Genomic DNA, 206,534 nt, shown 5'->3' on the forward strand with positions numbered 1-206,534 from the left:
CCAAGACAGACGAATAATAGTTCACAATAAGTTCAGAAGACTTTCTTTTGTCTCCAAAGGGCTCAGCTACCTTTCCTAGGCACTAAAACCATCAGCTTACATCAGGGAAGCCAAGACTGGGGTGCAGCAGGGAGAACTGGAACTTGAAGTAAAAAAAGTAAACGAAGAGAATTCACTAGTAAGACTGAAGGCACAAGTTATGCACACTTGAAGATTCATTTGTGGAAATTCATACTGATTTCACGCTGATTCACATATTTAACTTTGTCAAAGGCTCTTCAATTCCCAACAGCTTTTAATTAAAACTGGCACAACTACAAATGAGATCTAGAATCACTGTCTCTTTCTGGTACTAATCTCTTCCTACAGTCATGTGTAGTCCAGTGCTGTGACTATAAAATTTGGGAAATCAGATTTTTCTGGAATTGACATTTCCTGGAATGGCTGACCTACACCTTCACCAAATGTTCATTATGATTTGAATAAACTCCTATCCTATATATTTCTAATAATTGTGATTTGCTAACTTTTCCCACTGATCCCTGTAATGAATCTTTGGTTCACTGTAAATATAATTCTGGGGAAAAACAAAGTTTTGAAGAACAGGAGAACACATTATTGTGTCAAAAGCTCTAAGTGAGCAGCACCATTACTTCTTAAACTTATACCGCCAGGCTCTGATAATTCCAAGTCATTTCCAATTAAACTATAATTTAACTCTACCAGGCTTTGATAATTTCCTGTTAAAAAGTCCAGTGACCAAAACTAAGAAAAGACTGCTCACATTTTTATTTAATGAAATTATAATAGATTAAAAATTGTCATAAATTCTGGAAGTCCAACCCAGCTTGATGTATAGAGCTGACGTGAAGAAACACTGATGTGGGCTACCTGTCTGGAAGTCTTTGCTTCTACCCATCAGGTGCATTTATGGAGAAAGGGGCTGTAAACCCAGCCCAACTTGAAGTGTGAATACCATTTGTTGTAAGACAGCTGAGAACAAGCACAGCTGCAGGTAAGCACAAAATCAGCAAGATCTAAATGAAATCTTAAAAGCTCTGAGCTTTGATTCAAAGTACAGGCACCTTTCTAGTCATGTTTGTTTGATGACATGCTGCTGCAGTGTGTGCTGTGTAGTCTCACTTTTTCCTGCCCCTCTCATGAAGGCGTATGGAGAACTATAGGGACAGTGGTCCTGTGCAGAGTTTGCACTCCAGCACTTCTGTGTATGATGCTCAGACTTTGCATGGCAGCAACATTCAGAGGGTTTTGAGTAAACTACTAAACTTGATTCTCCAACACCAACACAGACAGAAACAGATGCCTTCAACATAACCTTCAGGAATGAAACAGAAGCCTTCAAGATAATAAATAAATTGAATGTTGTCACCTGGAAAGATATTTAAGCTACAGAAAGGGGGAGCATCACGGAGTACAAGAGACATGGTTGTTCCACAATATTATTATATTTCATCTGCAAGATTTAGACCAACCAGTTGAAAGTATCTTGGAGCTCCTATGAGAAAGAAGGTAACTAATATTCTTTTTCTCATGGCGAAACAAGCACTGCTGGGCTGATACAATGAGTTCTGTTGTATCCTAATGCAGGGATAATTAATGCATCTTTCTGAATTTTTCTTGGTTACCTCTTCAGAAGTAATGAGATAATCAACTTCTGTTTGCTTATAGTCAAATTGGCTCTGGTACTGGCTGTCTGCAGGGAAAAAGAGCAAAACAGTCTTCTGTGACTGTATGCACAGATAGATACTGTCTTAGATAAAGGCACAAATGCAATTGCTTTTGTGATTGGAAACACATTGTCTAAACTTTCCATGTGGTCAATACATATAGATTGTGAGATCGTTTGTGAATTTGCTGCTTTCTGCCAGCAACTGGGGTTGAGTGAACAAAGTGATAACACTGCCCTGATTGCCTCTTTATCATTAGGATCATCTAAGTCCTTGCATGGCTGACATAATTGGCTCACTTGCAATCTAATGGAAAGATGTCTGGGGACACACTGAACTATTTTATAACACAGAGGTTAGGAACACTGAACATCAGACAGTAACATTTTTATATATTACTATTTATTCTTGAGTAATTACTCAACCTCCCACATGTAAAAAAGGGCTCTCTGCACCTGCCAATTAAATCTGTTAACTCCTACAACGTGTGGTGTGTGTTTCCTTCCTGTGAAATGCCACAAAACTGTGTGAATTTTTGTGGTAGACCAGTATATGCTATTTTATGCTAATCTCTAAGATTTTCAAAGGACCAGGAAGATTACTGTGTGCTTTGTTCAGCCCCAGCACTTCTAGCTCCTTTTACTTACTAGATTCCCTGCAATGATGTACTGGGTGGTTGAATTTGGCAGAACAGCAAACACTTCTACACAGCTGGTGATCTGTAGGACACATCTGTCTGCATTTAAACTGACTTCAGGAGGTGATGTAGCCATCAGCCTTACCAGCACTGGGTCCACTGCTGCGCAACTCTGAGCAATCTGTGCAGGTTCAAAGAGGAAAAAACTGCTGAGAGCAAAGCTTTTCTCAAGCAACTGTTCCTAAGCTGCATCATAATCAGGTGTTATACACCAATCCTCTTGTAACGAACCGGTATTAAAAATACTTCATTTTCATTGCACCAACCAAAGTGACAAAATTAGCGTTGCATATACTCTGAGTCTCAGAGATGATAAAGCAAATTATGAAGTTTTAAACTCACTGATATTGAACATATATAGAGAAACAATTTAAAGGCTATTCCTGAAAAATGTATTTGAAGAGAAAAAGAGAAAAAGATTAGTATGTTAAAGAAATTAAGGAAATGAGTGACTCCAGGAAAAAAAAAAAATATCACCTTAACAATATAAATAATTTGGAAAAGTTGATAGCCTTCCAAAAGAGCCAAACTTTTGAAAAGTAGGAAAACTCCTAGAGGACAAAGCTTCAGTTTGCAATGCAGATTCTGAATTTTATCATCTTATAGTAAATACTGCAATATTTTTAAAGCATTTCATAGTATCTTAATTTCTTGCATCACATTTATAGACTCATGACTATTATTTCTCATCCTCATAATCTCCAAGAGTCAGAAATAAGAAATCTTTGCAAAGAGAAGTCAGGGTACCAATAGCAGAGATGCCATTACCTTGAAGAGGAATGAAAGGAGATTGATCTGACAGACGACTACCACTTATTCTTTATAACTGTTTCAAAGACTGAGAGCAAATCTAGCACTCAGAGGAGTAGAGAATGACTAAACTGTAGTATGATATAGTTAGGAAGAGTTATCATGGGGTAGACATGTAAGTTTGAATCTTGCACTAAAATAAACCAGTTTTCTTGTCTCCTCCAAGCTTTTGCAAATGAGCTAGCACACAGATAATGTCCATGGAAAATATTAGATACTGCTTTTTCATAAAAGGTCTGTAGAAATAAAAGTACTCACCTCAGAAACAAAACGTCTGGATAGGGAAGTGTTTAGATGAAAAGTACTATTAAGCTGTAAACAAAATAAATTAGGTAAATCTATCAGTTTGAAAATTAGGTTTTCCTTGAGCAAAAAACCCCAACACATCCTGTTTACTGCAGTTTTAGATAATACATGTTTTGATTTAGTATTTTGTTGCCCCAGATTGATTCTAAGGAACCCACAGTGCTCTCTGGGACAGAAGAGAGATTTCTCACAGACTTGATTCAGGAGCATGTACCAGTAAACAAGCATTATTCTTTGAAAGGACAGACATCACTTCGGCCTTTGAGACTTTCTCAGATGAGATATGCTGAATATGTGAGTGGCAAGGACTCAAAAATCTCATTTGCCTTTTTGCTGCTAACCACTGTGATATTTACTAGTACCATTTGTGTCACCAGTTTTTATAAAGACCCCTCTCAGCATTGTTACAATTAGCAAAACCTATTGAAAACTCTCACTACAAATGCCACTGTGGAAACTGCCATTTCTGAGAGGTCTTGTGTGTTCTTCATGGAACACATTCTTCAGTGGAAAGCTTAATTTGCTTGTACCTGCTTCTTGCCTCATTCTGCTGCTTTGTTAAGTTTGAGGATTTATCCTAGTTCTCAACATAGCCAATACATTTATCATGGGCCACTGTGCAGCAGATGGGGGCTTCAGTAGGCTTTTTCTTGTCTTGCCCTTTTTGTATGTGGGATCCAGCTGAGAAAAGTTTTTTTAGATTCCTTTTGCCACTCCTGGCACACCAGCTCTGATGTTCATTCTGCCGTTCTTTGCCTAGAGCTGCTGAGAAGTTCAGACTGAAGTCTGAGAGGGACTTTGACTACTTTAAATTATGATAAACTGAATGTCATGAATCCTTCTTAAAAGTGCTACAAGTATGACCCAAATCTATGTGAAATGGCAAACACAAGGTGTTAGTCTTCTTTGCTGACTATCCATCTTGCTAATATTTGTAATTCTGTTACAGGCAAATCATACTCACCTCTTCGGAGATAGTGATGTTAAAGGCCCTGCTCTCTAGTGAGCCAGTGAAGCAGACTTAAGAAAATAATTGGAGACTCCGAGATATATCATGGAATCACCCTGGTTTTGGAGAGCAAATGGAGCTGGCACAAAGGGAGGGTCTATGTGATCTCCTACTGGATAGACTGTGTCCTGCAAAAAGCCATTATCAAATATTCCTAGCTGATACTTTTTTATCTGTCAAAATGCAATAGCAGTGGTTGAACAGAAAAAATTTTTCATAGTCTGAAGAAAAGCTTGACATTAAAGAAACCTTGAACTAAGCAAATAAATTTGTGTTATGCCCTGAAAATCAGCAAATTACAGCTCTTTTGAAAAAATACAGTAATCAAAGGAAATCTGCATGCCATGCTTTCAAAGTTTGAATCTGAGCATTCAAGTGAGTATTCTGAACAGCAGCTACAAGACACACACAAAAAAATAATTCCTTTCTCTTGTAGCAAAGACACCTTTTTGAATTTAATGCTGAGGGTGACATTTCAAGAAAATCTTCAGGCACTCTTGAAAAGCACTGGAAGTTGCTTAGGACAGAGACATAAAAGAACCTTTTATATCACCTAATACTTAGCCCTGGCCCAGCTGCCAATCCTCCAGGACCTGTTTTGGGTGCTGCACAGGTAGGAGACCTTGGTTCAAGTTATTAAAATGTGAAAGGGTATGAGGCCATGGAATTAAAGAAGAATAATACAGACAGTAAATAGTTACTGATACTGTGAAGGTTAGTAGCTGGAAGATTCAACAGGAAGAACACTGGCATGGAAAGGTATAAATCCCTAAAAGAAAAGGCTGGATGTTGGAAGAAGAAAACTTATAACCATCAAGAACCAGTCTGTTCCAAGGAGCACTGAATAACTTCCTTGACTGACATAGAAAAGCCCTCCTGTGTCCCACTGGATGTCCATGTATTAAAGCTTAGCTTGTGAATCCAAGATAGTGACAGTAGCATAAGGAATTGCTTAATTATTTTAAGCTGTGTATATCCTGCTTGCAAAGTTTTTTTTGTGTGATAAGAATTGCTTGAACAAAATCAGCTCTGGTACATCTTTCTTAACTGAAGTCTGTTCTGAGAGCCATGGGGATGCTCTGAATTACAAGGACTGTTGAAACTGCTGGAAAAACTGGGTGTTGCTGAGATAACTCCTGCAACAAAAGTGAAAAGTAGATAAGAAGCTGCTCATGGACTGTCTGAGAGGAGCCTTCTTTTTGGGTGTGACCTGTACTTATACAAGATGCTGAATTCATCTCAAAACAAACAGTCTTGGACTGCAAGCACATTGGGAACCATCACAGATTATGTATCACTGCTAACAGGTGAAGACCAAGCAGCAGTGCAAGAGATGTGTATCTAAAGAACATTTTTAAGCTGTTAGCATCTCTGAAGGATTTGAACTCTGAAATAATTTAATTATAAATAATAGATTTGGTTAATTAAAAAAATTCTGGTTTCCAAAATAACTCTTGTCCAAAATTCCCCAAACATCTTACTGTTTTTCTAAGTAAATATTAGAGAGGCTGAGTAAGACTGTAGTGAAAGAAAAATCATCAACTCAAAAGATAATCAGAAAAGTCTTAGAAAGCACACTGATATTAAAGACTAATTACCTTCAAATCCAAGTTAATGTGTGATTTGAAGACTTCTGGAGAGCTAAGTAGGAAATAGTCTACTTGTGCAAAGGCGTCAATCTGGCTTAAAACTAGAAGAATGATGGACAGAATCAAAACAGATGTTATTTACAAAATCACATCACAAACAATTATTGCTTAGTTAGAGAAAAGAAATTTTAGATTTTTTAGAAATGATGACTCTGAAGAAGAATGCTGGGAGATGGAAGAAGAAAAAGAAATTATTATAAGGGAAAGTGAGAGTATTCCCTTTGGAAAAGCCACTGATTCCTCCCAGTTTAGGCCTTGTTCTCCTGCTGGTCACAACTGAATACACATTGCAGAAGTTTCTCCCATGCACTGAAAAATCTAGGGCAGAGTCACCATTTTTGCTATGTTTGCACAAGAGAACTAAACTCTCCTATATGATTAGAGAAATACTGCTAGGTAGGACTAAATCCTTTGGAAGATGACTTTAGCACATTTTTCTGCCTATCAGTGTTGAAGAAAAGGGATGTTTTTTCACATAGAGAGTGCTTCATTATCAATATGATGGAAGACTTTTTCTGAAAGGCACTGGATGCAGCCTCAGTCTGATTGTTATTTTTGATTGGACTGTGCTGTCTGTTTATACTGTATAAAAATCAGATGGGTTCAAAGAGAAATGGTGAATTCAAGCAGAGATTATCAACTTCTCAATACGAATATGAATATAAATGTGACAGCACAGCTTGGAGTGCCCTTGAACCTGAAGTGTTTAATTATGTGCTAAATAAGAAAATTATCTTGATGACCATGATTTTCAGTAATACTTGCCACTGCTTGGCACATGACAGATATAGGTCATTTTAGGAAAAAAAAACAATCTACTTACTCTGTTTATGAATAACAGAGCAGATAACAGAAATATCCACAATGAAAAGTAAAGAATGGGAACAAACTCTATGACTTGAATTATATTACTTACAGGAATTGAATTCATTTGAGTTGAGAAAAAACCCAAATATTCTCAATCTTGAGGGAAAAAACCCTAACAAGAACAATAATAAAAAACTGTGGCATCGATTATAGTAATGAAAATCTTATATTTATATCCTTTTTATACATAGATAACTATTGTGTTCATGTCTCTGCAAGAATGACACAGGAATTGTTACTCATGAAAAGGAAACAAGCTCTGTGTGACACGGTCTGCCTACAGCATCTTGTTACCTCACTGAATACACGTGCCCACATGTCCACACACCAAGAGCATAAAGGATCAGCAGGAAAATGCTCATCTCCAAAATCTAAAGAAATAACACAGACTTTTTCACAGACTGAAAGATTGCAGGTGACTTGCTATGGGTAGAGAAGAAATCTGAATATTGCATATAAGATGGAAGAGTTTTCTAGGGTGCAGTATGGAATATGCTAAGGTACAGAACAATGGCTGTATTTTTCATCCTTCCCTTTTTTTTTGTACCATGAATAGGGGAATAGCTTGGCATCTAATAAAAATGGCTACAATTTGAGCACTATGAAAATTACTTAATAAAAAACTGCTATCACCAACTCACCCTCATGCTTTCTAAGCAGTGCATCCATCAATTGGATTTTGTATTTGATATTTAGGCATAGCTATATGAAAAGAGAGACAAGTCAGAAATGTAAGGCCACTGTTTTAACTCCTCCCTTCGCTAACTGAAACCATCTTTGCAAACTTACATTTTTAGCCAGCTGGAGGAAAGGAAATGGACACCGTGGCTTTCTTACCATGGATTGAAATCTTTGAAATATAAAATCTGGCATACTGGGACATCAGTGTCATTTATATTAACAAGAAGCAATTATAGCAATATGGTAGACTAAACAGTTGACTGGTTTTATTAATTTGAGAGTCTCAGATGAATCTAGGGGGTCTGAGTCTCAGAAGAACACTATAGAAGACAATCTGCAAAGTTGTGAATATTAGTTTATGAGCAATGCTCAATTAGCCACATTTTGTCTAAGAGTAAGAAAAAAAAATTAGAAAATCATAGTAAGAACTGTAAGCATTGTTTCATATTCTCTTTTAAAAGCTTTATTCATGAATTGTAGGTCAGCATGTCAAAAAGCTTAATCAGTCTAGATCCCCTTGATACCTGCAATCTTCCATTTGCAACCTTGTACTCTGCAATATGGTCAAATGTCAATGCTTTCATGTGCAGTAGGTCTAGTCAGCTCATTTGCTAGCACATGTAGGAAGAAATGTAAATTAACTGCACTTCACACACTCAGCAAAGGAGTCAGGTTTTGAACAGATCATTAAAAATCTCTTTTCAGAACCTTCAGTAGTTAATCACATCCTGTAGCTATATCCTTAGAAATCAAAATTTGAAAAGTGTCCCTTTATGGTACAAGCTGTGCTCTTTCCCACAGAGTAATTAGAAAGTTTGCTACACATACCTAAATCCTCTACTTAACTTGACTTTTACACTATCAATGCTCAGCTGGCAACTGTGTACCAATGTGGACAAGTGGCCTGTGCTATCCTCTGACAATTCCAAGAAAACTGCCATAAACAGTTTTGAGATGGACACAGCAATTTCTCCTCTGTTTTTGATGCTTGGGGAAAAAAAAAAAAGTCAAACTCAGTCAAGAAAACATCTGCTGTAAAGGAATAATTTAAGAAATGGCCTATAAATCAAGTCTGAAATTACTTCTTGCTTCTATTATCAAAAATGAAGAATGGGTTTTCTAGGGATTAAAGTATTTTAGGGACATGCCTGGTATTCAAAAACAGATTATATGCAAGTATTTCCAGGACATGAATTTTCAGTGTGATGCAGGATTTGACAAGTTTACAAAAATATCACGAATTCACAGAAACACAGGACATTCCAGTTTTTCATGACAGATCAACATGAAGGTCTCTGGGATTGCAACAGCAGAAGCCAGTTAGCTCATAGATATATATATATCCCAAGTTTTGTTAATGGTGTAATTATTCCACTTTGTTCTTTCCTGTAAGGTGTTTTTCAATAACTCCTTTAGATCTTTACATGACTCCATTATTTTTGTCCAGCCCCAAACCCACTCATTCTCCTTTCTGTAAAAATTCCTACTAAGATATCAACCAAAATCTCTTTAAATCTGAATTCCAGCAAATTTAGGTATTAGGACTATGATTAGAGTTGCAAAAGCTGTAGAACAACCAAGTAGGATAGAGAGTTGAATGGTTGTTAGAATAGCCTTATAAAAGCCTCTACCATAATAGAACTGACACTGAAAGCATCACTTTTCACCCTTTTCACCCCAAAGAAAGAGCCCAGTCCAAGAGGAATTCAAGTCATGAGTCTCTCCACTTCCCTCTTAATTTTTTTTTAGGCAAAGCAAAATTCCTGGAAAAAGAAGCTGTAATCCTAAAAGAATTAATTTTTGCCCTAGACTTCCCCTGACCAAATCAGTGTCTAGTATTGCAAGTCACAAAGGCCATCCTATCACCATTACCATTTTAAATCTTCCTTTTTCAGCTCATATACCTTTTTCCTCACAATAGTGATACAACAGAAGACAGAGAGGCTGGGGGCACATTGATAGCTGTTTCCATCCACCAGTCTCACTGAGACAGAATGCAGAACTGCATGTCCATGCTCCTTTGGAATCAGGATGTGCTGTGCTGTGCAATTTTGCAGCCTGGTGATCCATCTTGTAGTGCTATCTGGCTTACAATAGAGCAATGCCTACTGCTGTTACCAGCTGCTCCATTAACCCAAATTGTAGAAATTAGCACCTTGCAAACTTTTCTGATATCCCAGAAGTTGTAGCCCTCCCCACACCCAAGAAAAGCTATACTATTTAATACCATGGTATTAAAATTGTATTACAAAAATACTGAGATAAGTGGAAAAATCCATATGTAATCATATCATTACAGACAATCTTGCACTGCACAGGCTTATGAAGCTAAGTCAGCTATTTGTTCCAAAAGAATGTTTGAATTTCATTCAAAAAAATGTTTCAACTAGAAATATTTGATGATGACTTTTTGCAGGGCACAGTCTTTCCAGTAGGAAATTGCCCAGACCCTCCCTTTGTGCCAGCTCTATTTCCATATCAACACAAATTCTGGAGTTTCTGAAGTTCTGAATGTTTGGCATTGTGACAGTGCCCTTCCTTTAGTAGGAGCTCTTTGGAAGGCAATACACACTGTACCAGCACATAGATAATTAGCTATAGTCTACCTTCCATCTATACTGTACAAAGAAAGTAACCAATGTGGTCCTGAATATTCATGCAATGTCTGGACAAACTGAGCATGCTAACAGATGTCTGAACTGAGACTTCCCAAAGAGACCAGTGGGGTAAAATAATTTTAAAAACCCCATGAAACAACATTAGTTCTCAGGGGATGTTCCCTTCTTAAGAAGTTTATTCCAATAGATAATTGTTGGATTGTAGTTAATTGATAAAGCATATCTGACCTGAAAAATAACTTCCCAATATATTTCTTAATTTCATTTGCAATCCTTCTCCCAGAGCCCTACTACCTGTACAATACCTACCTGTGCATTCTGTACAACACTTACCGTAGCCATGTGTGTATTCTCCAGTCTGCACTGATTGTAGCAGAAGCCTGTGCCACTGACAGATAAACGCTAGTGCCAGGAATAAAGGAAGCAGAATTTCTGGGAAATCTACAGCAGTAATTCCGAGCCTACAGAATACGGAAAGGGGGATTATTAGACTGCATGTCAAAAGACTAAAAAGGACCTCTGATCACTGAAAACCCTTCTGCTAAAAAAGGCAAAGTTTATGCTTCAGTAAGAACTTCTTAGAAATCACTGACCCATGTATGTTTTAGGAAAGAAACACACTTGTACCTTTACTCCTTGCAGCATCCGTGGAAAAAGAATCCTTGATATTTGGCCAGGGTTTTTTTGGGTGGGCTTTTTTCTTTTTCTTTTTCTTTTTCTTTTTCTTTTTCTTTTTCTTTTTCTTTTTCTTTTTCTTTTTCTTTTTCTTTTTCTTTTTCTTTTTCTTTTTCTTTTTCTTTTTCTTTTTCTAACAAAAACCTTTCCTTGGGAGAAGAATGAACTCTTTAAAGAGAAATCTTCTTGCCAGGGAAAGAATAAATCCATGTTCAATCTCAGATGCAACATCTATAAATAAATCCAGGTTGTCCCAATGCTAGCATTTGCTGAAGACTGTCAAAATTTTTGTATTCCCATTCTGCTTCCTTGCCTAAGCAAAGGGCCCTGGAGAAGATCCATTTTTCTAAATTAAACCTTACTTGAATATTTCCCTGCCAAAACAAATATTTCTGATATTCAAGGATATTGTCTTGCAAATGGGTGTGTTGAATGGAGCTGAACGTTGTAAAGATATCACATGTCATCTTATCATGTAGTATACATTCCTCATTGTTCCTTGCTATCTTGCAGAGATCTCTGAAACAATTGCCTTTAATCTGCTTTCCCTGTGGCAGAAGGCACCAGCTACTTCGGTTAAAATCACCATAACTTTCCAATAAGGTCTCAGGCAGTAAGACTGCCTTTAGTTATCTTGTTTGCTGTGAGTTAAATCAGATTATACACCAGGAAGATTGCCAATTTCAAGAACTATGGTTGGGGGAATGAACTGGGGTTCTGAAAATCATGCAATAATTTAGATTGAAATCGGACCTCAGGAGATTTTTCTGGTTCAACCTCCTACTCAAAGATGAAACAACTCAGAGACTCTGCCCACTTGATTCTTGAACTCAACCAAGAATGCAGATTCCCCAAAATTTTCAGCCCTTGTTCTGGTGCTCCCTAGAATTTTTTCCTAACTGCAGTACTTTTCTTGATGTGACTTATGTCTTTTGCTCATAATTGTTTCCGTGTGTAGCCTTGGAAGAATCTGGCTCCGTGTTCTCTTGGTTTTTTGTTTATAGCCTACTGGAAGGTGGGATTGAAGGCTGTAGAAAGTTCTGCTTTTATATTAGTCTCCGTATTTGGAGAACTTGTAACAAACTCTGTAAAACTGTTTTTTTACTGTCTGTTCCTGGTACAAGGATTTTCCTCTTCAATAAACACTTGTTGAGCTCTATCCAGTTAAAATGGTAATTTATCATGTAAATTCAAATCCAAAAATATTCTGTAAAAAACATCTTCCTGCCACATCAGCCAAGATACATCATCCCCTGCACACATTTTCATCTTATCCCTTTTTTAGCTTTTTTTTTAATCAAACACAGATTATTTTCATTGCTACAGGTCTTTCATAGTAGCAAACTGTTAATAACACCAGTTCTGCCCTCTTTCTCACTCATTTCCCCTGCTGTATCATAGCCATGCTTACACCTGTTTTGCCCCAAACTCTGCTACAAATCAACTGAAAAAAAAACCAAACTAGGTGCTCCTTTCAGAAGCTTTATAAAGCTTATCTCTGAGTATAGCAGAAAACGTACTTCTAAAACCAGTCAGAAGCAGAGTTAGATGAACCACTAAAATTTTACCTTGAACAAAACAGTGGCTGGATAATTATTGCAATGTGGTAATAAAAAGCTGTTTCATCCTAAAACTTTGGAATTTATTTCCTTTACTTACCTTGAAATGACATAGTTTACCTTAACAACTGAGAAACTCTCCTGCCCAATCCTGCTTGGGAAAGTCTCTTTCAATACTGCTAGCTTCAGGAGCTCCATCCCAATCCTCCTGCCTACAAGGGGACATAGGAAAGCACATGCCTTGCAGATTGGATTAATTCATTCTTATATCTGAAGGCCCAGATATACTGCTGAATAATTTAATCCTAATTTTTAACATAGTTCTTGCAACACTCTGATTCTATGATCTTTACCTAGATCTCTTTCCAACTACAAATATTCCCACCTAGAACTTCACTTAGCCACATGTATAAACCATTTAATCTAAAATCGATATAATCTGTTAGGATCATTTTGTCCCTGAGTTGTATTTCATATTCCAGAGCTCAAGTCAAACTGAAACTTCTGAAACTTTTATACTCCCTTCACATAATGTGGGTGACCTTAGGAAAAACTTGATCATCACCTTTACCTCAGATTACCTCATATCTGTTGGATGATAAAGTGAGTCATGAAGTAGCAAGGCAACTCCTCTATGTAGTGGTTACTTAGGCAAAAAGTGTGATATATACATTAGACATGCTGGTATGTCAAATGCAGAACTATCTGAATTGTTGCTTGTGTACAGGAAGTTGTTTGAGTTTTAAAGACAATCCTCTAAAATGATTTCTTCCCGTTTCTTTCACAGTACATATGTTTTGCGACTGCACCATAACCTTTACAGCCTACTGCAGATATCTGACTGATTTCCTTACCTTCTTTCTTTGCTTTAAGGAATCTCTACTTTCTTGAATGTTTCAATGCTATTTGTGCACTGATAATATATACAGACCTTATCAACAAACAGAGCATCTTTTAATTCCAAATTCCTTGCACTTTTCTTCTTTTTGCTCACTTTTGATTAAGACATATCTAAAACTTTAATACTGAATGCTGTCCTGCTTTCAGATGTTTGTACCACAAGTGTCATTAGCTTTTGACCTCACAATTGCTGAATACAAAACACCTGTGGTTTTTCCATCGCGAGGCTCCATAGTATTAGAAAAGCAAAAAACTGAAATTTGTGATAACTCAACACTGGAATACCTTTTCATAAAATGCATCTTTTATGAAGGAGAAGTAAGTTATGATTCCCTGGAAATTTCTGTCTCCAAAGCAAAATATGGGCTCTCACTGAAATAACTTAAAGCTCTCTTAGGACTGTCAGCGAAGGCAGCCAGTGATCTCAGGTGGAATTTCTCTCAAGGTTCTTGTAGCACGCAAGAAGCATGAAGGCAAGATCTATTGCCTCAGCCTTCAAATCTCACAATAAGGGAAAGGATGTCAGGCATCAAGCTCTTCAAATATGAGAAATGCCTTTGGGAGGAGCACTGTTAATCTGCTCTTATGCAGGGGTGTGCCACCTTGGTCTGTTCAGTCAGCACTTGGAAGGCCATGCCGACTGTCACAAGAACTCCTGAGCTTACACCAAGAAACACCAGGCTGAATTCTCATTTCTAAAGGCATCAGAGATCCCTAGGAATGAAGGGAGATCAAAACTGTTTTGGGTGATGGATGTTTTTCCTGCACTTTTCAACTCTTCAGAAGCCTTTAAAACAATGCTCATACAACAAAATAAGCGGACCTGATCCTTGCTTTCATCTCAGTGGCATAAACCCTTTTATTTTTCACCTCACAAGTCCATTGTTTACCTGTCAGCATGTTCAGTACATAAATGACAATCAGTCCTTAGCATGACCCAGTCTTTGTTGAATTTGTGCCTTATTAACCTTTATTACTAATATTAATTCTGTAAACAACTGCAATTCTACTACATGCCCTCCACACTCATGGATTAAGCCTTAAGTAAGAGGCAGTGAAAGTTAGCGTGAATAGAAAGAGTACAGAAAACATATTGTGGAAACTTTCTATTAAGGGGCAGAATTATGGCAATCACTACATTTTTTTTTTAAAGAATAGCACATGCATGTGCTGACCCATGGCAAATGCAGGAGTGAGAGTGAAGGTGTGCAGCTAAGTGGCTGTTCCAAAATTGTAAGCTTTTTTTTCCCAATTGTGTTTGATTATCTTCAGCTAAATATTGCACTTTATGTCAGGTTTTTGACACTTCAGAAAAAGCAGCAATTGTATGCCCATCTAATCCTGGTTCAAAGAAAGTATGGTAGTATAGGTATGAAGAATGTAGTAGAAACTACTGGACTGTAGGAGAATGCAGTCATCAATAAAGGATAAATTCACACCTGGGATGCACACAAAAGGAAGGAAATAAATTAGGGAAGAGACAAAGAGTGTTCCTGGTGTGAGGTGACAAAAGGAATATATTCTATTTTAGTATTCAAGAAGCTTGTTCCTTCATTGCACCTCTATTAAGAAATAATATTCTGTACATAGATTATTTATGATAAATTAACTACTGGCAATGTTAGACATACCATAGTTCAGCCCCTTCTGAGTAATCCTCACTTTAAGACCAGAATTAGCCTCAAGCCTCAAGGACAGCCAACACAGCTGGAAAAAATACCATGTCTTTAGCATCATCTCACCTGTCACAGATCTGTTAACAACATGTATGATACAAATGCTTTCATAAATTATTCATACCATGAATTGCAAAAAATCTGTATCCATGAGTTCCATCAATGAAATTTGGTCACAGATGGATAGCCAAGAGAACTTTAGTTAATGATTTTATTGCACCAAGCCATCATTGTGGTTGCCAGCACAGATTTCTGATTCCTTGGATATCACTTCAGCAGGCACTAGCTATTGGTGAGACTGCGTGGTTCTGCTCCAGTACTCTATCCTTTCCCCATACCCATGCCTTGGCTATTTTATTTTACCATCTGTCCTACCAACTGCATGACAGTGAGCATGACAAAGCAATCCCAGTCAAGCAGGAGCAGGCCTGTCTTCCTCTGTAACACCACCTTCTTTTTATACACCCTAGGATACACTGGATTTGAGAGTTCCAAAGTTTTCCAATGAATCTGCTGGTCAATTACCAGTTACCTAAAATAAGGTAGGCCAGACACTGCTACATGAGATTGACTAAATGAGATGACGTGAGAAGGGAATGCAAGGGTAAATTCAAAGCATGTCTGAGAATTACATGGTGATCACAAAGGAGTAGAGAAGGATTTTCTGGCATGAGAATGCAGTGGTGTGCTTGAGTGCAAAGCAGGCTCTGAGCCACTGCATGCTGGGACATCACCACCCAACAGATTCACAAAAGCTGAGACAAATAGTTTCTTTCTGTGACATATCTCTACTACAAAAGGTTTCTTCAAACCTTTTTTGAAACCTTCTCTTGTATTGATCCTGATTTTCACTACCAATGACAGCTACTGCTCAGTTCATTAGAAATAACAATACTGTTTCTCAAGACAACTATAAGTCTTCCCAGTGCTCCATTATAGTTTTTTATTAGGGATCTATAATAACTTTATGCTGGGCTTACCACAGAGGGGAGTGGTAAATCCTTTTCTAACACATCTGATTGTGATCATGATACCTGCCTATGTATAAAACCATGCTAATTAATCAGTAGCAACAGGTGTTGCTAGTTTCCCAGTAATTTGGAGTCTGTAGTCATTCCTGGATTTCTAACAAGTTCATATTGTCTTGGACAATTTATTCCATTATCTGATAAAAATCATATAAATATGCTTAAAAACCAGCACAAACCCCTCCACCAAAAAACCCCACATCCCAACACCCCTTGTTAGTCTTCTGTATTGAACTTAGTATTACCAGGTCAGACTCTAAATGGTTGCAAATCTATGTTCTACCCAGCACCTCATAAAAAACTGGTCTTTGGTAGATTTCCCACTCTAAGACAGACAAAATGCATTACCAATATTGCCCTGATATTGGTTCTTCAAAGAATCCTTACCAAGTTATCCCAGGACACTATCCAAGAAAAAGTAGTCTCAGGGAAAAAACATTTTGAAAACATAATCCACATAGTGACAAATTTCAAAAATGTACCCTTTAATTGGCAAACCTCTAGTTCTTACACATTTTTGGTTTTCTCTCTTTTAAGCAACTCAAAATAAATCCTTTATGGTAGCAATGCTGTATTATTCACAAGAGCCTGCTGAAGTCACATACCCAAAACATTTTCCAGAAAAAATGTCCTAACTTTTCCTGCAAACATGCCACTTTCAATCCTGATTAATAAGGGTCAGTTAAAAATCAGTGTAAAACCAAAAAGACAAATTTTTTTATTATTAAAGGTCACAGATATTTACTAGATGTTTTCTAGCAGGATTGCTAGAAACATTGATGCAGATGAGATACCCCATTCCCATAGCATTTCATTCACACTGCGGTACAGAAAACAGCAATCTTGGTCATTAATGTGCTTTGGAGTTGATTAATTCTTGTTTGGATCTTAAATGTATGTTGGGTAAGAAGCTGAAAGAATGAACTGAACTGCTATGGGAATAAAAGATGGCATCACTTTATACTGCTTCCTCACACCATTAAGCTTTACTTCTGCACTCCAAAGCTGATACTCTTGGCTTTCATTCCTGAGCCCTCTCAGACACTAGGACCGATTAGACAAGGTCACTCAGATGACTGCGGCAGACAGAGCTAAGCAGAAGGAACTGGTCAGCTGCCTGATAGTCTAAATGAGAGCTGCCAATTGCACTGCTGAGGACAATAGATGTCAGACAAATTGCTCTGATTTTTATCCTCAGTAACTGAGCAGGCAAGGACTGATTTCTGAATGTAAATAATTATCTTAATTCTTTTGTCTTCACAAAGATTAAAGTAGTTCAAGTACTTGAAGTGGAGAAAAAGATTAAAAACTCCTTTGTTTCAGTTTGTGTGTTTGTCTCATCCTAATGAAGTACTGTAGTTACCAGACTGTAGATACCATGTCTGGTTTCTCCTTTGTGAACAGCCTGCAGAAACTTTAAATAAAGATCACAATAAAGATTACAGCTGAAATTTGCCTAAAACTCAGCAAGCTTCTGATGTAGAAAAAAAAAAAAAGTAACCATACTTGTCTTGTACAGGTTTAATACAGCCATAAAAACACACTATCTTAAACTGACCATCCTCAGAAAAGAGTATATCTGAAAAAGAATTTTGTCATTGTCTCGCCTTGGTCTTGTACAAGATTTTCCAGTCTACAACCCACAGAATAATTTATTTCACTTTCAAACATTTAGAAACCTCACTAGTTAACAAACACAGGACAAACAGTTCTCAAACACAATAGCAAACATAGAATCTACCCAACCTGAAGTCCAGGAAGAGCACTTCAGTTTCCCAAATATCTCTGCTGTTATCACAGAGCTGGGACTGGACTTTTCAGTTTCTTCATTGCTCCATGTTTCTTGTTACTCTGCAGTATACTCAAGAACCGGTAGGGTTTCTGCAGCTCACTCAACAATGTAAAATCAAAAAGGACTCAATGGCTTCAGGGTCCCTACACACTGATACTCCATATGGAAAAATCACATCTTAAGGGAAAAGGAGTATAAAGTTTGTATAATTGACAGAAGAGATATATTGAGAGGAATGCTTAAACAAAACAGCAAATGACAGACAGGAATTTCCTAAATGACTTAAAAGCAGATGATGCCTCTTCACAACTAGTGTAAATACCCAGCAAATGAGAAAAGATCCAGTAAGTGCCTATTCATGGTTTCCGGCATTCTGAGTAGAAAGTAAAGTGATGCTATCCACTTCCCAGCTCATGAGGCAGCCATCAATCCTGTTCAGTGAAATCTTCAAACAAAATCCACAGGAGGAAACGGCTGCCCCTACCCCACAGGTTGTATCTGTGAGTATGTCTGGGACACTCCTCGATTTTTCAGCAGCTTTGTAAAAGCTTTGTGTTACCACAGCTTTTCCTAAGTTTGGCTTTACTACTGATGCCCTTCATAATCTTTCAAGGCCTTAGAGAAGGGTTGCCAGAGAACTATTAATCTATGCCAGGCTGCAAAATAAATAGCATAGCTGCAATGCCTACACAAATTCTGCTAACAATGGATAACAATGTTGGGAGGCAGTTGTCTGATGAGCTGATGGAAAAAAAACATTGTCCCTGTTTGGACCCATTGCATCAATGTTGCTGAGCTCTGTAACTGCCCTATCCTAGCACCCGAGCCAGGACTATGAGGCTCATTTTTACCAAAGTCCATTTAGCAAAACAAAAATCAGTGTCCTTGTGCTGGCTCTGCCCTGCATGCTGCCCTCACAGCTAAGAATTTGGGGTGGTTCCCAAGACACAGGCAAAGAGTAAGAAACACTGAAACACTGAACAGGAATGCAGCAGGCATTGTTTGTCTGGAAGCTGCCCAGATTCAGACTAGAGTCCATCATTTGCATAGATATGTTCTAAGTTCTAAGCTTTCTTCTCTGCTTTTCTCCCCATTGTTTGGCTCACTCACCAGTCTCTTGTACAACAATTCCCATCCTTTCAGGGAAGTAGCATGAAGCACTCTCGGCCTAGGCAGCCACTTCCCTGGGTTCACACAAATTGCAGTCCTGTCAGATTCCTAAGAAGTAGATGCAGTGGTCTCCCTAAGCAAAAAATGAGCCTCTTTTTACTACACAGAAATGTGTAGTAAATGTGACTTTAGTCTGCTAATGAAAAGATACCAAACTCTTGACTTTAGTGCCATTTCAAATATTTTTGCTCAGCACACAACTCCCAGCAATTTGATATTGTTAAAAATATGCAATTTGATATTGTTAAAAATATGCAAATCCAAGAAAAAACGCTAAAAGTGTCTGAAGGAATCTGGCAAACTCCAGGAAAATTGCTGTAAGATCTTTTGCTCCATACAATCAAGATTTTAATCAGAAACAGAGAAGTTAAGAGCAACATGAGCAAACTCAGACACTGTTTTAGGGTCATCTGTACAACAGCCAACCTGAGATGGTGTCACAGAGAGTTCCACTCACTGTATAGAGCATTAGCATAGAGGGCTCTAAAATACCTTCTAGCAGTAAAGCTGACCACCAGCAAGCTGCAAGAATTTAGGAGGTTCTCTCCACTGGCTTTCATTTGAATCTCCTCCTCCAGTGGCACTTCAGACTGGCACTTCATCTCCTGATGATACTTCAGCCTTCACACTCATCTCCTTCTCATCCCACACTTTATTGCCTCTTTCAGTGTGACTCTTGTCATTCAAAATATGAGCATCACAAATCAATATATACACAAATAAATTTATCTGTGCATATTATAAAATACATTATTTGTAGTGGCAAATACATGAAGAGAAATATCAGAAAAGGTCCACTGGCTCACAGCTTTATTACCACACTCATCTTTCAAGAAAAAAAATATTTCCATGAGGTATGTAACTGAACCAAAGAGACCTTTACATTTGATAGCTCTCCTGTGCCATAGGACTTGGTCAACAAGACTATAGCTTTAAATTTCAAATTACTCAAGAGCACCCGCTAGGGCTATCAGTAGGGTTTTACAGCTTTGGTGAAGCAGGTTCTATTGCTTGTGTTTCACACTGACCATGAGGGAAAGAAACAACCTCAATAAAGTACTTTAAGTAGAGAAACTACATTGTCTTCAACAACCATTCCAAACTACTGACGAAGAGCTTTCTTTTGTCACCATACTGCATATTATCTTAATGAATGAGACTTAAAAATAATTCACTCTTTCTGATAGAGTGAACTATGCTGAAAGTCAAAATTCCTCTATACACAACCATTTTTTCAAGCCTCTAGGCACACAGGTTTCCTGTACTATTTTGACAAGTGCCCTTCCCAGCCAGAGGTCAGCTTCATATATGGCCATTGAAAGTGTCCTGCCTGCAAAATGAAAATCTGAAGACAAAATTAAAATGGTGGAGAAAACCTGTAACTCATCAAATAACAGCCCTTTTTTCTAGAATGATGCATGAAGGAAAAAATAATAGTGGTGTTGAGTCATTTGAAATTTGCCAGACTTGAAAGCCGAGGAAAATGTTTTAGCCTTTCATCCTAATTGTTTCCTAGGAGAAACACCATGGAAAATGTGTCTAAACCTTACATTGAGTGGAAAATATGTCTAAACCTTATATTATAGCATGACTCATAAAGTTCAAAGGAAAAATTCACAGAATGGCAGCAAAAACGCTCACTTGTAACTGGTGTAGCTGGTTACCTAAGAATGATTATAGTCATCTCCCAAGAAACTGAAGCACTTCGTGTCACACAATCGTTTCAGCTTGTGCAAGCTACAAAACAGCACCACGTCTGCAGCTGTAGACATTCCTCATACTAGGGAGGCCTCCTCCACCCTTCCAAAAGAGCATGGACTAAGATGCCATAGAGTCATTAGGATAACAGGAGGTGGCTGAGGCAGGGATAACTCTGAGGAATGAAACAGAGTAGGACTTCCATGACCAAAGGAAAATGGTAATGATGTTGAGGCAGCAGCATGACACACTTTGGATTCAACCCTCTTCAAAAGAGAGAAAGGAATTTCTGAGAGGCACAGTGCTCCTCATGTGTTCTCCTTTCTACTTCTCTGCCAGTTCCACTCTCATCCCCCTCTGCCACGGCAACCCACTCTTCTGGGTTTATCCAGGATGTGTCCCCATCTGATGATGACTGCATAAGCACTCCTTCAAAAAGGGTGCAGCTTCTCAGGAAATCACTTGTTCTAGTGTTTGTCATGGAAGAGCTGGTAAGTTACAACAAGCTGACTGTAATGAGCATCAGCTGTTCCCTTGTCCAGTGAGCAGTGTTCCAGCTCAGCAGGCTCCTTCCTTTCAGCACCTTCAGTACAAGCCTCTCCTTTCCACTGAGGAATTTACTGACATGCTGAAACCAGAGGATGGCTGCCCTTCAGCTTGAGACATCTCTGACAGCAAGCTCTAAAAAGAATTGGATGGTTTGGATGGCCATGTTCAGATGCATTAACGAGATTTCACCTGCAGTACAGAATAAAGAGTTTTTTGAAGTTTCCTTTTTCCAGGACCTCCTAGGTGCTGAAAGAAGACAGCAGGGCTGGACCTACAGTGTTAAGCAATGTGAATAGGGCCCTAGTTAGCAGCTGTACTTGGTGGTAACTGTGTAAGCCAGGTCTTGTGATTTCACTGATTACTTTAGTATTATATCCCTACAAAGTATCCCAGCTTACTTGGGTTATTCTTTATATGGAGAAATGTGATGCAAGCCAAGTTTTATTGTTAAAAAGAAAACCAAGATGATCTGAGAATGTGCATTGTTCTAGGTAACCTCTGAATTCACTGCAAAATTCTATGGAATTCATTAAACAAAGTGAAAACTTGTTTTTTTTTTTTTTCCTTTTACATTATTCCCCCAGTCAACATTATACTCCTGCCAAGTGTGCATTTTCAGAAAAAAGGCATGGGGAATGGCTCTTTTTGCCAAGTATAACAGGCAAAGGGGAACTAAAGCCAGTAAACTTCAGCTTCTACCACTTAATACTTTTGTCAAGATTATTTGCTAACAGGTGCTATACCACTACCTCTGAGGTGACAACTCAGCAATCTGGTTTAGAAAAATCGAGTTCCCTCACAAAACGAAAACCTCTCGGGGGCAGCATTCTCCTTCAGCCTTTCCCTTTGTGCATTTCCACCCTCACCAACAGTTTAACACCCAGCCAAGCTCTCCCGAGCAGTTTTGGCTGCAGAACATCACTTGGCCCGGAGTTACACTGAGAAGGAGGAGGAGGCCAGCGGCCCAACCACCTTCCCCACGCGGCGTCAGGCAGCCCCGGCGCAGGAATGCCTCCTGGCAGTGGCCCATCCACCGCAGGGTAAGAGGCTGAGGAGGAACGGAGCAGTTGCGAGGCGCGAGGGTTACTCCCGCAGCAATAGCGGCTCCCGCCCCGCCTGTGGGGGCGCGCGCAGGGGCGGCTCCTCCCCGCGCGCAGCCGAGCGCCCAATCATCGATCGTGGCCGGGCCACCGCGCGGCTCGCAGAGACAGCGATCGGGGGCGTGCCGCGAGCCCCGGAGGCGGGGCCAGGGCCGGGCTGAGGCGGTGCCGCGACAACCAAAACAACGGCCCGGCCCGGCAGCCCTTGCGCCCGCGGCCCGCCGCCACCTTCTCCGCCGCCGCTGCTCGGCGGGGTCCGCTCGGGGCGCGAGGTGGGCGCGGAGACCCCCCCGCTCCCGCTGCCTCCGCCATGAAGCTCCGCGTACGGCTGCAGAAGCGAACGGCGGCCCTGGAGGTGCAGGGGGCGGAGCCAACGCTGGGGGAGCTGCGCGCGCAGCTCCGCTTGGCCCTGCTGCCCGCCTGGGGGTACAGGTAGCGAGCGGAGCGAACCATCGCGAGGGGTGTCGGGGTGGGGGGGAGGCGATGCCGGCGCCGCCCGTGCGCGGCCCGGGCCGGCCAGGCCGTACCATGCGGTGCGGGGGGAGGGAGCAGGCCCGGGGCTGTGGTGCTGCCCCCTGCGGGGCGGGCGCGGCGCTGCCGGCGGCACCGCCCGGGCCCGGAGCGCCTGGCGGGGATTGACAGCGCGACCGGCCGCCCTGCTCTTGCAGGGCCTGGGCTCGGGCTGCGCCCGCCTGGGCACTGCGGAGCGGGAAGGCAGAACTCTGCGAGTGCTGAGCTGCCAAATGCGGGTTGCAGCACGGTCAGAGCTGACTGAGACTTCTGCGCGGCGCTTAAGTTACAAAATGCTGTAGCGTCTCAGTTTTAGGCTTCTCTGAGGCTTCCTGGAGAATCTCGGTTTAAGTTTCATAAACAATTTAACTGAAGAACTCCCGGCATCCTCCGCAGAAAAATGAATCGCCTGTAAAAGGGGAGCGTTTTCTGATGTTGGCTGAAGGGTTTGTGTCACAAACCTTTAATTAGGTCCGACGTGCTGGTGTTTCACTGGTGATTCACACAGTAGCGTGGGCAGGAGGGATCTGAAGTTACTGCTTGTCTTGCCGCAGTGGGTGTATTTTTTAGCTGCTTCCCTGCTAACCAGTTTCATTTCTGGGGTTTTTTTTTGGCCTGAAGCATCTTACCTGATTACCCTCATTTGCAACTAGCATTCTACAGGACACCTGCTGATCATTGAAATGGTTTAGCTTGAGGAGACAGCAAGTTGGTTGAGTCTTCAATACTATTTATTTTTAAATAATCCGAGGCAGTAGTTTATGTAGATCTTGTTTTCCTAGCTGTGATACTGTGATATTTTGAAGGGCATTTGTTGCTTTCCTTCATAACTGTTTTGTGAGCAATTTCTGTAAATGAAGTTTTATTTACCAAGCAGCTATAGCAACTTAAAATGTACTTGGTGATAAACATAGGGGAAATAATTTCATATAATCTTTTTTCCCCTCACTATTTCTTTAACATATAGGTAATTAATAATGGATTAAGTCCCATGGCACAATACTGTTGTAATATGCACTATGCATTTCTAGTTGTAGAATCAGAGTCATTGAGGTTGGACAAGATCATCAAGTCCAATCTTTGACCAATCACCACCAGGTCAACTACACTGTAGCACCAATTGCCAAGTCGAGTGTGTGGCTATCCAAGTGCAGCCACCCATGTTTCCTTACTGTTTTTTTAAAAACTATTTTGCAGTTCTGATACCGCGTTTTCAATAACATTGAACAGAAAAGATGCTCTCACAGAGGATCAGAAGACCTTAGCTGCATATGGCATTGTTTCTGGAGATTTGATATGCTTGTTACTAGAAGAGCCAGATGGACAATCCAGCCTACCTCCTCCTCCTCCTTCTGCTCCACCCTCACTTCAGAATGGTCATGAGCCGTCCACCTTGACCCCCAACATAAGTCAGGCCAACAGTCCAAAAGAAAAAGGGCAGAATGAGCAATCTAACAATGAGAGGGCTCAGGTGGAAGTTCAAGAGAGTGATGAGAGGGTAAGTACACAATAATTTTACTGTACAGCTCAAGGCAAAAAAGAAGGTATCCTGTTGTGTCAGTAACTGTACTATATAGGACTGAAGTGGAAAATTCTTATTTCTTAAGAATATTTGGCTCCTTACACTTGTCTGATATGTGCTCAGTTATTTGAATGGAAATTTGTCTCTATTCATTGTATGTTACTGTGGCACAGAGCTAGTTCAGAGAGCCCAGAGTTTTTCAGGTTTACAGGAGTAAATGTTTTTGCTGGAACATGCACTTAAGGAAGTTAGGATTATGTTTCTTTCCTGCCTCAGCACTAACTTCTGATTCTAGATTGGAGCAGATGCAACAGGCAGTGTCAAAGAAAGGCTCTTTTTTACCCCCTTTCCTGACCCTCACTTTAGGTAAATCTGCATAAAGTTTTCATTCTGCTTTTTCAAAATAATGTGTCTGTGTGTAGTTTTGTCATTTAATTAATAACATGCCATGATTTAGAAGAAAAGAAGTTACAATGACACCACAGTCCTCAGGTGGCAGCAGGTGCACTCCACTGATTGGTTTTTTTTTTCCCCCCTTACTGCTGTTTAGGCTTGTTGTGTTTGTTGGCAGCCCAGGTTACCATTTTGGTTGCTTGCCATGCATATTGGCTAAGTTGAAATAAATGGTGATTCTGTACTGATTAAATTATTCCTGAATATGTTGCAAAAATTCCGACGAAGGTTTAATATATTATCATCACTTTGTCTTCAGTATATGCAATAAAATGACAGACCCTTTCATGAAGGGTTTACATTGTAAAGATTAAAAAACCCAAAGGCTACATATATAATCTCAGTTCTCGTGGAGTGCTAGAAAATGGAGGTGTAAGGAATTTGTACAACTCGTATGGGAAATCAGGCTGGAATAAGCAGATGTATAAAGTTGATATATATATAGAGGTGTAGTTTTCTGAAAAAAAGTATGTTTTGCTTTCTCCTGAAGGCAGGATCCAGTCTAGAATTTTCTTCTGGATTAGTCCCAGAGGATGCTGACCTGGAAGAAGGTACAGGTTCCTATCCCTCCGAACCCATGCTGTGCAGTGAAGCTGCTGATGGTGAAATACCCCATTCATTAGAGGTGCTCTACCTTTCTGCTGAGTGTACCAGTGCCACAGATGCCTTGATCGTTCTGGTTCATCTTCTCATGATGGAGACAGGCTATGTACCTCAGGTAGGTAGATGCAGCACCAAACAGAAATTTCTGGGTCAGTGTGGGGAAGCTGTGGAATGTACAAGATGCATCTGAGGATCTGCTTCTGCCTTTGTATGTCAGTTGGCTGCAGGGGCTGCTGCAGGATCAGCTTCTCAAAATTCCCTGACCAGAAAGTCTTCAGGTCAAAGACTGGAGCAGCTTCTGGGGGTGGAAGAAGAGGCCTGTCCTTGTGTTTCTTTTGGTCCTCAGCCTCACTAGGACCCAGCTGAACCTCCTGTTTCTGCCTTATTCTGTAGAGCATGTGCAGATGTTCTTAGGCTGTAGCACTTCCCCAAAGTAGTGCCTTAAGTGTTGGTGTCATCTCAATGATACCCTGTCAAGTGGTGCTTAATGAGGCCTAGGTCTGCCAAAAAACTGTCTCTAATTCCATGTTCACCTAAGTGTCAAGTTTGGCCTCGGTTTTACTAATCTACAGAGGTATCATACTTGAACACCTATGGCAGTACATCTGTACAATGTATGGGTTCACTTTTTCCCTTTGCATTTTATGTTTACTAATACGTGGCTGAATGTGGAGAAAAATACTTGGTCTGAGGCGGTTGTTTAAATTCCCATCTTTTTTCTTGCAGTGAGGCTGACTAAGCACATGTAGGTGTCTGGTTGACCAATGCCAATTTGAAAAATCTGCTGAGTTCATTGCATCCCCATAATGTGAAATACTGTGTAAAGAATACGTTTGCCACTGGGAATAAAGTTTGTTTATGGCAGTGAGCAGGCTTGGAGGTAGGGAAGATGAATGCTGTGCATATTTAAGAGGAAAAAAAGAATATACTTGTGGTTAGATTGTATCCTCCTCTAATATTCCATATGAGCTATTTCATACTGAAATTGAAAGCAAACCTGTTAGTTCACTCAGGTTTTCTAATTAACTTAAAACTGTGGTTCTTAACGCCCTATCAGATACTGTAAGTTCACAGAAAAGGTGCAGTAGCTTTTTTTTTGAACAGCAAATTGACTATGTGCAGGAGTTGTCAGAATGCTGGAATGGATGACAGGATGAGGTATGTGTCTCAAAGAAGTAGGTGTGAGTGCTCACTGGACAGGACAAAAGTTACTGAACTTCACTTAGATGTGCTGTTAGTTTTGGGGAAAACGTGTGTAATCATATATATTCATAATCACTGTGTCATTAGGGCTGACCTAAGAGTTGAATTGCAAACATCATTCTGCCATTTCCTAACTTCTAATCGTTTTCTCACCCCTCAGCACTGGTGCATTGCAGAAGTATGACAGTGAGTTTGTGATCTCTTTACATTTGTAGGGGATAGAAGCCAAGGCAGTCTCTATGCCAGAGAAATGGAGAGGGAATGGTGTTTATAAGCTACAGTACACACATCCCCTTTGTGGAGAAGGTTCTGCTGGTTTGACCTGTGTGCCTCTGGGAGATCTTATTGCTATTAATGGTAAGTAAGTCAAGTCTTCATCCTGGATGCACATTCCGAAGTATCACCATTGTTTGGGAAGAGAAAAGTTAAGTGTGCTTTTGTGTGTTTTGAACTGCACCTTTGTTGCTTGAGTTGCTGAGGTGCAGGAGATGCCACTTCCTGATGCTGAATACTCTTGGCATTTCCAGTCTCTGTGTTAACTGTTTCTTTCCCTCTTGTTGTAACAGATTAATAATCCTTATGAGATTCAGCTGGTCTTTTCATTGCAATATTGTAGAGTTATGTTTGTTGTCACATTTCATAGGAACTTCGGTACACATTGCCAGACGTGAAGGAAGTAGATTTACTTCAGCTACAATGTTTTGGCTTCTTTTATGTTTTTTGCAAGACTTAGAACTTCCAGACTATGTATTATGTCAGTAATGAAGTGGTCTTAGTTGTCTCTCTGTGTTTTAACTTTTGAAATGTCTTTCTTTTTTATATTTGTAGCAACATTAAAAATCAACGAAGAGATTAAAAGTGTTAAGAGAATCCAGCTATTGCCATCATCCTTTATTTGCTTTCAGGACCCAGGTATGCCTGAGCTATGGTCTCATTGTAGTAAACTGAGAAGTAAAGAAGGGACACAGTGGGTAAGAATATGCTTTAGTAGGGCATCAAATAGGTGCAGAATAGCAAAAAAGAATAAAAATGTGGTTACCATTTAGGTTAGTCATAACTTTGTGGTAAAAGGAATTCAGAGTGTAGCCATTTACTCACACTTTGTTGTTAGCACAAATTGTATTTCTTAGATTAACAGTGTAAGAACCTTGAGAAGCTCAGTTTATCCTTTGGCCCATATGCCTGTTATTTATGAGGTCCTAGGCATATGTGGGAATCTCTGGGACAGCAGTGCTGGGTGATATCCCCTTTCTGCCTGGCAGCCCAGGACTTCAGAGGCTGATGGTGCCTACATTCCTGTTGTAGAACTGTGGTTGTTAAATTCTTTTTGTTAGAAAACCTGTGCTGACCACGTAGGTTTCTTCAGAGTGCCAGAGTTAGAGGGAAAATTAAGGTGAGGGAGGAGAGAAGGGCAGATGCATGTAGATCTTTGTGAACACAGACCTGACCTTCCTTATATTCTCTGAAGGATATGAATTGCTTTATCGGCAGGCCAGGCTGACTCAATTTCCTGTGTTCTGTGTAGAAGTCTAATTGAAGGGTTGTAGAAGAACTGAGTGCTGAAATGTGTTCCAGTATAACAGTGAAGTCTTGCTCCTCTTTCTTCAGAGAATAGAATGGAAGAATACTTCTGTCAGAGAAATGAGGCTTGCAGGCTTTTAGAACATAGGTTTATGTTAGGCAGGAGCTTTGAAATCTGACAAAGGAAGCTCTGACAGTTTGGGAGTCAGTTTGTTTCCAGACAAATCAAGTCTTTCCCTTAAATGTGCCTTTTAAGGCCGAAGGGAAAGCTTAGCCTGACCATGGAACTGATCTCTGCTTTATCAATGTCTGTGTTGCAGGGTAGTTACACTCTAGCTGCAGAGCTGCTTCTATCAAGATCACAAGCAGATTAAAGTTGTGCTAATAAGAAAACTGTAACTCTTATATAATTTTTGCATTTTAACCTCTTGAAATTAAGCTTTTTCTCTCTCTTCTTTCATAGAGAAGGTTGCAGGTGTTTACAAAGACCTTCAGAAATTATCCCGTCTCTTTAAAGACCAGCTGGTTTACTCTCTCCTGGCTGCTGCCCGACAAGGTGAGAGGAAGTATGATGGTACTTGATTTTTGATGATGGAAGGAAGGGAATCAATCTAAAGCCTTGAAGGAAGAGTGTTAGAAACAGCTGTTCAGTGATAGGCATATAAGCAGTAAGCATAAAATAAAGTATACATACCAAAGGAATCATGTTAATCTTTGTAACTCCAAAAACATTAATATAATTCTGGTTTTAATTTTTGATTGCTCTAGTCTCACTTCAGAGATGGAAATGGAGTGGCTTTTTTCCATGCATAATGATGAGGAAATCCTGCCTCAATAATTTTGTATCAGCAGTTCTGTAGTTTTGATCTATTTCTTTGTCAAAACAGAAAAAATTATTTAGCATCATGTTTGGAAGTCTGACCTCAGGAATGATCTTGTTAGGAACTGGTCATTGAGGTTTTGGAACGGACAGTAGGAAGTAATCTAAGCTGGTGTCTGTGAAGCAGTGGGAAACCAGGCTTTCTCTGCATAGTTAAAAAGTGCCATCAAAGGTCTCAGCTTTGTATTCTGAAGACAATGGAATTCCCTCTGGACTTCAGTGCATGAAGATTTTATGTGGAGCATGTGCTCTGTGTTTGTGGTTTTTGCAGCCTTATGAAATTGGGCAGGTCTTTTTTTCTTTACTTATTCCTTAGCTTTGTAACGTATAAGCGTAATATGGTGTGTGGAATGTTTCTTAGGCATAGTGCTCAGTATGAAGTGTCATTTGCCCTGTTTTATGCACCTCGTAAGTGCAGTTAGAGTTGCAAGAGGTCTGTTTTGCAAGGAGTCACATCACAGTAGTTGCTCAGAAAAGTGGTGTAACTGAGGCATCAAAGGGAGAGATTATAGTGTTCTTTCTTTCTTTTAAGGTCTTTAGAGATAGAAGATGTCCAAGTGATCTATAAGAAGATCTATAAGTGATGTCGAGTTTACTCTTTTTTCTGAACTTTCTTTCTCCTTTCTGTAGCTTTGAACTTGCCAGATGTGTTTGGCTTAGTGGTCCTTCCTCTTGAGCTCAAGCTTCGGATTTTCAGACTTCTGGATGTCCGTTCCCTCATCTCTCTCTCTGCTGTTTGCCGTGATCTCTACACAGCTTCCAATGACCAGCTTCTCTGGAGGTTTATGTACCTGCGGGACTTCCGAGGTAACGTCGAGGCACATCTCTTTTAATTACATTCTCATGTTAACAGAGGGATTAGTTCTGACAGGTTTTGGTAAGAGGCTTCTCAGGCAACCAGTAATGATATTGAAACACTGTGAATAAATGCAGTTGTTTGTGATCCTAATCAGTGCAGTTGGTCAGGTGTGATTCAGGTGGATGCAGAGTTTTCTGCCAAGGAAAATGGTTGGCAATCTTCTGAGCCATTACTGGTGCTCCACATGGTTCTTCCCATTGTGTGATGCTGGCTTTCCTTGTTTCCATCTGTTTCCTTTGCTACTGTAGTGCATTGGCTACTGCAGATATTAAGAAGTGGGGGGAAGATAACATTCCTGCTTCAATTTCTCACAAGAGAGTAAAGAAACAAAGGTAATCAAGGGAAGTTCTGTCAGCAGGCAAAGGCAGAAACAGTGTTTCTGAGATTTCTCTAATAACATTCGGAGATGATGCTTTACCTGGAATGGGTGTGCAAGTAGATTACCTATCAAATGGACATGGAGCTTTTAAGATGCATAATCTTTAGAAAAAGATGTATTGACCAAAAGTGTTTTTCCTATCTTGAGTATTTGAATTCTGATAAACTGCAGGTATCTGTGGCACAAGATCTGTTGCTTTTCTTAATTCTTTGCTTCTCTTTGTAGATCCTATTGCAAGGCCTCGTGACACAGACTGGAAAGAAGTAGGTGGCTTTTTTATATAATCTCTCTGAGATCAGTCTTAGTTTGGGAATTAAGTATAGACTTTGAGAGGCAGTAACTTTGAGTTAAAGTTTTAAAGTGTGGTGTTCTGTGTACGCATGTTGGTCAGACTAGCGGAAAGGAGCATCAGCAAGTTACATGGTGCGTGCTCAAACTGGGGGTTAGAGATCTTCCAAGGGTGCTGTGCCTGGCCTTTGGGGGGCAGGGGAGTTGCTGCTCTGGGTTTTCAGGCTGGTGAGGAGCACTTTTTTGAGAAGTGCTGTAAAACTGAATGCAGTTGCTGAAGCTGGAACACTTAGAGAGCTTTAAAATACTTTTTTTTTTTCTGTCTGCAGCTATACAAGAAAAAATTGAAACAGAAGAAGGAGGCCCTGAGATGGAGACACATGATGCTTCTGCCCCCTATACCTCATCCAATCCCCTTTCATCCCAACCCGTTCTATCCTAATCCCTTTCCACCCAACCCATTCCCATCAAATCCAATCTATCCTCCAATGATCATTGGGGGAGAATATGATGAGAGACCAGCACTTCCATATGTTGGAGACCCAATTAACTCACTCATTCCTGGCCAGGGAGAAGCACCAGGTCAGTTTCCTCCATTCAGACCACATTTTGACCCAATTGGCTCCCTGCCTGGAGCAAACCCTACGCTTCCAGGACGAGGTGGTCCCAGTGATAGGTTTCCACCTCGACCCAGCCGGGGCCGCCCCATGGACATTCGCCGTGCATTCATTTGATTGCTGCTTTTTCCTGCAGGGAGTTTTGTAGTTGCTGAGCTTGCTTTCTAACTGCAGGAAATTGCAAATCCCAGGCACTAACATCTGCCTTCAGATTGTGTCAAGAACATGCGTGCATGGTAATGTCCCAGCCACAGAGGCTGGGTTTGTTTTATGCTCTGGTAGTGCTGTACCACCTGGCACTTAAGGTCTGTTCCTCAAAGAGCTACAACTTAGAGCAGTTTGTTCTGCCGCCCTCCCTCCTTGCCCTTAATCGTCTGTGAAGTGCTACTTAGAGACCAGAATACCGGCCAAATCCTTATTGCATCAGATAAAGAGCACTTTAAATACAAACCCTCTTGTCTGTCTTATTTGAAGAGTTTTACTGAATTGCCAGGATTAAGGGTTTTGTGTAAAATCTGCCCGGCTAATTAATAATCTTTGTTAATAAAAAAGTTACCACATAGAACAGAATGCTGCCACTGTTATGGTAGATGTGTGTTCATGGAAATTTTTAAAGGTGGTGTTTCCTTTTTCCTTCAATATTTTATTAGGTAAAAAGCGTTTTTGTATTGTTAATGCACAAAGAGTACAGCAAAAGGATTTTCTTTACAATGGAAATATTAGAACACAAATTAATTGATTTTACAAACAATTGAGTAAAGTCATGCTACAGTGCAACTCAGAAGTCTAAGCAGAAGCAGAGCAGTTTTACAAAGAATCAGCAGCAAAACTTTTGACTTTGTCCTTGACTTTGCAAATAAGGATCTGTAGTACGTGACTGCATTTACTGTGTTTGAACTAAAAGTGGTGTGAAAATACATCTTTTCTCCCCATCTGACATACTTAAAGTATTAAATAGGCTGACCTGGTTGCAGTGGGAATGGGATCACAACAACATGAGAAGCAGAATGAATTCTGATTTCCATAAATTCCATTTAATTCCATTACTTAAGTATCACATGATTTCTTACCAAAACAAAATGTGTCATAGCATGTTATGAGCACCTTTCAAGTGTTGTCTTATTAACTAATGAGCAGCTAACAAGACCACTTTCAAAGTTTCCTGATGAGACCTGCAAGCTGATGCTGGAGCTCAATTAAAGGAAGACTGGAATGACTAAACTTTACTAGAACTTTTAATTTCTTATGTATTTTTTAAGATGATTGATCTCAGTGTTTCTATAAATGTGAATGGTACTAATGAGACTGTTGTGACAACTGATACTATTTTCTAAAACTTTTCTGAAATTCCAGCTGTGGAAATGGAATGACATTTCCTGTTAAATACAAGCTATTTAATCAGTAATACTTATGTGCTTTTTCAGGTGAGATTTCAGTGGTTCATCTTCTTGTTTTGTATAAAATCAGCTGACTTCAGTAAGGTCAGGGAGTTTTGCCAGTGGAAGTAAAATATAATACTTTATTTTGCTGTCAAAAGTTGTATTGTTTCTTTCTTCCTTTCCTACTTCACAGGGATAGTTTTACTTCACTACTAAGATTAGCCTTAACTTTTAACATTTGCCTTCAGTGGTTGAATTTTGTTCCAAAAGCATTTTCACCAGTGAAATGTATAGTCAGATCTCTTAGAGTTTGCAGCAATTCTTTATATTCCACTGACTATAAAAAGGAAAAGGGAAATCTACACTGTATTGGTCTTGCACCATTTTGTCCTTGTGATGATGAGTGCTTCAGCAATGCATAAATAATATTCAGATAAGGTTATATAGCTTTAACTGATGAAATAATTTGTAACTTACCCATTTCCATTGTTTCCAAGCTATTTCTGGGAACGGCGTTCACATACTGCGTGTGAGAAGTTAATTTTTGTGGTGCCAGTGGTACTCATATTGCCAATGCCTTGATGAAAGTCACATGGTTTGCCCTGCTGGCAAGCTGTGTGCTGCTCTGGAATTGGGACCTCTTTGCCATGAAGACAACATTCTGCCAAGCTGATGCCAGAGGTTCAATTTATCCTGGGTTTTGTCATTGAAATGTTTGTTTTTGAAGTAATGAACTCAGCCCTTTTACACATACACTGCTGAATGACCTGAAGATATTCCTTCCTTTTTTTATTGTCCATCACATTGCAGTAAAGGTGGTGTGAGCCAAAGATTAGGAAACCTGACTTAGCTGGAACTGTAAAGTTCCTTAAAGAGGAGTTCCTGTTATTCATAAAACAGGATATAGAGTGACTATCTCAGGACCAACAGTATAAAATTAGAAGAAAAAACAGAGGACATACTTGAAAATTAGCTGCTTGCTTTATTTGCCAGCTCCTAAGTGAAGTGTGTCATTGCTATTGCAAATGATAAAAGAGAAATCACAAAAGATGAAATGCCTTAAGATGAGGATTCCTTACCTATACTATTCATAATATCTAGCACTGTAAAGGTTGTTACTGAGTCACTTGGAAATGAGGAACTATTATCCTTGGCTTTTCTGTGTATTGTTTTATCTTATTCATGAAACTTCAAGCCAACCAGAGGAAGCAACTGAACCATACGTAAGGTGTAAGGTCTTACATACCTGCTTCTGATTGGTGCAAGACTGTAAAAGACCACTGCATTTACAAGTAGGACTGCTGTTCTTCTGGACCTTAGCTTGCCTGGGAATGTGTGTTCCATTCCTCTTGAAATACTACACCTAGCTATGAAAAAGTCAAGGTGTTCTTCAGTTTGTAGCTAAACACCAAAATGTGAACTAATTTTCTAGATGGTGGATATGGTTGGGTGCCATAGCTGTGTCACAGCTACTTGGGCTAGTCCCAAACACACAAACCTACTCATGTTTCCTGGCTTCCATGTGAAGAAAATTAAAGCAAATAGGACAAAAAAAATATCTTTGACCAGCTGCTCATTTTTCACATCTTGTGTGAGAAAGATCCCAAGCTGTGCTGTGGAGCTTGTGTGCCCTGTTATTCAAATGTATTTTCTCTTTACCAATATTTCTGTTGTTTTCTTACTGTCCCTGTGGTTATCTTTAGGTACTTAAATGCCTCTTGGGTATACCTTAATTTTCCATTCATATAAAAGGAGAATACCTCTTGTATTCCCTCTTCTCTTTTTCTAGAGTAGAGGGATTTTGGAGTAGAAAGCCAGCATCGAAGGCAATAACTTGAAGACAGGATGATGCATTTGTGAATCTCCTGCTACATCTAGTATGTGAGCATCATAGCTGTAGACTTGAAGTGTACTGTTGAGACAGTTACAGAACACAACAGATTCTTGTCAATCTAACTTTGGAAATCAACTCAGTGCTTTAAAGCACTTCTGTGAATAGAACTGAAGGTGCTTTTTCAGGAACTATGGACAAATTAAGCTGAGAGTGCCTGTTGCTTGTACTTGATGTTGCAACTTAAAGCTAGGCAGTGAGATGTAATTCTATTTGCTTGTCCCTTGAAAAGTGACAGCTGGGGAGCTGTAGGCAAATGAAGAGGTTGAGTCACTGTTCCTGTTTCTGTGGTCTGTCAGAAGACAGCCCTGCTGTGTTCAAATGCAGCCTCAGCAAATGACCCAGCAGTTGCACTTTCTGCGACGAACTGCTGTCGATTTATGGGGCCGTGTTGTACTTAGTCACCGTTCCTTTTTTGTGTATGCTGTGTTGGTGAGGGAATCATGGAGTTTCAGGGGATAAAGCAATTGATTCTTGCAGTAAACTTTCATTTCTGTCTGCATCTCTGGTGACCATTTAGTAGGTAAAGGCATAAACCATGCTGAGGGAAGTGTTACAGAAGGAAATCCTCTCCTGCCAGGGTTGTTTTACCTCTTCTCCATATAGTGAAGCCTGTTAATCAGCTTCTCTTGCCAGTGGGACACTGTTTGCTCAAGGCCATTTCTCACTCTTTTATTTCTCCTGGAGCCTGCAAAACAGCAGGGACTGGGGTTTTTTTTGCTCAGATGATGACATATATTTATGATGCTACATTGTAAACTGCTTATCAAACCCTGAAGGACAGCACAGAACTGAGGAAAACAAAACAAAACAGAAGACAAGCCATCAGAGAATAAGGTGGTTCTGTAATACTGAACTTGAGGTATAAATCATTGGTCCAGATGAGTCTCTTGAGGGACTTCCAATCTGGAAAAGCTATGCTGTTACTTGCCATTATATGTGCAAAGGCCTGCTCAGGGGAGGTCATACAAGGTCCAGATGACTTCATTGGAATTAGATGTTCATTACAGGTGCTATGCAGGAAGGATTTCCTTGTTTGGCTTTATTCCCACCAGTGAATCATAAGATCCAAGATGGCAAATGCAGCTGTTGCTTTTGCTGCTTTGGGGATCTCCTTGTTTAAGGGACAGCAAAGATCTGGGCCATTGGCTCAAATACTTTTTTAACTTACTGACATTCCTGGGTATTCCTAAGTATCATCATGGTGAAGTTGCCAAGGGAAGGAGAAAGCCAAGTCTAGCCTCAAAGCTGAGGAGGTGGGATGAGGGCTGGCACCTGCATTAGGTGTGTTCGAAACAGAGCTCCCAGGGTGCAAGGGTAGGCTCTCAGTGGGTATAAATAGCTATAAATATGTAGATTTACCCAGGGTGAGTTTTTCAATTATGAATACAGCTTGTGTGGGGTTTATCATGTCCCAGTTCCAGTAAATGTGCACAGACACAGCTTTGTTCAGTATTGCTGGCTTAGAGGAAAAGTGCACCAGCAAAGATCCATCTCTGTCTTCTCTGGAAGAATAGTTCTTGTGAGTGATCGGGGGGAACTAATACTGGTTGTTACCTGCTTGGGACAATCCCATACATGCCCTTCTGTGGCTTGGTGTCTCAGGAAGGACCCAGGTCATCTTATTTGTGAAGTACAGTTTTCCAGTTCTGTTGCAAGTTTGTCACCTTGCATTCATTTTGCATTCACCCCAGCAAAGTCAGTGGGAATTCAAGGCAGGAGACAGGATTTCACTCCATCTCTCTGTCCATTCAATATTATGGAACACTCAGCACACAGCTATGTGCACTTCATCAGCTCTGCTATTAATTAAGCATGTTCCTGAGGGACATAGACAGCCAGATGTGACCAAGTCACCAAATGCTTGGAGTTTAGCTGGGTTTTGTCTGGAATTTGTGTGAACTGTGAATGTGAATGTGAACTCTGGTGCTTTCAGGGGCAGGGGAAGACATTGGTTTTTTTGTGTGGAAGACCCATTTCTTAGGTTATTTTTGAGCTAAGGCTACAGGGTTAGAACATGACATTTTTCTCTCAGAACTTGGGAATCATGCGCAGGGGACATAAATGCAAGGCATGAAACAGAGATGTTGTATCTGCTGTGATCAGAGTGATCTGGAACAAAGCAGCAGTCCATCTGGGTGATCTGCTTGTGTGATCTTTGGTGCTTACTGATGCCTGGTACCGTATTTACCTTGAATGCAGTTTTGCTCTGAAAAGTGACCTTTTATGAAGTTGGTATAATGAAATTCCACAGTTCACTGGATGCTCAAACATGCTCACTTTGTTGGTCAATGGATACTTATTCTTGACTCTGCCTTTGCACATGTGTTTCCGAAAGAAGCCTAATTTTTTTTAGCTTGTCCTTAACAAGAATTCGGTAATTGGAAGTTAACAATTGTATTGACTATATACAAATCAAAATAAAACCCAGTTTGCACTGTCATAACTGTGTTGACTCCACAGGGGTTAGCAAGAGTAAAATTTGCTTTACACTTCAGTCATTTGAACAGATGTGATTCTGATTATGCACAAAACCCAATGAAATAGTGACACTTTTATACAGTCACTTTTCAGACCGTTATTTGAGTATTTTCTTTGTATTAAAACAACTATAGTTTTCTAAATTCCTTTTACCCAGGTGTTAGTTGTAAATTGCTGGGTTCACTGAGTGTATTCCAGGATGACATCAGGTGTGACATTAATGTAGAGTGAGGGCTGACAAAAGCACAGATCCAGCTGCAGGACTGTTAATCAGAAAACAGGCTAGCAAATGATTTCCTCAGGTTGCGGATGGTCTCAGCTTTTGCTTCATCTTCAGTGGCATTTCCTCGCTGAGATGACTCAGATATGCTGAAGCTGTTTGTCAGGGACTGCGATTTGCTGAAAGGGAAAACAGAGTTCAGTCTCAGCAGGAGAAAGAGGGAATTCAAAGCTGGTTACTCATGGTTTGTGTTTAATTACACAGACAAATGCAAGGATAAAAGGAGAGGTTTTCACAGAATATCCGTGTGCTTAGACATCCAGGAATGGGAGAGGTAGGACGGAATGGGGCACGGGCAAGTGGCTCAGTCAAAACTGGTGTCAGTGAAAACATCTGACTAGAAGTATGCACTTGCCATTTGGTGAGGCTGTTGTGAGAAACCCTTAAGTAATTTCACTACTAATACAGAAGAATGGATTAATATTAGGGGTCACCTGTCTCTCATGAGCCTTACCAGGAATGATGGTCTTGGCCTTTCAGCTGTGAGAGCACCAGAGGTTGGGTAAATCGGTATCCAGATCCCCTTCAATGTGTGCTGTTTCCTGCCCTCCCCAGCCTGTCTGCTCTGACTGTAAACTCTCTAATGCAGATCTATGGGTTGACCACACTGCTCCTGCTGGCTGTGTAACTGCTAGTGGTCAAGTTCAGATCAGGACTATGCTTTTGAAGAAAATGTCCCTATTTTCTCTGCTACCATCCTTAGTTTCTTCTGATCAGTAATAGGTATCCAGCACAAAACAAGACTGAAAAAAGTATCTGAAATATGTATAGTGTGGTGACTGCATCCTTAGCACCAACATTTTGATCCTTAAGTACACCTCACTTAGTTTGCCTCGCTAATGTAAACATGATCACTGAAAGCCTTTTCTAGACCATCACTCCTCTGCTTCTCAGAAATTGTCTTCATCTTTCTAGCCTATGTTTTGTTTTGGCCTGTTGATACCAATTTGCTTGTGTTAACTTCTTGTCAGCATCAGACCTTTTTTCAGTCAGTTTTCCTGCCATGGTGCCAGCTAGATATTCTCCACAAAGGGTGACAACAAAAGCTGCTTCCAAAGATCCATAACAGTTCAGCAGTGTGCTGTGCTCCAGAAGAGTGCTTCCCCACACAGTCACTATCTGGAATTTTATATACACTAATAGGGCCACTTTCACTTCCCTCTGTCTTCCCTGCCTTTTTGCTATGAAATGCAAAAAGAATCTTTGTGGCTGCTACACTTAGGAAATAGTGAAGGAATAAAGACACCCTGCTGGGAAGGCAGTGGCTGTGTTGATATGGCCAGGGTAGAACACACTATTAACAGTGAGCACATGAACAAGAGAAGAGTGTGAAATCTTTGTGATGTCAAATACAACCTGTTCTTCCTGACAACAGGTCACTGGTGGGCTTTTATGGGAAGGGATACATTTACCTCTGAAGTCACTCACAATTGTGCAGGCCTTTGTTCCTGGGGACTGCTGCCTGACAACTGGTGATATGTTCTCCATGTCAGCTCAGGGTACTTTTTGGACAGGCTTATTCTGATATCTACAGATACTAGGAGTTTGTCAGACACTTACTTCAGGTGTGGGTGTGGGGTGGTTTGCTGCTTGGACATTTCTGTGGGGCTCGGCTGGCTGGGAGCCCGGCCTTGGGCAGGAGGCCTCGGCTGCTGTGGAGGGAACGCGCCTGCCTTGGAGGCCTGGACTGGAGAGGACCCAGTTGCTGACCGGACTTGCTGTGGAGATCCAGGTGACCTTTGCTGCTGAGGAGAAGTGGACTGGGGGCTCTGGGGCTGCTGTCCTTGAGGAGACAGCCGCTGCTGTGGGGGTGCGCTTGTTCGTGGAGGCTGAGATCCTTGTGGCTGGCGTGGTCCACCTGAAAGGGACATGTAGACATAAACGTGAGGAAATGCATGTGGTGGGCAACAAGCACAGAGCATCTCTATGGAAGGATGGGTTTTGCTAAGAAGAAAGACTCCTCATAGTAGCTTCATGGAGAAGAATATGGCAAATTCTCTCTTACAGGCCTAAAATTGGTCTCATGCCCTCCTCTCTAGAGTTGTCCATTTCTCTACCTTCTTCAGCAATACAGAAGTCCCTCCACTCTCCCCAAAGGGAGTCACTTCAACCTGCCTTGCCCTTCATGTGTCTGGTGTTTCTTATCCTTGGTGAGCACTTCTTGCTTGGGGAAGGAAGAGTCACTGGAGAACCAGCTCTGTGGGAATGTAAGCTGACCCTGCTGGTTTGTGTCAAGCAGTCCCTTCACAGGCCAGCAATTTGATGTGAGACATTCCATCCTATCACTATCCATACCTCTGGTCCAGAACCATCACCAGGCGCCTTCAGTTGCTTTGGTAGCAGACTCTCAGAACTGAAGAGGATGTGGAAAACAATTGGACATGACATGAGAAGTTGCTGGGCATGATGGATAATACTATGAGAAACCTGACAAAAGTTGCAAGTAGTGTTGTGAAGTCTGGCTGGATTTCACAGGTGATCAGGGGAGTTATGCGAGAAAAAGTTTTACAGAGAATTGAAGGGGAGTACTGGAGACAGATGGGGAGTAATATCACGCAAGGCCAACAGCTCCTATCAGTAATAGTATGGAATGCCAAGATTACATAGATGTGTTTGGAATCAGAAATGCTAAATTTTGGATGCAGCAAAACTGTTACCAATGAGGAAAAGATAATTAAAGGCAGGTGTTAATTTGATAGAAGGTTGAAATGGAGAAAGGAAGGAAAGGTGGCAAAAATGATGGTCTAATCAGTTATGTGAATTGAGTGGATGGTGTGATCTGGCTACCTATAGGGCAGCCCTATGCTTCATCACCTCAGTGCACATCAGGACGATAAGCCAAAGCTGTTTTTCTGACCAAGCCATATATGTCAAACATATTTCTGCTGTCAGGAGGAGCTTGGGGTGTGCTCTTGGTGACATGGGAACTCCTGGACAGATGGACTGAGGATTCTGGCATCGCAACACTGGTGTTGTTGATCTGTTCCAAGCCTGACAACACTAGCATCTTTTCATCACTCCTCTACTCTTGTGCAAACACAATATACTCTGTGCCCAGAATCCTGCTCCAGTGCCAGTCTGAGTGGCCTTGTTTTGCTGAGTCAAGTCCTACCAGTGGTATCAACTGGATCTATATTGAATTTTCATCCCACTTTCTGAGCTGGTGTGGAGTATGACAGTATCTGCTTTAATAGTACACTGAATATGCTGCCTTCTTGGCAGTGAGTTGGAAAATGAGCAAAACCTTTATCCTGATACCTTTTATTTAGAAGGCAAACTGATAGGACTCAGAGTCATCACTGTCATGGGAATCAGAGAACTGTACCTTGTGGAGGAGGCCGTGGTTGTGACAGTTGTCCAAGTGGAGGTCCAATCTGAGATTTCATTGACACAGGCTGAACTTGTGGAGGCTAGAGGGAAAAAAGCCAATCCAGTTAATACAGAGTCCCCAAAGAGAAGCCCTGAGGTAATACAGGAACTGTAGAGTCATGAAGTGTTCCTTAAATACACATTCACACACATGCAGCATCTGGCTGGTAAAATCTCATGGGGCTAAAATGGAGAGGTGAGTAAAAAAGAGCATCAAAGTTGTTTGCTCACAGGGAATAACAATGAAGTTACAATTTAGAATGCTTTTTTAGGCAATCAGGAATTACCAAATGTATCTGGCCCGAGGGGGTCTCTTAGTCCCATCTCCCATTTTGGACAGTTGCCAGCACCAGATGTTCTGAAGGAAGGAGGGATGAACCATGGAAATGTCTATGGAGTAATCATCTCTGTACCCTAAGGGATCTCCTCTTGATTGCTAATAAGCATGGGCCAGCTTCAGCCCTGAAACATGAAGCTTATTATCTGCTCTACAAAGTCTTTGCAACAGTTCCAGATATTTATTTTGATATTTACATCCAGACCCTTTTGAGTCTTGCTCAACTTTCAGCCTCACTGTCTTTCCCATTTTTTGTGTGTGTTGCTTTGTTCTGAGTTTTGAAACTAGCTTTCACAACCTGCCCATGCTAGGCCATTCATTATTTTGTAAACCTTCACTGCCCTCTCTCTCATTCACCTCCTTTCTACAGCCAAGAGACTTTAGAGTCCCTCCAGTCCCTCCATGGGAATATTTCCAAGCCCCTGATTGTTTTCATCACCAACTTCTCTTTCCCAGCTTTGTAATTTCTCCTGCAGATGCCAGAGATGGGTCTGCTTACATTTTTCCAGATGAAGCAATATCTGGGTTCTCTGTATACATTGCCAGTTCATTTTTCCTGCATCCTAATTTCCTGCTTTTCCCTTGTCAACACAACCATAGGCTGAGCAATGGTTTTCATTAGCCTGTATGCGACAAAGTACTTCTCAAGGGAATGGCTGGTGCCACTTGAAAGTTCTGCACATTGTTTATGCTCTCCCTCTCTCTACCCCCAGCTTAGTTTAGCCTTCAGTCTCCCATATGGAGTTTCATTTGCTGTTGTGGTGACTGAACATACATAGCTCTGTCAGATGTTCTTCACTGCCATCCCTGGTCCTGACTACCGCAAATAATTTGGTGCCATCTGCTCTTTCTTCTCTCTCGCTGTTTAGTCTTTTTGACAGATATTTTAATAAACAGATTAAGCAATGCAGAGCTGCTGCACAAAGGGCTGGTGCAAAGTTAACAAAAGTCTGAGTAAGCCTATTACACAAAATTGTTTATGAAAATCAGGGTAGCTGGAGACAGATAGGCTGGTACATGCTGGATTATTTACATGCAGAACATCATGATAAAAGGGTCTTCAAGGCTCCTGAAAGGTCAGGAGAATGAGCTAAGTGATTCTGGAAATGGGAAGAAATGCTTCATAGTTGGAAGCATTGAAATTAGTTTCAAGTGACTAACATAAACGTGATGAAGTTGCCATCCCATCTTTTGCATTGTTTATCTGGGACTTGCAAATTGTGGGGAAGGAAAATCTGGGAATTTTCCAGTCACGGCTTCTAGCCCTACATAGTTTGGGAACTAAACCTTGCCTTAGTGTTGATGTAAATTGACTGTTCTAATGCTGTGAGATGTCTTGATTCGACCAGGAAAAGAAAAGGAATTAAATCTCATATTCACCTCTACAGCCTCTCCCTACAGTCAACCAAAGCATCTCAGAGATAAAGGAAAATCAGGTTTTTGAGGCTGAGAGATGAAGGGGTGAGGGCCAGCCCAAGGTCTTCTGCATTTGGAAGAGAAACAGTGAAGGGAAAGTCTGGTGGTGGGTCAGAGAGGCGAGGACAGAGCCACAGTATAGCCATGCGACAGTGTTTCATGTTGAAGCAAACTTCTCATTAACATCTTTTCCTGTCCTAGGCTCAACATTTATCAACATGGTCTGGCTCAGTATCCTTGAAGTATCTCCTCTGTTAACTGTTTGCAAGAATTAAAATTTCTGATATCGATATCTGAGGTTAGCTTTTACTACACAATAAAACTTTACCTTTTAGCCCCTCCATGCTTTCTTTTGTAGCTTGCCTGTTACCTTGCCTAAAGCTTTTTGACTAGCTACATCATTCTGACCGATTGCCTGTTATCTACCACTTCATGAAAGAATTCCCAGAGAAATAAAAGGAAAAGAATCGAAAGGAAATTAATGGAACATTTTTTCTTCGCAAAAAAATTCATGTGGTAAATGCCCTTAGCTATGGTTTCTGCTGATTTATTTATTCTTTTGTGTTCTTCTTTAAATTATCATTTGAGAAAATTCATAAAGTCTATAACTTATCTAAATTTTTCTGCATTGCTCTTACAGCTTTCAAGCCACATAGTTTGTATTTTTGTACACCAGTCCTCTGGAGAAGCAACTATTTCTAATGATAATACAGGTTTTTTTGGCAGCTTAGTCTCTTCCCAAATTCAGTTCATTGCATGTGGCCATCTGGAGTTGGGGGCTTAATAATTTTTTTTAAAATATCAGTCATCACTGATTTAATAACTGCTTTTATTCTTTTCTGTGTCATTCTGATCAGGTAAAACTATAACGAGGTAAAGAAGTTCCCCACTTTCAGCAATTACATTTACTAGCGTCACAATGCTATCCCTGTTGTCTTCTTTTCCTCCCCTAACTTTGGATGATCCATAGAGCCCACCAATTGTTTGTTAGGGTTCCATTTTCTGATGAATTCAAAGAGCTTGTTTCATTCTTTCCTCTATCTGCTCCTCAAAATTAATTTCTCTCCTTTTTACATTTCCTTTTATTACTTGTATGTTGCCACATAAAGGTCCTCTTAAATCTCAGATTTCCAAATTTGAAAGATTTTTTCCCCTCATTTGTCTTAAATGTTCTTTTTGTCATTTAACTCTACAAGTTTATTTCTCACATTCTTGGTTCAGGAGCAGGTCAGAAATGTATGTATGCATTCTGGAAAACAATGGTCTCTCAAAATAGCATCAGTACAGTTTTACTGCTAAGGAGTTGATTAATTTTCTTTTCTCACGCTTGTGGTCATACTTACTTTTTGATATCACATTTTTCCCTTGGACATTAAATCTAATGGTACACACTCACTATCTGAATTTGTACCTGGATGTTTCTTATGGCAAAGTCAAGGTGTTTTTACCTCCCTCTGGATTGCTGTCCCACTTGATATTTGACTTGTTTCTTGACAGCTGAAGCCTCACATTGTTGTGACTTGTTACTTTTCCATCTCTGTAAATTCTGTGCACTCAGTTTTATAATTTCCCACTTTTTCTCAACCCAGAGGCTAGTACAGAGAGTCCAATAATATGTATAGGTATTCTATTCATACCCATAGGATATCCAGGGATTCATACTTCTATGTATTCATTACTGCTGTCTTTATATTCAGAATTGCTCCTTGTATTCCTTCTGTGGAAGTCTTCATCTGCATCTCTAGGTCTGCATCTCACCAGCCTCATATTTAATTATTTCTCTCTAGACACTTCTAAGTGTTCTAACATTATATTAGTAATGTAGCATGTACAATTTTTGTGATGTTTGTGGCATCAAACTCCTTCTCCATAGTAAAACACTCTAGTTGACATATTTGTGGGTTTAGTTTTCTTGATTATAGATACAGGTATTTCTAGGTTTTATTCCTGATATCCCTTTTCTTGTTTGACTCTTCTATTTGACATCCTATCCCTTCAAGATTTGTTTTGTTCTTGTTTTGGCCTTAATTTAGGTCTGCTGTAATCCAATCCAATCCTGTATCAGTATATTACAGACATGGAAAACAGATGCATCTGTCCATGTTCTCAGTTTCTGTTGGCTTGCCCTTTGCTCTTAGTTCATACACTCTATATCTTGGCTATTTCAAAAGGTAGTTCTGAATTCCACTTTGTAAATGCTATCTCTTCTGTACCACTTTCCCTGCCTCAAAGCATTTCCAGTGTCTATTAAATGTTTACACCTTCACTCTAGGTAAAACTTGAAGTTACCCTGAATACCCTTCATGCTGGGACCTGGTTTAGCAGGAGTGGACTGTTATATGACACAGGCAGAGCACCATAAAGTGCCTTATCCCATTTTTTTTTGTCTCAAGTGGAAATGAAAATTGTACCAGTGTGTTGTTTTCAGTTTTGGCCTCAGCCTTTTTACTCTCTTGTCTCTTCTGTTATACAGATCTGTTGTCCTCAAATGACGCTTCACACTTGACTCTCCGTTAGATACTGAAGGAAGCGTAGCAGGTACACCTGAATACTCAGGTTATGTTCTGGGGTGTTTCATTTATATAGAACTGCCCCTGGGAAATGTGGCAGTAAAATTAGATGCATTTGATACTCAAAATGGATGTACACAAGAAGACCTAAGGAGTCAGTTTAAATGCAAAATTAACAGGTTCTTATATGCATTCAGCATTAATAAAGCCTCCCCCTGATGAAGGTGGCAGAGGACAGCTCTGAAGTAGAAACTGCAGTTAGGAATGGAACAAGTCTTGCTGGAGATTCCCGCTTTCTGTTCTTGAAAGCAGAACAGGGATGCAAAAAACAGAATGAAACCTATCCTGAGGGATGGTGTTAGACAGAAATTAAACTGGGCATTAGAAGAACCTCTAAAAATGCCCATGTTCAATGTGAATCAATGAATTTAGCAAGTCAGAATGTCTAGATGCATGTTCATGCTACTGGTGTGATGCCATATTTATCTGGAAGGAGAGTAAGGGAGAGAGATATGTTCCTTAGGGGTGCCCACTTCAAAGAGCCTGTGAGAGTCTCCTTTGGAAGAGCAGGAATCAGTCTATCCAATACACTCCCATATGGGACTGCTCAACTCTCTGATGTCTGACACAGTGAGGAGAGAGAAAGGAAGAAATTCAGGGAAATAACTTGGTCACAAATCTCCTGTCATACCCAAGGCCTCAGTGGTGACGGCGTAGATCCAGCAGCGACGACAAGCTGAGTCATTTTGGAAACAACCAGATCAGCTATAAGTTGTCTGTCCTCTTCTATGTGCTCCCCAATCAGGGGCATTGAGCTGTCCATCACCTGCCACAGGAGGCAAAAACAACAGTTAGTATGGAGGTTTCCTGCTGGCAGACGCCTGTTTCAGCTCACCTCTTACGTTAACCTGTTTTGTCTCCACATCCTTGCCAATACCTATAGTCACCACTTTCCTCATGCTGAAAACATGCTTGATTTTTCCAGGTGTGGGATTTCACTTAGGGTTTTTCGGAAATGTACTTCCCCCAACTCTTCATCTTCCTTCCCTTCACAACTTACAAGCCAAGGCAAGACTTCTGGTGGCTGGAAGCTTTCTAAATTGACTTCATACAAATTTTCTCCTTCACATGTCCTGAGGAGATACTGCTGATGGATAAGGTCTCGCTGGCATTGTCCCACAGTGTTTGGGGGTCACATTGCAACTTAAAGGGTCACAGGAGAAGAGAAACAACACGTACTGCAGCCTGAGGAGATGAGAGCAACAGGGACTGGAGGAAACCAGGAAACATTTGGGATTAATGAACACAAAGCACTGCACCCTGAGAGGGAAAATAAATACCACAGATGTGTAATGAATAGGATGTCACCAAACCAGCACCAAGTGCAGGAAAATAAACTTGGTCTCTGCTTGTCTTCTTGATAATGCTGTGATACAACTGCTTCCCAAGCAAGTTCTACAAATCTACTGGGGAAAACTGGGAAGCAGAACTGTGGGGATGGGGGAAGGAAAACTGTCAAAGGGTCTTTGAGGTAAGAAATAGCCTCACAAAAATAATACTAAAAGCACAGCAGACCCTCAGCTGTGTAGCAGCCCTGAACATGATTTTCAACAGTTCATCATAAATCAAGTGTTTTGCAAACATTAGCTAAATCCCACAGGAAGAACTGTACTCTGATGAAGTTAAGATTCAGCTGGAGTAAATATAATAGTACCAAAATATCAGGGTTGGAAGAGTTTATTTTATTTTGCATTTATTTTTAAAGCAAACATTAAAATCCCTGGAAATGCAAAGTTGAAGGTTGAATTGCTCAAGAAAGGCACTGACTCATGCTCAGATAACAATCGGAAGTGCACTCCACCCTGGCAAGGCTGCAAGAGTACACTCTTGGAGGGAAATGGAAAATTTTGCACCCCCTTTTTTTAGATTCAAAGTAGAGAAGATCAGTGAGATGAGTTCACTGAGTTTGTATTCTGCTCTTTTCTTGCAGAATAATGGTTTTGTTTAATTTCTATAGATGTCTTCTATGAACACTAGGAAAGCTACCTAGAAAGTTTTAACTATGGTACACATGGAAAGGGGGTTGATGTTTATATCCATGGCCTACTTGGCCCAGGGGGCAAAAGGAGAAGGTTAGAAAATTATATGCTAGTGTTTGGCAAAATACACAAGGTGGCTTCTCCTTCCACTGTCCACTTAGCTGTTCTTCCGTTGAGAAATGAGGTGAGGAATGTGATGCTTCCTAACAATGTCAGGGAATGGCCAGTTCCCACCTGGGTCTCACTAGCCAGGGACTCCTGGGGGTCCTCTCCGAGGTCCCTGCGCAGGTTTCCCTCTTCTCCACTCCTGTCTTAAAAGGGAATGCGGCAATTACAGTTCCCCAGAGAGAAGCGGTCTGCCGTGTCCCCGCACGGCGCGGTACGAGGGGCCCGTGTGACCACTAGATGATGCAGTGTGACCTCTAGATGATGCAGTGTGACCACTAGATGATGCAGTGTGACCACTAGATGATGCAATGTGACCGACCACTAGATGATGCCCTTACCCTGCCGAGAGCCAAGCGAGCCGCGCTCCCGGCTCCCGCCCCCTTGGGAGTCACCGGCTCTGCTCAAAGCCACTTTTCATAGACTCGTAGAATGGCTTGGGCTGGAAGGAGGCTTTAAAGGCCATCCAGTCCAATACCCCTGCTATGAGCAAAGACATCTTCAGCTAGATCAGCTTACTCTCGGGCCCCATCCAACCTGAATGTCTCCACACATGGGGCATCCACCACTATCTGCACTCTAAAAAGTGTCTTCCTTATATATAGTCTAAATTATATATATAAAATAATCCTCTTTTTTTTTAGTTTAAAATCATTATCATTTGTCCTGTTGCAACACGCCCTGCTAAAAGGTTTGTCCCTTTCTTACGGACCCCCTTTACATTCTGGAAGGTGTTATAAGATCTTTCCAGATCCTTCTCTTCTCCAGGCTGAACAACCACAGCTGTTTTGGGAGCTGTCTTCATAGGAGAAGCGCTCCAGTACTTTAATCACCTTCATGACCATCTTCTGAATCTGCTTCAACAGGTTCATCTTTTTCCTATGCTGAGAGCCCCAGAGCTGATTTTCCCATCTCAAGGAGGGCTTTTTCCTACTTCTGCGGCTGCAGTGGCTGAAGAAGAAGCTGGTGCTTTATAAACCAAAGGCACCAGGGGGAGTGAACCCTGGAGCAGGTTCCACCTGAACCAGGGAAGGTGCACCAGGGATGAGGCAATCTGCTGTGCAGTGTCTGGCAGGGGAAGGTGAGATGTGGGAGACAGCAAAACACAGGAGTGAACAACCACATGCACAAGGGAAGGCCTTTGACAATGGCGGTGATTTCTGTGGGTAAAATGACACAGCTGGTTGCCACTGAACTGAAAAGAATCATGAGCTGTCACCTTGCCTGTCCTCCAGGAAGGGCAAATTAGTCTGGAACTGGGCAGATACAAATGCTAACACTGAATAAATCAACTGGCTGAGAGGAATATGTGAATTACAGACAGATTGCACTCATCCCTTCCTGGGCAATCACAGAACAGCTGGGCAAGGCAAGAAGATGACAACACATATGGACCCAGCCTTTGTAGCTGCCCTGGTGCAGCTGCTGTTGCCTGATAAGTTGTATGAGGGGTGAAGGAAAAGTGCCCAGGCAAAGAGTCTCAGGAAAAGACCATCCTAGTTCTCCCTCTGTCATCAACCTATCTGATGCTGAAACCTGGGCTTGTTTTTCACACTCTGATGTGTGAGACTGGAGTGTTAGGTGATAGGGAGGGAGGGAGGGAGGGAGGGAGGGAGGGAGGGAGGGAGGGAGGGAGGAAGGAAGGAAGGAAGGAAGGAAGGAAGGAAGGAAGGAAGGAAGGAAGGAAGGAAGGAAGGAAGGAAGGAAGGAAGGAAGGAAGGAAGGAAGGAAGGAAGGAAGGAAGGAAGGAAGGAAGGAAGGAAGGAAGGAAGGAAGGAAGGAAGGAAGGAAGGAAGGAAGGAAGGAAGGAAACCAATGATTGGACAAATCAAAACAAATGATAGGCACTGCTGAAGGGATGAGCAGGGCTCCTTGCAGGGCAGCAAGGAGCATGTCTAGTAACACAGCTTAGCTGTATGGCAGCCAGGACTTATCTTATTCTTCCAGGTGAAAAAATAAATCACATGGACCATTTTGCTTGCCATTCACTTGCTTCATATTTTTCATCTTAGCAGAGTTGTGGAAATGGGCTAGATTACAAAACAAAACAAAACAACAACAACAAAAAAAACACCAAAAAAAAAAAAAAAAGAGGGAGAGGGGAGATTGTTAAGCCATACATGTTCCTGAACTCTTTTGAGAATCTGGCTGCTGGCACCAGTAGAGAATTTACATTATTTTGAGGAATTCTGATTGAGTGCTGACTACTTATGTTGAATATTCCCTCAAAGTGATAAAGTTCTTTAAAGCAGAGGAAAAAAAGAATTACCAGCATTTACTGTTAAATTCACAATATTTCAATATGAGCCATGAAAATGGTATGTAAGTGTGCTAAGGCTTTGAAGACAGAAATGTAACATATTCTACTGTTTGTCATGGGAAAAGGAAAGGAGGTGAAGTTCAAGTAAAAGCAAATACCATGTGTGCAAGATTACTCTTGTGCTGTTGATAACTCATCTGTCTTAATCTGATTTTTTTTGCAACAAACCACTGCGCTAAGTCTCAGTTCACAGAACTGCCCATCACTACCTCTTTGTGACTCTTTCCTGAAGAACTACTTTGCACTGTGAAAATTAATTACTGCCTGCAATTGCATTGTGCAAATTCCTTGTTTGTTCAGCCCATTTGGGTGTGCATTCTTGTAAAATGTCACAGCACACTGTTCCCTCTTACCAAGAAAATACAACTGTCACTCTGTCAAATAACTTTTTTTCTCCCACTATCAAAAGTAAAAAAGCAAAACAAGGGATCAGTTTCAGACCAAGAAAAGTACCCTAGGAAGTTGGCTGGAGGCAATTAGTTACTTGTCAATATCTCCCTGAGATCTGTATAAAAAGGTGCCTGTTTGGCTTTGTTCTGCTCCTTATATTGCACTACTCCTTTCCCAACAACATCCAACAGCCAGGCATCTGAATGCCTGCTAGATGTTGGTATATCAAGCCTGCTCAGTCAGGTTCTCCACTGGGATAATTCAGCCCGACCCATCTGAAATGATATTGTGTTTCTTCTGATTTGTGTCATATTAGATGCACTGCTGCTTACCTTGCTCACAGAGAGAGGAGCATGAGCGTGCATTTCTCCGTGTGCAAGCTGATGATGGCTGTTAGGGTACGGATGTGCTTTTCACCAGTCAGTCACACACAGTGGCAGATGTGAAAACCCAGAGGCACACCCAGACAGAGGCCTATAATCTTTAAGCCCAGAACTAGCTGTGTGTGCACGTACATAGGCTTATGTGCAAGAATATATGCAGGGATAGGAAAACCACATATCACATCTAACCACGTGTGGAAGCAATCCAAATGTCTTTACAGTTGTCTCTAGCAAGGCTGCCTTCTTGCTCTTTCTTTCTCAGCTGCAGGGACATAGAGATTTAAAACTGCACAGCAGGGAAACAGTCTTCTCTAGGAGATGCTCCTCTAGGTGCTGATGAATTGCACACAGGAGCAGACCCATTAGCCCTGGCCCCATCAATTCAGGAAAGACAGAAGCTTGCCAGCGTTTGGTTGCTGGCAGCACACTTCTGTCACATGGCCTTTGACAGGTCACTGCTCCCCTCCCTGGGGAGAGCAGATACACAATGCAGGAATGCGCAGTCACTGGAGGGCTCATGTGGTTCTCATCAGCATCCCAACCCTCAGCGGGTGGGACTGCTCTCCCACACATAGCTTTCCAGTGTGTCAGCACCCCTGCATGAAGCCAATAGGCTGGCTCTGCTCGTCTTCCTCAGCTGGCCTGTGTTGGTGGAGTTTACAGCAGGTCAGATGTTGTGTCTCCTCAAGTCACATACTGACAGAGGCACTTGCTTACTTGCTGGATTGTCTCTTCTCCAGGGAATCTCTTCAGTTTCCACTTTGATTTTCCAGCCAGCTTTTCTTTCTCTGCCCTGTTAGGATGATTTGAGTCATACCCCACTGCCATATGCCTCCTGGCCTGGGAAGGAGCACCTTGAACTTTAGCTCTCAAGGCCACAGTCTGTCCAGCCCTGAATACGAAATGTTGTAGTACACATTACCCATGCTAACTTTGTAGTGCTTTTTCTTGATGGCCTCTTACTGTAGTGAACACTGTCTGGGCAAAAGATTTTAGAAAATACACCTTTCTTTTTTGTTCAATCAAATTGCTCTGGTTGCTTGTGAAGCTTTTGCTACACTTTCAAAATTTATTTTCCTCTTTTTATTTAGGTGCAGCTAGGATTTTTGTTTGCAAGTCCCCTTTAAAGTGACTGAAGAAAGACAGGTTCATTCAGAGAGAAACTGAGATTTTTAATGAACTGAATAATCTGCTGGAAAGCTGAGGTGTCCAAGCACTCTGTGGCTCTCCATTTCCTTTCACAGTCCACACTGAGAAAGGAAGACACTTCAACCCTGACATTTTGCTCTGTTTGTGCTAGTTTGGTTGGGGCTCTGAATCAGTTCTTAACATATCAGTGTTATGAGGGTGGCCTGTGGGCACGGAGGAGCAGAGACTGCAGGAGCGTGCAGGGGTATGCGAGACATTGGTGCATGTGAGCTCCAAGGCAGAGTGCCTGCAGCTACACTTCCCAAAGGAGACTCACATTCAGGTTGCCCATACTCTCACCTCAATGATATAGTCTTTTCCATCTTTGCTGTGGACAGCTTTGACAGCGCAGATATCAAGACCTCCAAACATTTCTGCGCAGGCATCTGCCCAGAGTCTGTACCTGCAGAAACAAGAGCATGGCCTAGTATTAGCTGTCCTTGGGTATCCCACCAAAACCAGCCACCCACCCTGCTGCCCATAGGAACACAAAGCAGTTTGGGAGCCTTTATTACAAGGCGTCCTCCATGTGCTTTGCTGGGTCCTTGACTCCCTCTCTTGCATAGGAGATGGAGTAAAAAAAAGAATCTTGCCTAAAGTTTCCCTTCATTTCAGATTGATTCAATCCTGCCCTCAAAGCCACCTTAAAATGGTTTTTTCCCTCCTTGGTATTTACATCAGATCTCCAGTTGGTTGTCATTCAGCCAAGCTATAAATATTTAGCTCATTTAATCTCCCAGTAGTGTTGGCCCCTCAGCGTTTGTATTGGCTTTGCCTGAAAGCCCTCCATTATGCAGGCAGCTTTCTCCTGATAAGATGTCCTGGACATTAGGACTGGAATAGGATCAGAAAGTGAATGTTGAATTTAGCAAGGAGTAGCCATCCCCTCTCTGATCTGTAATGCAGTAGCTCCTGCATGTTACAATTTACTTTCAATTTTATCTTTTTACAGTCTCAGGCCTCCTTCTGTCCCTTGGGTTTTGCTCCTAGTCAGGCAGTCTCATCACATGGAATAGGCACTATTTGTTGGAGGGAGACCTTCAGGCTGCAACACTTTTCTCTATCCATCCCAGGATGGGAATGTGAGCTGGTGGCCCCTTAGCTATCCTGGAGTCAGAGGAGGAGAGAGAATGACAAGAAGCATATTATGGGGGGACCACATGCCCCCGCTGTGCAAATGAGGAGGGAATGAGGCAGCCTGGTTTTATTTCCTGTGCAGCTGTGCCGTGGTCCTGGCCATTTAAATAAAAATAATAATCTCAGAACAGCAGATCTGTAAGCAGGACTATGACAAGATGCAGAGAGGGGAGGGAAGGCCACAGTCTCATGAAAACACTGACATTTCACAGACCCTACAGGGACTGGAGAAAGAGCTGTTCTGGCTAAAGAACAAATTTACGTCCTTGAAGCCAGCCAGAGTCCCCATAGCTCGACAATATAATGATCAACTTGTGTGAACACGATGTCTCTGGGAAGAAGAAAAATTATTACTTATATGACTACCAGTGCTCTTTTATCCATAATGAGGAGACCAAGCGTGTTCACCCTGGACCCCCATGGAAGAGAGAGTTTGAGGAGGAGTCAGTAGCATAAGGAAGAGGAGAATTACGGGGTGCACGAGTCAGGCAGGAGGCACAGAGAGCACCCCTCACACACTGCTGTGGCCCAGGGGCACCATTGTGGGAACCACCTCTGTTCCTGAGGACCATCTCTAGGTGTCTGGGCTCAGCAGCCAGGCTCAGAGAATTATTGTTCATGCCAGAGACTCTGATGGCTGCACATCTTCCATGTTTGTTGGCCACGGGTGAGCGCTGGGAGCATCAGGGCTGCTGGTGTAATAGGAGCATTATCGGGAAGAAGAGCATATTTATGCACATGCATCAGGTGCTGCATTTTCAGAGGATTTACTGTCATTTCTGCATTACCTGAGCATTTCAATCCTTGTACTTACTGTTCAGTAGGTACTTCAGGTTGCTCCTACTCATCAGAGCACTTGAGCACATTCCTGTTTAATGTACTGACAACTTATATATTTCAACAGGGTTTGTTGCATTTATGGCTGAATAAAGCTGGAGTGGTTAATTGTGGTACAATTAACAAAATAATCTTCAAAATGCAGTGTTGCAGGCTGGCAGGAATCTGGGTTTTAGTCCTACAACACTGCAATAAGGTAATGTCTACCCTTCATGTGTCTAGCTTCAGCTGTGTTATAAACAGCCAGGATGCATCATCATGAACACTTCCCACAGTACTATTATGGTCTTACCAGAGTCACCTTCAGCATCTGATCTGGGGCTTGGCTTCCCTGTTTTGCAGAACTAAAGGTGCAGAAGGGACCTTGGATGATTGCCTGCACAACTATCCTGTTCCCAAGAGGAGAGATTTCCTTAATCTGATCTGAAAGAGGACAGAGATTTGCCATCCCTTTCAGAGAATAGATTTCTGTGCTGTGCTATCCTTACTTTAAGAAACTATAAAAAGTGTTCAAATGGACCTTTTAAACTATAATTTATTTCTTACAGTATTATATTTGTAATGTAACTAATGAGAAAAGCCTATATTTATATAGCAGGCTCTCCTGTATTTAAAGATCCTGTGCTCTTTATTTTTTTCATCTTTAGGATGAAGTGGTGTTCAACTTGTGGGCAACTTCTTCCAGGTCTGTAACAGTAAATGAAGGAAAGTGAACCTCTGCACTGCAGGCAGGGATTCATTGTGCTTTAGTCTACACCTCTACTGGAAAAATATCAGTGGTCTGCTAACTGAAAAAGGTGGAAAACTACATAGAAGTACATAGAATTGTTGCATGTTTTACTCAACACCTTACTAGGTTTTCTCTGAACATTCCTTTTATTGTCCTTTGGACTTTCTCCAGCTCCTTGCTTTTTCTTTTCAACTGTGGTGCCCAAAACTGGACAATCAGAATTAATCATGAAACTGACAAACTGGAGTATAATCTGAAAAAATCTTAAATTCATTAAGGATGAATGCCTACATGTAATCTATGGATTCTATAAATCTATTAATAATCTACTTAGATGGGATGGAGAAAAGTGATGAGAACAAGTGTTAGTTGTGTGGGATAAGAGTTACAGCAAAGCATGTTACCATGAGTCCACAGTGTCAGGGAGTTGCAGTATTAGCAAATATCACAGTGATTTGAATACATGGAAGTAGCATCTGCAAATTTTAGTCTGTAAGATGCATGAGGAAATTCTTTCTGCTCTGTTCAACAGTGAGAAGACCTTAGCTTAGACACTGACCACTTTTGTGAGCCTAAAGCAAAAAAGTGCTTTCAGCACTTCAGTTGACAGTTTTTTCCTCTCTTAAGGAGAAGAAAAACTCTTTTCTGTGTCTGCCTCTCATTAGTAATGTACTTAGAATAACCTCATGTTACTTTATGTTTTGTGCTTTGACCTTTCTGATTTTATCCCTACATGTTTGTACTGGTGTGCTTGACCTAGCATGCTGGTCTTGTTTCCTGTGGTTACATTCACTAAAGATCTAATGATTTAGCAACGCTGGTTTCTAGCTGTACTTTCAGTCTGTTCTTCAAAATAGGACAGCTTGCCTTTGTGTCCTTAGTATTTTTTTAAGAAACTACTTGGTCTTTTAAAGTCTTTATCCAGCCTCCCAGGAGACCTCAGTTACCAGTTCTCTCAATTAACCGAAGTCGGAAGTACAATCCCTCCCTTCTAACCCAAGAATAGCTAATACTGTCTTGAAACACTCTTCCTTACCTCTCTGTCATTGCAATCTGTTCTAGCATCGCAGAACCTGTGTTTGCCTTCCAGTTTCCAGAGATGGAAGTCCTCCTAGGAAAACAAACCAAAAACATAACCTGAACATGAAAATAGACTCCTGACCCATCCTCCCGCATACTGTACTCCTCATTCTTGACTCTGTGCTTGTACAGGAGGGGATGAGGTGAGGTTCTTCCTCCCAGAAGCCTTTCCAAATCCTTCCTGAACAACACTCCATACAGGATGTGTTGTTCAGGCTCATGAAAAACTAACTGAGGATTTTAGGCAGAGAAACCTCCAAGGAATCTTGAGCACACATCAGGCTCTGTGAGTACTTTCTTTCTTTATACATCAGACCTAGGGGAGCTGAAATGTGTGTGAAAGATCTCTAGGATAATCACCCTTGTGTTCTGCAATGAGTAGCATCCTCCATCAATGGAACAGAAGCTCTCTAGGCAAATATTTGCTGAGCAGCGTCACAAAATATCAGTTCTAATATTCTGGGTCTACCTAAATTTTATTTCAATTGTACTTCTGTGTCCACTTAAATTTTATTTCAGTGGTAATGATGTCACAGAATATATTATCGTACTGTCTTTTCACTGACTTTTCATTGACCTGTTGGTGGCTCATTGTGTTCAGACTTGGAGAATTTCTTAATTCAAAATCTTTGGAGTTTCATTAGCTGCAACTGATAGTTAATTTCCATAAAAGGTACTGTTGCTAGAAAATTCTGGGTTTCACCATCATGATCAGGGGTGAAAATTTTCCTTTTCTTGAGCTTAGGCCCAAGGCAGACATGGGACAGCCTGCTCTGACAACACTTCAGATAACCCTTCCATAGTGTACAAGCCAGGACAAGTCAACAAGCTGACAGAATACATCCAGGAAGCCTCTCCACGCTGAGGAAGAGATTTATGAGGGGGGTATGAGGTGTGATCCAACACTTCAACATGAGGTCATGGGAGCCCTTTCTGCTGATTCTCTCACATTTTCAGCAACATGTGCAAAAGACACTGAATTTGCAAAACTATGTTCAGCAGTGGTAATATTGATGTCCTGCTAGACTATAAACTTGGATCATTATAGCTGACTACCCTACACTCTTGTGAGAGACATGCTGGAGTGCTTTTTCCAATTCTCTAAACTGGTGTGTTTTGTTGCTGTGAAATTTAAATTGTCTTTGTAAGAATGTTCAAAGGAATGGAGTGGGACTGGGGGGCCCAAAGGAGCAGGACTACTGTGTTCAATAGCTGTGTTTTCATATAGTTGTCTTTTGGGCCTGTTGCCTTCATGCAGCATCTATTTTGCTGCCCTCCTTCCTAAGAATGGATTCCTCCTGAAGCTTGGATTGTTATGAGCCCTTCGATGGGTAAGGTCAGTGTTCAGTCCTCAGCCTTTCTTTCTCTTTTGATATGGGATTCTTAGGATTATATTTTTCAGTCCTGCAATGGGAAGACTCACTCTTTGCTAACATTTATTTTTTACAGAAAATTGCCCTGCAGTGGCAGAGGACATCCAAAATCCCATTAGTACTGGTGGGAACTCCTGGAGTCTCATTAGTGACAAGATGATTTGACATTGGTGCTTAGAAAATGTACCTGGAATACCAAATGTAAGCAGCTGTGTTGTCCCAAAGAAAATGAAACCACAGCTTGACAGTTTTACAAGGAAATTTGACATGGGAAAGCTCCCAACATAAGAACTCTGCTCAAACTGTTGGGCTGATTTGTTGGACTTGTTTATGCTTATCCAGCTTGAGCCAATTTTGGGCATAAGATTTAAAATATATCTCTCTGCTGTATTCCTAACTTTCCTGTTATGGCACCTTGCTGTTTTGAAATTGAAGAGTTTTATTTGAAGCCCACTGGATCAGACACCAATCTCTACACCACAGCCACTGTCAAGATCACTCCCTTCCAAGCATGTCTGAGCAGTTCAGGTGTCAACTGTACCCCCAAACTTACAGAATCACTACATATTCTGAGTCAGAAGGGACTCAAAAAGAATCATCATCCAGCCCAACTTCTGGCCCTGCACAGCACTGTCCCCAAGAGTCACACCATGTGCCTGAGACCATTGTCCAAATGTTTACTGAACTCTGTCAGGCTGGTGCTGTGACCTTTCCTGGTGAGTTGTTCCAGTGCCCAACTACACTCTGGTGAAAAACCTTTTCCTGATATCCAACCTATACCTCCTCTGACACAACTTTAGGCCATTCCCTTGGGCCCTGTCACTGGGCACCAGAGAGAAGAGATCAGTGCCTGCCCCTCCTCTTCCCCTCATGAGGAAGTTATAGACTGTGATGAGGTCTCCCTTCAGCCTCCTGTTCTCCTAGCTAAATAGACCAAGTGACCCCAACTTCTCCTCACAGACCTTTTCGATTTTCTTTTTTGTATTGTATAAAGTGAAAAAGGAGACTGAAGACCAAAAAAAAAATTTCCCAAGGGTGTTCTGTCTCAAACCCCATTTCTCTTAGGGACTGAAAGTCAAAGTGCTTCCGACCATCCTAAACATCAGGGGGCCACACAGTGTACAATCAGTATCTTAAAGAGAAGGACCCCAGACTTTTAGAGATCAGTTGCTTAAACACATTTGTGACCACGACACCTTCAGCACTATTTAGGAGAAGTGGATAAATGAGCAGATCAAAAGCTGTTGGAGTCCTATCTCAGTCTATATGTAGCTCTAGTTTAGACACAGTTATGTGGCATCCCCTATAGAGCACACTGAACTGCATTGGAGGTGACACGGTCAGAATTCCCACTCATGAAACTACAAAGGAAGTGTATTACCCTCTTACTAAGAACTGGTGGTAAGAATATCAGAATGCCTGAAAGTCAGTAGCTGCTGGCTTAATTCAAAGTGAACAACATTTCATGAGTCTTAACTGGAAATTATCTCCCTGCTTGCCTCCAGTTGGGGCGAGTGTGGAAGCATAATTTCTGCCCCAATTTCCCCTGTAACATGAGCTGTTTTCATGTTTTCTCTTCACCAGTATTATAATGGCAGTCAAATACACTGGGTGGAATTTTTGGCATGTATCATATGCTGCTTATCTGCTGTTTTGAGACTGGCTCAAGGTACGGGCTAAGTAGGAGTTTGTTAGCAGTGTAAATCAGGAGTCATGGCACTAAAGCCAATGGGAAACTGAACTGAAGCCTTGGGTCATGGGCTGGAAGGAAGTGCATCAAACATCTGGGGCAGGGAGGAATGCATGACTCACCCTGCAGCATTCTCTCTCTGGCAGATGCTTGGTGCAAAGTAAACATATTCTGGAGAATTTCAGTGCAGTCTTTTCTCAAAAGAAAAGGGGCTTTTAAAGTCTATATGTGTGGGTGAAGGTATAAAATTACTGGATAGATTCCACAGCTCACAGATCAAAGCAAGTCAGTATGACGCTACAGCAGATGCTGGAATTGCCTTTAAGGCTGAGATTTGCCAGCATGACTAATGGTTTGGAGTTTCCTATTTGGGACACCAGTGAGAGCTCTGTTATTTTGGGTGCTTCTACCTCTGTCCTTGGACATAGTAGGGACTTATACCATAGAAATAACCTATTTTGTCTAATGCTGGGGCAGAAGGAACAGTCCCTGGTGGGGACTGATTATACCACTGTCCCAAGCTCAAAACCATAAATGGCTCTCTCAATCTAAGTCAACCTCCTGGGTTAGCAAGTCACTGGCTGAATCTTGCTGTTTGCTTTCTTTGCTAATGAGCTTGATTTCTCACTAAGGTGCTCTCTGTTCATGACTGTTTTCACATGAAAACATTTTTTCTTTAGCAAACAATTGTTTGTGCAGCTATAGTCCCAAGTGGGATTAGGTTTTAGTGTGACTGCTTTCTTTTCTCAATCATCTGGTATTATTTCTGATCCCTGTTCTGGATGAGTGCATGGTGAGTGCAAATAATAAGTGAGGAGAGAGTGTGGTCAGGCTAACTTGGCCTTTGTTTCCGTTATAGGCAGTTGGGGAGCGGGCTCTGGAGCCAAGGCTGGGTGTGTTGGCAGGAACAGGGAATTTTAATTGATATTTTAAACCTTCTTTCCTTTGGCCAGTTTGAGTCAGACTCTCTGAGATGTTAATGTAATATTAGGCAACTGTGTTATTGTTGACCTGATTCAATTAAAAATAAATTTTCTTTCATTGAGATCACATGAAATAGGCAAGTGTCCCACATGTCCTTCTTTCCCATTAAGAATGTGACTCAGTCATTATTTAGTTTTCTTAAACATCTCTGTGCCAGGAATCCAGCTGGGAATTTTAAGCAGTTATAGCTGAAAAATATGTGATTATATACATTTGATTATCTTGTTTAACTATGTTTCATTAGAACTATGGCCTAGAGGTTTGTAAACCTGGATCCAAAAGTCACATTGTTGTGGGTGTTAGGTAACATATGCAATTTATCTGGTGACCTGAAAAATGTACTGCTGGAGCTGACTACTTGTCAGAGTACTAGACTACTTGTTCAGAATCCTGTGGTTGGACAAGGAGCTTCTGGAGAAGCTGTGCTGTGTGGCTTTTTTCATTTACTTCTTTGTAGTAAGAAACAAGTGTCTCACTGACTCATGTGGGAACATCTCTAACTGAGCGTGGTGACTACTGAAGTTTGGCTGAATGCTTTTTAATACTTTAAAACATACCATTGTTGAAGATTGCTGTCATGCTACATCCCTCACTATCCCACAGGGCAGGGAGGAGCTTTGGGGCACCCACAGAAATGTTTCACCTCCTCTCCCTCCTTTGTATGCGTCAAGGAGCACACATGCAAAGTGCCGACAGAAACACTGTGTGCTGCCCTGGCTGAGCCTGTTTGTACCTGGGGCTCTGTGCCACTGTGTGATGTGGTGCTGTGATCTGAAGCTGGGGAGAGGATAGGGTGCTGCTGTGGGCTGCAGGATGGGTTGCTCCTATGGCCTGGAGGAGCTGTAGGACTCCAGGAGTTGCAGGTAGTTCAATCTCTTTAATTTTTTTCTCCAGGTGTCAAGTGGGTGGGTTCAGTTCCCACTAGAGGGTACTTGGAGCTGGAGGATTTTGCTGGAGAAATGAGTCCTTCACCAACAGGATGGAGAGATTATGGCTGAGCACAGTCACTAGTGGGAACTAACAATCTCAGAAACAAACAGACAGGGATTTCCATTCCAGAAACAATGACCTGACAGTGACTAATGGAGAAGATGATTGGTGGATGAGGGATCTGGGTTCAGAGGTGGGAGGAGAACAGCAGGGTTATTCTTCAAGGAAATTAAATCAGCTACCTACTCCTGCCCAGAGCAGACACGGACTCAATCACATCCATAGCACTGCCTCCTCCCCGTCTCGCTCTGGCATAGCAATGCACTCACATGTAAGCCTTGTAGTTGCTGCCAATTTTCTGGATTCGGATGTCATATTTGGAGTCAATGAATGGCTCGGTGGTGGCATAGGTTTTAGCCATGGCTACTATGCTGGCTATGTCCCGGAAGTCGTGCTGGTTCTCAACTTTGACCTTGATTATCAAAATCCAGGGAAAAAGAGACAAGAGCAAAAAGAACATGAATGCTTTGTGAGCAGAAGTCATCTCTGCATCTGAATAGCACAATGTCAGTTAAACCCCACACAGACACAGCTGAGGACAGAGCAGGGCTTCTGTGATTCAAAGAGAGAAGTTTTCCAGAGCAAACCAACCCAGAGCAAATCCATCCCATTCTCCTTTCTCATGCACCAGTCCTTGTAAACCTGGCACCAGGGAGGCAGCCAGACCTTTGCCCAAGTGGCTCTTGCTAATGTTCTTTGCTTTCAGGATGCTTCAGAAAAATATTCAATCTTTTAAGAGGTATTACTTCATTCAAACTTCACAACTGCTATTTCCCATATTATGATGGATAAAAACAGAGTATTTTGGGTGGCCAGGAAATAAAAACCAATTCCAGGAAATCAACATGAGAGCTGGTTGTCTGCCACCTGTAGGCTTCAGTTCCCTGGCATTTCACATTTTTTTGAGGACTTTGAGGAGTTGTGCAGGTCTCTTGGTTGGACAAAAACTCTGAAGGAAAAGGATGTCTCTGGGGGAGTTTGTGACTCTTGGGGAGACTTGTGTGAGTGTGAGGCAATGGGAATGTGGGTAGGACAGCTGGTTGGATGTTAGACTTGAGTTGCACTTGGAAAGGAAAGAGCAGTTGAGACCTGTGAGCTACCGTCTTTCTGAGAAGATGGCTTTTCAGAGATCTGTATTCAGTTATGAGAAATGCTCTGTATCTTAATAAAAAAGAAGTGAAATGAGGAATGACCAAAACAGTAGAAGTTCTAATGATATAATAATTATAAAATAATGCAATAATCATTATAAAAATCATCATTGCAACCCTGCTTTGCAAAGTATGCATTGATGGGTGACAATCCATCGGTCTCTTCTCCGGAAGAGTTTCCCAGCTGCGTCACTGTGTGTTAAAGGAGGGTGATGCCAGACTCTGTGGAGCCATCTGAAGGAGGCACATGCAGTGGTATTTGGTGTTTCTTCGCAAAGAACAAACAAGTGGTTTCATGCATCTGCTTTCAACCATGGGAGGATGGGAGCTATCTTCTCTAGGGAACAGAGGACAAGCTTGCTGCTAACCTGTTTTACTCTCTTTAGATTGTTTGTGTAAATGCCAGCTTATGCACAGGCCAAAGATTTGGCCACATCCTGTTGTAGAAAAGCTCTCGAAAACTGAACAGTTGTGGGGAAGGTGAAAAATGCAACCAGTTTGACCCATGACCATTTCTAGATGCTGGAATAGGAAAGAGAACTAACTCATCTTTGCTTCTCCCATTACTGACCACCAAACACCCCTAGTCCTTCTCCCTTTTGCTGTGGTGAGGGCTGTGCTCTCACTATCCAGGAACTGCTGAGGAAAGGAGCAGAAGGTGATGACAGTCATCTGTGGGAAGGGAGGGTGCCATAAAATAAAATAAAAAAAGGAAATATATAAAAAGGGGATATGTAAATGCAGCCATTACAAGGCATCCAGGAGGAGCAGCCTTGCTCTAGGCTGTGTTGTTTCCCTCTCTGTCTGAGTGGGGATGTGCAGGGCAGGGTGAGGTGGTAGGAATGCCCTGGAGGCAGCGGGGAAAATGGGAGAGGGAACCCAGAGCCTGGACTTGCAAAATACCAGAGGGAACAATGCAGGCTGTGTTGGAGCTGGGTATTTTTGTTGCACTGATAAGAGCTGCTCTGGCCTGAATGACATCAAGCAAGAGAATCGCACCCAGATGAGATGATCACAGGAGGGACTGCAAGGGCAGGCGACACTGAGACCATGTTACAACATACTCTCCTGGACCCTTTTGGGAGTGAGAAAATACAAAATTATATAATGACCTATTTGGAATAAGGATGTTTGTGGGATTTGAAACAAAGTACTGTGCTTGTGCAACAGATGTCGTTGGGCCCAAACTGAAATGTTTGCATCCTCAGTTCAGGAACATTTGACCCAGAGTAGAGGAAAGGATGCAGCTTCCCCCTCCAGACTGGAATTAGACCATATTGATATTGCTAGAAAGGAGCTCTTTAACATTGTTAAATGTGATGTTTCCTCAAAAATACAGCATGCTATGGAAAGGAAGAATTTCTTCCTCCTCTCCACCACCCCTTCCCTATGAGAAGAGAAGGGAAGCAATTGAAAGTGTTCTCTCTAATGGGCCTGAGGACTTTTGGCTGGGTTAATAAAGAGGGGAAACTCACCAAGGACACAAAGTACGAAAAGAAAAATAAAGATGACTCCCACAGTGCTACACCACTGCACAGCCCTCAGGAAACAGCTTTGGCATCTTCCCTGGCCTGTGCCAGAGTACTTCCCATGGACTTTTCAGAGAAAGCAACTCACAGAAGTCCCCTTGTAGGAGATCACAGCTTTATTTCCCACCAGGCATCAAAATAATCACCACACCAAAGCTGAAATCTGAGCCACCATTTGTTAATTGTTAGAGCCAGCCAAATTTGACAAAATAACAGCCGTGTTCTGGGTTAATGCTGGTTTATCCCAGGGTACGGTTATTACTTCATAAACAGGAAGCACTCAAGTTACAGTCAAATCAGATTTATTTTCCTGCCTTATCTATTGAATCCCCCATTTTATTAGCTTTCTACTTTTAAATTTTGTATAATTCATTTCCTTCTGCCTTGTAACCCTTTTAGATGTCAATAAGATATCCATTTTCCTAAAAGAAGAAAAAATCCCGGACATAACCAAAGCCAGGGTGGATGTAGTGTGACACCAGAGGGCATTATTTAAGAAGGTACTATTAAAAATCAATCCAGAGCAAAGTTACCAATTGAATTGTCTCTAACAAGAGACAAATCTTCTAAAATGGCAGGTTGGCCAATACATGAAACTGATAAAAGAAGTTGAGAAGAAACCAACAGGAAGCCATTTTTTCCCTCTTTCTCTTTTATTTTGCAACCTTCTTAGGACAAATGCTATATCCCATTAACTGCATAGAGGAGTACAAACAGTGAGTACAAACACAGACCCTGCCCTGGCAGCCTGTTTGCTTAGCTGTGCTGGCTGTTTGAGCAGCAACAGACTCATTCTGAAGCCAGAAGTTGCTGTTTGCTGTAGCATTTTAGTGACCTGTTAAGAAGGGTTTGGGCCAGTGTGTTGATAAATGCCTTTTCTGAGTAAAAAGCCTCCTCCTTCCCTTCTGGTTCTCTTCTCTAACCCAGGCAGTGGTGATGCCCTAGCATGCTCCCTGTTGGAAAGGGGAGTCTGGCTCGATCTCTGGGGGCATGCTTACACAGATGTGACCATCCTTTTGCCCTGTGGTGGCATCTCAGAGCCTGATACTACATGACCTGCATCTGGTACCTGCTGCCATCCTCGGCCTGCCCAAGAAGCACTGATTTTTCTGCCTTTGGCTGGAGAGAAGTCCAAGGGGCAGGTCATGAAGGAACATTCTGCTCCATCCCTGTTGCAGACCACGTTTTGAAGCCTTTCTTGTAAGGCAGGACTTTGGATCGGTTCTGGCAAAGTTAAAACCCCACTGTGGCAATTTCCTGGGCAGTCTGAGCCACACCTGTGATCTGTGTGAGCACAGGTTCCTTTAGTGAGGGATCTATATCCTGAGTGAGGGTAGAAGCTTTGGCTTCCTCTGTCTCACAGCTCCCTAATCTGCTGCCTCTTGTACATCCCAGATGTTCCTGGACACCAGGGTCCCAGGGCTATGGCTCTGCTCCCTCATCTTTAGCCTAAGCACTGCAAGATATTGCTTTGTAGTCCCCTTTTGCTTTCATTATGTGGCTACATGAAAAAATAGTCGGTTAGCCAAAGTGCCATAATTATCTTAGTCTGCTAGGATGCCCTAGCCTTTCCTTTCTTGTGCGTCATCCCGTGTGAACTCTGCCTTTGAGGTTAACTCTGCCCTTCAGGCTAAACACACAGCACTTTGGAGACAACTTGCAGAAGCACTTCCTGTGTCCAGAATAAGGTTAGAGCCAGGTTCAGCTGGAAGATGAGTGTCCAAGGCTGAGCCAAGGCTGGACTTGGCAATGTGGTGTTTAACTCAGTCTTGGTAGCCCTGTGAAAATGCACGGTCTCAGCGTTTTCCTCTGAGGAACTGGTGTAGCCACACAAAAGTTTGTGATTTTTTGTCCATCTTGACCTGCTCTCAGCCTTTCTGTAGAGACCCTACCATCTTGGGATAGCGGGTCTTCAGTAACATTTCTGTGCAGATGGTTTCCTGAATCTCTCCATTCCTCTACCTCAAATTATGTTCTTCTTCTCAGAAAATACCCAATCCAACTGACACACAATCATTTTAGGCCTAACTTTGACCCACTCCAAAACAGTGAAGTCACAATGGTGTCTGCATTTCCTTATTATCCTCACACTGAAGTCTGCTGCCATTAATGCATTGAACCTTCCTAATACAGAGCCCAGGTCTTGGCTGCTTTGGTCCTTGGTGCCTTGGGTCAGTCACTGTTTCCTGTGTCCAGCAAAACCTTTCAGACTGATGTGCAAGAAATGGGGATGTTTTTGCTGTTTTCAAGACATCTGGAACATCCTCACTCATGAGTCAGTGGTAATGCAGTGATTGGGCTGCTCTGTTGTGAATGAATGTTACATGTCAAGTCATTATTTGTCTTCTCTAAAAGAAAATATTTGTTCCTTGACAAACCAAGGCAGCCCTTTCCCTTCCTTTCCTCTTTAGCACACTGGATTTTCAAAGCTCTCACTTTTGGAACATTCTATTTCCAGTCCCGAGAGAGACAAGGTGACGAGCTGTCCTTCCTGATAAAAACCTTGCAGTATTTTTACATTACAGAGTGGCTCTGTTTAGTTTGTGCTATATTTATACCAGGGGGAAAAAAGAAGCAGAGAAGTCTTTCCCATCCATTAAGAGAGAAAATAACTCTGACCATCTTATTATGAACAACAAGTTTTTCTTCTACAATGTAATAAATTCATCTGAGCCAGGATTTGTATGGGGAAAGTGCCTTCATAATTATGGGGCAGGAGGGGACAGGAGGTGACTCTTAAACTGACCTAATTAGAGAGGTCTAAAAATAAAGTAGTAGTAGCAAAATATACATATATATAAAATTGATATAAATATATGTAAAATCACATGGACAGATACTGGTTTTCCTCTCTTTGTAGATCTGGAAGTTGTTTCCTTCTCATGATCAGATCAGGAAGAGGTGAAGAGGCTCTTTGAGTGAATATGCAGTACTGGGCTCTGTTCCTAGGGCACTTTAGGGTCATGTTAACACACAAATGGCAAATACTAACACACTCAGAGCTTTATTCTTTTCCATGGGCTCTGGCATTATGAGATCCGGAGTCAGGAAGAAGTGTTATTCCTTTCTCACTGCAGGGCTCTCCCTATTCAACAGAGACCCCCAATCACTTTTGGGGTAGGTAGATTCAAACGGCACAATGCTTAAAAATGCCTTGACCTCTAAGGAGCTGCTGGGTAAACAACAGTTCTGTTCTGCACATGGAAAGACATCTCTCAGTGTCCATCCATGGTTTCCCTGGAAGATTCCGTGAGTACTGTTGATCCTGTGAGTCTGGGCAACTTAAGTACAACATGAGAAAGGTCCTTCTCTGCTGACTCCATTGTAAACAGTTGTCTGAGCAGTATTTCTACAAATATTTTATTTGTATCAATACTGCACAGGGCCAGAAGCACATAGAGCATTTATTATCTTCCAGTGCCACTGAAATACAATGTGACTCCAAATTTTGGAAGGAGGATAACAGTGATCATGGGAGGGGCTGAGGGGCATGTGTTCTGTTTTTAGATTAGAAGATTGTCTGTTCTTGGGTGAAGGCTATTACTGGTGTCTCTGTTCAAGTCAATAGAGAGGCTGTTGTTTCTGCATTTCTCAATGGAAATTTAAAAGGATGCCTTTTATTGCAAATTTGCTTTCTCCATCTCCATATGCACCTCACACGCACACATCACTTGGCAAGAGCATTTCTTTTATGAATGGTACACTGCCACCCCTCTTGGTTCTGATCCTGAATGATAGCTGTTCCTCTCCCAGGCTAAAGACAGTTGTGGTGACCCACCCTTAAGGGGAAGGCAGTCAATAGAGCCTATTTTGTACAAGTCCTAATGTGGTTATTTTTCATTTTAGCTTTGGGGATTCTTTGTTCAGCCCTCTGACTAAAAAATGTGGTGAGTGAATTTTGTGAAAATTATGTCAAAACAAACAATATGTGAAAATGAAAGTCAATTATAATTATGCTCCTTCTAGCAATTATTGCGAAATAATAAACACTCAGCACTTACACTGCCAAGAACATTATGAACATGAATTAGCAATAAGTGTCAGGTAATCATTATAATTCCTCTGGTCTGTAACACAGAAAAACTGAAGAAAACTGAAATGACACAAATCTCCCTGAAAGCAGATGGTGGAGCTCTTTGGGGAAGAGGCATTTTCTGCATCCAGAATTCTTCTGGCTCCTGGCCACTGCCTCACACAAATAAAGAATAACTGTGCCTGGACTTCCCATCTTTGCTCATTTTTCTCTTCTCTTCAATCACCCATTCATGTAATTTTATCATTAATAACAAAAAAATGTAAGTACTTCCTTGACAATTTCTATTGGTAATAACATTGTAACCTGAATGCTCACGTCCTTTAAAACACCAATTACAGGTACAAATACATGGCTCGCTATCTTGGCATCATTTGTTGCAGTAAGTACTATCTAAATACTCACATGTGCATTTTGTCTAATACATTGGTTATTTTATCCTTTGTTTCTCCAGCCACTGGTTTAATACAAAGCATGACCTGATGCAGGTGCTTTATTAACATTAACAATATTTCCTGCTGTCATCTCTACTTCTGAAGACCAGTGCAAGGAAATAATTTAGCTCCCTCTAATCTCACTGGTTATTGCTTTTGCATTATGATGGTTAAAAACACCATAATGTCTCCTGGGAACCTCTCTCTTCTGCATTACTTTATTGTAGGTTTGATTTTTTTTTTCTATCTGTAGGTGTTACTTTTCTAGTATACCCATAATTCCTCTTCTCTGTATTTCTGCTATATTTTCTGTGGGTTTTTTTGTCAGTCCCGCTTGGTCTTGAACTCTACTGTTTCAAAAAAAACATGAAACAAATTCTTGTTACTTGTGTTTTAAACCAACTGATTTATTCTTTATTTTATTTTATCTTTCTCTCTTCTCTTTTTGCTCTGTGCAATGAAATGCAGTGAGACTGAAGAGAGAAAATTTAATCAGTCTCAACCTTCCTTCAGGCTGCTTGTGGCTGGAGAAGGGCCCAAAATAAAACCATAAGGTCAACAACGCTTGCTTCCTGTACCTTCTCCATCCACTGAACAGAGCAGTGTTGAAACTCTGTGCCCAAATGCACATCCAGACTTTGCTAGTAGTCACTAATTTCATAACAGACTAAAGTAAACTTGGCCTCAGACCAATTCTTTCTTCTAAGGTGCTGGCTGTTAGCCTATCTTTATTTATCTGGAACGACTTCCTACATACCCTCCTTGTACCTCTGAGTACAATTGTGCCAGGAGTCTGAATAGAAACTCTTCCTCTGTAACTTGTGACAGCAAAAATCAACATAATTAAAGAATAAAATGGGAGGGAAAGTATGAGGTGGAAGAAGATCTGGTGTGTGGTGCAGAAGACAATAGCTAAATGTTCTGCTGAGAGTTTTGTCTGGAAATGCTGATTGGATTGGAGTACTTTTCTCTGATTCTGCCCTGCTTTCTGTAGCCACTAAGGATCTTTGGCATGAGACATATGAAGCCCTTCCTGCATTACAGGTGAAATGGCAGAGCAGTCAGAAACATGCAGGGTCTCAAGGGAGAGGTTTTCCTTCTGGTTTGTCCTGGTTGGTTTTTGCTAATGAAATCCTTGCTAGGAACAAGTTAGTGGCTCCCTACAAGCACCTCTAGGCTGTCTGCACACACTCTAATTCAATGACACCTCTGCCTGCTTAACACAGCCAGCACCAATATATTAACCAACATTTCCTTCTTATTTACATGTTTGTTCCTTGATGCCAAAAGCCAACTCCACCACTGGCACAGGGATCTGTGCCCACTTCCTCCCCAGCAGCTACCAACAGGCGAACATTGCAACCAAAGCAAAAAAGATTATTAGATCTTCCATGCGCAATCCAGCAAGCCAGAAAGGGCTTCTGTTTCCAGAGCACAAGCAAACAAACTGTACCAAGTTTAAATTTGGTGTAACTATATATATTTTCAGGCAAAGCATGAGGCCAGGAGAAGGTCTGTCTGCTCTAGGGAGGGACTGTGACAGGCGTATCAGTTACAAAGTTCATGTACCACTCACTTGGATTTGGAGATGATACCTCAGTTTTGTACTTCTGAACAGAACGAGTTTTAGACAGATAGGGGATGCCTTTTGAAAAGATATATGCAAGAAAGAGGAGACTCAAGTGCAGCAGGAATGCGCTGGTGATGCGTCACTGAAAGGGGAGCCCACTCACCCCAAGAAACAGGGACTGCTAATTCACTGGGGGAATAAAGATCCCAGAGAGCCTGGGAAAAACAAACAGGTCCTTCTGGGTAGTGAACTGTTTTTCAGGATTCCTTGGCAGGCAACCAGCCACTCTGCTTTGTAAGGTCTTGTTCTTCCTTGCAAGGAGGAAAAAAATAACTGAAGGGCTCCTGTTTTTTGAATAAGGTCATCATAATGCACTCGAGAAGCCCAGCGCCACAGCTCCTCATTGTGAGAGCTATGGGGTGTAGCTGCACTTTACAGGTGCTTGAATAAACAACACTACCACTTTCAGGAGAAGAGAAAAATGTATAAAAGACAAGCCTAATGACCTCAGCCCAGCCTGCTTTCCCCCCATGCTTCACCAACCCCCCTTTCCGCATCCCAGACAGCCTCTAACCCAATCCCACTGCCTGTCTCCAAGTGCGTGACAGCGGAAAAAGGTCTTTTCTCCCACAGGAACAGCCAGTGCGACCCAGATAGGTTGTGGGGAGGTTTAACCCCTTGGCTGGCTGGTCACATGCCATGTGTAATCACAGGAATGCTGTGCCATATATGTATCTGCTTCCAGATAAATATATATATATATATATATATATATATATATATGTTTTCTTTTACTTACCTTCCCCATTCCAGCATGAGCATGTCCCAGCTTGACCACTACAGGAAAATTTGGAGTTATGAGCTGAAAGACAAAAGAAGGACCCTTTCATTAGTTATTGTTTTCCAGCCACTGTATTTGGAATAGTTTTTTAAAATTTAGTAGCTTTAACCCCCTTCCTGGATGCTGTAAACTGGATAATAAAAAGGCCAAATAAAGTTTGTCTGGATGGTAGGGCAGTAAGCAAATAGCGAAATTTACTGGATTCTGTATGATTAAAAGTGGAGGCCTGTCAGAATTCCTCAGATCTGACCCACTTCTGCTGTGTGATAGTTTTCCCACCCTGTACATAAGGATTTGTGTACACCCATATGCATGTAAAACACTCTTGCACTTGTAGGCTTGAGGAAGTGAACACTTTCAGATGCTGAAAACATTTGACCGGTGAGAAGGGTTTTTTGACAAAGGTTTTTTGACAAGGGTTGTTTGTTCTTTTCCACATGGACTGCTTTGGCATTAATAGTGAGTGCACTCCTCCCATTCACAGGGAGGGTGGGGAGACAAGGAGAGAAGGAAGTGGGGCCAACCCTTAGGTGCAGTTCACAGAGTCCATCTGTTCACAAAGCCTGTTCTTCTCTACCTTCATGGGTGGATACAGTGAATAAAAGAAAACAAAGAAGGGTTGGAATCAGCAATAAAAATAGAAAAAAAAGAGTCATATGTTCTCCCCGGCTTTTGTGGTGTTTCCATTGGGAAGGGTCCTGCCATCCAAGGTATACAAGGTCATCTTAGAGCACATGTGGGATTTTACTTGAAAAACTGCAAGTACCCTCTCTGCCTTTTCTTCTCCAGTTTCATCCTCATGCAAGGATTCACTTGCAGTGATCGGCTCAGAGCTGGGTGGCTATACCGGTAGGAAGCGCACATGTAAGGAGTGAGTACCATATATGTACCACATTTCCCCTGTGTACTGGTTGATCCATTTCTGCACCTCTGCCTGGCATCCCTGTGACCTTCATCTGGTCTAGTGCTCATGATTCTTCTCATCCAAATGCTATTTGTTTGGTATATAGCTGGTTATTTTTTATTGCATATTTCATTTCCTCTAAAGACACTTTCATCATTACTTAAGTGCCTGAAGCGATGAGCTCTATCCATTAAGCAGTTAACCTGGAGATCTGACAAAAGGAGGCAGTTGAATTTTGATGGATAAATGGGTCTCTTATTTATTTTAGTTTGAGAATAGATAAACAACTTGTTCTTGCGCTAATTACCAATTGTCTGTAAGGACAGGCAGGCACTACGCCCTAAAGATAGAATGGTGCTGCAGTCTCCATCTGTGGCAGCTCACTATAAATAACAAAATTAGTAATGATACGAGCACTGATATGTTTTGCTATTGAGCTGCTTATATAAAGAAATGTCACAGGAGAGGGGAACAGTGAGTGTATCACGTCCTCAAGCAGCCTGTGTCACTTTCTTCAGGCAGAAAGCTGAAGAAAGATCTTCTTTGGACCACAGAAGGGCACAATAAATCACAGTCCTGGCACCAGGCAGGGACCAGCACCACTGCTTCAGAAGAGGCAGGAAACTGATAGGTGGCCAACCCGAAGTCAAATGCTTAAGTGTATGTCCAGGCACATGAATTTGTACTCTATTTCACCTTTGCCACTTTAATTCATTGTAAGAACCTGAAATTTATTTTATGCTGTCATAAATGAACTAATTGGAGGACTACACCTGGGGCTTACTGAAGATAGGGCTCTGGATGGACCATGCCAGGCCTTTAATGCTGGAAGATGAAGGTTACCTAGTAGTTGGGGCACCCACCTGCTCAGGCTCTGGGAGATGTGGCTCACTGCCCAACTCTCTCATCCCTGCCCCATGCACCCTGTTTGAGCCAAAGTGCTTGCAAGCCCTGGCCTCCGTTCCCTGTTTGGGAGCAGAGGCAGCAGCTGTTCCTACAGAGCAGGAAAAGCAAACTGCACGCTGTGAGCCCGCCTGATACCCTGGCAAGGAGGCCAGAGAAGTGTGCGGGATAGATAATGCTCTTTGGCCAGCTCAAAGCAGACTGAGGCAGGAAGCAATGTCTCTGCTGCCCTGTTTTTTGTCCCCTGCCTATGATGTTGCTGAGGGAGCCTGCTTGGGCATGGGGCCCAGGAGTGGGATGCATCTGTTTTCCTGTATACATGCAAAGAAAGTTTGGGATCCAGTAAACGACCCAAGTTTACTCCTAGTCTGGAAAATACCGCCGGCAATGACAACGTGCTGCGCAAACTTCTCCCTTTCTCTTTGCTTCTTGGAAACATGATCTCAGCTTACTAAGGCTTGGTCTCATCCCACGTAGGGGTGACCAGCTGGTGTCAGAGCGTGTTGGGATCACATGTGGCTTGGCCTAGGCATAGCACTTGGGGCTTGAGGTGAGACAGATCCAGACTGTGAACATGTGGTAGCCTCGCTGGGAAAGCTGTGGCTCCGGAGAAATGCTGGTGCATGGTTAGCCAGGAATCTGCCTCTGCCACTGAAAACCCACCAGATTTCTACATACATGGACCTGCCTTATGGAGAAACCAACAAGAGAGCATGGCACATGCACAGAGCTGCGTTATGTAATGAGTTTATCTAGTGACAGTGGAGAGCCCTTAGCCTGTGCCAAAGTTAAGTGTGATTGAAAGCTCTCCATAGTCTGCAGGACTAAAGCAACCAGAGTCCACAACCACCCGCTGGAAGGCCCTTGCTGAAGTGGTGGAAGTGGTTGAACACCACTACAGTCAACAGGGAGACCTCCAGCTTCCACCAGAGTCTTGCTGGGACTCAAGTCCCATTTTTGTTGCTAATAAGGTGGCCAGCCAGTGTACTTGGCAAGCGCCCAGATGGATAGGGAAGCCAAAAGAAGGGAGAATCTATTATACACACAACTCTGATGCAATTCACACACAAATGCGGTGAGTAGTTCTGCGGGTGGCCAAAGCCACCACAAGGGCAGACCCCCGAGATGAGTATTTACACATACTGAATCATAAATTTCCTGGGAAAGAAGATTATGATAATCACAGAATAGTACAACATTTTAATAAGAAAAGCATGCTATTACCGAAATCATGAAAAGACGTATGTCTGTGCCCTTCTATGTGTTGCAAGGGCTCTTCTCGGAAAAATAGTGAAAAACACTTTGATCATTGTAAACTGTGCATGAGCTGTTGACAGGACTGTTATAGATGAGGGTGGCAGGTTTTGGGATGGGACTGTAGTGCTGCAGCTAGCTCAGTGATCATATGCAGGATGTTAGTGCATATGCATAACTCAACCCTTTGAATTAAAATCTTACAAATGTATTCCCAGAGGTTGTGACAAAGCCTTGAGGTGCCAAGGATTACATAAATGTCTAGAGCTTGGTGTATGTAGAGGCCTGTTAAGAGTCAAACAGCGGTTTGAATCCTGAACTAGGAACTTATCCATGTCTTTGGTAGTAGTGAAGGGAGAGTCATAGAAGTTATTTCCAACTTACAACACCAATGGCCCAAATGTACCATTTCAGCCCCTGATTTTCAGGGCTTTGCTCTGTGTGTAGTGTCACTGCAAAGATCACTTGCAGTTTATCAGTTTTGGCAGTGGTGTGTAAAATGAGTGCTGGTATGCACACATTAGCCTTTATTTGAAAACACGTGGCTGTCAACTGTGACACTTTCCCCTTTACCTTCTGCCCCTCCACTCCTGCAAATAATGAGGGCTTCAGTACTTCTTGTAAATTTATGAATATTTTCTCTATTCTTTACTGGTGGAGCAGTAGAACAGGGTTGGATCTAAACTGATCTGAATGAAGGAATCTCAGGCAGTCTTCAAAGCCAGGATGGACAAGGCCTCGAGCAACTTGGTCTAGTGGGAGATGTTCTTGCACATGGCAGCAGGGATGATAGATGATCTTTAATGTCCCTTCCAACCCCTTAACATTTGATGATTCCATGAAACCTGATCTAACCCGTAAATACAGTGCTTATGACTCTTCTATTTCACTGAGACTCTCAAGAGAGATGCTGATTTTAAGTTTGATTTTAAGCTGATTTTTTGTTCTGTCCTATATCCATGAACAAAGTAGAATGTCTTTTTTGATTTCCCTCCGTTATGCATAGGTTTGCGCATTAGTTCACATTATCTAGCTCATTTTACACAATGAATTTTCAGTTTCCAGTACTATTATTTCTTCTGCAAAACCATTCCAAACAATGCTGAAATGAACAGTACAGGCTGCAATTACATCATGGCTAATATTAGGAGGGATTTGGGGTGGTGGGAGATGGAGTCATTAAAACTTTGGTGTCTTGGCATTGGTATTGTATTACCATAGCATCCAGTGTTTTCAACCAGGCCAGAAGGCCCCATAGCACAAGGTATTGTAGTTTTTGCCTTCACCCTTCCCCCAGAAGTAATATTCTGATTTTTTATTTTATACTCTAAACCCGATTTTTATGTTTGTTTAGCTGTTTTCACTTGTTTGATGGCAAAGTCTGTTTTGGGTGTGTACCTAATGGATGATGGGAATGTTGTTCATGCATTTGAGACCTAAATGTTGGAAGTAATGTGTGTGGCAGTTCCCTGGTGTCAATTAAGTTGAAGGGGCTGTGAACATATAATTTCCTGTAAAAGCAAGCAAGCTGATTCAACCTACAGGAAAATAATGATGTCATGACATGACGTCATTGTGTTTATGGAACTATCTTACTAAAAACTTGAGCTGAAGATCAGCACCAGTTGCCTGCTAGGCATGGCAAGATCAGGGCTGCATGTGATACGGTTTTCTCTAAGACACACACCTGTGTGTTGATTAGTGTATTGTAATTAGCGCACAATGAGGAAAAAATCATTATCTGGGGAAAGAGGGCCTCAGGACAGCTGAAGTAAATCCTGAGGAGGAGCAGGTATCTGCAAAGGTCTCAGGAGGAAGGAGGAGATAGGGGGTATGATGAGAAGAGCAATGAGATACTTGTGACAGGAGTTGAGTGACAGCTGGATCGTGACAGCTTTATATAGGTGGGATCTGAAGCAGTGAGGCAGTTGATGGACGAGATGGCAGCAGGGTGATAAAACAATATTCTTTGATTCTCCCATTGCTTTTAAAAGGCACAACAAAAGAGAAAAAAACCCAGCAGCATGACTTAATCCTCACATCCTCGAGTAAACAAACCACAAACCAAGGTTTCAGGGCTCCTAACACTTGCTGCGGTTAGAATGGGTCATGGAAGTGAATAAAAAGGGGTGAGGACAAACCGGAATGTTTTGTCATTGATTCCACCTCTAATGTTACGTAACTTCTTTATTTGAGACAGGATGTATTTGAGTTCTCCTAGTGGAGAATAGGAGTGTGAGCATTTTATGTTATTCTCATTCCTTTGGAGCTTCAAGTGTGAGAATTATACGAACATATCCAGACAAACAGTTGCTCAGCAAAAAACCCCAAAATGCAGTATGTGTGTGCTCGTATTCACACACGTATCTAGTAGTCCTGGTCAATAAATCCCCATTACCACATATCAAACCACAAGCAGGTTTTTTAAAGGTTCTATGACTACATAGAAAATTTCTGTAATTCCTTAATGCATGACATTAATTTAGCTATTTTGCAGTGGTGCCTTTAAGGAAGCTTCTTGTCTTTCCTTTTTTTGCTAGGAGAGTGAATACATTCTCCCAACTCCTTATGTTGAGAAACTGTCAAAATATTTTTTGTGGGAGGCAGCAAAAGAGAAGTTTCCTTTTCCCTCTGACCTGAATTGTGTGCCTTTTGCTGTATTTTTCACTAATTGGAAAATTCCATCCCACATGCCAACACATTGCACAGGAAGATATGGTGAACACTATGGTTAACTGTAGCATCTAAGCTATAGAAAAAGATATAAGAAGGAGACAGATGGAAAATGTTTTATGAATTTATGCTGGAGTTTTCAAAGCCATAGGTCTTATAAGAATCCCTGAGGTTTACAAGATAGTGGCCAACAAACCTCTCTTCACTTGGCAGGCTTGACTGTCCCTTTTTTTTGGGAAAACTCTGAATTCTCACTGATTTCAAAATGGGAAGCATGGGGTTTCTTTGGAGAGAACAACCTTCCCTAAACTTCACAGAGGAAAACAACCTTTTGCAACAAGTCTCACTGAAGCCAATCATGCCCCAGTTACTGCTGGTCTCTAATCTCACCGCATAGTCTGCTGCAGGTACTTTTCTGTCACCAAAGGACAAAGTGCATATGGTTCTCATCCTGACTTTTACACACAATGAAGCCATGTGCCCCAACTGCAAAGCTAGGAGCCCTCCACATGACTCCAAGGGTTTAGCTGTGATTTCACAACCTTCTGTAGCACATCTGAGAGTGGTGCAGTTATGTCAGTGTAAAATGAGAAGCGGGTCCTGGGCTTATTAGTACATTCATTGAGAAATATCTGCCTGCCACAGAAATGGTTCTGAATTTTTCTTGTAAACCTCATGCCCTTGTAAGAGCCAATGACCATGTGCAGACTTGGCTGGCATTGCCATGTCAGATGCTGTCATGAGCAATGAGCCATGGGTGCTGCTTGGTACAGGCAATGGGATACTGGAACATTTGAAACATTCTCCGGGCTCCTGAAAGCTCTTGGGCAGTGAATCACCGCCTCCTTCCTTCTCGCCATTCTTCAGCACTGAAAGCTATAGAAATAGCAGCATAGACGACCAGGCAGTCACAGTCGGACTTCTTTTTTTAAAAGCACAGTTAATAATCTTGATTAACACCTCAGGAGGGACTTTGGACATAAAGAAGAATGAGGATTACGGGAAGTATCACCCTGCAGCTGGCATCGCATGCCACATCTATACAAGTAAATAGAACAATGACATAGCAAGGACGCTGGCCCTGATTTGCCTATACTGTTAAAATTGTTAGACCATTCTCTGGCATATTCTGTATCCAGATGAATAAGCTTCTCCCAAGCAATTCCTAAGCACAGCATAGAACCACCATAAGTCTGCAGACATGCCCCACAGAACACTGGAGGCTAGAAGAGCTTGATAGCACAGCTGTGGCTGGGCCATGACAGAGCTGCCTGAGAATGAGCCTGGCACGCTATGGTTTACTACTGTTAATATAGCCTCTGTCTGCCTCACTGGGTTAAGCTGGAGAATAGTTCTTATCTTGCATTATGTATTATCTTGGTCTGCTCCGACATTAGTGTTTCATTTTGGCTGTACACACAAATGGTCTATCTCATGCAGCCAGATGTCATACCATTCCCATATGACAGTTTCCACTGACTACCTTTTTCAGACTGAATTCATAGTGGGTCTTGTTTTGGCTTACAGCCACAGATATTTACACCACATTTCTTTTTCCCGCTGACCTGGAAAGTCAGGTATTGCCTCACACAAGAAATGTTTGAGCTATGGGCTCAGTTTGTTCTATTTTACAGCTAGATAATATTTTCAGCTTTTTGAGCCCTTAGGCTCATGCAGGAATTCAAATACTTTGCTAATGTGGACTGGAGTGTAATTCATGTCCCCTATTTTTTGTGCTCTGGGACATAAATGTGGGGAGTAAATCCTGTTCCATGGATTTACCTCCTCCTCGGGCTGCACATACAGTTAAATACTGGCAACAACTCTTCTTAACCCTGAATTTGTTGTGTTTCTTTTAGGCACCTAGAGCAGGTGGGGGTCAGGTATGGGCTCTGTTCTTCCTACAACCTCATTCTTGTGCTTCATGGTTTCAGGCTTCTTTCTCCAGATAAAAATCTTCTGTGTTTATCCAGACTAATTTTTGGCTCATGTCGGAGACATTGAGGACATGAAAGGCAGCCATTGTATCCCATGTTTGAATTAGCTCTGTGTCTTTTGAGATTTCTTGGGAACTTTCAAATTACATGTTTTTGGTAGGAGCCAAAAACTGTAGGAAGGGCTGCATTTCACAATCTCTCCAAATTCAGCAATTGCTTGGGAAAGAGAATGAGGCCCCAGGGGGCAAATTTTATATTTTGAAAGGTGGAAGTATCACGTTTCAATGATTCAGTGAATGAACACTAATTAACTTCTTCCCCTCTATCCACAATCCAAATGGGATATGGAATGCTTTCAAACTGCAAAAGGGAAGTTTTTCTGACATGCATTTAACATCTCCATGTTTTATTCTTGAGGATTTTGGAGATATCCAAAACCTTGAAACCTCTCAAGAGCTGAGAAATAAGTTTTCCTACCTAGGCTTCAAGGGCATGGGTCCACACTGGTACCACTTGAGTATTTGTCTCCCTCTTGAGTCTCATTCCATGAGAAAAGATACAATCCTGCTCCACCTGTTTGCTAATGCCTCTAGAGCTCCCTATGAAATGGAAGAAACTGTGGGTGACCTTCTCTCCTAATTGTCTGCGAACTCAGTGCTGAGAGACAACCTAGCTTGATATTGGGAGTGAAAAGCAGAAGGGAGATCAAGCAGGCTCCACACAGGACACAGACAGAGTTATTTTCAGCTGGGACTGGCTTCTGTTTACATCTTTCCCAGCTGTAACAAGGAAGGGGTTCCTGAAGTGAAAGCATTCAAACGAAGACAGAAGAAACCACTGTGCGGATCAGCCTTTTTCATCTCACAACCACCACCTCGGCCAGCGGCATTTTTCCCCTGCTGAGCACACATTGATGTACCACAGGCTTCAACAGCCAGGAATGGCGAGAAGCAGGAAGCAGAGAAATTCCTTTTGGAGTAACACATAGACCCTCTTTTTTACCTTGGGCAAGCCTGGAGTGGCAAAGGATGCTGTGGTCTCTGTGAGCCCACTCTTTCTGTTTGTCTAGAGAGAAAGGGTTCACCCTTTACTGGAAAAAGAGGTGGAGACCTGAGCTGATTTCATCTCTGAGGTAATATCTCCACTTCTCAGGCATAAATGAGACAAATGTGAGTGAGTTGGTCCACGCCCAGTACAGGAAGGCATTTGTTTTTTTCCCAGGCACAGTACTGAGGCTGTTGCGGGATCCAGGTAGGATTTTGGAATGCGGGCAGAAACCCACATGGAGGTAACTGGGGATGTGCCCAAAAGAAGGGCATTGGGTTCAGCAGAGGAGCTCGTGCCAGGCACTCTGGAGGTAGAACCAGGCATAGTCAAAGTCTGAAACTAGTCTGGAAAGATGGGTTTCTTTAAAAACTTGTTTCTTTAATAAAATTCTACCTCTTTTCTTCCCATCAAACTTCATGCCATTAAATTATTTTTCAAAACGAGTTGCTGAAGTCTTCTGCTGTGATCATGGCTTTCATTCTCATGGAGGTAGTGCCAGCACCTCAGCAATGCAGCAGCTGAACTTCTCTGCAGAGTTTCTGTGCTGCACAAATGGTTGCTATCAAAATACATGGGCCAAATTTCAGAGTTCACTTTTAAACAACATTCACCTTTTAAACAACAACAAATCTTTGCATAGACAAAGAAACTAGTTTGCTTTCTCAAAGAAGATAAATCATACCTTAGCTGTTTAGGCTTATGTAAAAGCTGTAAACTAAAGTTAATGTGTAAAAAATTAGGTTCATATGGGAGAAGCCAAATGGACTTCTCCATTTTTCTTGGTTTTGTTTCTTTAATTGTGAAATCAAAGAGAGGGTTTTGTATACACTTTTCCTTGCAGACCTCTCAACCGATTGGTTTTCATCCATCAGTTGTGGGTAGGACAATAAAGAAAATATTTAAAACTTCCCATGCAGAAGTGGCTTGGCTAATTCCATCCTCAGAGAGTAGCAGGTGTCCACGTATGTATGTGTGCACTTTTGGACTTCAGTAGCAAGAATCTCTCATACTGGGCCTTGAAGACAGAGTGCTATTTCATATGCATTTTGTAGACAGCCCTAATTAGTTAAATTAGTTTGTCTGCATCATAAATGTAAAGCAGCGCACACTGGATTTGTCTCTAATTGTGGCATTGCTCTGGTGATAGGTTGCAGACTTTTTTTTTTTTAACTTTCTCATTAGTACTTGGCTTTAGGCATTTGTGAGAAACCACAGCCTCCTAAAGCTCCCACTTCTGTCCTCTTAATTTTGACTCACGAGGTTTTAATGGATGAACAGAAGGCAAAGAAAGCCTTTGGTTCTCATACCATTCAGCAAACCTCCGGCTGGCACTGGCATTGTTTAGGGACCCTTGTGGGGATGAAAGCAAACTCTGTACAGATGTGGCCTCTTCTGAGACTGCCCTTTGAGGCCTGTTGATTCTCAGAACAAAAAGCATATGAGGAGGGTGACTGGCAAGGGATTTCCATGGAGCACTCTGAGTGAAATTATTTTAAACTGATTCTACACCACACAGGGCTAATGATAGTATTTGGTGGAAGGGGCTCCCAAAAGCACAAACACTGCCCTGTTCCTTTGTACAGAGCAAATTTTTCCATAATCTCTGTGGGACACTTTGTGGAGATTCTCTGGGCTGATAGGCTCATGAAGCACATCATCATGTAGGCCCACCAGTTTGGAGCTGGAAAATGAAGGGCTGGATGAATGTGGCAAAAAAGTCACATGTAGCTGGCCTATGCAGGGACAGTTTGGGTGTTTCTGTTCCCAGACCTTTCTGGGGAGGGAGCATGGGGTTGGCCTACATGGATCTGGCTGCTGCTGTGAATTTTTGGACCTCAGTCTCCATCTGTGAGAAGTTAATGGAGTGAAACCATCTGGTTGGGTATCTCTGTGCCTGCTGTGAAGACACGCTCACAGGGTGCTAATGACAAATCCTGTCCTTTCTTCCTAAACCCTCACACAGGGAGTTTATGAGGCATGATATGTGAACCCTGCCCCACAGAAGGATTAACCAGCTCTCCGAAACTGGGAGTGGTAAATGGGATCCCTCCTGAAACAAATCCCACTATGAGTACAACCACTGATTAAATTGAGGCTTTGGATTGTAAAACTGTAACCGGGGCAGGAAATTTGATTACATCCATCAATCCAGCTGTCTGACTTCATGCAGCTAATGCTGTCCTGAGCTCATCACTGCGGCAGCACGGCATCGCACACGTAAGGATTGGAGCCCTGGCCACACCGAGGGCAATGGGAATCAGCTCATTCATTTTGATGAGGCCATGCTTTCTTTTGCAATATCTGGTAAAGAATGTTTATCTCAAATTCCTCTCCTACCCTGAGGTATTTTCACTGTTTTATTGCTCAATGATGTAACTTTTAAGCAATCCATATGAAGATGGCCTTTCATGCCCAGCGCTGAGGCCGACTGAGAGTAGAGGGACAGCTGAGAGGCTGCAGCCATTCACCCAGCTTATGATGCAAGGTTCCAGGGAAACATGGACCAAAGCTGCCTCAAAGTGTCCCCACGGCAGGGAGAAGCAAGCTCTTTCAGGAATTTGGAGCAGTGATGGGAAAGCTCAGAGAGAGGGGGAAGCCACTGAGCCCTTCCTCTCTCTCATCTCTTCCCCCACATCTGTGAGGTCTCAGATGAGGTCATTAAGGACAGGCTGGCACTCTTCCTTCTAGGGTGGCACATCCCCATGCCACACCAACACTGGCCTGGGATCACAGACCTCATTTGCCCCAAAGTTTCCAGGTTTCCAAGTAATGCCAGGAGACACAAATTATTTCTATATGTGATTTCATTCTTTTATGCCATAAGCTAATTGCTTTCTTGTACCACAATATGTTCCAGCTGTCAGTCTTTATCTGTTTCTGGGTTTCTTCTGTCACTCTGGAGCATGGGCAATTTAGAAATGGTTCCCACATTTCCTCTTTTACTTCAAAAGAAACAAGAAAACAAAACACTCTCAGGCTAAATCTGCCTGCTCCTAACTGTAGATTGGATAGTGCATGTGAGAGGATCCAAGATCAAATTCTCTAAAATATTACCTATCAACAGGTTTAGTCTGCATTTTCTGATGAAGAGCAGAGCTTCTTTGGTGATACTGCACACACAGAAGCCCAAACAGAGCTGGGACAAGCTAAGCTGTGCAGTATGTGACAAAGACAGTGTTAATGTTTAACGTGGTGAGACTAGTCCAAGCTTACAAAGTCTGACTTGAGACCGAGGGAGAAAAAGTACCCTTCAATTGTAAAATTTGGTGTAAACCTTCTGTGTCCCCACCAAAAGATGACATTAATTTTATTGAATTCACTTCTTTAGATCCACTGGGCTGGCTGAGAGGTGGTTAGGTGGTACACAGTACTGCGTAGAGAGCCAGAGATCAGATTTTCAGAGCTACAAGCAATCCATGTGAGAAGGGGATTAAACAGGTCCTTCTTCTCCAAGCACAGCCTTAATAAATTTCCCAACACCCAAGATTATTTTTAATGTGCTTTCAAGATATAAAGTAGTGTATCAGTTTTAATATTTTTCAACTGCAAATATGTTATGAAGGGAAGAGAAGATGTATAAGGAGTTGCCCGGAGAGGTGGGTGAACTTGGCAGTGAAACTCAAAGCTGACCTTTTCAAAGTATTAATCACTGGCTAAGCTAACATCTGGCTTGTAACTTCAACAGAAGACAGGATGCTGAATTTACGGAAAGAGTGAGCGGGAATGTTTCAGTGAATCAGTAGGAAGACAGAAATGGCTGTATGGAGTAGGTGTGAATTGTTAGGGAGCTGCCTAAATGGGATGAAGCAGAGGCTATTTGCTTTAATTCAGTGTGAGTGCTGCAGGCAGCAGATGCCCATGGACACCCTGATCCTTGGTTCCTACCACTCTCCTTTGCTTGCAGCTCATTGATGGGAGCCAGCGACATGAAGAATTAAATGCCCAGGTGCAAACAGAACCAGCTCTGAACCTCACTGACCTCTATCTCAGCCTCATTATTTTGGTCTGTCCTGGGAGCATCAGCTGGTGGCCAGAGCTTTTCTCCCAAGCAATAGCCAGCAAGAGAAGTCTGTGCTGTTCATGGGCATGGTGAGTTGCATCATGCAACTTAAAATGCAGTTGGGCAAATATATACAGCAGTAAGGAGGGTAGATTTAAACTGTGCAGGAAATTTTTGTAAGGAATGAGGTTTATAGTGACTTCATATGACATTAAGGATGATTAGTGCTACTGCTATTCTTCACCAGTTCCTCTCTGTGAACACATCTACAAAAGCCAGCAGAGAATGGATACTTTGGCCCTTTGGGTCACGCTTAGGATAGGGGCTTTGCTTGCCAGGTTGGCTATGGGAAGTGTGTCATTTAGTGGACATCCATTTGGGATGTGGGGCCAAAACCCAGCATGTGTTCTGGCAGTAATGCAAGGCTGGGACTCCTCTTTTTCTGTCAGATAGCAGCCCAAGCCCAGTTGCTCAGACAGTCAAAGCACTGGCACTTTGAGCTCACATTGTGAACCTCGTGTTGGATGTCTCTCACATTTGCAAAGGATGGTACAATATATGTCAAGTGAGGAAAGGAGTCTTAGTCTGTAGAAGTGTGCCAGCACTGGGACTATTTGCAGGTGGAAAGATCATAGGGCTGACCCTTTACACTGCTCGGGGAGACACAGGCAGCAAGAAGGGAGGAAGCCTCATAGATACCATGGCCTTTTTCAGAGGTTTGCAGTGATTGCAGATGACAGTGAAACATGGTCTGTTAGAGTGCTGTCAGGTGATAAAAGAAAAGCATAATCCCATCATGCATTAGCTTCTGCTCACCCTCTTTACTGCAAATGTAGCCCAAGTTCCCAGATTTGGAGAAATAAAGGCTTTGATCTAGGGTTCAATGGACTCATTCAGCTCAAGAAAATGATTCAGCTAAAGCCAGCACTGACTGAAAACAGGGCAGCTCCTCTGGTAACTGATGTTTCAGTGCTGCCAGCTTAGGGCTGAGGTCTTTGATGGACTAGGCATTGTACAAAACATCAAATGCAAACATCCAGGCAAAACACAACTGGTGAATAAACAGGAAAGCAGATGAGTGTAGGTGTAGTGGGAAGATGGTCAGCACAAATGAGTATATACCACCTTGTGACAGAAAATCATCACTGCTCCTAAACACTTACCTGGCTAGTCAGAGGTAGATCCTGGGGAAATCCAGGAGTAGATCCTCCCAGTGTAAGCTATTCTGAGACTGGTTATTTGACAGGTGGAGATGTGAGAAAGCATCAGAATGAAGCAGGTCCTTCAGCCATTTATACAACACTGAGTTTTCCCAGGCGTGCTGGCCAAGTGTGCTCAAGCCAGAGTTTCTGTCTTACCTAACCCACAGGCCTGGACCTGATCTGTAGTAACACTTCTGATGAGATTTCATACCCTCCTTAGCTTAGATGAGGTCTAGGGATGCAATGAAAGAGCTAAGTTCTTCTTGAAGTTGAGTTCTTAACTTCCAGAATAAACTCTTAGGAGACGGAAACCCCAGATCAGCATATTTCCACTGACGGAAACTCAGTTTTGAGCAGGATCTGACAGAGCTCTGACATTGACTGTCTGGGTGTGGTGGAAGGTGTAGTTGTTTTCCAATCCATGCATTGGGAAGAACTTGCAGAGGTGTTTTTTCTTGAAGACAAGATGACCTATTATCAATATATACGATTATAAATTAGAGTATATTATGCTGAATACTGTGCAAAACACGTCCCAGTTAAAGCATTTATAGCTAAAACAGAGACGATGAAGGGGAATTATCTTCATTTGGGGAATGAAGATCTGAAACACTGGGAGATTAAGTGACTTGCCTTGAATCAAACAGGCAATCTGTGGCAGAGCCAAGAATAAAATCCAGATCCCACTGAAGCAACCTAACTAGGAACATCATTCCCATTGAATAGTTTAATTAACATAAATTAAGCAGCAAGTTGACTCAACGTGTTTTTAATTTTTCTTGTGTACTTCAGAGAACACAATAATTGCATTTTATAATCTAAAAATAAACAAACACATATGTTTGTTAGATAAACAACAGGCACACAGGAAAAATAATTCTTCCTTCTATTATATTTGGGTGGAGTCCTTCATTAGGTCTAAAATTGTTAAGTGAAGTGAAGGAGGAAGGCAAAGAACTCTCTCCTTCTGTGCTTTTAGGTCTGTGCTAAGTGCCAGGGCTCTGTGCAAACAGGGCGTCAAATGAGTGATACTTTAAGCACAGATCCCATCAAATCCACCACATTCTCAGTCATCTCAGCAATCTGCAGAGGATAAGAGGCAGAAATGAGAATTTTCCAGAACCTTTGCAAGTGTATTTAAAAGGGTACAAAGATGGAAAGAGTCCGGAAAGCACCTGAGCCCTCCCATATGCTGAAAGGGAAGATAAGAGCAAAAAGGGATACAATAGCAAATCCCAGTCAAGGGAAAGATGTCTTTTAAACTCAGCAGCAAATCTGTCTAGTCTTTGAAGCTGGCTACTCCAGGCTTCATTCCCAGACAGCAGGGTGAGCATTCCTCTCTAAAATTAAGCCCCTGGCAATTATTCCCCCCAGGAATAGGCATGTACTGAGTGCAGGAAAGCTACACGTGAGTGACAATAGGATTTAAAGAGCAAGAGAGACAGAAGAACTGATTTAGACTTCATGGGAACATTAACGGAGCCTTTTCTACATGTAAAACACTTGCATTGAATTAAGCTAAATCAATATAAGCCAGCTGGAAAGTGATCAATGGGGATGGCATTCCCAGGCAAACAAGAGATCATTTTTCAGGGGTTGCCTACCAGCCTAACTCCGTGTAGCCCAGGCCAGCACAGATTCACCGGGTGGGTCAAAAGGCAGCAGCTCTTGTGGTCACCACTCTTGCAATGTGTGATGTAAGCACAGCCCATGTCTGCAGCTACACTCCTGCCAGAGCACAGCCACATCACCACCCTGGCAGGGAGCACTGGGCCTGGGGCAGCTGTCCCTGTGGATGGCACTGGCTCAGCTGGAGCCTGGTGCTGCGCTGGAAGGATGATGTCCCTCCGTGCCAGCCCAGAGCATGTGCCGAACAGCAGCAAGTCTGCCCAACACATGTTTTGTATGTAGATGAGCCTTCACCAACTTGGGCTCTCTCCTGCAACTCCTTTCCCACAGTTAAAGTGAAACTAGAAAATTTGGCAGACCTCTGGCTTTTGTCTGCAGAGCTGAAAAGGCACAACCCTCTCTTCCAGTGACATTGCTGCCAATAAGACACAAACCCTGCTTTGATTTTCACTGGGGTGATTTTACGTGAATATTTTTTTGTCTGTAAGGAATGTCAGGAAAATGTGAACAATGCCGGGTGCACTCAGCATTGCACCTAAAATTGCACTTTGAAACAGAAACTTGGCAAACTGGAACCTGGTGGCTGCATCCTTCCAGCCACTGCATCCCTTCCAAGAGAAACTGCCTCTGTTGCACTTTATTTTTCTTCTACGATCAAAGCTTGAAGACATTTAAAGGTTATAGATAGATTCCTTTCATGTGCCCAGGTCCACATTACTTAAGCTAAAGGGCTGGGAGTGAACATCAGAAACTGAATAAAGCAAGTTTCTGTCACTCTCTTCTAATCAATTACTTGTCACCCAACTTTAGACACCCATGAATCTCTCATATCTGAAGCAGCCAGCCTGGACAAAGGTTAATATCAGTAGAGATCAGTTGGAGGTTTCAGAGACTGGTTTGTCCAAATTAGCTGAGATACATACCTCAGGCTGAGAATAGCTGTTCTAGTAATACCTGTACTCCTCCCCACTGATGACAAAGGAAGTGGCAGTGACTAGGTCAAATATATACATTTACAGGATACAAGTGTGGATTTGGTTGAATGAAATTGATTTTGACTAATTCTCTGGTGCCCACAGGTAAAAAAAAAGCTAAGAAAATTCTCTGAATGGAAGAGAAACCCTCACTTTACTGTAGCTAATGCTCTCTGGGCATATGGAGGGTAACTTGAAATATTTAAACAGGACTTCTTGTCTGCCAGCAGATGTTGGGGGCCATGGAAAAGGAGGAGACTGGTGTGCTCTAAGATGCTGGGGAGTGGTAACTGGAGTCACTGTGTGTGTGTAAATGTGGACACTCATGTCCTTGTGGCCTCCACTGCTCAGCGATTACAGGAAATTATGCTTAGGTGACTCCTCAGGTAACTGCTTCTACATCACTCAGAGGTGAATTTATTTTTGACAATAGCTGGTTCTGGATTACTAGATGATTCTAATAGTTTTGAATTAAGCCTGACATCTGTGGCTCACCTGGCTGCTGCAACACAGGGATTTAGAGCCTAAAGGCTTCCACGTAAAAATGAAACATGAAGCAGTAAGATAACCAGGGATAAGGGCAGCAGAGTTTTGGATTGTCAGGGGTTTGAAAAGCCAAACTCCTTGAACTTGAGAAGCTGATTCTTTAGGAAGACAGCAAACATGGCTGGAACCTGAGAAAAAGCAATCAAAATCTACTGGATGAGCCAGAGTTATTTTTTGGAAATGCCATTAAAATTTGCCAGCCAAAGGAAATTCAGACTCAAAGCTACACATGACAGACAGTGCTGTCATGCCACAGAGGATGCCATTACAAGACAGGAGAGTGGCAGCAGAATGGAATATTGAGCATGGAGCTGCCTCACAAAGCTGCACACAGATCTACAAACACCACAAGTTGGGACAAGGACTTTTATTTGGAAAAACCTTCAAGGACTACTGTAATTTCTATTGCTGTTCAGGACACTCTCCAGCTTGGACAAAGAGGACAATAGCACCACTTTGCAAGCAACACTTCATAGGACTAGTAAGCACTGCTGCAGAGGATTAAAGCATTACCTTCTCAAGAGCAAAGGGAATGCCTGTGTCTTAAACATGATGCTGGCGCAAGCTGAAATATTGCCAGGAACAGGCATGTTAGCATAGAAAGTAAAACTACAGGCAATTGACCATAAACAAATGAAACTCAGGACTTAGTGAGGTGTGCTAATACGTATTAAATGTGATTAAACTCATGGGCAATTAGCAAATTGGAAGAAGTACAATTTATAATCACACCAAGAGAAAAAAATTATCCACTAATAAAAACATGCCACTCCCTTAATTTCATTAAAGAGGTAACTCACCAAACAGGCAGAAGATCAAAACAATTGAAAAAGAATTTGAGGATATCTTCCAAGGGAAAGGGAACCTGTTAAGGCTTGTCACAATTACTGAAATCACGGGCCAGTCAAGTGAAAACTCCCATGGCATGGGAACAGTTGGTCAGCTGATGCAGTCTGATATAAATTCCTTTATGTTGAAGAAATGAGGTATTTATTTCAGAGGCAGCCTTACTAGTTAGCCACAAAGTTGATCATATCCAGTTTTGCTAGGCCTACTCACATGGCATAACTAGTTGCTAACAGCACTGCAGTTTTAGCAGACCTGAGTCTGCAACAAGACATTATGAGACATTTTATTATGGGTCCAAATTTACACTCAGTACAACAGGTTGGTGAGAAGCTTTATCAAAACGAGAAGCCACCCAGTGGGAAAGGGTAAAGATGTAAAGAGGTTAACTGTGACCTGCATTTAGCATCGCTAAATTATAGGATTTTGCAGAAGATGAGTGGTTTGTCAGCTACACAGATGTCCTTCAGCAAAAATATGAAGAGGTAAGTATGCCTAAAGTGTTAGAAAGTGATCAAACTAAAGCCTGGCACATCTACAAAGAAACAGATGAGGTAGAAGAAACTTTTAAGAACTGAGGTCCTGGAACCATCCACTCCTTCCTGAAAGCAAAGCAGAAAATCTATAAAAAAAAAAAAAAAGTACCTGCCATTCTATGTTTTTGTTGGTGAAGGTGCATAGGGAGAACTGTATTTTGAAAGCAGCAACTGCCTTGATGACAGGCCTGTGTTTATGCATTGATGGACTGAAAATCAGACCCCAGTGAAATGCACCTCCTTCAGGTATGATAGCTCTAAATAATTTCTGAACAGGCACAGCTCATTTAGGACTACTGTTTACTGCCATTCACTGAGTAAGTGCTGCATTAGCTGGCATTCAGGATAAGCATCTCTTGAAGTCAAAATAATTTTGCAATTACTTAGAAACTGATTGTACTTTCATCACAATACTGATTTGCCAAAAGGTCACATATCGGTCCAGTATAACTTGGGAAAAGCAAACTGAAAAGCTCTTGAAATTCAAGGTTTCAGCAATTCACAATGGCTTATCTCTTTGTGAAAAAAATGTCACCAAGACAGTGTTTTCTAGGGGAAATATCAAATTGAAGCAGGAGCATTTTAAACATTAGGAGAAGAATACATTTCCCTTAAATGCAGATTTTTTTCTTTATGCAAATGCATTAACACAGTCAATTGACAATACTTTTTATACAAAGCAGGACTTTTGGGACATTGAAAATCACACAAAACTTGTAATTCTGTGATGGTCTCTGTGCCATCTTCTGCCATGCTTACAACCTCTTGTGTTATCAAAAAAATGACAAATCAACAGCACAGATCTAAGAGAAGCACCTATGAATGTTTTGTGAATCTAAATGAAGATAGTTGCATACCATACATACATACATACATACATACATACAACTATTAACAATTGGAAAGTTAATTAGACCTCTGAGGTACTTAGATATTTAAAGACCATTTCTGTGGTCTGGGCCTGAATACTTTTGGGACAGAGGGGCAAAGCACTGCATCTGTATTGGAAACAGCTGGAACAACCTTTTTTTATCACAGCACCATTTCCTAACTTCTAAACCCATTCCCCCCAAAAACTCCCATAAACCATAAAATGCCAACAACAAAAATAAAGAAAAACAGAAGGGATGTCCTTAAAATATAACATAGAATTAAATTTCCTTCTGGACTCCTCATAAGGTTCTTTCATCCCAATAAGGGAATAGTGACAGTGGTTCAAGGTGTCATCCCCTGTCTGAGTCATTCAGCTGCACAGAAGGGAAGGGAAAGGGAAAGCATTTCTAATGTATCTCCAGGGCTTTATCCCACTGAATTCCTCCCCAGCACACAATCTCTGGAAGAAGTGGAGGAACCCCTTGAGCAGGAAGTGATTCAGAAACATACAATGGTCTGTTTGCAGTGACTCACAACACATCAATAGCAGAATTGTCCAGAGACCTATAGAATGTCAGGACTCTTTTTATGCTGTTGTGCAAGCACAAGTACCAAGAAACATATGTTTCCTATCACTCAGCCCAGCTCTATTCTAGACTAATACATAATAATCTCTCTTGCTTGAAAACAGTCCTGGGCTTGCATAGATGTGGTCAGCATATTATTATTATTATTAGCATCATCATTAACATCATCATCACATATGTTTATTTTGAAGACTGCATACATGCAAATACAATTTGTTCTTTATTTCTGTCAGACTGCACTGTGTCAATATATACACAATGAATGGTATGTGTGTTTAACACTGTCCTCTACAAGCAGGTTCCTTGCAAACATGCCATCACCTGGTGTCTCCTTGGCTCATCATAACTTACTATAAGATACTGGCTTACCTTTTGAAAAATTTTTCCTTCTGGTGACCATTCGGGATGGAATATTCCACCCTGAGTGCTTCCCTTAAGAAGAATATATGGAACAGTTCAAGGAAACCAGAAGGCTTAATAGACATAGACACATAAGCAAAAGAAGAGTTGGTTGGTTTGCCCATAGTGAAGAATATCTGTGACTGCTTCCTTGTGAATCTGACAACTTCAGCTATGAAAAGAGCCAATGAAGGGTAGCAGCCCGTAAATTTTTTAATAATTACAAAAATTTGGCCAACTTTGGTCAAGTTTCAAACTTCTGGTACCTGCAGTTAGCCCCTGCTAAAGACAATCCTGCCAAAGATCTACCTCAAGTGTACCAAAACATTTCCCTGTGCTAAGCAGGTTTCTGAAGTACAGAGGCTCACTGAGATCTTCCCCTGCAATTGCAAGTCTCAGGTGCTACAGGTGCTGAACTGAAGCAAGGCAGTCTGTGGGTGTGGAAACATGAACAAACAATTGTAGAGAAGCATATTACTTTGCGTGAACTGATAAGTAGCAATTAGCCCTGTTCATTCTTGCTCTGCATAAAATGGGGTAATTCACAGCAATTTACCTTTCAATAAAAGGCAAGTAAACTGCCCTACATTTACAGCATGGTGAGAGCTGTCACGAAGACAGACACCAGTCTGTGGTCACGAGGAGATGATAGGATGTGCTACTGCATGGTGATGGTTCTGCATCTCTGTCCCTTTCTTTGTGCATGCCACACTCCCTGTGCTGGGCTAACATCAGAGCCACCAGGAAAACCATGGTTTAAACACAGGAAAAACAAGAATCAGCTTTGGGAAGAAGTGGATTTGTCCAGGGAGCAGTGGAAAGTCGGCTGATGACACTGGGATTGAAGACTGCTATGAAGGAGGAAACCAGAAGTAAAGTCTGGCCAGGTGAGAGTAAGGACAGGAGACAAGAGCAGAATACACAGGGAACAGTGGGACAAAGAGTCTGTGAGGAAAGGCAGCAGAGATGTGATCTGATGTGCAGTGGTGAGGAAGGCAAGGAGCAGCTGTGCAAGGAACTATGGACCAAAGAAGAGCAAGGTATTGACAAGGATTTTATGGAAGGCAGATATCTCACAGGGATCAAGAAAAGCAAACAGAAAACTGGGATGGGCTGGAGAGAGGGTCTGAAACAAAGGGGTGCATTGTGAATGAACAGAAATCTGGGAGGGGAGTCTGAGTGAAGAAAACAGCAGGTAGGCAAAGTCAGAGAGGGGAGAGAACATGGATGGAGAGCCAGGAATAAAGGCACTGGATAGCTCAGCCAAGGCCAGTGGCACCAGTGACATATATTAGGACTTAGTGGAAACCATGTTTATGACAGGGAAGAATAGGATAGATATTAAAACCAATGACGAGGAGAATGGGGTTTGCCTCAGAAGCCAGGATCAGACAGACCTAGAATGTAAATGCAGATGAACTCAAGGGAATGGGGAAGGAAAACCTGTTTCCAATGTGACCTTTTCCCTTCAGAGTCCAGAGTGGGTTTTAAATGTCCTGGTTGTTACCAGTTCTCTCCTAGCAGAAAATATTTGCAAAGATGTCCTTATGGCCACAGGTGATGAATGCAAACACATGCATACACTTCATGAAGTGCAGGTCAAAGTGCCAAGCTTGGTGAGTCATGCATATACCAATATACAGCTGCCAGAGGGATTTTTTTTTTTCCAGTGTGATTTGTGGTAAGCCTAGGGATTGCCATGCCCATATATCATGTGAAAAGAACCTTATTAAGGTCAAAAAGTTAAGCACCCAAACTTTAGGAAACACAAACTTCGTTTTCCTTCCTTGTACATAGGCTTTATGAATCAGCATTTAATTACATGACATGAGCTATTTTTTCCACAGGTGCCCTTCAGAAGAGTCTACCAGGTAAACCTGTTCCAAGGCTCAGTCCAGACTTAAGGAAGAGGTTGTTTGCAGGACCCCTGCTTCATTTCTTCCAGAAGTCAGAAAATGCATAAATTATGTGTCAGGGAGCAGCAGAATAAGAAAGGGTACTCTGATGATTTAGGCAGCTGGAAGACATTTCAGGGAATTTAATTCTGTCCCTAAGTGTGCCAAAAAGTCCAAATGAAATTCTGAGAAAATTCTTTAAGTCACAGTTCTCTGTAGGAATTAATGTTCTGTCTCTCAATTTTTTGCTTTCTTAGTTTTGGACACTGTAAACTAACTCGAAAATTTTTCAATCCTGCTGTAATGAACTTCAGAGAGTGACATCTTGGACTCATGTTTACATATAAAAAATGAAGAAAGTCTTCAAAATTGTTGTGGAAAGGAAAAACTGACATTATTTAAGAGCTGAAGAACATGTCTATTAGTGAGCTGCCGACCAAACTTTTTAAAATGTGTCTGGAAAACAGGTTACAAATATGTTCCTGAGGAATAAATACCAGATGTAAAAAGAATCTATAATCCAGTGGAGAAAAGCAAAGTAAGCACCTGTATCTCTTGAGATGAAGCTAGGCAGATTCATATAAGGAATTTGACATAAAGCTTTAACAGTGAAAGTAATTAATCATCTCTCCAAAATCAACCCAAGCAAGTCATCAGCTCTTTATCTCTTTAGGTCTTCAAATCGAGACTAACTGCCTTCCTAGCTACTTGCGTTATTCCTTGGATAATCCTGAAGTATTTGACTAATTACTGGGATAACTTAAATTATATATAGGTCTGTAAAATAGAGGAAGTCAGACTCTGTGACTTAACAACCCTTATCTTTACTAATCCAAGTGCCAGGTAGCCATTGTTGCATCTGAAGTCAGTTGAAACTTCTCTATGATTACATAAATTTCTAAATAGTGCTACACAGACAGAAAAAAAACCCCCAAAATCTGATATCTCACTTCAAATACTGAAATATAGTACTTTTGAACACAATCCCTTAGTAGCTCAAATTTACATCTATATCATGGGTCTGATAATCTCTCCCTTAGCTGGAAGGGATGCTTTGAATGAGCACTGTTTATTATTTATGAAACTTCAGCAATGAGAACCACTGAAATGCCCATGGGTAAAAGAATAATTCTCTCCTCAGGACAGCATTTGAATAATGTCAGAACAGTGGACCAAAACTTATGAGGAGGTAGGTAACAGGTCATTCAGTCAGAACTGGGTGTTAAATGGTGCAGAGAATTTGTGGGAAAAAAATGTCAGTATGTGATCCAGTAATCAGGGACTGGAGCACAGATGCATAAGCATAAAGGAAACAAAGAAAGTTGTTACAATCAACCCTGATCATGGAACTTCCTAAGATATCTACAGTTTTCAGCCTGATTATGTTCCTTAGTGTCTTGGAGTGACACACAAAATGAAATAAAATTTCTGGGTTTTTTTCAGAGTCCTGAGCTCACTAATGGCCCTAATGACCCTGAGACCCCCTCACCTGGAGCTCACAGCCATGGGCCCAGGAGCTCTGTCTAAGCTCAGCCCTGGGCATTCACTGCTTGCTTGCTCTATACAGGAGTGCTGGTCTCCTGTCCAGCCATGGCCCTGCTCCTGTCTGGTTATGAAGCCTGTTGAACTGGATCAGAACCTCTGGATTAGCTTCATGGCTTGATTTTTGTCACTGTAGATCTGCCTGGTGGGTACTAGATCTGATCCTTTTCCCAAACTTTGTGGCTTGGCCTCAGAACCTGTCTCATCTCTGTTATACAGCATTTTGACCTGAATTTTTGGTTGGACCTGACCATCACCTCTGGGTTCTTCTGGCTCACCTCTCTCTGGCCATGTGGGACTGAGACCTGGCTAGTAAGGCTCCGTCTGGGCTCCTGGCTCACCTTCCTTTAAGGAGCAGCCCTGCTCTCTGGCAGATATATCCTGGTGTTTGGGTGCTCTGAGGGAGCAGCTGCCTTGCCATTTGGAGCGAGAAAGCAACGTAACAGTTCTGAGAGGGAGGGAGAACTCTCCAGCCAAACATAACTAGTTTAATTTTTTAGCCATAACAAAAGTTTGGTGGCTGGTAGCTGTGTGTGTATGTGACTAAGTGCGTGCACCCAGAGCTCTAGTCTGACTGTAAGGATGACATCAGCTGAAGCAGCATGCCAGCAGCCTCTCAGTCATCTCTTTCCTATTGCTTGCCAAGAGCTGCTGATGCTTCCCAAAACATGTGGTAAGAGAAGCCTCATGCATGTTTACATTCAAAGCAGGATGAAGGCCTGGCCCTGACCAGACTGCCACAGTGCACTCCAGAGTCTGAGTCAAAACAATGCTGCTTTGACAGAGGCTGATTTCTGATGCCTCCTCAAGAGCTGGGTGAGGCTGTTTCCCATCGTGGTCCTCTGCTGTATCTGTTTATTTTCTATGACATTCCAACATGTGAGAAATCAAGTGTGGGACAAAAACAATCGTCCTGGGAATGATGGAAGTAAGGGCTCACGCTTGAAGCCAGCCTTGGTGAGTGGTTTCCAAAAGCTGGTGCAAGAAGCTGTGTATAAGCTCTGTGAAAAGCTTATCTGTGCATGTCCCCTGCCTGTTTCCCAGCAAGTAAATCTCATGTAATGTAACCACCCTTGTTACTGTCCATGATGGAGATTAACGGGAGGCGTTTACTTTGGTTTGTAGATGTAATACTGTACAGCTTCTAACTACTGAAGCAGGCTTCCCCTTGTGAGCTGAATAGCTCAAGTTTGAAGGGGATGGAGATCCCTCTGCTGAGAAAAATGTGTGGTCTGGCAAGGACAGTGTCCCCTCTCACCATCTTGGGAAGTGACAGAAAGGGATTCATGGGTTGGCTTTAGTCTGTTCAGTTGGCACTTTAGATTTTATCATGACAGAAGTGTAGTTTAAAAAAAATTCAAATATAACAGGGAGGGATATTGTGCCTTTTAATGATGTGTCATAAGCAGGGTGAATCAGTGGTACCTAAACATGCACAGGAAGAACTTGAACATCCTCATTTTAGGCAATAGCTGTACTTTAGGGAAGCGACAATCCAGTCTAAAGGATGGATTTGAATATCTTGTTTTAAAAAAAACCCCTTTCTTTGGAGAGAATGGAGTGGGTCTGTGTGTGTCTAAACTGTGCATGTTCTTGTTAAACTAAAGGTGTAACTGATGACCAAAAGTGGCTGTCAAAGTCAGTGCAGGTGGCCAGCTGAAGTAACCTGTAGGGATGGTTACTGGGCTAGGAGGGACTGGTTTTAGTGGCCTGGACATGCTCTGTGGCTTGATGAAGCAGGGCTCAGGCCTTGCTATCCAACTGTGACAGTCTTGGGCCCAGGCCAGCAGAAACTGCAGATCATGTCTCTGAAACAGCACTGGCAGCTGCTTCTCCAAGAACTGATAGGGCTTGAAATGATATAGGAAAGGATGTTATAGGAAAGGGATTGATCTATCCCTTCCACCTCATTGTACATTATTTTGTTTGTTTTTACTGTCTTCTCTTTACTCAACAATGTGCTGTTTTGGTAAGTTGTTAGGTGCACCATATGGCAGCAGGGAGGCTGAGCCCTCAGATGAGTCCATCAGTTCTTGTTTTCCCATGTTTTGAGGTAGCAGATTCAGCTGGTGTTTGTTAGAGCCTCAAAACTGAGCTGTACTATTCTGCTGCTAGCCTAGGATTGTGCAGGAGGATTATACATCCTTAGCTTCTCTCCAAAATTGTTTTTTCTACGAGAATCTGCTTAATTTCTAAGTGTAGCTAAAGAAAGGGGGAATGGTACTTTCAAGGAATATTTACTTTCTTAATGGCTTTCAAAGGCTTCAGGGGAAAAGGTCCTCATCAGTTTATAAGGTGTACAAGAGTGGCCAACTGATAAGACTTCAGATTCTGATAAATTCTGGAAAATTGTAGAGGCCCTGTAATGCTTTTTCAGAGTTCAGCATGCTTGTCCAAAATCTCAGTAAGCCTTTCTCACCATAGTATAGCAAGTCTTAGGAAACTCATAGAGTCCATCACCTCCTACCTCTAATTTTGCAAAACTTCCCCAGGGGCTTCCTCCTTTTCCCCTCAGGCTTTGTGGTTTATAACTACAGGGGAAGAGCCATGTGAATTTGGTAACAGTAACTGTTCTGCATTCAGAGCTGTATATAACGAAGAGATGCAATTTGCTGGGCACAATGACCTCTGCTGGGGTCTTTCTCTGTGTTGCAGCTAATGCATATGCAGCTGTTTTCCGCTCAGTCACGTTATCTTCTGTAGAGGTCAAAGCCTCACTACATTCTCTGGTTTTGCTGCCCTTTAGTACCACTGAACTTTCCAGCTCGTGCTGTTTCCCAGAACAGACACTGTCCCACTAACTCCAACCTATGGCTTCCCCCAATTCAGCATGAAAGATGCCTGGCATGTACAAAGTCCATTTTCAATGAGAGTCCACCTGACTGCATTGCTGGACTTCGTGGATGCTGTATTTCTTGCTTAGTACTAAAAATTCATATGCCCTGTACATGGATTTTACCAATTATTGCATTTCTGATAAGAAACCAGAAGCTTTTCTTTGTCAGTATTTTTCTCTTGGCATCTCTGTATCCAATTCTGTAGATATCTACGTTCTCCCTTTGATTCCATTAGTCTGCCATTGTTTTTGAATTAAATCTTCATTCTGTACTTATATTCGTGCTTTATTCTTTTGGCTTTTGACATGTCTATAAGGGTATAAAGCTCTGCTGGTAGAAAAAAAAAAAGTTTTAGTTCTAACACCCTGAGATCCATGTGTTTCCATTCTGAGGTCCAAAGAGCCAAGTGAATAAAATGTGACTTGCTTATTCTTGTTTTTATTTCTTTAAATCTAGACCTCCTGGTGCCAAGAGAGTTCTTCTGAAAAGAGACAGTAAGATAGAAATAATTGTGTCCACATTTGTTTTTGCATTTTCTTGATATTTCCATCAACCTTGGAAAACTTCAGGCTGCAAAGCAACCTCATCAGCAGTAGGTTCAATTTTAAAATTATCTTCTATGTTGAAAGATAGAGGTATCATCCCTGGGAGACATCACTGATAAGCACTTGAATGTTGCAATATGTAAGGAATATTTTAAAATGTCAAACACAGAATTCTTGCTTCACATTTGATGATCACAAAATACTCCAATACTTGGCTTTTTAATATAGTCCAGATGATAGAAATACCAATGGAAACCTGTACCATCACTCAAAATGGGTTGGCATGAAATGGTAGCAAATATGTCTGTGCTAATATTGGTTTCAAAAGTGATAGTAGCAGCAGGTATTTAACTAAATTCATTATAAACAATTACTTTTCAATGTAGTTTTTTTTTGCCAACTATTCACTTGTCCAGGCTGGTTTCTTCAAGCGCAGGTTTGTTAGCTTTTGAAGCAAACACCACCAGCCTTTAGGCTGTTTTAGAGATATTTGCAGCTCAAAGCATAATTTGTTACATCATACATCTTACTCTGTACTTTCCTGGATGTCAAAAATTACAGAAATACTTCACAATTAAAATGGATCAGACAACCAAAAAGCCAAAGGGAGGAAAAAATTTGTAGGCAAGGAACTGAGGATGAGAGATTAAGCAGCCTGCCAAAGTTTACAAAGGAAAATCTATGCTAGACTAGGAATTGGACCCAGACATCCTGAAAGTCAGTCCAGCCATAACCACAAGACTGTCCCTCTTCTGATTCACAAATACAATTATAAATTAACAAGCAGCTCTGAGTCCTTGTGATATATTAGTCATAAACAGTGGAGTAAAAGTATTGCATACTTTGTAAAAATGCAACAGTTTGGGTTTGCCTCGGTACTAGTCAGCCTTTTTTTAAACTAAAGGGTCATTGACTGAAATGTGAGCTGCAGTTACCAGATTCAGACTTTAGTTTTTTGTCATTGTTGTGTGTCTGTAGCCAGGACTTACTCAGGATACTTCTCTGTGACAGAGACTGAATTGGTAAAAAGAGGACCTAGCATTCACATTTTAGCTGTCACAGCAAAGAATGATTGCTGTCACCTGAATAAGTACCTTTTCTTGCATAGGTATAGTTCATATATATCTGGGACATAGGCACAGGCCTTCAGAGTATTTTTACATGACAATAAATTATTTGAAGCTAATTGACTCTGCTTCAGGTTTTTTGTGGCAACATCTGTATTGTGGCTGAATATGTCTGAAAATGTCTTTATAGCTTCTCAGAACCAAAGAGAGAATCCAGAAGGTGTCTCTAACCATCAAGGATGGTCTGAGCTTGCTCTTAGAACCTCACTTAAGTGCAAGATTTTAAAATCCCTTGTTACTGCCTGGTGAGGTCCTCTCTGAGCAAGGACTGATTAGAGAAGAAGCTGATTGTGCAGCTGATGCCAATATTAGTCCCAAAGAGCATCCATCTCAAACTCAAGTTTTATGTTCGTATGATCTGTGGCTGACTTAGAGTCAGAATAATAAATGGGAATCACGTTTCTCGGCATGAGGAAATCTTAACTATAATACTGCTCACCATATTTTAGAGAAAAATAGCTGTCAGGCATGCAATGATCTAAGTCTGCTAGGAAATAACTCTATCTGTATAGTGAACTCTGGGAAATCCCCTTGTCAAATTCACTGACTGGTGACTGTAAAGAATCACAGAACAATAGATATTGTGATTGGAACAGCTGTAAAAGTCATCTACTCGACCCACAAAATTATTCACAGAAGTACTACTGCCAGCACATCATCTGGTCAGCCCTAACTCAGAATAACTGCATCCTGAAAACTGCCTAAATTGGAAATCTTATGACCTCTGTGGCCTATCTGTTCCAATGCCACACTACCTTTACAGGAATTTCTTCCTTAACATCCAGCTCATGTGGCTCCTGTGGCTCAGGTTCAATGTTGTACCATCAGATGCTGCTGAGGAGAATGTGGATCTGTTGTGCCTGTAATTACCCTCCAGGCAGTTGCAGGCTGTTTGATTAGCCTTCCTTTCACCTGCCTCAACATGCCTCAGCACACCCTTGCCAATCATGTGCTCCAGGCCTCTGACACTTCTGGGCAGAGAGGCAGACCTCTGCTGGACACTCCCCAGTTTCCTCCCATCCCTCTGCAGTGTTCAGGTTCCAGACTGGACAGTGTGTCCTATGCAGCCTCATCAGTGTCAGGCACCAGGGAAAAGAACTTTCCTACATCTGCCAGACATGCTGCTCCTAGTGTAGTGCAGGACACAGCTGCCTTGTGGAGTCAGTGCATGACCAACTCATTCAGCCTGAAATTCACTGTCACCTCCTGACTTTCAGTATCTTAGCCAGTTCCCTCCCAGCATGTAGGGATGCAGGGAGTCATTCCAGCTCAGGTGAAGAACTTTGCATTTCTCTCTACTGGACATCATGAGGTTTCTATTGCTACAGTCCTTATGCCTTTGAGGTGCCTCTTGGTTGACAATGTCATTTGTTGTGTCAGTTGTCATAATTTTGCATCTTTCCATGATATGCTGAGGGTGCACATCTGTTATCCAGGTTGTTGTTGAAGTATATGGACCACAGGCTCAACCTCTTGTGCACACCATTTAATACTAGGTATAAGCAGATGCTAAGCCTTTGATCATCACTACCTTCTCAGTCTTGTGGTCCAGCTGACTTTAAACCCACCTTGAAGTCCTTTGTTCCAACCTTGGCACTGAAGAGCTGAGAAGATAGCAGAGCTTTACCATTGCTAAGCATTGCTAAAGCAGCACTGTGGGCATTGTTTCCTAAATTCATTCAGAGAGATTCTCCAAAAAGACCGTCTTTAACAATATGGGCTTGATAAAAGAAAGACTGTGTTCAAACTGGAATTAGGCATTTATGGAAGATGATGTGGCTCTGTTGTGCTGGAAGTTTCAAAATTGTTGCTTTCCCATTCTTCCCATATTGCTTCTTTCCTTACCTACAGAAGTTGAAATTTAGATTGTGCAGTTTAAGGAGAAGGGATGAAGCCTAGTGATAGTGAAGCTGGCTGATACTGCCAGCTAATGTCTACAGACCAATCAGACTCCAGTGAGAAAAGGCCACTTTCACCTCAAGTTGTCCAAACATGTTAACTCAAAACATTTTCTTCTAGAAAAAATTACCTGGAATTCTGTCATATTTAATTACAACAGACTTTTTTCCCCACCCCAGATAGACTTAAAGAGTTTCAAAGGTGAACAAATTAAATACATTAATTTTTAATTTTGTTTTGACTGCAAGTCCTTCTTCCTGGTGTGAAAAGAAGGGGCTGAAAAACCCATTCACTCTCCAAATGTGTTTGGCTGGATTTGGATATTTCATATCCAGACTCTCCACCTGTAGTCCATATTTGTTAGCAGGAGGTTAACGGGGATTAAGACAATCTCACACATCCAGGTCAGAACTGTTATAAGGGGGCCTTTTACTAATTCAGTTGTTCCTTACCAGTCCTCTTTAGCATTCAATTTCTCCTTGGTTCCTGCTAGGTTAAGGGGAATTACACATCCATATGGTTAGGAGAGAATGGATTCCTTCTTCTTCTGTAGACAGTAAGGAAAACTAGAGGAAGCATCAATTTGTAATATAAGATGACCAAAGAAATCCTTAGCAATTATTTCATCACAATTGTGTAATTATGAGGACACGGTTTCCTCTCTACACCTGAGGAACTGCAGGGTTGAGCTACATCCCAGATGAGTGTGGTACAATTTAACAGTGCCAGAATTAAGTCCTAATGGAGAAGTTCCTCCTGTTGCTAAACTGGCTGGGTGACCTACTTGTACTTTCACTGGATACTGAGCACCCTTGTTTGAGCACAAAGTTGGTATTATTGTTGATGCTCAGACTTGCTAGATATTTCTCCTTGCCATCCATGATAGGATTTAATCTCAAGTAATCTGAGGTGGCACTGAAACATGATGCAAAACAACTTGGAAGGCTTTTCACTTCAGACAGGCTTATTCAGTTTGCCCTGCATGGCAGAGTTTATTGAATACCAAGCAAGTAACCTCTTCTCAGGGAAAAGACTCTCCCCACATATATGATGACTTGCTGCAGTGAAGGAAGCTGCCCTGACCTTGCTTTTGTTCCTCTCCAAAAGCCAATTCAAAGGCAAAGGACCAAACCCCCAACAAAGAAGTGAAGGAGCTGGAGCCCAGAGGCAGTTTGCAGCTGTCTGATATCATCTCTCTCCACTAACATGAGACTACTCAGGGAGACAGGTCTGAAAACTGGGTTCCCACCACCCCCTTCACATGCCAGGGACTACCTCTGGCCTTGGGGATGAACAGAGGGAAAATTCCCTTCAGCTCAGTCAGTTGCTGCAATGAGGTGACTTTGAGTCCTCCATCTTTGGGTTACTTATTTTCTTGGCATTTTAATGAAAGCTAGAGAATGTGTTTTCCATTTGCTGCACTTCTGCTGGAGACTGTAATTGCTCTTTGAATCTTCAGGAGCAGGAAACCCATTAAAGGCCCAAGAGGACAGGGATTCAGTGCCAGCCAGCACATTCCTTAGCTCCTTTCATCCTGCAAGAGGAGAGTACTTCTGGCTTCTCAAGAGGGGATATTACTACATTTTGTTCAAATTTAAGGCTGATTTCAAGAGTAATTTTACCACTCACCTTATAGTTACCATTATTCCTGCTATTTGCAGTATTCTCTTTATGGTTATTAACATAGAAATATCTACAGGGAGGTCATTACAGAAACCCCAAGTATCAAGCTTGCCTTTCAATATCTTGCAGACTGTAATGACGGATATAATAACAAAAAAATCTGAGCTGTGGGCATGGCACGTCAAACTGTGGAAAACCGTTGGTCACAGCTTTTAAGGAGCCTCTGGAAAGAAAATGAGAAAACTGCAATTGCATGGGAAATAAGAGCTGCCTGTTTCAGGTAGAAAAAGTATGAAAAATCTTTCATGCATGATAATATGCCTTTAATGATGCAGTTGCCACCCAATAAGATTATTTTTTGAAGAAGTGACATGGCTCAGAATAAGTGGGATTAGCATGTTGCTAAATTATTTTAGTTGTGCATCCCCTCTGTGAACTGCTGATAATTTTCCAGAAAGCAGGAAGTGAGTTCCTGTCACTTTGCCTCAGTACAGTGTGCCCCACAGTGACTTTCTGCTGGATGAGACTGTCAGGGTAGCTAGTTTGCTGTGTCTGAGTCTGTCCCATAGGCTCTGGAGTGGGAGAGAAGGAAGCAGCACAGCACAAAGAGAAAAGGGTAAGCCTCAGAAGGAACTTCTAAGAAAATAATGGTAGATTGGGGTAGTACTGGGAGCAGGAAGGCACAGATATTCTCAGCCTAAAAACTGAGAATCAGGAGCTTGGATCAGGTGCAATGAAAGAAACAAAAGAGATGATTTTAAGGATGACTCAGCTGAAGTTTGTTTGTTATACTAGTGAACTTCACAACAGCTATTCCTGTGACAGGTTTTAGCCCTTCAGTAGTTGGCTCTGTGCCATTTTAGTAACACAGATTGTTGTGTTAAAACTGATAAAAACTGAAAGCTGATATAATGATCTGGGGGAATAATGGATAGTTCACAAGAGTATAAGTGAAGTGGCTCACACTGTTGTCCCATCCTTTGCTGAAATGTAAAAGGAAAGGAAGCAGGAGACATGAGGATGTCCCACGTGTTATGAAGATGTCAGAAAGGCCTTGAGATTTCTCCAGCTGATGTCTGGGAGTGGGTCCTACTAGAGAGGAGCTAGGCAGACCATCCTAGTGATGGCAATATTTGCAGAGGAACTGCTACTTCTTCTCTGTATTTCTCCTTATGAGGGATCAAAAAAAGGCTTTTGCTAGGCAGTGATATGAAGCAAAGCCTGTCATGCATGCTCAGTGTGTCCAACAGAGACACTGACATATTTGCAGGAGTCCTGGGTTAGGAAGGAGTCTGTGCTGAACATCACATTATCCATCTTGCTTCCAAGAGAAAATAGCACTTTGCACGTGGCAGCTTTTCTGCAGGGAATCAAAAGGTAGTTCAGCTCTGCAGTTTACAGCAACAATGAGGTTCTGAGAGTAGGGAATCTTTGCTGATAATCCCTCCAAACTCCTTTATCTCCAAACAATCTAGTTTAAAGGGTAAAGCATTGGTTCTGGTCCTTGGCATTGTCCAGACACACATCTCCTCCCTTACTCATTCTTTTTATACTTCAGGTTACTTTAAATGAGGACATATAGAATCATGGAATTGGTTTAGGTGGGAGAAGACCTCTAAGATCAAGTCCAGACATTAACCTAACACTGCCAAGTCCATCACTAAACCATGTCCCTAAGAACAACATCTACATGTGCTGCATACTGCACACAAAATGCCTACATAAAAAATTTGTAATGGTTGTGGAGTCAAGTGCTTAGAAACCTAGGAAATCCAGGATGAAAGTTACCTGGGCAATATTTGAGCATCACCTGCTAGCTACTCATGGCTGTGAAAGTCTCACAAGGGCTCTCTGCAGTACCCCTGCCTCATGCATCGTGGGACATAGATGGCAGTGGTCAGCAGAGAAAAGAGACTGCAGAAGGAGAAAGAGCCATCATGGGACTGAAGGGATGGACTTCTGCCTTGCAGAGCTGGCCAGCACTCCAGTCATCCAGTGCAATGCTGGGCAAGTTAGCCAGATTCCCCATGGGTGATTGTGACAAAGCTGTTCATTGCTTTCTGCATGGCTGACATAGCCTCCAGTCCCAGACTGTGCTCTGAGGCCAAGAGGGGTTATTTTTATTATGAATTGGTTCCCTGGTCCTATTTGCAGAACAGGCTCCCAAATGAAAGTGTGTGTGTTGTGAGATTTACTGTAGGGCCAGCGTGGGAAGGGAAGGGCTCTGCTGACCAGGGTGGAAGCTATTGAAGCTGGCATTGCAGACAGAGCCCTTGAATGGATGAGCCACAGCTGACTTGCAAAAGGGAATGAACACTTGCAAATGCACCTGGACTTTGTGCTTTGAATATAAAGTGCTGCAGCATGGCAGAAACTGAAAATCCAAGTCTTTGTCATTCCGTATCAAGTACACAAATCTTCTGACTTTGCACTTTCAGCAGGCAGCCTCTCATTTACAAAATACATAATATTTACTATCCTGCTGCAAAAACAAATTTGTTGATGTTTCTGAAGCAGTTAGATATGATATCTTGCTGAATGCCATGAACTCAAAAGGGGTTTCAGTCATTCTGCTCTCAGAACTTTGTTTAAACCCTATGAACTAATTTAAGCTCATCCACTAAGCAGGACAAAGCTAAGTTTGAAATGTTTATTTTCTTAATTGCAGAAATCCTGTGACAGGAGTCCTGTGAAAGAAATGAACTACATTGCATGGCTCAGAGAATGGAAATTAAAACTTCAGTGTCAACCCTTGTATGGACACTTCCCATGGTCAATTCCTGGCTTTGCAACTACAATAGTATTTGAATGCAGTTTTTGTACTTAGACAATAAAGTCATTTTCACTTGCAGCTGACCAGTCCCTGCTGACCTGAAACCTTCTTAACTGAAAATGTTTTGTTTTTAACTAATAGTCAGCTACAAGCTCAATTAAGCCAGAGCGAATCTTGTATGTAGACAGCTTTTCTTGGAATAAGTAGTTTATTTGATTTGGCTTCCTTTGCTTTTTTTTGTATAGGAAAAGTTATGAAACATATGAACATCTCTCATCATCTTTATAATCTACAAACCCTTCTGGATGGGCTTACCAGCACATCTCTGGAGAGACAGCAGGTATGTGTGGGAGCTGGAGTATGTCTGAGATGGTGGCTGATGACCTGTTGTCAGATTTTTTTCAGAAGCAAAGTTCAGCAGTCCTTCTGATGTGGCAGCCTTTTAGTACAGGAAATTTTAACATAATTTTTGATTGGAAAATAAAAAAAGAATGTAAGGAAAATAGTATTTTAAAACATTTTTGTTTTCTCGGCCCTCTCTTAGCTTTCTGCTCCTTGTTTACAACTTGGAAGCAAAGGAGCCAGATTCTTTCACCCTGTGAAAGGTTTAAAACAAGTTAAAGCACCAGCTTAGGATTTTTCTTAAGTAATAACCAACAAGCAAAGCTAAATCCTTTTGCGAAATAACAAATTTAATCGGACAGGCAGCTTTGCACCAGCTTCCGCCAATCTGCTGCCCAGTGCAGAGGCACAAGAACCAAGGGGGCCACAGCTGCTCTCCAGGGAGACTGGCAGGGCTCCAGCACCAGCCTGCCCAGCAGATAAAGGTTCCAGCCTGTTGGGAACACGCAGCAAAGTGTGTGACTGTCCCTCTGGTACTCAGCGTTGGGAAACTATTAGAGGAATGCATACTTCAACAAGCCTCTACACACATGCCTCTGTTTTTTCCCTTGAGATAAGATTTCGTGTTATGAATTCTCAGGGCTTCCCCTGTTTTTCTGGCCAGAGGAATCCTGGCTTAACCCAGCAAATGGTGAAAGGGGCCCATAACACGGGACAGAGGCAGGCCTTGTCACCTGGGGCACCTGGCAATACATTAGGAAAGAGTTTTATACAGCAGGGAGCTGTCGCTCTTGGCACAGCTGTCCCTGCAGAAAGCAGGCAGTAGCTCCTGCAGCCCCATCCATGTGCAGCTCAGATGAGCTGAGCTGGGCTCTAACAGTGCCGTGGGCTGCTCAGACCCAGCGCAGCCTCCAGCCCTGCGAGGTTCCCGGTGTGAGGATGTTTGCTATCAGCCTGTGAACTCCACAGCCCCGCTTATCAGCACACACTCCAGGCAGGTTACAGCGAGTTCGAGCTTGCCTGTGTGACCCAGGGACTGGCCTCTGATTACAATGTCACTGTATGCTCAGCTCTACATCCCTGCCTGCACTGGCTCCTGTGACAGGCCACTTAATACACACAGCACATTTCTGAAAGGAGGAAACAATTCCCCACTCCACTCAGAGGCTAATGGAGAAAAGTCTTGTTCAAATACAAGTGCATGAAATGCTTCAAAGTAATTTCCTTGAAAATGGCTGGGAGTAATTTCCTTCTTTGCCTCAGAACTTTTTCTTACTCTTTATTTATTTATAAAAATACTTGCAACAATGGCTAATTGTCAGAAAAATGTAAGCTAGTTTTTAGCAGGATTCTTGTCTGCCCATTTCTACATTCCAAACTTCTGTCCTTTTAGCTGAGGTCTTGACTAAATTATATAGCTCAACACTGAGCTAGGTACTACCTCCCCAGAATGAGCCTGCTGGGACTGACAAGCATTCTTGTTAAAAGCCTGAAATAAAAGAATCTGTTCCAAATGACTTACTCTTGGCTCTGACAACTATTTGTGTGTATATATGCCCCAAGTTACGTTAACGTGGAAGTAACAGATCACAGAGAGCTTGTAGTGTTGTATATGATACTCACACTTAAAGCCTATGGCCATGACATCACTGCCCTTGTTCTGGGCTCTAGTGATGGTGTAGCCAAAAAAAGCTCAACTGAGAACACAGCTCATTGTTCCTCTCAGCTGCTAAGGCTGTATTGACTCTGTGAGTCATGCTCAGCATGCAGAGGTGACACATTCCCCCATTAGTGTTATTAATTCCCTGGTTTGAGAAGGGAATAGTGTCTGCTCTAAGAAAACAGGGAAGGGGTGGAGAAGCATTGGGACTCACAAACTCTCTAGCATGGCTTAGCCTTTCTGAATTCATTTGTCTGCGGCACAGGTAGAACATTAGGATCTTAAATTATTACAAACAGAGGATTGTCCTGAGGCTTATATAGGACAATTACTATTTTTTGGTGAATCCTAATGAGGGGCTCAGGCTGACTGCAAGACACAGGGAACTAACTTAGACCCCGTGCTTTCCTTTTTGTTTTGTTGGCTGACCAGCAAGGAGGTGCAGAGAGATGGAGATCTATAGGGACAGAATTGTTCCACTGGCCTCAGCTGGAGAGAAAAGAGCTGGAAAGGCCTAGAGGTGGGCCTAATACTGATCAACATATGCTAGCACATATGGGAAGACTTGTGCAAGAAAACAACAACATCATCATCATAAAAACGAGGATAATGAGGATGACGAAGTGTGAAAAGCTGGGACTAGCTGTGCCATAATAGATGACCACCCTTAGCTTCATGTAATGGTTTGCAGTTTTGGCTGACAAAAATACAGCAAACTAGAGGACAGAAAAGTCTGTTGACAAAGTTGTCTTTGAGCAACAAAAAGCCAGAACCCAGTGAGGATCAGGAGTGCTTAACAGGAGCTGCAGGTGGTGGGAGATGTTTAGCTGGAGCCACTTAAGAGGAGCTGCTAAATGAATTAGAATAACTGCAAGAAGCAGCGAGCAGAGAGGGACTGGTCAGGGGTTCCTGCCCTATTTCAGCTCCAGCTTGAGGAAGCCTTTGCTACCCAGCAGGTGTGTGGCAGTGTCCCTGAACTGTCAGCTGTGAGTGGAGTGTATCCAGACCAGGGGAGCAATGGTCTGCTCCAGCAGCTGTGTCAGGCAGCAGTGAAAAAGGGCTTTGGCAAGTATCATTTTGGGAGCTGGTGGATGCCTGCTATTTTGTTTATGTTCCTTTGTCCTTTTCTTCCTTATTTCCAAAACAGTGCTGTTCTGCTAAGCCATTTATGATTTGTGAGCAAGGAAGTAGAACTCTCAGAACACTCAGTTAATTAATTATTCTCAGGTTGGAAGCTGGAACACAAAATTCTGTTTATTAATGAAACTGAACTGCCCTTGCTGTTATCAGTCAGACTGGCAGGAAGGGTACATTTATACTGTTATTTTTACACCATTTCCAAGCAGACCCTGAATTCCTGACTACATCTCAGACGTGCTCACCATGTGTGGTTGCAGTACACAAGGGTTTGCAGAAACTGGATATAAAATAACTAATATAAGTGGTAGCACAGGTCTAAACCCAACGGCTTGAACTTCTAAGGTTAAACATGCCCAGGCAAAATCCTGGGTAAATGCCCAGCAAGTGAAGCACACGCCAACACTGATGCACTGCACTGCAGTTCCCTGTGCTAGCCAGAGGAATGAGGTAGGTGTGCCCCCACACTGCCATGTCTCTCTAGGACACTGCCAAGGTATTCCCAGTTTCACCTAGGAGAGGAAATAAGTGCCTTTGGTTATGTCCCCACTGCAAATGGGGCCAGAGGTATGCTCTGATGATGCCACAGGCATTGCACAGAGCCTTTGGGAAGGCTTTTTACAGCTGGCCCACAGCCATCTGTGAAATAGCTTCTGTTCTCATGGCCATTCTGGCGACTGTGCTTTCAGAGCAGTATGAAAATATTTGTTACATTTGAAGCCCTTGGAGTCCAAGACTTGCTTTTTACTCCTGCGTTGCTCAGAACAGCCTGGCATGTTGTCTAACATACCAGACTTCTCTCAAGACTGAGAGACTGTTTCAGCAGCAGTCAGGACTGGCAGAAACCAATTGAATCAGGCAGAGAGAATGCAACAGACTGGCCTGAGGCTGTTCATACAGCCCTGAAGGAGTCAGCTACAGAGAAAGGATTATTTGGGGAGATAACAGCCAGATCTTGTGGTACTTGCACAGCTGCACAGGGTGAGAAGAGGCTATGAGCAGTCCCCTTGCAGGTAACTCTGTGATCACAAAGATGCCTTTGTGATCACAGGGTGTTCTGCCATCACTCCCTGGTACTTGTACCTAGACCCCAGTGCCATCTGCTCCCCATGAAAGCTGACCCCCATGTGCTGCTTTTTTCACAGGGACTTGATATATTCCTGTGTTTCTCTCTATCCTTGCTGGGGGAAAGTGTTCCCTAAAGCCTGGCCCAAACAACTTTTACCATTTATGAGCCCTTTCACCTTGACGCTCTTCTTGGATCTCCTTAAATGAGATTACGAGGTACTCAACATATTTTTTTTTCTAAATTCACTCTTCAGAACGATGTTCTCTGCCACAAAGGGGAAGGCTCCATGCATAAGATGCTGCAGAGAGCCTTTGCCCCCACCCAAAGCCTTGTTTTTCAGAGTGACGCACACCCTACTCTGCTATTACTTAATAAGAAGTGAAGTCACTGCTTTCCTCTCCTTCAAAACTGCTCCACCCGCAGTCAGGAGGTCTGCTTCTCCACCCTTTGGCAAAACAGCTGTTTGGGGGTGGAGGTGAGTTAGGGGTGGTGTTGACCAGCCTCTCATCTGGGGAGGAAAAAAACAACCAGCCCAGTCCTGTGAAGGGGCTGCTTCAGAGCTGGGAACAGGCCTGACAGCTTTCCCTGCTTCTGTGTTTGTGTGTATTTCGTGTGAGCACAAGTTACTAAGATCATTCGTGTCAGTCTGTGGGGCTGCTTTAGGATGGAGAGTGTGAGCACAGTAAACCACCTGGCTATTCTTTATCTGTCTTTTTCCCCACTCCAGATAAAGCTTTCACTGGAACTCCCACCCTCCTACTTTGGAAGGTAGGAAGAGGCAGAGAAGCTGGTGTGTGTAGTGGTGTCATGTGGGTCTAAGTTTCCTCTGCTCTGCTCAGACCTTTCTCACAAGCAGTGTGAAGGAAGACAGTCCCTAGGATTTGGGTGCATCTCCATGATTTTGCCTTATCTCTCTCAGTGTGAGCTCAAGTAGCTGCCCTAAATATACTCCAGCATCCAGCAGTCCTTTAGGGACCATCTGCTGACTAAACATGCCTGGAATACAATGTGGTGCAGCCACTCTTCCTTCCCACCCTTGACATGCCCTTCCTGGCATGCTGGTGGCTATTCTGGCTGTCTTCTCACTGGGACTTTACTGCAACAGGGAAACCACAGGCAAGGGAGGGAGGCCTGGATTACATTCTCTATCCTTGGAGGAAAGAGTGCTGACATTTGGGGCCTCAGCATCATGGGGAAGGCTTTTAGGGAATGCATTTGCTCCAAGAGGTGTTACATTGCTCTAGAACCTCTGTGTTTAAAAGGGGAAGATTGAAAATATTCATACAGCAAAAAAATTGTACCATGCAAGGAAGCACAAAAAATGTGAAGGACACTTGTCCTGGTAGGGGAGGCAAATATTTCAACTGGTTCATGCAGAGGGTAACAACTGGAAGGGACCTCTCCCATAAAAAGGACAAACAGATGGTGAGGGACAGAAGGCAAAAGCAGAAGGTCTGGCAAGTGAGGAGGCAGCTGGTAGGTCCAGTGGTCAGGATGGCCAGCTGTCCTGGGTTTGGAGGACTGGACCTTTGTTCCGGCTTTGTTGGGACCAATGGAGTAGCTCTCTGTAAATAACAACTTTTCTGATATCTCCTGCTTCAGCCAGTCTGTACCAGCTTATGTCTTCTGTTCCACTGTACTGCAGCAATTTATACTCCAGTCTCTGTTTTCCCTGCTCCTCAGGCATTTCCTGGCTGAAGCAGCCGTTAGCTCTGCTGTGCTCACTTCAGATGTTTTATGATTATTTACTCCTAAATAAGCAACTCAAAAGCAGCAAAGAAGAAATTAGGGGTCCCATGAATTTTTTTTTTTTTGGTTTATATAGAGGTGGCACCTCAATCAAATACCAACATCCCCATCATACCAGGTGCTACACAAAAATGGAATCAAGTCTGTGTCCCAGAGGGAAAATGATTTTCATATTAGCTGAGACAGACAGAGCACAAAGATGGAATGAGCTAATACTGGTTAATTCCAGCGGTCTAGGACTTCAGCTTTGCATTGTTACAGAGCTCACATTCCTCGGTCAGAGAAACCATATTTTTGGGAAGGTTCAGTGGAAATGGTTTTGGGACTGTACCAAAGCCCTCCCAGGATTCCAGTTTTCTTAGTCTTAGCCTCCAAGGAATTTACAGCTGGCTCAGGCAGAACTGGAAGTCCCCACAGGAAGGATTTTGTTGATATTCAGTCTTTGGAGGACAGTGAGCTTCTCTGTGAAAGGCAACACATATATCTGTCCATGGCCACTGCACCACACCCACTACTCCTCCAAAACAGATAGAGTTTCAAGGGCTCATACGATCACGTCCATCTGTTCAGGGATTATTAGGACAACCTGTAGATGGGGTGTGGGGAGGGAGGTTCCCCCCATTCATTCCTTCAGTTTAGGCAGAAATTATCTCTGAAAGTGAAACAAGCTGCCAACATTTCATAAAAATTAAGGGACCTTCAGCAACCAGCAGAGCTCCCAGGAAAGCAACTCACGAGGTCTGTTTTATATGCAGACTGACTGCTTCCTGCCAGCCAGAACAGGTTGCTACAGCCTGTCTTTCCCAGGATACCCTAGTCAGTCTTTTGTTTCTGGTCCAGCACAAAACCAGAGATGTCTGCCTAATTAGTAATGTAAATCTGGCCTCTGACAGCTCAAGGAATACTGCTTTTCTATCCTTGAGAGATATAATAACGACCTTTTCTTCCTCCTAATCAGCTTCTCAGGATTCCTCACCTGACTCTAAGACTTTTTAAATCAATCAACTCAAAATAAGGTTAGTGAGCTGATTTCCAGGCCTTAAACTAAATTTTCTTACAGAGCAGAGTCAGCATCTAAGGGCCCATATTCCCTTTTACTGTCCACAGTCCCACACATCCATCACTTAGGGCACACACTTTGCACCTGCAGAGCTTCCTCTACAGAATTATATGTGGAGAGGAGGGGCAATCAGGACAGGGAATCCAGGAGAAATTTACAGGAAGAAAAAGAGCCACCTGTGGGTCATGTTTCTGGGAAAATTTGGTTGAGACGGGAGGAGTCATCCCTACATTTTTACCTTTCTTTTGTGCCCTGTGGTGCCTCTGGACTTCGGACTCATCACGATATGAACAGCAAACTTCATGGCAGATAAAGCATTGACATCAATTCACTGCAGGGGTGTAAAGCAGGTAAGACTCAGAGTTCCATGACTATGATATCTGCAGCACAAATGCCACATGCCACAAGCTCCTTCACTCCTGGTATGGCACATTTACTGCCACTATGTTCATTTTAAATCTTCTCTAGCATGTACTTGATGCCCTTTGGCAGGGACACATCCTGCCTGTTATGTACAGTGTTTGGGACAATGTGGTTTTGGTTTTCCAACAAAGAGCAGCGCCAAAAAATAATGAAAGTGTATCAGTCATAGCCTGCATAGGAAAGGCAGTGTCCACAGGATGATAATATCTTTGGTAGTTACCATAAAATTTTAAATAATAAGTCATTCCTCTCATATAATTTAAAAAAACCTCATAAACTTGGTATGCTAAGAACTTCTAATATGAATATATCTCCCTTATTTGGAAATAAAGCAAATTATGTTTCCAGTTTCATGATCCCACTTCATTTTTTGATATTTGACCTGCAGATTAGAGGTTTTCACGTCATCTGTCAGCCCACAGAGTGTATCCCAAGGTTCAGTGTGTGTGAGAGAGATAGGAAAGGAACATTAGGAACAGGCCAACCACAAATAGCTAAAATTAGCTATGAGAACTGGAGTTCTGAGGTCTCTGAGGAACACTAGTCAAAGGAAGAAAATGGTTGTTTGCTAAACTCCCACTTATTCTACTGCCTCTGAGGACTCCGGGTTCACATCCCTGCCCAGACATCCTACATGGCTATTGAAGAGGATTTCCCCCGCCCCTTCCCCCTCCACTGGCCATAATTTTCCTCTTTTGTAACTGCTGCACAGAGTGATATGGGATTCCTGCTCTGGCAGCAAGACTCTGACTGGAAACAGGAAACAGGGGGGCTCTGCAGAGCTCGGCCTCTCTGACAACACGGACGTCACACCCACGTGCAGACAGGGACGCTTCTCACATATGGCAATGATCAGCAGCTCCCCTTTTTCCTCCCCTTCCCTCTTCCCCAGAAGGGCTTACAAAGCCCTAGAGGGGCCATATATTGAGTTAGAAGCAGTCTTTAGGAAGCACGGCTGTGTGAGGCCTTAGTTATGACAGAACATGATTTCTTGCATAATTCTTTCAGATTCTCTGAGGCCAGTAAATTTGAGACTGTAAATCTTCACGTGACCAGAGCATATGGCCTTAGAATAAGACATGGAGTGAATTACAAAGAGACAGCCCATCTTCTTCAGAATCTGATTAAGGGAATCCTTTGAGAACTATCCCTTACATGCAGCCAAAGGCATGGCTTTAAAAGCTACCCTCCCTCCTTCTTCCCAGATGGAATAAATTGGGTTTTTTTGGCAGCACCAGGTTCTCCTATTTTTCTCCTTCTTATCTTTAAAAGCCTTTTCTCAAAATAAAATCAAATGGCTATGAGTGCCTAATCCTTCAGATTATAATTTCAGGGGAAAAAAAAAGAAAAAGATTGTTAAAAGTGATTGCACTGATACTGGTGGAAACACTTTCGGGGACTTGGAGACATTGTCTAAACTAAGGAGGTAGGTTCTGGAGGAGCAGGAGGAGGAGGAAATACTCTTGCATTCACTAGGAGTGAGTATGGGTTTCCTCCAGCCAGCTCTCTGTAGTGCTATTGCTTACATCCATACACAGATTAGGCTCTATTAGCTTCTTTAGGCTAAATTTCCATTATATATGGTGTTCAAAGGTGAAGTTTTATTCTGGATGGGGAAATTGATTTCAAATGAAGTAAAAGTTTCCCTTCCTAGTTTGCTCCTTCTCTTTTCATGAGGCAGACTGCATTTCTTGAAGATTCAGCTCCTTTAGCACAGAAGAGACTTTATATAAGTATCAGTGGGAGAAGGTTTTCTCCAGCAATAGCTCATTCAATCTCAGCGCTGGGAGGGAGAATTGAAATGCCTTCAGCAGGTACACCCACATCTATCCTGTGAGGGAAAGGAGACCAGATGAGTGCCTTCTATGCTAGCTGCACTAAGGATTTGTTGGCACTGAGCAGATCTCCACCTCTGCCTTCCCATTCCACTCAATGGTCTTGTGGTAGTTCTGCTGGACTTGAACTGAGGGAAAAGGGAGCAAGATTTTGGTTTAAAGATGCTGTGTTGTAATTTAGGGAAGATAAAGATACAGCTAAAATGAAAACACAAAAATGCTTGTCTATTTACTGTCTTTTGTGCTGCCAGGTGCTGGGGAAAGTCTGCTGGAGAATCATATCTCTCTTGGTAGAAACCGCTGTTGCTGAGCCCTTTGTTTATTATTTTCCATTAATTATCCCATGATTACAGCTGTAGATTCCTCCCATGCATTGCATAACTTTTATTCTGGGAGCACTTTCCTCACTGACCTCAGCTAGGTGTCTAGGGAGAACCCTTCTGCCTCCCTGGCCTGCGTGGTGAGAGTTTAATCTCTTCTTGCAGTTACCTTGGAGAGGAGAGGCAGGCAGAGGGTGAGAAAGAGGAGAGGGAGAAGAGAGAATGTGCTGTGCTAAGCTGCTGTTGGACACCTGCTACTGCTAGAAGTGTTCAGTACCTCTCCAACCTCTTAACACTGGAGATGAGCCACTGCTTTGGAGCAGTCCAGGATCCCAGTGCAAGGCACTTGGGGTAATGCCGAACCCCTGGCCAACACTCTGTGCAAGGTTTGGTGGCACAGCTACTAAGAGCAAAGCCACAGAGAGGTGTCTGCTTGCTCAGAGCACATGGACAAGCTTTGGTACCTTCAGAGTTCAACTCCTGGTATGTAATCTGTACATACAGACTACACCTTCCTGGTTCCTGCCAGCTCTGGGTAGTTCTCACTGAAGCACCCCTCAGAAAGGCACAGTGAAGGGATAGAGACTGTCAGATTAAAGGAAAGGGGAAGAGGGGCTGTGGATTGTTACCTCTGTCTTCAGTGGAGAAAGAATACTTTTTTCGCACATCTGTGCTAAATCAAACACTGATTTTTTCACTCCTGACATTAATACATTAGGTGTGGAACTCACATTGCTGACCTGAAAAACTCCTTTGAGGAGTTCATTGCTCGTCGCTTGCGAAGAGCAAGACAATAAACAAGTAAGAATCCTCACTTTAAACTGCAGATCTACCATCTCCTCATCTTTTGTCTCACACGAATGCCAAGATTTATGGAGAAAAATTCCAAAAGAGTGAGGAAACCAAAGTGCTGCCTTTTGCTCTAGAGAAGAAAGAGATCCGTCCTTGAAATCTCGCATCGGAAATTCCCCAGCTTCTCCTGGCTGGGATTGTGAGTCTGAGGGAAGGGCCTGATGTCACTGAGCAGTCAGCTACTGTTTAGAATACAGCATTGATTTGGGAACACAGAAAGGAAAGCATTGAAAAAGTTTGGATTTATAAGAAAAACTCTGTGCTGGAGCAACAATCTCTGTTGGCATTTCCACACAGAGGAACTGCTTCTCACTTTTGACATCATGTGGTGGCATGCATGAGAGGAATCACTGAGTTCACTCCCTGCTGGGACACTATCCTTGTCATTAGAGACCATCCTTGTAACTAATACCTTAATTTGCAGTTTCAGGTGAGAGACTGGTAACACTTGCACTATGGGGATGAAGAGACTGGATTATTCTTAGAGGAAGTTTCTGAAGGTTGCACAGGGAGAAACAGCTCAAGACAGCAACTTTTCCTGCACTCGCACCTGTTCTGCAGGTAAAGACCCTTCCTTCACACCTGACAGCCCAATATTATCTCTAGGCTCATTAAAGAAACAAGAAGAGGGATGCAAGCCCCGTGGTGCTGTTCTTTCTGCTTTTCACCAGTATGGTGATTTTAGGGGATTCCAACATGCTTTAAAACCAGTGATACATCCTAGGGACTGGCATATGGAGGGACAGCAGCTCTGATAGCCTCAGGATGGTCTAAGAGGTACAGGATTACCACCTCCTGCCTGGGGATCTTTCTCTACCTCCCTACACTCACACAGGGTTTTGGAAGCAGCTTTATCTTGACAGTGCCCTCTGATGAGAAGGAAAGATTATGCTAAGAGATGAGGAAGGAGGCTTAGTCCATGCCTTCAGAAGGCTGGTGAGAGGCAGAGAGATGAGGGAAGAAGGATCTAGTTGCTCAACATGCCAAAAAGGCCATGTCTTCTGGTCAGTCAGCTCTCCTCCCAAGGGAGCCTGTATTCAGCTCTCCTGCTCCTCTGCGGACAATCATCACTGTGAAAAGCCAGGCCAGGTGTTGAGAGAAAACCAAGGATGCAGTGAAGGTCAGCACCTTCAAAACCAAGGATGAAGGTCAGCCACCTTCGGTAAAAACAAAAAATTGGAAAAGATGAAAATGAAATCCTGGACTGTGACAGGGGGACAAAAAAGCACCAAGATAATCCCTCACCATTGCCAAGCAGAGCAGTCCTCATCACAGGGAGGGCAACCAGTTGTGAGAGACATGCCAACCTGCCAGGCTCTCTGCTAAACATCAGGGGGCTGCTTGGAACCCCACAAATACACACAGCAACCACAGTGGCCAGTACACAAATGCAAGCCCTCTCTCACAGATGGAGACATTTCCTGTACAGTACCTAGGAGGAGGCACTACGAGATTATTAAAGTCAGAGATAATCTATAAGTGCTGTCACACACTTGAACTTGAGCAGGACATTAAAGCTACAGTGAGAGAAGGCAATGAAATCTCTGATGACCACCCCAATCTTTAGGTTCTTGTCTCATCACAAGGAAGTCTTGCTCCATAGCTGCTCATGGAGCTGATGCAGGGAGCAGATGTTACTGCTTTTCTGTGTCTATCCCTTCTTCCTCAAACACCCCTCAAAGGCATCTACAGAGATATTGTCTTCTTCAAGTTACGTGGATAGAAACGTCAAAGCTCGATTGCAGCCATGAATCTGCTCATGAACTCTGCTGGCTGCAACGCCACAGAGCTGCCTTAAAGCTCTCCTAAAAATGTAAGGCATTCCAGTCATTTTAATTACTGTGCATTGCATAAGCCAGAAACCAGTTCATACAAAGGAACAACAGAAAAGTGATTTTCAATTGCTCTCACTCTATTCTGTATTTAGTGCAGCCCCCAAAGCTCTGGGAACACCGGCTCTTATTACCATTTGAAGCACTTCATCTATTTGAAATCTCTTTGTTCAGTCACTTCAAGCTATTGATGCAGTTTAGAAGGGTTTAAAAAAGAAAATCAAAACTTCAGTTGGGAAATCACTACAGCAGGAGGAAAGGTAAACAAGAGAAATGGAAAGAGTTACTATAAACAAAAATGAGAGAAAATTAGTTGCTGGGAATGAGGCATAGGCAGGTAGAACCAAGCAAATCACGTCATGTCCTTCCCTCCCGGATTCTGTCAGACCATCTAATCACAGCCTCCTGGCTTGAACCCTGCATGAGTTCTTTGGCCCTGGTCCAGAAATGCACTTAAGCTTATATTTAACTTTGTGTATGTAAATGGTTCTGTTGCCTTCAGTAGAGCATCTTGTGTGCTTAAAGTTGAAGCCTTAGCATTTTGCTGGATTTGGGCCAAAGAGCGCGGTCATGTGCAGGAAACATTTTCAGCTTGATAAGGCTGTTAAAAGATATTTCCTGGTTGCTCTTCTGCAGCTGATGCCACATCACAGCCTGACTGGAGGATCCCCACACTACTGAGAGGGTGATTTCATATTCCACAACTCTTTCTAATGTAACATTCCTTGAAACACATGGTGCCTACAGTCTGCTCCCAGGCTGGGTGCTCTCAGTGGGCACAATCTCTAAAGGATCCTTGAAGACTGAACACAGTATGAAACTGTTAAAGCTGATGAAAATTTAATGGTGTACCTCCAATGAAAAGCTTAGGAATGGGATGGAGTGTTACCTATGTCTGGCTTGCAGACAGGAAGGTGACGTAATTCCTTTGTAACCTCTGAGAAAGAGATCAAATTTTTTTTTTTTTGGTATGTATTTATAGAATCAAAGACATTTTTGAAGAAGGAGTCTTCTCATTTTAAATAGCATATAACATTCACTGATACAATGGTGGAATTAACAGGAGTTTTTTTGACTTGTTTCATGCATATAAATCAGAGCAAAGACAAACATTTTCAACAGAAAGTCTTCTCAGAGGACAGTTTTAGAAAAGTAATAATTTACTGAAAAAGAAGCAGATAATCAAGAAATATGAGAATAATTTTCTAATGCAATGCATGACCATTCTCTACTGTCCTATGAGATGGCAGGAATGTGCTGTAAAAAGGACATAAGATAGCTCTGAAAACACCTACCTTTCCCTTCCTGCTGCATAAAAGCAGAAAAACAATGAGACCTCCTAGAGGGCATGATGCTGAGCTGGTGTAAAAGCTATGAAGATCATCAACTTCAAGAAAAGTTGAAGGACTTTTCAAAAAGTCAGGACAAAAGAATGCTTTTGAGCAATTTGTCAGGTGGACAGTTTAGAATGCTAATGGCAAGACTCCATGCTCATGCATCAAGTCAATTTGCTGTCAACAAATTAAAATAGAAAAGAGTCCTTACGTCAGAAGCTTTTAAAGGTAATATATTGTTAAAGAGGTGGCAGGGCTGTTGAACTGCAGGTTGAATTCTCCTGATTTCATTCATGCTAAGCTCAGTTTTAGCCAGCTAAGATCTGGAGAGGAACTGGAGTGTTACCAACCACTATGCGTGACATTAGTCAGGGTATTTATCTCTGGTGATAGTGAGGTCTCCCTCTCCCCCTCAACCCTCCTGGTAGGTTTTTTTTTGCCAGCAGTTGCTGCAGTTTGATGAAGCCCTTCTGTACTAAAGCAGCCGGCATCTCTCACAACGAAATGTGATCAGAAGGCAAGTGAACATGCCTTTAGTTCATATCTCAGTCTCTGTCTCTGGTTTCAGGATGGTCTTGTGGAAGGAAAATGATAATGTTAACGTGCACCTGATATAAACTAATATGAGTACCTGCGAAAGAAGAAGGTAATTCTCCTTCCTGAAATTTAAAGAAGACACCCAGCTTAATAAGTTTCCTTTTCCAAAGAATCGGCTCTTTAGGTATTGCGGAGGAGCTGGCTCCATCCGCGCAGGTCGGAACCATCTCTTGCAGTGCACTGCCCCCTAGCACTGCCGCGCACATTCCTGCAGGATGGAGGGGAGAAGGACACTGGCCTCAGTCAACAACACCTGCGGGACATGGCTTTCCCTGGGAATTTTCACACCAGCTATTGACCCAGCCCAGTCATGCTTGGCTTGCGGGATCCGACAGGATCACAGCATGAAGTTTTGTGGCTGCTCGGTAAGGCAGAGAGATCCTTAATTGTGTTCAGCAGCGTGTTCTTGATGGAAGGCTGGAATAACATGGATTTCTTTATTTGGTGACATTAACTCGAATTTTCTCTTATGAAGATCAAGGCCTCTATTTTCCTCCTTCTTTCAATGCTACCTTCTTTATGGCCATATAAGGCCTAAAGTTTTATCGGAGCAAAGAAGTGGAATGATAGATTTTATTTTATTTTTTCCCCTTTGCAGTTTTTCCCATGCAGACAGGACATGGAAGAGGAATTCAGAGAGAATTATCCTTTCAGTTCTTTCATTGACTATCTCTGTTATTCTGACACCATTAGCAATATTTTCTCATATAAATAAACACTCAGAATCCTTGCCTGGCTTTTTCATAGTTTACTTTGCTGGTAGGTCTAAAAGGGGAGAGGCTAATATATCATATCTAATGGATATTATCAGAGGATAACACAAAATATCTCTATTTACAGATGATAAAATGAGTGTACAGGCAGATTAAACTATTTAACAAAGGCCTCAAGCAGGCCACTGGCCAGACTGAACTTCCCCGAGTATGATTTATCTGTACCTTACACAAATAACACACTCTGGTTTCTCTGTGTGAGGTGTACTCTTCAAGAGGCAAATAAATATTGTTCTCATTGTACAGTATCCAGTCCTGGTTGAAAAAACTGCATCCCTACTACTGTAGGGAAATTAATCTCTTTGAAAAAGAATATCTAAGTATAAAAAAGTAGGTGAATCAGCTAAGCCCTGACCAAACACAGGTACTACCACTCCAGGCAATGATAATAAAAGCACTAAAAAAATTTCTGGATCATCTTCCCAAACAGTGGTATAGAAGATAGTGGTAAGCCTTGCCATACTGACAGCCTGCACCCCATCCCTTCCAAAGAGATGTGCCCAGCCCTTGGATCAAGCCATGTCACTCCTTTTCATCTGATTGCTTCTCTGGATTATATCCAAAAAGTGACCTAGTTCCTGAAATCAGCACAAACTTGGTGTCATTTCAACTAGCTTCATCAGCCTCACTGTAAACAAGCTACTTCCATACCTTGGAGGGCCCTGTGGAACTCTGATAATTTCTAGGCCCCTTCCTCTCCCGTTTCAGAAATTGAGAAGGTGACTAAAGGTTTTTTTTTTTCAATCTCTTCTGAATGTATGCATATCATAGACACTCCACATTTACACAGCACCCAACAGCTTAAAAGCTTATTACAAAGCATTTAGCTTGTTACTCCTCAGAACACACGAGAAAGGTGTTATTATAGGGATGAAGAAACATAGTCAGGGGAGTTACTTGGCCAGAGAGTGAAAGGAGGTGGTGCAGGAGCTGTGATTATAATCTAGTTGTGTGTGGGCCAAACTCTCCCTTACTTATACCAGTGCCAGGCTCTGGCAGAATTCCACTCCTCTCAGATATTGATCTGAGATATTGATAAGCCAGGTGTATCATGATGTTGGTGGATGTCAAACTTTTTACAACAACAAAGGAAAAATGAGTGTCAGACACACCTCATTTTTCTTCTGTGTTCCTCTGCTGAGGTTGGTGGAGTTGTTCCTTGTTTACACCTGGTGAGACTGAAATGGCAGTCCACCCAATCTGATGGATCCAGCTTCACTTGCAGCACCTTGAACAGACAGTCCAAGTACCTAAAGTATTTTTTGCACAGGATTTCTTGCATTGCAATTTGGGCCCAAAGATTCAGACTCTGATGTGTCTAAAAGGAATGACCTATTTAATACCCTGTCTCATACATACTTACACGACCCGTTAGTACCTCAGCACCATCCCATTTTTTCAGTGTGTTCACTAATGCACATTCCTGAGCAGCTCCCATATTATCCCATGACACAGGGATTTGAAGCGCAGTGAGGCAAAGCTGCCACACAGGTTGTCACAGCGAGGATAGGAATTTGTGTTTTCCACTGCTGGCATTGCAACCTTGATCCTTACTGACAACACCCATCTTGAAGCTTTTGCCTACTGATGCTACAAATAAAACCCTGTGTTTCCATAAGACAGGAGATTTTAATTTTATATGGACAGTATGATTAAAGAAAAGGTGTAGGCAGGCTGTGCTTCACCCAGATGGAGCAGAATTGTAAATCTAAAGACTTAGCTGACTATATAGAAATTTAGGACAGCTGGTCTCTGGCCTTTAATACCAGCATAATTTATAACTAGACGCGCTTAAGTCTTGTAAACCCCGTGGAAAGTACTCTGACATTATATACACTGGTTTGATACTGTGATTAATCACCCCTCAGTCCCCTTTGGAGGATAATAAGGCTGCCTGTATCATGCAGCTGGCAATCTCCTTCCTTACAGTCCCAGCTCTTCTATAACATTTACATTTCTACAGCTGATAGAAATTTATGGCTCCAAAAGGGGATAAAGGAAAACAAAATAAACAGGACATTTCTATAAATTCCACTAAAGCTGCTCTGCTAAGATATACTTTGAGATTAAATGTTGAAAGTGCCCGGGTAGATACAACACTGCTTTTTCCAGCTTGGTTTTAGCAGTTTATGACCCCTTTCTCACTGAAAGGCCAGAGAAGGGGAATTGCTGGGTGGTGGAGAAGGAGCATCCGAGCAGGATTAAAAACATTCAGGGCAAAATCCTGGTTTACGATTCAGATAGGTCTTGTCTTTCTTTTCCCCCATCCTCTTTCTACTGCCTGTTTGAAGAGGAAAAGAAGCAGCACACTACAGTTACTTGTGCGTTGATATCTGCTGGCTGTCTGAAAGCTCTTTGGAATGAATAGTGTGCCGTGCCTCCAGGTTAAAGTCACTGTGCAGACAGCCCAGGTGGATTGAAGGGAGACGGTGCGAGCTCGCCAAGCGACCCGCAAGGACCGCGCACCTTTTCCAGGTGCCCTGAGGAGCAGCGGGGGGCGGCCCGGGGGAGGCTGCGACAGGCTCGGGGGAACACTCGCCGGTACGAGGGAGGTACAGCCGGTACGGAGCGAGGCTTCCCTCACTGGCATGGGAGCGGATCGGGTCCAATGGGACCGCAGCGGGCCGAGGCCAGAACCGGGGTCGGGGCCAGAGCCGGGGCTGCACCCCCACCCACCGCGCGCCCGCTCTATTCCCTATAAGGCGCGGCGGGCGGCGGCCCCGCCCCGCGCTCGCGCCGATGAGGTAATGCGGCACTGCCATTGGCCGCGCGCGGCGGCGCCCCCGGAGCGCGAGCGGCGCGAGCCGGGTATAACTCCGCGCGCCGGTCCCGCTCCGGCTGCAGCGCTCCGCACCTCAGCTCCCCTCAGCTCCCTTGAGCTTCCCCTCGAGCTTCCCCTCGGCTCCGCACCGCACCGTCCCGTCCTGCCGAGAAGGCCAGCCGGAGAGACAGAGACAGGGCAGGCAGCCGGGGCTCTTAGGGAGCGAGAATAAAGTCAGGCTAACACAGCAGAGGCCACCTCCCGCTCCGCAGAAGTGTGGAGGCACCTCGAAGGCGACATGACGGCGTGGCTGAGCTTCCTCGTCGTGTTCCTGTGCAGCTGGAGCCTGCGGGACTTGGTGGTGGAGGCTTGCACTTGCGTCCCCATCCATCCGCAGGACGCTTTCTGCAACTCCGACATCGGTAGGTGCCGCCGCCCCGCAGCAGCCCGGGCCGGGAGGGCTCGGGGGAACCAGCAAGCTCCCGGGACCCCGAGGGGTGCGGGCAGCAGCGCGGCTGTCGCCGCAAGGCAGCCGCCGTCCCGCGAGTCGCGCACTGAGGGCAGAGGTGCGGCGGGCGGGTCACGCCGGAGAACGGTGACCTGGCTTTCCAGGAGCGGCTCTGGCTCCGTCGCTGCCGCAGACGCCTGGGTTGGTAAGAGGAGAGCGTGTGGCGGCGGACCCCCGCCCAAGCCCTGTCCCGCGGCAGCGGCGGCAGCAGCCTCTCCCAGGAGTACTTTAAAGAAATCAGTAATTGTTAGAGTGGCATATTTCCTACAGCAGGACAGAAACACAATTGGAGGTGTAGGCTGCCAAAATTTTCTCCTCAACTTGGTGACAAGAAGTGGAGGCAGGATTAGGATGGGTTCTCCCTAGCCAAGCAAACGCCCGTGGTGGTTGGAGGTGCGGCTCACACAGGCTTGTGGTGCTGTGCTTGTAACGTTGGGAAGGGCTGGAGAAGCAGGTACCAAGTGTCTCCAGGCTTTCTGCATGCTGTGCTGTGGTTTTCGCAGCTGTGGGAGGTATGTAGACCTGCACACTTTTGGGAAAGTTGAAACGCTTTCATTGGATCCTGACTGATGTTTTCCTATGGGTTTCAGCACCCCTAGGGTTCTTCATTACAGTAACTTTAGGTAGAGGACAAGGACAGCATCAAAAATCTTTGATGAGGCAGCAATAGAGACTCTGTTCCCAAGTTCGTTGGCTTGCTTGTAGCCAAGGGTGAGTAACAAAGTTGCTTGGTACCTCTTCTGTGGCAAAGTACATGAAATCAATTAGCAGTGTCCTTTGACCTACTACTGGACACATGTCCATGTAATGGTAAATACAGGCTGTCACTTCAGCAGTGCTGAGAGGATGGCACAAATCTGAGAAGTCTCCTGCATTCTCTGTAGGTTGTCTTAGTAGCACAGCATAAAAGGGGCTTTGCACTAATGGTACCCACATGGAACTGACTCGGAGTAGAGTCTGCAAAGAAATACTCCTGGCAACTGCTATGGAAGTCAAATAGAAAATAATTCCCACTGCAGCAGAACACCCATTGCTATGAATGCTGCCAGTAGCCTTTTCAAGTTAGCCAAGGTTAATGGCAAAAGATCTATCTCTTGCCTTCAGTTCTTCAACAGAAACTGCACCTGGTTATTCATGTTTAGTTTATATAGTGTATCTGCTCCTGAATGCTAAAAAAACCATTCCATATTAAAAGGGGGGGGCGGGGGGGGGGGGAAGTTACAGTTTGCTTCAATGTTGATAGCCTGGAAAACATTTATAAAATAGTTTTATACTGGGAAATTCTTCCAGGAAACTAAATTATTCAACCTTCTGTTACCATTTTCACAGTTTGGATCAACAAGTGTGCCACCTAAGTGGCAGCTGCCAGGGAGATTGTCCTTTCTATGAAAGTGACACTGGGAAACAGTTTTTCCACAGCAAAAGCTGATGGTAGCATGTGGCCTTCATTAGCTGCATTTTGGGAGAAGGGCTGCTTTCTTGTTCTGGTTAGGTCATGCTATAATAGATGAGGGGTAATTTCGGTTCAAAAAAACGGTATTATTCATTTTCGTAGTGAATGCACACTGACAGTATATTTTTACTAGACGCATAAGTGACTAGGAGTAAACTGTGAAGTTTCATATAACAGTGCTCCTAAACTTCAGGGCACAAAGTTTTTCTGTTTTCTACTCTGATTTCTGGTTGAGTTCAAAGTCTTCCCTTCATCTTTCTCTCTTCTGGGCTCTTCATTGTATCTCAAGCCTTGGCTTTGCTCTGAGACAAAGTGGTTCAAAAAGTTGACGTCTCTGGGGCTGTCATGCCCTCAGACACCACAGCAATGCAAAGGAAGAGCAGCTTGAGGGGAAAGAGCAACCCGTTTCAACAAGTGACTTGAATGCAAGTTTGGTTAAGACTGCAGGACTCTGATGGGTTGGAGCAAAAGTAAATCCTTACATTTGCTAGAACTGTCTGGAAATGTGATATTTCTGTAGGCTGATTTTAGTCAATACTGTCACGTCCTTCATATGCGGAAAGGACAAAAAGCGCACTAAATCTTTCTGGCTTTGGAGGAGTTAATCATCTCCATGGAAACTGATGGCAGTGTACTAGTGCAGTGTTTAGACAGGCTAAACTACACGCTGGGTTATAAAACACATTGTGGGGAAGAAAGGGACTTGGCAGCAAGTTTTTATCGCTCTTGAAACTTCTGACAAAATACCAGCTCTAAAGGGAGGAGTCAATGCAGCAAGGGCTGGAGCAAAAGAGGCTTTTAAAATAGCTCCTAAAACAATGTAAGAAATTAACTAGCTAGGTGGCAGCCTAGGAGAGGCTTTTCAGCTTCATAAGCACTGCATTTTGAAGAAGGAGAAAACTTTCAACTGAGGACTGTAATGCAAACTTCTACTGTTAATGTTTCTTGCTTAACCAGTGAAGTCCTACTCTCAAGTTTATTCTCTTCTCCTTTAATTTGATCTCATCGGACATTTAATTTTTCATTTTCCAGTGGCTCAGTTCTGATACAGCCTCCCAATCCTGCAGTCATTAGAAGATTTTTATCTTTACAGAAACAGATGGTAAAATAAACTCATTGGAAAGGGCAAGATTTCAATATGTACATCCTTTGAAAGCAAAGACTGTGGTCTTTGAAGGAATCTTGAACTTCATAAATAACAATGTATATACATTTTTAATTTAAAAAAGGAGGGAGGGCATGAAAAAAGGTACTACTGCTAGACTGGTCACAAGGGATCTTTTCACTCAGCCTGACTCTTCTATGATGATGAATGGAGCAAAAGTGAAGAGGTGTGTCTTATCTGGCCCTATGGGGTCAATCAATAATAAAATTGCTGTTTAAATTCTTGGATTTCTTTCTTTAATGGGATCAGTAAGTGCCAGAAGAGGCAGTACCATAATTGGACAAACAGCGACCGCTATGATTTGCCATCTGAACTTTGCTTCCTCCACTCCTGCCCTCTGCCTACGACCTCTTCCAGATGTGAATATTTTTCTTTTGTTTGAATTAAGAGACCTTTTGAAAGAACAGACACCAGGCATGCTTTGTTCTTTTGTGACAAAGCTGTGACATTTCCAGCTGGACATAGCTGACATGAAAGGAACTTGTTTGTCCTTTTTTTGCACGAACAGCAGGAATTTTTGAGCTTGGCTGCTGAATGTTGAATTCACAGGTTTGGAAAACATCTCCTGTTTGGCCCCTTCTGTTCCACATCTCATTTAAAAAAAAAAAAAAAAAAAAAAGAAGGGGAGAAAATATGTGAAATTGCAGACTGCATTTTGACAAACCAGTCTGCAAGTGATAAAGTACTTTATTCACTCCACAGCTGTCTTACTTCTGTCTTGTGCATATACTTTAGAGAAGAGCTATGGCACTATTAGATGTCTCTTACCTAAGCTCAAATGAGCTCAAAATAACATTCCTTTGTATGGTTTGTGTATGGTATGTCCTTGTTGATACCTGTATCAACAAGGATGCCAATGGGTAGTGCTCCTCTCTGTTCTAAGTAAGCTCACTCTTGGTGAGATGGAGGTGGCAAGCTCCAGGGAGTTGAAGGTAAGTTCTTAAGGGTCCCTTGGTGCTGTGGAAGCCATTCTTTATTCCATCCTCCTATGCCCTTAAGCACTGAGCTCACAACACCTGCAGTGCCTCCCATCCTTTCAACTGAGAATGTGAGAGAAGAGCAAGAAGGAAACAGCAGAGAAGGAGGAAACTGGTGAATTTGTTTGGCCTGGAGTCTAAGCATCTAACTGAAAACCTGCCCTTTCACTGGTTTCCCTGAGTTGATCATTCCACCTTCTCATTAATAAGCTAAAAGAGATATGCAGAACACTTGATCATACGTGAGATTTTGAAGACGCTCTCTTGATTTTGTTGTAGTGATAGCAAATATCCTGTCTTGGCCTCTAAAGCAGACAGGTAAGGTCTGCCAGACTGATTTAAAAGTTATAATAACCCATCTCCAATTAATTATACCAATCTTTAGAGTTGAGATGAATTTAAAACTAATTTTTTTGGTTACATGTGGTAATTGTTGCAAAAGTGTATCCAGTTTGGATTCAGACTTTTGTTGAGGAAGTAATGAATTATGTTATTTTATTTTTAGACTGGACTTCCCTTGGAGGCATTTTAGAAGCAGGAAATCTGAGAAGCATCCCGTAAAGCTTCAAAAGAGAATAAAAAAAAGTACTGTAAATTTCATTTTATGTGGGAGATTTGTTTAACTTCTATGGAATTCCAATGTCCATGGTAAAAACTTTGTTGAAAGAGGGTGTTCCTTGTGACTGCTTATGTCTCCTGACAGAAAGATAGCCACTCACAGCTGAATTGTCCTGTTTAGTAGAAGAGGGAATAGAAGTTACTTTTTTTTTTTTTTTTTTTTTTTGGTGTGATTCTTTGCAGTTTTAGTCCTTATAAGAGTAGTGGGATATGGAGTTAGTAATTTCTCCAAATGTATGTATTAAAAATTGAAAGTGGTGGAAATTGCTGTTTAGAAGATGTAGTACAGAATGCTACTTCTGTTTATTATTGCATATGCTTACTCCAGATTTCCTGCAGGAAGTATCTCCAGCAAGGCCTCTGAGCCAGCAGAGAGCCAGATGTTCCAACCTTAAGCCTTGGAGCTCCTGCTTTATGCAGACATTTGTTTCCTTCTTATTTTCACTTATTTCCCACATGTTCTTTAGAACTCTCCACCTGCCAATTGCTCCTCTGATGTTTCTGGAAAGAAGTGAGCTGGTGGGAACATAGTTATATACAGACATACACAGTACTAGTGTTTTTCATCTGAGTTTAGGAAGGAACGCCTTATTCATGTCTGGTTTTGCAGGATGAGCAGATTTGATTGTTTGACCATAGGAGAAATGACACAAGGTGACAAATTAATTCTTAGCTCCATCAGTGGACTTCACTTTTTTGGAGATACTAATACACTTATTCCTGCACTTTCAGACTTTCTTGGATATGGCAACTGAGTTGCATCTGATGAAATGGATCTCTGTACTCAAGTGCAATTTCAGCCTGGGTGGGTGGGACCAAGCATTTTTAATTGGAGCGCTCATTGAGTCACCTTGCCCTGTGCTGGATGTTGGAACAACTAAGATTGAAACTTAGTTTTATGATGTAACAATGTTGTAGAAAGTCAACTTCTTTTTCCACACAGCTCCAGTACCATGTGGTGCTCTTACCTAGCCCAACAGGCGTGCATCACTGAAGGAAGGAGCCTATTTGGTCTGGGCAGGAGGTCTTGGAATTAAATAAAACTTCCACCAGATGTTCTCTGGGAGTTTGTAGGAGCTGGTAATCCTGACAGGACAGCTTGGTTTAAGTCAACAGGCAAGACCAGGCATGCTGTGTTTGCTAGCTCTGAACCAGACTAAGCTAAAGAACTTATTTTCAGTCCTCATAATATTGGCAGTGCCTGTGTTTGAGTTTCCCTATAATTATGGTGTGTTTTTTTTTTTTTTTAATTTCAAGATGAAGAGGCCTTTGCTCTAATGTTCTGCTTATTGCTGTAGACTTTCAGGGTATGATTCTGTCTTTCACATGGTAATATAAATTGGAAGCAAATTATACTGGTAAAATGATAGTGTAGAAGATGAGAGGAAAATTGTGCCTTCAAGCACCAATTAGTTAAGTAAATGCAGAGTTCATTAAAGGCCTACTGTAGCTCATCTAAACCTCTGAAGAACATCCACATGTGACACTTGAAATTTTACTGGCAGAACTTTATTGGACTTTTACCACTCTTTAAGCTAATATCCCTTACGCAGACTTCTCTGACACAAGGCTGATCAGAGCAGCTGACTACATTTGAAGCTGTCCAAGACTGTTTCAACCTCTCCACAGCTTTGTGGCACTGAACCCTCTTTGCAAAATTGCTGAGCTGAAGGTCAACCTATCTGGTAACCCACTGTGTAGAGCTACTCAGGGCTCATGGGAGGGATGCACACTGCTGGAACTTTATCACTTCTCTGCCCACCAGTGACACAACTGCCAGTGCTATTTGCTCATAGTGGGATAGGGCTTTGTTTAAAACTAGGGCCAACCTGGTCTGTTTTGGAATAGCTCGAGAAAAGAATGTTAACCAGTGTGAATTTCAAATTTCTGCTATTTGAAAGTGTTAGGCTGGTGCTGGACCTGAGGTGAATGAGACCAAGGTGGGTTAAATGGATCTTGCACAACATCTAAAATCTGTCCTAGTAATGAATATGGAGAAGAAATACTGAACCTGCTTTGTGAGCCTCATGCTCTATGTAACGCAGGTGCATTGCCACTTCTCTCACCAGTATTTCACCACCTTGTACCAAGGTTGGATTTGGCTTGGTTGTTTCAGGTTTCTGAGAGGAATGTTACAAACACTAGAGAGCTTAAAATTGTGAAAAACAAAGTTAACATTCTACTGTAATGTGAAGTAGTTCTCTTGAGTGACCAGAGTGAAGACATAGTGCATTAACTGACAGTGTCTAATAACATAAAAATGCAAGTAATTTCACATAACCCTGATTACTTTATTTACTCAAAATTACTGCCAGCTAGAAAAGATAGTGGAAGTTTTCTGGAAACAAGATGCAAGTCTCTTGAGTTGTGTGGTGCTAAAATTAATGTTGACTATGAATAGTCCAAATTCCTGCTAGTGTTTATATAAGACCTTTCTAAAGGTCAATTTGAGCCCTTAGAAACAGTATACAGACAATAAAACTCTAGTTAAATAGCAGAGAGGTGAATATACAAAAAATTATATCAAACCTCATAAAAATCAGCTATGGTTTGCCTGCAATGTAGAATCTCGTTTTTACTTTAGGAAGAAAGGTGGTTTGGGGTGTCCCTCCTTGCACAGAAATGTGTCAAGAACCAGAAGAGAGCAGTGCTTGGAGAGTAGGGATGCCATTGTCAACTTAGGGATATGGTCTTGGCCTGTACCAGTGGAGAGGTAGAGGTCTGTGTCAGTGGGCTCAGCTTTTGAAAACTTGTGTCTTTATTACATGCTGAGGAGGAGAATGGCCACAGCAATAGGCTCAGTGGAAAAGCTGTAACAGGAGAGGGCATTTAGGACCTGCAGGAGTGACAAAGGCCCTCCAAGAGATTATCTCAGAGTATAAGGAGGAGAGAAGGATTCCTGGAGAAGGTAGAGGTGCAGTGTGGAAGCCCCAGTGAAGAACTAATAAAGGCTGGTCAAGCCAGGAGGAGTCACTAGCTGTGACACATAGCAGGCCACCCTGCCTGGAACTATGGGAACTATGTGGGGCGTGCCTAAGGTGGATCTTATCCATCCAGGAGAGTAAGTGTGCACTTGGGCTTCAGGGAACACTTAGGGAGGAGAACCCCCATGATGTTCTATTGATTGATTGATCCCTAACAGCCTTTAGCATGGTAATTTCTGACTGGCAATCAAGGCTTAGTTTTTGAAAAAACCTGGCTGCGTGGTCTTGCCATGGATGGAGCACATGCCCTTTACTCTATCTGGACTCTAGCCAAGGTGTTGCCTTCCTCCATTCAGATGAATACAAAGTTCCTTCAAATGGCTGGTCAAGAAATGCAGGTTGTATGGGTGTGTGTACAGGGCTTGGTCTTTTAGTTTTGCCAAGTGAATTATAAGGAAACTACTGCTTAGCTGGGAAATGAGAAGCAAATGAAATGAAGCCATATATAACATGCTGTCTAAAGGTACTTTTGAGATACATGATGTAACCTGCCCCACTACAGCCAGGAGATAAGAGTGTGCAAATGGCAGAGCCATCATTGTTCAACACATTGTTATTGATCCTGGGCAAAAATGCACACTAATAAAAACATCTACACTCTTCCTTAGCTACCTGTCTGTTTCTAAAGTGTCAGAGCTCTGCAATGCTACTGGTTCATAAGAGTTTAGAACCAGTTTATTTGGGATGTTAAAAAAGGGCATGTTAAAGGCCCCAAGGGAAAAGAGACTTCAGAAAATTTTCCTTTCTTGATTCCTCAATTTTGACTTGAAAAAGTCCAGCTTTCTGCTGGCCTGCATGATCACTTCAGCAAAGCAGCTATAAATTGCACCAAATTTGCACAAAGGTTGAGCAGGTAGCAATGGCTACACCAGGTGCAACAGTATGAAGGTAACACATTATTACTTCTTGCTCCCTACTGATTTATTAAAAAAAATAAAAAGTCACACAACAGCCCATAGGAAACAGGAGTACTTCTATTTCACAGAGCTATATTCAAAATTACTCAAGCTCCTGCTGGCCTAGAATGAAGGACTTGAATTTTAACTCCCTCATGCTGCATTGTAATTACAGTATGGAGACTTCAACATCTGTTTCTTCTTCTCCATGTTTCCCTCAGTATTGGGTGTTACTGCAGCGAAATCAGCAGGGAGGCCTGCTGGCATTATGTTAGTCTGTTAATTTTCTATAGAGGAGCACTGGAGCATTTGTTCAGACAACAAGTTCAATCTCTCATGCTCAGTGAATACACGAACAAGCAAAGATCTTGCTCCTCTGATGTTTAATCAGCCCTCTCAAATTTCATGGATCAGCTGTAAATAGGAAGCTCTCCCTTCAGTGAGCAGGTTTTGTTGTTGGTGTCCAAACAGTTAAAATATAAGAGAAAAAACTGTTCTTGCTTGTACTAAGACAGGAAAACCACAGAATGGAAAACTTCCGCTTAACTTTGAAAGACAGGAAATGGCTGGTGTTGGAAAGTGAACAGGTAGAGGAGGAGTGAGCCAGGGGATATCTGTGGAAAACCAGCTATTCCCCAGACACTTCTCCTTCAGCTCTGTGTTCTTTTGGGGGATGGAGTTCCAGGCTGACCCCTGTGCTTCAAACCCTTTATACACTTTCCAAGCACCGACCCCAGTTCTCTACTTCCTGCCTCCTCTGACACAGCTATAAATATCCTGCCTGCCTTTCATAGGGCCAGAGAAATGCACATTGCAGATAAAATGGATCTGAGGTGACTGTATGAAAGAGCTTTTAGACCAGCTCTTGTGAAGTGAGTGACTGTTGGGTTCTCTGCTTTATCTTGTGAAGTGTGAGGTGGCTGAGTCCCCTTGCTTTAAATTTCTTGAAGAGTGAAAAGTCCTCCTTGTTTATCATGTTCACCTCTGGATTAGGATGCAGGGTTCTGTCTCTAAGGAAATGAATTCCTCCAATAAATAATGTGCTACATGAGGCACAGAAGTGAAAGCTGGAAGAATTCTGCTATTTGGGAGAATGTAGGGTGGGGAAGAGATGGAACTAGTTGAGAGACCACACTACATGCAAAAGTATAGCACTTGCAATACTGAATATCTTAAAATGCTTTGGTGAGGTGGATCAGTCCAAGAGGAAATAAAAGAGCAAAGTGATCCCTGGGGCACTTAAATAGCCATCATGTACAGTACTTCAATAGCCACAAAATACCCAGCCCTCCCTTAGCATCCTGCAGGGCAAAAATCATAAACCCAGAGAACCGTGGGAAGACAAGAGCTGCAGTTCCTGTAGAAGAACTTCAGTATTGCAAAGGATTGTGCTGGGGTGGGGGCAGGATGAGTTCTTAAGGCCTTTGTTTTACTTTTTTAAATATGAAGAGCAGCACCTGTCCCTTTTTTATTTTTTCCTTTTTTTTTCATTCCCCAAGGGGTTGGGGATTAAGGATTTAGTTGGTTATTTCCTTAGAGGATCAAGATAAAAAAAGAGACTTCAATGAGTCTCTTTCCATCTTCCCTACAGACAGTATATTTTCAATAGAATTAAGCAGCTGCCCTGCTTTCCCCCACTGTGTAGCATTTTGCAGCTTTACAGAGAAGCAGAGAAATAGAAGGTTTTATAATATCAGATAGAACTTATAGATGTACTTTAGGAGACTCCAAGTTATCACAGGAAGGTTTTAAGGCATTCAAAGAGAAGCCCAACTAGATCAGGTGGCAAATAGCCAGTGACCCTTATCAGTACTTTGCCTTTAACACTTTTACCTTGGAACAAACATGCTTCAGCAGAACCTGTGATAGTAAGTCATTTGCATCATCCAGCGAGGCTGGAGTCCTGGCACTGATAAAATATACCTCCCAGAAGTCTAATGGAGGATACTCTTGACTTTCCTAAAGCTCCCTTCTCAGGCTGTCATCTTAATTCCTTGATATTAGAGATTGATTCAATCCATGGAGTTTTAAATTCCTTCCAAAACTGTTTAGAGGCATACTTCAACTCTGGAATCTTTTTTTCTTTATCAGGATGAGTGTCTAATCTACCTCCCACATGCATTCTAGATTGTAGCTATCTCTTGAGTTTGCCAGTGTATTCTGTTTTCTTCTTTTCTGTTTGACTGGGAGACCAGCAGGGTGGGAAGCAGGTCCTTGCCAGCCTTAATTCCAATGGCATGTTTAAATTGACTGAAGAAGTGGTGTACATTGAGAGAATCAGACCGCACCTGTCTGGTGTATTTGGCTGCATGGGAAACAAAGCTTTCACTAGTACCGGAAAGTTTTCAAGCCAATAGGTTCCTTCCTGTCAGTGCAAGATCTCCTGTTTGTTTCTGCATGCCCTTCTCTCACACTGGTTTCCTCTAGTACTAATGGCTGTTGGAAGAGATGGGTATAGGAAAGCACCGGGTCTTTCTTTCCCTCCTGTCTCAGAAACTGCTTTCCTGTTTGTCCTTTATGCAGCATGGCAGCTTGGGCTATTGACGTAAACTTTGTCCTTTGTGCTGTTCAAAGCTCTCCCCTTCTGAATTTGACATTGCCTATCACATCCTGACTGCTGTTTTGACAGAAAGGAGGGAGGACAGAACAGGATGCTAAGGTGGTAGTTGTCTTGGCACACCTGGGGATTCACAATTTTGTGCAAGTTAGGTGTTAGTTCATCAAACTGTCAGAGGGTCAGCACATAGCAGGGTTCCTTCAGTACATATTCCTCAGTATATATGTGGACCAACAAGGAAAGATTGACCAAAGTTATTATAGAAATACTGTGGTGGTGCTTTGCGGAAGCATCACTGGGTTGTACTGTTGAAAAATATGGGAAAGGCAGTTTTGGTTAAAAAAAAATATCCAGGTCCTGAATGTGAGGGAAAGAATTCAGAGTTTTCTAAGAGGAGTTCCTTAGCCCAGTTGGTTCCCTTCTCTGATGAAATCCACCAGAGCTTGCAGTACCCATCTTAACTTGGGCAATTAGAACCAAAATGCTGATGTATGTATTTTCCCCACTGAATTTTGGACTATCTCTTTAGTCTACTCTTTTTCCTCATGTGAACATCTCTGCTAGAGTTGCTGCAACATGCTCTATTGTCATAAACATACTGAAATGCAGTAATGTGGACAGTCACTGTACACTGAGATCAACAGGTGTTAAATGAAATAAAATAAATCTTGTTTCTGTATTCCCAGGATAATTTCCCTTGCCAAAGACCAGGCACTGAATGGAACTATACACTCACGAGCTGGCTACATGTTTGCCTGCCAATTTAATAGGAAAAGTAAGCAGGATCTGTAATGCTTTTACCCAGAAAAACAAAACCATGTTTCGGTGAGGTTTCACTATAATGATGGTGGTTTCGGAACTATTTTGGGTTTAGAATATATAGGAAGCAAAGCTAAAGCTGACAGAACCAGGCAATGCCAGTCTCCTTTCTGCAGAAGCAGTAATGTTTCAGCTTTTCAAGTTTGTATTTCGTCTCTGCTCTATTCGGAAGGTGGCAGGGGAATCCTTGTCTTGTTGTGTTTTCCTTAAAATCCCTTAATAGAAAATGTTACTGCAATCTGAGGCAAGGAGAATGTAATCTGTGGCTGTTTTGCATAGTTGGATAATTTGTTGTTTTTGTTTTTAAGCCAACTTGTGACTCTCTGAGGCTAACACTGTTCCAAAGATTATTAATAGCAGTCCTTGACATTTTAGGGTTTTATCTTTTCATTATTATTCATACATGCTCCTTTCTGAATTTGCTAATGTGCACTTGCACTTCCTCAGCTTCCTTACTTGTGGAAGGAAGCTGTGGAAGGAAAACAGCGTGCACCAGCAGCAGGGTTTTGTTAACTGGGGTTCTGCTTATCCCACAGAGTGTTAGAAGTGGACGTGAAACTATACATTGGTAAGCCACACCTCTGATTTTTCTCAGGGGAAAAAAGCTTTTTAACTATTCTTAGCTGGTACATTACATGTGAAACGAAGTAGTTCCAAGGGGATGAACAACTGCTATTCAGAATGAGTACCTTTATGCTTCTGTCTTCACCTCAGAGCCACAACGGTTCAGTGTTCTTGACTCAAAGTGTATCCGTGGGGTAGGGAAAAATCAGAGCCCGAGCAAGGCTGCCAAAGCCCAGGCTTAGACGTGTGCCTCGTGCGCGTGTGTGTACATCTTGCGGTTCGGTGGTGACCCCGGTGACTTCTTGAACTTTTAATGACAATGCAGCTATTTGTTCATAGTGCTAATTAACCCAAAATCTGATTCCTCCCTCCCCCTCGTTATCCATTGCGTGAAAGAGATGTGAAAACAAGAAGACGACTTTTCCCGTGCCCTTAGGGCTGTCTGAGCCTGGCAGCAGTGACCCTGCTTGAGTCGAACTGAAAGAGCTGCTGCCCAATGGCCCATACGCCTTTTTAATGGGTTATTGAGATTCCACCTTCTCCCCCTCCCTCCAGTGCTGTAACAGTTTGGAGCGATATGGCACTTAGGGGAAAACAGCTGCAGGAATAACTTTTCTTTTGGAAAGCCAGAGACAGCTGTTCAGTTTATAAGGCTAGGGATTCCTCCACTACTTATTTAGGGCCTGATCCCACTCCAGTTGAAATCAGTAGAAAGTTTCCAACTGGGTTCAGCAGGCAGTTGAAGGAAGCAGCTTCAGGAAGCAGTCTGAAATCAAACAATACTGCTTCAAAATGTTGGAAACAGCCAGAAAGGAAAAAGAGAGTAGGAAGGCATTTGTCACAGAGTTGACTTTCTGACTTGCTTGCAAGCTCAAAGAACAAGCACTCAGCAGGCCAATGTTTTACTTGAGGAACAAGTTAAATTAGTGTTTGTGGTATCCTAAGTTGCTTTTAAAAAAATAGCTCTTGTGGGTCTACGTTCATTGACAGTCTGCAGTGTTGACAGACTTTTATTGGCACAGTGAATTAAAGGACTGATCTTTGATATTGAATACTGATTTTAGTTTAGATACTCGGAGATCGTAGGGGATAAAGGCTTACTTTTTGAAATTATACAAGTTCTCAGCACCTGCAGCGCTCTCATTGGTATGAATTTACTTGCCACGTCTGAAAAACAAGGAGAAAAATTACTCTTGCTTCTGTTATTAGAGATTGTTGTTGTCATCTGATTTATACAACGAAAGAGAAGGCTGGAAACTTGCTAAGGACGGTCAGAATTTCTGCTTCACGGAGAATTTTGAAATGGTGGAAGTTTATTCCATCTGAAATGTGAGGGAAAATGATGGCATTTTCTGGGAAAAGTGGTTCAGATACATCTGAATCTAATGTTTTGAAGGATTAATTCAAAATGTCCAGTTTGAATGAAGGTGTCATTTCATGTCAACATTAAGGCTTCAAGTGCAGCTGAAGAGAATTGCTGATGCCGGTTAAAAATAGGTCAAATTTTTTCTAAGAAAAAAAATAAAAAACCAATTTTGCTGAAGCTGATACTTTCCTTAGAAGTTTGTGACTTAAGTAAAGCCATGATCCCTGACAGGAAAAAGCCTTTCCAAAAACATCCCTGATGGCTTAACAGTAACTGACTCTTCTTCTGCAAGTGATGATTTTGATCAGGTTACGCGCTACTTCTCAAGCTGGGAGAGATTCCAGTTCATCAGTCCTTCTAGGCTTAAAATTAGATTTTTCTGAATGCTGAGAATTCCCTGTAAAACACAAATCTAACTTTTCCTGAATGCTGAGAATTCTCTTTACAACCCAAAACTACATTCCCTTTGCTTGCTCCAGTCCTTGCCAATGGACTGTTCTCCTTGGGTTTGCTGCATTAATGAACGAACAAATTTGCTTTGTGGTTGTGTTGCTGCCAGTGGACTGAGACGAGGTATTTCCCCTTGCATTTCTGTTAGTTCCCTCCCTGTGAATGTTTAAACAAGCTTACACCTGCGTTCCAGGTGCGAGCTTAACTCCAGCCTTGAAAAGCTGGCTCTTGGGAGCGTGGTTCATTACTTTGCCAAAATAGTCCTGTTACTGCAATGTCTGAGGAGACCAAGACAGGCAGGAAATGGTCAGGCTCGGTGGATACCCTGGAAATGATTACTCTTCTCTGTAAACATTCAGCACTGCAGTATCCAGAGAACTTCTGCCTCCCAAACAGTTAATGGGCCTTAGAGCATTCAAAAATAGCCATTGCTCTGCCAGGCTCTGCAGCTGTGAAACGATTATCCAACCATATCTTGTGACCTCTACATTTTTTTCTAAAAAGTTACAAGGACACCTAAGAAGTGATACGGGAATCCAAACTTGCCTCCCTCAAATTGAAAATTTATGGAAATTTTTTAGTAAGAATTCTTTCAGAAGCTGTTGAACTCCAGTAGCACAGATGAGCTAAGTGAATGGTGCATTCACTTCAGAATGACTCTCCATCAGAATGATATGGTCAGACTTGAGCTTTTCCATTTAAAACTCACTTATTATCAGCACTGTCTAAGAATAAAAAACATGAGTTAGTCTTTAATTTGTATAAATATTTGTTGTGCAAAACAAAGTCAAAAATTGGTGGTAGACAGGCACTGTTAACCATTCAGTGTGCTCTCTGTGCTTACACAAGTCTGGCTAAGAGTCCTAACTCATTAATATGTCATTGGTAGCACCAAGGATGTATGTAAGCATCTAGGTAATGGCACATTACTTCTGGAAATTCATTTTGATTAAACTGGGCTGTTTATAGACATGAAATTTGCATGAAAAGTATGTGTGAAGAAAGTTTGGGTAGTAGAAGAATGAGATGCAGTTTCCATGGAACACCTTAAGCTAGTTTGTCAGTAGGAGTTTGAGCAAACTGAAGAAGGAATGTGACTGAAGAAGGTCATTGGCTGTCCACCTTTTCTGCTGTCAGTGGTCTGTGTTACTGCACAGGGAGAATCCTGTCTTCAGAGACAGAGTATGCACAGTGTGCAGTATTTGTGTTGCTCATGTAAAGAATTGGTATTTGTGGGGTTTTTTTGGGTTTTTTTTACCTGATTTCCACAACAAATCAACACTGGGTTCTTCAGGCCTTCTAAGGTAAAAAATGAAGGAGGATGCTTTGGAATGCGCTTATGACATGGACTTCTGGAAAGTTCTGGACAGGCAGGCAAACTAGTCAAATTGCCCTGGTATTGTCCTAACCTTGACCTGAAGGCTGCTGGGTACTGTGGTATGGGAGGCTCACTCAGGACTCAGGGAAGTTTCCTATTAGCTTTAATGAACAGTGAATCAGGATCTGAGTGCTACACCTAAGGCTTTACATGGTGCTCAGACTCCAGGGGAAAATTTTTCATGTACCTAACATCAGCTACATGGTAGTAATGACTGATTACATAACAGTCATTAATAAAATGGGCAATTAGTAAATTCCTTAAGCATTGTGATATAACCAAAACTGTGCCATGGACGTATCCAGTGTTTGTGAACAGTCTGCAAATGGTGGCAGCTTCAGAACAATTCATGATGTCTCAAGAGTGATGGGTGAAGATACTCTTTTCACTGGGGAAATTGTTTGAATGCAGGCTTAATTCCAGGGTCTGTCAAACCAAATACTAGGTCCTGTCAGGCCCAGTGTGAATAGGAGCAGCAGAGCAGCGCATGTAGGCCTGACCTGGTTAAATATGTATACCTCTCTGGTGTGGACAGCTGCTTAGCCTGTCAGTTTAGTGCAAGTTTTGTAATGCAGGAAGGAATTTGCAGGCCCACCCAGTACCCTTGAAATCTATACATGTTCCCAAACAGTTCTTCCTCTCTAGCTCCTACGTGCAAAATTGAGCATAAACCATGTGATCAGTGGAGCGCAGCCTCTTTGCAGAACGCTGGCACCCATCCCAGATGGGCAAGGTGCTGAAGCAAGGAGAGTCCTCTGAAGTAAGTTGATGAAGCAGGGAGTGTCCAGGCCTGTGGCTTTTGATAATCCCTCTTTTGAAAGGTTTACATGGGCTGTCAGAGATGCCCTGTTTGTAATGCACAGATGAAAACTGCCTTCAGATGTTCTCTTTAGCAGTACTGTCTTTCCTCCTCCTCTTCTTCCTGTTGAACTGTTTGGATCTGGTGCCCAGTGAGTTTGTGGGTTGCACAGTGGGTTAAGAAAGACTACTAAATTGGCAGAGTTGGCTCAAAATTTTTTCTATTGCATCCTTAACAAATATAGTGATTAATTTATGATGCTTGTTAACTCTGGTTATACCCCAAGGGAAATACAGCACTAAGAAGCAAGGATGTGCCAGTTCTGTGTGTCTGGTTTTGCAGTAGTCTCATTATTACTTGAAATGCCAAGTAACATCTACCAGGTTCAAGCCCTGGGCATTCACTGGTCAAGTGCTGGATCAGAGCATCTTCCCTCACCTCCTCCTTGATGTATGTGAACCATCTCTTGGCCGCTTAGTGAAGACAGTGGGTTTGTTCTGAAACCTGATATCAAGCTGCAACACAACAGCCTACAGAAGAGACTACCATAGCCCAGTAAAGCAACTTATCTATGACTTTGCAGGTTGTGGACTTTCCTTTTGCAGCAGAACTGAATCTTCCTGGGTAATTTATAGTAAATTAAAAAAAAAAAAAAGATTCAAAAGGCTGTATCTACACTGCCTCTTCAACCTGAAATATCATTGTGTACCCATTTTTATGTATACCTGAAAGCAACGTCATTTGAGGACTGTATTACCCTTATTTAGTTTCAATAGTACTTTGTTCTTTAAGGAGTGCCCATGACCTCAAGTCAGAAAAGGCCTGCCCCATGTGAATCAGAATGGGATTTCTGCGATTGTAGTAGGCCTTTGAAAATATCACTTGATCCATTTTAATCACTTTAGCACTCGTTCTTGCAGTTTGTCATCATGATCAGTGGAAATGGAAGATCAGCCTCACTTACAGCTGTATCACTAAATCACAGGCAAAGGACATGTTTTCTCCTTGCAGAGGCTGCTCCCCTAACTATACTCTTTAGGCAATTCATCTCTCATCATATGCTCCAATTTGCTTTCCATGTTACTGCTCACTTGATGGGTTGGGAAACGATCAATGCCAGATGCACATTCCTTTCAGGCAGTAAATGCTCCTGCAGCAGTAAGTTATGTGCACCAGCTTCTTGTTTCATTAAAATCGCATATGGTTTCCATTTGCCCCTAATTGGTCTCACATCAGCTCTGCCATATTCTCTGAGTGGAAAGCTTAGACCTGTGGCTCCTTTGAACAATTCCAAAGAACTGTGGGAAACCAGAACCTTGTCTCAGCCTGGCTTCCCCTGGTCCTCTATGTACTGTGTCGAGAAGTACTTGATCTGGAAGAGAGGGCTGAACTAAGTCTTATTCTATTGCACCAATTGTATGTAGACAAAAAGGAAACGGAAAAGGTGTTTTGAGCAGAGTATTGCTCTGAGTCATATGCTTGTTATTTTTATCCACTGTTGTAAGCTGGCTTTGGAAGTGCTTTTGTGTGTTGGTTTTGACAACCATCTTTCCAACACTACTAACCTTGGCTAAAAGCATTTCTGCCTTTGGCAGATGTCAGAGACACAAAATGAGGCAAAATGCACTCTGCTGAAAACACTCCTTGGAGAGAGATGTGAGATGTCTCTACTGTGCTCTGTACATGAGGCACTCCCTTCCCCTCCCTCCACTTGTATCATTTTTCCTTCCTTTTTTCTGATTCTTGCCTACTGCCTTTTGCTTTTAGCCTGAATTCAGCTTCCAGTGATGAGTTTAAAAATACAGGTGGAAAGATAAAAAAAGCCTGCCAAAATGGAGAGAGAGAGAAATTTCTAGTTGGCAGGAATGACATTGTTTTCTCTTTTTATTTTACCAGAGAGTTCTCACTGCTGTAGGCACACTCATTACATAGTCTGCAGTGTCTCTGCTTAGATCTATAGGAGACCTGGAATGTTTTGTTGATGCAAGCTCTGAGACTTGTGAGACTAACCCAGCAATGCATGTAACTCCTGCAACTCAACTCTGTGCCTAATTGCTAATCTCTTATGTCTACCTGGTTTCATTGACTTTAATAAGTGTAATAGCTGGTAACCATAGACAGTGGGATTTTCCCTTCTTTTCTTCCTTTAGCTTTTCTGTGTTTTTCATGAGGTATTTCCTGAAACTATTTTTTATACATACTAACATCTACGTATGGATCTAAGAGGTTCTACTTGGATCTTCTAAATGCATTTTAGATCCATCCATTCTTCCTTCTGCATTCAGTCTTGCCTCTATCTTCCCAACAGTGTGTATGATGGGGAAGCAGGGGAACTAACATTTAACATCAGGAGCTAAATGCAGGGGCAGTGCTGGGAAGTTGAAGAGTCTTTGACCAAGTTGCATGTACGAACCTGAAAGAAATGTCCAGAAGAGAATTTACAGCTTTTCATTTAACAGAGATCTCTTGTTTTTCCCTGATTCTAATGTATTTCAAAGGGTGCTTGGATTTCCTTAGGATCAGATGCCCCATATAGGGAGGGAGAAAAATGGTTGACACTGCTGCCATCACAAAGGTTGTATCCAGTTAATAAACTACAGGTGAAATGCCAAGCACTAACCAAGTTCTGCTTGGTTGTTTTATGCAACCTTGTTTCTGTAATTTATGGTCTCGTTGGGAGAATTTTCCCAAGTAAAGCCCTTCTAGAGCAGTTTATGGTTTTTGAGGTGGTGGAAGGTCTGACACAAAGTCTTGTATGAAAAAGCTGTATCATTCCTTATTTTACAGTGTTAGAAATCAAGCAGCACAGCATGTTGTGCACACAGTCTCTCAGTGGCCAGGAAATCTGCAGGGATGGGAAATGTGGTTAATATTTAGCAAGTGTAATTGTGATCAGTTGTTTTATATGGAGCCTGGGCCTGGGCAAACCCATTTAATTGCCTTCTGCTTTTTTGGGGGTGGCCTTCAAACAGACTTGCCATGCCACAGACAGGGGAAGTTTTTTTGGATCTGTAAAAAAAAGGCTGAAAGTAAATGTCATAATTCTGGTTAGAACAGGGGAAGGAAAGTTATCTGTGTCTTGCTTTCCTGTTTTTATTTAGACTTTCATTGTTAGCTACTTGCTGATGTAAACACACATCTTTTACAATGTGGTATTTATGTGGCAACTGACTGGCAGAGGTGAATGGTGTTGAAAAGGTGCTCTTTCTCCTTTAGTGTTCCTGAGAGCACTTTGAAAAGGCTAAAAGTCAAGATTTGGAGTGCCAATAATGGGAACTAGTTTGTTGGTCAGGGTATGAGAGGAAGGCAGTGAACCTCTTAACTTCACTGCCTTTTTGTTGCTTCCTTGATGTTCTTTGGTGATGCTCTGTACCAGCACAGCTGGATTTGACTTCTTCAAAGACAAAGCAAAAGGGGTTTGTTTTTCCTTTTTTGGCTGTGGATGAAGGTCATGATGGAATGAATCAAAATAAAGCTCCTCCATGGTATTTTTTCAGCCTTCTTGTGCTTTGCAAGAAGCCTTCAAATTCAACACTCTGATTCGTAAAATCTGTTTTGGTTATGGAGGAGGAGGCAACTTTCAGTACTAACAGATCAGCAAACCGGCTGTAGGCTTCTGTTTTTTTCCCCTTTTCATAAATCCTCTGCTGTAATCAGTATTTCCCTCTCCACTCTGCTTTCCTGTGGAAGTGAAGGAATGGGTGAAGGGCTGCTATTGCTTCCCCCTCCTAAAGCAGGCACCAGCTACTTGCTGCTCACAGAAACCTGCAGCTGCCAGGCAATTTAATAGAGCCTCCCAAGAGGCTGTATACAGTTGGGCCATGCTTCCAGTTCAAAGGACACAATCCACCTCTAGTTATGGTCCCCTGGTTTTAGGGCAGCCAAGAGTGTTGGTGGTAATTGCTAACAGATCAGTTGGGGGAGTGGTAAAGGGAATACATATTATGAGAGTGAGCGAGGGAGACAGTAATTCCATTTTAGCAGCATCATCAGCACCAGAACTAGAAAATCTGAATGTAAAAGCATCCTGCCTTGACCACACTGGGGGACACCCCCATAAATAACATTAATATTTCAGTAGTGTGCTAGGTATACTCAGGAGTCTAAAACATACCAGCTGCCTTAGCCCTGTGGTGATGTGAGCCCTCCAGCATGTACCAGCACAGAAGGGAGTTCTTGTGAGGCAAATCAAATGAGAGAGCTGCTAGTAAAGCTGGTAAAAAGCTCTCAGTAAATTGCTCTTGGACATGAACCCTTGCATAGTCTTTGGATGAATAAAATGGAAACCATCCTCCTTGGCATATCACGTGTCTGGTCTTAAAGCAGTGTTTTTAAGTATTGGTGTAGTCAGTGTCCTAAGGACAGAAGGAGTTTTTCTTCAGCCTCCCAGTCACGTTGCTGCTCCCTATATATTTTGTTTAGCCACTATTTGGATGTCAGAGAATGGCCTGGAGAATAACTTGTCCCGTGTGTCTCTATTAGTAAACAACGAGTCCTCCACATCCTTCACTCACTCAAATGCAGTGAGCATGCATTTCAGCCAAAACTCTCACTTTAAATTACTCATATTGCACACCATTAAAATAAATCATTGAAACAATAATGAGAAATGTAGCAGTTGTTACCCTCCTGAGATATTCATGGTAATTGGTCACAAAGGAAATGGGTTTGGAGCAAATCCTGGTCTCTGAAGGGTGTGCCTCCATTTAAAGTGCTGTTTATGGAAGACAACCAGCCCACTTGCATGAAACCGTCTGGTTCTCATGGTGCAGCTGAGGAAGCAGCTGGGATTGGTGATGTTAGCCTGGGTCTCATCAGGGGAAGGTAGGATTTGGGACAGGGTCACCATCTAGTGGCTGGTCCTGATAAAGGACACTGGATTGAACCAGGACATTTGATGTTGCTTGTCAGTTGGGAAAAAAGAGCTACCACAGATGTAGTAGTTACTGTGTGCCTGGATGGAAGTACTTGGTAGCTACAAGTCTTTTCACCGTATTGTTTCCTCAGCTTGGAAAATGCATGTCTTAATGTCTCATTGCCTGTTTTTCTGCTCCTTGACTCATGACAAGAATGCCTTCTGCCATCTCAGATGTAAAGTCAGCGTTCTCTTCTGCTTCATACCTTGCCTTTAGGCCTATTCTCCCTTGAATCCTTGAGAAAATGGCCACAGAGTGATAAGTTAAAGAGTACTTGAGTTAGATATTTATGCATATGGGAAAATAAAACTTCTTCTCATACGCCCATTCTGATTTGTTTGCCTTTATAGGACCTCATCCAGTGACATTTGGAAAAGATGTAGGAGATTTTTGCCTGTATTTATATGTATTCTTGCACCTGCAGACAGTTTTTACCACACTAGAGATGCTGGGGAAACACAAACCAGTAGTTGCTGGCTCTCTACTAGGCCTGGCAAATCTGAGCCATCTCTGTTGTCCTAACTACCAAGCTAGTTTACATTAAAAAACCCAAACAAAAAACCCCAAAAAGGCAGGGAAAAGAGATAAATACACTAATAATTTGTGATACATTCTTAAATGCATTTCTTGAATACTCAAACACAGCAGGTTATTATTTTCATTATTTTTTAAAACAAAGTATCAACTAAAAGCCCGATTTCCTTCCTTTTATGAGGGGATGTTTCCTCCCTCAATTTTTTAATCATGTCAAATGTTGAGAAGCAGTGTGTGTGTTTTCTCCTCTTTGCATCATGGCATGGCTGCCATGCTTATCTTACCAAGATTTATATCTTTGTCTAATTTAGCTTTTCATAAATAATTACGAATCACTCATGAGACCTTGCCAACTGCTCCAGTCCCACAAAGTGACCTGACCTGAAACCCCAAAGTACTGAGAAACATTAATCTTGGAGTATTTTCATAGGCAGTGCTTCAAAGGAATTGTGGTTTAAAAATATGCAGCTATTTTGGTGACCACTTGTGTGGGATAAAGTTTCCCATCGGTAATAGCAGGACTGTAATAGAGCTTCAAGGAGAAGGGAGGAGCTCATGAAAGAAGTCACAGCACCTTTTGCCTCATTTTGCTCAAGAAGTAGGAGTCTGCAGCTGTAAACAGTTGACTTCATTAACTTAACATGGACTAAATTTGCATCAGAAATGCTGTAAATTTCAGATAACTCATAGAGGGCAAAAAGCTTCTCTAGCAAGTATGCATGGTTCCTGCTCAATCAAGAGCAGTATTCTTTATTTTCTGGCCAGGTGTGAAGAGTGGCCCAGCCATATAACTGGGGAGTTTGAAGGAGCAAAGATAGGGACTGGGAAACACGTGGCTGCAGATGTGCAGCGTGGAGCTCTGCTCTGAGCAAGGTGTACAAGCCGCTCTCGTGTGTGGAGCCTTAGGGGCTTGAAGCTACACATGCAAGAGCAACCTCTGAGCAATTCTGTCCATCCAGCATTTCTCTCCAATGGCTCAGAGGTATCTCATCCTCAGGGATGGGAATTTAACCTCACAAATTACAGGTGATAGACTTAACTTGGAATATCCTCTGCTACTTGGCTAACAGCTTAATTTTTCCTTTAATATGGGAAAAAATATGCAGGGTGGGTTCTTTTTGCATTTCTAGCTCTTCAGTAAAGAAAATAACTTAGCTAAAAATATTACCATTGGAGTGATAAAGGCAACTTCTCAGAAAAACAGAGGGCTTGAACCTCTTACAAAAGGCTTGAAGTGACAGCCCACTAAGGTTTCTCATGGCTTTTCTAGGTGAATTTGCTAGGATGGTTGTTCTTCAATTTTATTGAGGCACAATAACAGGAAAATACAGACCCTTTTACTTGTTTGCAAGGGTATTATTAGTTGAAATCGGAATGCTCCTAAGTCCTAGTGGAGATATGCATTCTGAATATTTGGTGAAGCTGTTGATTAGTCCATAAGTCAAAGTTTCTGTCAGAAATAGCTGTGGTACCCTAACTAGAAATTAAAGGACTGACAAGCTAGTAGTGAAATAAGTGAAGAAAATGGTTTTTAAAGTATTTTCTCAGGAATTGAGAACATGCTTGTTATCTTATATGCTAACTGTGTTCTGGTTTGGAAACCCTACCATTTTGTAATACTGCCTTTTAGTATATTTCTTATCATTGTCAATATGATATAAGATTTTTTTGTTGGTTTTAAATGTGTTGGGCAAACACCAATTTTTTCAATTTCAGTGTATCAGCAGATGAAGATAAGACTTTTGACACTTTCTACTATAGATTCCAGTGTTAGTAAGTTGTCCTGGAATTCAGAAAACTTTAAGGAATTGTGTTCTTTCTCACTGGCCCTTGCACAGTCTGGTTTTTATAGCTTTGCTGGTGGTTGTGGTGGTTGGGGGCAGCAAGTGGAGGAAGCTAGTTCTTTAAAGATATTTGTGGTCCTCAAGCACATGGTTCAATACAGCTACTAAGGTTTGAAGATGAGAGTAAATTGAAGTCAGAACAACTTGTTAAATAGAAGAATCAATAAAATTGCTTTTACTGCTATTGGGAAATAGAAGTTTTTAAAAACATGAAGTTTTACACTCAGTGAATGAAGGTTTTGTTGGTTCTTTGAATCAAAGCCAGGACTGTCTTACCTAGTTTAAAATTTCTTTGACAAGTCTGGCTGAAGCACAGGCTATAAATCAGAGCAGAGTGGATTTGTCTTCATTTCACACCACCCTTGTGAAACAAGGTCCAGGAACTGGTGTATAAAACCAGACCTATCTGTTCCTTTAAATCTGTTGTTCTGATTATTCTGAAAGCTGGGACAAGCTTTTTGCCTCCTTAGTTGGACCTAGGTAGTGAAAAAAACCCCTTTTCCTCATTCCTTTCAGCGGGCTTCTACAGATTTGAACTCTAAATAAGCTAAGATGCAACAAAATGCTTGTTTAAAGTCCTTTATATTCAGCAAAACATCCCTGAACTGTGTTGCTGCAGTTAGATAGTGCTGTAAGGCAAATAACTGTTTTCCTGCTTCCACCTCTTTGTCTCCTTTCTATGCCTTCCTGCATTTTTTTTTTTTTTTGGTTTTCTGTGGTAGATTAAAGTGCCTGCCCTGTCCCTGAGCTTTTCTGCTGACAGGAGCAGGTGGTTGCAGAACTTTTTCAAAGAGGATTGAAAGAAGTTTTTTAAATTTTCTTTTGTGTGTGTGGAATGTCCCAAAAATGGATGAGCAAGAGAACGCTTCATTAAGCACTGACTGTAAACTTCCCACTAGATCAAAAAGAAAAATCCTTATCTATGGGACCTCAGAATCCTTATCTGTGCTGGCTTGGGCTCAGGTGACATTGCTCTGGGGCATCTGTGGTACAGTGGTGGTACCTGTGCCACAGAGCACACACAGCCCCTTGGTATCCATGAGGAAATGCAGTGCAGTCTACATAAGATCTGATGGGTCAGCTTTAGCTTATCTTCCAGGTGATTTCTGGCTGGCCTGACAGCTTTCACTGGGCACTTGATGGTTGCCAATGGTTGCACAGTAGCTATTTGTTCAAGGGAGCATTTGTTAGTTTTTTGGTACTTCAAAGGTGGCAGTTGTAGTGAAGTCCCAGATATGGGATATTCCAGTGCCCTGTACTGAGTTTTTTTGTTTGCTGGGAACAGAAGCTGTATTTGTCACACAAAGAACAATTTAAAAGTACTATCCTATTGAACATCATCCTGTATGTTAAGAGCTAAGACATTACAAACTTGGCTTGGTGCAAGGATTTTAATCTGTCCTGGTCCCAGCTACAGTCTGCTCCACAGATTTCAGTGAGACTTAACCACAAATAATGCTTGTTCTTAGTCTTTGCACAGAACTGTATTTCCTCTAAATAAACACCTGCTTTGCCATCCCATTACATGCCTTCACTGTGTGTGAGATTTAGAATAAATTGAGAGGAAGGTTGACCTGGGGTTTTGTTATTTTACAGGACAATTCATCTAACCAGTTTTGTGGGGTTTTTAAGTGAAGGGTATAGCGTAAATGTTGTGTACAGTTGCCTATAATTTGCTGTATTTTTTCCTCCCTTATGACAGTAATCCGAGCTAAAGTGGTGGGGAAGAAGCTCATGAAAGATGGACCTTTTGGAACGATGCGGTACACGGTCAAGCAGATGAAGGTATGTTTGCAGACATTTCTCATGGTCTAGTAGATATGGTAAGGAATCTAATTAACATGTAATAATGAACACTTTGCATACTTAACAGCACCTCCATTTTTTGTACTGGCCGTACAGAATGGAAGGAAACCAGCAATTGGTAGAAATTTGTCTGAAGAGGGGAAAGGAACAGGAGGAGATAATTCCTGACATACAGTGCTGAATACCTGAATTCTTCCATTATTTTAATAAAAGATGCCAGATGGTCTTTTCTAGGTACTGAAGACATGTTTTGTGTTCTACATACACAGTGATAGACTGGAAATGCCAGCTTTTCCACGTGGCACTCTAATTAAATCCAAGAAGGAAATTATGGTAGGGGGTCTGCCACCCTTGGGAGAGTGCTCATTTCATTTCTTTCCTTGCTTTCTTTGTGACCACCAATTAGGATTACGCCATTTTTTCCATGTACAAAACAAATGAAAATCATATAGTGCAGTCTTTCTATAAAGCTAAACAGAGCATTGTAGCTTTTAAATATTGTCGGCTTAGAAGAGCTGTGAAGTATTGATTCAGAGATGAGAAGAGAACTACACCAGTTGCTGGATTTCTTTAGTTTCTTTCTTCAGAGCTCTAACTCTTTGCTGCACAAACTGCACTCAACCTGTTGCTTTGGACTTGGGTTTTTTTCTTAAACTGCCCCCTTGTTATGTAATGCTAAAAATCAGCCCTAGATTGTTTTTCTTGGCAATGCCATTCCAGTCATAAGACTGGTTTATGTCTTTAGGAAAAAAAAAAAAAAAGAAAGGGAATGGAAAAGCTTGGCAGAGACTGCAGAAATCTGAAACATATTAGACAAAGTAAAGGTTCAGAAAAAAACAGTCACTTGCCTGCCTTGTAACAGTAACTCTCTTTATAAGGCAGTTTATAGCTAAGCACGAAAGTGGGGAGGAGAGACGCAAAGCCTGTTTCATAAGCTGTCGCAAAACCACGACATTTGCACGTAGCCAAATCTGGTCCTGGCATGGCTCTTCCACAAGAGTGGAATGCCTGCACTTTGAACAAAAGGGCCTGAGGTGCTGGGCTTGTTGGCTACCTTAACCTTAAAAATTTCTCTGCAAGATTCCAAACAAAATATATATTTGTTAAAAAAAAACAAACAACAACAAAAGAAAACAAACAAACAAAACCCCACCAAAGCCTGGTTGTATTGGCAATAATGAGACAGCACTGCCACTTTTTGTGTTTTTATGGGTGGCTTCATCAACTTGTCTTTCTGATTTAATCCTGGTCTGTCCAGTACTACTCTTCCTTCTTCTCAGTGCCAAGAGTTTGGTACTTTGTGTCTAACATATGACCACGAACAGTGATCTGGAATAATGGATAATGGTAGTCCCTGAAATGAACTACTACCTTTTACCACTCAGAACACTGCTTCTCTTCTAACTAAATAAGACACATGAGCCTGTCCTGGCTGTTTTCATTGGGTTATTCTGCAGCGCAGGGCCTTTCTGCAGGAGCGTTTCCACAGTGTTTTGTTAGGAAGTTATGTGTCCAACAAAAGCAAGAGGGATTTTAAAAAGGAAATCGTGTGTTGGTCAAACTGCCCTTATGTCTGCTGCTTAGATGGTGGGCTGGTGGGATGTTGCACTGGACATTTAACTGTGACCTTTGGCAGGAAGGAACCTGAAGCTTAAGTGCTCAGTAGGACTGGAATGTCCAGAGGACATAGTTCTTCATAAACAAACAAACCAAGTGTCTTCTTTGGAAACCCTGCAGTCTTTCTGCTGAGCTTAGAGACTTCAGTATAAAGAGGGATTTAGATGCATACAGAGGGGGAGTTCAGAGTGACACAGCAAATTTCTCCCTTGTTTGCTCCTATGAAAGCTGACTGTCCTCCTGCTGAAAAGAGAACTAAGGAGGCCTATGGCTCTGCACAGCTGCATGGAAACAACTCTGAAGATAAAACTAACATGTCAGTCTGTATAAACCCTTCTGCACCTGCTGGTGAAAAATAAACAAGCCATTTAGTCAGTATGTGCTGAATTGTGTGTGGAAAGCACTGAAAGCCTTAAAGGGCAACAAACCATCTCTGTAGTTCTATCATGGGCTCCTTGGAGTTTGCCAGGTTAGATTCTTGATCTCACTAACATTCCTGAACTCATTGCTGCATTTCACAACTAAACCAGCTTGGGGCCTGGACAGGAGCACAAGATCAGCCCACAGGGACAGAACAGTGCCAGGCTTTCTAGAGTTTTGTTTTCTGAAGAGACCTTGTACTTCTCCAAGCAACCTCTGCCTCTCCCCACTGCTTTCTCAAATAATGTAAGAATACTTTGAGATCACGTGTCATAAATCTGCAGAGGACTGATCTAACCCCTACATGTTCTGTGATCTTGCAGTGCATTCTGAGAATGGCCCAAGCCTATTTCAGGAAACTGCAAAGGAAACAAGGAGACAAGATATTTCTCCTTCATGAACACAAACAATCCTGATTGATCATGGCAGTACCCTGCACAGGCTGCCAGAAGCAAGGAGACTTTCCTTGGTTTGTTGCTTATCTGCAAAATGAGTCTATGGGGGGAAATATGATAGTCCCAAGAGGAAAGAAGTGGGGTAGGATTAATTTAGTTTAATTTTAGACAGACTGAAATGAGGTGTTGATCCTTTCCTGCTCTCTCAATTGTCAATGAGTAGAGAGAGGAACCACCGAAGTGTAATTCAGCCCACAAGTTGTAGGCAGCTATTTTAGGATGGGCTGAGTTGTTCTGGAGGTGTCTGTTCTTGGCATTTGACTAGAGAGGATGCCTAATTCCTGTGAATTGCCTATCTTTTAGGTAGTTGAGGGTTAGGCAAGGAGTGACTCCCAGCTCTTGGTATCTAGTGCAACCTCACATGGGAGGGATAAAGGGAGGAATATCATGAACATTTACAGGGTGAAGTTGTTTAAGCAGCAGGAATCACCACAGGACTTGACTGTGCATTTCTGAGGCAGTATGGGGGCTGCTAAGGGGTATGCTGACACAGATGGAAATAGAGAAGCACTAGCAGACATCACCATGTCATGCTTGCTAATACTTTATTCCCTGTTATTAAGCTTCCAAAAACACACATTTGTGGGGACAGGAGAACTCTGAGGGTAGCAGTTAGGAGCTTAGCTTTATGGTAGGTTTCTTCTGACTGGTCTAACAGCACTTCCAAGACACTTTGTATATCCAGAAGTAATGATCAAGGTGTTGTTTTATTTGTTTTAACAGCAGACATCTGTAGAAGATTCCCCCTTGCCAAACTTTCATTTCCTTCCCTGAGAACTGAGGTCCTCCTGGTGAATTTTGTTCAGTCCTCAGAGGATGTGGGAGGCCCTGTCTGCCCCAGCACAGGTTCAGGCAGCGTGGCAGTGGCTGCCATTGATGTGGGTCACTGGTCAATGGAAGTAGGTGGCTGAGCATGCTTTCTTTAGCAGCCCTGACAATGGCTAATACCCTAGTGGTAATGTGAACAGGAAATTAGGTCCAGGAGCTGAAAAACAAGCCCCAGTTCAGCATCACTGGCTATTTCCTAGGCAGTCATGGTGGGCTTGATGGCTCAGAAGATGCGAAAAGCGATGATTTTAACAGTCCTGTAGGAAGGACCTGGGCAACTTCCCAGGGGAATGATTAGTGTAGCTCATAGCCCTGTGGGCAAGAGGAAGAAAGGGCTCCAAGTGTGCCTGTCCACATGCAGACCTTATAACTAATTAGCCCAACATGACTGGGAGCTCAGCACTGTGAGTGACAGACCCCTTGCACTGCCATGCACAGTGTGCAGCTTTCTGCAGTGTTGATAATGCACTGCCTGGAGGGACTAGGCAGCCCCAGCTGTTATCTTAGCTAGTTTTATCTGCTCAGATACTGTTATCTGAGCTTTTTGGTGTGACACCCACCAGAAAGGGCTCTGGACACGTGACCTTTATTCTGTGTGCCTTTCCTCACAGCACCCTTGGGAAGCAAGAAACAAAAGTGTGCTGAGGGCTAAATAACTCATCCAAGGACAGACAGGATGCTTATGCCAGAGTCTAGATCTCTAGCTATGTTGACTGGATTGGAACATCTGAGTAGGTCATCTGATACCAAGAAAATTGCAGGGATAAAGCAGAGATTAGGTAAAGTTCACTTCTTCCATCTCCATTGAAAGACTTTGGCCACTTATGGATACAATGTCATATTTCAAACATGTTCTATGAGATTTTGTTGATAAAGCAGGATTAATTTAAAAAAAATACTTTCCTTGTATATTAGCTGGGTATAGGAGAAAGGCTGGAAAATGCAAACTCTTTAGCATGTCTTTTACTGTACCCAGCAGTGCTGTTACTGAGTTCTGATGCTGTTACGAGATTATACTGATTAGGGGCATCTATCTATGGAGAAAAAAACACTCACCTGGCTGACATTCTGTAGGTGCTCCAAAGATAATTTGGCCTCTCAGCATAGCATAATTAGTAGTGATTTTTTATGATTTTACAATAAGTATTTGCACCTAGCATAAAGTCTGTTAAATTAATAGATATTCTTTCAGAAAAAAAAAAGATTTTCTGTTTTTAAAGGAGGTGAGGGAAAGGTGAGATACTCTGGAGTAATAGGGGACTTTAAGGAATAGAATGCAGCCTGGAGAAGATTACTACAGCTTAGGTGACACAGCAGCAAGGAGCTGTAGCTCTGAGCTGGTTTGGGATTTTTTGGTCCTCTTTTGCCTAAATAATTAATATTTACTACTAAATTGAATGTGAATGTGCTGTCTATCAGTAAAGACGGGAGAGAAAAGGATAGGCTGGGAAATACCAGGAAACTGATTCTCTCTGATTTGTATTGTTTCTTCTTTAATTTCTAAATATTGGCCATTTATGGAGTTGGCAGGGAAAAAAGACTGACTGAATGCTTTGAAAAGACAAACAAATTTTAAAGATTAAATTCTCAGGGAAATGATCCTCTGTGTTTCAAAATTAGGATATGTTAAATGGGTCCAATGTACACATGTAGTGGTTCTTTCATTGCTATGCAAAGACTTCATTATGCTGTTAACAGGTGGGCATGAGTTTCTCTAAATTGCAGCAGTAAGGCCAGGTCAGATGGGGACATGTGCTAATTTCTGACTGAATCCAACTGTGTATCTGTGGGCTCATGTTTCAATTAAACTGAGCTGGAAGAAAGATTATGAAGGAGGAGGAGTGCAGAGGAATTATGTATACATGATATTTTCTTTATGGCGCCCATCAGTATGGGACTAATTTTAGAAGATGGTGTAGAATTCAATGTCTGCATTCATTGAGTTAGAGAAACATTAAGTCCTTGCTGAGGTCAGCAGGAGCTGTGTGCTATGCGTTTGAGAAGGAGGTGTCTGGCTTGATGACTTAGATTGAGCGCTGAAGGTTTGAAACTCTTACAGCAGCAACACTGGAAAATAGGGTAATTGTTTAAAAGAAAAACCCCTTAGTTTGGAGGAAATTGTTTCAATCACATAGAGGAGAAAGATTCCAAGCTTGAACTAATTTTATTTCTCCCTAATTATGACCTTTATAAAAGGAAAAAAAAATTCAGGATGTTGGCAGAGCCTGCAGCATTGGTGCTTTGTTCAGTCAGTGCCACTGGAACTAATATGAATGGGAAAAACTGGTCCCTGTGCTGAATTGCAATGGCTTATTAGCAGGTGTTTTTTTTCTGCTTTACCAGCAGATCTGGTAGGGAGACTTCCATGAGCCCAGCTAGCGTCATTATTCCTTCACTCTTATAAAAACCAGAAAATTTGTTGCTTACCACCACAAACTAGAAATGTAGATAGTAAAGAAACTAAAGTGAAATTTGTTCTCTTAAGATGACTTAAAGCATTTTTATTCTTTCTTTAGATGTACAGGGGCTTCCAGATAATGCCACATGTTCAGTACATCTACACAGAAGCCTCTGAGAGTCTTTGTGGAGTCAAGCTGGAGGTCAACAAGTACCAATATCTGATTACAGGTAAAGGATTTTGTACTTCTCCATAAGCAGAACCTCTTCTGTTTTGTACATACACCTGCTGAGGACACAGGCAGTGGTGTAGACAGCTCTGTACACAATTTCCTAAGTGTTAAGATGGCTAACAGTATTCTGGTGTTAAGTACTCTACTCTGAATGAATCAGAGAGTCACTTCACTCTCTAGATGTCCCTCTCTTTCCTAAAGCGTATCTTATACCCAGGCATGCTGTGACAAGTGTGTTGTATGACAGTTCATGGCTCTCAATTTGTACCTGAGCTAGCATGTGTCACAGGGAACTGGGTGGTACTGGGCTCTGTCAGAAATAGAAGGTTGTTTTTGGAATGAGCTGGAGAAATGCAGGCTGCTGAGATGGGGGGAGGCAGAGGGATGGACATGTGGCAGTTGCCAAGTCTTGTTTCCAGGGAAGGTGTCAGTTCATTTGCTCAGTTGTTAAGAGGAGCTGGAGAGCATCATCACTAACCTGCATGTTGCTGGTGCTGCTCTCAGCTGGCACAACACTCCTGACTTTCAGAAGTGCTGTTATCTGGCTGGCCAGAGATTCCTGAACCAGTTAATAAAAAGAAAGCATTTGCTGAGCAGTGGCTGAAGCCAAACATATTGAGAGCATTAGCAATGTCAGGAAATGAGAGAAGTGCTTGAGCTGAGAAGTGCTAACTTGTGACCATGTGTCTGTTTTCAAGGCCGGGTGTATGAGGGGAAGGTTTACACTGGCCTGTGCAACTGGTATGAGAAATGGGACCGGCTGACTCTGTCCCAGCGCAAAGGACTGAACCACCGTTATCACCTGGGCTGTGGCTGCAAGGTATGTGTGTCTCTAAGGTGGCATTCAGACATTCAAGCCCAGGAACTCTGTTTCTCCTGGCTGGTAATACTCTATGATGCTGGAGAACAGCCAGGAAGAGAAATGGGGGACAGCAATTTCTATAGAGAAGAAGTAAGATTCATTTTTAGTGTCAAGACCAGAGAAGAGACAATCAAATAAAAATGCGGAGTCTATGCCTTTAATACCCGGTCGGAGTTAATTTGGGCTGGGGAAGACTTTCAGAATCTATGCAGAATCATTTGCAGGTGAATGAAATCAGGTACCAAAGACTTGGCAAGATATGTCCAGCTTTTTTCCTGTGTAAACATTTTGAGTACTTAAAACCCCACAGCCTGGCACTGGAACTAAGACTTTTGCACATGGCGTCAGGCCTGCAAAAACATAGACATAAGCTCAACTTTTCTGCACCTGAAAAGCCCTTTTGACTACGGAATTTAGCTGTGTGTGTGAAGCTAAGCACATGCTTACGTGCTTACAGAACTGAGGCTGAATTTTGGATTAGTAAGCAAGGTTTGAGGTAGCAGAAGTTTGAATCACTTGTCTCTGTTAAAAAGACATTTTATATAATGTTGTTTTTACATGTAGTCTTACCTGATTTCTCTTTCCAATTGCAGATTAGGCCCTGCTACTATTTGCCCTGCTTTGCCACCTCCAAGAATGAGTGCATTTGGACAGACATGCTCTCCAACTTTGGCCACTCAGGATATCAAGCAAAGCACTATGCCTGCATCCAGAGGGCAGAAGGCTACTGCAGCTGGTACAGAGGATGGGCACCTCCAGACAAAACGATAATCAATGCCACAGATCCCTGAGCAGCTTCCCTTTCCTTATCTCCCTTCTCCCTTACTTGTGGCTGATCTTCCTTTGGACACTAACTCTTACCAGATCGTGATGATGACAATGAAATTAGTGCCTATTTTCATGCAAATTCTAGCACTTCGAACACTTAAAAAAGAAAAGAGAAAAAAAAGGAAAGGAAAGAAAAAAGTCTGTGCTACCTTACTGAATTTGTAATCACCTTTTCCATTTTTTGATACCACTCATTTTGATCAGACAACATTTGGGAGCTTACTTTTGCACACCAGGGGGAAAAATGGGAGGGAAAAAAAAGGAAAAAGGAAAAAAAAAAAAAGACAGAGCTCTTGCTCTCTTACATGTATCATTAGCTGTAGCAATATAATCTCTATTTTTTTAGGAAAACAAAAATCTAAAAACTATGCCAATTAGGCACTGTATTCTTCTATGTGCTGGCTTCCCATCACCCCCCCTCATGCACTAAGTGCTGAAAATACATAGAAAAATCTATTTTAAGGGAAACAGATTTCATGAATCAGATTAATCAGGCAAATGAAGCAAAAGAAAAAGAAACACAGCCTAAACTCTGGACAAAATTACATCCAAAAGAAATCCTTCTCTATAGAAGAGATTGACTTCTCTGATTGAATGTGATTGACTCCAGCAGTGGGAGACTTTACCTGGTGTGTCTGACCACATCATCTGGTAAAAGCATTGTTGACTGACTGTCCTGGCTAATTCAGTCACAGTGTGAATGCAACGGCACATTTGAAGTTCTGTCTTTCCCCAGAACAAAAGAGAGTATTTTGTGTTCTTGTTGTTGTTGTTTCAAAAAACAAAAGCTCCATCCCCTATTTTCAGGGAGGTAACTGCAACTACAGCAGAGCATATGAAGTGTTGTCCCATCCTGTTTTGAGCAGCATTGGCCCCTGAAATTTTTGCAGCTTAGCTTCAACAGCAAAATCAGCTTGTGAACACCTTAAACCAAACAGATGCAAAAATAACAACTGTAAATCAATTGTGTGCAAGAGGGAAAGGGGAGACTTGCTACAACTCTTATTATTAAAAAAAAAAGTATTGCAAAAATAGTGTTTTGCTGAACTAAGATGTATATACACATAATGACATAAGCTATTTTTGACAGGACATGGAATTTTTTTTGGTGTTATAAACAAAAGAATGATTTGATTGTGTTTTAAAGACAGAAATATTGACATTCCGAGTCGGTGAGTTGCTTTTAAGATATTGAAGCTCCAGTGTATCTGCAGTAGTGGCTACAGTCATTATTTCCTCTGTATCTCCTTGCACCACCGTTCCTCCCCTGCAGCCACAATAGCTGCATTTGTTTATATGGTGAAAGGAAGTGTGTGTGTGTGGGCTAGGCAAGGAAAAGTGGTCTCCTAATAACTGTTGTCTGGGATTGTAAAATTTTCAACTACCCAGAGGATTCCTTCTGTGTCAAGTGCTGTGTTTCCCTCTAGGCACTGTTAAGCATAGCCCTGTGCATGTGCTCATACCATGTCCTGCAGTCATGTGGGAGGAGAAGCCTTACTGTCTTGTGCTTTGCTGTTGACTGGAGAAGTGTTTTTTTTCATTCTATTTTGTTTTTTTTATTATTAAGAAAACTATAATATAATTTTTCTTATCAAATAAAAGTATTTTAAGTTTTAATGATGCTGAAGAAGGGGTGCTGACAAAATGGGTGACTAAGTTTTGGATGGGGAGGGCTTGGGCAGGGAGAAGATTGTGCTTAACTTCATTTTTGTATTATTATGATTATTTATCTTAAGTTTCCATATATCTTCCGTTCATTCCACTTAGAAAGCAGAGCTGCCATCAGCATGTAAAAGTTGTTGCAGTGATTCCAGCTTGTGGCAATACAGCATTTTACTGTCAGTGACCTCTTACTGGAGAGTTGTTTAGAACCTCTTTGCCAAATGGAAAAGAAAGGGTGTCTGAGATGGGCCCTGATGTGTTTTTATGTTCCTTGTGTGCTACCAGAGCTCTGCCAGATGTACACCCTCTGAAATGCCCCATTTGCTGGGTGACTTGTTGCAGCATAAAGCTTCATTTTTAGCATGAACTTTAAAGGGCATTTTCACAGAGTTGCTGTAAGAGGTGCCCAGATCTGCTGCATGTATTTTTTTCCCCAGCAGCTCTGAGTGGCAATGCAGCACAAAACATATTGAAAGTCTATTGGATTTTCCTGTGATTTAGACTTGGAACACTTCTCAGAAGTCCTCTTCCCTGTGACTACTCCTAAATTATGGGTTGGAGATGAGAGGGAGAGTACATGACACCCATCACAGGATCAGGTGGTGGTTCAGAAAGTTGTTCCTTTTGCCAAAACATGGGTTTGGGCTTTGGGCCCAGTGGAACAGTCTCTGTTTGAGTTGTGCATGGCTGACAAAATGTGTGAGGGTCACTGAGGGCAGAACGGAGCCACCCTCAGTGTTTGCATTGCTCGGAGTTGGTGTTGCAGGATGTGGCCTCCTCAAGCTCAAGGTGACTTGGCAAAGCCAGCATCTCTTTGAGCTGCAGCCACATCTCACAGCTTTGGAAGGCTAAACAAAAATGCCCCTCGATGTAGTAAAGTGTTGATTTGAATTTTCATTAAACTGCAGCTCTGCGTATTTTACCTGTCACTGATTCATTTATCTAGCTGAGACATCACAGTATTGCACTCAAATTATTGTGAAAATATTTGCGTTCTAATACTATGAGGACTTGTGTCCCTACGTAGGATATGATGTAGCTATGTGCTTTGTAAACAAAAAAACAGCAGATGCATTACCAGAAAGTAAAGCATATTCCCACTTTGTTTTGCGGACGGTAAAATATTTCTGAGATGCAGACAGCTAGACTGGCAGGGGCAGAGGTTTGATGGCAAATCTTTGCCCTTGCTGTGTAAAGAAATAGTTGTTAAGGCTTTTCAAAATGTGGAGCCAAAAGGAGGGGGAAGAATCCAGTGAAAATACATTTCTTTTGGGAAGCTTCTTTATTTTGTTTCTGTGCATGCTATCAGGGACATGCATTTCTTGTGCTTGTGCTTGCATTAAGGACCTGCCCGAAGGCACTCCTGAAGTGGAAGCCATTACATGGATTGAACAGGCTCTAAATCAGACTCAAAGACTTCTTCCTTTCTGTCAGCTCTCCTTTCTTCTGCCTTGCTAATGGACATGTCCAGGATTACACACACACACACACACACACACACACACACCCTGCCACCATGCTTTAGACACACCAACATTATTAAAAATACTTTTTAAAGTGCATAGCTAATTTCTGGACTGAAGCTGTTCAGTTTCTTATTTACACATATTTTTTTCCTTACTTGCTGGAAAGTGTTTTCCCCTTTAAAATGACACAAATATATATTGAAGCTTTGGGAAAGATTAGATTCCATTTGCCTTTTCCAAAATGGAGGGGGTAGAGAGTAGGAGATTTGTGCATAGAGTTCCTTAAATAAAGTCCTCTTTAAAGTGGGAGGCTTCTACCTCTCCTGTATGGGACAAAAAAGGCCAATTTTAAATCTAAATTTCTCATGTTTTAAAAAGTTATGTGGCCCTTTAGTGGGACTATTCTGAAACCTAAATCTGTCATTGTATCCCATTCATACTTATCAGAGTGAAATGCTACCTCACAGTGATGGGAAATATACTGTTGTGTTTTTTGCAGTAAAGACTGTTGGAGATAAAGGCCTCCATGAGAACAAGCTTCCATCCTTGCAGGTGTCTCTGAAAACACTGCTTACTTATAATGTGCTTTATAGCACATTTTAGAAGGAGAGAACAGAATTTAGGGAACTGCAAAAAGTTTTTGATTTTTTTAGAGTAGGTGACTTTTGGGGCTACCAGTCTTGAGAAAAAACCATAAAAACCCACTAAACATTTGTTGCTGTTTTGCTTGTACTGGCTTCTCTCTCACTGTCCTTCCTTCATAGAGCCACTCTGCTGTTCCTGATAGTCATGGAAACTTGGGGAGAGAACCAAACCCATGTGAAAAATCTTGTCCAGAAGGAATGTATTTGTTGCTAAATTTTCTAGCACTGTTTACAGTTTTCCTCCATGTTATTTATAAATTTTATATTCAGTGAATGTATATTGTCTTTTAAGGTAATGTTGCATAATGTTCACTTTTTATAGTGTCCTTTTATTCTAAACAGTAAAGTGGTTTTATTTCTATCACAGACATTCTGTCTCTGCTTCACTTGCATTAGTTTCTGTCGACTTCAAATGTACACAAATGGATTTGCAACTGGATTTATTAATTTCCTTCCCCTTCCTGATACACTTTTATTGGTCCCAAAGCAGATATCCCACCCCTGGAAATTCTTGCACTTTGGCAAAGATCCCTTCAGGAATCTCCCCCCACTTTTTAAGAGGTTGTGCTCTCTAGGAATTGTTACTGTGGTCATAAGCCCAGGAGAGGTGAAGAATCTGTTTTGATGTTAATGGCTCCCAGTTGTTAATTGGCCATAGGAGGTCAGTACAGAGCAAGGCAGTCATTAGGGCTGGCTGTAGCACCAGTAGATCCTTGGAAGAACACTTCCAGATTGCTCTTATTTCCAGAAAACAAATCATTATGGGGAGGTCTGAAGATTCATCTCTTCTGCTGTGAAATGTCAGAATCTTGTGCCCTCTCCTTAGGCTTACTGTTTAAGGCTGATTAAAAGTGTCCTGTTCTCATGAGAAAGAAGCTTCAGAAAAAGCATTTTCAGATTTGTTAAAATGCTCACAAAAATGGACCTACTATTAGAAACTTCCTGTATCTCACTTTTTACTCTTGGAAAATCTCTACAGAGATTTTACTACTTTTCTACAAGTCTCTACAGAGGTGAAAGAATGAGAGAGATCTTCAAATCTGTTCTCGGTTTAATCCAAAGGTTTAAAAAGTAGGCTCTGGAAAATTTTAGATATAGAAGGGTGAGAGTGTCCTATGTGAGAACTTAAGTGCTTAAAATGTGTCCCATTGAAGAGAGGTAAAACCATAACACTTGTTATAAGCACTTCCAGGGGGTCACCCATCAAAGACCACAGTGAGTTTTATGAGTGCTCACTGTTTCAACTTGGAAATGCCTCCAGGAGAGGGAAGAGAAGGAGTGGTAAAAGGGGATCAGTATATTCCTGTCTGACAAATGGAGAAGCTGATGCACAGTGGGCAAGCAACTTCCAGAGGTGTTTGGTGATGACTACACTACAGCTTGCTTGGTGTAAGCACTTGACCTCTCAGACTCTCCCAGCCTGCTGTGAAGATGCTCCTAGAAAAGATATTTATAGGTTGTGTAGAATCATTCATTCAGAGGCAGACCACTCCCCCTCACCTGGGAAGGGCTGACCTGAACTTGCCCAAGTGGTTTGTTGCTTTCATAATTTGTTGGAAAGTGACCGATTTAAACCAGATTACTCAGACTTGCATGTCAGCAGTAGTGTTTGTGTTCATATGAGATTACCCACAGTTTAAAAGGCTTCCTGTACCCTTTTGGAAGTAAGTAATAGCATTTCTAAGTAGGTGATTAGTTATAAAGATGGAAAATAAGTGAAATTAAGATCAGTGCAAACTACATTGCTGGTACCAAATACATCTACATCTGAGGAACCAAGAATCAGATAGCCAGACAAGAAAATCATACTAAAAGTGCTAAATTATTTGCAATGATAACCCTTATCAAGTCTTCCAAAAGTACCATTCCTGAAAAGGTGGTCTAAGTCACAACTGTCCTGAAGCATTACTTATGTCACAAAACCTTCTTCATAGATCATTAGAAATTAAATCCAACAGGTATGCAAGTAATTAATCTCATTAATGTGCAAAAACCGATCACATTGTTTAAGGACTATCCATTTCTTTATGTCCTAAATGATAATACAACTTCATGACTGCACTTACCTCCACGATGTGCCTGTGAAACATGGAAGTGTTGTAGTCTACACAGGACAGGTAGAGAGCAGAGTATTGGAACAGCGAGGTGAAGGCCTGGCGTTTCAAAATATTTGAGTACCTAGCATGCAGCAGTGGGATTTTTCCCAAGAAACTAGATGATTATGTACCTGCACCCTGTTTTGTGTTATGGCTGGCCCACAGTGCTGCAACAAGTGTGTGAAAAAAGACGGGTTTGCATATTTCTGAGCCTTAGTTTGACATCTCAACAGCCCTCATGCTCGGGCTGACAATGCTGCTTGCGTTCACAGTCAAGCCTGAGAAATGAGCTCAGCCAGACAGTGGTCACACAGGGGGTCATGGCTCATACAGGGTTTCATCAAAGCCTCAGCCATGTAGGAAGAGCCATTAATTCATGGATGTAAGTTGGGAGCAAAAACTCACAAAGGACTAGTCTTTCTTTTAACGCAGGGAAAACAAGAGTCATGACCAGCTTTAAACAAAGCCCCTCTCTTTGCTGTGCTCTCCAGGACTAAAGGCACCTACGCAGATTTCTTTGGAAGGTGCCCTAAGAGTTTGGTACAGTGCCCAGCAGGCACACAGGGCACAGAGTGTTCAGCTGTTGACAGAAAGACCAGACCCCAGAGCACTGTGCAAAGAAAACATGAGAAGCTGAAACAAACTCTTTTAAGAACTCCAAGTTACCCTGAGTACCTTCAGGCTGATAAATGTTTCATGGATGGTGAGCACGTGAGAGACCAAGCAAACTAACATGGTGAAACAAGCATCTCTTAGGACCCATGTCCCAAATTGTCAGCATATTTTAAACAATTCCAGGAATAGGGAAAATCCAGTTTATCTGAGTAGAGTGATTCTTTGCTCTAAGAGATGAGCTTTTTGTTGACTGTGTTTTACAATGGAGCTCTGCTTTAGTTTTGAGCCTTTGAGGCTCTTTGAACATTTTTTCAGGATCTGTACATGACCTAGGGGAGGGCTGGGCAAGAAAGTAAAGAGGTTCCCAAGGAGTGTCTTTTGCATAGCACTTTTTAGCTTACTTCTGTAAGTAAAATTTAGACTCTTCCCAGCATTCCCACCACCATTCCCTGTGCCCAACTGGCATCTGTTGTTTCCATCCCATCCATACTGGCATCAGAAGAAAGCAAAGTTACTCACCATCTGCTTATGGCTTGGGAAGAACGTTTGCTCCACCAGGGGGAACTTCTCAGGGCCCAGCGAGTTGAAGATTTTAATGAGCTGAGAGAACTTGGGGTGAGGGAGGGGGAAAGAAAACAGACACAGTGGATGTCAGTGACTTATTGTGCAACAGGCAATTGCTTGCAAAATGTTCTGATAGTGGTGAAGGAGGTGAAAGAAATGTTATGTCTTTCCCACCTTGCTTTCTTGACCTGAGAGCAGCAAGAAAATAAGAAGCTGCTGTATTTATCCATGGCCAAGCCAGCCTATATACACAAACCTTGGGCTAAGGGAGCAGAGAAGGGATTCAAGAGACAGAAGGGAATCAGTTTGCATTTTCTTACAAATCTACTATGAAGAAGATTTACATTCCAAGTGCATCTGGGGAGAGGAGCCTTTTTAGTAGAGGATAGAGTTAGGACATCAGTGCCACCACTCCCATCAGAGACCAAATAAACCAAAGCTGTCCCTTGGATCTCTTCTCCATGGCCAAACCCAAGCAAGCCACTTTGTGCTGGAAGGCAGGAGAATTTCCAGGGACAGCGATTACTAGAGGGTTTGAGTGTCAGACCAAAGGAGTAGGAGCCCACTGTTAATCATAACTGACATTTATTGTGAACCAAGGGCCCCCCAACAGCCCTACATGGATGACAGGAGAGAGAGGGGCTCATCTGCCTGTCCCTGTCCCATTTACCATGAGGTCTGAGGGAGGCACCACTCTGTGAGGGCAGTATCTAGAGAGCAGTATGTTAACATCGGTGGGGACAGCGACCACTCTGGTATTTTACACACAAGGAGGAACATTTGTCATTGTCCCCACCCATCAGCATGAACTTCACCATCATCACCACTATCATCACCATTATAAACCTTTTTATCTCTCAGGGCTGTCCCCAATCAGACACAAAGCTGCCCATGGTAGGACTGAGTTTTGATTTCTGTTCAGGTTCCCAAACCCCAAAAGAAGTTTAACACGGCACAGCAAATTCCTGCTCTGCTTCAGCCATCTGTGAAGCAAGCAGACTATTCTGCATGTTGTCTGCAGCCTCCCTGTTCAATCCATCATTCATCACCTGGAGAAAAAAATCAAAACTATAAGAGAGAAACCTAATAACCATGACAGAAAATGTTTCTGAAGTAGGGTTGATATACCAAAGAGAGTAAGAGGTGATGCATATCCCACAACCTCAGGAGAAGCTTAGACACAGCCCTGTTACCACAGACAGTGCTGAACTGGCACGGCTGTTGGTGAAGTGGTTGGACTGGCAGCCACATAAGACAATAAAATGTTTGGGGATTGGTTCCTGCTGAGCTGGTAGATAGGACTGAGTTCCTCATTAAGTCCTATTCACAAAGTAGTTTATAAATTGAATTCAATTTCCAAGGCTCCCAGAATTTGGTAAAATCAAGTTAATTAACAAAGGTCTCCACCTCAGACCAAGTAAGGACAGCTTTTAAGCCCTTTGCATCAGTTTCTCAAGTTGCCCATCAAAGGTAGGGATGTATTAATCTTGAAGGAGATCCTCGTGTCACCTGAGGGAAGTAACACACAGATCAAGGTAAGGAAACAGACATCTAGGGAGGAAGGGAAAGAAAAACAAGCTCTCTTTCTTCCTAATAGCATCAGCTGCTTAATTTTGCATGTTCTGAGCACTTCTGGGCAATAGCTGGAGCCAGTAAATGCACCAAATCACACCAAGGTTACATTGCAGGTTGAGAGAGCTATTGGGGATGTTTTCTGCTGAGTAGCCCTGTTAAGGCTCCTCTCCTGATCACTGGGCTAGTTTAAGCAAAATAATTGCCGCATGAGAAGTTGAAACTTCATTTTCTGGTGGAAAAGAATTACCCCTTTGAGAGTTAAATCTTGGCATGCAGTTACTGTGCAAAAAAATTTTTAGGCTGCAAGGTGTGTGCCAGACCCAGGCCAAATGCTGAAGGGGCAGCTGCCAGTAGATTTGCAGACAAATGCAAAGAATCCTTTTCCTAATCTCATAGTTCAAAACACAGCATTTAAAGAAAATCCAGGAAATATCAAGAGGTGGCATATCCCATCACTAACACCACCACCACCCTCATATGCATCAGCAGATAAGAGGAAAAAATCCCAATGTAGAATAATTATTGTTGGCAGGGAGGGTATTGATGTTGTGGAAGGAGGACAGCTTGCTTCTCTTAACTACTTGCACTAGTCCTGCACATTCTAGAAAAGAAAAATAAAGCTCTGTTTTGACTAGCAAGGTGAGCAAACAGGGCTTAAAAGTTAAACACAATGAGCCAGAGACAGGGAAAGAAGGAATAACACTGCCTGAGAACAGCCCATGCGCCTTGCTGTGTGTGCACGCAGCCCTGGTGAACCATGGACACTGTGATGTTGAGGCAATGTACATTTATCCTGGGGAAACAGCTCAAACAAAATAACTGGAAGAACTGTGCAGCTGATAGACAATGTTCTGACTTGTTCCTTTTGAAGCATACAGCTCTTGGCTGTTGTTGAAATAGCGAGTGTTTCAGATGAGAAAGTCAGACATCTGGGAGCCTCGTCACTGGGCCAAGCCTGCAAAAAGGTCTGACTTTGGTAGTGCCCCTCATGGGACAGTTCCCTCCCATTTTCTCTTTTTTACCAGTTGCTAGGGTCAGGATGTTGACAAAGAGACTCCCACGTTAGGTGGTGCAGCAGCCTCTGAGATACCTGATAACAGAGCTCCAGCAACATCTCCCCGTGCAGATGGGTAGGAATGCTGTTGCCAGCAGCTCTGCTAGATATAACCACACCTTCCACGTGCTGGCAGCAGTTCTTGCTTTCTGTCATTCCACTGGTTTTAGTGAAACTGCATGCAGACCACAGAGAGCACACAGGGCAAGGCAGTGTGGCACAGCCTGGTTTTAGGTACCTGGAACATGTAGGCAAGGAAAATGCCTTGGCCTGACTGTTTGGAGATCAGAGTCACATGCAGGGAGTCTTTACAGAGAAATAAAAAGATCCATTCTGAGGACCTTAAGGCCTTTTTCATATTTTGAAAGTGCTTAGGTCATCAGGGAGCCTATAACCCTTGACAGTCAATAACAGTTTGGCTACGAGTCCCTGCATTCAGGAGGTGACTTTCAGAAAAACTTCATGTTTTCCGCTGCCTTACAGATGCAAAAGTTGCTTTGCAATTACAGACATTACCTGCATGCAGTGTGATTACTGCTCTGAGCATTCTTCCCACTGTATTTTGGATTGCAACTTAGAATTCTAACACAGAAATTATTATTGGTGGTTGAAGCATTGTGGTAAGAGTGCTTGTAGTATTAACTGTCAATAGTTCCGGGATCATCTTAAAACTCAGGTTTCTTTGATGCTTCTCTCAGAGTGTGAGACCCTCTGAATACTTTTTTCTTTTCTCTCAAAAACATCTAATTCAAACTGTGTCTGTTTTAATCTTTGAAGAAGTTTTTGTGTTGCAGAACTGGAAACCTGGCAAATGTCATTAAAAGTGGGACTGCATGTTTGAGTAAACTCAAACCCAAACTCAGCTGATTGTAATTAGAGCTGCTGAGACTAAAACGTGGTTGCAAACTGCCAAGGAAAAACAGTCTCAATTTCATCCCCCTGCACAAAATCATAAACATTTCTATGAAATGGAACCATTTTTGGAGAAAGTAAAAAATGGGAGTGAAAGCACATTTCCCAGGGGTATTTAATTTCATTTCTTCATGCATCTCAACTATTTTCTAGATCCAAAAAGTTTCCAGTAATCTTTGTTATGTCAAGATGCCTGTTTTGCAATCAAAGTGGAACGTGCACCGAGGTGTCCCTATCTCTCACTTCCCAGCTATCACAAAAACAAAATTTTCAGATTGTGCTGTCAGTGAAGCTTTTTGCCCTCAAATGCCCCACTGCAATCTCTACATGAGCCTAAATACCATCTGAGCATTGCTTATTCAGTGCAATCTCAGATTGCTGAACATGTTACAATCGCTGGTTTGGGGTGATGTGTGTGCAGGGGCAGCAAGGAAAGGAGGCATTCTGCAAACCTGCTTAAATTGTTTGCAAGTGGTTTCCCTGACTCCTCAGGGAAGGCTGTCTGTGCCAGCTGTATTCCCCGTGAGGAAAGTGTGGCACAACCAGACCCAGAGTAGCTAGAGCCAAGCTGCTGGCAGAGCCAAGCTCTCCCACACTGCCTTTCCAGCACAGCTTTTTTTTGTTGTTGTTTGTTTTCTTTTATTTTAGATGCCTAAAAATAGGCCTTTCACATCTTGAGGCTCCTTCACGCCATCAGAAATGTTAAGTACAAGGCATGAGCGGCAAAAAGTGTTAACTAAGCCCTGACTGGCTTGACCCAAAAATCAGACGGAACGGACTACATGACTATAAGCAAAAGGCAGTGTAAATGTGTAAACGTGTAAAAGTGGAGGCTTTTTATCTGGTCACCAGGACCAATGCACTTGTGTGTAGGATCAGCTGCCAGAAACAATGTGAAAGTGTGGTACTGAACCTGGAACCGAAAAATCAAATGGAAACTGAGGTCAAATGTACATTAACCACCTGTACAGGCACACTGAGATTGTTCTCACTACCCTGATAATTGCATGACAACATCTTTGGAAAAGACAAGATCTTTCTTTTGGGCTCAACAAATCCCACAGATATTGTAAAGGGGCTAAAAAACTGAAAAGACTGTTTATTACAGTGGTACCATTTTAGTAAGAAATTACTTAAGTCCAACACCGCCCAACCATGGAAATAAAAGTCTGAGTCACTACAGACCTCATCTGGACTTGAGCTACCAACCAACACAGGTCATGAGGACCACGAGGATATTTATTCCAAAGAAAAAAACAAAAATAAATTAGGTGATGGGGAAGAAACACATCTAAAAGTTTTCCATGGCATCATATTGGAAAGTCCCATCTCCTTCTCATATCCATATAGCTGTAGTTTCTTCTTTGAACCTAGAGGAATGAAGGGAAATTTCCATTCTGGAAGCATCAGTGATTGGAGAAGACATTTTGGGATTAAACTGCTTGGAAAGTCCATATGCCAACTCCAAAATGGTATCAGGATCTGACTTCCTCCTGCAGGTACTGCCATGGCCAGCCTTAGTCTTGTGGCTCATGGCCAACTTATCTCTCCAGCTCTCCTGCTTCTGAAGCTTCAGCTGCCTTGGAGCTGATCACAGAAATGGTCCAGGGAATCATTACATACTTTGATTTGGAGCTGAGAAAAACCAGTGATAATATTTTTTCAAGGTTTTCTGGGATTCTCATGAGAACTTGACAAAAATTTAAAGAATGGATGAAGGAATCTTCCAGGGCAAAATATCAAAACCTGTCAAATGCCAAATATCAAATGCCCTGTCCTCATCAGGAGCTGATTCAGTCTGTCTTTGCAGTGTTTCAGGTTCAATGAACTAACACTTTATGATAATATTGCATTTCGTTCTGGGACTGTTGAAAAGCTCTGCCTGTGTGGTGGTTTGACCCTGACTGGACTGATTTTCTCTACCTTCTCCCAGCCAATGGTGCAGGAGAATTGGGAATGGTGGTTTTGGACTGTTCATCACATGTTGCCTCTACTGATCCTTCCTTCCTTCTCAGGGGGAGGACTCCTCACACTCTTCCCCTGCTCCAGTGTAGGATCCCTCCCAGGGGAGACGGTCCTCCATGAACTCTCCTGCACTGTCAGCTATTGGTGACCCTTTAGATTCTGGGACAGGGGAAACATTCTACTCAGAGCGAAGAAATAACACCTTGGTACAAGTAAAGCTGATAAAGTGGTTCTGGGAGGTTTTTCCCCCCAAGAACTCCCACCTGGATTCCTAAGGCAGTTTAGCTTTTAACCTGGAGAGACCAACTCCTTTGAAACTCCTGGAAGGCGAGCTTGGTGTTCTATCGGTACCAAGATCTCCTCTGCAGTGCTGACAGGCAGCAGAGCTGGGTCATCACTTACCACCCAGGGCTTGCTGCAGAAGTTGTAGATGGAGTAGAGGGAGTTGACCGTGTGGATGCCGCCGTACTGGAGGCCGATGATGAGGCTGCGGAAGTCTTCCCCCAGTGCCATGCTGTAGGCATGCTGCCGGATCAGGACAAAATCTGGCTTGAACGACCTGGAAGAGATCAGGAGAGCGGTGTTTTACTTTCAAACACTCCAGAAGCACTTCTAACCACTCCTTGTTTCTTTGCCATCCTTCCCCTTTCTTTTCAGTAACACACGTTGCTCTTCTCTGGGCCTCTCATGGTGTATTGCCTGTGTTATAACGTAACAAACACAACAAAACCCCCTAGTCATTTAAAAAGGGAAAAATCCAACGTAGCTGCAAGTGTGGGAGCATAGGAATGAGCCAAACAGATTTTCTGCAGTTTCCATGTCACTCAGGCATGCACAGGAACAAGCCACAAGCAGAGCCAAGGGTCATAAATTCACTGGTGGGGGGGTTCTCTTCTCTTTCTAAAAGCTTGGCCGTACTTGGCAAGCTCGCTGCAATGTGGGACGCAGATGAGGGAGCAAGTTTGTTTCCTGACGATTGAGCTCCGTATTGAAGCAATGCCCAGTGGGTGGGAAGATCATAAGGGATTTCAGAAAGCTCTTGTACACATCCATACATCGACACACATTCCCCCTTCAATCAGTTTACTACATACGCAGCACATCCCAGGCTCTTATGGCCGGGAGTCAACAAGTGAAGGGCAGGCATGGTAATGCAATTAATCAAATGAGCAGAGCCTCATACGCTGCTGTGACTCATGGCATGGACTTCCAGAATATTATTTAGCAAGAGTGGAGCTTGCACTCCTATGGTTCAACAGCAGCAGCCCTCAGCTAATGCACAGAAAAGTGAGGCCCTTTCTAGGTAAGCCAACAGGCAATGGATTATCTTTCACGCAGCCAGATTTCATTCCTTGCTGACCCTCTGTCTTCGGAGCCACTCAAAAATATCTGGAAACAGCAGCTGGAAAGAAATGGTTCCCAAAATGGAGCTCAGCAGATTATTCTCGAAGGAAAGGGCTTTTCCATTGAAAGAAGGGATTATTTTATAAGTTAATAGAGGTTGCATCAAGGACATTGAAAAATTTCCATGCTGTATTAAAGATTTTCAGAGAAACGAGCTCTGTAACCAGGTCCCATTACCTCACTAGCCTCGAACATTTTCCTTGCTAAGAGACTATAATTTCTATCCTTTGAATGTATGAGCTGGAAATACTTTGGGTTTATAGCCCCTATTTATATTTCCATCATTCTGGCAGGGAAATGTGAGATGGTGAGTCTGGGCCAGACTGTGGCAACAAACACTGAACACAAACCCCAGCACAGCTTTGTTGTTTTAAAGCTGTTCATTTTGTTTGTTGGCCTTGGACTTTTGTTATCGCCCGCCTGAGACATGGTTGAGAAGCATGCTCAGCTTTTGTGATGCAAGAGGCCAAACTTTAGAAATGTTGTGATTCCCTCCCATGGAGCTTTTTTAAACCTAGGCATGTTCCCTAATGTACTTGGCACCAAAGGTGGTGCTTTCCTCCAGCAGCGAGATGCATAATGAGCATCATGAGGCCTGTGCTATCGCTGTGCAGCTGATTCATGGACCTCCCTGGTGTCCATGGGGATGAGGCAAGTGGTGACCTCTGCTGAGAAACAGCAAGTGAATGCAAATCTTGGAAAGTCTGAGCTGCTCCATTCTGCCGGGCTTGCTGTGTAGAAAGTACCCTGGAGTTGGGCACAGGTCCTCAAGAAGGATTAACCAGCTGCTTAGGACAGGGCTTGGGATCTGTGCTGAGTTACTGAACAGTTGTGGTGCCTGGAGAGGCAGGAGCTCCGGGTGTGTCTCTCCTTATCCAGCTTTCTGGGAGGGGGAGGACAGAGTGGCTGGGAAACTGCCTTCATTTGCTTTACTTTTGCCAGCCAAAAGCTCAGAAAAAAGCTCTTGTCTTTTCAGATCCTGGCAAAGAAAGAGTTCCTCCACTTAGACGATGGACACAAGAATACAGAATTAATGCAGAAAAGCCTATTCTCAAACTCTGTGTCCTGCAGGAAGGCAGGGCACTCTCTCATGCAGCAGATGAGGAGTGAATCTCTAAAGCGAAGGTGGACACTGAATCCCTGTTTTGAGCCGTGGAACAATGTGAATGTTCCCATGGATACTGAGAACAAGGCAGTGGAGTGCCAGGCCTGGGACTAGCTGAGAATAAACATCAGCTGAAGAGCACCAGAGCCTGAACAGAGAAACGGAGAACAGCAGCAAAATGAATAACAATCAATAACATTTCTGTGCAGAAAGCAGGTCCCTAGCCTGCTTTGTGGTAGAGAAGATGATGACAGCAAATCCTGCTGGGAGGTTTCATGCCTTAAAGAGATCACCTATTTCTTATTTCTGCATATAGCCATAACTCTGGCTTGCTTCCTGGTCCTTCAGCTTTTCTCACAGAAACACAAAGAGATTCAAGGCCATGATGAAAGAACACAGCAGAATACACTATTTGCATCAGAAATAGCGTGATCAACACATTAGATTGTCCCCCTGTGCTGAGCACTGGTGAGGCCACATCTCAAATCCTGTGTTCAGCATTGTGTCCCTCACCGAAGGAAAGACATTGAGGTGCTGGAAGGTGGTGTAGTGGGGTGGGGATTGGCTTTGTCTGCCAGGTAACAAGGTATAGGACAAGAGGGAACAGCCTCAGGTAGTGCCAGGAGAGGTTTAGTGGATATCGGGAAAAATTTCTTCTTGGGGAGGGTTACCAAGCATTGAAACAGCCTGCCCAGGGAAGTGGTTGAGCCACCATCCCTTGAGCTGTTCAAAGGGCTTGTGGATATGGTCTTAGGGGTGTGATTTAGTGGTGAAAATGGCAGTGCTCATTAATGGTTGGACCAGTGTTCTTAGAGGTCTTTCCCAACCAATTCTGTGATTCTCAAAATTCTTCTTAATGACCCCTTCAAATGTGTGTAATCATTTTCAGCCTAAGCGGGCTTTATACTTCAGCACCATTATGGGTGAGAGATGTTGTTGGAGAAGGATGGGCTCTCCTGCTCTCTTTTTAGAAAAATGACAATCTCACAAGACACTTTGCCCTTTGTGTCAATAGAAAAAGATCTTCCCAGGACACTGAAGACGACATTCTCACTTCAGGTTCTGGCTACCCTTCACCATTCAAGTAGACTTCATTCAGCTTTCAGATACTTCCCAGTGATCAAGACATTCTGACTAAATTCCCTTCCAGAGCCTTTCCTATCTGGCATGACACAGAGAGGAAGAAAACTGCATAATTTAGCAATATGATACTACAAGATTTGTGTTACTGGCAATTAATGAAGCCTTCAGGGGAGCATCTGAGGCACAAGTCCAAGCCATAAGAGGCTGCAACTTTTGCCCAAGAAGTGCAAAAATCCCAGCAAATATGCAGTGCCTCAGGTGTCTGACACCTAATAGAAAATGGCATTACAAATCGTAACAAGTTCTTTTTGTGCTTTGCTTGGGTGTTAATAGCATTGTTATTACATTACTGAAAATTAATATAAAATCAACGGCATTTTCCCCTATCCCAGTGTTAGATTTAACATTCTGTTTGATGCTTTAATAAAATGGAAAATTTGCTAAGACAAAGATGTCATTTCAGTCAAAACCTCACGTCATATTTTCCACAGAAAGAAATAAACCCTGCTGAAGCTATTCAAAGACAGAACAAATGTGATTGCCTATATAAATAAGATAACACTGGTTTTAGAGGAAAAAGAAAGCAACATAGAATAAAGAATAACCTCTCTTTACTAGGCTGGAGGAGAGAAGCAGGGGGGTTTTTTTTGGACACTGTAATAGAGAATGGCTGGGTAAAAAACATGGGAAATGTGGGAGATCCGTGCATCAAAAGCAGCAGAAGCCAGGAATCACAGTGGCAGCAGGAGCAATCCCACTGTAGGCAGATGAGGACACCCTGGAAGATGCTCTGATTTGCTTCTCAGCCATAGATCAATGCTCAGCTAACCATTAAATCATGTCACACACTCTCTGAACTGTACTCTGGTAGTCTCAAAAGTCTGCCATATATTTTACTTGTAAACTGATTGACACTGACAAAGAAAAGCATGTGGACTCAGACAAAGCCTGAAAGTAGTAACAACCCCACCTGCCAAAACCAACTTGCCTTCAAAATGTTTGTGACCCTAAGCTTTTACAGAAGGTGATCTGAATACTTTCCAACATCACAGAATAAAGTCACAGAGTGATTTAGGTTGGAGAGGATCTTTGGGAACCATCTGGCCCAACACCATGCTCATTGCAGGGCTAACTTTGAAGCGACATTAAGATGATTGCCATTCCCTGAAAGAAGCCTAGTAAAAACTCATGTGGAAAGGCGACAAATTATGGATTTGATAAAATAACTGATCAAGACTGAAACAATGTACAAAAGTTTTGACTCATTCTTGTATTTAATCCTGTATTAACTAATTATTGAGTGCTCTAGACCCTGACTGCTCATTCCTTATTGGAAAGAATAACTGTAAATGCAAAAAGGGTCAGGGAGTAGTTTAGTATCTGAAATGCTCCCCACCCTGGTCTGCTCAGAGTGACTTTTGCTTTCTGGCAGCTGCCTGCATGCCAAATGTTTTCCCAATAACTGTCAGCATCCTGCCTGCACGTCGGCTGTGCGCCAGCTGCTGGGGAGGTGAGGGGGACATTATTCATCTGGGATATCAGCAAGCCCCAAAGGGCTCCAAGCAGCTGTTTAGCAGCAGGAGCTGAGGTGGAAGTAACTGAGAATAAATACATAAGTAATCATACCCCACTGTCTCTTCTCTTTTGTACTTCCTGCTCAAAAAAAAAAAAAAAAAAAAAAAAGAGAAAAGAGGACAGGGACAGGCAGGTGAAGACGGGGGAGATATGAGTGAAAAACAATGTTGTATCATCCCTCATGTGGGAATAATTTCTCAGTTTATAAATGTTTACTAGAGGTGTTAAATTGCTTCATATGTAACTGCAGCTTGCCAGGGTGTACCTTGTTAGACACCTCGCCCCAGCTCATTGTCTCTGCAGGGTATTTCAGTGAGGGAAGTGGTCATTTGGCACACTGGTCCCTTGCCTAAACTGAATTTTCAAAAGCTTACAGACTGTAACACACACTTCTCCATTACATTTATGGATTGCCATGCCATTGATAGAAAAAATATTGCCCAAATGTTTCTCAGTGTTAAATACATAGCACATATTGTACTCCCCCATGTGGCACTTTCTGCAAAACTTGGGAGAACCACACGCTCAACATATTTTTCCATCTGGCTGCTAGAAACCTAAACTTCCCCCTATCAGTTTCTGCCATTTTTTCTCCTGTTTGAAACTTCACAGAAAATTGCAGAAATTTGGTTTGGAAGCAGCAAAACAACCAACCAAAAAACACCACCCCCAAGTCACAACAACAACACTACCCCCGAGAAACAACAACAACAATGGCCAGAAAAAAACATTCCAAAAAAGTCCCTAATTAGGTCAAGAGTTAAATTTAAAAAGACAGGGATTAGACAACGGCTGGAGTTCGTCTTTGGCACAAGCTTCCTGGAACGAGAAGCTGGAAAATGACCTACTGCCTACCAGTGCTTCCTATATTAGTGTCCAAGAACAGTAGCTACTCCCGTGACCTTCCTGGACATTATCCCTGTAGAAGAGCTACAAGAAACCATCAAATCTTGTGGACAAATAGTCCTGGAGAAACACGAAAACATCCTTCTAGCAACATGCAACTACTGTGTGGTGAGCAAGCACGGCCTCTGTAGGGTAGAAAACCTCCATGCCCCCTTCAGGCAGCATTTTCTCAATGGACCTTTGGGGTGACTGAACCTACTGGGATGGGAAAAATGCAGTGGGCAGAGGACAATGTCTTCACTGGGTTTTAAAGAGTCTTGCATCCTGGAGCAGACAGATTTTTTTTAGTCAGACTACACATCTCCTGGAGTCTGCAAGCTCTGAAGAGCAGGGAAACACCTGTGGGCTGGCCAGTTTCTTCTCTACCTCTCCCATGTAAAAGGATTTGCCTCCTCATGCTGTGACTGCAGCTTGCAGTGCAAAAATATGCTTAAGCAAAAAAAGCACTTTCAGGGATTTTGGGGATGGTGACTCAACAGGCTGCTGTTGTGTTGTCACAGCACAGAGCATCGTAGAAGCACCGAGTCAGCTGGAAGCAATGGGAATGTCAGTGTTAACTACAGGAATGAATGGGCTTCTGTGGACAAACTGGAGAATTCACTGACCCCACCGTGGCTGCAAGTGGCATGGCCACAGTGCTGATAGGTCCCATGAAAACGTGCTTTCTCTCCTGGATGATCGGCCCCAATGGCAAAAGAGGAAGCTCTACAGGGAGACAGGAGATGAGAACAGTCTGGTGCATGATTAATTTATATCCTTAAAGGTCTGAAATGCTCCCAAAGACATTAGTATTCCCCAGGTAAAAGAGCTGTCCAGACTTTCAACATATCTCTGCCTTATATCTACTGGAATTAATAGCTGAAATCTTGTGAAGCCCAACAGTCAAGCATTTAATTGAATACAGAACCTGAGATCATAGCTTGGGAGTCTAAATGTTGCTGTCAGAAGCAGACACAGCCCAAATTTTCATTTCTACTTAGACACTTTTATAATATCCTGAAAGCATAAATGCACCTCAGAGTGGGTGCAGTGCCAACATTGACAGCCTCCTTACACTGCCAAAATATTGATATGAAGGGCCCTTCAGAGGAATGTGAAAATAAAAATCCCATTCCTCACATCTAACCCCAGTAAAAGTGACACAGTCCAGGAGCTTTGTAGAGTAAATTAGATTCCAGATGGTTCACTCTGTCTTTTTCTGTTTGTGTGTGTAGACCTGTCCAAAAGGAGTTTGTGTATGCACTGGTAGGAGGATGAAGAATCCACCCAAGGGTAGGCATGAACCCACACTTGTATTTACACACTCTTTAGTACTCCAGCTATTGCACCCAGAAATTATTCCATTTCTCTGTTGTAAGAGTTGTTATGTCTAAACTGGTGAGGGATCCTTTGGGATGCATAAACACTGCCTCCTGTTTCCCATATTTAACTTTTCAATAGGGAAGGTCTGCTGCCAGTGTTTTTCCAGATAAGTGCTGGGGTAGCAAGGACCAATGTGTGGGAGATTCCCCATCCCACCAGTCCTGGATGAGCCCAGCACTGCTCCTGGTGCCCAGCTCATCCCACCAGTGACCTCTGGAGGGCAAGGGTTACAGGGCACTGGCATAGAAAAGTGCTTGATAGAGACTGCACAAGATACCTCATGGCCAGCTCTCTGTCTGAAGGAAACGTGCTGAACAGGCTGATGTATCCTTTGCAAACCATGGTGGAACTGGCACAGAAAACACAGATGCAGTTTTTCGGATTTGTTAGATGATAGCCTCTGTCTCCAGTAGCACATTTCACTGACACTATCTCAAATCCTCCACCCCCTCCTACAGATGTGCAGAATGCACAGTAGCTAAAAAAGAGAAGCTGGAGACCCAGAACATTGTTACTGTAAAATTAAATTCTTGGAGCCATGCTTGTTTTAAAACTCAGGCAAGCAAAGAAATGCCTGGCTTCAGTTAGATTATTTGGTAACTTACTTGTAGCAACTTATTTCAAGATACACAGGCTAGGAGTCATGTATATGTCCATGTCTTTGCTTTCTATAATTTCCAATTCTAAAGCATATATATATATATATATATATATATATATATATATATATATTTTAATTTTCCTGAGGCAGGTGGTAAATGGAAGGCTTTAAGGACTGTTATACCTTCTTATTAGGAGATTTATCTTCCAGCTAAAAGAACCACAATGTATTCCCGGTGCAGTTCAAATCAGTTGACATGGGGTGTGAAAGAATGCCTTAACTCCAAGGTGTCAGAAAATACCGAGTGATCAGCAGAAAAAGACATTGGTTTAAACTTGGCTTTGCATGTGCCAGAAGGTATTTCCAGTTCAAAGAAAGAACTAGGAGGCCTGCTCCAAAATGGCAGAATTCAATAGGCTAATAAATTGTTAGATACCTTATCAGTAAACATAACATCAAATTGGAGAGGACAGCCCAGTTGTTGCTTCATATGAATATTAATTGTTGCTCTTAAGAAATTTATCATTTCAGTGATTTAAATCTACTGGTCTGTAGTATATTCACTGTCTTTCCACTAAACTACTACATTCTATTGGTCTCCCTTTGAAGAGGAATGTGAAGCAGGCAAGGCTCCTGCAGGGGGGAATCCCAAAAGTGCTTGTTAGAAAGATGGTGCTGTATTTACCTTCTTATAAATTGTCAGTGGGATTTCCATGACTCTGGGCAATCAAAAAATATGGTGACTATTGTATTTCACCATCTAGAAGGTTTATGACTTTTGACTGAATGTTTTGTTCAATAATTAACAGAGGCCTAATAAGTGATGGAAAAAAGATGACAGCAGCAGCAGGGTTGGCACACACGTGTGAGTTGAAGAGGTCTCTCTGTGGCTGGGCACTCTGAAGGGTGTCTGTGGCCAGGCAGGACACAGCTGTGGATGGGATGATGGGGCTTGAAGGGAGTGGGAAGCAGCTGCACCCATGTGGATGGGCTGAGGTGCCTCTACACAGCTCAGTTCCACAATTTGCTTTCTAAAGTGAAGAAGCATTTTAATTTCTATACCTTCTAGAGAATTGCTGTTGAAGTTGGCTGACCTGAGCTCTTAAACTCGCTGAGCTAGGCACAACAGGGGCACATCAGCACAGGCTGTAAATAAATATTTGCTGGTTGCAAGGATTGTGGCATGTAGTATATGCTATATAAATTGCATATCCAGACAAGTATGCATTTACCAAATTCACTTCCCACAATGCAAAAGTGTCCTTAAATATGCAGGAATGAAAACAAAAAAAAACCCAACAAACCCTGAGGTAATGCCATTCAAAAAACCACATATTTCACATATAAATATCCATGCAAAAATGGTAGCTGGAATACCTGTGTGTTCACTGTGAGCAGAAACATGAACACCATGCCCCAGACAGCTTTGTGAAATAAATTTTGTCTTCAGTTTCAGTTTAATAGCCCAAGATCTTTCTGCCAGATGTATGAATGGTTTTGGGAGGAAAGACACAGGAAGGAAAATGAAGATGTGATCAACCTAGGAAATGGTTCTTGGGAAACCTTCCAGCATCATGAGCAAGCGAACACAGGAGTGCATTAGCGCTGCACGCTGTCTGATGAGTGCTCCAGTGGCTGGTTCATGGGACATAGTGCTTTGTTTCACTCTGAAACAGACATTTGTGGGACAGAAGAAAGCAAATGCATGTAACAGACACAACTCTAAAGGTTTTTAGCAGAGGCTCATGAAATTTAACCAAAGAATAAATGGAGACTCGTGGATGTACAAGAGAGATGCTGAGACCTGAAATGAATTGATGGACCACAGGCATAGCTAATTGACAGTGACATGTTTTGCTTTGCACTGTTTGGACTGGAAATGAGATTTTGAGTAATTAAACTGCGGCCAGCATGCTCAAAATCACAGTTTTTCAGCTGTTCTAATATTGCCTTCCAAAAATATCACTGCATGCTACATTATGTGTCTCTACCTCTAATTTTGAACTAGTTGCAAACAGACAAAAGCATTGATTAACTGTGTCAACATTATTAAACTCAAAGATGCTGAATACATCAAAAAGTGCAAAGGAACTGTACAAAAGGAGGCAGAGTGGCTAGAAAAATTAATTTGGAACAGCAGTGAGATTTCAACACAAACAGAGAAAAGTTATTGTATCAAAGATGAAATGTGGAGTTGTAATGACAGGAACCCATAAATAATAATGGGGTGGAAGGTGATATTGGTGAAGGTAAACAGAGGCATCATATACAGATGTGATAAAACACACTATTCTTTATATAGAACTTGTAAAGATGCATCTAATATTAGCTCCAAATTGCTGCCACTCTGGTGCTTGGAATGCTTTTGGGAAGCGAATTGGACGTGTGATTGGAGAAGAATTGCTTGGGAAAAGAGGCTGCTTGCAATGACTGCAGTAATGAAGTAATGCTAGTAGGACTGAAATCCCCATCAAATAGATAGCATTACCTCTGAGATATACCCCAGGGCAAGGCCAGAGCACTGGGAATCTCTCACAAAGAAAAAAGTGGTATTTCAGGAGCAAATCAGGCTGCATACATCAGGATCATAGAATCACAGAATAGTTTGCATTGGAAGGGACATCAAAAGTCATCCAGTTCCAACCCCCTTGTCATGAGCAGGGACACCTTCCACTAGACCAGGTTTCTCAAAGCACCATCCAACACTGAACACTGCCAGGCTTGGACACCCACACCTTCTCTGGGCAGCCTGTGCCTGTCCCTCACCACCCACACAGTAAAGGAAGGGTATTTTCCTGGTGTATCCCCAAAATCTAACCCCATTCAGTTTAAAGTCATTCCCCCTTGTCCTATCACTATGTGCCTTTACAAAACTCTATTGTAGTTCCTTTTAGGTACTTGAAGGTCCTATAAGGTCTCCCTGAAGCCTTCTCATCTCTAGGCTGAACAACCCCAAGTCTCAGCCTGTTTTCACAGGAGAGGTGTTTCCACCCCGTGATGGATATCATGGCCCTCCTTTGGACTCTCTAACAGGTCCATGTCCTTCTTACATTGGGTGCCCCAGAGCTGGATGCAGTGCTCCAGGTGGGGTGTCACCAGAACAGACAAAATGGGCAGAATCCTCTCCCTTGCCCTGCTGGCCACGCTTCTTTGGAGGCAGCCCAGGGTGTGGTTGGCTTTCAGGGCTGTGAGAGCATACTGCTGGCTTATGTTAATCTTCTTGTCCTTCAACACCCCTGAGTCCTCTTCTCATGGCTGCTCTTGGTCACCTGGGCTTGGAGGCTATTGCGAGGGTAGTCCATGGGATCAGAGCCTAAGACAGGTAGGCTAATGAATTAGAGCCACTGTTTAAAATGAGGGTTAGTTGACAGAGAAGGAGAAAACAATCAAGGGAGGAGATCTGTTGTCCCTTTCATTGGGAGTCTGGAGGCTAAAAAGAACCGGAGAGGGAGGCATTTGCTGTTGCATGAAGGGTCTAGACTGGAAACAATGACTATATGGCATAGTGTGCACCTGAGACCTGATACAAACCCACTAGAGTCAAACCAGTCTTTTCACCACTTCCAAGAATCCTTGAAGCTACCAGGACTATGGTGCCCTGATTCAGATAATTGTCACGTCCTGAGGCCAACCTGCTTGCCCCAACATTGCTCCACAAAGCCCACTTTTCAAGACCAGCTGGTGCTCTCACCTGACCACCTTGGTGCCGTTCCTCATGACCTGCATGTCCACCATGCAGCCACCCATGACATAAGCAGCCAGGTTCAACTCGGAGAACTCGGCCTGCAAAAGGACAGAGTGTTACTCAAGGGCAGCAGGGACACAAACACAAACACACAGATACAGAATTTTCTTCATCTCATATGTGCCTTTCCTTCTTTTTTTTTTTTTTTTTTTTTTTTTTAATTTTCTTTCTTTTTTTTTTTTTTTCTGTGAGGCAACTGGAGATCCAATTATAGCTGGTTTTCCCTAAGAGACTGCAGAAGTATTTGTGGCTCCCACACTTGGGGTGTAAAAGTACACAGGATTAGGTTTATTGCAGTATTAAGTACTGGAGGAATTAAGAATGAATAGACTCAAAAATGCATGCAGGAAAGAATAATAATAACAACAATAATAATAAAAAGAGGTAAGGTAATTTGAATTCAAATTCCAAGTTTCCACTTGGAGACATCCATTTAGAATTATGTCTGAGTAGGCTGCCATGCCACTGGCCAGCTATAAACCTAATACAAAAGATTTAAACCTGTTTAAACCTCATTATGTTGCAGGAAGGTGATAAGCAGAGATATGCCATTTGCATATTAAGCCTTTTACTGTTAAAGAGTTAGCAAAGCTGGGTAAGTTATTAACAGAGCTGCTCAATCATTAAAACACTTTGTATTTTAAAAAAGGCATGACTTGCAAGGCTGGCAAAGAATATTTCATCTATGCAGAGCAAAAGACACAGGGGTGATTATGATAAATATAAATAAACAGGTTTCATTTTTTGAGGCAGAAATTTAGGCTTCTCCCTTTGAGCAGTTTTTTCCCCTTCCTTTTAAAGCATTTTTTCAGACTTAGTATGATGAATATTGGGCAGCAGTAAAAACACCTTCTAACCAGTAGCTATCTAATACCAGAACAGTCAGATGGTGCTGCTAATAGTTATGACTTTATTGAGATCCTTGTACTGCTTAATGTTCTTCTGCTACTTCTATTAGTTGGAAGCAAAAGATATTGCCAGGAACAACTTTTATACATTAAAAAAAAAACGAAAAAAAAAAATGCAGCGTGTTTTGTCCTCATGAACTCATGGAAAAAACTTGCCAATGGAGAACTAGTGCACCTGTAAAGGCTCAAAGGCCAGACGACAAATGAAAAAATAATTTCCAACTTTCCTTTTAAAATCCACATAATTTTAAAGCAATGGCTGTGGACTGGTGACCCGATGATGTAATGAGATTTCACGTCTGCGGCCCTGCGTAAACTTTTAAAGCAGCACCCTTACACGATCTTACATCATTGTAACTCCCAATTACAATGAAAAGAGAAGGAAAATTCCTATTGCCAAGAAATAAATTCTGCTTCAAACACAAACACATAGACAGACAGACATGCTCACAGGGAGGGATTGGCAGTGGTTCAGGTGGCTGCCTGGGTTTTACTCATGAGAGGTTGCACTGTGTTGCCTTGGCCGCAGCCACGCTGCTTCAGTGACCCTATCAGATCAGAGATGAGAAAACATGTACTCCTAAAAGGCACCTGCCTTTTATTAATTTGAAAAATCTCAGGAGACCTAGGGAGAGAGGAGTCCATCTTGGACAAATTCAGTAAGATCAGATGCTTTGGGCACCATCAGTGATCTCCCCAATGGGTCAAGGCAAGCTTGCTAGATTACACTTTAGCTCCAGAGGCTCTGTGGACTGGGAAGATGAAAGGATATTTTCCTCACCTCTGTGTCTCCATAGGCCTCAGAAATGTCCCACTCTAAAAGCAGAGTGTTGTCAAGCTGGACCTCCAGCTTCTGTTGCTGAGGAATGCATCATCTGATGTGAACATCAGTGCAAGAAAGGGAAGTTTCAGATCTGTGTTTTCATGTTTTTTCTGCTTTTCTTCTAAAATTTTTTTCCATGATGGTTTGTAGCAAAGAGCTTAGCACTCCTCTTTGCTGGTGGTGAAAATGGGCAATCTTCATTCGATGAAGGGCTCTTGCAGTCTGACTAAGTTGGTCTGACAGGCGTTTCCCTGAGGCAGTCAGGCCAAACAAAGCTGTGCTCAGACACCTGACCTGCAAACAGGCCTGAGAACCCCCGAGCTGGTGAGTACTTCATGCCAAACTGCCAGGACCAATTTCAGGCCCTGCTAATGTCAAGAGCCAGAAGAAAAGGAGAAATCCCCTTTGGCAACCATTGTCCAGGGAACACTGGTGAGGAGAGAGAAGTGTGGAGAGGGTCTGGAGGATTCAGCTATCTCACTCCCAAAATGTCCAGATCTACAATCAGAGCTGAGGGACAATCCTGACCTTTGCCTGGCATTCACTTCTGCTTTAACAGACAAAGTTAAGGAATGCTCTGCTTTCATGTAGCTGCTTTGTTCCATCCAACAGGCCGCTGGCGTTTGGAAGAAGGCTAAAACCCTCAGTCAGCAGAAATTGTTTCCTGTTGATTTTCCAGTGCTCCCTGTATTTTTAACTTTGTGGGTTTTGTAGCCCAATGACTTCCCTTGGCTGAGGTTTCAGCTCTGAGATCATCTCCAGCCTGAGCTTACCTTGCAGACAAAGAGGTCTTTGAAAGCAGCCCATGCAGATAGAGTGACAGGTAACTATGCGTAAAACAGGAGAGCCCAGCTCTGGCCTCGCAGAGTCATTTGCATTTGGAATCATGGAACAGAAGGAGGCATTGCATTAGCCTGATGGTGTTTTATACTTGCTTTGCAGCAGTGCCAGTGGCTGCAAAAACATTCAGGGCAAGAGCAAACCATGTGTGACAAACGTGACACAATCTGTCTTGAAGAATAGTGTAATGAGACTGTGGAAGTGGAAATATTTCATACCTCTGTGGGGCTCGGATATGAGACGATGCCCACAGCTACTTTGATCATAGTTTTGTCAAAAATGCCTCCTTCAGGTATTAAGAATCAGAAGACTCTCCAAATCGTTTGGACTAAACCTTAAGGTACTCTCAGTTTCCATCAGTGTCCTCTGTGTGCTGGAGATCTTTTTGGTGAGGTATTTCAGAATGTCTGTTTCTGTTTCCTGGTATTTAAACAAGGAAGATTTTGTCATTTTCAATCATGCAATAGTAGAAATGCCTGCCTTGGTAGCTGTGCCTATTAGTGCTTTAAGGGAAGCACTCGTCCAAGGTGTATTTTTCATAGAATAACAGAAAGTTATGTTGGAAGGACTTCAAGACATCACAGTCTTTCTCTCCTAAGGCAAGACCAGCTCTGCCTTTGTCATTGTGTGCAGGTACTACATAACCTTCTTCTGTCTTCCACAGATGAGGAGCCCTCTCAGGCAGTCTGTACCTTAACAACAATGGAAAATGTTCCCACAGCCTAATCTAAATCTCTCCCCTTACCTTTTAAGATCTTTTTGTTTCCATTACTTCTTTCTGCAGAACCTGAAGAATTATTCCTCAAAGACTTCATTTTTTATTTTTTTTTTTGGTGTTTTTTCCCCTAGACAAAACTAGTCCCATTCTTGCAAGATTTTCTTGTGGATAATGTTTTTCAGTGAATTGATCAGAATTGTTGCTCTCACCGGGATTCTATCTGGCAGGTCCACAACTTCCTCCATTTGTAATTCTGCCAACCATATGGGTTTGTCAAACATGCAGCAGTGTGACTATTTTTTAACTCATATTCTGGCTGAGATCCACTGTAATCCTTGCATTGCTTTGTCTAGGCTACTGACTAGCCTGGTCCATGCCATGGCTTAGGCACTTGGGGATGAGGAATTGCTACTGTATAATCAAATCACATACATCCCTCTGTGGATTTTATGCCTTATTTTTTGGTGGATCTTCCAATATGTACAAGGAAAGGCCCACCTCAGGCTGCATTCCTAAAGCAGAACATTTCACTACAACCATTACAAGCATCTCAAGGGGAAAGTAAGCAATCCCTAAATCCTGCACAGGCAGAAAGGTGGGCAGATAGTTTGGATGCCTATGGGATGAGGGCTGAAGCTATGCATGCACACAGAATTAGAGACTGCACTTCCTGATCCCCCCCTGTCTCTTCATGAGACATTTTTTCTTGGGCAGGCACCCTGCTCCCCACCTGTCCCCAGTACCAGGATTGCTCTCTGAGAGAAAAGAATGGACAGAGTCCATCTGTGATGTAAACACTGCTTTTTGGCTCTAAGAGCAGCTTCCACAAGTGCTCTCCACAAGTCCTGAAGCTAGGATGCATTCTCTGAGGCCCAAGACAATGCTGGTGCTGAAGGTCCATATGCCTTCACCTGTGTGAACACCTTTTGGTGCATCACCTCTGACAGCATTCAGAATTGTCTCTTGAGTTTTCATTTCAGAAGTTATGTGACTATCTGAAAATTTGAGGTTTAGAAAAGGCACATTTCTAAATATTTTGATCTCAGAAAATGGCTCAAAACCATGAACTCTAAACTTCCAAAATCCAATTAAAATAAAATAAAACAAAATAAAATAAAATAAAATAAAATAATAATAATAATAATAATAATAATAATAATAATAATAATAAAGATAGGATTTATTTAATAAAATTATCATTTTAGAGTAATTCTTGCTGGTTCTCCAGGTCCCTTTACTCATGGCTTCTAAAAGCTTGCATGTGGCAAGCTATGAGAACTTTGGTGCTGTTCTTGAACTGCTTTCTGGCATTCAGTTGGAAAAAACCCAAACCCTAAACATATAATGAATAAAAATTATACCGTTGTTTAACAAGAGGCTAGTTTTCCTTTCATCACACACAGACCTGTCAGACTCTACCTTTTGAAAGAACATTTTACACCACACATGAAAATACCTCTTTAGGGTAGGAAGTACAATGGAGCTGAAATTCATGATTTGTATTACAATTATCTTCTGTGACTGCCAAGTACAGCTTTTTTCCTGACAAGGCTGCCAATGGAGTCATAATCTATACCACAAGACTTTTCCAGAAGCATGTACATAGGAGTTCACTGAAAAATCATTCCCTGAAAATAAACTGAACAGTGGGAACAAATGAATGAGCTGTGGAAGAAAAATGTGTGTCAGACGGACAGACGGACCCACTTCGTCACAACAGGAAATGGTGGGAAGGAGATGGGTGGACAAACAACAGAAGTAAAAGTGTAGATGGATCTTTTGGCTTCATGACTCCCCTTTCACACTTTTCACCCCACTCTACCATCAGTTAGCCAATGCCAGGAAAGATGTCTGTGAACATATTAAAATTCCTCTGGGAAATATCATCAGGAAAGGTACCCTGAAGGAGGTGGACTCTCTCTAAGAGGTGCTGCTTGCTCTTGCCTGCTGTGTCTCTCATTGATCCATGCAGGGCACAGGACTGGAAATGCCCATGAAAGCCATAGGGTATAACCTCTTGCTACGCTTGGCACCATGTCATGAAACCCTTACTTGCCCCAAGGTATTTACTAGAAGCACTCGTGTCTCCTTTACTCTCTGTTACAGCAGGAGAAACAAACTCAACTCTTCCCATCTCTTCTCATAAGCCAGACATCCATGGCCATCCCACTGACCCTGCTCTGCACATCTCCTGCTCTGCAGACATCACTCTTCCAGACAGCTGTCAAGTGTCCCCCTCATCTGCCCCCCACCTGAGGGTCATGGTCTGTCTGATGGTTCTGTGGCTGTCCAGGTCTCAGCCCCATCTCTCTCGCCCTCCTCTGCTTGTCTGTGGGTGTGCTGGGGATATATGGCCACCAGGCATTCCCCTTGGGCATGCGGCATGTTCGATGCCCGAGGAGACCCTACACAAGGTATGTTGTGATCCAGATGGAAAACCCCAGAAATCCTTAGAGCACACAAGGTTTAGTTTCCTCTGGGACAGCACAGAGAGGGTGGAGAAGGAGGTGCTGAATCAGTTTCTCTCTAATGAAGGAAAACGTCTGACAGAGCATAAGGCCTATGGTATAATACCTCCTCTTCCTCAGTATACTGTCATTCCTAACGCCTCCTGTCCTCTGGCCAATGAAGAACCAAGGAGATAAAAGCAAAATCGTTTTTGTGAGAGACTAAAAGCAATGTGGTCCACTCCTGTGGCACTTAAAGATTGTTCTTTAAGTTCAACTTAGCCTTAGAGCCATTTACTCAAACTAATGCTTTTCATTTCTAAAATAACTTTTTTAGTATTTGTATTTCTAGAGAAAAGAACTGGAGATGCATACACTGCAGTTCTGAAAGCTAAAAATCACCAGGCAAGTAAAAGCAACAACGTGGATCAAAATCTAAGCAGCTTATTTTAGCATAAAATAGAGATATTATTTTTAGACTCAGCTGCTCTCTTAAAGCTTAGAGCTTTACCCACAAAACTTAAAGCATCAGGGTTTTAATCAGAATTGGTCAAATAGATTTTCACTTTTGGATCAGTGTTTCAATCAGTCTCATGAACAACTATCATTGCTACAGAAGTGGAAAAACACCCAAATAAGCAAAATGCAATCCAAATTGCCTCCACAGAAAAAGGGGCCATGACTCAGGAGAGTGCTTGGGCTGTCTTTACACCACCAAAGCCTTTCAACTCTCTCCCTGCAGCCAGCAGGAAGAAGGCAGTGGCACTGGTTGCCTGGTTTCACTAAATGGTGGACAATAATAAATCCTGCAGCCTTTAAAGAATATTATAAATATGGTTTCAGTGTTATACTGAAGATCAGAAGAGAAGAAACAAAGGAGGAAACAAAGTCAGGTGTCACGTTCATTTTGATGAATGACAGAAGAGTGGTGTACACACCACAGTGTCCCTGCCAGCTCTCTCCTCATCCACTGGTACCAGGTGATGCCCACAGTAACCTCTGTCTCTTCCTGGGGATAATGGATGTGGAGAACGAGGGCCTGGGGTTGCTATCAAGGTCATGCAATTCACACAGTGCTAAAGAACCAGAAAACCTTATTTGAGAGTCCATAAAACATATTTTCATACAAGCTAAAGACTTGCAGAAGCAGCTCCCTGAGCAGCAGGATGGTATTTAACAATCTCTTCCCTGTGTATTACCCAGTGTCTAACATGAACTGGATTCACCTCTTGCAGAAACAGTATCATGAAGCATCTGCCTGTTTCTCGAATTCAGCTGAAGTGAGCCAATGCATTCCACAGAGCTGGGTGTGGGGGACAGATAGAGCAGGGCAGCGTGATCACATATGCCCTGCATTCCTCAGAGGAGGGGGAGGCAGCCTGGAGAGCTGGTAGGGGTGTACAACCAGATTACCGCTGCTGAGAGATGGAGAGGCACTGCTGCTTTCAGCACTCCTGATCCATTGCAAATAATCATGTCGTGGCTTTCAAAAAGTATCACCTACTATCCTGTTCTGCTTCCCCCACAGACTGCTAAACTGGCTTGCTTAGAAAGAATTAAGACGTAACAGAGATGGATATGAAAGAGGAGGAGAAAAAGTTCAAACCAACTACTGAACATCCTGAAAGAATGGCAAAAGAGTTAGCATGGTAAGTAAAAATAAGGCAGTGGCTTTTTCCCAGTGTGGTTTTTCAAGAGTATTTAACATTTGGATATTTCCTTTCATTGCTTTCTGCCATTCAAACTTCTTTGTTATTTAGCTTTTCAGATCAAAAGTGGTTTTTTTCCTATGAAATCTAAAAAAAGTTCCTAAGGCAAACTGTATTTCTGGCTGAGTTAATAATGTGTGGTTATCTAAAACAGGATCAAATGGAAAAATGAAAAACTAAATGAACTTACTGAGCAGACCAAATGGCTCAAGAGGTGCCTAAGAGTCAAACTCTTAGGAGTTCTCCCTCTGATGAAGAATTTATTCAGAAGTGAACAGCCAGGTTAAGGCTTATGCACCATGGCACAGTGTGTGTGACATTCAGGGGAGAGTTATAGGAGTGAAGACTGGTAAGCTGGAGACTCACAGAGAAAGATGTGGATCATGAAGATGAACACAGTTACTCCCTTTTTTTTTTTTCTTCCCCTCTTTCATAAGAAAACTGTGGAAGAACATTCATTTTTCAGGCAGAGAGGGTCAGCATTCAACTTCAGGGGACCTGTTCCTACAAGACTTTAGGCTCCTGGACTGCTTGAGGAAGAGGTGAAGAAGTTAGGAAGGCTCCAAATAAATAGGGTAGGATGAATGAAAACTAAATAGCAAAAAATACTGAGTAAGTATACTGGATGGACAAAACAAGGGAACAAAAAGAGTCTGAAGAAAGCAGTGCCTCTCTCTTGACCTTAACAACGTGCAAGAGGGGCCTGGGGTCAGATTCAAGGGCTGCCCTTGACAATGCAGCTTCTGTGTTTCCCTGGAGAGACAGTGATCCAGATGGGAAAAGTCATCATCCCTTCTCCTTCTGAGAGATGCCTCCAAAGAAAAAGGGGCCATGGAGGAGTCAAGAGGAGCTCTCTGCCCACTAAATGGAGACTGGGCTGCCTGATCTGAGTGGCAGGGAGGGGAAAAGTGGAAATAGCCAGAATCCTTGTTTTCCATTCCTCAACTCTCCTACCCATTGGGGGCTTGATTCCCTTGGGCCGTGCTGCAGCCACTATGTGGGCATTTAATGAAAGGTGCAGGGGCCTGGCCATGGTCCTCACCAGTGAAATTGCATCGAGGTCTTTGCTTGGAGAAATTTGTTGTCTCATGTAGAGCATGGGTATTCAGCCTATGGGAAGGATTTCAGCAGGTAAACTGGGAAAGCCTCCCTACAAGAGTCTGGGGGAAATGTGATAAACTACCTTGTGATGGTGACAAGGGTTACAGCTTGATCCCCCAGCAGGGATCAGGAGTCCACTTCTGACCTTCTGCACTCACCCACCATTTGATGGCAATTCCTTTGTAAGGATCTCAAGTACAGTAACATTTGAGGAGAAGGATTATGAGGGGAAAGGCAGAGACTGGAAGTTTAGGAAAGAATTAACAGGCCATTTTGAAGAGTACCAGGTCTAGCTTTGAAGCTGAACCTGCTTTGAATGATGGAGAGGGTTGGATCAGCGGCTTGAAGGGAAAACCTAAATTATCTGATTTCATGCTTCAATGTGAGTAGCATGATTTTTAAATTTTTAAATTTTTCCTATTCTCTTTTAGGATAATTGCCAAGACAGTCAACAAAATAAAGACTTTGATAAGGTAATTCCAGGAAAAATTATTCTTGTTAATATCACCCAGACTGACAAGTGTGATATCAATAAAAAAGAAAAATCTGTCCCAGACACAGTTTGATCAGAACATGTATGCTCATGAACAGTCATAGACAACAGATCAGGACCACTTTGAAAAGAGGAGAAACAACTTTTCTCCTCTTGGGAAGCCATGGTCCTGAGAAAGTCTTCAAAACCACTGCATTAATAATCTGTACATGCACATGATGCAGAATCAATAGCCTCATAAAACCAGAAAATATCAGGTCATTCAAACAACATCCAGTGGTTTTCTTTATCCACCCAAATATATTTATAGTCCTGAGTATAAAGCAAACATATGATTTCTTCAGGATCACTATCTTATCTCTACATCTCTCTTCTTATGCCTGCTTTCAAGTTGGGTGCCTGCAGATGATGATTATCAATACTGATTTCTCTTTTGGCAACAGCGTCCAGTCCCAGACAACATGGGACTCTTTCTTGACAGACACTGCACCGACACAGAGAGCAGAGGACAGACCCAAACATGAAGAGGCTTCAAGTGAAATGAATGTCTGGTGCCAAGGCTAGCAGGGAAACAGAATGTGTCCAGTGACCAGTGGAGCACATAAAAGAACAGGCTGTGAACCCCACCACTGTTCCTGGGACAGATTACCTCTCCCTAGCTGTTTCCACATACATTCCTTAGAGAGAAATTCACTTGTCACTGACCTGTTCCACCCGGATTTCAAATTCTCCATTCACCTTCTTCCCCTGGAAATATTTGGCCCTGCAGAAGAAACAAGAGAGACAAACATGGTTAAATAAGATTTTTGGCTTTCGTTACATACTGTTTTGCTTCTGCATTTCCCTTTTTGCTGAAGAATTTCTATCCGGGTCACAGCATGTTTTTCTAATTCCTATCTTCTTTTAGCTTTCTGTTCTCCAGGAGAAACCTGCCAAGCCAGATGAAAACCACATTGGAAAGTTCCTTCAAGGCTTGTTACTTTTTCATTTAATTTTCAAACTGAAAACCAAATGTTCTCCTAATCTTTTCCAGGGAACAACTCTAATCAGTGATTCCTTGCTATATCTCATTTAATACTCAATCTTTATTCTGTAAAAGGAGAGCAACATATGGCACAGCATCAGGAACTTCTTCTGATGTTGAGCAAGGAGCTTTACCATCACAGCTGAAGTAGTTGTGAAGCCTGTTCCCATGCTCTCACACTCCAGAGCTGCTTTCCACTTCTGTTTCCTTATGCTATTGATTTAGGGAAGCTGTATCTGCATCTCTAGAGTGTCACTGATGAAGGATCTCTTCTCTTGAGCTGAAAACTGTGTTTGCTTTATGGTTGAACGCTCCTGTGAGAAGAACATACACCTTCCACCACCTGTGTTCCTATCTCCCCACTATGCAGACAACAAAGCACTTCTAGAAGGTTGCTCATGCAAGGGGAAGGCTGACAGTAGTGCTGGAGAAGAAAACAGAGGAAAAGAACAGGCAGTTTTAGCTTTTTATATTCATATTTGTGTATAATGCCCTTTACATTGATTGGTCAGTGGGGAAATTGCCAATATAAATTTCCCTGTGACTATTTCTCCCCAATTCTTCCTCTCACCAAACAAGCTTGACAGAAGAAAATATGAATTTATTTTGTCAGTCCTCCTCCCCTATAAACTTTCAGAAGGCCATGTAGGCTCCAAAGGGCTCCTCTATTTGGAAAGCACTGAAAACAGTTGAGCCCTGCAAGAGCCGTTTCCAGAGAAAAAGTAATTCTGGGCTCTGTTTCCAATTGGCAAAGACAGGACAGAATAAAGAAGTAAAGGAAAATGAGGGGAAGCTGGCTTTTCTCCCTATTTTATAGTATAAGCAAAAAAAAAAAAAAAACCTAAAAAAAGATGGCTCATATTTTTACTATTTGTTTCAATAAAAAAAGGAGAGACAGTAGGAAGGCAATTTTGCCCATGGCTGAAACACACCAGTTTATAGCTGAATGCTCCCCACCCTTAGAAATGTGACGTGTAAATGAAATGTTGCATTGTCATTCTGGCTCAAAATGAAATAGAAAATAATAGAAAAATACATATAAAATGTCAAAAGCTTTCTGTTTAATTCTAACAAGGACATCTGAATGCTGTATCACACTTCCCTTCCCAGACAGCCTATCCATCAGCATGGTGCAAATTAAGAGTCCTGCATAGGACAGGGACACTGTAGCAGCCAGGTGTAACCAAGACCAGGTGACTCGAACAACCCCTGTCTGTTTGGTATAAAAAGCAGATCTCTGGCCATTTTTCCTCTTTTTTTTTTTTTAATTTATGAGCATTGCATGAAAAAAACAACTCTGCAGACAAGCTAAGACATCATGCCTCTAACAATAAACAGGAACTGTAAATGCACTTAATAATTCCATTAAATTTCTGGAGGCATGGCTCAAGAGGGTCTGGCAACATTCCTCACTCCTAAACACTGGGGATATTGCTGGAACCAGTGACTTCTTAAAAGCTGCAATAAGCTTTCAGAGGGCTCACAGGAACTGGTCTGAAATTTGAGGCACACTATTCCTTGGTACAAGTTTGGTTTTATTCCCAGCATGCTCATAATATATATTCCTTACCCACATTTATGAAACACACTTCCTCCCTCTATGGCCCCTCCTTTTTGTTGACTAGCTGGTTTCAAACTCCTTGGTGCTGCTTTGCTTCAGCTTGTAAAGGAGCGCGATTGACCACAGTCCTCAGCCTGGTTCAGATGCAGCAAAGAGGCTGCCTGGTCCAGGAAATCAGCCTCCACAAGGTTACAAAATCATCTTTCTCCTCTCTGCAGTACAGGCTGGGCTTAAGGATGGTCACACAGAGGGTGCATCCAGCCTTGGGAGTTGTTGGAGTAGTGACAGGGACCTGAGTTTAGACACTGTGTGACCTCTCTGCCCTATCCCTCTTTCCACACTGGTTGTCTCATCCAACATCCCCAGAACTTTCCTTTAACAGTACAGTATATCACTTTCTTTCCAAGACGGCCCCCCAGAAGCTTAACCTGCTCTGTCTGTGAAGACTACAGGTGCTAAGCAATTTGCAGCCAAATATTTTGGTCCACCCATCATTTTGACACAGCCCAGGGTAAGAATAAATCATTTCTTACTGAAACATCTCTGAAATGGATGGAGTGTTGTTTTCAATTCTCACCTAGGGTTTTGGAAGCCTGGGGAAGTAGGGGCTATCACACTGAAATGAAAAATGGCATTAGCATCCTCTTGGAGCCCCTCAAATTTTAAGCAAGCTGAAATCATTGCTGATGCTGTGGAAGCATCATAGCTCTTGCAAGAGAGAGACTCTGTCTGAAATGGCTTGTGGCCCTTACAGTGGGCAAGAGAAAGGAAAGGAAGACCGTGTTGCTGTGGTGGGACTGCATGAGAAAGAGGGATCTTTCTGGCAATCTCATGGCTGTACAAGACATTTGTGGATGCTCTCTGCCCCAAAACCACCTGAGGAAGTCTCCTCCAGACCTCTGTCTAGGACCTGACTCCTGCAGTTACCTAGGCAGCTTGTAGTGTGGCAGAGAAGCTGTGCCCAGAAGATCAATCCAAAAACTTTCTGGGAACCTCGGAAGTGTCCCCACTCTCCTTCAGCATAGCCAGGTCCCAGTGATGAGAGGAGCAGCTCATGGCCCCAGGAGGGCTCGACGTCCCCAGCTGGGGACACTGGGCAAGCCACTTGCCACACAGACAGCCAGGCAGTCTGCAGCACTGACCACTGCTTGGCTGGCCACCCTTTATTTTAAAGCATGTCAGATGTTCAGCTCAGCAGAACACAGAGCTATAATTTGGCTAGGCAGGGTGCAGATGGGCTGGTGCGGCTGCTGTGATCTCAGTGAATTAGCATGTAAACATGTTTTGACTGAAGAAAACTGCGGGGCCATGCTCAAGAGCGGTTCCTGGGTGGGATCTACAGAGCTAGGCAACCATTGAAATGTGGCCCCATGGACTGGGAGGGAGGAAGCATCATGATAAACAGCCAAATGTCTGCCCTGGCTTGTAGGAAAGAAGCTTGCCTTGAACCCCTCTCTCTTTCTGAATAAGAAGCTGCATGCTTTGGAACGGACATATTTTCTGGGTGCAAAGGCATCAAACAAACCTAACTTTTGCTTTCTGCCTCAGCTCTGACATGATTACAGGGACAAAAGTAACCCAATGCCACTTCTTATGAAGTAATCTGGAAAGGATAGAAGTTTATTTTGCAGAGGCCCAGTCTGCCTCAATTACCATGGCTGGAGGAAGCATACACAACAATTTTCTATCAGATATGAAGTGTACTTTTAACAGCAGCAGGGAATAATAAAAGATCAATTCACCTCCCATTACCTACCTCAGGCTAATTCACAGATTTTCAGATCTTCCTAGGAGAGACCTCAGTGGAACTGCTATAGCAAATATTGGAATGCTGTCTTGGAAACTGGGAAGTCATTCTTCAGATGAACTAATAAGCCTGAGCCCAAATCCCCTGTGACGTGGGTGAACCCTGACTCACACCTGTGTCACTGTTCAACAGAGGCCTTGAGCTACAAACTCAAGAGCTGGCTAGTACCTTCAACCCAAAAATAGGCTCTCCTCACTGAGAGCATGAGAGAAGGACACTAGGATATTGAAATAGCAAATTCCTCCTAACCCTCTGACTGAGCTCATGCCTCTGGATCAAGACACAACAAGCAGAGAAAGCCAAGCCAAACTTTGCATGAAAACCACTTCTTATCTGGAGCAGGAAACAGCCTTTCCTATGCTGTAGAGGGGCCAGAGCAAAACACGGTGAAGAGAGAAATGCATGGGACTCTTGGGGAGACGTGGGTAACAGAGTGGGTGGAAGAAAGGAGAGAAATGGTAAGAAGAGACTCGAGTAAACAAACCAAAAGGCAATTTACCATGGGTAAATTCTGGAATTATCAAAATTATTTCCCTGGTATCACATTACACATATTTCTCTTGAGCCCTTGGGTAAATAAGGCATGTAAGTTCTTTCTGGATAATCCAGGAAAAGGCGAGGCTGAAGCCCCCTGGTTTGGGTGTGGGGGCACCTCGGGGAGGGTGGGGAGGTGGTGAGCCACTGTATAAAATCCCCGTGTCAAAGGGCCCGGGGGCCCAAGTGATGCACAAGGCACTCACTGTATGTCTGCATTGTCTCCTTCATAAAAGGGGCTGGGACTGGGAAAAAGGAGGCAGTTTCCAAGATACTGTCTAGCAGCTGCTGGAATGCCTCGACCCCCCCAGCCCCTACATGCTATAAGGGCAGCATGGAGGAGAAGGGAGAGATGCATTTCTGTCCCTTTTTTTTTTTTTTTTTCCCAAGAGTGAAAATAAGGAAGGTTTTCCTTTCAGGAGCCAGTTCTCAGCCGCTCCACCACTTTTCTCCACTTTAGAAATTCTCAGCCATACATAACAAGGAATTTTGAGATGGTCAACTCCTGACTGCCCAGGGCATAGGGATGGGGAAAAAAAACTCCATAAATGTTGAGGTCTGCAAACTGCTGGAGCTTTTGTCCACATCTACTTTGGCACCGAGGCCTTTATGCAGCGCTCAGCTGTGAGATGGACTGGTTGGTAATTCACATTTATTCTGCAAGAGTACCTTGGGGCAAGAGATAGGGGCATCAGAGTGGCAAATAAGTGTGATTGATGTGTGCTTTGGCACCTCAGAAAACAAGGTTTGAATTAAAAGTTAAATGGGCCAGAGGCAAGTGCAGAAAGAAAGAAAAGGTATTCACATTGCCACCTCCTGCTCATCACATACTGACAGGGAAGGACCAATGAATAAATCTCAGGTTTGTGGTGGGTCAAAAGGTAACCCTAAATACACTGATACTTCTCCAGGAGCTCCATAGAAGTTTCAGCTCCATCCCTGGGGCACAACAGTGCTGTGACCAGCCCTGTTCCTCCTTGGGGCAAGATCATCCTGCTCTTGATGCTGTCACCACCTGTCTTGCTGTGGCCACCAAAGGCAGAGCCAGCTCCACAGCGCTGCAGGTGTGTCCTCAGTGTCCTCGGTCGGGCTGTGGGAACAGATTTCTTTTGTTGCCTTCTGGGAAGAACCACAAAACCCAGCCCACTCTGATTACTGTAAAGCCACCCCCGAAACATTATTAGTTGTGGGATCACATCAAGGGAAGGAAGGCCTCACCCGAAGGGGGTTGTGCTGGGCTCTGATGGCAGTATGGGTTAGGGCTGTTTTGGATAAAGGAAGTCCTCCTGGTGAGGTCCTTGGTGAGATCTGAGGTCCCACCCTACAGGGCTGGGAGGATTTTCTTGGCTTGAATGCAGATGGAAAGGGAAGTTTTAGGGCAGCAAGGGAGAAGGGTTTTTAAAATCTTCTTTCGTGAGTCCTCCCTTTCAGAAGGCCTGTTTTCCGGGGAGACCTGGCTTGGCAAGCCACCGTCACTTTAGGGATCGCGGACACAACCATTCAGGCCGCTCGTTCTATTCAAGGAATTGTGGAGTCCCACACAATAGCGGCCTCCCAGCATCTTCCTGTGCCACCTCCTGCTCATCAAACAGGGGTAATCAAAGCCATCCCCCCACCAAGAGAAGAAGCACTAGTTAGTGCAGCGCTATTGCTTTTGGGCACAGCTTTTTGTGCTTCTCTGAGCTGTCAGAATAGGAAGGACACTTTGCTGTAGGTCTGGTCCCCCACCCAGGCTGTACTGTGGTCACATTCCTCCTGCCCACAAAGAGCTGGGGGTAGGAGGGTAGGGGGTGGAGGTGGGGTACTGCATTAAGCGCAACACGAGGCAGCAATTTGATTTTGTGTATTATCAAAATAGTGCATTGCTGGAATATTTCCACATTGCTAAATCTAAATAATATAGCCTGGAGCTGTTTGCAAGGGGTATAATTTTTTGTTGAGGATTTAGCAATATTTTTTTCCAGCTTACTTCAGTTCTTGAATTCGAGGAGCAGTAGGACTGGACTATCTTGAACCAGCCGTGGGACTTTCAGACAGAAGAAATCTGGATCACAAACCTTGAGAAATGTATCTGAGGGTTGGGTTTGTCGGAGGGTTTTTTTTTCTGATATGCACAGGACTAGGCAGGACATTCTGAGGTTAAATTCTATGCATTTATAGGAACTCTGGTAAAGTAATTAAGGACCCAGATTTGACTTGCATTAGCATAGTTATAACCTGGTGGGGAATGTTTTCCATATTCCTTGTGTCTATTTTTGTAATGATACTAATCCTTTACATTTCTGTATCACCTTTCATTTAGGGGGACTAGATCCCAAGATACTTTACATATGCAGGACAAAAATACAGACAGACATGACGGTGCTATACCTAAAACAGATTGGAAAGTGATGTGATAGATGCAATTTCTTGAAAACTTTTGACAGCCTTGCCTCCTTTTCACCTCTGTGTCTGTATGCTAGGGAATAGAGAAACTCTCCGTGCTGCTCCCAGGCATGCACATGTGCACAAACACACACACACACTCATTTGACGCAAACTTTCCTCCCCTTTCTGCTTTCCACTTCTCAAAAAGTGGAATTTGGCAAGAAGCATAGGAACAAAAATATTTGGTCCTGGGTAGACAAAGCTAAATGACAAAATATAAGGGCTTTCTAACCAGATATGTGAAAATGTGTATTTTATGTGTAAGTTTTTTCAAATTACTGCAGCATTGTTGCACAGAACTTGTGAAACCTTAAAAGTTCACCACATTGTAAAAAAAACCTTGTTCATAATAATCTGTTGTCAGTGACCAACACGTTAGATGATTTGGGACTTTCTTATCAGGAAATATAGACAAAAGTTTGCAATTCTACCAGCAAAGTCTCGAGTTCAAAGCTTAAATTCCAAAACTTCTCATTATGTTTAAATAAATTAGGAACAGAAATATTCCTCTTAATGGAAGCCTCAGTATATCACCTTTAGCCTTCTGAAAGCATGAAATGACTCATGACACTCATTGAATATTTTTAAAAGGAATTCCTTGAAAAAAACCCAGGATTTAGGAACTCCCATGTCACTAAAATTCAGTATTAGACTGTTATTATTTCACAATCAAATTTTAAGGCAAATGACATATTTAGGGCTCAATATTTTCATGTTACAAAAGCAAAAATAATTTTCTTATTAAAAGAAGTTGGTATTTTCCTTTGACCAGTGTAAGACAGTAATCCTGTAAAATCTATCCATAATTAGACCTGAATCATGATGTTATTGTTATACAAAGAACCATTTTAAATGTCTTAAGAGGATTTCATTCAGTATTAATCACAGTTTCTCTCTTCCATGATCTTAAAATTTTTGGAGACAGTATGTTCAGGCAGATTTGGCTGCGAATTAAAGGGGAGAAAAAAAAATGCAATTTTGTGTCTCCACTGTGACTTATTTTTTTGGTGAAGCATTTCACAATCCTCATGTGTGTAACTGCTGCACACAGGGCACGTGTATTTTGGGCAAAGCAGCAAACAGCACTGTGAGCTCTGGAAACAGCCTGAAATGTGGACAAAACGCACCAATTGCTTTAAAAAGCCAGATGAGCTGTTTAACAAATGTAACTTAGATATCCAGCAAATGCAACAAGAACAACTCTTTATGCTGTCTGGTCCAGAAAGCAATGCTTTTAGCATGTGTGGCTAATAGGAGCCTTAGCTGTGCTTGATCACTTCCCCCATAAGCTGTTTAAACATGAGGCATTAGGCTGGAAAGCTGAGCACTTTCACAGAGGATGGGGGTTAATAATTCACAGTGCAAAATCCTGTTTGATCTGCTGAGAAATTCAATCCAGCTAGAGCACAATTTTGCTTAATAGCATGGTGGGCGAGGAGGTTGCCAGAGGTGGGATGCTTCCCTCCTGGCTGAGGTCAGGCTGCTGGAGCTGGCCCATGTGCCACCACCTGTGGTCTGCTGTCCCCCTTCCTCATGGTCCTGCTCCCGTTTGCTGCGTGTCCAACACACACACCTGTACTCATGTCTGAGCTCCTTCTTCTCTGGCAGCTGCTGTAGGTGAGTAGTGGATGTGTTTTTGGAAGTCTCCCAAGGCACAGATACTCCCAGCCAACCAGAAGGAGCCTCATTCTCCAGGTGGAGGCTCCCCAGCTGAGAATTGTGCCAATAATGACAGAAGCCAAGCTTTTCCCTGGTGTGTTGATGCACAGGCAGATTCACTGCTGTGCATGCCTCTGAAGGCTGCCTGTCAAAGCCAAGGGCACAAGGGAGCTGTATAGGTAGGATTTTCCTCTCGGGCACATCCTACACATGGCAATTCACTGCCTGCTTCCCTGCAAGGTCTAGAGCTGCGTCTTAGAGGAGAATGGAAAATTTGTCAAAATGTTGCCACTTTAACAGAAAGCTGGGTGAGTTCCCTTGTTCTTAATAGAATGTACCTTTCTTTTACTGCTCCTAATGAAGAAAGCAGCTGATCATATTTTGTGGGACTCACATTGTTTTTATAGTACTTTGCCTAAGGAATAAACCAGAGCATATTGCATGCCAAGAACGGCAAGGATTTTATGGTGGAAGACAGGCCATGGATTCCCATGGATGCTCTTTCTTTCCTTCAGACTTCTGAGAGAAATTTAGTGCTATACTGTGCCGTCAAAGACATAGTAGGTCCTCAAAAATAGAAAGGATTGTCATCTGTCACTTTAAAGTGCATTCAACATGCACTTGCCTGTTTGGGTTGTTAAAGCATTTCATCGAGCCCTTGTGCAACACCTCATCCTAACCCACAACTGCAGCCTTTGCTGTAATACAAACAGCGATGATAAATTAATGTCTGGCTTGGCAATATTGCTACAGTCTCCAATTCTGAAAAAGTGTTTTCATTTAGAGAAGAGAAATCAAATGGCAGATTCCACTGTCTCTCACCCTTCCTGTCCATGAACAAGCTGGTCCTTGTTGTAAACACTGTGTAACTTGCTCTCAGACGGAGGAGGCACTGTGGAAGCCCCCCACCCTTGAAATAAGGGCAGCACATCAGTAGTTATTTCTTGGGGATTTTTTTAGTTAGCTATTTCAAAAGGAGAAGGAAAGAGTTCCTTGAAAACTGAACACAAAGGTTTCACAAAGTAGAAAGACCAGAGCAGGCAGAGGCAAAATGAATTACAAACATAATGCTCCTTCCAACCCAGAATCACCAGCACAGAAGTAACAATGTGCTGTTGTTCACCTTCCAAAGTCTGGGACTGTTTCCATACATGATGCAGAGTCGATAGTCAGAATCCCTGGATAATCAGCTTTGTCAGCTGGGCTCTCACAAGGCAAGCACTGCTTCCTGAGGCTGCTCAGCCTGAACTCACACAACACCCTGGCTGAGACCAAGAAGGTGACTGCCACTGCTCAGAAGTACCTTACCAAAGATAGACATCCACAAAGCCATGGCTCTTCAGTGCTGCTCTCAAGGGCTCACTGAGTTTCCTGGAGACACAAAAATCCACCAGGAGGAAGCACTTGTGGCCCACTGGAGTGGTTGCATTGGTATGTTCTCTCAGAAAGGACCAGCCTCTCAGCAGTGGAAGTTTCCAGGCATGTATTTCTGTCCAAGCTATAAAGAGCCATGGCTCTTTGGCAGGCAAGGGTTAGTAATGTTCTTTCCTTGTTTTTTCATATCATACATACATCAGGGTTTGATCGTGAATTCATACACTAATTTTGTTGGGTGTCCTCACAGCCTTAGAGAAAGTAAAGGCAGGGAGTCTTTGCAAGCAGCATTTGATACCTGCACACTTGTGGGTTGAGTCAGAGAGCTGGGATAAATGAAAGGGGTATCTCATCATTCCTAGAAACTGCTAAGTTATAGACAGCAGAGGGATAGCCAAGACAGCAGGATGCAAGAAGTGCTTACAGGAGTGGAGGAGTGAGGACAGCATGGGTAGCCTTGTTTAAAGGAAGGTACACTTCCTTTTTATATATCCCAGCTGCTGCTGCCTCAGCAAGCTCAGCTCACAGACCACAAGTCTGCATGACAGAACAGCAGCTGGGAGATATAAAGACAGGGATTCAAATGAAGTGTGTGTATTTTAAAATATGAAAACACTGCAGCAGGGTCCAACCCCTCCTTGTCGTTTGCCTTGCCCTGACTACTTCCAGCACCATTAATCTCAAGGAAAAACTAGACTGGCCTTTGAGCCAGGGCTTTCCTCTCTGATTACAGCATTTGGACTACACAGCGCTGGGTAAGCCCCAGATGCTGGAGCTGTGCATCAAAAGCACTCCCATTCCCAGACGGAGGATGCTGTGTTAAGGGACTGCCACCTGGCAGCATGTCCAAGGAACTGCAGAAACACTGCAGAGAGAGGTTAGTGAGCATCAGCCTGCAGGAGACTTGTGGTGCACCCAGGAAAGAGAGACCAGGTCTGGTTGAGCCAGACCGGTGTTGCCGATTGATGGAACCGGCGTTGAGGGGCTGCTACTGTGATGAAAGGCTCTAGGGCAGGGAAACATTCATGGTGACCCTTATCAGGGACTTTCCCACTCTCTTAAGAAGTTGTTCTTCCTTTGAGAAAAATCTCACTGTTTTTCCTCTCTTCAAGTTGGCTGAAGATGCCTGACCTAGTTGTATTAAGTCATGGTCTCATTTAGGTAAGAGCTAAGCTTTTGATTTGTGAAGAGACACCTAAAAAGGTAGGTCTCACCTTGTCCCCACTCTTCTAGTTAAACAGAGAAGACCAAAGGTGACAACTGTACTAAAGAGTGGCGTGGGATGAACAGAAAAATAAAATAATCTCCCTTGACCAAGACCAAATAACCCAAATTCTTTCATTTTGAAGTCTTCATTATTGTCCCCTTACCTGGGCTACTCTTTCCTTCTTTTGTCTTGCAACAAGGTGGCAGATGAAACAAGATCATCTTCCCAATACATTCTGTGGATTTTTCCCCCAGAAAGCTTTCTAAAGGAAAAGCTCTTAGAAAGCTTTTTTTTGCCTACAGCTTTCTAAACAGCTGACTTTGAGTAGGAGCATACAAAAGGCAGTAAGTAATTTCTCTAACATTTCAGAAGACTTAAATTTGAACACTTTGGAAAGTGTACTGTGCTACCCAATATCATAGGAAACAAACTTCCAAACTTTTGTTTATAAAGAGACCTGCATGAATAAGATAAATTTGAGGCTTAGCTGAGCCTGAGATCCTTTTGCCAATAGTTGTTGCTATGCTTAGCAGGTGAAGGGCCCTTGACAGGTAGTATGAAGTTTGGTTTTCATAATTTTTGTATAAATTTGCATACAGAGAAAAGCTCAAGAGATGGAGAGCTGGAGAGATTGAGTCACTTTTAATTTTTAGAGTCAACCCAGTGGATTAAGGTCCAGAGCCACATTGTTAACACACCTTCAGCTATGACCTCTTAAGATCATTGCTAGATATGACAGCTTGGCTAAGCCTGCTGAGCCAAGAGCACCCTATATGTGTTCACACATTAAGGCTATGAAGAGGTTGGTCAATGAATACCAAATGAACATTTTTTACCAAGGAAGTTATGAAAAATCCCACTCTGCCATTTGCACAAGTTGTCTGACAGACACCAACCTGGGGCTAGAGCTGGTGATCCAGATGTGAAAGCATCCGTGCAGCCCCTGCAGATTATCCATAATTCCCAGATCCATGAGAATATGGAGCTGAAATCAGTGGGGGATCACACATGACTTACCAGTCCGTGTGCGCATCATCGATCACCAGGAGGATCTTGGGTTTCTGTGCCACGGGCGGTGTGGGGCCGGCCGAGTGATCCATCAGTCCCGCGGCCGCTTGCGTGGTTTGCTTCATGGCGCTGGAGATGGAGCTGAAGATGCTGCTGCCGGCAGAGGAGGAGTGCGAGGGCTGGGGTGGCTGCAGGTGCTTTCTCTCCGTGGCAGGAGAAACCGGGGAGCTCGTGGAGCTGTCGGGGCGCTGCAAGTCCATCATGTAGCCATTGGGCAGATTTGCCACGAAACTACTGTCTGAGAGACGCCGCCGGAGGAAATTCATTGCTGCAGCGTTGGGGGGAAACTTCCTCAGCAAGAGCAAGGCTGAACCGTGCTGTTACCAGTCCTGGAGGATGTCTCTGTGTCCGTGTCTCCTTAAAGTCCAGGCAGGCAGGCTTTACCCCTTGAAATCGTGCTGGAGATATATGTCTAATTTTGTCAGCTATATTTGCTTTCTCTCCTGTGGGAAGAGAATCAAAGACGTATATGTGAGATACATACTGCGAGACAGAGATAAATAACCCCCTTCTGGTTTCTTAGACAGGTACCTTCAACAAGAGGTACAATCAACAAGAGAAGAAAAGACTGCTGGTTGCTATGCAGTATTCCACACTGCTACAGTCAAACAGGACAAAATATGTGTCACGATTCTCATCCCCAAATGTTTTCTGGTCAGTACAGACCAGCCTGCCCTAGCTTAGGGGCTAACAATTCTATCACTGTGGAGAAAGAAAAAATTACTCAGATAAATGTAAATTTTAAAAAGAGAGGCACCTTATTTCTGGTATCTTGTGTGTTAAAAATTACAGAATAACTAGCAAATAATCCAAATGGATATAAGTTGTATCATCTCTGGTAGGCTTGTGAGCAAGGTTCTGAATGAAAGGAACAAATGTCTGAAATTCAAATAGGATATAAACAACAAATGGCAGAAAAATTCCCACACACATTTTGATCAAATTCAGTGACAGAAATTACTCTTTTCTGCCCCTCCTCCTCTCTGCACTCAGACTCTAAGCCAGGTGCTCACTGGTAGTTGGTTGGTAGATATTAGCAGGCTATCTGATTTTAGAAATTCACTTGTAGGAACTTTGCAGGTATTCAAAACTAGAAACTTGGTTGTCTAATCTTCACATAATCTTCACAGTTTTTTCCTCTCTTGTTGGTGTTTTTGGTTTGTTTGGTTTTTTGTTTGTTTTGTTTTGATTAGAATTTATTCTGCTCAGCTCTTTAAGTGAGAAAATGAACACAGTGAAATGTGGGTTTTTGACTCTTCTCCCTCAACCATGGTATAACGTTGTTTTTACTCAGAGTACTAAGTATTTTGGTAATTAAATAATCTCACAGTTTAAAAAAAAAAAAACACCTCTAAGCACATTCCAGAAGACAGACTTCCACAGTAATTTCCCAAGGAATTTTTATTTGCTAAAACAGCCTTTGAGTCTTGGTTGGTGAGATTTAGGGGAAAAACAAAAGAAAATTATTACTGGTAAAATACATGCATTTTTCAAGACAAACATATTTCCAGAAAAAAAAAAAAAAAGAGTTATCCCACACATCAAGTGAGATGAGTCTCATGCATCGTGATATCATTGTTTAAATTATGCCTAACCCCCTTCAAGTCTCTTTGAATGACCCCCTACAAATACTGGAGCTGCTTGCCTTCACCTGGTTTGGTCTCCCTTACTGCTCACCCTCTTGTGCCAAACTCTGATTGCCTCCTGATGGCAGAAAATTGTCTTTTCCCAGTTGTCCAAGAGAATTAATTGCCAATCTCCCTCCTGGAGCTGTGGGTGTGAGCTCATGGAGCAACCAAACAGCTTTCTTAAAATAAGCTCTCATTTATTTTCACCTATAGGGATTTACAAAGATTTACAGACAAAGGAGTCAGACCTGTCCACGTCTGTATCTCTTGTAGCCCCCAAACACTTCAAGAGGCTCAGATGAGCCTACCTGGAAGTCAGCAAGCTACAAAGATCCCCTTGGCATGTCCCCAAATCTCGTCTATCATCACCCCGACTCCACGGGCACAGGATCCATCCGGAGCAGAAGGCTCCCTGCTGCTGACATTGGCTTATTAAAGTTATTTTTCTTTTGCTTTCTAAGCCCTGGCAGTGCAAGTCCTCTGACTTTGCTGGAGCCTGGAGGTGGTCTTTTCCCAGGGAATGGCTCAGGAAATCTTTAATGACTTCCTGCCACGTTCACAGTCGATAATGTATCTCGGGGTATTGTGCTGACTTCCCGCCTGGTCCTGGTGCACCCGGTGACTGCACAACATCAGCAGACACACTCCAGGGAGCACTTTAGCAGCACTGGCTGGTTCTGCAGCAATTGTTCAAAAAAGCAGGTAGTGGAGAGTACCCATGAATTGTGAGCTAGCTACTCACCTCACATATACACCCACACAACACTTGTCCTACTGCAGGAATGGTGAGTGCCAGCACAGAGCCATCCACTGTTACCTGTCCACGATGACCTGGGCAGCACAACCTACAAAGGCTTTGAGGGATTTATATACCACAGACTGGGTAAAAATGTGCTGTGCTGTCCTCTGCTCACGAACCTGTGTTTTCTCCTTGCGTAACACCAGTAAGAAAAATCCCCTCCCTTGAGTGACAATAAGGAGTAGGTGCAGTCCTGGTTAAAGAGAAGCATCCCAGAGATGTCTATTGTCAGAAGGGGTCCAAATGAGTATCCCATTACTGTGTACAGCTATTAGACATGTTCTTTTCTAGGGCCTTGGTGTTAACTGACAAGATGTGGGGCATAAATTTGATACTGGTCTTGGGAGAAGCGCCTGCAGCACAAGATACCTTTCATGCTCTTTGCACGACTTGCACAACCTCAGAGCTGCTGGTTCCTGCTGTGGCAGCTCCCAGCCACGGGAGAGAACCTGCCCCCAGCCACACAGGCTGGACAAGGCTCTTGTCAAAAGCCAGTATCCCTGGGAGAGGGTCCATAAGGACTTGAATTTTTGTGAAGGTGCTTCTTCCCCACTGTCAGGTGTTTGCACAGCTGTTTCTTCTCCTGAGAGATTTGCGCTCTCCAAATGAACATGGGTAACTTGCAAAGCATCAGCAAGTAAATAAATGGGCAAATGTCTCTGCTGGGCCCTGCAGTGAGGGAAGAACAGCATGGAGGCTCATGACCTAGGGTGTCCCAAGGCTGGGTAAGGCCAGAGTATTCCATGATGTGTATGGAAGGCACAGAGTTTTCCTCCGCAATGGGGCTTCTCAAACTGTGCCCAGTGCTCACACTAAACAGTTTGTCATACCTAGTGCAAGGCCATGACCACTCTCCTCCTGGACCCTTTTAAACAAGAATATTTGCAGTGACCTTTTTTTTTTTTGTCCACCAGGGGTTTCATAGTGGGAGATGTTGCCCAGGAGATGCTGGAAGCTGGCAAAATTCTCTTGTCTAGAGAGTTTGGGACATTGTACTTAGTCTGGCCTTTCCCTCTGCTGGTTGGCACAGGCTCCACTATCTGCTAAGACTGGGCTGCATGCCGTTGGCTTGGGGAGGAAGGAGAGGAAGCCTAAGCCCTGATGTCACAGGGAAATATCTCTCTGGCAAAGCATACAGAGGTTAAATCAAACAAGATGACTGCTGCAGCAGTGAGCAGTGCCTGGCTCTACTCTGGGGTTTCTGTCAGGTACCTCGACTCTGGGCATCTCAGAGTGATGGCACAGACTGTCCTCTCATTACATACATTTTTCTAATGAGCTGGACAAGGTAATTAAAATAGATTTTTTTTTTTTTAAATGAAGTTATTGGTGGCTTCCCTGTATCAATTTGTCAATTGCCATTAGTGCCACACAGAGGAGATCTTCTCTGCAATGGGAGCAGTGCAAACTGCCAGGAGGTTTTCTGCCAGCAGTTCACACTGCTTTGATTACTGGAAAACCTCATAGTCTGCTTTTGCATCACTCACACTTACTGTTATTTAGCTTTCAAGTGGCATTTTCATACAGGCACAGGCTGAGCAGGTTAGGACCTCATTTTCCTACTGCTTGCAACTCTCTGTGGACTTCCTGAGGGCTCAGCCTGTCAAGCCAAATCTGGCTCTGTAGCTCCCAGCAGCACAGCATCCATCCAGTGCACATATAGACCTTACTCTGGCAAGTGAGCAGGGCTGCAATTTTAACAAATGCAGGAGCCTACAGCTCTATCAGAAGCAAGACTGATCTACTGAGTGTTTTTTTGTCACTCCAGAGCCACAGGCAGGAGAGATGCTGGCTCTACACCATCAAGTTGTACATTCCCTGTGAACACCAGTCTTCCTATGGCTCACACGGAGACACATCACCTACTTAATGCTGTGCCAGGCACAAACTTGCCTGCAGGAAGGGAGCTCCCTGCACAGCTGGAAATACAGCCCATGGGCTGCTTCCAGACAGAAACAGTTCCTGAGGAGTTCCTCAAGTTGCAAGACAAGCAGCTGCTTCTCACCAAGTAGGAGTCATCTGCTGCTGAGTAAAACACCTGCTCCTGAAAGATGCTGGGAAAACAGCATCTGGGCCATGGAGCTGCAGGCTGGGGATCTGGTCTGTACTTCAGGGTGGGGAAATAGTAACCAAGGAACAGGAGAATGAGTGAGTCCTGAGGAAAAAGAGCAGGCAATAGAGACGGGGAGAGGAGCAGGAGGAGGGAGAACCATCAGGGAATCAAGAGGGAGCAATGTGTGCAATTAAATGAGGCAAGAAGAAGGTCCATTAGAGCTGACCTTGAAAACAGCAGCCAGACTGGCACTGTCAGCCCCTCACTAACATGCAGTTAAAATTCCTGGCTGATATTTTTGGAAGAGCAAGGGAGGATATGCAATCTACTCACTTAGCACACTGACAGCAGCCAAGCACCTACCTGCTTTCTCTCAAGGATATACTCCATGGAGATGCAAGTTATCTCAGAAAACCTGTTGACATGTGTTAGAAAACAAGAACAACATGTTCACTTAAACCTCTAGTTGGGTTATTTTCTGATGCACAGTAGTGTCTGGAGGGAACCCAGCTCATCTGGCTGATAGCTGTTACCCAGGTTTAGATTTCCCCTGAGCTTGTTATCTCATGCTGTCAGGTAATGAACTGACACAACCACACCAACCTGCATCTGATTAC

General features: G+C 42.5%; 3 protein-coding genes across 5 annotated transcripts; 2 read left to right on the top strand and 1 right to left on the bottom strand.

The window, feature by feature from the left end:
• The first annotated feature begins 22,593 nt into the window (after positions 1–22,593).
• Positions 22,594–32,843, top strand: LOC131573267 (F-box only protein 7-like). 2 transcript variants are annotated; one of them, XM_058827053.1, is made up of 9 exons: positions 22,594–22,904; positions 24,180–24,480; positions 25,448–25,675; positions 26,979–27,120; positions 27,592–27,675; positions 28,748–28,840; positions 29,795–29,971; positions 30,628–30,665; positions 31,020–32,843. In XM_058827053.1, exons 1-9 carry the CDS (start codon positions 22,783–22,785, stop codon positions 31,422–31,424), a joined length of 1,590 nt encoding a protein of 529 aa, XP_058683036.1. In that variant the 5' UTR covers positions 22,594–22,782; the 3' UTR covers positions 31,425–32,843. The 2 variants fall into 2 exon arrangements, with proteins under 2 accessions (XP_058683036.1, XP_058683037.1); XM_058827054.1 differs by having other exon boundaries at positions 24,213–24,480.
• Positions 32,844–37,217: 4,374 nt separating this feature from the next.
• Positions 37,218–201,703, bottom strand: LOC131593057 (synapsin-3-like). Of its 2 annotated transcripts, XM_058865248.1 has the most exons (14): positions 201,387–201,703; positions 189,482–189,539; positions 179,684–179,775; positions 179,625–179,627; positions 168,359–168,515; positions 162,406–162,495; positions 69,793–69,855; positions 60,546–60,688; positions 55,196–55,270; positions 51,756–51,858; positions 45,662–45,796; positions 40,664–40,748; positions 38,899–39,196; positions 37,218–37,457 (listed from the first exon to the last, which is right to left on the bottom strand). In XM_058865248.1, exons 1-14 carry the CDS (start codon positions 201,701–201,703, stop codon positions 37,325–37,327), a joined length of 1,752 nt encoding a protein of 583 aa, XP_058721231.1. In that variant the 3' UTR covers positions 37,218–37,324. The 2 variants fall into 2 exon arrangements, with proteins under 2 accessions (XP_058721231.1, XP_058721229.1); XM_058865246.1 differs by lacking the exon at positions 179,625–179,627.
• On the top strand, positions 122,242–159,543 carry LOC131593058 (metalloproteinase inhibitor 3). Its single transcript, XM_058865249.1, has 5 exons — positions 122,242–122,551; positions 147,660–147,742; positions 153,600–153,711; positions 154,412–154,533; positions 155,169–159,543. The coding sequence occupies exons 1-5, from the start codon at positions 122,428–122,430 to the stop codon at positions 155,364–155,366; spliced, it is 639 nt and encodes a 212-aa protein (XP_058721232.1). The 5' UTR covers positions 122,242–122,427; the 3' UTR covers positions 155,367–159,543.
• Positions 201,704–206,534: the final 4,831 nt, after the last annotated feature.

Source organism: Poecile atricapillus, chromosome Z (assembly GCF_030490865.1).
Source record: "Poecile atricapillus isolate bPoeAtr1 chromosome Z, bPoeAtr1.hap1, whole genome shotgun sequence".
In the NCBI taxonomy this organism is placed as follows: Eukaryota; Metazoa; Chordata; class Aves; order Passeriformes; family Paridae; genus Poecile; species Poecile atricapillus.

Excerpts from the sequence above, each read along its gene's own strand:
- LOC131593057 (XM_058865248.1), bottom strand. The coding sequence starts at position 201,703 with ATGAATTTCCTCCGGCGGCGTCTCTCAGACAGTAGTTTCGTGGCAAAT. Across the intron at positions 60,689-69,792 it reads CTCATGCTGGAATGGGGAAG|GTCAAAGTTGAGAACCAGCA; the intron begins GTAAGTAAAAGA and ends TTGATAATCAAG. Across the intron at positions 55,271-60,545 it reads AGCAACTACAAGGCTTACAT|GAGGACTTCCATCTCTGGAA; the intron begins GTGAGTGCATTG and ends TTGTTTTCCTAG.
- LOC131573267 (XM_058827053.1), top strand. The coding sequence starts at position 22,783 with ATGAAGCTCCGCGTACGGCTGCAGAAGCGAACGGCGGCCCTGGAGGTG. Across the intron at positions 25,676-26,978 it reads AGACAGGCTATGTACCTCAG|GGGATAGAAGCCAAGGCAGT; the intron begins GTAGGTAGATGC and ends TTACATTTGTAG. Across the intron at positions 28,841-29,794 it reads CCTGGCTGCTGCCCGACAAG|CTTTGAACTTGCCAGATGTG; the intron begins GTGAGAGGAAGT and ends TCCTTTCTGTAG.
- LOC131593058 (XM_058865249.1), top strand. The coding sequence starts at position 122,428 with ATGACGGCGTGGCTGAGCTTCCTCGTCGTGTTCCTGTGCAGCTGGAGC. Across the intron at positions 122,552-147,659 it reads TTTCTGCAACTCCGACATCG|TAATCCGAGCTAAAGTGGTG; the intron begins GTAGGTGCCGCC and ends CCCTTATGACAG. Across the intron at positions 147,743-153,599 it reads ACACGGTCAAGCAGATGAAG|ATGTACAGGGGCTTCCAGAT; the intron begins GTATGTTTGCAG and ends TTCTTTCTTTAG.